General features: G+C 43.7%; 17 protein-coding genes and 1 long non-coding RNA gene across 34 annotated transcripts in view; 10 read left to right on the top strand and 8 right to left on the bottom strand.

Annotated features, from left to right (window-relative positions):
* Positions 1-867, bottom strand: part of LOC110486697 (speckle-type POZ protein) — a 106,136-nt gene extending 105,269 nt beyond the window's left edge. Inside the window, exon 1 of the mRNA XM_021558476.2 lies at positions 740-867. The gene's annotated coding sequence lies outside the window, so the exon portion shown is untranslated. The remainder of the gene's footprint in view (positions 1-739) is intronic.
* A 22,925-nt stretch (positions 868-23,792) lies between these two features.
* On the bottom strand, positions 23,793-28,022 carry ndua4 (NADH dehydrogenase 1 alpha subcomplex subunit 4). Its single transcript, NM_001246328.1, is given in 4 exon segments — positions 23,793-24,048; positions 24,454-24,514; positions 24,699-24,784; positions 27,879-28,022. Coding segments are annotated over 4 exon segments (246 nt in total). The 5' UTR covers positions 27,921-28,022; the 3' UTR covers positions 23,793-23,991.
* Positions 28,023-31,076: 3,054 nt separating this feature from the next.
* On the bottom strand, positions 31,077-36,838 carry LOC110486696 (solute carrier family 35 member B1). Its single transcript, XM_021558475.2, has 9 exons — positions 36,047-36,838; positions 35,446-35,549; positions 35,158-35,288; positions 35,021-35,051; positions 33,964-34,121; positions 33,699-33,825; positions 32,982-33,088; positions 32,614-32,767; positions 31,077-32,325 (listed from the first exon to the last, which is right to left on the bottom strand). The coding sequence occupies exons 1-9, from the start codon at positions 36,166-36,168 to the stop codon at positions 32,273-32,275; spliced, it is 987 nt and encodes a 328-aa protein (XP_021414150.1). The 5' UTR covers positions 36,169-36,838; the 3' UTR covers positions 31,077-32,272.
* Positions 36,839-40,520: 3,682 nt separating this feature from the next.
* LOC110486695 (protein FAM117A) lies at positions 40,521-49,558 on the bottom strand. 3 transcript variants are annotated; one of them, XM_021558473.2, is made up of 8 exons: positions 49,016-49,557; positions 45,602-45,747; positions 42,895-42,990; positions 42,533-42,646; positions 41,949-42,056; positions 41,592-41,775; positions 41,351-41,504; positions 40,521-41,274 (listed from the first exon to the last, which is right to left on the bottom strand). In XM_021558473.2, the coding sequence occupies exons 1-8, from the start codon at positions 49,131-49,133 to the stop codon at positions 41,013-41,015; spliced, it is 1,182 nt and encodes a 393-aa protein (XP_021414148.2). In that variant the 5' UTR covers positions 49,134-49,557; the 3' UTR covers positions 40,521-41,012. The 3 variants fall into 3 exon arrangements, with proteins under 3 accessions (XP_021414148.2, XP_036797298.1, XP_021414149.2); XM_036941403.1 differs by lacking the exon at positions 42,533-42,646 and having other exon boundaries at positions 49,016-49,558; XM_021558474.2 differs by lacking the exons at positions 45,602-45,747; positions 49,016-49,557 and adding an exon at positions 43,678-44,153.
* Positions 49,559-51,168: 1,610 nt separating this feature from the next.
* Positions 51,169-56,624, bottom strand: LOC110486691 (glycoprotein-N-acetylgalactosamine 3-beta-galactosyltransferase 1). Its single transcript, XM_021558469.2, has 5 exons — positions 56,346-56,624; positions 55,064-55,247; positions 54,594-54,882; positions 52,090-52,504; positions 51,169-51,983 (listed from the first exon to the last, which is right to left on the bottom strand). The coding sequence occupies exons 2-5, from the start codon at positions 55,245-55,247 to the stop codon at positions 51,843-51,845; spliced, it is 1,029 nt and encodes a 342-aa protein (XP_021414144.2). The 5' UTR covers positions 56,346-56,624; the 3' UTR covers positions 51,169-51,842.
* Positions 56,625-56,842: 218 nt separating this feature from the next.
* LOC110486693 (RUN domain-containing protein 3A) lies at positions 56,843-75,326 on the bottom strand. 4 transcript variants are annotated; one of them, XM_036941399.1, is made up of 11 exons: positions 75,181-75,326; positions 63,397-63,524; positions 61,427-61,560; positions 61,202-61,287; positions 61,009-61,098; positions 60,839-60,919; positions 60,553-60,718; positions 59,169-59,326; positions 58,907-59,026; positions 58,364-58,455; positions 56,843-58,056 (listed from the first exon to the last, which is right to left on the bottom strand). In XM_036941399.1, the coding sequence occupies exons 1-11, from the start codon at positions 75,198-75,200 to the stop codon at positions 57,914-57,916; spliced, it is 1,218 nt and encodes a 405-aa protein (XP_036797294.1). In that variant the 5' UTR covers positions 75,201-75,326; the 3' UTR covers positions 56,843-57,913. The 4 variants fall into 4 exon arrangements, with proteins under 4 accessions (XP_036797294.1, XP_036797295.1, XP_036797292.1 ...); XM_036941400.1 differs by having other exon boundaries at positions 63,409-63,524; positions 75,181-75,323; XM_036941397.1 differs by lacking the exon at positions 75,181-75,326 and adding an exon at positions 74,157-74,409.
* On the top strand, positions 66,597-70,777 carry LOC118938314. Its single transcript, XR_005035578.1, has 2 exons — positions 66,597-66,750; positions 67,492-70,777. It is a non-coding gene; the product is annotated as an uncharacterized LOC118938314 (long non-coding RNA).
* Positions 74,756-77,575, top strand: LOC110486692 (E3 ubiquitin-protein ligase RNF113A). Its single transcript, XM_021558470.2, has 10 exons — positions 74,756-74,910; positions 75,207-75,286; positions 75,374-75,472; positions 75,620-75,727; positions 75,884-75,993; positions 76,100-76,206; positions 76,327-76,416; positions 76,520-76,613; positions 76,706-76,812; positions 77,408-77,575. Exons 1-10 carry the CDS (start codon positions 74,808-74,810, stop codon positions 77,473-77,475), a joined length of 966 nt encoding a protein of 321 aa, XP_021414145.2. The 5' UTR covers positions 74,756-74,807; the 3' UTR covers positions 77,476-77,575.
* A 37-nt stretch (positions 77,576-77,612) lies between these two features.
* On the bottom strand, positions 77,613-85,816 carry LOC110486690 (STE20-related kinase adapter protein alpha). 8 transcript variants are annotated; one of them, XM_021558463.2, is made up of 14 exons: positions 85,695-85,816; positions 85,344-85,422; positions 85,106-85,163; positions 84,041-84,069; positions 80,508-80,610; positions 80,264-80,385; positions 79,951-80,059; positions 79,643-79,766; positions 79,396-79,567; positions 79,198-79,302; positions 78,819-79,069; positions 78,690-78,732; positions 78,390-78,566; positions 77,616-78,169 (listed from the first exon to the last, which is right to left on the bottom strand). In XM_021558463.2, the coding sequence occupies exons 2-13, from the start codon at positions 85,353-85,355 to the stop codon at positions 78,411-78,413; spliced, it is 1,284 nt and encodes a 427-aa protein (XP_021414138.1). In that variant the 5' UTR covers positions 85,356-85,422; positions 85,695-85,816; the 3' UTR covers positions 77,616-78,169; positions 78,390-78,410. The 8 variants fall into 8 exon arrangements, with proteins under 8 accessions (XP_021414139.1, XP_036797296.1, XP_021414142.1 ...); XM_021558464.2 differs by having other exon boundaries at positions 77,613-78,566; positions 85,344-85,384; positions 85,695-85,803; XM_021558462.2 differs by having other exon boundaries at positions 77,616-78,566.
* Positions 85,817-85,823: 7 nt separating this feature from the next.
* Positions 85,824-93,296, top strand: LOC110486688 (ATP-dependent RNA helicase DDX42). Of its 2 annotated transcripts, XM_021558460.2 has the most exons (18): positions 85,824-85,948; positions 86,382-86,618; positions 86,756-86,903; positions 87,054-87,115; positions 87,611-87,647; positions 88,262-88,414; positions 88,536-88,640; positions 88,797-88,916; positions 89,020-89,196; positions 89,289-89,417; positions 89,536-89,635; positions 89,752-89,799; positions 89,885-89,982; positions 90,136-90,412; positions 90,597-90,823; positions 90,926-91,036; positions 91,159-91,257; positions 91,366-92,034. In XM_021558460.2, exons 2-18 carry the CDS (start codon positions 86,389-86,391, stop codon positions 92,032-92,034), a joined length of 2,790 nt encoding a protein of 929 aa, XP_021414135.2. In that variant the 5' UTR covers positions 85,824-85,948; positions 86,382-86,388. The 2 variants fall into 2 exon arrangements, with proteins under 2 accessions (XP_021414135.2, XP_021414136.2); XM_021558461.2 differs by lacking the exon at positions 85,824-85,948 and having other exon boundaries at positions 86,389-86,618; positions 91,366-93,296.
* Positions 93,297-103,526: 10,230 nt separating this feature from the next.
* Positions 103,527-121,529, top strand: LOC110486687 (LIM domain-containing protein 2). 2 transcript variants are annotated; one of them, XM_036941396.1, is made up of 4 exons: positions 103,527-103,580; positions 116,991-117,035; positions 117,371-117,507; positions 117,584-121,529. In XM_036941396.1, the coding sequence occupies exons 1-4, from the start codon at positions 103,542-103,544 to the stop codon at positions 117,741-117,743; spliced, it is 381 nt and encodes a 126-aa protein (XP_036797291.1). In that variant the 5' UTR covers positions 103,527-103,541; the 3' UTR covers positions 117,744-121,529. The 2 variants fall into 2 exon arrangements, with proteins under 2 accessions (XP_036797291.1, XP_021414133.1); XM_021558458.2 differs by lacking the exon at positions 103,527-103,580 and adding an exon at positions 104,307-104,496.
* Positions 121,530-122,820: 1,291 nt separating this feature from the next.
* Positions 122,821-140,580, top strand: LOC110486686 (mitogen-activated protein kinase kinase kinase 3). The gene is made up of 17 exons (XM_036941395.1): positions 122,821-124,405; positions 128,029-128,128; positions 128,739-128,869; positions 129,031-129,071; positions 129,705-129,804; positions 130,048-130,161; positions 130,323-130,455; positions 131,179-131,309; positions 131,463-131,536; positions 132,398-132,471; positions 133,514-133,609; positions 133,774-133,935; positions 134,164-134,312; positions 135,765-135,896; positions 136,036-136,165; positions 136,334-136,511; positions 137,766-140,580. The coding sequence occupies exons 2-17, from the start codon at positions 128,125-128,127 to the stop codon at positions 137,992-137,994; spliced, it is 1,878 nt and encodes a 625-aa protein (XP_036797290.1). The 5' UTR covers positions 122,821-124,405; positions 128,029-128,124; the 3' UTR covers positions 137,995-140,580.
* Positions 140,581-152,066: 11,486 nt separating this feature from the next.
* LOC100136168 (glial fibrillary acidic protein) lies at positions 152,067-160,104 on the top strand. Its single transcript, XM_021558456.2, has 9 exons — positions 152,067-152,616; positions 156,407-156,467; positions 156,605-156,700; positions 156,846-157,007; positions 157,194-157,319; positions 157,486-157,706; positions 157,950-157,993; positions 158,171-158,256; positions 158,481-160,104. The coding sequence occupies exons 1-9, from the start codon at positions 152,090-152,092 to the stop codon at positions 158,529-158,531; spliced, it is 1,374 nt and encodes a 457-aa protein (XP_021414131.2). The 5' UTR covers positions 152,067-152,089; the 3' UTR covers positions 158,532-160,104.
* Positions 160,105-178,994: 18,890 nt separating this feature from the next.
* kcnh2 (potassium voltage-gated channel, subfamily H (eag-related), member 2) lies at positions 178,995-220,188 on the top strand (the record flags this gene model as incomplete). The annotated part of the gene is given in 18 exon segments (NM_001124676.1): positions 178,995-179,145; positions 181,493-181,723; positions 186,720-186,872; positions 187,047-187,150; positions 187,365-187,704; positions 187,793-187,843; positions 188,550-188,749; positions 213,076-213,501; positions 213,664-214,081; positions 214,409-214,608; positions 215,638-215,890; positions 217,809-218,002; positions 218,367-218,454; positions 218,586-218,870; positions 218,993-219,182; positions 219,730-219,937; positions 220,149-220,184; positions 220,186-220,188. Coding segments are annotated over 18 exon segments (3,456 nt in total), but the record flags the coding sequence as incomplete, so codon positions are not given.
* A 3,635-nt stretch (positions 220,189-223,823) lies between these two features.
* Positions 223,824-238,108, bottom strand: LOC110486684 (DDB1- and CUL4-associated factor 7). Its single transcript, XM_021558453.2, has 7 exons — positions 237,130-238,108; positions 235,377-235,535; positions 235,052-235,163; positions 234,071-234,189; positions 225,568-225,777; positions 225,334-225,451; positions 223,824-225,232 (listed from the first exon to the last, which is right to left on the bottom strand). Exons 1-7 carry the CDS (start codon positions 237,265-237,267, stop codon positions 225,060-225,062), a joined length of 1,029 nt encoding a protein of 342 aa, XP_021414128.1. The 5' UTR covers positions 237,268-238,108; the 3' UTR covers positions 223,824-225,059.
* Positions 238,109-238,486: 378 nt separating this feature from the next.
* On the top strand, positions 238,487-242,928 carry LOC110486683 (coiled-coil domain-containing protein 47). Its single transcript, XM_021558452.2, has 12 exons — positions 238,487-238,646; positions 239,610-239,911; positions 240,038-240,130; positions 240,310-240,606; positions 240,693-240,758; positions 240,898-240,999; positions 241,127-241,237; positions 241,424-241,509; positions 241,674-241,732; positions 241,855-241,964; positions 242,122-242,289; positions 242,421-242,928. Exons 2-12 carry the CDS (start codon positions 239,618-239,620, stop codon positions 242,499-242,501), a joined length of 1,467 nt encoding a protein of 488 aa, XP_021414127.1. The 5' UTR covers positions 238,487-238,646; positions 239,610-239,617; the 3' UTR covers positions 242,502-242,928.
* A 4,183-nt stretch (positions 242,929-247,111) lies between these two features.
* Positions 247,112-261,806, top strand: setd1a (SET domain containing 1A, histone lysine methyltransferase). Of its 3 annotated transcripts, none has more exons than XM_036941392.1 (21): positions 247,112-247,395; positions 248,279-248,423; positions 248,521-248,619; positions 248,729-248,999; positions 249,197-249,321; positions 249,487-249,743; positions 249,922-251,620; positions 251,760-252,704; positions 253,569-253,742; positions 253,960-254,041; positions 254,137-254,297; positions 254,606-254,642; positions 254,786-254,978; positions 255,139-255,194; positions 255,297-256,624; positions 257,036-257,381; positions 257,776-257,957; positions 258,381-258,491; positions 258,866-258,985; positions 259,170-259,307; positions 259,533-261,806. In XM_036941392.1, exons 2-21 carry the CDS (start codon positions 248,286-248,288, stop codon positions 259,704-259,706), a joined length of 6,636 nt encoding a protein of 2,211 aa, XP_036797287.1. In that variant the 5' UTR covers positions 247,112-247,395; positions 248,279-248,285; the 3' UTR covers positions 259,707-261,806. The 3 variants fall into 3 exon arrangements, with proteins under 3 accessions (XP_036797287.1, XP_036797288.1, XP_036797286.1); XM_036941393.1 differs by lacking the exon at positions 247,112-247,395 and adding an exon at positions 247,405-248,068 and having other exon boundaries at positions 257,039-257,381; XM_036941391.1 differs by lacking the exon at positions 247,112-247,395 and adding an exon at positions 247,407-248,068.
* Positions 261,807-268,488: 6,682 nt separating this feature from the next.
* On the top strand, positions 268,489-281,624 carry hsd3b7 (hydroxy-delta-5-steroid dehydrogenase, 3 beta- and steroid delta-isomerase). Its single transcript, XM_021558451.2, has 7 exons — positions 268,489-268,963; positions 272,542-272,804; positions 276,743-276,898; positions 278,693-278,801; positions 279,227-279,326; positions 279,892-280,054; positions 280,235-281,624. The coding sequence occupies exons 2-7, from the start codon at positions 272,645-272,647 to the stop codon at positions 280,645-280,647; spliced, it is 1,101 nt and encodes a 366-aa protein (XP_021414126.1). The 5' UTR covers positions 268,489-268,963; positions 272,542-272,644; the 3' UTR covers positions 280,648-281,624.
* Positions 281,625-285,395: the final 3,771 nt, after the last annotated feature.

Here is a 285,395-nt window from a genome sequence, read left to right as displayed (position 1 = left end):
TCTGGCAAAAGACAACTGTTCCGTTTCTGGCAAATGACACTGTGCTGCACAACTCATGCAAACAAATACGGGAGACAAGTGATGGTCACTATTTGGCAGGATACCGGGAGTTGTGGGATGGTGGCTTCAGAGCAAATTGTGGGTTCATAATGTGGCAAAAAAAGAAGAAGCTTTTACTTACGCACAGGGCCCCTGTGAGAATTACTCATGTATTCATTTCTAGGAATAACCCACCTCTTTCCCGCACAGCAACTGCATAAAAATTAATATTTCCTTCACAAATGGTCAAGCTAAAACCAGCTGTCAAACCATTGTCAGACAAGCGCAAGGTAGCGTAGATTGGCTAGCTAACTAGCTCAGCTGGCTAACCAACTAGCTAGCAAGCTGGCTAAGTAGGAAACTACAACAAGTAGTTTGCTACATTTTAGCACGATTAGCTAATGTTTGGTAGACGATTTGTCAGGGCTTGCTTCCAACGAGCTAGCTACCAGTCTGCTGGCTAGTTAGCTAGCTAACGTTAGCTCGCTAGCTGGTTAAGTGTAGCTTGCTATCTCGAACATCAACAGTCGAGATTGTTGAGAAGGTAAAATAGATAGATACAAGTTGGCTAAGTGCCTTACGTATTCCTGTCAGATACCAAACTCACACGTTCACTGGTGTTTGGTCTCAGAATGAAAGCGAGTACAAGCAAAGTTTAGAATGTGTTCAAAGCAATGTTTCCTTTTGTTTTAAAACTCACCTTTTTTCAGTCTGTTCCACGACAGGATAGGATTTTTTTGTTGTCAGCACTGGCACTCTACATCCGGGTTATGCCTGTGACGAAAGTATGCACGCCCATACCAAAACATTGCCATGCTTTGTTATTTTAGCTAAATACTTTATTAATGTATGTACATGTCTTATTAATACATTTATTAATGTAAATATACGAGTCAAAAACCTATGTTTATTCTTTTTGAGAATTAAATTGAACATTAAATAAACACAATTCATTCTTCTCATAGCAAAAAAATTATGTATTGTCTGTATTCCCCTCACTGTCGTTTGTAATGCTTGTATACTCTGTTGTAAACTTATTGTATTTCCATGTGTAACTCTGTGTCGTTGTATCTGTCGAACTGCTTGCCTACCTGGTTAAATAAAGTTGAAATAAAATAAATAAAATAAAAATATATTTTGAATTGGTTTACAATAAAGTATAAATTATATACAGTATATAATTGCCATGCTGTGATAGGACTGTCAGTATGTGAAAAATCCTGATGATACAGTCTTCTTCTTCCTCTTCTTCTTCAATAAAATTACATAACAATAACGAGGCACGGGGTACCGGTCCCGAGTCAATATGCTGGGATACAAGTTAGTCGAGGTAATTTGTTCATGTAGGTAGGGGTAAAGTGACTATGCATAGATAATAAACAGTGAAGTAGCAGCAGTGTAAAAACAGTGTAAATAGTCAGGGGAGCCATTTTATTAATTGTTCAGCAGTCTTATGACTTGGGGTAGAAGCTGTTAAGGAACCTTTTGGACCTAGACTTGGCGCTCCGGTATCATTTGTTGTGCGGTAGCAGAGAGAACAGTCTATGACTTGGGTGACTGGAGTCTTTGACAATTTTTTGGGCCTTCCTCTGACACCACCAAGTATATAGCTCCTGGATGGCAGGAATCTTGGACCCAGTGATGTATTGGGCCGTATGCACTGCCCTCTCTAACACCTTACGGTCAGATTCCGAGCAGTTGCCATATCAAGAGGTGATACAACCGGTCCGGATGCTCTCGATGGTGCAGTTGTAGAACTTTTTGAGGATCTGGGGACAAATTCCAAATCTGTATCTGACCTCCTCCCTATAGGCTGTCTCATCCTTGTCTGTGATCAGGCCCACCACTGTTGGATCGTCAGCAAACTTAATGATGGTGTAGGAGAATGATGGTGCTTAACCACGCAGTCGTGGGTGAACATGGAGTACAGGAGGGGACTTAGCACGCACCCCTGAGGGGCCCCCGTATGGAGGATCAGTGGGGCAGATGTGTTGTTGCCTATCATTTACCACCTGGAAGCGGCCAGTCAGGAAGTCCAGGATCCAGTTGCAAAGGGAGGTATTTAGTCCCAGGGTCCTTAGCTTAGCGATGAGCTTTGTGGGCATTATGGTCTTGAATGATGAGCTGTAGTCAATGAACAGCATTCTCACATACAGTAGGTGTTCCTTTTGTCCAGGTGGGAAAAGGCAGTGTGGAGTGCGATTGAGATTGCGTCCTCTGTGGATCTGTTGGGGCGGTATGCGAATTGGAGTGGGTCTAGGGTTTCCGGGATGATGGTTTTGATGTGAACCATGACCACCCTACAAAATAAGTTACAAACAATGCAAAAAACAAACAAATAGCACAGTTGGTTAGGAGCCCGTAAAACGGCAGCCATCCCCTCCGGCACCATTATAAAAACATTGTAAGAACATGCAACAATTTCAAAGATTTTACTGAGTTACAGTTAATATAAGGAAATCAATCAACTGAAATGTATGGGTTTTACATGAATGGGAATACAGATATGCATCTGTTGGTCACACCATTTGCCTCATGCAGCGCAACACATCTCCTTCGCATAGAGTTTATCAGCCTGTTGATTGTGGCCTGTGAAATGTTGTCCCACTCCTCTTCAGTGGCTGTGTGAAGTTGCTGGATATTTGCGGGAACTGTAACAAGCTGTCATACATGTTGATCCAGAGCATCCTAAACATGCTCAATGGGTGACGTGTCTGGTGAATATGCAGGCCATGGAAGAACTGGGACATTTTCAGCTTCCAGGAATTGTATTCAGATAATTGCGACATGGGACCGTGTATTATCATGCTGAAACAATATGTTATGGCGTCAGATAAATGGCACGACAATGGGCCTCAGGATCTCCTCACGGTATCTCTTTGCATTGAAATTGCCATTGATAAAATGTGATTGTGTTCGTTGTCCGTAGCTTATGCCTGCCCATACCATAATCCCACCGCCACCGTTGGGCACTCTGTTCACAACATTGACATCAGCAAACCGCTCGCCCACACGTGCCATACACCATGTCTGCCATCTGCCCGGTACAGTTAAAACTGGGATTCATCCATGAAGAGCACACTTCTCCAGTGTGCCAGTGGCCATCGAAGGTGAGCATTTGCCCTGTTGAGGATGATAAGCACGCAGATGAGCTTCCCTGAGACAGTTTATGACAGTTTGTGCAGAAATTCTTCAGTTGTGCAAACCCACAGTTTCATCAGCTGTACGGGTCGCTCGTCTCCGACGATCCCGCAGGTGAAAAAGCCGGATGTGAAGGTCCTGGGCTGGCGTGGTTACACGTGGTTTACGTTTGTGAGGCCGGTTAGACACACTGTCAAATTGACATTGGAGGAGGCTTATGAACATTAAATTCTCCGGAATCAACTCTGATGGACATTCCCACAATTAGCATACCAATTGCACACTCCCTCAAATCTTGAGACATCTGTGGCATTGTGTTTTGTGACAAAACTGCACATTTTAGAGTGGCCTTTAATTGTCCCAAGCACAAGGTGCACTGTGTAATGACTATGTTGTTTAATCAGCTTCTTGATATGCCACACCAATCAATGGATTATCTTGACAAAGAAGAAATGCTCACTAACAGGGATGTAAACAAACATGTGCACCACATTTGAGAGAAATAAGCTTTTTATGCATATGGAAGATTTCTGGGATCTTTTAATTTTAGCTCATGAAACATGGGACCAACACTTTACATGTTCCGTTTATATTTCTGTTAGGCATAAAATAAAATAATCAAATAAATCCCTACTAACTTCTAGCACATGCTCCCCCCAAAATCCCTCCCAGGCCCCCCAATCCCATTAAACTTAATCTATATCATTCTGAAACAATCCACCTTTAGGATTATTCAGCATGTCAGCAACCTTTTCCACAGTAACATTTGTTACCTCCAATAACTATTTTGCCATTTCCACAATAACCTTCAACCTGGCATTTCTGCTTTCCACAACCAAAGCCGTGTTGATAACCTTACCAATGAAAGCTATGAAGTCAACTTTATTCATTATCAAAGTGTCCTTTGACAAAGCACATTCAAGAGCGCAAGATTTCTGAACAGGTCTTGAAACCATGCCAGGACCAGCAGAAGCATCAGCCCCGAAAGGAAGTCCACTTACTACAGGAGTCCACACTGTAGTTCCACCAATCTGCATATGATACATCATGACTGATTCTATATCTCTGAGCCTCTCTAGCCTCTCTTTTAATCGGATAGGGTGTAAATAAGGCCCTGTGTTCTCATCAAACACCATCACAACTTTCCACTCCGAGACATTTTTACTATTACTTCCTACCTTATGGTGTCTTTATGCTTTCCATGCTAGACACTCCACTGCTTTCAGTATCATAATCTCTCTTCTTCCTATGTCTTTCCACTACAGACCATTCAGATCCTTGACCCTCATCTTTCCACTCCATATCATCAGAACTGTCACCCATAAAGATCGCATTCCAGCACAGCTGTTGCTTCCCCAACCTTTTCTCCATTTCCTCCACTTTGTCCGCACTACTTGTCATGGGGTGGCAAGGTAGCCTAGTGGTTAGAGTGTTGGACTAGTAAACGAAAGGTTGCAAGTTCAAATACCTGAGCTGACAAGGTAAAAATCTGTAGGTCTGCCACTGAACAAGGCAGTTAACCCACTGTTCCTAGGCCATCATTGAAAATACAAATTTGTTCTTAACTGACTTGCCTAGTTAAATAAAACATTTGATCTCATTCCAGGGCCAGGTTCATCACTAAAATGTTGTAGATAGAAATACCACAAATAGAGCTGATGTGATTCCTTATTCTACATGTCGGAGAGGCATGTTTGTTCTATCTGAACGTTCCAAAACGTTGTGGCCCTGGTGAAAACTGTCGAAGCAGTGAAGTGACAATGTCACAGCGTTGAAATGAAAGATGTGATTTTCACAGACAGATTGCATCTTATTTTGTGGACTTTAATCTTTCATAGATTATTCATCTTGAACTGAAGTTCTTAGATTCTATATCTGTGATCTTCTTTCAAGCAGTTGTCTACCGGGACATATGGTTTTGAAGGCAGAAGAAGTTTATAGAAATATAGTAAAGAAATGTAAAATATTTGTCAAGAAGAAAAAAGATAACTTTAAACGTTTATTGAACTCTTACTAAAATAAAAAAAAATGCATTGGCACCGGCATCTGGATGTTGGCTTGAACATTCGTGATGTTCCCGAAACAGTGGATGTGTTTGCTCTTTCCCACTCATAGCAAGGGGAACAGCCTTGACAGGAATACAATTACATATTTTTCATTTGTGATTTTTAATACCAAACATAACACACATGTTCATGAGTTATGCAAAATCCTTGTTATTCCAAGCCAATAGAATGCAGTCACCACATAGTAGTGTATCACCCTGTGACAGTGTGTGCTCAGTCTGCAGGGTTGGCACCATGTTCTCCAGTAGCTCCACTCTGAATGACTTTAATGCAATTATAAATAAATAAGCATGTGGTGGGGAAGAAGACGGGGCCCTTTGGGGACAAGCTGAGAGAAAATAGTGGAAGTTTAATTAAAGCTGCAAAACCATACTCCTACTCTCTCACACACACACACACACACACACACACACACACACACACACACACACACACACACACACACACACACACACACACACACACACACACACACACACACACACACACACACACACACACACACACACACAAAAACACACTTAGTGAAACACACAAACAAACACATACTGGGGAAAAATCGTTGTGTGTGCGTGCATGTGTGTGCTCATGGATGGGCTTTCATTATGTGTAGCATCTGGAGAATATCCTCTCATGTGGCCACACTTATCACTTCACTGGTTTTGATAATGTAATCATTATCATTAGAAAGAAAGGAATTAGATTACCTGAATGATTACCTGAATGTGAAAGCAAAAAAGTGAAGGCAAGATTTCCGGGAGGCAGCTCAAGTGGTGGTACAGTCAGTGTGCTTCAGTTGTGCACTCCTATCCCCACACCATAAAAAGGCAGCACATTGTCTTTTTTTTTGCTCATGTTTTTTGCTCATGTTTTTTGCTCATGTTTTTTGCTCATGTTTTTTGCTCATGTTTTTTGCTCATGTTTTTTTCTGGTGAATGATTGAACTACCCGTCTCCCTGTAATTACCTGAGGGGTGTCAGGCGAGCAAATGTGCAGCCAGTAAAATGTTGATGAGGGAGTATTGAATTTGCACTTTAATTAGAGTGCTTATAGAGTGTGGATTACACGTAGCACTCCAGGTTCACCGCTCTCACTCAATTACTACACCAACCACACCATGGGAGGAGGGACAGAGGGAGGGGGAACGGGAGGGTTAGGGTTGGGAGAGGGAAGGTACAGGAGGAAATGAGGAAGGTTGGATATGACAGGATGAGGGGCTGAGGTGCAGTTTAGGTCATTTAGTGGACTGCCCTGAGGACATGTGAGGAGAGTCAGAATAAATAATAGATGGGGTAGGCAAAAGGAAGACCCTAAGAAATTAAGAGAATTATGAAACATTGAGCAGAGAGGAAGGTTGAATACATTCCCAGTGCACTTCTCTACATTTAATTAAAAGCAAGTGGATACCGGGCCTCCCAGGTGGTGCAGTGGTCTAGGGCAATGCATCGCAGCCGGCCGCGACAGGGAGGTCTGTGGGGCGGGCCTCCCCGTCTGAGGTCTGTGGCCGGTAGGGATATCCTTGTCTCATCGCGCACCAGCGACTCCTGTGGCAGGCCGGGCGCAGTGCACACGAACCAAGGTCGCCAGGTGCACAGTGTTTCCTCTGACACATTGGTGTGGCTGGCTTCTGGGTTGAATGAGCGCAGTGTTAAGAAGCAGTGCGGCTTGGTTGGGTTGTGTTTCGGAGGACGCATGGCTTTCGACCTTCGTCTCTCCCGAGCCCGTACGGGAGTTGTAGCGATGAGACAAGACAGTAACTTCTAACAATTGGATACCACGAAAAAGGGGGTAAAAAAAATAATACTAATAATTTAAAAAGCAAGTGGATACCAACCACTCAGTCCAACAATTTATTTTTGTCTGTTGGAGTGTTTATCTCCCCATTTTCCATTTATGTGCTGTTTATTTACATAATTATCCTTAAAGTTGAAGAGTCTAGACCGAGGAGTCAGTAAAAAAGGAGAGTAAACAACAACATCAACCACAACAATGCGCCGGAGTCCCTGGGTAAATTCACAAATGGATTTATTGAGCCAATGAGTGAATATCTCCGGCCATTTAGAGTGGATTTGTCTGTTAGGCAGCGATAAACGACAACTTGCCTTTCTTCGGATTAGCTCCTCAGTTCTGAAAACGAGATCGTTGAAGGACGTGCTTATAGAGTAAACAAGGCAATGGCGAGAAGGAAAAATAAACTAATTTGATTGCTTGGCAGCACTTTAAAAGACAAAGCGAGATAATATGAATAAATTAATTGTTACAGGTCATTATGGCAGGCTTTTACTGCTTATTTACTGTTTGTGTTGTTTACACAATCAAGACAGACTCAGATTAAAACATTTCAAAGGGATAACTTGAACAGGGGCATTACAGTGGCAAAAATCTGTTTAAAATTATTCAGTCAAACTTATATCACAATATATCATAATTAATGAAAAAATAGATATTTTTTTGAAATATCCCTACACAAAATGTGTGAACAGTCACAGATGAATGACTTGAAGCATATTAGCCTCCTGTACTAATTTAGAAAGTAATAGTTCCACAATGATATGTCCATTGTCCACATGCTTTGCATAATAATAATTAGAACGGAATTTGAGACCACAGATCAGATCTCTCTCTCTCTCTTTCTCTCGTCAACATAGAGGGCGTGTAGTCTTCCCACAGGCCCTGAAGGAATCTCTCCCACCGCACTCACATAATCACTTCAGACCCGGCTGCTTAGGCCAACATATCCACCGAGACTCACAAGCCCCTCGCTGCAGGCCATGTCAGACCGCTGAGTGAAAAAAATCAACTGTAAAGACAGAAACAAAAACTACAAGTCAGACTCTGTCTGACTGTCACATGGTATTCTACTTTATTTCACTGTGGTTTGTATGGAAATTAATGCTGGACTTTAGGCCTACACTCAATGGATAATGCAGGCTGTAAGACTAAATATTCAGTGTGTGTTTGCTTGATCAGGCTTGTATCCTTGACTTCCCCACCAAGGAAAGGAAAATATGCATAGAAAAAGCTCACAACTCCCAATCCACAGACTAAATGGGCTAAAACTCCCTTCAACGATATTAAAGGAGAGGGCTTTAATGGTGTGTTTAATGATTCCTTACTCTGGCAAATGGACATTTTCAAAATCCCAACGACATTAGAAAGGGACTCTTTCTCCTCCAATTAGAGACAGTCCCACTATTCCAAACGGAGGTCGTTTTCTTTATTGTAAAGAAGAAATCAGTGCTGTTTGCGCTTGCCACCTCTCTTATGACGAGCTTGAAATGCATACTCAATCAGTCAGCACGGGTGGAAAAGAGTCCTGCAATGAAATGATTAAGTTGAAAAGATAGTTTGAACATTTCCAGAAAGGCCTCTTGAGGGCTGAGAGCATAACAAGATAGTTTGTGTGCTCTGGGACATTAGCATACATTTGTGGGAACCAGATTCTCAGTTTGCCCAAGATGGGAAGGGGATATTTTCTATATCCAACCAATATACTGCTTCCAAGATAGATGTCACAGTTTTCCTCCTGGGAAGGAGAGGTGGACCGAAATGCAACGTGGTTATAGTTCATGTTAATAGAAAAACTCAACATGAACATAATACAAAACAATAAATGTGGCAAAACCGAAACAGCCCTATCTGGTGCAACAAACACAAAGACAGGAAACAATCACCCACAAGAGACCTAAAGAATATGGCTGCCTAATGTGGTTCCCAATCAGAGACAACGATAAACACCTGCCTCTGATTGAGAACCACTCCAGGCAACCATAGACTTACCTAGAATACTTAACTAAACACAATCCCATAAACTACAAAACCCCTAGATAAAACACACCACATAAATCACCCATGTCACACCCTGGCCTAACCAAAATAATAAAGAGAACACAGAATACTAAGACCAGGGCGTGACAATAGATGTCCTATTTGCTATTTCAGTTTTCTCCCCACATTGCTTGTCAAAGGAGCCAATTACTAATATCTTAATTAGCTACTAGGAGATGAAAAGTGAGGGAGAAACATTTGAAGTGGAAGCTGCTTGGACACAGTTAGGCTGTAGCCAGCACTATGCAACTGGAATGATAATTGCTTCATAAAGCCAGGGAATAAAAACATTCTGCTATGATTGACTTCTCAGCGAGGTGAATCTCAGGGCCCTGTGCCATATATTGTACCTGCACTGCTGCACTTCCAACTAAGACATTCTGGCACACATGTTCTTCACACTGTTTAGCCCATACAGTATGTCTGCTCACTGCAGTAGATACCAATCAGCTCAGTCTGGGTTTGTACTTGTCTTTATCAATCTGTTTTCCTGACATTGAAAGGGCGTGACGACTCCAAGCCGCAGGTCAATGCACTTTTTCTTCTCTTCCATCCCCAAATGAGGCCATTAGTGCAGCGCAGTGCTTATAGACAAACAAAAACTGCTGTGGCCTTTAAAGATGCCATCAACTTTTTAATTAAGTCTCATTAAGGCACTATGAAGTGATACAGAGTAAAGGCCATCCTATCTCAGTTGTGTGTTCAGAGATTCTGAGACGCAGAGAATAGTGTGTTCTCATTTCAGTGTCGTAGAGAAGAGCTGAAACAGAAACATTTAACATCTCTGTCATCAGTGTCTTAGTAATACCTTATCATCTCCCAAAGCAATACTGACTTTTCTTATCACCGCTCCCTCTTCACTTCAGCCATCAATCACATTGTTGATTTGTCCAGAGAGAGAGCGATCAGAAATGCATGACCTGGATTTGGATAGCTTCAGACGTTGACTCCTCAGAGGCACAAATGGCGTTTGAATCCTTTGAATCCCAGTCTGTAGAGGAGTTATCCAGGTTCAAGGTGTTATTGGAAAACCTTCATAGACCTCACACTGGGACAGGTCACACTGACCTCAAATCTTCATAGTCTGAACTAGCAGGACCTGGGTTGACCCATCATCACACATGTTACTGACAAATAGAGGGTTGGAAGGTTGGCAGGTAGCCTAACGGGTTTAACCGTTGGACCAGTAACCAAGAGGTCGCTGGTTCGAGTACCTGAGCCAACAAGTTGAAAAACCTGTTGATGTGCTCTTGAGCAAGGCATTTTACCCAATTTGCTCCAGGTGCACCCTACTACTATGGCTGACCCTGTAAAACAACACATTTCACTGCACTTATCTGGTGTATATGAAGATAAATAAAAACATTTGGGGGGGGGTGACACTCCTAGGGCCATTCTCACATGGCATCACCAGATTAAACTGTGTCCTACCTCCTCAAATCAACTGACAGACTGGGAATGGCTTAAATCTTCTTTGTACAGCACATCATTCATATAGATGACACATATTCCCAGGCAGTGGTATGTTAAAAACATGAAAGTATCACATTATTATATAAACGCTCGGCCCAAGAACCAATAATGAATATAATTGCATCCGTTCAGGCATTCAGAAGGGGAGCTTCTTTTCATCCTGAAACAACCTCCAGCTCCAATAGTCAAAGACCCGCAGACCCGTCTAGGACATTAGTTTCAACCAATCGTGGGAAGGCAGGAGAGAGAAGGTAATTGGGTTAGCCACTTAAAAGCAGCGCACCAGAAACTCTATGATTGGAAAAGTAATGGAGACAGACGTTTGTCTGTAAGCTTCGGCTGTTTGGTTAATTACAGATCTATGAACAACATTGGCACTCATTTACATACAGTATGCAAATTCAGAGCAGACCAGCAGAGCTGTTTCTGTCACTGAAGGCATTTGTCTGGAGGAGAGAGAACGAGAGAAAGAAAGAAGAGAAGAGAGGAGAAGAAGCATGACATAGGTGGAAATGTTGAGAAAAAATGGACAGATAGCAAGAAGAGATAGACAGAAAGAGTCCTAACAGAGAGCCAGGCAGAGGAGACAAGATATTGAGATTGTTGAGGAGTGTTGAGGAAGCAGTGGGAGGGGTAGGGCTTTGTCAACACAAGCCAGTTATACACACAGTCAGTGAATCAAGTGGGAATGACTTCACCTGAACACACACCAATTATCTGAGTTCTAAATATGACAAGACAAGACAACCACACTGGTAAACACAGTACAAGGAGGACAACCATGTTGTCTATGCAGTTATGCAGTTATGCTGAGACACTCAGTTTTGGCACATCATGTGAGTGTTTGTACTCAAACAATTACACATTCCATATGGTGACAGTTACAAGTTTACTTTAGGTGTACTTCCCTAGTAAGTTCAAGGGGGCTCCCGCTGTCACTGTGATGCTCAGGTGTGCACAGATGTTGCTTTGCATGAATCTGTGATCTGCTAGTGTTTGTAGCATTGTATGTTACTAATTCATTTAGACAGCGGGGGGACACGGGGAGCGGGTCCCTGGGGCTTTCTCTGCTTTACACACTGTATGCCACAAGCTGTCTGGTAGAGGGTAGGGGACAGGGTGCTGGTTGTGGTGGGGTGGTTGGGGGCCTTGAAACTGAACAGCTAGCAAACAAGTCATGTGTCTGCTGCTCTAATGAGTCACATGTCACTGCTCCATTGACGTCAGTGAACAGCGAGAGGCGTCCCACTTGGGGAGGCCTTTGCAGACAAATACTCTCTCTCTCTGCCTCTTTCACTTTCTCTACATCTCTCGCTCCATCTGACTCTCTGTCTTTATCTCTCTCTCTCTCTCTCTCTGCCTCTTTCCCTCTCTCACATAAACACGACTGAGTTTACACACTAATATCAATAAAATCCATGTCCCAAGTTGATGTCTTCCTCCTGACTGAAGCCTCTTCCCTCCTCCTGCTGATTTCCCCATCAGACTGCCCTAATTCACACAGTCTCCTGAGGAGTCATGAAAGTGCTACCTGTTTTGTCTGTGTTCTCTTCCCAGATTTCCCCTCTCCTCCTCCCTCCACTGTACTGCTGAGGAGGACTGCCTGTGGATGCTGCTGGCGCTGGAGCTACAGTCCAGTAATTAATCTCTTCAGAGGACGAGTGAGATTCCAGATGGTCCATCTCTGATGGTGTGTGTGTGTGTGTGTGTGTGTGTGTGTGTGTGTGTGTGTGTGTGTGTGTGTGTGTGTGTGTGTGTGTGTGTGTGTGTGTGTGTGTGTGTGTGTGTGTGTTGTTTCATTGGATTATTAACTTCTGTTTAATGACCTCGCTCCACTTTGCCTAATCCACATTGGAGCCATATGTGTGCCTACCTTGTGTAAAAAACACCCACGAGTCAACCCAACAACGGCACAGAGAGTAGAGTAAGGTTTGGAAGGAAGGGTTTCCGTAATCATCTGCTCTCAATCTCTTTTTGCCACTTCTCTGAGATTCGATATTGCGTGTGAGAAATGTCAGCACCATGGACAGCTCTGTCCCCTATTTCATAGGCCCAATTACATAGTGAATGGAATTTAAACTGCGATGGAATAAATAATAAATAACCTGCTCTTTATGTCCCATTTTGTGTCTGTATGTTGATGGATGTCAGGGTTATTATGAGCAACTTGCAACAGAGGAATGTGGGTCTGTTGAACGCTCACAACCACACACTCCCAACACGCCGAGTCTTTTCGCAAAATCAATAATCCAATATGTTCAGTCAGAGATAAAGGATGATCAGAAGATAGGTGCATCGGCCCCGAGAGAAGCTTCCATCACGCGGGGCTTGCACATTACAGGAGAGGAACAGAAGGTGAGCCTGCCAAATAGATTCTCGCGGGAGTGTCAATCACATGCACAGTAATGATAACATGGGAGACAAATGAAGGCAATAACTTGCAATGGGATTAGACTTCCTATGAAAGTGCGGATATGGGTGATTTGGGGCATTTGTCTCCACTATATTGTGCAAATATGGCAGCAATACAGTAGGCTCATATGGTTAACGAGCCTGGTGCTTTACAAATCAGGAATAGACCTACAATTATTAGCATGGTCCAGAGCAGAATTCCTGCATCAGCTGTTACTCAACTCAGGTAAAACACACAGGGAGATGTTCATTGAAAATAAGTAATGTCACTTATGTAGACAGATTTCTAACAGAAAACACAAGAAAAGCATATGGCTATGCTACTATTTAGCACTCGCTCCCATTTGCTGCTTAGCCTATTACTCTTTTCACACCACTGAGCCAAACCAAGCTGAGCCAAGCTGTACTAGGCTAGCCTGGTTGGTTGCACATCCACCATATTCTTTTCAGTTGGCTAAACATAAGACCAGACTTCTTTGATATGTGGCCCAATATCCTCACGCAAAGAGATGATGAAATGGGGTTTTAGTTGGATGGTTGTTCTTCTGTGTGGGCAGGGGGGAAGCATGCGTATAAAACCACTGTCTGAAGAAGCATCACAGCAGGCCCAGAGCGGAAAGTCAAAGGTGTAGGCGGTAATCGCCCCAATAGCGCGCTTGGCCATTTCTTCAGTGTGATTGTGAGCTGAGCCGCAGCACAACCGTTTGCCGTCTCCCGGGACGTTAGAGCAAACCAAGGTAGAAATTCAAATGTTTCACCTCACTCGCATATCAAACCACCCATGTGTCAATAGGACAGGGAGGATAGGCAAATATGTGTCACTGTAAGAGAGGTCAATGAGTTTAGAAAAGAGGTATAAGCACCTTTCAGCATAAGCATATGTTTTAAATGATTTCATGAGGATGACCATCACATCATAGGCATTTTTAAACAAATAATGTCATGTTGGGCCATTGAATAAATGCTCTGCTGCACATCCATCAATCTTCTTGCAATTGATAGCCTGCAGCTTTCACAAAGCGCTGAGTTTAGTGACCCAGCAGGGACACAATCAGTGCCAGGTCTGTCTGGGGGAATAGAGGCCCTAAGAAATCAGACGCCAAATTCGCACCATGTCACAATGTGTCGCTTAATGGACTACGTGATTGTGGATGCTATTGCTGAGGATATTTGCAGGGACAAATTATTGTTTAGCTCTCCGGTTTTAGGAGAGCGTGCATTTCGTGGCCCCCGTGTGGCGTCTGACCCTAAACAGCAGTCTACGCACAGTGGTTTGGATGTAGGCCTAGGTTATATCCCTGTCTCTCATCAAAGTACTGCCAGCATGAGTACTATATTGTGATAATCTCAACTCTGCCTCATGCACGTACGCATTTGTCAGGAAGGAAAAACTGATATGAAAGTCTAGACAAATAGTTTAGTTTATTTATTTGTTTTACATTTTCATATCATCGCCTCGAGGCTCCAGCTATAATGACCAGCATAGCTCCTGATGAGTTTTCACTTTAGCTGTGCATAACGTTTTGGTTTTAACTATGCTAGAAGTCTCCAGGTCTCATAACATTTTTGCTTTGACCATATGATTCAATTTTCAATAAGTAACATCAACCTTGGACAAATTAAATCTGCTATATTATGGAGTTACACATCCATAATATTGAATGTCCAATGTGTTATGGGGACCGGGGTAGCATACATACTAAAAACTACAGCAAGCCGATTTGTCTGTAGCTGTTGAGGCTGAGTTAATTGGCTACATACAGCCTAATCAGGTCTGGCTGATTGTCTGTTTTGAAAATTCCTCTCTAGCCTGTATCAATTTGCAACTAAATGGGAACGGTCCACCAGAGATGTATCAGAATTAGTCATGTTTTTTTTCTCTCTCTCAGTCAAACACATCTGAGGTCATAGGTTCATTTCTGCAGTAGGCTGTAAGACAGGGGAAGGACAGAATGTGAATAGTGAATCCCAATGTGAAAACCTTGTGGTACCATTTGGAAGCACTTGAGCTCAGAATACAAAAACCAGTCCCAGTGTAGCAGAACACGACTCTTGTGTCCCAGCAGTGTTTGGGACCTTCACATAATTAAAATACAGTGGCTGGCTTGTAGAAGAGGTGACGCCGCCCCCTAGGGCCAGCATCATATATTGCACACACTCATATTCTCACTGTAGCAAGAGCACTTCCCCTCTGATCTGGTGCTTTCTACAGATACTTTTACTCCAAATGTAGAAATTGTAGGTTTCCACAAATAGCCACCAAAAATAATAACATCCTGGGTGAAGACACTTTGAGCTTTAACAGAATGAGGCTAAGCGGGAAGGAGAACTAGAGGAGATGAGGAGGAAGGAAAGTCAGATGCTGGGAGTGCTGGCAGCTGGTGGGGGTGGGCACGCCTGTCTGTGGCTCTCTCTGTCTCCCTCTGCTCTGCTGTGACTGTGGAGAAGGCGACAGATGGAGTCCGAAGGTTCAGCTTCAGTCCCAGCGCTGCTCTACCATTCTGACTGCTCAGGATGAGGGCCAGCAGCCAGGGGAACATGGTGGCCACGCCAAACCCCGGGGGTCAACCGCTTACAGAGAGGGGTCACCCTGCCTAGTCCTCACCTCTGCTGCCAAACACACACACACTCTACTGCCTCCATGTGGAGGAAATAACAACAAATCAATTATTTTGTCAAAGCAATCTGTGAATTCAAATCACATATTATTTGTCACATGCATTGTAGACAACAAGTGTACACTACCAGTGAAATGCTTACTGAAGGGCCTCCCAGGTGGTGCAGTGGTCTAGGGCACTGCATCACAGTGCTAGCTGTGCCACCAGAGACTCTGGGTTCGTGCCTAGGCTCTGTCGCAGCCGGCCGCGACCGGGAGGTCCGTGGGGCGACGCACAATTGGCCTAGCGTCTTACGGGTTAGGAAGGGTTTGGCCGGTAGGGATATCCTTGTCTCATCGCACACCAGCGACTCCTGTGGCGGGCCGGGTGCAGTGGACACGAACCAAGGTCGCCAGGTGCACAGTGTTTCCTCCGACACATTGGTGTGGCTGGCTTCCGGGTTGGATGCGCACTGTGTTAAGAAGCAGTGGCTTGGTTGGGTTGGCTTGGTTGTGATTCGGAGGACGCATGGCTTTCGACCTTCGTCTCTCCCGAGCCCGTAGAGACAAGATAGTAACAATTGGATACCATGAAATTGGGGAGAAAGGGGGTAGAAAAAAAAGAAATGCTTACTGACGGGCCCGTCCCAACAATGCAGAGGGAGAAATACTTGTGATAAAGATGAATACCCTGTTGCATGTACTCCTATTAGAGAGGAGTGTTCGATATCTGTAAGGAAGTCTGTGTCTGCAGGACAAACGTATTTTACTCAACATACTGTATAATAAATGTAATACAAAAACAGAGCCCACAATAACGGACCTTCCTACATAGAAACAATCACTCACAAACAAACATGGGGGAACAGAGGGTTAAATAATGAACAGGTAATTGGGGAATTGAAACCAGGTGTGTAAGACAAAGACAAAACAAATGGTTAATGAAAAGTGGATCGGCGATGGCTAGAAGGCCGGTGACGTCGACCGCCAAACGCCGCCCGAACAAGGAGAGGGACCGACTTCGGCGGAAGTCGTGACAATATCTTCGGAGGCCTATGCTTTTCACCCAAACTCACAGAGTGTGTATGAATGTACATTCATTTTCATCAGCGGTCATGTTGAGAGCTACAGTAACATACCCAGCAGTCCCCTGCAATAAGGCAATGGAACATTTCTGTCTGTGATCCCCTATGACTTCTTTGTACGTGTGGCTTGTGTGCACTGTGTGACAACATGATGAGAAGCCAGTCCTGACTCAGGAGGAACAGCATAGTGGGGTTCACTGGATTGTGTCACAGCCCCAAGGCTGTGAAGTTGATGAGAGTAACTGTGTGATCTCTGTGCCACTGCTCATGTGGCAAATCAATGGAGAAGATCTCTACAGCCATACAGAGTGGAGTGTTGTAAGACATAAACAAGCAAATGTTGTTTGATCTACCAGTCTTCCTATTAGCCTCATGCTCATTTGTTTGTGTTCATGCCCTGGACACTAATTACTGGTACCAAGATAACAACGTGACATAAAAGATAACAATCCAAAAACTGGAAACTGTTTCCCTTGCAGAAGGAGAGACAAGCTACACATATTTCTAAATGTGTTTATTTTTTACTCTAGGGCTTCCTTAGACCTACATCTGTCTCACTCCTCGTCAGAAGACATTTTGGCTCAGTCCTGTTCCAGTTTCTCCTGGAGTCTGCCTCAGTTGTGTGGGTGTCCGTGTTCATTAGCTACAGATCTGAATTATGAGTAAGGCCCCTTTTCTTATAGTCTTACAGCAGCAAAACTCTTGTTTCTCCTCACAGCAGTCCTTACATCTCCCGGGGGTGCTTTTGGAGCACATTATTACATCTTCTTCTGTCCAGTTAAAAAGGTACAGTTGGCAAAAGCTCCCTCTCAGCATTATAGAAAGACTTCCAACTGAAATGTCTGTGATTTATATTAAGAGACAGGGCTGAGGGAATCTCACTGGGTCTTTCTAGACTGTACCTCCTCAGGGCTCTGGCTGTTATAGTGACAGACTGTTCTATGTAGATTGACTAGGGGGGCCAATGGGAGGGCCACAGATCCCTGACAACACTCTGGGGCTTTGCATGTCATACTGGGAGGTCAGTGACACAGCCTGTTGGGATCTGAAGGGATGGCGAGATCATGTGGATCTGAAAGTAGAAGTTTGAAAGACTCACAGGATTTCTGGTCACTCTTAGATATTGTGGTAATAAAGTAGAACATGTGGAAATGGATCCTGTCGTCCATAGGTTGAATCACTACACAAAATATAAAAATACATTGATGATTCTACAATTTGGCAATAAAATACAGTCAGGCTGCCTACAAAGACATATGATCCGTCTCTCTCACCAGTTACCATTATCAAGACAGGCAAAGCCCTTCCATTATCAGTGAACATTAAATGAATCCTACGAGACCATTTCAGCAAATAATTCAGCCATTAACATTCATGACTCAATCACAGAGGAAATTGCCAGGGGGAAGACATGCCGTCAGCCTTCAGTGGAGGAGTAGAAAAGAGAAGAGTGATGTTGGGGAAAACAAAAGGAAGACAGACTGGTGTTATTGATAAAGATATTATGCTTGGCCAGAGACAGGGTGCTTTCTATTTGGGCTGGTGATGGTAGCAGAGAGGGGTAAGGTGTGTTGGGTGTTGGGTGGTGGTGTGGTGCTAATCAGCTGCTGGCAAGCGTGTGAGCGGGCGGTCTTCTTGCAGCGGAACCCCAGGTCGAAAGCGGGTTTGAAGTTTAATGATGCCACCTGCCAGCCTTGCCAGTCTGCAAGCGCTAACGAGCTGGCAGAGCTGGTGGCTCGGGCCACAGCACCTGAAAATGCATCGTGTGTTTCAGGGGGGCGGGGTTCTACCAGGGCTGTTGAGGGGCCTGCTGGAGACCCAAGACGGCACGGAAGGCCCGCATCTCTTTGAAGAGCGCCCTCATTTCCATATTTCATTACGCACCGGTGACTGACAAGGCCCAGCCAGATGTTCTATTTTCAGCTATTTAAATTTTGACCTGCTTTCTTTCCACGGTTGAAGAAAAGATTAGATTAGATAACACACAGATGCCATGGATGATAAGAACTTGGTTATAGATGTTTGTTTATCTGTTGTGGTTTTTTGTTGTCTATATTCTCCTATTGTGTCTTACCCCTCTGAGTAAAGGTGTCGATAACACACAGACAGTAGCTGCCATTTAACTTCAGAATCAGGAAATGTTTCCAAAGTGACTAGGCACTTTAGACTCCAGCACAGTCCCTGATTCATTCCAATGGTATTTCCTTTGAATTGGCTGTGAAATTGCAGTGTCCTTACTCAATCTAAACCTCAAAACTACATTGACAGCCCTGACCTTTCTGGGTGTCTGCAGCAAATGGCACTTTGTCAGAGGGAGTGAAGGAGCCCTAAGATCAATGTGATTGTCTTGGTATACAACAGCATTGACTTCACTCTGTGCATATGCCTATGGGTTTGTCTGTGCATGATTGAGTTGTATTAGATAACAAAATGATGGCAGAGGAAGAATGATAGTGATCAGTGGGAGAAAGGGAGCAGAGAAAGAGCCAAACTTTTATTTAGACAGGAAAAATATAGCTAAGATGACCTCTCCACAACCTCGCCCCTTTTCTCACTGAATGAACAAAACTAGGCCAAAGGAAGACAGGTATTTAGAAGAATCGTGTTGGGTGACTATGAGAGTGATCATGTACGGAGTGGTAAACTACAGCTGTTTCTGGTCTGGGTGTGTAGGGTGCCTGTGAAACCACAGTTCTGGAGACAGAGAGGGCTGTCAACACATGAGCATATCCATCACTCTAATTTAATCAGGTTTTAGCACAGTCAGCCTGTAACTCAATCATGAGCCTGGTTTCCCCTTTAGCAGCCCCTGCCACCTGTCATCACCACATCTGCGTGTCAGGTGAGGGTGTCGTTGGTATTATACACTGGGGTCGGTACAGCACAGCTGTAGGTGTGAGGGGTCACCTGCTGCCTGTCAAACCTCATTTGTAGTGCAATAAATCTTGATGTACTGTACAGTTTATCATTAAAATCCACCTCATGATTCCTATTCTTCATTGTTTTAATCGAATAATAATACACAGCACAGAGCACTGAAGCCATCTAAATCTCTCAATATCTCTGCAAATATATCTAATATAAGATATTCATATCCCAGATTTACCAGAGGATCCTTCTACTAAGAATGCTATGATCCTGGGTAAACATTCATATAGCCAGAGAGAGTGCAGTGACTGTTCTGGTAAAGATAGAAACCCCGGCTCTATGCCTTAATGGGTTATAAATTGTCAAAGAAAACATGATTAATATCAGAAGACTAAATGTCATGTTAACTTCAGATTTGAAATTGCGGTTGAACTCTGTGAACCACAGTGATGTTGGGGGAATGAGCAAAGGAGGGAGGGGGGCATTGCAGAATTATTGCTGTTGTATATTGAATCTGAAAACTAATGAAAGTGGGCTGGTGGCATGTGAACTATGTGACCACAGTGTTGCTGCGTTTAATAGTGAAACCACCGATTCGTAATACCTTCAGATTCACTACTCACCAAACATGGAGACAGATCTCTGTATTGAAACCCTGCTGGCCTGTGTGTGCATGCATGTATTATCATGTGACTCAGATTGCCTGGGTGTCTGGGATTGGCATCAAATGCTGAGTGCCATCCAGTGATACATTATACCAGGCTAAACTGCTATGTAACCTAAACATGCCTGTGTGACAGAGCTAATGTCTATCGAGTACAGACATGCAGTACCAGTCAAAAGTTTGGACACACCTACTCATTCAAAGGTTTTTCTTTATTTTTTATTATTTTCTACATTGTAGAATAATAGTGAAGACATCCAAACTATGAAATAACACATATGAAATAATGTAGTTACCAAGGAGCATTCTAGGTGAATCTGAATTCCAAGAGTGTGCAAAGCTGTCATCAATGCAAAGGGTGGCTACTTTGAAAATCTCAAATATCAAATATATTTTGATGTGTTTAACACTTTTTTGGTTACTACATGATTCCATATGTGTTATTTCATAGTTTTGATGTCTTCACTATTATTTTACAACGTACAAATAGTACATATAAATGAAAACCCTGAAATTAGTAGGTGTGTCCAAACCTTTGACTGGTACTATAAATAAAAAAGTATAAAACTTTGCAAAGCATAAAGTACACATTAATGTAAATATGTCATTAGTACCTGTGTGCACACATACAAACTTGCACACACACAAACTGTGGTGGAAGCATTCCAAGTACCTACTCAGATTGTCAGAAAATATGAAGCAGGAGATCGGTACATGGGGCGGCAGGTAGCCAAGTGGTTAGAGCGTTGGGCCAGTAACCAAAAGGTTGCTGGATCGACTCCCGGAGTTGACAAGGTAAAAATCTGTTGTTCTGCCCCTGAACAAGGCAGTTAACCCACTGTTCCCCGGTAGGCTGTCATTGTAAGTAAGAATTTGTTCTTAACTGACTTGCCTTGTTAAATAAAAACAAAAAGTAAATTCTGGATGGACAGTGTGTTGCTAGTCTTTGGTGTTGCTGGCAGATGTGACCAAGAGGTCATGTGAAAAAGGGTAAGAATGCTGGCCAGGACCCTTGAAGTCATGCAAACTTTTCTTTGTACAGTGCACACAGACAGTTTCTCACTATTGACTGTTCTTCCAGCTCTAGGGAGCCGTCCCACGTAATAAAGAGGACCAATAATATACACTGCTCAAAAAAATAAAGGGAACACTTAAACAACACAATGTAACTCCAAGTCAATCACACTTCTGTGAAATCAAACTGTCCACTTAGGAAGCAACACTGATTGACAATAAATTTCACATGCTGTTGTGCAAATGGAATAGACAACAGGTGGAATTATAGGCAATTAGCAAGACACCCCAATAAAGGAGTGGTTCTGCAGGTAGTAGCATGAGACGGAGTCTACAACCCACACAAGTTGCTCAGGTAGTGCAGCTCATCCAGGATGGCACATCAATGCGAGATGTGGCAAGAAGGTTTGCTGTGTCTGTCAGCGTAGTGTCCAGAGCATGGAGGCGCTACCAGGAGACAGGCCAGTACATCAGGAGACGTGGAGGAGGCCGTAGGAGGGCAACAACCCAGCAGCAGGACCGCTACCTCCGCCTTTGTGCAAGGAGGAGCAGGAGGAGAACTGCCAGAGCCCTGCAAAATGACCTCCAGCAGGCCACAAATTTGCATGTGTCTGCTCAAACGGTCAGAAACAGACTCCATGAGGGTGGTATGAGGGCCCGACGTCCACAGGTGGGGGCTGTGCTTACAGCCCAACACCGTGCAGGACGTTTGGCATTTGCCAGAGAACACCAAGATTGGCAAATTCACCACTGTCGCCCTGTGCTCTTCACAGATGAAAGCAGGTTCACACTGAGCACATGTGACAGACGTGACAGTCTGGAGACGCCGTGGAGAATGTTCTGCTGTCTGCAACATCCTCCAGCATGACCGGTTTGGCAGTCGGTCAGTCATGGTGTGGTGTAGCATTTATTTGGGGGGCCGCACAGCCCACCATGTGCTCGCCAGAGGTAGCCTGACTGCCATTAGGTACCGAGATGAGATCCTCAGACCCCTTGTGAGACCATTTGCTGGTGCGGTTGGCCCTGGGGGCCTCCTAATGCAAGACCTCATGTGGCTGGAGTGTGTCACCAGTTCCTGCAAGAGGAAGGCATTAATGCTATGGACTGGCCCGCTCGTTCTCCAGACCTGAATCCAATTGAGCACATCTGGGACATCATGTCTTGCTCCATCCACCAACGCCACGTTGCACCACAGACTGTCCAGGAGTTGGCGGATGCTTTAGTCCAGGTCTGGGAGGAGATCCCTCAGGAGACCATACGCCACCTCATCAGGAGCATGCCCAGTCGTTGTAGGGAGGTCATACAGGCACGTGGAGGCCACACACACACTACTGAGCCTAATTTTGACTTGTTTTAAGGACATTACATCAAAGTTGGATAAGCCTGTAGTATGGTTTTCCACTTTAATTTTGAGTGTGACTCCAAATCCAGACCTCCATGGGTTGATAAATTTGATTTCCATTGATAATTTGTGTCATTTTGTCAGCACATTCAACTATGTAAAGAAACAAGTATTTAATTAGATTTCCTTCATTCAGGTCTAGGATGTGTTATTTTAGTGTTCCCTTTATTTTTTTGAGCAGTGTATATCCAGTTTTATATTGTGACAATATTTTGTATGACTAAGCAGAGGTCTCAAGGTCAGAAAAATACTCATGGCCCCAATTACAGTGGTCTCTGAAAGCACAGAAAGTAGCCTTCAGATTAGTTTTCTACAACCGGAATATTTCAGCGTAATCAAAGGGGTTCTTTGTAAAACAAATTAAAGTTGTGAAGGAAACAGTTTCATCTCTCAACTGAAACAATTGTATTGGAGACAAAGCCTGTTCCAACCTTTAAGAGGGTGGGAGAAGTTCTTATATGTGGAGTTTTATGTCAATGTGAAGCCATCCTTGACATTTCCAGTGTTGTGTTGGCTGCACATCCTTTTCAGAGTTTTCCCAGCCTGAGAGACGCAGTGTGACCTGATGACATTCACAAACTCATCAGGCAGAGCCATGACATTCTAGGAGAAACACCTCCGCACCAGTCTCCCTGAGAAGCCGGTTTTATCTGCTCCGTTTATTACTCTTGGGAACATTATCATTGCTTTATTGTTTGCTAATACAAGGCCAACCTTTATAGTTTGTCTGTTATCCTTTACTCCCACCTGCCTGGTTTTAGTCAGTGAGTGATTGCAGACCTTCAGACAACATGGCCTATAATGGTGCAGTGCAGCCTTGAACAGATGGTCAGACCATGTGAACATCTATCAAAGGCACACAGCACAAGCATGTCAAGGGCTCATCTGATAACTTGTGGGTGAGCATATGCAGGACCAAGCATGTTGTCATACTGTAAATTACACACGGGAGCGTAGTCAAGCGTATTATGATAAACATGTACGCAGACAGAGCTGCCAGGCGGAAAACGAGGGCAAGGACGACAAAAGGTGGCATGAGGCAAAAACCAAGAGCAAAATATTGACAGTCAAGCTAGTGTGGGCTAACAAAAATGACTGACTTCATGATTTCAAACTAGAATGTGGTACCAGAATATCATGTTTTAGGATTAAATCAGCCCTGAACCCCTTTAAACTCCGACTACAAAGAAAGACAATTTCCTCTGTACACAGGAGAAAAAGACTCCTTCACTTTATTGCTGCACAACCATGAGGTATGAGGGAATTTTTCATTTTTTAAAGATGGTTAAAAGGTCAAAGGGGACAGAACTTGTGCAGTTTATCCTCTTTGCATCCACTGGTTTCAAGTTAGAGGTGTAAGGGAAGTCATTTTTTTCCTCAAGTCTTTGGTCCAGCAGAAGACTTTAGAAGTCAGGACCCTCTTTCTTCAGCTTGCTGTAGTCCATGTTCACTGAATAAAACTATGAATTAAATAAAGGAACAATAAAGTTTAAGGAAATCAGAAATCAAATATTGATGAATAACATTCTAAGCAAAAACCTGCCTTTACTTTCTGAATCATTCCCAGGTCTGTTATTTAGTCCGTGTCAAACTTGCTTTGTTGTTGTTGTAACTGACAATTAGATAGGTTGATCAGATTACTTAAACTAACAGGATTATACTGTATAATTAATTCTACTATGGGATGAGTGGAATCAGACAGCTCAATTACATTTTTGGCTCAAGCCACTACATTAACATGTTCCCTCACTGCGCTGTACAACCTCTGCTCAAGACCATGTGCGGCAGGGACCAAGTTTAATGCACTGACCATCGTGATACATTAATCCAGACATAACGGATCATCCTGTAAGTGAGTGACCTACCTTGTGCTGCTGTGTGGGTTCCGTCTTGTTCCATGGCTCGGGGTTGCCATTGCGATTCCAACTACAACATAAATATTGAAATGAAACGTTTAACTAATAGCAATATACCCATCCTGCACATTGAAATTGACGTCTGACTTAAGACTAAAACACTCAAGGTCAATCCAGTTACTATGCGGTTCTCATTTGACGGTTTCCATTTGGACTGGAGCCTTATTAGCAGCGTGTTCTACAAGGGCCCTTACCTGACATGGGGTCCCATTGCCAGGCGCAAGAGATACGCTCCAGACATAACCGTCCCACCACCGATGAAGATGAAAAGGGGGACCAGCTGGAGGGAATAGAAAAGATTTAGGGGGAACAAGAGAGGACAGGGTAAGGTGGCAATCAAGGGAAAAATGGCTGACCCCATTCAGTCAACTGGTCGATAGATTTTTTTTTTTGAATGGCACAGTAGACACCTGTCTGATTCGTGCCCGTCTCAGTGGACTAATCCATTGCGGAGGCCGCTGGGGATGGCACAGTCCATCACACTAAGATGAGCATCGGCACGGCAAGGCACGGGTGCCGTGAGGGTATTTGAGAAAAATGTGAAAACAAATTAAATTCCATTGGCTTTCCATAAATGGCTACTGCTTTGGACCTGAAGCTGTTTGAGAGAGTATTCCTTAGGTCTACAGTATGTGTGAAGAAAATGTGTATTAGGTATAATTTTAAAAATGTTGAGTGAAGATAAGTGTGGTTTAGATGTATACGGTTCGCATCTCTCCAGAATCTGCTCTCTCCTGCCAATTCGTGTGCATTCACTCTTTCAAAAAAACTTTTTTTGGGGGGGGGGGGGGAATCAAAAGTAACGGTCAGTATCTGGTGTGGCCACCAGCTGCAGTACATATCCTCCTCATGGACTGCACCAGATATGCCAGTTCTTGATGTTACCCCACTCTTCCACCAAGGCACCTGCAGGTTCCCAGACATTTCTGGGGGAAATGGCCCTAGCCCTCCGATCTAACAGGTCCCAGACGTGATCAATGGGATTGAGATCTGGGCTCTTTGCTGGCTGTGGCAGAACACTGACATTCCTGTCTTGCAGGAAATCACGCACAGAACAAGCAGTATGGCTGGTGGCATTGTCATGCTGGAGGGTCATGTCAGGATGAGCCAGCAAGAAGGGTACCACATGAGGGAGGAGGATGTCTTCCCTGTAAAGCACAGTGTTGAGATAGACGGAGCTTGTCATTGCAGGCAGACGATGCTGGGACACACTGCCCCAGACCATGACGAACCCTCCCCCTCCAAAATCGGTCCTGCTCCAGAGTACAGGCCTCGGTGTAACCCTCATTCCTTCCACGATAAACACGAATCCGACCATCACCCCTGGTGAGACAAAACCATGACTCGTCAGTGAAGAGCACTGAGACTTTTTTCAGTCCTGTCTGGTCCAGTGACGGTGGGTTTGTGCCCATAGGCAACGTTGTTGCCGGTGATGTCTGGTGAGGACCTGCCTTACAAGAGGCCTTACAAGCCCTCACTCCTGCCTCCCTTAGCCTACTGCAGACAGTCTGAGCACTGGAAGGATTGTGGGGGGATTGTGCATTCTTCTCTTGGTATAACTCGGGCAGTTGTTGCCATCCTGTACCTGTCCCGCAGGTGTGAGGTTCGGATGTAACGATCCTGTGCAGGTGTTACACGTGGTCTGCCACCACGAGGACGATCAGCTGTCCGTCCTGTCTCCTTATAGTGCTGTCTTAGGCGTCTCACAGTACGGTCATTGTGAAGTTACGTATTTTTACAAATTATCTTTGAAAGACCGGGTTCTGAAAAGGGGAGTTATGACCAGTGGTACATTTGACGTTAATTCCAATCATTTCTAATCTGTTTGGTTACGGTAATTTAAGTTAATAAAATATATTATTATTAGTCATTTACCATTCTCATTGTCGGAGCGGACACGTTTACAGATCTCACAATTTATTCAACACTTATTTTATTCCATTTACAAGTTTGGTCAATTTATTCATTGTATTATGTTTGGGGCGCTCTTGTCAATGTTGAGTAAGGACACACACCTGATTACACATTAGTAAATCTAGGCTACCTGGCCTACACGCAAATGTATGAATGTGCCCATTTGGGGATGTCCGATAGTATTTCTGATGGTCTTAACTCACTACCACTAATGAGCTGTGGAGCTTCTCAAAGTCTTTATTTTCTCTTCCTCAAACAGCAAGTCAACAGTCTGTTTACTTTACATCCATTGAGAATGACAATAGTTAGTTGCTCACTGTATTCGAAAAATCTTTCCAGCTTGCTCACTTCCGATAACCACCGAGCCTCGGCGTGAAAATAAAAAAGCAATGCTCTGATCCAGTAGCTCATTAAACTCTGGAGGACCTAGAAGAGTTGATATAGTTGCCAGTTCAAACTGTGGGCCAGACCCAGTTAATACAATGTTTCAAGTTTGTTGCAGACAGAGTAGAGAGATTAAAGCTATTGAAGAACATGAAATGAACAAACCTTCATGCATAGTCAATGTGATTTACATGATATTTAGTTTAATCAGGATATTATTTACTTGTAATGTTATTTGTTGGCTTCATGTTGATTATTTTTTACCTAGTTGGCAATAAACAAATACGTTATTGTAATGGAAATTAAAATGTTCCACGAAAATGTGCATGAAAACCATAACTGGTTAGATAAATTGTAAATTGGCACTCCACATGAAAAAAAAAAAATACTCCCGACCTCTGGTGGAGCCTATTACCTGCAACGTCAGGAGCATAATGGCAGGACCGAGGGTAAATCAAAAAATATTTAGTCAACTCGATTGCTTTCCTCCCCCCCCAAAAAACACTTTCGCCAAAGTCCCAAGACTACAGTTACCCAATTTACACCAAATAAAATGTAATTTAAAAAAATAAGTGCTTTCATAGCTAGTAACGTTATGTCCTCGGTTAACCGCCTCGTCCTTGACCGAGTTGAGGCCTTTTTTGCCAGGTCGCAATTCCAACAACTAACCATCTAACGTTAGCTAAACACGCTCGCTCGCTCCCTCCCACTTAAAAAGTGTAAATAACAGTAACTATATGTTCAATTATTTTTGAGACCTTGCCCTTTCAAGTACATAACCCATACTGGCTACAGTAGGTAACTAGTTAGCAAACAGGGCCGTTTCGGTCTGTGGTAAATGCCATCACTTGTCAATCAACGAGCAATGCAGCAAACACCATATCGTTATATTCAATCTAGTCTTTTTCCAAAAACGAAACAATACATGACAAAAAGGCGACATTTTGGGGAAACAAGTAATGTATTAAAAGTCGCAATGTGGTTAGCTTCGAAGTTAACGTTAGCACGACGCAAATCCCCCCGCCCCCAAAACATCTATACGATTTAGCAAACTTCCCGATTTCACATGTACTTACTGCTGGGTGGCTTTTAAGTTGCCGGCTAACTGTGCTCAGCATTGTGAGGGTTTACTTCTCCCAATTTGTACAGAAATAACCGGATTAATGTAGGCCTTGCCAGGAAGTAGCTGAGCGTATTTTCAGATGCGTTTCAGAGACATCAATGATTTTTATAACTAACCCAAGATAGACCAGTCTGTCGTTTCCAATGGGAGCAGATGAACGAATCATAGTGGGTCGAACAAGCAAGGAGGTGGGAGCAAATCACGAGCCAGTGAGATCCATTCTCCCTTGCACTCCTTCTAAACAATGCATTTAATTTTTATTTGGCAAAGAGTAAAGTCTACAGATTCTAGTTTTGGAAACAGAAACCTGTATGGAGATAAAATGTTTCAGCGATGAGAAAATTTGCGGAATCTTGGCCAAAGTCCATCTCGTTCAATCTTCTCCCACTGCCGGCCACTTAGCTTCCTCGTCACCATATCTGGTAGTGAGTCGAAACGCCAACCGGATGCTTCACATTTATACATCCGGTGAAATATCTGTCTCATTGTTCTGTCTGTGGAGATTCCTCACGCCCTTGAGTCCTCAACTCGTTCTTCTTCTTTGGTGTGGTTTAACGGCGGTTGGCATCCATCCAATATATGTTGCATTACTGCCACTAACTATACTCGGGTCTATCTATCCCTTATGCTTTACGGAACTAAATTAAATACCCAATTCCAATATTTAAAACCCTATCTGGACACCACCACTCAACACACCTTGTAACTCTTCTGAAGTAAAATCTTGTACACCCAAATATTTCTCTGCAGCTGCCACCAGAACCTCTATTTTCTGGGACTTACGTTCCATCCCTGTGGTTGATAACCACTGCTATAAACGTTAAGAAGCCAATCTTACTGAAGCATATGTCACTCATAGGCCTATCCTTCTGTGCTGGCACAGATCTACGACTCACACAGATCCTCTCAGGATCCCTCCCCCTTGAACCGGATCCCTCCCCCTTGAACCATCTTCCCCTACTTTCTTCACTGCTTCAGCATACGACACCCTCTGCACTTCTCTAATCCTGGTAACCTCAACCTGCCTCTCTCGCAACAGACACTTCTGATCCATGGGCACCCCTAAAATTAACCCATAGCGCTTCTTTCTCCAATACTACACATTCCTTTGTCTCATGCCCTTCTGCACACTTCTCACACCTCGGAACCTACCTCCTACACACTGCTGCCACGTGCCCATAAGCTTGACACCTGTAACAACCAAATGGATTCAGCACAAAAGCTTGTACGGGATTACTGAAATATCCTAACATCACTTTGTCAGACAAAGACTCAACATCAAAACTCAAAAGAACAGATAATGACTCCTCTGTTTCACCACTCACGCCACCCTGTCTGCGTCGCACCAAACGACAAGCATCACAAACACCGGGTATCTTCCCCTTCATCTGGTCCACATTCACATTTACCGCTACCCCAGTAATCACTCCTTTCAATGGCACCCTGTTCTTGAGAAAAGAAACAAGTCATCACTCTTGTCCCCATTCATGTGGCGCAGAGCTACCGCTCCCTCTGACTGACAGAAATACAAATAATTATCACAAGCCCACTTTGGGTTATCTACACCGACTACACAGCACCCAACTCCGTTATCACCCACCCTGAAACCACATATGGATCAGCCAAAAAGCAGGGGCCTACTTTCTCCAAAAATGTCACTCCTACTGTAACAGACTCATATTTATCCTGACCATCGGTACAAGGCTCAGGCTCCAAGAACCTCACCAAACCTGGTACCAAAAACTGGGCCACCTCTGGTAATTCGCCCTCATTCACTTCCATTTCGCCTCCAGAACTGGATCCGGTGTACGGCTCACTCTGTTTGCACTTGCTACCAGCCTTCTTCCACCTCCCATCTCCCTTTTTTTCGCCATCTTCAACAGATTTAATTTCACCCTCTACCACACTCACTCTCTTCAACCACCACCCCTCTCTTTCCCTCCATTCTTCCACCGTATTCCAAAAATACATCCCCATATGATAATATTGCACTTCTCCCAACATACATCTAGTTTTTATCCTCTCATGGGACTCACTTTCCTTCTCCCTTGATCAAAGTCTCCATTCCTCTCCTTCTTCTCAACAAAATACATTTTACACTGCAGTCTTAATTTTCAACCAGTAGGCAGAGATGGTTTAGTTCATCCCACCACATAATATGTTTGTCATCTGACAGTAAATAAAGTACCTCAACCTACTAAAGCTTTTACCAGTCCAATTATATCTGATTATATTCAATCACTGATTAGCCTACTTCAAGGAAGGGAATAAGGAAGGATGCTTTTTCAAAGTATTTGAACAAGGCCTCAGTAGGTTTGAAGATGAATCCCACAACAGAAGCATTCATGGGAGAATATTTGTAGAGAGATGGAAGATTACTTTCACTTGACTCTGTCTCACACACCTACGGTGCTTTCAGTAATGATACTCCAGCGTCTTCAGGGGTAGACCAAGCTTGACTCAAACTAATCCTTCATCTATTCATCCAATACCTGAGCCACGATGCCTAGCTGTCGGAAGCTCTTAACTAGGTGGGATGCAACACTATCCCCTAGGAAACGCACATCATCCCACTTCTGATAACACATCAATTTTGTTGGGTACCCGACCGGGACTCAAACCTGCGTCAAAAGCACTGCACCATCAGGTCCTCTTGTGTTGAACGAAGGAGGCTGTAAAACAGTATCGTACTGTTCAACTACTGCTATTTGACAGCATTCTTGTATATTATAAAGGGTGATGCTACATCAGAGAACAGCATCCTCACACTACATGTGTTGTAATTCATTGTCTCTATCAGCAGGACCTCGGGATAGCTTGCCCAAACAGTGAGCTGGACAATTTAGTTTTCTGTGTGCTCTGCCAGTGTCCTGCAGCTCACCCTGTTAATCAGATTGCCTCGCCAACATCTACCAACGTTAGTTTCCTCTGAATTGTATTTTCACTGAAAATTGGTCATTAACATCTCATAAGAGTTTCTGCACAGCCTGTCTATGATGCTGTGTGGGAAAGTTCCAACCAGTGAAGTAGATATAATTTGATAGACTACAATGAACAAACCTTCCGTCTTTCAGTCTTTCAGTATTAAGTAAAACAAATTCACTCCCATGACATGCTTACATGATGAGTTTGAGAAAGAACAACATCATTGTCAGCCTGGTGTTCCAATCCTAGAACCATGGAAAACATGTTTAATTGTCATATCAAAACACAGATTCAAGCCATATCATGTCTCCTTCTGTTTAATTGTCATATCAAAACACAGATTCAAGCCATATCATGTCTCCTTCTGTTTAATTGTCATATCAAAACACAGATTCAAGCCATATCATGTCTCCTTCTGTTTAATTGTCATATCAAAACACAGATTCAAGCCATATCATGTCTCCTCTGTTTATTTAATCTGGTTTTAATTCTCTGGAAAATAATTGTACGTTGGCAGATTTTCATCCAGTTTGGCCAAAACCTTCAATAACAGCAATTTATTAAACATAACTATGCTGATACCATATTATGGTTTTCCTTTTACTATGTATTCATGGCATATCCTACTTTTATTTTTTAAAAGCAACAAGATTTATCTGTCAGATTGGCCATGAGTATCATAAACAATTTGGTTCATTTACAGTATTTTATGTTTATTATTTCCATAATACAGAGAGGCTAGTTGTCTGCCAAGATAATAATGGAAATGAAGACTAACATCCTGAGTCAACTACATGGAAGTGTTAAAACTCCTCATCTACAGCATGTCAACATTCAGAATCTTGTGCAGGTCTCAACAACTTGAGATCTGATAATAGAGTTTTACTTGGAAAACTTCTACTAACTGACAAGACAATCGACTCGTTTAATTAGGGTGTTTTTCTGTAACCAATATCTTTACTACGGTTACAAATCTCAGTGAAAACCAGGCATTCCTTGGTGATGAGTTCATGAGGTAAATCTTGGAGCTGAGATTCATAGGCCTGTGTGGTTCAGATGTAGTCCAAAGGGAGGAGCAGCCTCAACAACCACAAGGGATTTGACGTGCATGTTGTCATCTTTCCTCTGCCCACCCATCTCATTCTGCCCCATTTCCTCTTCATGTGGATGTGGTCTTGCGGTCTAAGTAGATGATGCTTGTCTGTCTTAGTAGGTTCAGGAGAATGGGGACGTTTGAAAACATAGGGGCTTCTTTCATGATTATGTAAAAAAAAAATACAATTATAATATGGTAACTAACAATGACTAAGTGTATGTAGGTGTACTGCCTAGGCAGGATGTGGTAAGAAAATCAGAGAGAGATGGATTTCTGTCCACTGGACTTTCAGTTTGTCAGTTTTGCCATGACATATTCCAGGTTCCTTAGTGTGTGGTCTTCTTTGGTGTCTTGCCAAATTTGGCATCAAACCCGAGACCTTAAATGAAAAAGCACATGATACAATTAAGACAGTAGAGGTGTCCAGTCATCTCATCAACCAAAAAGAGACGTCACTACTAGTTGAGGCCTATGAGCTCTAATGGAACATCTCCATAAGCAGCTGAAGAGCAGCTCAGCATTTCAACTACGAGGTGAAGCATAAAGTTACTACAGACAAAGATGCACATGGTGGAGTGAGATGGTGAGCGAGTGAGAGAGAGAAACAGAGAGATAGTCACAACATCAGAGAGATATTAAGAGTTAACAAGTTAATGTTGTTACTCACCAAGGAACACCAGGATAGTGCCGACCCACTGCATGGTGTTGAGGACGTTGCCGAACAGAAGGACAGAGCCCAGGATGGTAAAGAACTTCCGTGTGGTAGTGACGATGGAGCAGGTGAGAGGGCCGAAGTACACCACAGTCATGAAGATGAAGGTCTAAGAGAGGAAGAGGAGTGAATGACTGTTACTATAAAAGACCCTCTGCAATGAGAATGAGAGCAAAATAGAGAAAGACCACTGTAAACCAGATACTGGTACTTATCCATAAGAATCACACGCATGTGAACCAATTAAAATGTAGAATGTGATTTGCAGCCATGGATTTTTTTTTATTTTAACACACACACAGTCACACCCATGTGAGACCCACCTGGCCTAAAGCACTAGTTATTCCAAACAAAAGGATGTTCCAGAAGATGCTGGGGTGACGGTCTGTGAAGCTCAGGAAGTCCCATACCTCACCTGTCCACAACACACCTGAAAGAAAAACACATGGGATAATTTACTGAAAGTGACACAATTCAGCATAAATTGATTTAATTTTTCCTGCATGTAACAATTGCTTTTTTTTTTTTTTTTTAAATGTAACCTTTATTTAACTAGGCTGTTTGATTCTTATTTTTTAATCTCAAGTTATAGGATTGGTTAGCCTTTTCTTCTGCTACAAATGGGGGGGAGAAGCCAATTAATTATTTTAATTGTTTTGGAATCAAACCCATGCTGAGATTTGGTTCCATGACTTTATGGTGAAAATGCCTCAAAATCAACAGTGGATTAAGGGCTCCCCCTACTGGTACAGGGCAGTAACAGCAGTTTGATTGGGTTGAATAGAACTGGGGAAGTGGGGACTGCTTTGGCCAAAACCGAAAAAAAGGTTTTTGATAAAAATAAGGCTGTAGAAAAGCATGAGATTGGGACACTTAGACTGAGAAGGAGGATCTGAGATGAAGATATTTTATTGAATAAATAATGGTGTATGTAGTAGAGATGGGGAGTTGGCAGAGATAGAGATACAGAAGAAACACAAAGCAGAAAGATCAGACAAAGTGTATATTTTCACACTAGTGAGGGACAACAGGTGTCTCACCTAGTCCCAGCACCAGGGTGGACCACATGTTGATGTTGAGCATCATGTGGTTGGCACTGGTCTGGAAGAGATTCCTCATGTGGTCCTGGGCCACACCAGTCAAACCGTCCATGGTCAGCGATAGCAGCTAGGATACAGGGAGAGAGAGAAGGTCACATTTACAAACCCACAGAGGCACAGACAGCAAATACACATATAGGCAGAGAGAACCACAGACGAGGTCACAGAGATAATAACACAGGCAGATGAGGACAGTTACACTCACCAACAGGATCTCCCCGAAGCCGAAAGCAGATTCTGTGGAAGTGACACTCTTGTTGGGTTTATAGAGGAACAGGGCCACCCCGCTGACGATCAACAGCACACACAGGTACTTGGCCAGTGGGTATTTCTTCCTCAGTACAAATACACCCAGAATCATCACTGTGGAACCAAAGGCAAAGGGATGTGAGGGGCGGTTATCAGCAGCAGCCATCACTGGTCTATTAGGTTGATGTGCACATAGAAAGACAAGTCAGCCAGGGGGTAAAAACCATGGCTGTGTAGATTAATGGGCTGCACGTGCTCCAGGGATAAGACTGGTCAGTGTATTACTATAGAACACACTAACCTTAGACAGTGTTTACATATTGCAACATACTGGGTGGGACAGAAGACTAGGCTCATGTACTTATTGTTAGCATGAGACTTGCAGTCATAGGGTAGTCTACATGTGGAGTCAGAGACTCACAGCAGGTGCATGCAAATAGAATGTATGTTCATTAAACAGGGACACTGAGTTTGGAAGGGCTGATGGGATGTGTAGTTTAAAAAAGGTGCAATATGCAGAAATCACACAGATATATCCTGGTTGCTAAAATTCTAATAGTTTGTCAAATGTCAGTGTATGTGACAAAACAAGCCATGTATAGTGTAAATAATCATTGTACCATACAAAACCCAAAGTAAAAGATGCAAAAACAAAACTTAAGATAGGGAAGGATAGAAATAGTGCACATAGAACAGATACACCGCTTCTTAGACTGGCTTGCAATGAGAATGACAAATCTATAACTCATATTTCAATGTGAATTTGGTTCGGTCACCCAAAAAGTTACATATTGCAGCTTTAAAAATGGCACTGGAAATGCAGATAAGGGAGTCTGGCTGACACTGAAACATGACACACTGCTGCAGTAAGAGGCCATGCAATAAAATAAGGCAAACTAAACCCTCAAACCTGCACTGGTCACCAAGCCAAAGGCTGCATATGACTTGTTTATTACATATTCAGGTGTTGAGAGTGGGGTCAGGATGAGCAATAATATAATTATTACACCTACCTGGGATGGGCTTACAAGACTTCCCCAACACCTGTGACAACAATAGAGAGGTTGTTTAGATATTAAAATAATAAAATATCACAACAAATTATGATGATGACAGCGAGACACTGTATGGGCAGAGGGATAAGACTGACCTGTGTGGGGTAGTTGACATACTGTAGGGCAGAGTTGCTGGATACCATGGCTCCAAGATAAGACAGGGAACACACTCCATAGAGCCAGCTTTTGGTGTGGTCTGGTCTGGAACCCTCAAAAAACTGAATCACTAATGGGGAGCAGGTAGAGAAGAGACATCTATAATACATGGAGATTCAATACCAACAGACCATTGAAACACCCACAGGGGGCAAGATATGTTGGAGATAACTGTGTTGGACAGAAAGTGAAAGGCCACGATTGATGACTATGTGTGGTTTACTCACAGATCCTGGCAAACCCAGCATTGATGATGCATTGGATGAATACCAGCGTTGTGGCATAAACAAACTTCTCCTTCTTCTCCCCCTCACCATACTGTCCTCGGGTACTGGGTAAATCAGGCAAACAGCATTATGACAGTTTATCAGTGCAACCACTCATGTTAATCCAGAGTTAATCCACTTCTTATTACACATATAAAACAGGTGTGACACACAACAACACACAGGCCTTGATATTCAGCAAGGGAATTATTTGTTAATTAAACTGTGGAGTATCTGTAGGCTATAAAAAGAGAATGAGAGGGCAGTGTGAGGTACTAGTAGTCTGCTCTGGTTGACTACAGATACAAATCATCACTGGAAACAAGATGAGATTCCTCACCCTTGAGTGACATAACATTCAAGACATATCTACATAGGGATATGGTTTTTTGAACATTTTTAGCTCTGTAGAGTTGGCTCGCCTACATTTAACTTGTTGTACTACAGCATCACCAACTAACATATGTGCACAAATAAACAGCCAATAAAAGCAATGTGCATCAAGAGCCTATGTTTTGAAATCAATGATGTCGCTCGGATGTCAGACCAGGAAACTACTTACATTGTTTCTTGTAATATGCCATAGTAAAAATAACAAACGAAGACTCCGAGGAAACAGACAATGAATCGTATACGCTCGTTCTGCAGTAGCGAGGGCTTCCCTGCTCCCTTTCCTGCAGCCATGCTGTCCTCTAGCTGTCCGGGTATGGAAACCGATACAGATCCGATCCCCGTACCCCTCAAAGCAACGTCCCGCTCCACAATCTCAGATATCACAAGCCCGGAAATGGTGACGCTATAACGTTACCCTAACTGGGCAGACAGTTGCTAATGTGACTACAGATCAGTCCGTGGTTCCTCTTCAAATATTTAGCTAAATGTCCCTGTTAGCTAGCTGACTTTGCTAGCTAGCTAACGTTAGTTAGCCAACGTTAGATTGGTGGGTTGGTTGTTAGCAATTAGCTAAATCCATCATTGTTGTCAATCCAGCTGTCGCAGTATAGTGTTGACTCCGGAATATATGTCCTTAATTGCAGGTCTCCCGTACTAGCAAACGTTACTCCTGTCCCGATCCAGGTTATGTCAAAGGCATCCCATTCGGACAATTCTCCCGGTGGAAAGGATACCGGAGTGTAGTTGTTTTCATTGAGATACGTCAGAGAACAAGCTGGCTCAAAGACCTCAGTGGTTCATTATAGGAGCCCTCAACGGATATGCCTGAGTTTGTAGCTACTATACCATTCATATAAAACAGTGTTGGCAGAACGCAGATGCTACAATTTACAACTATGCATGAACCATGTGATTTGTTTTCTCATTTGAATCAACTTATATGCAGCATACAAGGTAGCTCGTAAATGTTCTTATTTTTGTTTATGTATAAAAAATATTCAGCTGTAATATATATGATCTATACTCTTTGATTTATTGTTCATTTAAATGGCAGTCTACACAGACGACTATTGAAAACATTTGCGGGGCTTTCTCGAACTTGTCGCGTGTCTTTTTTCGTACTGGGATGTGGATGGATTCTATTGGTTCAAATAAGGCAACAAACCACTAGATTCGGCCATTGAAACAGACGGACAAGAGAATGGGCGGGTCTTCTACTCCAGAGATACAGCGACACGTGTGAAGACAAATTTAACAACATTGTAATGCACCACATTTTAGCATTGTTCAATAATCATGACTGAACCCATTCACTATTGGTTTAATGTCCATTTAGTGTTAGTGTCCACTGTCAAACTAAAAACATGTTTAAACAACGTCAATGCTTAAAACGTGAAATTATACAGGAAAGTAATGGAAGAACACCTACATATTGGTGAAACAATGTCATTTTACACCACAAAACAGTATGGTAAAACGTATCTGAAGCTGGGGGAAAGGACAACTATGTCCAAATGATTCAGACTACCTTTACATCAGAAGAGAGCAGAGGTTCATGCTCATGCATGACACTACATGCATTTCAAACTGATATAGGAACAGCCACTATTGCCATAAACATTGCTCCTCATCAACCTGAGCAAGGGATAGGTCAAGTCACAAAGTGAGTACTCACTAGGTATACTCACAAACCAACTGTAAAAACATTCTACTAGGCCCTAAATATGGGAAATGTCTATCATAATGAACAATTACTTCACAAACTGATTCAAAAACAATACATTCACCCCCATCAATGGGACAAGAGAATAGAAAGACAAGATCCAAATTCATGATAAACATTGGGACCCAGAAACGGACATACCCCGTTCCGTCTTTTGTCTTGCCCATTCCCCCTCTTAATGGACACACGCAATCCATGTCCCAAGACTTAAAAATCCTTCTTTAACCTGTCTCCTCCCTTTCATCTACACATTTGAAGTGGATCATGGCTTTCACCTGGATAGTCTGTCATGTTTTGTGTACCTCCAAACATTTACTTATGTATATGAATACATAAGAAAAAATGTAGACATTTTTTTATAAATTGAATACCTGATTTCCCACCAAAATGTCTGAACAATATCTGATTTGATAAAAAAAATAATCTAAATGTTTGGAATTTCTTCATTCATTGTCCAACTGTTATATATATATTCTTTAACCTTTGAACAATTTTGAAGACCCTTGCTAACTTATGGGAATGTTAAATAGACATATGGAAGTCTAATGAACACTTAGTTATTGTGAACAAAAGTTCCATGAACTATATTTTGGGGAAGTGATCCGGAAGCCAAATGTTTTGTTCAGTTATGATCTGCATGGTGTTGATGAAGCTGCCTTCCAATACCACATTTGATGTTGCATCCATACTGTATGTGTGTTTTCTTACAGGTTTGTGTGATGGCAACAATGGACATAATCCTACATGTTTGAAGCAAAGATTGTTAAACTATATGAATGTAATTATTTTTTAATGCAAAATGAGTGTGTCATAGGCCTACTAAGCTAAATCTCCATGACGAGTTGAGCACTTAGAAATGGTAGATGTAGCTAGCTAGTATACTGACAGAGTCAGTACAATTCAGACATGCACTATTGACAACTGACTGAGGCCCAATTAACTTGTTCTTCAACTTTCAGTTCAAATGTTCATGAGAATACATAGGTATTGTAAAGGGAGATTAATAATCAGGGTATGAATAACATATTTACTCTTTGGAGTGCACACATACATATGGGGTATGGTAGTAACATTAGGTGCAAGACGCACCGGTTTGGGTCAAGAACTGCAACGCTGCTGGGTTTTTTCACGCCCAAAAGTTTCCTTTGTGTATCAAGAAGGGTCCACCACCCAAAGGACATCCAGCAAACTTGACACCTGTGGGAAGCATTCGCGCCGACATTGAACACCTTGTAGAGTCCATGCCCCAACGGTGGGATGATGTACATTCTCTTTTGTGTAGGTCACGCATTTTTTATATATTTTTAAATAAAAAATATAATTATATGTGCCTCAGTTGCATACATACACTGGGTGTATTTGCATACATCAATACATTTATATAAAGGGTAGAAACAGGGCCGCAATCAAAAATGCATTTAAAGTTTAGATCCCACCGATCAATGCATTTAAAATCAAAACGCATGGCTCTAGATCCCACCGATCAATGCATTTAAAATCAAAACGCATGGTTCGAGATCACACCGATCAATGCATTTAAAATCAAAATGCATGGTTCGAGATCACACCGATCAATGCATTTAAAATCAAAACGCATGGCTCGAGATCACACCGATCAATGCATTTAAAATCAAAATGCATGGTTCGAGATCACACCGATCAATGCATTTAAAATCAAAACGCATGGCTCGAGATCACACCGATCAATGCATTTAAAATCAAAACGCATGGCTCTAGATCCCACCGATCAATGCATTTAAAATCAAAATGCATGGTTCGAGATCACACCGATCAATGCATTTAAAATCAAAACGCATGGCTCTAGATCCCACCGATCAATGCATTTAAAATCAAAATGCATGGTTCGAGATCACACCGATCAATGCATTTAAAATCAAAACGCATGGCTCTAGATCCCACCGATCAATGCATTTAAAATCAAAATGCATGGTTCGAGATCACACCGATCAATGCATTTAAAATCAAAACGCATGGCTCTAGATCCCACCGATCAATGCATTTAAAATCTAAATGCATGGTTCGAGATCACACCGATCAATGCATTTAAAATCAAAACGCATGGCTCGAGATCACACCGATCAATGCATTCTTTACACTGTTGAGATCATACATAATATTGATATTGGTAAAGTTCTAGGGACTGGGGAGAAAACACAATAAAAAAAAATATTAAGGGAAAGATTTTCTGCCCAAATGACATCAGTTTGACCGGCTGTATGGGGTAAAGCTGTGAAAATGATTTCAGTTCGGTTTTGATGCATTTGTGTGGTTGAAATACTATCAGCTTTTATGATGAAGACAGCACCTCTACAGATGGTATCTGAGCATGGCATTCTCTCAAGAATAAATCATATTTCTCCACTCCTGTTCCAAATTTAACCCGACATTTAGTGTATAATTTTACTGCAAGAAATGCTTAATTCTGCAGGAGTTATTAAGGCTATGTGAGAGGTTATAGACCTAGTCAGTGCCCCGATTTCACAGTTCCCTTGACATGCCATAGGCCTATTTGAAGTTCCGTCTTGTAACTGTCAAGTGTGTATAGCGCCTCACAATCACACACAACACGGCTATCATCCTCTTTTACCACTTCACCAAATCGTTTCCAAACATTACTTTTCTGGCCCTCCATTCTCTTTGTTTTCAACTCTCCTGTCGTAGCTTTTGTCTTATTGAATTAAAACTTGAACGATGTCCTTTTTGACTCCGTGGATTGATAACTTTTTCTGCCTGTTCCCAAAAGTATTACTTGGCGATTGGCTGTGTGGGCTATTTGGCATGCCTACAGTTAAGCCCTGCAGATTAGGTTTATGCACGAATACCAGATAGATAGCCTAAAATAATGAAATATGAACCTCAATGCAGCCTTTATAAATTGCACAATAATTACACATTTATGGATTTTTTAAAAGGTATTATTTCTCTTTATTCAACCAGCCTGCCACCCGCCACACAATATTTAATGACTCTAAAACCATCCACCCCACAGATATAACCGCGGGGACCCGGGCATCACTAATTAGTACATCTCTGACTCCACACTCTAGCTATAACAAATCTAAGGGTATCAGAGCAAGGCCAAGTTGTGTAGAATGAAAATATGTCACACAAACATTTGTACAATTTATTTACCCCCCTAACCAAGGGGGCAAGTGACTATCAATGTACCCAGAGCAGCAAGTCCCTCTGAGAATCAGGATAGAACACCAATGACAGATTTGATCCTGATCCCACAGAGGACCCACTGTAGAGGTCTCTTTTTGTTGATCTTAGTTGAATAGATCTGGAGGCTTGTCATAACAGTCTCTGACAAGGTGGTGGCAGCCATCTTGATTTAATCTATTAGGATAAATCCATCCTCATTAGTCTGAAAACAACCCCATCTCCACAGTCACATGGTGGTTGTGTCCTGGAGGGGTCCACTCATGTAGCCCCCAACCAAATGCCCAACTGTCTGGTAGGGGGCAGAGCCTTGACCTGAGCAGCCTGTGACAGGCGAGACTGACAGGCCGCGGAACAGGAGGTCCATGGAGGGCAGCAAGGGCTTGAGCAGACTGACAGGGCAGAAGGCAGAGCCTCCATGGGGAGTGAAATTCACCTTGTTGGGGTCAGGGCAGGATACCTGGAGGAGAGGCTCTCTCTGACAGGGATACCTGGGGTTGAGGGACAGAAAGAGATGATTAGCCCAAATCATTTCTAATTACAAAGTCGGTGTGTTTCAATACTCACATAGCCTCTTCACACACTACGCGTACTCGCTCACAGCCTTCAGGGGGCTCCCTCTGGAAGGAGTAGGTCTTGTTGGGACGAGGGGAGGAGGGCTGCAACAGGGAGGGGTCCAAAACTACTGGAGAGGGGCACACAGTCTCACAGTCCACAGGGTCTGCACAGAGCAGGAAAAAAATGACTTAAAAAAGGTACACTATGGTATTTAAGTCATTCAAGTCTAACAAACCATCCATTTACTCACCTGGCTCTCCCATGGGGCAGGGAGACTGAGATGGGGAGAGTAGAGCTGGGTTCAGGGAACAGGGAGACTCAGATGGAGAGAGCAAAGCAGGGTCGAACGAGGCAGGGGAGGGTTCACTCTGGGTACCACTGCTGCACCTCTGGGCAGGAACTGGGGCTCTGTGGCCATCTGGGACATCCAGGATCTAACAGGGGAACATGGAGAGGGTACGGTGAGGCTATGGGACACTGGCCATTGGAGAGAAATAAGAGCTAATTGGCTGTCACTAGAGGGATACAGTGGATCCATAGAGGGTTGAGATCATGGATCTAAGCCAGCCGGTACCCAAGCAGATATGCTGTATTTAAACATGCTCACCTTGTGCTGGTCCTCAGGTGTCTCTGACACAAAGACCCCCTCCAGCTCCAGATTCAGACCTTCCACACTGCGCCGCAGCCGAGGGGCCAACCTGCTCAGGGGCACCGTCTGGGGGGTGAAAATGGAGCACAGAAGTGTGTATGGTCTGATTTGATCTGTTCCACACAAACGGGCTTGAGTGTGAGGGTATGTACCAAAGGCCATGTAGCTACACATATGAGTACGAGTGTATTCCTGTCAATGTGCATTCCTGTCATAGCGTGGCGATGGTGCAACCAGGCAGCTTGATGACACCAGCTCCTAAGAAAAGCAGTGCTGTTTTTCTAGCCCTGTTGCTAACGTCTCTCTACTCTGCCTGAGAAACTCAGGAGGCCAACCATCAGTGTTCTGTGTCAGTGAATACTCCGAACACCTCCTGGGTCCCACTGTCTGCATACATGATCTTACGTTACAGTCATCCAGGGGACATTCAAAATCAAAAATAACATTTTAAATTCAAGTAAACAAGTTGCAGTATAAATAAGGACGGGATCAGAGTACAGATCAAATCCACAGTATTAGGGGGAGGGCTGTATAGGATGTACCTGTGTAGCGCCTGGCACATGGCCTCCAGGTAGGGGGTGGTGGGGACGCTCATATCCCCCAGAGGGAGGGGCGTGTCGGGAGCGCTTCTGCAGCTGGTGCTTGAGCTTAACCACCTGAGGCCAAGTCATAGAGGGAAAAGGACTTAGAAGAGACGCTCGTCTTTCAGAGGAAAGAATGAGGGGAGGACTAATTCAACAGGGAGAGAGGGGTGTGACTGGCCGAGTCTCTGCAGACAACAGGAGAGTAAAAATAGTCCCATCTCTGAGATTTACTGGTGTATTGTGAGAATGATGTTTGATTGACAAGCTCCTGGTTAAAGGACCTTTTTTAGTAAACATTTACATTCAAAGAAAGTACTCACATCCCTCAAGTGTTCAGCGCTGCCCCATGATGCTGAGCGTTTGTGTCCGCCAACACTTCTTCTTCCCCGAGTCTCCTCTGCCCAGGAGCTGGGAGTCTATGGAAGGAGCAGGGTTGTTATTGTAACCAGCCACACGTTGCTTATACAACTCTGCACACAACACACACTTTCTGAAAAACTAAACTGACTTGAAAATAGTTTTTTGCTGTGGAAACTTTGCAGATTGGATTGGAGTCAGACAGCATTATGTTCTTGTCGATCATTTAACGACACAACTGGTAACTTTATCTACGAGTTCTAAGATTGACCTTTCAGTAGAACATTACAGAGCGGTGAACCCGTTTTGCTCTTCTCTCGCTGTACAATTGACATCTATGGAAGTGAAACATCACCCGAGCTACATGATTTGACTAGAGTACAGAAGTGGTGCCCTACAGCTGTCAGGCACACCTGCCAGCTACACAGCTGTGCAGAGGCAGACAGGCAGGCGAGGAGTAAACCACTGTTGCTGACAACACGCCCTACAAATGAGTAAAACAAAAACCACAGCAATGCAAATACACAAGTGACACATGTCAGCTACAGCAGCACAGACACAGTTTAACATTAGTACACAAAACATGTAGACTGACAGCTGTATTCACACAGAATAGGAGACCGCCACAGAGTTTGGGTAATCAACATGGTGACATCCTGTGCTGTCCCTACTTCATTCATCACAACTGAGCTCCATGTCTTCACATGTAAGAGGAGGAAGAAGAGAGGACAGTGGAGAGTTCCTACCGACATAGGCCCCACTCCTCTAATGCCCACAAGCCCTGGGGTGAGCGTTGCTGGCAGACGGGAGGATGTGGGTGTGTGGCGGTCTATCTGCTGAGCTGCCCTCCCTCGTCTCCACACTCCTGATTCACACACAGCCTGGACAGGATCCTCTTGCTGATGGCCAATTTCACCTCAACATCAATTTATTTTTTCCTGTTCTGCCTCCCCCTAACTTAGCTATTTTCTCTGGGCCTCCTCTCCTCCAAATGCAGGTTCCTCTCCAGGTCACGTTTCCCCAAAATGCAGTCTTCTCTCTGGGTCTAGTCTCCTAGAGCTCTCAGTCCTCTCACAGAGTTCCACACTGATGTCATGACGCACAGTAGTGTAACAGAGTCGGTCCCGGGCTATAAATGACAAAAAACCTTGACGCCATCTTACGCCCTATCTGGTGGAGCCGTGGTCAGAAATCGTGGCTAAATGTGTCACGGAGGGACAGTCAGTTACCCAACCCTGTCAGTGTAGTGTTACTGCTCCCTACACCCCCCCCCCCCTTTACACCAAACATGACTGGAGAGATCACGGGACACAGGGCTATAAAAAGATCCGGTCAAAAGGTGATGGAATGTTCTGGGTGTCTAACGCTTTGAATCCCAGTTCAGCCTCGTGCTTTATTTGATGTAGATTTACTTTTAAATATTACAAAGGGGTTTTGAACCTGTTACTACAAATTGTTTAGATTGGGTATCTCTTTAGTTTGTGTGTTTGTGGCAGAGGGGAACTCCCCCAAATCCACAAGAAGCTGGTTGAATGGGAAAATGTGACAGTTTCATTACTGAAGAAAGGAGATAATGGCAGACAATAGGAGACAGTTATATCATCTTAAATAAAGCAGTGAGGGGAGGGGGGGGCTGTATAATGAGGTTGAGAGGGGTCTGTTCTGTACAATAGAGGGCAGGGGGTTTGTTCAGTATAAACTGTGTCAAGATTGAGGGCACCGTGGTGGAGTGTGGTTAGGTTGAACCAGGCTTTGTGCACCAGATGGGGGGTGGATACAGTAGAGGGGGGGGGGGGGGGGGGGGGGGGGGGGTTGAGGTTGAAGAGAACAAAACAACTATATCCAGTTGGCTGCCTTCAACTGCTCCTCAGCTTCAGAATGGAACTGCTAGACACCTGCAGCACCAGCCTCAGATAGCCTCACTTGGTCTTTATATTACAGAATAGGACAACAGTGTTTATAACACACATTTTCATAGATTAGAAGTCTGGCCATTATAAGCAACAACGGTGACAAATTGAATGGGGAGCTACAAATGGCATTTATTTATTTATTTATTTAAAACATTATTACCCCCTTTTCTCCCGGTATCCAATTGTTAGTAGTTACTATCTTGTCTCATCGCTACAACTCCCGTACGGGCTCGTGAGAGACGAAGGTCGAAAGCCATGCGTCGTGCGAAACACAACCCAACCAAGCCGCACTGCTTCTTAACACAGAGCGCATCCAACCTGGAAGCCAGCCGCACCAATGTGTCGGAGGAAAGACTGTGCACCTGGCAACCTGGTTAGCGTGCACTGCGCCCGGCCCGCCACAGGAGTCGCTAGTGCGCGATGAGACAAGGATATCCCTACCGGCCAAACCCTCCCTAACCTGGACGACGCTAGGCCAATTGTGCATCGCCCCACGGACCTCCCGGTCGCGGCCGGCTGCGACAGAGCCTGGGCGAGAACCCAGAGTCTCTGGTGGCACCGCTAGCACTGCGATGCAGTGCCCTAGAACACAAAAGCCATTTTTAGGGCGATTTGTAGGAGGCCCTAAAAATGGCTTTTAAGCAATATCAACACAGGCTTGACAAGAGTATAATCCTCTCGGTTTCAGATCTATAGGAGTTAATGGATGTTAATGTTAAATTCACATTTGGGCTGTGACTGAGTCCGGTGAGTTTACCTGTGTGGCCTTGTCATTGACACAGGTGACTCCTTGGCTCTCTGCCTCCTTGGGCCACCGGCCCTGCAGATATGGTCCAACAATTGTATCCAGGGACAGGGTGCGACGAATGGTCGGCTTTGGGGGGCGAGACTTGCTCCTGTCGCCTGAAGGAAACAGCCAAAAGACATCACATTTACTGATATGAAACGTTTCTGCTTTATACTGTGTGTGTGATGACGTCAATATTTGTAACAGAAGACAGATGCTAATCTTGTATGGAGGGCTGTTTTGTGTGACGGTGCCCCAGTGTGACAGCATATTGTTCTGACAAACTCAATGCTCAGCCTACCGGTGCAACGTAGTTGGAACAAATAGTCACATCATAAAAGGAGGCTCAAAACTATTTTAGCACCAGCAGGAGTTCATAAAATGGCCTCCCCCGGCCCCCACCTCCCCTCGTAGGGCTTGGTGAGCTCGTAGTACAAGTAGGTGTGTATTGGCAGCTCTTTGTAAGTAATCTCTGGCAGGTGTGAGCCAAGCCACTGAGCCTACAGCAAAGCCCTCCAAAGACATGTTGCACAAGACTGGCAACGATTCTACTCCTGAAACCTATTCCCCAACTCATACCACTTCCCTCCACCCCACTTCCCAGGGCAGACAGGATGTATAAATAAACACCACAGAACAAGCACTAGAGTTACTGGTGCATCATTACAGTGTACTGTTGAAACACACTGGAATTACAGGCCACAGGGCCCAAAACAAAGGTCCCTTAAAACCTCTATCGACATTGGCACATACAGAGGTAAGTAGTGTAATTAAATTACACTCTTAAAACACCTTCAGAGAGTTCAGGATCAATTAGAGCTGGGGCAATAAAAATAAACATTAACACTGACCATTTATCAAGGCCATTTTACTGATTAAAATAATCACGATATGTAGCGTATACTAAAGCTATGTGATGTTTGATAGTTGTCACCAAACCTGATGCGGTAAAATTAACATGTGCTTACTCTGGCTCTACCAAACAGCTCAAAGATACAGTGCAGGTAGGGTGGTCTACACGATGAGATTAAAACGGATAAGAGCGAGAATATTTGTATTTGTCAAACGGCAGTCAAGCATCAATCATGTCACCAGAACAATACCCTCTATCTATTGGAATAGAGCATCAAGATCACCATGCACTTTCATCACCCTGTGAAGTTCAGAACTTATTTCATCTGTAGCCTAATAAACTGCATCGTTTCCCCCAGTAATAATAAGAGGACCACACACACCATATCATCTCGACTCCAAGTTCACTTCAATATGATGGTTATTCAGTGGAGGCTGGTGTGAGGAGCTATAGGAGGATGGGCTCATTGTAAAGGCTGTAACGGAATTAATGGAATGGAGTCATATTTGATGTGTTCGATACGGTTCCATTTATACCATTCCAGTCTTTACAATGAGCCAATCCTCCTATAGCATCTCCCACCAGCCTCCACTGCAGTTATTATATCAATATTTGCTAATAAAGGCATTTCCACTAGTAATTCTCACATAATACATTTTACTGACACAAAAAGATCCCACCATTTCAAACAAACAAATAAACTGTCGACATTTATAAAATTGTACCGAAACTACTTGTAGTGACTTATTTGTTATATGGTACCACTTTAGTCGCATTAATACTCTGGATGGAAACGTGGTTAATCAAATTGTATTAGTCACATGAGCTGAAAACAACAGGTGTAGACCTCACAGTGAAATGCTTACTTACAAGTCCTTAAATCAACAATGCAGTTTACATTTTTTTTAATAATAAATAAAAGTAACAACTAATTAAAGAACAGCAGTAAAATAACAATAGCGAGACTATATACAGGGGGGTACAGGTACAGTCAATTTGCAGGTGCGCCGGTTAGTCAAGGTCATATGTACATGTAGGTAGAGTTAATAAAGTGACTTTGCATAGATGATAACAGAGAGTAGCAGCGGTGTAAGGGGGTGGGGGGTACAAATAGCCTGGGTAGCCAGTTGATTAGATGTTCAGCAGTCTCATGGCTTGGGGGTAGAAGCTGTTTAGAAGCCTCATGGACCAAGACTTGCCGCTCCGGTAGGCTTGCCATGCGGTAGCAGAGAGAACAGTCTATGACTAGGCTGGCTGGAGTCTTCCTCTGACACCGCCTGGTATAGAGGTCCTGGATGGCAGGAAGCTTGGCCCCGGTGATGTACTGGGCCGTTTGCACTACTACTAGTGCCTTGCGGTCGAAGGCCGAGCAGTTGCAATACCAGGCAGTGATGCAACCAGGATGCTCTCGATGGTGCAGCTGTAGAACCTTTTGAGGATCTGAGGACCCATGTCTCCTGAGGTGGAATAGGTTTTGTTGTGCCCTCTTCACGACAGTCTTGGTGTGCTTGGACCATGTTAGTTTGTTAGTGATGTGGACAGCAAGGAACTTGAAGCGCTCAACATGCTCCACTGCAGCCCTGTTGATGAGAATGGGAGCGTGCTCAGTCCTATTTTTCCTGTAGTCCACAATCATCTCCTTTGTCTTGACCACGTTGAGAGGTTGTTGTCCTGGCATCACACGGCCAGGTCTCTGACCTCCTCCCTATAGGCTGTCTCGTCGTTGTCAGTGATCAGGCCTACCATTGTTGTGTCATCGGCAAATTGAATGGTGTTGTTGGAGTCGTGCCTGGCCGTGCAGTCATGAGTGAACTGAGCACGCACCCCTGAGGGGACCCTGTGCTGAGGATCAGCGTGGCGGATGTGTTGTTACCTACCCTTACCACCTAGTGGTGGCCCGTCAGGAAGTCCAGGATCCAGTTGCAGAAGGTGGTGTTTAGTCCCAGGGTACTTAGCTTATTGATGAGCTTTGAGGGCACTACGATATTGAACGCTGAGCTGTAGTCAATGAATAGTATTCTCACAAAGGTGTTCCTTTTACTGAGAACTCTTTATGATGCCATTCCAATCATTTGTGATGTAATTTTAAAAAAGCATGGAACTGACAGAACTATTTATGATGTTCCAGTTATGTGGTGTAATAATGAATTGGAAAAAACATGACATTTTCAAATTAAGTAGCACATTTCTGTTTTTATAACACTTCATTTTATAGGGTCCTACAGAGACCCACAGCAAAACACAAGCTTGAGCAGGGTGGGGGATGTTTGATGCATGGTGGAAATTAGGCTATATTCACTGTAAATCGGTGGTCTGTTCAGAAAAATTGAGGCCAGAGGCTACTGCACGTAAAATAGACCCATGTAGCTAAGCAGTAAGATACTATAACAGTTCATCATTATAGATAGCCCACATACCCGTTAGACTAGTGATAGACAGCAATAAAAATGCAAACTCTAGCGACATTCCCACCATAGTGTAATATTTGGCAAGTGACATTATTTGGCACCAAAATGAGAATTTTTATTTACCAGTCTTGGAATCTTTGCAGCGCGGTTGTGCTTTGTTGTGAAGCTGGAATGGGACAGTGGCTCGAAGTGGTTGTAGACAAGGGGTGCCCCCCCGAGCCGCTTCACTTCTGCACGACATCCCCCCCCCCCCCCCCCTCCAAGTGCAAAATGAAGGAGCCGAAAACACTTCGACAGGCAACCGTATCAAAGATCACAATCAGTAGTTTTAGCTACCTCTTCTTCAGTTTAAATTAGCCAGTATTTCAATATTTATGTTAAGTATCCAACATGGTTAGCTTCTTGCTAGCAGCCAGCCTTCTTTTGTGATGACCATGATTTCCTCCAACTTTTCTCTCGAACTAAAATAAATAAATCTAAAATATTAGCCCTGCATTCAGTTCACAATAAAACTATTAAATGCCCAACCTGATCATCCACCGTTGGCTATTATAACTTAGTTTACATAAAGTTATCAGGCTACACAGTTGACAAAATATTGCCAAATCTTGTCTGAAACTGACAACAGCTCAACGAGCTAAATTCTCGTGTCCAATTTACTTACAAGTGGGCGAGGCGAATGACACATCCTTGATCTGGTTGGGTACTGAAAAATACGACTTCCCTTTTATTGGTCATAAACTTTATCTATCAAGGGTCTGCCCTCGAAAGTCATAATGTTCCCTCCTAGTTGATTAAATCTCAAACCAGCAGTGTACACCTATGCCTTTGCCCCCACAATACATTCGCACACATTCCTCTTTAATGTTCGAACATTATGGATTAAACTCCTTATCAACACGGATTAAAAAAATATAAAAGCAACATGCAACGATTTCAAATATTTTAGTTTGTTCGTTCATATAAGGAAATCAGTCAATTGAAATAAATAAATTAGGCCCTAATCTATTGATTTCGCATGACTGGGAATACAGATATGCATGTTGTTCACAGATACCTTTTTAAAAAAAGGGCGGGGTGTGGATCAGAAAACCTGTCGATATCTGGTGTGACCATTTCCCTCACACAGAGTGACACATCTCCTTCACATTTAATTGATTAGGCCTGTTACCCTACTCCTCTTCAATGGCTGTGCAAAGTTTCTGGATATTGGCTGGAACTGGAACACACGGCTGTATATGTCGATCCAGAGCATACCAAACATGCTCAATGGGTGACATGTATGGTGAGTATGCAGGCCATGGAAGAACTGAGACAGTTTCAGCTTAAAGGAATTGTGTGCAGATCCTTGCGACATAGGGCCATGCATTATCATGATGAAATATGAGGTGGTGGTGCCAGCAGATGAACGGCACAACAATGGGCCTCAGGATCTCGTCACAGTATCTCTGTGCATTCAAATTGTCATTGATAAAATGCAAATGTGTTCGTTGTCCTTAGCTTATGCCTTCCCATACCATAACCCCACCGCCACCATGGGTACTCTGTTCACAGCATAGACATCAGCAAACCGTTCACCCACACAACGCCATACACACGGTACAGTTGAAACCGGGATTCATCCATAAAGACCACACTTCTCCAGTGTGCCAGTGGCCATGAAATTGAGCATTTATCCATTGAAGTCGGTTACGAAACCGACCCTGGTGTGGACGACGAGCACGCAGATGAACTTCCCAAGATGGTTTCTGACAGTTTGAGCAGAAATTCTTCGGTTGGGCAAATCCAGTTTCATCAACTGTCCAGTTGGTTGGTCTAAGATGAGCCCACAGGTGAAGAAGACGAATGTGGAGGTCCTGGGTTGGTGTGGTTACATGTGGTCTGCGGTTGTGAAGCCTGGTTGGACATACTGCTAAATTCTCTAAGACCACGTCGAGGTAGATAATAGTAAAGTTAACATTAAATTATCTGGCACAGCTCTGGTGGACATTCCTGCACTATGCATGGCAACTGCATGCTCCCTCAAAACTGGAGACATCTGTGGCATTGCATTGTGTGACAAAACTGCACATTTTAGAATGCCATTTTATTGTCCCCAGCACAAGGTGCACCTGTATAATGATCATGTTGTTCAATAAGCTTCTTGACAATCAACCACCTGACAGGTGTGGCATATCTTGGAAAAGGAGAAATTCACTAACAGGGACGTAAACACATTTGTGCACAACATTTGAGAGAGAAGCTTTTTTGTGCACATGGAAAATGACTGGGATCTTTTATTTCAGCTAATGAAACATGGGACCAACACTTTACACGTTGCGTTTATATTTTTGTTTAGTATATCATTTATCAAGACATGGTCAATATTGGATCAACTTGAGTGTTAAAAAGGCCAATATACAAGCCAGAATGTTGAGTTCTGTTCAGATATTGCAGCTTGCCCATAGATCTACCAAATTATGTTAGCTGACGCTGCTGAAGTAAGACATTGAAAATCAGAGCTCTTATCATATATTCTGAAATAATATGACGCAACAGACCTGCGTCAAGGGGCCCCTTATACAGTTCAAACTACCCGGGTTGAGGTTAAATTATTATTGATTTATTAAATCGCACCCACCAATATGGAACCTCAGCTAACATAGTATGTCACTGGAAGACAGTATTTTAACCATATAATTAGGAATTAGAATAGTATTTAATAGGATCTCTATGACTAATGACAGACTCAATTTATGAGTATATACTGTAACTAGGCAAATATCCAGACGAGATCATGATGAATTGGTTTGAACTAGCATGGACCTTAATGCCTTTAGTAACAACATTGTTTAATGTTTGCAAGACAACTCTTTACAAGAGAATGACATCATTAATTACGGTGCGAGCATGTATATTATTGTTTATTATCAGGGATGTCACTGTCAAATCCATAGAAAGGGGTCTCTGCTTATTCCTCTCTGGTCTCACCCAGCTTTGGGCTGTGGCCCCCCACTGGACTGAGATGGTACAGGAAGTAATCTAGCATGTACATTCTGACTGGCTCAACGTAATGGAAGGATACAGATGAATTGGAGCAACAGTCTGGACCCTGACAGATGGAGAAAGAAAGGAAAAAAACAGATGAGCAGGAAGCTCAATGGCACTGAAGGGAGGTCATTGGATATGTGTTCTACTGAGAGTGAAGACTTACTTACCACTTTGGAAGGGTAATAGTTGTACTGGTGGAACCATTTGGGCAGTATGTCTTCGGTACAGAGAAGTTTACCCAGCCACAGGGGGTGGAAGGTTTCCCTGTGTTGGTGGTCTCTAGAGTCCCCTGCCGGGACTCCCAGCTTCTGGAGGCAGAAGCCCAGTAGTAGGTCCTCTGCAGAGGTGGACTGGGTGCAGGTTCCATGGTGCAGGGCCCTGACGTATCGTCTCACAGACTCGCGGCTCAGTACATAGCCAGCACCACCACTCATGTAGCCTTGATGGACAAAGCGGCGAAAACGTCTGCCCAGATACACAGGCTTGTCTGGGCTGAACCGAGACAGGAGCAGACGCAAGTTTTCCACAATTACATAGGTGTCATCATCAGCTTTGAGGAACCAGTCAGCCTTGTCTAGGTAACTGGAAATTGAGGGAAAGAGGAGGGTCAAAGACAGAAGGCAGAGTTTGTCTCCTTCACCAGCACATACAAATAGTGCTTTCATAACACATTCCTCACCCCTTGACCTTTCTATCATTTTGTTGTGTTACAGCCTGAATTTAAAATGGATTAACCCCATAACCCCATAAAGTCGAAGTGGAATTATTTTTTAGAAATCTATGACAAGAGTTCATAATGGCTGTCTAGCAATGATCAACAAAACTTAAAGATCTTTAAAAAGAAAAATGTATAAATATTGTACCATCCAGGTGTACAAAGTTCTTAGAGACTTACCCAGAAAAACTCACAGCTGTAATCACTGCCAAATATGATTCTAACACGTATTGACTCCGGTGTGTGAATACTCATGTAAACGAGATAATGTTTTTAGAAATGTTTGCAAAAATAATGGGACATTGTATGTAGATGAGTGACCAAAAAAAGAGCATCTTTACATAGGTCACCTGTCTGTCATCAGCCCTTCCATCCACATTGCACTACATACATTTGGTAAGTATTCAGACTCCTTCACTTTTTCTTACATTCCAGTCTTATTCTAAAATGTATAAAATTATTTATTTTCTAAATCAATCTACACACAATACTCCATCACAAAACAAAAACAGTTTTTTATACATTCTTGCAAATGTCCAAAATATAAACTGTAATATTACATTTACATAAGTATTCAGACCCTTTACTCAGTACTTTGTTGAAGCACCTTTGGCAGCAATTACAGCCTCGAGTCTTATTGGGTATGATGCTACAAGCTTGACACACCTGTATTTGGGGAGTATCTCACATTCTTCTCTGCAGATCCTCTCAAGTTCTGTCAGGTTGGATGAGGAGCTTCGCTGCACAGCTATATTCGTGTTCGATCAGGTTAAAGCCCGGGATCTGGCTAGGCCACTTAAGAACATTGAGACTTGTCCCAAAGCCACTCCTGCATTGCCTTAGCTGTGTGCTCAGGGTCTTTGTCCTGTTGGAAGGTGAACCTTCGCCCCAGTCTGAGGTCCTGAGCGCTCTGGAGCAGGTTTTCATCAAGGATAACTCTGTACTTTGCTTCGTTCATCTTTCCTTTCCCTCGATACTGCCTAGTCTCCCTGTCCCTGCCACTGAAAAAGTTCCCCCAACATGATGCTTCCATCAGACGTGACGCTTGGCATTCAGGCCAAAGAGTTCAATCTTGATTTCATCAGACCAGGGAATCTTATTTCTCATGGTCCGAGAGTCCTTTAGGTGTCTTTTGGCAAACTTCAACGGGCTGTCATGTGTCTTTTACTGAAGAGTGGCTTCCGTCTGGCCACTATCATAAATAACTGATTGTTGGAGTGCTGCAGAGATGGTTGTCCTTCTGGAAGATTCTCCCATCTCTACAGAGGAACTCTGGAGCTCTGTCAGAGTGACCATCGGGTTCTTGGTCACCCCCGATTGCTCAGTTTGGCCAGGCGGCTAGCTCTAGTGAGAGTCTTGGTGGTTACAAACTTCTTCAATTTAAGAAAGATGGAGGCCACTGTGTTCTTGGGGAACTTCAATGCTGCAGAAATGTTGTGACCCTTTCCCAGATCTGTGCCTCGACACAACCCATCTCAGAGCTCTACGGACAATTCCTACGAGCTCATAGCTTGGTTTTGCTCTGACATGCACTGTGCACACGTGTGTGCCTTTCCAAATCATGTCCAATCAATTGAATTTACCACAGGTGGACTCCAATCAAGTTGAAGAAACATCTCAAGGATAATCAATGAGAATAGAATGCACCTGAGCTCAATTTCATAGCAAAGGGTCTGAATACGTATGTAAATAAGGTGTTTCAGTTTCAGGTATTTGCAAACATTTCTAAAAACCTGTTTTCACTTTGTCATTATAGGATATTGTGTGTATATTTAATTTTATGAATTTTAGAATACATCTGTAACAGAACAAAATGTGGAAAAATTGAAGGGGTCTGAATACTTTCCAAATGCACTGTAGATCTCCTATACCACATGGATTCTAGACCACCAGAATCATGTCCTCCATCAATGTGAGAGAGATTCGGAGAACATACTGGTGTTGTGGGAGCATTACCCGTCATGCAGTAAGTTGAAAGCGGCCATGGTCTTATTGTACAGGTTGGCCCGTCCCTCCTCTGTTGCCAGAGCCAGCACGGTCCCAGGGAACAGGAGGTCCTGCTTAGAGCTCATGAAGAGCAGTGTGTCACAGCGAGGCCCCCAGGTGTTCACTATGTGTTTAGCTCTGGTCCACAGAGTCTGGGGTGAGGTCAACACCCAGCAGAGCAGTCGACCCGAAGAAGGGGTGGGGGAGGGAGGCAATGGCAAGAGGACTGAGGCATTAGTGGCAACAGCAGAGTAGTGTACTGAGAGAGAGAGAGAGAGAGAGAGAGAGAGAGAGAGAGAGAGAGAGAGAGAGAGAGAGAGATAGAGAGAGAGAGATAGAGAGAGAGAGAAAGAGAGAAAGAGAGAGATGATCATGTGGCTGAGTGTATTGGAGATATTCAGAGAGGTGTAAAAAAAAAAAATACTGTAGCTCCAATTTACCTGGAGGGAGCTCACCCAAGAGGCTGCTGGTCCGTGAAGACAAGGGCACTGTCTCCTGAGAGATCTGATATGCTTTGTAGTAAGCAATGGCCATGAAACAGAGACAGAACCCCAACACAAAGCCAGCACAGAACATAAAATCCAAGAGCCTGGAAGGCTTTGAAGTGGACTTAGACATAATCATCTGCACAAGACAAAATCATATTGTAAAAGTAATGTCTAGGTTTACAAAAAAGAGCATTCGCAGACTAAGTCAATCAAAAACCAATCTGGTTTATAAGAAGTTGCAACAAGGAGACACATCCAGCACAGAAAATGTCTAACTGACATATTGGAGACTGGCCCTTATATAGTAATCAGACAGCACCAAATGTTCTTGTCACAAACGTGGGCCTTCAATTGTGTAGGCAAAACGAAACGTCCCTCGTCTGTCAAGAATGTTGAATACAATTACTGGAACGTACTCTGATGATTATCCTGGGTGTTGGTCGTTCAGCTAGTCAGAATATGACAAAATATCCACAGGAAAGTATTAAAGACTTCAAAACATGGCTCTGTGTGTGGCAATCAAGATGTGTTTTCTCCTGACGGAACACACGAGATGGAAGTACATGCACACATAATACAAGGTGTTTACATGGTTTTGTGCCAAGTGCTAGAAATGTCTACTTCAGTACTGGTGCGCTAAAAAGCTGGGTAAACAATACTTTCCCATGGATATTTTCTCTCAAATTTCCAACAGCTGAAGGACCAACTGCACGGACAACCAATAGAGTAAGTTCAAATGTCATTTTATTCAACATTCTGGCTTGTAAGGAACATTACCACGATTCTGCAGTGCTTTGCTTCAGACTGTATACCAAGAATTGGTATAAAAGTCTGATTTATTCAGCTATGGAAACACCAGCCCAAGAAGCTTGTGGTTTGTCAAAACAGAAGGCAGTGACTTGGTCAGCTGCTACAGAGTCACAGTGTCATAAATACAATACTACAGTGAACAATAAGTGTCCTTGTACATCGTCTGGCATCACCCACTATCAACAGATATGATAATGATCCATAACATAAGTCTATTGACCATCAACCCACACCTTGAGTGTCACAAACACTGGAAGTCATGTGTATTACAGAAAGGGAAAATATAATTATGCTAAGCATAGTGTTAATCACTCTAAACTAAATGTGAATTTAGTGATCTAAATGTCCCATTACCAACATGCATAGACATACAAATCAATCCTAAATCTTACATTTGGTTTTTACAAAGTTCTATCAAACATACCAAACCTCTGCCTTCCAGAAACAGAACAATGACCTGATGTGACGGTTAATTGGACACCACCCCTGCAGACACACTGCCCACCAATTGATTGATTGGGGACACAGTAAATGGACCACTAGATGGTGCCATAGAGCACCTTGGACACAATCCTGGGCCCAATTTATCAAATTATCCATCTGGATTTCACCTTTCGTACAGGATTAAATGCATAGAAATATATTGAATAGAAAGGTATCCACATTCAAGACAATGATTTGATCATATCCTGCAGGTTTGCAGCACAAAGTACTGAAATCAATTACTTTTTTCTTGGCCCAATAGCTTACTAACATACTTGTCTCAACTAATCACGGGCTGCTTGGAATCCTTTTGTTAGTAGAAAATCAACATGAGTATTACAGATGTACACTGTTGAAACCAATGGAGTAGTTCAGGGTAAACATACTTTAATAACATTTACACCCCTTGCAGAGAAAAAAATACTCACTGAAAAGGGATTGACATAACAAAAATAAGGCAGTTTATTGCAACTAATAGCATAGGTCATTGAACAAAAATAACCAAATATGCATGTGTAAAAATAACAGCACACTTGATTTATAAAATCAGATTCATCAACAAAATATAAAAAGCAACGTGACAACAAAACTGTTGATAGACAGACGTAACCAATTGCTGCACACATGAACACATACTTAAACAGTAATGTCTGATTACTCAAGCAGGTCAATGATTTGGAGATTCAGGCCATCCAAAACCCAGTACAATGGAGGAACAATGCCAATATCATTCAGCCACATGCATCAAATACACATCTAGCCATTATGTTAGCGACACTCAACCTGCAGCCACTCAAACACCTAAGAATAGCTGATGTTTTTGTTAGAATTCAGTTCAGCCTTCTCCTCCAAGTGTTCTGACTTAATCGCAAGTGCGTCATTCCAGTTTGTCTGTCATTTTGACAGGCAGGAAAGAGGATAGTATAGGCTGAGGCAGGGCTGGGACAGACTGACACACAGACAGTACAATGACCAGATGTGTCAGGTGCAGAGAAAGAGTTGGATAAGGAGATCTAGAGGAGAGGAGAATTTAAATAGATAAATAAATATGCTTTTGGATAGTTTTGTAGCTTTGAATCACGCTAGTTAGATGTGTCCAAAAGGCATTAAATACAGGCCAACATTTTGACATAGGAATTCACACACACAACAGTGAAAGAACAGGATGGACAGTGTGAGGATATGAGAGAGGGTGTGGGTGAGGAGGGGCACAGACGAACTAGGATCCTTTTAGTTTCATTATAACTTTAATTTAATCCACACAAAAATCCAGAAATATTGAAGAGCTTTTCCCCCTCTAATCTTTGCAGACATGAAGCAGTGGGTTGAGTGGAGTTGGTTGGAGAAGGGTTTGGTTGAAAAAGGGTTTTGTTGGTAACTGTTAATAGTGACAGTAGGTAGGTAGATGTTCATGATCTATTGAGTGTCTCCAGGTTGAGGCAGGCGGTTGGGGTTGGTTGGTTGTTGGCTTTGCGCTTTGCAGACAGAGCTCTGTTGGCATGGCGCCCCCTAGCTGGGGGAGAGTGCAGGGCTGGGTTCCATGCTGATGTTGACCAGACACTCACTGGACTTGAGGCTGGACATGGACTTGCAGCTGGGGAGAGAGGCCAGAGAGCCACAGAGACCCCGCATAGAAGGGGTGTAGTCTTTTCCTACAGAGGAGAGAATAGACAAAACACAATAAAACTCTGTCCCTAAAGCACACTTTGTCTATCAGCATAACTTAAACACCCACACAAAATACACCATAGACACTGTTCAAACATGCCTTTGTACGTGTGCGTTTGTGAGGACATGTGGATGCATTCTTCTAAGTGGGTTTCTGTTTCTGTGTGGTTTTGTGTTGATGCATGTATGACAGTGGATGACTCGGTTCACATATTTCTGCAGCATCAGTATGCATTGCTGTGCGTCTACAAATGTGTTTGTATAATGTACATTTATCTGTTGAGCACCAACCTGTATCTCCGTTCTGTTGCCCATCGGTCTTCTGGGAATCAGAGTTCAGACTGACGTCAGCTGAGAGCTGCTCCAAACTGTGGAAGCTTCTCCTGAAGGGATGAGTGACATCATGAAATACGGTTACAATAACATCTGTGTAGAAATCGCTTCGAAATGTCCTGTTTGCTAAAATTCTATAGGATCGCCTAATTTTAGTTTATGTGACAAAACAAGTATTGTGTAGAGAATCATTGTACCATCTAAACCGCTGTGAAATATATTTTCCATTACCAAAACCAGCTGTTTGAAGACGCTGTACAAAACCAAAAGTAAAAGATGCAAAAATTAAACTTAAGAACGGGAAGCATAGAAATACCACACATAGAACATATATAACACTTCATATACATCCTTTCAATGAGAATGACATGTCTATATCACCCATTTCTATGTGAATTTGTTTGGGGTCGCCCAAAAAGTTACATATTGCAGCTTTAAATGTACAGTATCACAAAATCACACACATGCACATATACACACACACTCATTCAGTAGATATACCTGCGGAAGAGCTTGACGTCCCCCTGGTTGTTGTAGCCTCGTATGGAGGGCCACTGGTTGACCAGAGGGATGGACAGATCCTTAGTCAAGTGGGAGGAATCACAGGGGATGAGGGCAGTGCTGGAAGGAACACGCTTGTGATTAACTCTTAACATCATCTGATATGTGATGTACTGCATTTGTGTGTGTCTGTTTATGATGTTTTATGTGTCCCCGTCAATGTATACTAGTGTGTGTGTGTGCATTTGTATACTGCTCTCACAGCTGTGCCTGCAGCTCCAGTACGATGGACTCCAGCTCCTTCTTCTCCTGCAGGCTCTGGACTCTGAGCTCGTCCAGCCTGGCACTCAGCTTCTTGTTCTCCGTCTCCACGTTCTTCAGCTGGGACTCCCGCAGACGCACCAGCTCCTCCAGGTAGCCCTGCATCACAGACACAGACCCAGACGCAAACACACAGTTAGACTGTTCTGCATACCCCAAAAGTACATCATTATTACTCTATATACAGTGCCTTCGGAAAGTATTCAGACCACCTTGACTTTTCCACATTTTGTTACGTTACAGCCTTATTCTAAAATGGTTCAAATCAAATAAATTCCTCAATCTACACACAATACACCATAATGACACATTTTAAATGTAGGCAATCTTAAAAACTGAAATACCTTATTTACATAAATATTCAGACCCTTTACTATGAAACTCGAAATTGAGCTCAGATGCATTCTGTTTCCATTGATCATCCTTGAGATGTTTCTACAACTTGATTGGTTTCCACCGGTCGTAAATTCAATTGATTGGACATGATTTGGAAAGGATCACACCTGTCTATATAAAGTCCCACAGTTGACGGTGCAGAGCAAAAACCAAGCCATGAGGTCGAAGGAATTGTCCGTAGAGCTCAGAGACAGGATTGTGTCGAGGCACAGATCTGGGAAAGTGTACCAAAACATGTCTGCAGCATTAAAGGCCCCACAAAACACAGTGGCTTCCATCATTCTTAAAATGAAGAAGTTTAGAACCACCAAGACTCTTCCATAAGGACAACCATCTCTGCAGCACTTTACCAATCAGGCCTTTATGGTTGAGTGGCCAGATGGAAGCCACTCCTCAGTAAAAGGCACATGAAAGTCCACTTGGAATTTGCCAAAAGTCACCTAAAGACTCTCAGACCATGAGAAACAAGATTATCTGGTCTGATGAAACCAAGATTGAACTCTTTAGGTCTGAATGCCAAGCGTAACATCTGGAGGAAGCCTGGCACCATCCCTACGGTGAAGCATGGTGGTGGCAGCATCCTGTTGTGGGGATGTTTTTCAAAGGCAGGGACAGGGGGGTTGCTCAGGATTGAGGGAAAAATGAACAGAGAAAAGTACAGAGATATACTTGATGAAAACCTGCTGCAGAGCGCTCAGGATCTCAGACTGGGGCAAAGGTTCACCTTCCAACAGGACAACAACCCTAAGCACACAGCCAAGACAACGCAGGAGTGGCTTCGGGGACAAGTCTTGAAATGTCCTTGAGTGGCCCAGCCAGAGCCCGGACTTGAACCCGATGAAACATCTCTGGAGAGACCTGAAAAGCTGGAAGATATTATATGCCCCATGTCTTTAGGAATGTAAGGTCTCAGGAGGTCAAAAGGTCACCTTCTGTGCATACACAATCTTAAACCTCTGCTCCATCTTGCGACACTTGTTCCTCCAGCTCTCCTCGTCAGTGACCAGGGGGATGTATGGGTGTTCTGGGACACTTTCGTCACTGGCACTGCTGTCCACACTGCACCGGTCATCCTCATCACTCAGGTAGTCATAGCTGTAAGCAGGGGACATATAGCAGGGGAGTTACACACCGCTTATAGTCATATCTATGGGTATGACTAAGCTACTGACCAGTATGACATATATTCACGAAGTGGGCATGTGGTTGTCTCACCTCTGAGTGAACTTCAGGTAAGGTGTGAAGTCAATCACAGCAGGGGACTTACCATCCAGCGCCTCCCCCTTCAAGCAAAAACTGGACAGAGAAAGAATTGTGAACTTTAAGATAACAATGTAACAAATAATAATGCTATGATTCTGCAGGCCTGAGTAATGCTGCCTCACCTGAAGTCTATGGCACTGAGGCCAATGAGCATGCCTGTCAGAACAGTGGCCTCCTCTCTCAGTATAATGGCTCCATCATCATAGAACCTCCTGCAGTGCAAAGTCTTATGATTAGTTATGTTTTGCATGTTGTTTCTAACGTAGCTTGGCAGTTAATAGGCTAGATGGGATACTATTTTGTGGTATATCTGACCTGGTTGTCCGTGTGTCCCTCAGGGCTGTGGCCACATACTCAGACAGACGCTTCTCCATCAGCGCCACACGGATCCATGCCCGACCCTGCAGGAAACAATGGAAGGAGAGAAAGAGAAAAAGAGAACGAAAGGGGGGGGGGGGTCAGTGGGAACGAGGGCGTGACTGCCAGCTAAGGGATTTTTTGATCTAGTGACACACACACACACACGATCCCAGTCCTTGCCTTGGCTCGTGAGGTGCTGATGTTCTCAATGTTTTCGATGCTGGCGATGCAGTTGTTCTGCACCTTGCTGCATGCCAGCCGGATGTAGTCCCAGAAACTTCGCTGGCCATCTGAGATGAACCAGCTTCCTGGACCTGGTACAAAGATAAAACACTGACAATGACTCCCATCTCCTACAACAGCCCACACAGTGTCCCTGTCGCTCAACGCAACACAGCAGATAGCACTTTAACTCAGTCAAAACAGATGGGCATGCCATGAGCTCATGTAAAAATCATCACATTTGCCTATTATACAGTGGGGCAAAAAAGTATTTAGTCAGCCACCAATTGTGCAAGTTCTCCCACTTAAAATGATGAGAGAGGCCTGTAATTTTTATCATAGGTACACTTCAACTATGACAGACAAAATGAGAGAAAAAAATTTGGATTTTTAATGAATTTATTTGCAAATTATGGTGGAAAATAAGTATTTGGTCAATAACAAAAGTTTCTCAATACTTTGTTATATACCCTTTGTTGGCAATGACAGAGGTCAAATGTTTTCTGTAAGTCTTCACAAGGTTTTCACACACTTGCTGGTATTTTGGCCCATTCCTCCATGCAGATCTCCTCTAGAGCAGTGATGTTTTGGGGCTGTTGCTGGGCAACACGGACTTTCAACTCCCTCCAAAGATTTTCTATGGGGTTGAGATCTGGAGACTGGCTAGGCCACTCCAGGACCTTGTAAATGCTTCTTACAAAGCCACTCCTTCGTTGCCCGGGCGGTGTGTTTGGGATCATTGTCATGCTGAAAGACCCAGCCACGTTTCATCTTCAATGCCCTTGCTGATGGAAGGAGGTTCACTCAAAATCTCACAATACATTAGCCCATTCATTCTTTCCTCTACACGGATCAGTCGTCCTGGTCCCTTTGCAGAAAAACAGCCCCAAAGCATGATGCTTCACAGTAGGTATGGTGTTCTTTGGATGCAACTCAGCATTCTTTGTCCTCCAAACACGACAAGTTGAGTTTTTACCAAAAAGTTATATTTTGGTTTCATCTGACCATATGACATTCTCCCAATCATCTTCTTCTGGATCATCCAAATGCTCTCTAGCAAACTTCAGACGGGCCTGGACATGTACTGGCTTAAGCAGGGGGACACGTCTGGCACTGCAGGATTTGAGTCCCTGGCGGCGTAGTGTATTACTGATGGTAGGCTTTGTTACTTTGGTCCCAGCTCTCTGCAGGTAATTCACTAGGTGTGGTTCTGGGATTTGTGATCATTTTGACCCCACGGGGTGAGATCTTGCGTGGAGCCCCAGATTGAGGGAGATTATCAGTGGTCTTTTATGTCTTCCATTTCCTAATAACTGCTCCCACAGTTGATTTCTTCAAACCAAGCTGCTTACCTATTGCAGATTCAGTCTTCCCAGCCTGGTGCAGGTCTACAATTTTGTTTCTGGTGTCCTTTGACAGCTCTTTGGTCTTGGCCATAGTGGAGTTTGGAGTGTGACTGTTTGAGGTTGTGGACAGGTGTCTTTTATACTGATAACAAGTTCAAACAGGTGCCATTAATACAGGTAACGAGTGGAGGACAGAGGAGCCTCTTAAAGAAGAAGTTACAGGTCTGTGAGAGCCAGAAATCTTGCTTGTTTGTAGGTGACCAAATACTTATTTCCCACCATAATTTGCAAATAAATTAATTAAAAATCCTAATGTGATTTTCTGGATTTTTTTTTCACATTTTGTCTGTCATAGTTGAAGTGTACATATGATGAAAATGACAGGCCTCTCTCATCTTTTTAAGTGGGAGAACTTGCACAATTGGTGGCTGACTAAATACTTTTTTGCCCCACTGTATGTGTGACATTATACATATTATGTAAATAGGTAAATAGTAACATTTGAAACTAGGGTAAGCCTTGAGGCTTCCGTATCCTGAGTTAGAAGACTGAGAGACTGATGGACACTTCCATGTCTTGTACCTGCCATGTTACCTTTGAAGCGGTGGCTGAGGATGTGTTCCAAGATTGCAGCGAAGTTAACAAACTCCTCGGATGAGTCATCGATGGGCTCGGCTGTGTACTTTTCCAGGAGTGTCTTCACCGAGAATCTAAAAGAGAGGAGAAGAGACAGACAGGAATGAGAAACAAACAAGATAACTACGTACGTATTTGCGAAACTATTATATATGCAATAAAAATGCAAGTAGCAAAGAGGTACAGTATGTTGAAAGTAAAGAAATCATGTAAAAAAACAACAGTAGAAGCAGACAGGCAGAGACAAATGTAGTACTGTACTTGACTTGTGCTAAACAATAGCTGAGATTAGTTCTTTGGGAGAAATGCCATCGAATGCATCTGAGGTCACCCCCAATTGTCTTGTGTGCAACACAATGTCCCCCTTCAGATGCTCCGCAAAGTGTCCGTGACAAACACAATTAACCCCCTTGTCTCAACCAATGGCAGATGACACGGTTGTCGGCGTGGCAGCCTTTGTTCAGTATGGGCTTCCAGGTCCTGTCCGTCCCTTGGTCTGATCCCTGTAAGGAACCAGCCGGCATCAGAGGATGACCAAATACACACCACCCCCCCCACCCCCCACCCCCCCTTCTCTATACACGTGGTCTGATCTATTTAGGACAGCTGTAGCCACTGATTTAGTTTGGTTGATGACCTCAAGATTTCACTGCACATCCCACTGAGAGCTAAGCGCAAGAGGCTATGCTGTGCCTGCTGCGTGTAAGCTAAGAGAGAGTCCAGGCACAGACTAGGGCTGACTGCCTCTTGTTCCATGGGAAACACTAGCATCACCGAGGGCAAGACTGCCCTGGCAGTGGGAAAAACTTCCATAGCCAGGGGCAAGACCACGGTCGCGATGGGCAACACCTCCGTCTCCAGAGGAGTGACCACCACCTCCATGGGGGACTCCACCATCAGTAGGGAGAAGACCACAGTAGCTCTTGGCAGAGCTAGTTTCACCAGGGGAACCACCACCACCTCCTTCCGGAAGGCTCTGATGCCAAAGCGCAGGACCACCTAAAATAAATGGACAGGAGCTCAGACGCCAGGTTCAAGACTCCCAAAGCAACCAGGACGTCAAAAAAAGACTTGACTGAAGAGGAGGAGTGGAAAGTCACTTTCCTGTCCAGCAAGACTAGCTTCACTAAGGGCAGGATCTTGATTCTGAAGACTAAGTACGCCATCTCCTGGGGCAAGTCCTCAGTCGAGTGGAGCAGAACCACCGCTACCCTGGGAAAGATCACTGTGACCATGGGAAAGACCTCCGTGACACGAGACCAGACCACCAGCTCTCTGACCACTCTCACCTTCACCCATGGAGAGAAGTCTGTGGCTGTGGTCAAATCCAGCCTCACTAGGGGCAGACAAACTACACGGAACATCTACTGGGATTTCCACCTGTGATTATTGTATACGGTTTCACTCAAAACAGAGGGACTTTAATCTGCTCAGTTTCAGCAGGTCAGTAGTAGCTTAAATCATGTCCATTTGTAATCAATTATTCCATGTGTCTGATCAATGTGCAGCATTCTGCAGCTCGAGTGTCAATGAAGCATTCATGTTTTCGAAGAAAAACATTTTAGCATGTCTTTCAAAATGAATCCCACATGATGAGTATTGTTCGGATGTGTAACGGATCTAACAGGCTTGAAATCAGATATTCAGATGCGTGACAGAGGAGATGAGGTTGGTGGTGTGTTGGCAGGGAGGGAGGCAGGAGGGCACAGCTGTGTGTGGTGTATGTGGAGACACTGGACAGAGCATGTGTCATCATCAGTGTGCTGTTCAACAGAGAACCTCAACGGTAATTCTCTGAAGCAGAAATACAGTTTAAATGTCCCCATTTGTTATAAAACAACAATTGCATGCTCATTAAATTGGTCTGTTTCAAGGTTGAACACATTACAATAACTATGCTATGTTCAGTTTACAAGGACGGTCTTAAACTAGGAAATGTGTCTGTCATAACTGATTGATTGATGTAACCTGATGGAAATGTGTCTGTCATAACTGATTGATTGATGTAACCTGATGCTTATAAAATAACTGCTTCAACACTGCTTGGCTTGATTTTGTTTGTTTGCAAATTTGACATATTATATAACATACAAGTACTAGGAAACAAATGATATGTACTGTCCTGAAGTGGAATAATGAATTATTTTCATACTAAAGGACAAGGACCATAGACAAATGGAATAGAAGATTATCTGATCATCTCTAGATGGAATAGACCATTTTATGGACACAGACACTTGGAAAAATCCTAAGAGCCATACCCATATTGGAGACTGAAGCCACATTGCACATTTGAGAAGAGCGGTCATAGGTCATTGATGGAAAACATGAACTTACGTCAACATCCTTGCCTATATAATAATGTCTCACATGATATGTTTCATGATGCACATGTTCTATACAGCTTCACACAGAACTAAGGATTTACAATCAGGGGATACAGCCAACAATGCCGCTGGATCAAGTGATGTCATCACATATTGTCCTCTGGGCAACAATGTCTCCTTCAGCCGCGTCGTGGTGGTGATGGGACAATCGTTCCACTGTACCAAGCCCTCAGATAGGCTACAGCCACCTACGGCTGCCTCTGTCCAATCACAGGGACACATGGGTGGTATGTGGCCTTCCAGAGCCCACGTCTATAAGCTCAACGAAGGCATTATGTGACACAGGGGTAGCACTATCCACGCTTAGCATTCTGGTCTACTCTGGACTCTCGTTACTGTTACTATCACAACCAAGCTTTACTGAGCTTGGTGTGCTGCATGAGCGTGCAATGTGTCGCGCCGAGTGAACCCCAAAATCCACCACCTCAGCAGGGTCAGGAATTCAACCTTCTTCTCAATGGGCAACACCAGCATCACCGAGGGGAAGACGGCCCTCTCCCTGGGAAACACCACTATCAAGAGGGGCAAGACCAAGCTCACTGTGGGCAACTCGTCTATCACCAGGGGCAAGAAGACCACTTCTCTGGGCGCCTCCACCATCGCCAGTGCCAAGACCAAGCTCACTATGGGCAATGCCTCCTTCAGCAGGGGCACCACCACCACCTCATTTCGAAAAGCCTTTTTCGCCAAACGCAAGACCCTCTAGATGAGAGGGGACATCATTGGGTGGAGGGACTGGTGGCTAACTCAACAAAACGTAAAGACAACATACAACAACACCATCACAGGGGACATAAGGACATCACCGCAACATCTACACAGGCTATATCTAAACGGACTTCTAAAACACTGGATTATTTTGCTTTGGACCATTTTACTGTTTTGATCAAACAGGATTTTATCAAGGAAACAGGTCAGTGGTTTTAGAATTCTTAGATGTGTTCTACTCTACCCATGATTCCAGGTGAGTTATCTGTTGTGCAGAAGTCAATGTCTGTTGTACATGTTATTGTTGGACACCCTATTCAGTTGCCTAGAACAAAACTTTGAGAACATTTGGCCTGCTACATTGTTGCAATATTCTATGACAATTAGGCACTTTAGGTATTTCTGCAGTACTGATATGTCAAGGAAATCCGTAGTTAGCAAGATGGTCATCTCTGATTATCAGTAAAATCAGTTTATGTGATTACAACATCCGAATCTAATACTGTGTTGAATGATTAGAAATTGATAATGTCTCTCGATATGAAGGGGAGTTAGAGCAGTAATAACTGCTATGACTTAAATGCTAATGGATTGAGTGCCACAGCAAGATACACTTGGTACGATTTGTCACTGAAAAACAACTGCCCGGCTTAAAACAAACATCTTTTGTGCTCCCTCTCACTCCTCTTGGATCCCAGCCAAACCAACTCTCAGCTCTCTTCAAACATCCTCTTGTTCTTTTTGCTACCTTTCCTACTGTACTTACGTTCAGTTGTGCTTCATTTACAATACAATTTAGGATCAGGGTTCTCTAATTTGTCCAAAATAATCTCAGAAGATTAGGATTGACAGCTCTCAAAATTGTGATTATCTCTTCCCGACTTTGTCTGACTCTCTCCCTCATCGCCCCCCTCCCCTCTCCTCCCCTCTCCTCTCCTCTCTCCAGTCTTGGCCTAACCAGCAGGATCAGCTGACATTGGAGGATTCCTCCCTGGCCACGGCCATGTGAAGTGAACACTGTCTGTCTGATGGTGTGTTTCAGATTCTCTACTGGGTGTGTGTGCACCTGGAGGATCCCTCCCATAGGGGAGATGAGCTCAGCCAGGGGAGGAGATGCAAGCCCTGTGTCTATGCGCCATGCAAGTTCATGGGAGGAGATAGAATTAGTTGATTTATTTGCGCTGACGGAGAGATTACAAACGTTATGACCAAAATAATGTGTCACATCAGGCAATATCAATAGCTGGAAGGGTGTGCCTCACATCTCAGTGAAGTGAACGTGAAGGGAATGAGGAACCAGGCAGGGTGTCTCATGGCCAGTGTATGTGCATTTGGAGGAGTAGAAAATAGAGGTGCTGGGCTGGGAAGAACTGAAGGCATAATTCATAATAATGAACATGATGAGGGGATGTGATATGAAGGATATAGTATGTCACAGACAGTAGATATGGTAATAGGAGGTAGGTGGGGCAAGGTTCAAGTGATATATACTGGAATGTTAAGTGTTTGGTCCTGCTGGTAACGTTCACATTGCAATGCCAATGAACCTTGCTTATGTTTAGTAAGGCAGAGGTCATTTGTGCAATAATATGCTAGAAATATGTGAAAACAAGAGGATAATCAGGCTGAAAAGAACACCAATATTAAGATGAAAATGTGTTATTCTAGGATGGCAGGCTCCGAGTGCTGCTTTAATGTGCACAATGAACAATGGGACAGCAACTTCTGAGTGGATGAGAACAGTTTTTATGAGGAAAAATGTAGAGCAGTGGAACCCTGAGGCTGAGTGAAGGAGGGGGGTAGAGAGAGAGAGAAAGAGAGAGAGAGAGGGGTGAAGAGTGGGACCATTTGTGGTGCTTTGCCATTGTTTAACACAAGAAAGGACACACTCAGAGTGAAGAACCATACTGTACAGTCCCTCACAGAACCCACATTCAAGTTTCAAAGTACTTTACAATCATTGTGCAGCTGGTCCCACTTTATATGTCCTCCTCAGGATATTGCAACAGAGACAGTAATGGCACATTCTCCCCAGCCACACCCAAAACAATTGAAGGCTTTGACACTCAAAAGATGACTTGCTCTTCCTTCTCATCTCATCCACTTTTATTTACAGGGAGCACGGGTGCAATAGGGCAGGACCTCCAAATCTTTAACTATCTTATTTATGTTGTTTTCTTAGGTTCAACGTGTTGGCACCAACAGTGTTCATCCAGTCATGGACCTCGTCATGAGAGCTCTTAGGCCAGAATATGCAACAAAGTAATAGATCAACTGGCCTGTAACAAGATTCCCTAGTGATAGCTGTTTCTCCTGGTTTGGCCTCTTTTCAATAAGGCAAAATAGCAGCTATTGGTACAGTCCTTTTCTCTCAGATGAACCAAGTACAGATGACACTCTGGTCCCGCCATGTTTTAAAAACATATGTAGCCCATAGCAACAGCTATACTGTTATGTAGGACTTTTCTTTTATTCTTGACATTTTATTATTATTCTGGCCATGGTAAATACTTATAAATGAAAGCCAGCTTAAGGCATGAGTGGTATCTCCTTCTAAAGTTATTTTTTTCTCGGGACTTGAAAAGTTCATGGTGCCAAGTTCCAACTGAGATTTCTTCCGTCATTTTCAAACACACATCAAAATAGTACATGAATACATGAGACTTTTCCACTTGGAGACTACCAGCTGGACCATACTGTATATTTAGGACCTCTGCTGACTTAACTATTGACCTAAGACCTTTGACCCAGGGAAGCAACAATAGTTTCCTGTGATGTTGAGAGTATTTCCAGATTTCCGTCACTGTACTGTCTACTGCTGTGCATGGAAATCTCTGTCATCAAAATAAGTTCAGTCGATGAAACATGATGTAATGGGGAGGTCACTTTGACACATCAGATCACTGCATTTTAGAAGTCACTATATCTTGGCTTTGGTGTCGAAAACAGGGCCAACCCATGAGATGTGCCATCACAGAGTAAGCCTACTAGTATTACTGAACCCTACTATATCAATATAGCACTAAAACAACAATGTTAATGACTTGGAGGAAGAGCTTTGAATGGGAGTGTGATGCCACTTTGGCAAAATCCATTATGATCCCTGATGACAAATTGACATGGGGATGAAGCACTGGGTCAATGACACAGTAAACAGATTCAAATTCAGTAATCAAGAACAACTCTGAATGTTCTATTATCATACACAAATAGGCCTCAAAACAAGGATTTACTTCCAAAAAAAATTAAAAGTAGGAAATCCAAACATGTTAATCTATGTGTGTCGATGTCTGGTAATTGTGTGTGTTGTGATAGTGGAGGAAATGTTTTGTATTCAAATTGAAAATATATACACGTGCACTAGTGTTAGAAGAAGGATCATGCTTGGGCTGGTGTGCTAACTGAACACTAATTTGGGCTTCGTTGGGAGGGCTGGCTAATGATCTGAAGATAACTGTGTCCATATCAGTCAAACCTTTTTCATTACTCCCTCCATTACTCTTGGCATTAGTCTGGAGCACAGATCCACCCTCTATTCTTTGCCCCAAGGCTGCCCAGCTCTGCCCTGCTGGTAGCCCTGCCTACACAATGAGACACACACAACGTCAGCTTGACTCTATGCACAGCCAGAGGTCCTGAGGTCACAAACATTCACAACCTTTGTCAACTTGAACACCACCTGGGACAAGGGCCGTCATTGGCTGACACATGGAAGTATTATACACGTCTGTCTGGCAGGAAAAGAGGCCTCTATGACTTACAGCCCATCTTAGACTGCACAATACAAAAGGTAGACTTGACATCGACACAGATGCTTTCAGATATTCAAAGCCTGGGGAATACATGTATTACCCTTGCAATAAACTTAATTCATAGCTCTCATTGAAAAGTAATTCATGTCTTTCCCAGTGGAGACAACTGTATGATTAGCATTACTGATGAAAAACTGTTGTGAACATTTTTTGTTTTGTGTCCTGTGCCTGTCTCTTTAAATGTCTTGGATTAAAATGTCCTTGGCACGGTCAGTGTATGAAAAATGACCGAACTGCAACAAATGTCTCTTTGTTCTCTCGCTAATCCTTCTTGGAGTCTGAAGTCTATGTCTTTGAAAACATTCTTTATTTATGGTCATGATCCATGTCTGTTCTATGTGTTCTATTACACTATGTTCCACTAAATGCAGACAGAACCCTTAACAGAGAGGTGCTGTAATAAAAAAGTGCTTGATCTTGTTCCTGGAGTTTTCATTTGTCTCTATTCTTCTATCCAAGCAGCAAACAAACACTAAACTCAACATGTCATATCATGAGGATGTGGCCAATGTCAATGTCATCGGATTGGAAGGATGGCAAGATATCCATGATTAGTAACAATGAACCATAAGCCTACCAACACTCCACATTGAATGCGTAACTAATTTTCTGCTATTTTTTTTGTCTAGAAATTATTTAGTGAGAGCACCAGGAGCTTGAGTGGTGTCACTCCCGTTGGCCCCCTTAGAACAATGCCTCCCTCAGGAGATAAAATGTTGTGTCCCTCACAGCAAGACAATGGGTCTCCTGGCTGCACAGAGTGACAGCACACACTGGACACATACAAGCCTCGTCTGATAGGTTCACGTCTAATCATGAGGGTGCCCACAGATAATATATTCACATTGCTAACATACAAGCTGCAGGCCACAGACCCACACGTTTCTGAGGCAACAATCCAGTTGCTGTTTCTACTGGAGCTCCTTATATGAAGACAGGGATATAAACCATGATGACAGACGGAGATGAGGACACACAGTGAGGAGGAAGCTTACAGTATAGATTAGAGGTCGACCGACTATGATTTCTCAACACCGATACTGATTAATCGGCCGTTAAAAAAAAATGTATTTGTAATAATGACAATTACAGCAATATTGAATGAACACTTATTTTAACTTAATATAATACATCAATAAAATCAATTTAGCCTCAAATAAATAATGAAACATGTTCAATTTGGTTTAAATAATGCAAAAACAAAGTGTTGGAGAAGAAAGTAAAAGTGCAATATGTGCCATGTAAGAAAGCTAACGTTTAAGTTCCTTGCTCAGAACATGGGAACATATGAAAGCTGGTGGTTCCTTTTTTAACATGTGTCTTCAATATTCCCAGGTAAGAAGTTTTAGGTTGTAGTTATTATAGTTATTATAGGACTATTTCTGTCTATACCATTTGTATTTCATTAACCTTTGACTATTGGATGTTCTTATAGGCACTTTAGTATTTCCAGTGTAACAGTATAGCTTCCGTCCCTCTCCTCACCCCTACCTGGGCTCGAACCAGGAACACATCGACAACAGCCATCCTCGAAGCATCGTTACCCATGCAGAGCAAGTTGAACAACTACTCCCAAGTCTCAGAGCGAGTGACGTTTGAAACGCTATTAGCGCGCACCCCGCTAACTAGCTAGCCCTTTCACATCGGTTACACCATCCTAATCTCGGGAGTTGATGGGCTTGAAGTCATAAACAGCTCAATGCTTGAAGTACAACGAAGACCTGCTGGCAAAATGCACAAAAGTGCTGTTTGAATGAATGCTTACGAGCCTGCTGGTGCCTACCACTGCTCAGACTGCTCTATCAAATCATAGACTTAGTTATAACATAATAACACACAGAAATATGAGCCTTAGGTCATTAATATGGTCGAATCCGGAAACTCGAAAACAAGACGTTTATTCTTTCAGTGAAATACGGAACCGTTCCGTATCTTATCTAACGGGTGGCATCCATAAGTCTAAATATTCCTGTTACATTGCACAAACTTCAATGTTATGTCATAATTATGTAAAATTCTGGCAAATTAGGTGGCCCAATCTGTTGCATATACACAGACTCTGCGTGCAATGAACGCAAGAGAAGTGACACAATTTCACCTGGTTAATATTGCCTGCTAACCTGGATTTCTTTTAGCTAAATATGCAGATTTAAAAAGATATACTTCTGTGTATTCATTTTAAGAAAGGCATTGATGTTTATGGTTAAGTACACATTGGAGCAAGGACAGTCCTTTTTCACGAATACGCACTGCATCGATTATATGCAACGCAGGACACGCTAGATAAACTAGTAATATCATCAACTTTGTGTAGTTAACTAGTGATTATGATTGATTGATTGCTTTTTATAAGATAAGTTTAATGCTAGCTAGCAACTTACCTTGGCTTATTGCATTCGCGTAACAGGCAGGCTCCTCGTGGAGTGCAATGAGAGGCAGGTGGTTAGAGCGTTGGACTAGTTAACCGTAAGGTTGCAAGATTGAATCCGCGAGCTGACAAGGTAAAAATCGGTCATTCTGCCCCTGAACGAGGCAGTTATCCCACCGTTCCTAGGCCATCATTGAAAATAAGAATGTGTTCTTAACTGACTTGCCTAGTTAAATACAGATTAAATAAAAGGTGTAAAAAAATAATTTATAAATAAAATCGGCCAAATCAGTGTCCAAAAATACCGATTTCCGATTGTTGAAATCGGCCCTAATTAATTGGCCATTCCGATGAAATGGTCGACCTCTAGTATAGATGCATAAGGACACAGAGACAAGACACATTGGGTATTTTGCAAAAACACATATGCACTCTTGAAATATATATATATATAAAATTGAATAGAGTATTATATTAATTTACATGACAAATGTTTATCATCATGAAGTATTCACATTAATTATGCCTTTACAAATAGGAATATTCTAGGATGGAGCACTGATGATACATTAGCCTACATTGGGTAAAACATAACTTGGTGAAGGAGAAGTTATCAAATAGCATTCCCATGACAACCAGACACGGGTGTATGACTGCTATATTATCAGCAGTATCAGCTGTAGGTATCAGTTACTCTGGTATAGATGAGCTGGCAAAAATGTTGTAGGCCTATACTTTTTTCTGAGAGCCACCGGGTGAAATTCCTCTGGGTGTTTTTAGTGCATAATGAGTACAGAACAGCAGCATTCAATGACCATAATAAACATCCAATTTCACTGTGATGTCATTATCTTGGAGCAGCATTTCTATAAGCGGTAAATAATGTCCTCGTTCCAATAAGGTTGTCGTCATTGCGACATCACCGACCTGGGAAATTCTGGTGGACCTATGCTCTCTCCAACGTAGGCCTCACACACCCCATTTAATCCACTTTCCTTTCAAATAGGCCGACATAGCGGCGAAGACAGCCGGGTGTCCACCAAGGTGAAACCGCATATGTGGCTGTTTATTTTTAAAGCGATCTGATTCTCTCTCACCGTTATTTACCAAGATAAAAAAAAAAACATAAAACATTTATCCATTTAAAATTTCCCCAAGTAGCGTAATGTATAGGCTACCACAGTGCCCATAGCTGTGAAATATGTTGCCTTTTGTTTCTTTTCGTTTTCTTATGAGAATATATGATTGGGAACAAACAACACAGGACACAGAGCTGGCACTAACACTTAACTATTGCAGCCGCAAAATATTCGAACGCTTAATACATTGTAGCCTAAGCCATTGCACATTTATTTCCATGCATGCATTAACTAATATGTGTGGTTAACATGACGTGCCAACCACACGAAACCTCTGCTCCCTTGTGTTTACCTGCATACGGTGATGAGATTTTTTCGCTCCACGCCGAAGCTCCGAGAAGATGCCTTTTTCGATGTCAAACCCATAGCCATTGCTTTTCGGACACAACCGGATTCCATTCAGCAGCGGTACGGAGCCTTCCGGTAGCCCAGCACCACCAAGACCCCTCCCTCCGCAGGCCTATGCCATATATTCCGGTGTCCTCACTTCTCCGCGAGAAGCTGATGCTTAATTAGTGGGCTCTACGTTGACGCACAACGATGGAGTTGTGCAGGGTCGAGTTGGGCAGGGTGAATATACAGAGAGTATAATTAAAAGATCCTCTGTATCAAGATACCCAATGCACATATGTTGATTTATCCTACATAAAATATCCCATAATTTAATAATCCTACATTTTATCATAATGTGCTTTGCGGTTTTATAACACTATAGAAAATGACATTATTTAGTTGCGCCACAACATATCTTACAAATAATATGCAATAAAACAATTAGAAATTGGCATGAAATAAATGCAAATGTAGTCTACTTAATTGCATATGTTGTACTGTAGATAATTGGCCACAAGGTGGAATACTGTGCCAAATGATTGTAAACTCCTCGACGCTAGAGGTCGCTCTAAAATCGTACTTCACCATTTTTTTGTAAACAGAATGAAAGATGGCGGAGTCAGGGGAACCCAAGGCAACCTGTACTTTTTTATTTAAAAAATCTACCAAAAAATGCAACGCTAGGAAGAGAAAAGCCAGTGACAGCGATAAAGGTGAGCTACAGTGTTTGAGTCCAGCTCAGTGTTGTTTCAAAAGCTAACAAAAATACTGCATTGTGCATGAAAACCATGGCTATTAGTAATAGTCCTCGAGCTAGCTATAGTAGCGAACTAACCTAGTTAGCTAACATTTTAAGTTTATTTAGTAAGGCGTTAAGATTGGGCTAAGTAAAAACAAAACTACTGCCAACTATAAAACACCCAAGCCATGGAAATGATTGTGTAAGTGGCCGAGTACTGTAAACACTGAAATGTCCCACTCACATGCTGATGCTTTCCTCCATTGTCAGATGGCAACAGTGACGAAGACAAGAATGCCGTTGTCAGAAAAGAAAAAAAGACGGGTTCAGCAAACCCTATGATTCAAAGGGTAACGTCGCATGGCTGACTACAAACGAATCAGTCTTTATACGAAACATTTATTTATAGTGTGAAATCATTCTTCTCTTCTTCCCAGACAAAAAAAGTAGAGAGAGAGGAGGTGTCATCTGCTGAAAGTGACGAGGAGAAAGAAGGAAAGAAAGTCACTGTCGCTTACAAGTCCACACGGTCAGCAGTGAGTTATTTTGAAAAATACCTCTCTACCCATTAATCTATGAATTAATCTATTAACAATGTTTTGTATTTATATCCTACCTGCCCCTTTATTGCTCAGCCCCGTATAAAGCTATCAATTACGTCCTCCTCCCTTCGCTGTGTATAGAAACCAGAGGGGCCAGATGACATGGGAGCAACTGCAATCTATGAGCTGGACACAGCAAAGGACAATGATGCACAGGCCATCTTTGAGAGGAGTCAGAAGATCCAGGAGGCAAGACATCTGTCTCTTGTTGGAGGAACTTTGATTCCTTCGTGTATCTACATCTTAGTATTGTATCATTTGCATTCTTCCCCCAGTTTTGTTGTAAATTGGGACAGTGTTGGTCCGCAAATGCTTAATAAGGGTCTCTATCCTCTCCCTCACAAGGAGCTGACCGGTAAAGAGGATGATAAGATCTACAGAGGAATGAACAACTACAAAAAGCACATCAAGCCCAAAGACTCCACCATGGGAAATGCATCCTCTGGCATGGTCAGGTGTGGATGCATGTTATGTGACAGAGTAAAGTTGAAATGTCTTGGGGAAAGTTTGGATTGTTTTGCTATGTATTTGCATCATCAGTGTTCTCTTTTCTTTTGTCAGGAAGGGCCCAATCCGGGCCCCAGAGCACCTGAGAGCCACAGTGAGGTGGGACTACCAGCCAGACATCTGTAAGGACTACAAAGAGACTGGCTTCTGTGGCTTTGGAGGTGAGTAAGGACTTTGCTGGAAGATTGCCTCCCCCAATGTCAAGCTTTGCATAGGTCCTCCTTTCCCAACTTGAATTAATCATCTGTGAAAGTCTCTTCAAGTTTCTTTTCCCTCCTTAGACAGCTGCAAGTTCCTCCATGACCGCTCAGACTACAAACATGGCTGGCAGATTGAGAGGGAGCTGGACGAGGGGCGCTATGGGGCCAACGGTGAGTTCACAACAGGGGAGAAACACAGGGCTGTGTAGATTTAAGATTAATCAGATTAGAGAGTTGTGATACAGCTGTTCAGTAATGTGTGGTCTGTATGTAGATGATGAGAACTACGAGGTGAGCAGTGACGAGGAGGACATGCCCTTCAAATGCTTCATCTGCCGAGAGTCCTTTAAGAACCCCGTCATCACCAAGTAAGACAATGCTCCTTAAGAACTCCTTCACCATTAATTGTGTGTAGAGAAACTTCCAGCTAATCAAACCACTCATGTCTTGTCTCCCGCAGGTGTCGGCACTACTTCTGTGAGACCTGTGCTCTTCAGCACTACCGCAAGTCCCAGCGCTGCTATGTATGTAACGTCCAGACCAACGGCGTCTTCAACCCAGCTAAAGGTGAGGATAATGCATCTCAATTACCATGGTCAGCATAGTGGTATGGCATGAACATTAGGTCTTGGATGGTCCACCAAAGCATCACTTTAAGCTAAGAAAACAAAACTAAAGCTACAGTAGTTTGTTAACCATGGAGCTTATGTTGCCTGACTCCTCAAGCTGAATTCCTCAGCTCTATCGTTCGCTACATACCTTAGTCTGAGACCACAATCATGATGTTGTTTGTTGTGACGCTAAAATGAGTGGTGTTGTACAAAACAAGGTCATCAGCAACTGGATAATCTCTAACCAGAGTACCAATGACACATTTTAAAATGTTGCTTTACCCATGTGTGTTCTGGCCCCAATCAGACAGTCAAGAATGTATTTCCATTCTAGGAATCTTAGGGGAGGTACTCGGCTCCAGAAATTCATGTCCAGTGGCGTTTGGCCGGAGCAAGAAGTTTTGGTAGACAGGCAAGAGATTATGTAATCGGGTAAAGGACTCGTCTATAGTCAGTCAAATAGAAAAAGCTCACTGCTCGAATATTCAGGTCCGTGGCTGAGTGGAGTTAATAAGCTCCAGGCAGTAGCCCTAAATGTTCTCTCTCCACAGAGCTGGCAGCCAAGATCGCCAAACACCAAGCCATGCTAGACCAGCCACCCTCTGATGAAGAAGATTAGCAACCTACTGTAAATACAGTACCTGTCCAATTTCATCTGTGTCGGTTGTCCACTGTGTTTCATTGTCAAGCCTTCCGGAATAAAACTTGCTTTTTAAATAGTTGACTGATTACTTACAATACAATGACAGTGAGAGCCCGGAGGTGAAAGGTATTTATTATCAAGTAAAATAGTTGACACTCCCAACACTTTCCCTTCATGAAACCCAGACAAACTATCTGAAACAAGCACCATTGTAACATTCACTTTTTTGCAGGACATAAATGGTCAACAGGAAGGTTAATCAAATACATGGACCTCAGTTGGCACAGTCTAGTGTTAACTTGCTTTGCTAGCTTCAGTTGAGGGTTTCAGTTAGAAACAGATTTTTTTTCCCTCTCTGTAAAACTGACGGTTCAGTATGAGAGCCTCTTCTCAGCTGTGAGGAAATGCTATCACGAACCAGACAGTGTTTGCCTTGGACAAACTTCTGGAATCTTCCATCTGTTGTGCTGGCTAGATGGCTGATTGGATCAACCCTTGGTAATGCGGTCAGTTCCAGGTTTTTAATGTCAACAGATGGGTCAAGTACAGCTCAGATACAAATAGGTAGTCTCTGCTATACCTTTAATGAAACATCTCCATTGGCAAGTGAAAGCTGACTGGACATACTCGCCCATACGGTTCTTCGACGGGTCCAGAGCTGTAGTAGAATCTGGAGAGATGTGTGCATGAGAGGAATTGGGTGTCAGTCAGTGAAAGGGTCTGTCTGCTCATGCATCTTTTAGACTAGAGAGATGGCAGCTAGCTTTTAAACCCAGTCAAAGGGAGGAGAAACTGCTTTGAATTATTTACATGGGCCATTTAATAAGAACAAAGCGTAAATCCAGTCCGAAGTCTTCTCAGAGCATCTCTTGGTTACTACACACACACACCTCTTTCCTGTTCCTCTGTGGTCAGAAGTCCCAGTCATCCACATCCATGTGGCTCAGGCCAGACTCCAGGCTGGCCAGTACAGAGGCAATGTCCTGAGGCTGGGTACTCTCAAAGCCCGTGATGGGCGTTATGGGCCGGAACAGCTCAGGCAGAGCCTCCGATGGCCGACGCTTGATCTAGGGAAGAATGGAAAGAAATCTCATGGGGATTCTAATAATCAAGTGTGTGACTGAATGAAACCATTATGACTTAAATGTTTTACATTGATGTTGAGGGGGGAGGAACTAGATCCTACTGACCTGTTTGAAGAAGGAATGACCAATGAGAGCACTGGCTGAGGGTCTGAGGGGGGGAATAAACAATTAAATGAGCTAAAATTCATAAGACAATCAATGTGAGGACCAGCAGCCTAGCTTGGCGTGGCTCACCTCTTCTCTGGGTCCCTCTGGAGACACAGCTCCACAAAGGCATGGAAGTGGGGAGAAAAGGTACGACTGTAGGGGTGGCTCCCCGAGGAGGAGGGCTCTCCATTAGAGTGGTGGGCCCCTCCGGTGCTGGGGCCTTCACAGATCCCAGAGTCAGCCCCAGAGCGGGAGGGCTTCATGGACAGCTCCTCTGGGGGGATGGTGGTGGTGTCCAACAGACAGGGGACTGTCCCGTTCAGCTTCTCCAGCAACATCTAAAGACAGAGGACCACGAAGAGGACAGGGGGGAGGAAGAGGAATGGAGAGAGAAGTCAATTGAGGAGCAGAATATATATCTTTCAGAATAAAGATCGGGTGAGGGGTTGATCTGGCCACTAGTCACCTGTGTGGCTGGCATGTCTTTGAAGGGCACATGTCCATTGGCTAGCTCACAGGCTGTGATGCCAAGACTGTAGATGTCTGACCGGAAGTCGTATCCCTGCAGATTCTGACACACACCAGGGTTGACCGATAAACAAATGAAGGTATTATAGTTTAAAAGCAAGGAATTGTATGTTAGCCAGGTGTGGTATGGAGTTACCTGCTGCAACACCTCTGGGCTGAGCCAGGGAAGCACCTTGATGCTGTACTGGGGGAAGTCATGGACCACTCTGGCCCGCTGGCCGTGACTGATCAGACTGATGATGCTCCTCAGACCAGACATACACACCTGACCGTCTACCGAGATCAACACATGGCTGGCCTTCACGCTCCTAAACACACAAAATTAGACGCCATGTCACAATCCTGCATGAAAAGTCCTGGGCCTGTGTGAACTTTGTACTTACCGGTGTACATAGCCCATGTGGTGGATGTAGTCCAGGGCTTTGAGCATGCCCAGTAGGATGTAGGCGATGGCCAGCTCATTCATCCCATCAGTGAAGTGGCTGCTGATCAGGTCTCTGGCCGACCCTAGGACATGTTAGACACTACATTAGTCAGAGAGAGAGCAGAGGACTGAATAGGTGGAAACAAATTACCTTAGTGTGGGAATGGTAACTAGAGTTCTCCGGTCTACATTTAGCTTTTGACTACATTTGACTAGGACCAGAATGGTGTAGTGTTACAGTCAGTGCTCTCCTGTCTGACTCCTCACCATAGGCCATGAAGGGAGAGATGACCCACAGCTCGTTCTCTGCTATGAAGATGCTCCTGTAGGGCAGGATGCTGGAGTGGTGGAACAGCTTAGATACATGGAGCTCAGCCTGAGAGAGACAGAGATTAGACTGGGTTAGGTTTAATGGACAGAGAGGGAGATTAGATTACATAACAGGTGATGTCATAAAGCAAGGGATGAATGCATTCAGAGGGGAGGAGTGAAAGAGGGATATAAAGACAATGATGATTTGACTGAGGTCTGTCTGCCTTGCAAAGGGAAATGTGACAGATGGATGGTGACAGGTCCAGACCTGCAGGTGGTTGACCATTTCATTGGTGCAGGACTCCAAGTCAATCCGACGGATTGCTACGTGTTCCCCTGTGGGTCTGTATCTGGCAAGGTTAACGGTCATCAAGTCCTCCAGGCCTCGACCTAGCACAGCAAAACACACCAAATTAGACTAGAGACAGGAGCACAAACAATGTATTCAACAACAAACACACAAGCGCCTTGGCAGCCAAGTCACTGGGGTTGGAAGCCTGAGACTGACTGACCTATGATGGTCAGGAGCTCATAGGCGCTGCTGTCGGGGAGGAAGCTTCCCATGGTGCCCCGCCGTGGGACTGAGGTCAGGCTCTCGTGGCTGTCTTCATGGGCCTGGGGAGAGAGGCGGCAGCAGGGAAGGAGTTAGCGTTGGAAATGATAGCCTAAATTGGCCCTTAGTGTTGGGCATTACTTGTGGCATTGTGAGAGTGGCCTGCAAAGGCTTGGTCAGACGTGACTGTTGATCCTAAATCATATACAGTCAGACTACAGAACAGAGTGTGTACGAGCCGTACTTGTGGAACCTGAGTGGAGAACATCTAACTTCAGGTTAGAATTCTGTTGGCGGCAAATTATAAGCAAGAAGCTACATCAATTATGAATCATGCCTTCTCTAAACCTCATCACACCATAGTGCTTGAAATATTAACGCTTATGGTAAGATACATGCTGAGTGGGTACCCGGAAATAATAATGAGTGTGTTCAGAGAGGAAGAGGCGAAGCAAGAGGTTGCACTCTCACCAAAATGTGTCCAAAATAGGCCTAATGTGTTTCAATGGGCTTATTTTGGACTTAAACTTGTTTCCTGCCTTCCCGCCTTTGGAACAATGACTCCCATTGTTTGGCGGAGACGTGGGCATCTCGTGTATCATCTCAAAAGACAAAATAGGGATCCAACAACAGTCTTAAAAGATGCTCAGAAAAAATAACTTTTCACTGTCAAAATGTTTGACTGGAAAAAAATATGTATGCAGGGCTCTATGCTAAAAAATGTTTTACATGGAGCACGTGCTCCTAAGTTAAAATGTAGAGGATCATAGAAATGTAGGGGCACAATGAAAAAAAAAATGAGGTATTAATGACAAGAATTGACAATTTCAAACAACAATAAAAAAATCCCCAAAGGGGTACTGGTGCTCCCGAATTAAAGTTCCAGGTAACAGTAAAATATTTTGATGCATATGCGACCAAAATGGTACCACTGTAGTCGGAAGTCGGAAGTTTACATACACTTAGGTTGCAGTCATTTAAACTTGTTTTTCAACCACTCCACAAATGTCTTGTTAACAAACTATAGTTTTGGCAAAAAAGTTATGACATCTACTTTGTGCACGACACAAGTCATTTTTCCAACAATTGTTTACAGACAGATTATTTCACTGTATTACAATTCCAGTGGGTCAGAAGTTTACATACACTAAGTTGACTGTGCCTTTAAACAGCTTGGAAAATTCCAGAAAATGTCATGGCTTTAGAAGCTTCTGATAGGCTAATTGACATCATTTGAGTCAATTGGAGGTGTACCTCTGGATGTATTTCAAGGCCTACCTTCAAATTCTGTGCCTCTTTGCTTGACATGGGAAAATCAAAAGAAATCAGCGAAGACCTCAGGAAAAAAATTGTAGACCTCCACAAGTCTGGTTCCTCCTTGGGAGCAATTTCCAAACGCCTGAAGGTACCATGTTCATCTGTACAAACAATAGTACGCAAGTATAAACACCATGGGACTACACAGCCATCATACCGCTCAGGAAGGAGACGCGTTCTGTCTCCTCACGATGAACGTACTTTGGTGCAAAAAGTTCTAATCAATCCCAGAACAACAGCAAAGGACCTTGTGAAGATGCTGGAGGAAACAGGTACAAAAGTATCTATATCCACAGTAAAAAGAGTCCTTTATTGACAACCTGAAAGGCAGCTCAGCAAGGAAGAAGCCAGTGCTCCAAAACCGCCATAAAAAAGCCAGACTATGGTTTGCAACTGCACATGGGGACAAAGATTGTACTTTTTGGAGAAATGTCCTCTGGTCTGATGAACCAAAAATAGAACTGTTTGGCCATAATGACCATCATTATGTTTGAAGGCAAAAGGGGAGGCTTGCAAGCCGAAGAACACCATCCCAACTGTGAAGCACGGGGGTGGCAGCATCATGTTGTGGGGGTGCTTTGCTGCAGGAGGGACTGGCGCACTTCACAAAATAGATGGCATCATGAGGTAGGAAAATTATGTGGATATATTGAAGACATCAGTCAGGAAGTTAAAGCTTGGTCGCAAATGGGTCTTCCAAATGGACAATGACCACAAGCATACTTCCAAAGTTGTGGAAAAATAGCTTAAGGACAACAAAGTCAAGGTATTGGAGTGGCCATCACAAAGCCCTGACCTCAATCCTATAGAACATTTGTGGGCAGAACTGAAAAAGTGTGTATGAACAAGGAGGCCTTCAAACCTGACTCAGTTACACCAGCTCTGTCAGGAGGAATGGGCCAAAATTCACCCAACTTATTGTGGGAAGCTTGTGGAAGACTACCCAAAACATTGACCCAAGTTAAACAATTTAAAGGCAATGCTACCAAATACTAACTGAGTGTATGTAAACTTCTGATCCACTGGGAATGTGATGAAAGAAATAAAAGCTGAAATAAATCACTATTATTCTGACATTTCGCATTCTTAAAATAAAGTGGTGATCCTAACTGACCTAAGACAGGGAATTTTTACTAGGATTAAATGTCAGGAATTGTGAAAAACTGAGTATGAATGTATTTGGCTAAGGTGCATGCGAACTTCTGGCTTCAAATGTTTTAGGTTATTAATAAAAAGAAATATGCAGTAACAGCTTAATAACCATTTCTCTACCAATTTCCAGCCAGCATTGCAAGGTAGATGCCCATCACGTTAAATCACTCAGACGGGGTTGCCATGTGTTGCCAAAAATGGAACTCTATCCATTCCATTCAACTCCAGTTCACAACCATTGGTGGATCCAGAGATTTCCACAACAGTGACACATTAGACATGAACAAATGACCAGTTGCTAATACCCTCCCACCCCCCACCTACATGCCCTCTGCTTTCTAGTATGGGAGAAGTACAGTGAACACAGGCAACAGACTTAAACTACTTCACAAACATGAAACAGGCTTGGTCAAAATTAGTGAGGACTTTCAGTGAACAACAGAAACCATAAATCAAATGGTAACACCATGTTAAGACCACGCTGAGGTTCCTAAGGGCCCATTAAGGCTGGCTTTACAGGGAGATTATATGTCAGCTGAGACCAAACAGCCGTAAAAGACAAGTGCAGGTCAATTAAGCCAGGTAATTACGGATGACCCATCATTGCCCACTCTAAAAGACAAACTGTGGTCAACTTTCTGAATCAGGAAGGACTGTTGTGATCTCTGGAGCAACCGATGGAGCCATCAGGTAACACGTAGTATTAATGGGGTGATCCATCTGTCCACTTATACTGATCGCATATTTTTTTCATCAGACTTGACAACCTCAGTTGCTGTCTCCTCCAACCCAACCATGTCTCACGAAGAGAACATCACTACTGTGAACTCCACCAATCTCCCAACTCCCCCAATAGGAAACCCTGGTGGGTGAAGATGGGCCTCAAAATACAAAGCACAGCATTGTGAATCAGATGCCCATGCACAAAAGCACACAGGGCTTGTGAATTCATTCACTTTGGCTCCACCCTCACACACAGGCAAATGGAACGATCGAGAGTAGTGACTGGAGTACCACACTTACTTTCCTGTGAGAGCTTCCCTGAGCTTGCTCTGTGGTAGAGAAACCACATCAATGACAAACACACACACAAGAGAAGGATCTGTGTTTAGAGCAGCTCAGGAACCATTAGGTACACTGTAAGTGTAAATTATAGCATGTGGTGTTTGTTGCAGGAGTCAGATCAATGCTGCTAGCTGGCTCCCATAACAAGGAGGATTCAGTTTAAGCCAATTAGATACCTCTGATACATCTGTTAAATCAGTGAGGAATCTGAGGATTCAGTCTAGCAAGATTGAGTGATTATGCATTACCATGGGAACAGGAAGCAGCCAAAACCAAACTTGAAATTAAGCATATGAACGAACACAGAACAATTATGCAATGTGAGCTGAGCACACAGAAATATGAAGATAATGCAAAGCTTGATAGTGATGCCACCCCCCCAGCTATTCAGCTATTTCCTGTCCCCCAGCTATTCAGCTATTTCCTGTCCTCATGTTAGTGTCTAAGACCCATATACTGTAGAAACATCTCTTTGAACCTGCCTCATCCCCACCACACTTGTTACCCTTAAAATATGATTTCCTTAATAAATATTTGACCTAGGTATCATGTCAACTTCATATATACTACAAAGACCGATGGCGCAACATAATATTAATCTGACATGCAGTATTCTGAGGCTGCACATTTACTGCATTGATCAAGTCTGCCAGACAAGGAGACATCACACTGGAACAAACTCTCTTCATGGCACATACAGTGAGACATCTGACATCTGCAGAACATTGAAGGAAGCAGTAGCTCTTATGTGTCCTGAATCTATGTGGGAGACAGAGGTATCCAGCCACATATTGCCAAAGAACCAATGCTGATTGGATTCCTGTAGGTTTAAATTGTATTATGCCAATTGTTTGTTAGAGTGTGTTGCTTTTTAAAAACTGTGCAATGCAATATATTGTTTTGAAAGCAAAGCTGCACTTAGGATATAGCTAGCAGGTTCTGTATGAGGGTTGGGCAACTTCATAGCTGATGATAGGTCTTGTGTGTAAGCAGCAGTTGATTGGGGAAGCTGCATGACCTTACCTCCAAAAAACTCAAAATCCCTCAGGCTCTCCACACTCAATTTCTCTGAGACCCAACGCTGGGATTGAGAGAGGGAGAAAGAGACAGATAGGGCAGATACCACAGGTCAATCACTTCTCCAATAACTGATCATTGCTGTGACACTGACTGGTAAGGATTCAGCACAAGTATTTGATACATTTTCTAGACTGAGCTCTAACGTCATCAGGCAGGGAAGCGCTGACAATAGTTCACTCACCAGAAAAGACATGGATCTGTCGATTGTGGCAGCTAGAACCGCTGAAACCCCATCCAGAAAAATACCTCAAAAATAAATACTAAACACAGTAACAGAGGAAAGGAAACACACCTATTGCCTATAGAATAATGTAAGTTGTAATGTTTGAAAACCATTCCACAAATAATATAGATAGGCCCAAAAACATTTTATTATCAGGACTACTAGCTAACGTTAGCTAGCTACAGTAACATATAGCTATGTAAAAATAATAATAACTAACGTTAGCGTGGCTAGCTTACGCTCTCTTTTTCATTACATTAAACAACACAGATTCGGTAGCTATATAAACCACGATCGCTAGTAACCTACCTGGATGTTAACTTGAAGAAATAGCTAGCTAGTATTTGGTGAAGTGAGTTTGTTAGCTCAAATTTTCAACAAACAACTATTATCGAAAAGGGGCGGAAACTAATGTCACATGTTTGCGTTGATTGGTTCGTTGTTGTGAGAAGCAATCCGTCGCGCGTAATCTACGTCTACACACGGTAATGACGCAAAACACTTTCGAGTCGCGCTGTGAGATTTGGCAGTGGTAAACATATCTTTCTTGGTGGTGAAAACAGGTAAATAAACCGTACATTAATCCATGAGGTTAGTTTATAGTGTATAACGTACACCAGATTTAACTGCTTTTGCAAATATCCTTTGACAAACCATATTTGCTCAGTCAATCATTTGTCACACACCCACTTCTTCGTCGTGCTGCTGCGGCCCTAGAGAAGAGTAGCATGCTAACGTTAGCTAGTTTAATTTAGCCAATTAATGAGATCCAAACGTTAGCTAGACACAGATTAATGCAATATTTTATGTTCAATTTGCCAGAAGCCACAGATAATCTTTGACATCCCCCAGACAGTGATTTACGAGATGATTAGCATTTAGCAGACGTTTGTGGGTGACACACAAGGCCTGCGATGAATGGACTGGAATGCAACAGCAATGTACAACAGTCAAATACCAAATGTGATGTTTTTTATTTTCCCCTTACTTCTGTAGGACAGCTATGAACTGGAGCAAGGGTGGCCCAAGTGGTAAGCGAGGGTTCGGTTTTGGAGGATTTTCCCTTGGTGGTGGTGGTGGTGGAGGAGGAAAGAAAGAAGAACTTCACGTGCCTCAGAAATCCCACACGTCCTTCGGAGGCGCAGGGACAGCTGGAGGTTATGGCAAGAACCAGCAACTCCCTGCCTTCTACAAGATAGGAACAAAAAGAGCAAATTTTGATGAAGAGAATGCGTGAGTATAGACTAAACTTTCCTTTAGGGTTGGGTTTGGTGTGCTTCGTATGCTGTATGATCAACCAGTTATGCAGGATGTATTACATTGATTTCAATGACATTTGACTGGTGACAACTTTCCTAACCCATTTCCAGATATTTTGAAGATGATGAAGAGGAGTCAAGCAGCACAGATTTGCCATATATCCCAGCTGAGAACTCCCCCACACGGCAACAATTCCGTTCTGGAGGGGGCTCAGACAGTGAGGATGATCCTCTGGATGCCTTCATGGCCCAAGTGGAGGTGAGTCAAGGATTCCCCTCTTAGACCTGGATCGTGTTGGAATATACACACTTTCTCCATAGTTTGTCTGTTTAAAATTTGGGGTTATTGTCACAGAGCTTTTGGGAAATATTGCAGAGGGTTTATTGTTCACCCTCTTGTCTGCTCTAGGACCAAGCAGCTAAAGACATGAAGAAACTGGAGGAAAAAGAGAAGGAAAAGAAGGTTGAAAAGTAAGATCCCTTCAATTTCTACCCTTTAAGCTTAGGTCATTCAAAATTACTTTGCTAATAATAGTTTTGCTTATATTATTGACAAAGGCCCTATTCAAGGCCACCAGGCAAGCAGGTGTAGTACATTCTTCCCATGCACCTGTGTATTGATTTGCACATATTTCCATGGTAATTAGTCCAGTGTCAAAATTATTAATCTATTCTCATCCCAAAACTCTAGCGTGTTATTAAGATACTGTAGATATAAAGTTCCCACTTCAACTGCAATCATTCACCGCTGTGGAGCAGAGATATGTCTAATTTGAAATAATCTGTTTTGCCATTCAATTACCTTCAATTTCCCCAGTTGGTCCATACTGTAGGTAACTAATCAAGCCTGCCTTGCATGGCGACTTTGTAGGGAGGGGATAAGCGTGACATTAGACAGGTTGTGGGGAATCATGGGTGAACAAACGAGTCGCAGGGAAGTTTTTTTTTCTCCGCTTGTTTTTACAGGGGTATACGTGATGACATTGAAGAGGAAGATGAACAAGTAAGTGATCCATCCAACGTTCCTAATTTACTACTGATCAGAGAGCCTCCAGACCCCCAACCTCCCCTCCTGACCCATCTATGGCCAAGTCTCACCACCTACCACATCTCTCGCTCTTTTTTCTCTCTTTTACTCTATCGCTCTCTCACACTATGCTAACAAACCCAATTGCAGGTTGAATCCTTCGCCCTATCCTTCTTGGATATCTATATGCATACTTGTGGTGTCAATTATACATATTATTTTTTAATATACCCATGCCTAAACTAAGCATGTTGATTAATAGTTTATCATCTCTTTTCAAATATGCCATACTGTAATGAATGTTTACTATTAACTGTTGCTGTTCTTACTACTTTGAAGGGGGGTTATAAAATCTGACACTGATCAATTTCAGCCCGAATAATGCAAAGACTGGTTTAAACTGAGTGTTAAAACATAAAATGGCTTAGACTCCGACATTGATATGGGTGATCATCAGAGCATTTAGCCGTTGACTGTATTTGAATGTATATCCCCCGGTTATGAGAGTGGTAAGAGTGCCTGCATGAATGTGTGCTACATTAGGCGTTTAAGCTGACCCTGGTTGACTCATGCGGCTGTGCTCTGTGCAGGAAGCCTACTTCCGCTACATGGCAGAGAATCCCACAGCTGGGCTGACCGCAGAGGATGAGGATGAGAACATAGACTATGACAGTGATGGGAATCCCATTCCCCCCACCACTAAGAAGATCATCATGCCCCTGCCCCCGATGGACCACTCTGAGGTAACAGCTGCATACTGCACCTATCTGAGCCAAGAGGCAGGAAGTTATGTTATCTTGTCAATTGGAGTTTTTATTTTTATTTTAGTGTCTGAGGTCATACATTTATGTCATCCCCTTATAGATTGACTACCCACCTTTTGAGAGGAACTTCTACAACGAGCATGAGGAGCTTCTCAGCCTGACAGGCACCGAGGTGTTTGAGCTGAGACACAAACTCAACCTGCGGGTAAGTGTCCGGAGAAGGGCACGCACACATACAACCACATCTAAACCCAACCACACAATCCTAGCCAACATACCACTTACAGACAACTGTTGTATGATCCCATCGTCTCTTTAATCAAAAGCCTTGTCTATTTATTTTGCTTCAATACTTTGGTAGGTGTCTGGTGCCGCCCCTCCTAAACTCTCCACCAGCTTCGCCCACTTTGGGTTTGACGAGCAGCTGATGCACATAATCCGCAAGTCGGAGTACACTCAGCCAACACCTATTCAGTGCCAGGTACCTAAGCAGCTTGTTTCCTAGGTCTTTCTTTTTGGTACTTTCATATTGCTTTAGTAGCAAATTGGCCTCACCTGTATTTTCTTCCCCATCTGTCCTGTAGGGAGTTCCCATTGCCCTGAGTGGGCGTGACATGATTGGCATTGCGAAAACTGGTAGTGGCAAGACTGCAGCCTTCATCTGGCCCATGCTAGTTCACATCATGGACCAGAAGGAACTGGAGACTGGAGAGGGGCCCATCGCAGTCATTGTGTGCCCCACCAGGGAGCTCTGTCAGCAGGTAAGACAGCCAGGGAGAGATGGGTCAGGAAGAAAACATTTCCATGACAAAAAGTTGATTGGGCCCCTGAAAATGATGGTTATGCTCCCTAGATCCATGCGGAGTGTAAGCGTTTTGGGAAAGCCTACTCCCTGCGCTCGGTGGCGGTGTATGGAGGAGGCAGCATGTGGGAACAGGCCAAGGCTCTTCAGGAGGGGGCAGAGATTGTTGTGTGCACCCCGGTAAGAGCTCTAGTTGACAATCACTGTGGTAGACTGTGTTTAGTCTTTATGTATTGGAGGAAAATAATCCCCTGAGGTCATTTCACTTATTGGGTTGTGTATGTTGTTCTTCACACAGGGTCGTCTGATTGACCATGTGAAAAAGAAGGCCACCTCTCTGCAGAGAGTGACATACCTGGTGTTTGATGAGGCAGATAGAATGTTTGATATGGGCTTTGGTAAGTTGGCTTTCCCTTCTTTCTTTTGTTCCCAATGACCACTAGACCCAGAATATTGTTCACTGAAGTTGGTTTGACACCTATTTATATCATATACTTTTGCAAACTTTTTTCAGAGTATCAAGTGAGATCCATTGCCAGCCATGTCCGACCTGATCGACAGAGTAAGTGTGTGCATGTACACTTGTTAGAGGCTTTAGACAAGACTTCCCCATCCTATGAACCTTAACTTGACTCCTGTCCTCACAGCTCTTCTGTTCAGCGCCACCTTCCGTAAGAAGATTGAGAGGCTGGCTAGAGATATCCTGGTGGACCCCATCCGCGTGGTGCAGGGAGACATCGGGGAGGTCAGACCCGTGGCTCTTCTAACACCCTCTGATTGCCACTTCTATCATTTATTTAAAGTTCTACATTGCCAGAACAGTCAACCAGCTAGAGTCAGAACATTTTCTGGAGTTTAGTCATCTAATGCTCTTCAATCCTCCATCCTTCCTCCCCAGGCCAATGAGGATGTGACCCAGGTAGTGGAGATCATGCCCAGTGGGGTGGAGAAGTGGGGCTGGCTGACCCGCCGCCTGGTGGAGTTTACCTCCTCTGGCTCTGTACTTATCTTCGTCACCAAGAAGGCCAACTGTGAAGAGCTGGCCACCAACCTGACCCAGGAGGGCCACAGCCTGGGCCTGCTGCACGGAGACATGGACCAGAGTGAGAGGAACAAGGTCATCGCTGACTTCAAGAAGAAGAGTCTGCCCGTGCTGGTGGCCACCGACGTGGCAGGTGAGGTGGGGTGGGCTGCAGACGAGGGGGTGGGGAATGAATGTGGCACAACGCTCCAATCATCAGAGATCTGTGTATGATTGCACAGACACTGACAATGATTTGATTGTTTTTGCCTGAATTCCAGTGCTCCTACATACTTGTCATTCTATCATTCACTTCTTCTTTGCCATTTCCTCCCTAGCCCGTGGTCTGGATATCCCTTCAATACGCACAGTAGTGAACTATGACGTGGCTCGGGACATCGACACACACACACACCGAATTGGCCGAACAGGTCGTGCTGGAGAAAAGGGTGTTGCCTACACCCTTCTCACCAGTAAAGACACATCATTTGCAGGAGACCTTGTGCGTAACCTGGAGGGAGCCAATCAAAGTGTCTCTAAGGAGCTAATGGACTTGGCAATGCAGGTAAGCCATTCTACATGTCCCTGACTGAGCATTGAGGATGGTTATGTAAAGGTTCATTTTATATGATGTCTTTACTGACCTCCTTTGATGTATTCCTCTCAGAATCCCTGGTTCAGGAAATCACGCTTCAAGGGCGGCAAAGGGAAGAAGCTAAACATTGGAGGAGGTGGTCTGGGCTACAGAGAGAGGCCAGGATTGGGAGCTGAAAGTTCTGTGAGTTGGCCATGTCTATTTGTAACATAAGTTGTGTTATTTGTAGTGTTTTATCTTGTTGGTAGATCAGTGGCATAATAGTGTAACTCTTGGTAATTGTTGACATTTTGTTGTTTCTCTAGGAGCGTAGTGGTGGTGCTGCCATGGGTAACTATGAGGGCTACAGCAAGCCTACCGGAGCCATGGGAGACCGCATGTCAGCAATGAAGTCAGCCTTCCAGGTAATTAAACTGTCACTCACTATCTATTCTGTTAGCTTAAAATTATCCCTTTTTCTAATTATTTCTGTACAACTAGAAGTCCCTCTTTAATCGTTGTCTATTTTTCAGTCTCAGTATAAGAACCACTTTGTGGCGGCGTCCGGCATGGTTCCTAAACTCACCACTAAGTCCAGTAGCTCTTCAGGCTGGACCAGCGCTGGAAGTCTGAGCTCCGTCCCCACCGGGGCCCCTGAGGGCCCAGATCGGCCCCGTGGGCCCCCCTCCTTAGCCATGGCCCCTCCAGCAGTCCTCGGCATGGGCACCAAGATGGCAGGCTTCACCAGCGCTGGCTCCCTGAGCTCTGTGTCAGACAGCCAGGCCACTGCTCCTCAGGGGAATGCCGCCCCACCCTCACCCAGGGAAGGGCCCCGTGACAGACATGGTGATGACAGGAGTCGCCATGGAGATGGCCACTACCGTGACAGGAGAGACAGGAGCGAGCGGCACAGTGGCGGGGGAGAGCGGGACCGCTACGGGGAGCGGGACCGCCACGCAGACCGCGACAGATACGGGGACAAGGATCGCCATGGCAGCAGCGGGCGCCATGGCGATAGTCGTAATGGAGACGGAAGTAGAAGGGACAGAGAGCGAGACGATTGTAGAGGTGACAGGGAGAGTGGAGACAGAGCAGGGAGTGAAGGAAGGGGGGACAGAGCTGAGGGGAAAGGAGACAAAGAGGAAGACAGCTTTGCAGTCCCAGATCCACCAAAACGTAAAAAGAGTAGGTGGGACAACTAAAGCACAAAACACATCACCTGTAAAGCAACCAACCAACTGTTCTTAGATGAGCATGCCTAGTCTGTAGATGCACAGCTGGTCATTTCAGCTGAAACATGCACAGAATTTCAAGGGTTAATGTGTGAACCGACCCTACTGCGCGGTCTGAATACAAGGGGAAAGATATGCTATCCTGCATTGGTTGGGGATTCAGAAACATGGCTCCTGATTGTCAGCTTGTCTGAAGAAGTGTTGAGATTTAGGATAGAGTTCCACTCTACTGTGCACGGAGAAAGAAATCTACTGTAAATATACCATCCAGATAGTTTAAACCTCACCATAAGTGAGATGATCAATCTTTCTGGTCAATAGAAGGGAGCAGTGGAGCTGTTATGCAGTCCTGAAGCCACAGAAAACACCTGTGATTGAGATGTCTGTTGTATTCTTACGTCCACCCCCCTGTTGTTCTAGTTAAACTCTTAGCCCTGAGTAACCCAATAGCCCTATTGGACTAAATGTGAGTGTATATTATCAGCCCACGTTAATGACAGATCTCCTTTTTTTATTATAAGTGTACTACTTCCTGTGAATCCATGTGTGTTTGTGAACTTTGCAGCTTGTATTCACTTCTTAGTAAAGTGCCTCTCTGTCACTTAGGTGTTTTTTAATGCTTTTGAAAGTGGAGTGTATGTAAAATGTATTTGTTCATTTTTGTGTGAGGCTACGCTTGAGTTCATTCACAGGAGGATGTCAAGTATTTTTGATTTAAAAAAAATGGCTTTGGCAGTTTATTTTGTTTGTCTATAGTCTCCTTTTCTGTTTGTAATTTGTCAATGGCAGTTCTATAAGTGTGCATTCTAAACGTATCTGCAGCTGACACAGCAGTTCTGAACTGTAATAAATATAAATTCACTTGGTCCCACATTTGTCACCACTACATTTTGACACCTGATATTGTAGAAGTGGTTATATGCTTGTGAAAAACGACTCAAGCGCCATTACATTCTGTTTCAAAAGCTTCCATTTTGGAAGCGGCTTCTGTCTTGAAAATGACTAGTCTTAGGCATGATAATACCCGTGAGATTCTCTGTTATATCTGTCATTTGCACACAAGCTGTGACATTGTGAGGATATAATTGGCAATTCCTTTTTGTATTTAACCCTTGATGCATTTTTGTTCCTCGGTGTACATGTAACTTCCATAGACAATAGGGTTAAGACTGAGTAGATACATGTGAAAAAACAGTGGTCTAATTTTTGTTAATAAAATCATGTGGTTTTTAGTCATGTCTTTTTGGGTGGTTTGTTGGGTACCTTTTGAGAAGGTATCCAGAGCCAGCCACAACTCTGGGTGTGTCTCTTTCCTCACACATATGGAGAATCTCAATTGCAATCTCCTTGTATCCGCTCTCCTTGCCACCTCCTCAAAACCCATTGGAGGAGAAATCCAGAGGTCCCTCCCCTCTGATCTTCTCTTCCAATGGGTTTTGAGGAAGAGGGAGGGTGTGAGGAGTATGCAATTGAGAAAAGGCCATGTTCTTCTGATTGACCATGTGAGAAAGAATGCCACCACCCGGAAGAGAGTGGTATTCCTAGTGTTTAGCTAGCAGATCCGGTTAGCAGATGCCGGTTTAACAGCAGTTGGCATCCAATATGTTGCCTTACCGCCCCAAACTGGACTATAGTATAAATCCATTATACTTTGTGATAGAAAATACTGGATAAAAACACCCTTCCTACACCCTTCCTACACTCATTAAAAACCCACTAGTCCATTCCACTAAGTTGACCCTATCTGCTCCTACACCATGCCAACGGCCTGGGAGGACGGGACACCACCACTCAACACACACTGTAACTCTTATGAAGTCAAATCTCATACAACCAAATCCTTCTCTGCAGTTGCCACCAGAACATCTATTTTTTGTTACTGAAGTATATATCACTCGTTGGTCTATCCCTCTTTGCTGGTACAGATCTACGACTCACACCCTTGACCCATCCTCTACTTTCTTCACAGCCTCAGCGTATGACACCTTCTACACTACTCTGACTCTGGCCACCTCAACCGGCCTCTCGCACCGGACACCTCCGATCACTAGCAACATGGGCACCCCTACAGTTGCACACACAACTTTTTCCACAGAATCTACACAATCCTCTGTCCCATGCCCTCCTGCACACTTCCCACATCTTGGAATCTACCTCCTACACACTGGTGTGACGTGACAATAAATGTGGCACCTGAAACACTGCAGTGGATTCGGCATGAAAGCTCTAACAGGATAACTGATATATCGTAACATGACTTTGGCAGGTAAAGACTGATTCAAAAGGACAGACTGTGACACCTCTGTTTTTGCCTCCCCAAAACCCATTAGAAGAGGTCAGAGAGGAGGGACCCTTTGCTTTCTCATCCAATGGGTTTTGAGGAGAGAGGACTTGTGGACTATGCAATTGAGATTCTCCTTATGTGCACATGTACACTTGTTAAAGGTACAGGGTGCATTTACACAGGCAGCTCCATTCAGATTTTTTTCCCTCACTAATTGGTCTTTTGTCCAATCAGATCAGCAATGAAAAAGATCTGATGTGAAAATATTTGATTGGTGATTGGTTAAAAGACCAATTAATGCAAAAAATATCATAATTGGGCTGCCTGTCTATGTCAATGTAATCAACCAAATCACGTCCACCTGAAAGAGGCGGGACTACCTCTTTAAATATCCCCACCTGCACTAACTAGCCCCTTTTAAACCAAACTAGCATGGAACACTTAACCATAAATGAAGCCATAAAGACCAAGCCTGTTTTGCTACAATCTCCCTGTTTTCTTGAAGACCTACCCATTGTGTTAACTCCCACCCAGCCGAATCAGACTTTAAGCTATTTTGCATGGTGCCAAAACGTGGGATGGTAACACACTGGGGGGAGTGTAGCAGAATACCAAGCAGCCACCCCGGCCTACCAAGTGACTAATAAAGCATCCTACCAGGAGGCCTACCAAGCGCCGTACCATATGGTCTACTAAATGCCCTGCCAATCGGCTACCCACAGGCTACTTGTTACCCCTGCCGCAGGCTACCAGCTACACCCCGCCACGGTGCTCTCCTTCCAGTGGTCAGTGTACCAAACCCCCCAGAGCGCTCCTCTTCCAGCTAGTCGCAGCCTACAGTACATTCAGAAAGTATTCATATCTCCTGACCTATTCCACATTTTGTTATTCAAAACCGGTGAGGATTTCTTTTTTTCTACCATCTCAGTCTAAAACGTTGCACATATACTGCTGCCATCTAATGTCCAAAATCTAAATTGTGCCTGGGCTGGAATAATACATTATGGCCTTTCTCTTGCTTTTCAAAAATGATGGTTAAAAGAGAAATTAAAACGCAAGTTTTTTTCCTATCTTTTACCAGATCTAATGTGTTATATTCTTCTACGTTAATTTAACATTTCCACAAACTTCAGTGTTTCCTTTCAAATGGTATCCAGAACATGCATATCCTTGCTTCAGGTCCTGAGCTACATGCAGCTAGATTTGGGTATGTCATTTTAGGTGAAAACTGGGGGGGAAAAGGGTCTGATCCTCACGATTGTAAGCATACCCATAAGATGATGCAGCCACCACTATGCTTGAATATATGGAATGGTACTTGGTGAAGTACTGGATTTTCCTCAAACATAACACTTTGTATTCATGACAAAGTTAATTAGTTAGCCACTTTTTTTGCTATATTACTTTAGTGCCTTGTTGCAAACAGGATGCATGTTTTGGAATATTGTTTTATTCTCTACAGGCTTCCGTCACTGTCAATTAATGTTAGTATTGTGGAGAAACTACAATATTGTTGATCCATCTATAGTTTCTTCTATTACACCCATTATACGCTAACTGTTTTATAGTCACCGTTGGCCTCATGGTGAAATCTGAGCTGTTTCCTTCCTCCCAGGCAACTGATTGGGAAGGACACCTGTATCTTTGCAGTGACTGCTGTGTATGGATACCGTCCAAAGTATACAGGCTCAATGGACAACATGTCTGAGTATGCAGGCCGTGGAAGAACAAATATTTTAAGCTTCCAGGAATGGTGTACAGATCCTTGTGACATGGGGCCGTGTATTATCATGCTGAAACATGAGGTGATGGCGGTGGATGAATGGCTCAACAATGGGCCTCAGGATTGTCATTCAAATTGCCATCAATAAACTGCAATTGTGTTAATTATGCCTGCCCAAACCACAACCGCACCGCCGCCATGGAGTACTCTGTTCACAACGTTGACATCAGCAAACTGCTCACCCACATGTCTGGTTGGCCGTATTGCCAAATTCTCTCAAACGAGGAGAGAAAGAATTAGAGGGAGCATACTTAAATTCACACAGGACACCGGATGAGACAGGAGAAATACTCCAGATATAACAGACTGACCTTAGCCCCCCGACACAAACTATTGCAGCATAAATACTGGAGATTGAGACAGTAGGGGTCGGGATAGGATAGGTTATAACCCCACCCACTTTGCCAAAGCACAGCCCCCACACCATTTGAGGGATATCTTCAACCACCAATTTACCATCCTGAGACCAGGCCGAGTATAGCCCACAAAGATCTTCCCCACGGCACGAACCAGAGGGGGGCGCCAATCCGGACAGAGAGATCACGTCAATGACTCAACCCACTCAAGTGATGCATGGAAGAGCACCAGTAACGAGCACTAGTGACGCAGCCGACTTAATAGGGTTTGAGGCAGAGAATCCCAGTGGAGAGAAGGCAAGGCCGGTTTGTCGCTCCAGTGCCTTTCCGTTCACCTTCACACCCCTGGGCCAGACTACACTCAATCATAGGACCTACTGAAGAGATGAGTCTTCAATAAAGACTTAAAGGTCGAGACAGAGTCTGCGTCTCTGACAAGGATAGGCAGACCATTCCATAAAATTGGAGCTCTATAGGAGAAAGCCATACCTCCAGCTGTTTGCTCAGAAATTCTAGGGACAGTAAGGAGGCCTGCGTCTTGTGAACGTAGCGTACGTGTAGGTATGTACAGCAGGACCAAATCGTAAAGGTAGGTAGGAGCAAGCCCATGTAATGCTTTGTAGGTTCAGTAAAACATTGAAATCAGCCCTAGCCTTAACAGGAAGCCTGTGTAGAGAGACTAGCACTGGAGTAATATGATCACATTTTTTGGTTCTAGTCAAGATTCTAGCAGCCGTGTTTAGCACTAACTGAAGTTTATTTAGTGCTTTATCCGGGTAGCCGGAAAGTAGAACATTGCAGTAGTTTAATCTAGAAGTGACAAAAGCATGGATTAATTTTTCTGCATAATTTCTGGACAGAAAGTTTCTGATTTTTGCAATGTATTGAATATGGAAAAAAGCTGTCCTTGAAATGGTCTTGATATGTTCTTCAAAAGAGAGATCAGGGTCCAGAGTAACGCCGAGGTCCTTCAGTTTTATTTGAGATGGCTGTACAACCATCAAGATTAATTGTCAGATCCAACAGAAGATCTTTGTTTCTTGGGACTGAGAACTAGCATCTGTTTTGTCCGAGTTTAAAAGTGAAACATTTGTCGCCGTCCACTTCCTTATGTCTGAAACGCAGGCTTCCAGGGTGGGTAATTTTTGGGCTTCACCATGTTTCATCGAAATGTACGGCTGTGTGTCGTCCGCAAAGCAGTGAAAGTTAACATTGTTTCCAAATGACATCACCAAGAGGTAAAATAATAGTGGACTAAAACGGAACCTTGAGGAACACCGAAATGTACAGTTTATTTGTCAGAAGACAAACCATCCACAGAGACAAACTGATATCTTTCCGACAGATAAGATCTAAACCAGGTCATTACTTGTTACTTGTAGACCAATTTGGGTTTCCAATCTCTCCAAAAAATGTGGTGATGGTATCAAAAGCAGCACTAAGGTCTAGGAGCATGAGGACAGATGCAGAGCCATTAAAAGGTAATTTACCACCTTCACGAGTGCAGTCTCAGTGCTATGATGTGGTCTAAAACCAGACTGAAGTGTTTCATATACATTGTTTGTCTTCAGGAAGGCAGTGAGTTGCTGCGCAACAGCTTTTTCTAACATTTTTGAGAGGAATGGGAGATTCGATAAGGCCAATCATTTTTTGTATTTTCTGGGTCAAGGTTTGGCTTTTTCAAGAGAGGCTTTATTATGGCCACTTTTAGTGACTTTGGTACATATCCGGTGGATAGGGAGCCGTTTATTATATTCAACATAGGAGGGCCAAGCAAAGGAAGCAGCTCTTTCAGTAGTTTAGTTGGAGTAGGGTCCAGTATGCAGCTTGACGGTTTAGAGGCCAAGACTATTTTCATCAGAGTCAAGTGTCAAGAGATATAGTATTAAAAAACTTGAGTGTCTCTCTTGATCATAGGTCCTGGCAGTGTTGTGCAGACTCAGGACAACTGAGCTTTGGAGAAATACATAGACTTAAAGAGGAGTCTAATGATCATGATCTTTTCGTCAAAAGTGTGCTCTTCAAGGATGAATCACGGTTTCAACTGTACCGAGCAGATGCTAGACTGTGTTTGGCGTTGTGTGGGCGAGCGGTTTGCTGATGTCAACGTTGTGAACAGAGTGCCCCATAGTGGTGGTGTGGTTATAGTTTATGCCTGCCCATACCATGGACAATCTATGGATTTCCGGTTATGTGAAATGCATAGATTAGGGCCTAATTAATGTATTTCTATTAACTGATATCCTTATATGAACTGTAACTCAGTAAACTCTTTGAAATTGTTGCATGTTGTGTTAATATCTTTGTTCAGTGTATATCAAAAATGTACTTTATTTTTTTCATTAATATTATTAACTGATTAAACTAATTTTGGCCAAGGGATCCACGGAATAAATTTAGAGGGTGTAATACAATGTAATATTATTAATTTACAATGCATGTTCTTAACCCTGGGCAACATGGGCCTGGGAGGCTCACAGGAATATTGGTATCCTCAGTTCTCTACCAATTATACATTTTTCAACTCAATACTTGTATTCCCTCTCCCATTTTTTTTTACATGAATGCACTGTAATTTTAGTTTTCTCTCTTGCAGGATATTAGCTTTAAAACTGCAACAACAACTAAATCTCTTTGCCACATGACAATCTGTAGAATTTCAGGAAATTATCTTAAACTGCTAAATGTTCTCTCCGATGCCAAGAGATGGGCCTTTCAAACATTCCTTCCATGGGCCTGAGACTTGCGTTGTCTGGCCATTCACTGCCCGAAGTCATAGTAAAACTCCTTGTATTTTATTTATTTCACCTTTATTTAACCAGGTAGGCAAGTTGAGAACAAGTTCTCATTTACAATTGCGACCTGGCCAAGATAAAGCAAAGCAGTTTGACACATACAGCAACACAGAGTTAGACATGGAGTAAAACAAACATACAGTAGAAAAATAAGTCTATATACAATGTGAGTAAGTGAGATAAGGGAGGTAAAGGCAAATAAAGGCTATGGTGGGGAAGTAAATATAATATTGCAAGTAAAACACTGGAATGGTTGATTCGCAGTGGAAGAATGTGCAAAGTAGAGAGAAATAATTGGGTGCAAAGGAGCTAATTAAATACAGTAGGGAAAGAGGTAGTTGTTTGGGCTAAATTATGGATGGGCTATGTACAGGTGCAGTAATCTGTGAGCTGCTCTGACAGCTGGTGCTTAAAGCTAGTGAGGGAGATAAGTGTTTCCAGTTTCAGAGATTTTTGTAGTTCGTTTCAGTCATTGGCCACAGAGAACTGGAAGGAGAGGCGGCCAAAGGAAGAAGGCGAGCTGAGATAAGGGGGGACTTTACCTAGCAGGGTCTTGTAGATGACCTGGAGCCAGTGGGATTGGCGACGAGTATGAAGCGAGGGCCAGCCAACAAGAGCGTACAGGTCGCAATGGTGGGTAGTATATGGGGCTTTAGTGACAAAACGGATGGCACAGTGATAGACTGCATCCAATTTATTGAGTAGGGTATTGGAGGCTATTTTGTAAATGACATCGCCGAAGTCGAGGATTGGTAGGATGGTCAGTTTTACAAGGGTATATTTTGCAGCATGAGTGAAGGATGCTTTGTTGCAAAATAGGAAGCCAATTCTAGATTTAACTTTGGATTGGAGATGTTTGATGTGAGTCTGGAAGGAGAGTTTACAGTCTAACCAGACACCTAGGAATTTATAATTGTCCACATATTCTAAGTCAGAGCCGTCCAGAGTAGTGATGTTGGGCAGGTGCAGGCAGCGATCGATTGAAGAGCAGTCATTTAGTTTTACTTGTATTTCAAGAGCAATTGGAGGCCACGGAAGGAGAGTTGTATGGCATTGAAGCTCGCCTGGAGGGTTGTTAACAGTGTCCAAAGAAGGGCCAGAAGTATACAGAACGGTGTCGTCTGCGTAGAGGTGGATCAGAGACTCACCAGCAGCAAGAGCTACATCATTGATGTATACAGAGAAGAGAGTCGGTCCAAGAATTGAACCCTGTGGCACCCCCATAGAGACTGCCAGAGGCCCGGACAACAGACCCTCCGATTTGACACAATGAACTCTATCAGAGAAGTAGTTGGTGAACCAGGCGAGGCAATCATTTGAGAAACCAAGGCTATCGAGTCCGCCGATGAGGATGTGGTGATTGACAGAGTCGAAAGCCTTGGCCAGGTCAATGAATACGGCTGCACAGTATTGTTTCTTATCGATGGCGGTTAAGATATTGTTTAGGACCTTGAGCGTGGATGAGGTGCACCCATGACCAGCTCTGAAACCAGATTGCATAGCGGAGAAGTTATGGTGGGATTCGAAATGGTCGGTAATCTGTTTGTTGACTTGGCTTTCGAAGACCTTAGAAAGGCAGGGTAGGATGGATATAGGTCTGTAGCAGTTTGGGTCAAGAGTGTCCCCCCCCTTTGAAGAGGGGGATGACCGCAGCTGCTTTCCAATCTTTGGGAATCTCAGACGACACGAGAGAGAGGTTGAACACGCTAGTAATAGGGGTGGCAACAATTTCGGCAGATAATTTTAGAAAGAAAGGGTCCAGATTGTCTAGCCCGGCTGATTAGTAGTGGTCTAGATTTTGCAGCTCTTTCAGAACATCAGCTGACTGGATTTGGGAGAAGGAGAAATGGGGAAGGCTTGGGCAAGTTGCTGTGGGGGGTGCAGTGCTGTTGACCGGGGTAGGGGTAGCCAGGTGGAAAGCATGGCCAGCCGTAGAGAAATGCTTATTGAAATTCTCAATTATAGTGGATTTATCGGTGGTGACAGTGTTTCCTATCTTCAGTGCAGTGGGCAGCTGGGAGGAGGTGTTCTTATTCTCTATGAACTTTACAGTGTCCCAGTATATTGGTTTCTAGCTTCCCTGAAAAGTTGCATTTCACAGGGGCTGTTCGATGCTAATGCAGAACGCCATAGGATGTTTTTGTGTTGGTTAAAGGGCAGTCAGGTCTGGAGAGAATCAAGGGCTATATCTGTTCCTGGTTCTAAATTTCTTGAATGGGGCATGCTTATTTAAGATGTTGAAAAAAAAACAGGCATCCTCTACTGACGGGATGAGATCAATATCCTTCCAGGATACCCCGGCCAGGTCGATTAGAAAGGCCTGCTCGCTGAAGTGTTTCAGGGAGCATTTGACAGTGATGAGTGGAGGTCGTTTGACCGCTGACCCATTACGGATGTAGGCAATGAGGCAGTGATCGCTGAGATCTTGGTTGAAAACAGCAGAGGTGTATTTAGAGGGCAAGTTGGTTAGGATGTGATCTATGAGGGTGCCCATGTTTACGGCTTTGGGGTGTTACATGGTAGGTTCATTGATCATTTGTGTGAGATTGAGGGCATCAAGCTTAAATTGTAGGATGGCTGTTAATGTAGGATGGTGTTAAAAATGTTCCAGTTTAGGTTGCCTAGCAGCACGAGCTCTGAAGATAGATGGGGGGCAATCAGTTAACATATGGTGTCCAGAGCACAGCTGGGGGCAGAGGGTGGTCTATAGCAGGCGGCAACGGTGAGAGACTTGTTTTTCGAGAGGTGGATTTTTAAAAGTAGAAGTTCAAATTGTTTGGGCACAGACCTGGATACAGTAGACCAGTAGATTGCAACACCGCCCCCTTTGGCCATTCTATCTTGTCTGAAAATGTTGTAGTTAGGGATGAAAATTTCAGAATTTTTGATGGTCTTCCTAAGCCAGGATTCAGACACGGCTAGAACATCCGGGTTGGCAGAGTGTGCTAAAGCAGTGAATAAAACAAACTTAGGGAGGAGGCTTCTAATGTTAACATGCATGAAACCAAGGCCATAACGGTTACAGAAGTCATCAAAAGAGAGCGCCTGGGGAGTAAGAGTGGACCTTGGCACTGCAGGGCCTGGGTTCACCTCTACATCACCAGAGGAACAGAGGAGGAGTAGGATAAGGGTACGGCTAAAAGCTATGAGAATTGGTCATCTAGAACGTCTGGAATAGAGAGTAAAAGGAGGTGTTTTTTTTGCTATTGTGTTCAGATTGTGGGGGATCGCTGATGAATTTGCTAATATAAGGGGTCCATGTTTGAGAACCCCTGATTTCTGTGCATACTTTTGCACTTTACTCGTATGCTAATCGAATAGCATTGTAGCATCTAAACCCTTTTTGTTCAAGTGGATTTAATTTAGTGCATGTCTTTAAGCTTTGCAGAGCTACCCATGGCATTCCCTCCCACCCATCCTTTTATTTTGCAATTAGAAAAGATAACCCCATCCTATGAACCTAAACATCACTCTTGTCCTTTCAGCTCTTTTGTTCAGCTCCGTGAGATTGCGAGGTTGGCCAAAGATATTCTGGTGGACTCATCAGTGTGGTGCAGGGAGACATCAGAGGTAAGAGCCGTGGCTCTTCTGAATGCAAATTCTACCAGATTATGTAATGAGTCATTCACTGCACTGGATGGCTCCAGCAAAACCCTTGACAGGAAAAAGGTGGTGGACACGGGCTGCTTCTGCTTTTACAAAGTGACATTCATATGTTTGTTTACAAAGACCTTATGCGTAAAGTACCAGTTTTGATTTTCATCGTACCAGTTACTCTTTATTAATGCAGCCACACACAACACCTCTGATCTGATACAATCTATCTGATACTCATCGAGCCAACATCAATGTGTTACGTGCAATACTACTGCAGGCATTGCCATAGACCTGTAAGGTCTTCAGACTTGAGTCGCCTCAAAAACAGTTAGAGCGTAGTATGTATGTCTGATACTGAAAGTAATGTGTGTACAGGCCACTGGGCTCTGGTATAAAACATGGTAAATGATCCCACACCACCACCAACAACCATAATGCAATCACAATAAGCCCCCACTAGATGGTAGGTGTTTTCCAGTCTCAAGAGGAACAACCCCAACCCTTTTCTCTCAGTACAGAATAGCCTATACACCATCCCCCACTTAGACCCACAAACCCTTCTACTTCTAGTGTGATGAAGGCCTCTCAACATCTGTTTTCAATAACTGGACTCGGTCACCCTTGACTCCACACAAAATGCACTTACATCGACCTAACAGTTAATGAAGACATCAGCAGCAAACGACACAGACATTTCACACGTAACTCTTTTTTTTTATAACCAAACACAACCAATTGCTTTCATGGTATTTTAAGTGCTACTATTATCATGTTCAACTTTTGCATGGATGTCATATTTAAACAGGTTCCCATCACAAAGCCAACTGTTGGCAAGATTGGGCATAACATACTTGTGCTGTGAATGTTAGTTAATCTGAGCAGGAATTAAGGGTTGAGGGTGCTATTCTTTGAGCTGTTACAAATTATTTGAATTCGGCAGGATTTCTCAGCCTCTTAAATGTGGAACTTGTTCTATGCTGGGCTAAAGAGTGGTTCATACCTACCTACCCAGACATAAACCTCAGTCACTGGACTTTGGACAGAAATGTGCTGAGACTTGTTACATGTACAGTGCACTTTGGGTTCTTTGTCATCTGCAGCACACAACATATTAGTGGCAGTGCAGTCAGACTATGTGTAGATGAGAGTCGAAAGGTGTTTCCCCCATGTATGACTTTCATTGATTTGTTAATATATATTTTTTAAAGTGTCGAAAGATGCTTGTTTTTAACCCTGTCAGCAAAGGGGGTGACAAGTAGTCCTAGGTTTTTATTTTAAACCTAGGACTGATTTACACTGTTAATCTTTTTTTGAATTCCTTTTTCTTAAGAATTACCGTTTGAGTAGAGGGAGGTGGTGTAAGAGAGCGGGGTGGGCTGGGTGGCAGGGAGAGGGGGTGACTGGAACCAATAGCGTGCAACATCCTGCTAATATAAAGAACAAAAAAAACGACTCTCGAAAAACAAGAGCAGGGGAGCCAAGCTGAGGTAACTTGCCGGGTCTGTAGGAAGAATCCTGACAGCAGAAATCGGGGAAACGAATGAGAAAGCAATCGATCACAGCCTATTGGTCACCAAATTGTCTTTCTATTTAAACGTTGACAAAAGTACACAGATGGTAAGTGCTTCTTGCCCATTTCTCGCGTTTATTGTGCAGAGATGGCTAGCTAGCGATAGCATACCCTCTTCCCCCTCCCTCTCCTTTTGTGATGAGGTGATGTCCACTCGATGCTAACTCGCTAGCTACCAAGGTTGCTAGCCATCCATTCCGTTTTTTGGTGGAATGACTCATGTTTACCCTGCTGTTCTGTTTTTAAATAGGGCAAAAACGTGCAATGTAACGCTATTTTATTGCACTGTGCCAACTTGCCATCTCTGATAATTTTTTGTTGCCCGCTAATTAATCAATCCGGCATTATGTACCCAGCATTTCACTCAAAATGAGCTTATCTCGAACGATACATATTTATAGTTACGTTAGCTTGCGAGCTAGCGCAATATCGGGCACTATTCTCACTGGTTGAGGCTTTATTTTATGTTTTGCCTCAAGTGAAGCTTTAAACAGTCATATTGTCTGTCATGTTATAGGATAAAGTGCACTTGTTTAACTTTAGTTTGATCATTCTGATGTATAATCAGAAGGAAATGTGCACTGTCGTTCGCCTTTGTTGGTTTTCTCAACAGATTGTGGCTGTGCGTAGTATACATGTTTTTATTTTGACCATTTATGAAGTTTACGCCTGCCAATCATATACATCACCCAGTTTGGCTTCAGAAGCGCTTTCTGGCTGGCTGATGACAATCTTAATGTCTACGTACTGTTATTACCTAATCATGCCAGCCATTATTTGGTGCACAGAACCTGGCGTCTCTCCTTGTTACATAAAGGGCTGTGGAAGGGATTCTGGTGTGGTAGGCGCAAGGCGGTTGTTAAGAACTGGAAGGCAATGAGCCGACCGCATCATTGCAAGCCAACGCTGTGTCATGGTGAACAGTATTAGCCTAGAAATGCATCAATTATATCATATATTGATTTATTGTAACACCCCTGTGAATTATCTGGCTCCCTGTGAGCTCATGACAGTAGCAGCACGGCCCAGCACTAGCAGAGTGGGTAAAGTACCTGTTTCAAATGGTCTTCTCTTCCATTCCCGCATAATGTTCTCCAAGTTGAGACCTTGGAGAACACATTCCCAGCGCTATCTGCGGTCTTGCCAGGCCAGCTCTCTATCAAATCAAAACGCCGATCTCCATAATTACTGCCTTGGCATATGATAATTTTCGTTTACCGCCACTTTGTGGGTACAAACTGGGAATTTGTAGATGTGCTGTCTGTAATTTTGGCCCATTGTTTGCCGAGGATTGACACATGGTTGAAGACAAATTTACGTCATTGCTGGCGGATTTGTGGGGCAAGCTTCAGTGGCGAGACGTTTGTTCTGAGTGATTGTCTTCTGCGCTGAGAGAAGCTGGTTTCACTGTCTACGTTGAACGTGCCAATACTGTCTACTTCTACACTTAGGATGCATTGAGAATTGCACTTGCAGTTTGCTTGAAACATTTCCATTGTACAGCCATTGCCCAATGATTCGTCAAAAAAAACATACTGCCTCTGTCTGTCAGAGTGGAAGGGAGGCTTTGGTCACAATGTAAAATATGTTCATTACATGCAGGTCCAATTGAAGTAACCATATAGTGCACATGTTTCCTTTATACAACTATGGGAAATGTTTCCACTTGTTTTTGAGTGAACAGCTTCAACTGCACTTAATTGAGCTTTCCTCCATAGCTGGCCAAGTCCTCATGGTGTCAGATTTTCTTTTTACAGACGTCACAGAGATGGTCTGTTGGGATGGTGTAGATGACAGCACCTTACTACAGTCATTGGACAGGGAGTGCAAAAAGAGAACGGTCAGGTGCTGTATGTTTTAGGTGCAGATCAGTGGAGGGTGTGAGTGGGAGATGCATCCAGCTGTTGTGTGCTAGATGGTAGAGGACTATGAATGAGTAAAGGTAGATAGCCAAAGCTTCCCAGTTGGTAATGGCCATTTTAGCTAGCCTAAGGGCGCTTTTAAATTATTCATAGTTTTTGAGTCAGGGTATCATTGAACAATAACCTGACATAAGATAAACTAAGACATGGCATAATGACAAATGCCATTCCCTTGTTGATTGCGTTTTTTAAATTAATGTTTTTTTAAACATGAATTTGATTCAGTAATTATGTAGCGCACTTGAGTAGAAGTCCCAAATATAGTTAACTAGCGATTAACCATAGTCAGGGAGATAAACATGTCAGAAATAATCCAATAATCATTGTTTTTAATGCCCTGGAGGGATGTAAGACTTCATTCACACAGCATTATGGGATTTATCCCAGCCGTTTCCGCTCCTGTCTTTATTATTGTGACATGGAAGCCTCTTGAAAACAAACTTCCTAAATGGCACTAACAGTTCATTGTGTTGTTTACACCTGCTCTATTGTATCGTTGCTTGTTTGAAGAACACCGTTTTTTTTTAGATGCACACTGAACAAGACGTTTAAACGTTTCCATCGGTTAGATAACCTTCCTATTGGCTCGTCTTACAACCTAGTACCAAGCAATTGCAGTCACATTGGGAGGACCCAAGGACAAACTGCACACTGCCCAGTAAAGAATTCAACATTCTCCACAGCAACCTCGCCTCACGTGAGAATGACAGCAGCAAAGTGCCTACATGTGCAGTGTATACTGTGGGCAACCTGGTTTACTGAGGAATGCCTACTGCATCATACACCACCCACCTTTCATATCTTGGGATGCGTAGGCTTAAAAGTTCATGCTTTTGTCTCCTGCCTCTGCTGTTACACAGCCTGACACAACAGGCAAAGGGGGCAGAAGGTATCTTGCGCTTTAGTTGTACAATCTCCCATGTTTGGTGAAATTCCAATGGAATGGTAGACTTCAGATTTGCATGTGTTTTGGTCAACGCGATGGGACCTGTCTTCCTGAATTCCTGTCCCTCCGCAGGCTTTGGTTGCTCAACTTTCTCTTCTCCGTGCGATATGTCGTATCAGTTCTGAGGTTTGACGCTGAGGGCTGTTTTTTGAGTGATTTCATTAAATGCATGATCAGCGGCTTCTCGCTTGGTCCCTACATACTAAAGTCAATAGAGCGCAATATTGTTAAAAGCTGGCCTTGAGCCAAAGGTTGTGGGTTCAAATCTCTAATGAAACATTTCTCGTTCACCTTTTTGAGATGGGATGTCCGTAAAATGTTCGGTTATGCCAGTGGGAATCTTGACCCCTGTTTGTCAGTGTCAGCTGTTACCTCCCTAGACAGGTTTCACATCTGTGATTATGGCATTGAGGCTCTCTGTCACTAGTCATATAAGGACAACCTCTCTCACCGCAGCCTCACAGGAAATGGCCTCCCCTGACATGTGCACGTGAAGAAAGACTTTAACTGACAGAGGTTGGAAAGAAACTTGCTAATTTAGTGTTTTACAGCCTCGATACTACCTCACTTATTTGTTATCTAAGGCTTGTTCATTGGACATGGTGGCCTTGTTTCAGATCCACCTGTGACCAGAAAAGTCCACTGACTTTCCCTTCTCACCCCAGTACCATCTATCTCTAGCTAGTTAGCTGTGAAATCGCCTTAACATACTGCACTATCAATTTAGGAGTTTACAATCTCACCATGTTCAACCTGCAGATCGATGTGCCTCAGAGTGGGGACTGACATTCACAACGACAGATATACTGTGCAAAAGTTGTCCATGCTAGGTCAATGGGCTACATGTCAGATTCTGGGACAAGGAGCACTCTCCTTCAAGGAGTGACTGGGAGTCTTTTTGGCTCCAGTATAAATTAATTGGCACAAATGGCTCATTTGAGAGAAGACATCCTCCTAAATGTTTAAATCTGACATGTATGATGTTTTCGAAATCTAAAAGTCGTATTCCTATTAACTTCCAGTGTAGTGAGAGACTTGATCACTGCTACGTCATACCAGATGTATTTCTGCCTGCTAGAATGCCATCAACTCGGATGCCTATGAAAACATGAAATGACCCAGGGAATCGATAGAACATCACTCGGATCACAAATATCAAATTGTATTTGTCACATGCGCCGAATACAACAAGTGACCTTACGGTGAAATGCTTACTTACGAGCCCCTAACCAACAGTGCGGTTTAAATATAAAAAATTAAATACAGATAAGAAATAAAACTAACAAGTAATTAAAGAGCAGCAGTAAAATAACAATAGCGAGACTATATACAGGAGGGGGACTGGTTAGTTGAGGTAATATGTACATGTAGGTAGAGCTAGTAAAGTGACTATACATAGAAGATAACAGAGTAGCAGCGGTGTAAAGGGGGGGACAATGCAAGTAGTCTGGGTAGCCATTTGATTAGGTGTTCAGGAGTCTAATGGCTTAGGGGTAGAAGCTGTTTAGAATCCTCTTTGACCTAGACCTGGCGCTCCAGTACTGCTTAATGTGCAGTAGCAGAGAGAACAGTCTATGACTAGGGTAGCTGGACTCTTTGACCATTTTTAGGGCCTTCCTCTGACACCGCCTGGTATAGAGGTCCTTAATGGCAGGAAGCTTTGCCCCGGTGATGTACTGGGCCATACACACTACCCACTGTAGTGCCTTGCAGTCATAGACCGAGCAGTTGCCAAACCAGGCAGTGATGCAACCATGCTCTCGATGGTGCAGCTGTAGAACCTTTTGAGGACCCGTGCCAAATCTTTTCAGTCTTCTGAGGGCGGATAGGTTTTGTCATGAAGAGGGCACTGACTGTCTTGATGTGCTTGGACTAGAGGTCGAACGATTAATCGTAATGGACAATTTAATTAGGGTCGATTTCAAGTTTTCATAACAATCGGAAATCTGTATTTTGGGATTTTATTTATTTAACTAGGCGAGTCAGTTAAGAACACATTCTTATTTTCAATGATGGCCTAGGGACGGTGGGTTAACTGCCTTGTTCAGGGGCAGAACAACAGATTCTTACCTTGTCAGCTCCGGGATTCAATCTTGCAACTTTACAGTTAACTAGTCCAACGCGCTAACCACCTGCCTCTCATTGCACTCCACGAGGAGCCTGCCTGTTACGCAAATGCTGTAAGAAGCCAAGGTAAGTTGCCAGCCAGCATTGAACTTATCTTATAAAAAACAATCAATCAATCATAATCACTAGTTAACTACACATGGTTGAAATTACTAGTTTATCTAGCGTGTCCTGCGTTGCATACAGTGGGGCAAAAAAGTATTTAGTCAGCCACCAATTGTGCAAGTTCTCCCACTTAAAAAGATGAAGCCTGTAATTTTCATCATAGGTACACTTCAACTATGACAGACAAAATGAGCTGTTTATGACTTCAAGCCTATCAACTCCCAAGATTAGGCTGGTGTAACCGATGTGAAATGGCTAGCTATTTAGTGCGCGCTAATAGCTTTTCAAACGTCACTCACTCTGAGACTTGGAGTAGTTGTTCCCCTTGCTCTGCATGGGTAACGCTGCTTCGAGGGTGGCTGTTGTCGATGTGTTCCTGGTTCGAGCCCAGGTAGGGGCGAGGAGAGGGACGGAAGCTATACTGTTACACTGGAAATACTAAAGTGCCTATAAGAACATCCAATAGTCAAAGGTTAATGAAATACAAATGGTATAGAGAGAAATAGTCCTATAATAACTATAACCTAAAACCTCTTACCTTGGAATATTGAAGTCTCATGTTAAAAGGAACCACCAACTTTCATATGTTCTGAGCAAGGAACTTAAACGAGCAAGGAACTTAAACGTTTGTTTTTGCATTATTTAAACCATGTTTAAACATGAACATGTTTCATTATTTATTTGATGCTAAATTGATTTTATTGCTGTATTAAGTTCAAATAGTTGTTCATTCAGTATTGTTGTAATTGTCATTATTACACAAATAAATAAAGATTGGCCGATTTAATCGATATCGGCTTTTTTTGGTCCTCCAATAATCGGTTTCGGCATTGAAAAATCATAATCGGTCGACCTCTAGCTTGGACCATGTTAGTTTGTTGATGTGGACACCAAGGAACTTGAAGTTCTCTACCTGCTAAACTGCAGCCCCGTCGATGAGAACGGGGGGTGTGCTCGGTTCTTTTCCTGTAGTCCACAATCCTCTCCTTTGTCTTGATCACATTGAGGGAGAGGTTGTTGTCCTGGCACCACACGGCCAGGTCTCTGACCTTCTCCCTGTAGGCTCTCGTCGTTGTCAGTGATCAGGCCTACCACTGTTGTCATTGGCAAATTTCATGGTGGTGTTGAAGTCGTGCCTGGCCACGCAGTCATGCGGGAACAGGGAATACAGGAGGGGACTGAGCACGCACCCCTGAGGGCTCCCTGTGTTGAGTATCAGCTTGGCGGATGTGTTGTTACCTACCCTTACTACCTGAGGGCGGTCCGTCAGGAAGTCCAGGATCCAGAAGCGAAGGGAGGTGTTTAGTCCCGGGGTCCTTAGCTTATTGATGAGCTTTGAGGGCACTATGGTATTGAACGCTGAGCTGTTGTCAATGAATAGCATTCTCACGTAGGTGTTCCTTTTGTCCAGGTGGGAAAGGGTAGTGTGGAGTGCAATAGAGATTGCGCCATCTGTTGGGCTGGTATGCAAATTGGAGTGTGTCTCGGGTTTCTGGGATAATGGTGTTGTGAGCCATGACCAGCCTTTCAAAGCACTTCATGGCTACAGATGTGAGTGCTACGGGTCGGTAGTAATTTCGGCAAGTTACCTTGGGGTTCTTGGGCACAGGAATTTTGGTGGTCTGTTTAAAACATGTTGGTATTACAGACACGTACAAGGAGAGGTTAAAAATGTCAGTGAAGACACTTGCCAGTTCAGCGCATGCTCGCAGTACACATCCTGGTAAACTCTGGCCATGCGGCCTTGTGAATGTTGACCTGTCTAAAGGTCTTACTCACATCAGCTGCGGAGAGCATGATCACACAGTCTTCTGGAACAACTGGTGCTCTCATGCATGTTTCAGTGCCATTTGCCTCACAGCGAGCATAAAGTAGATTAGCGTGTATCACTGCGCAGCTCTTGACTGCATCCCTTTGTAGTCTGTAATGGTTTGACAGCCCTGCCACATCTGATGAGCGTCAGAGCCGGTGTACTACGATTCAGTCTTAGTCCTGTATTGACTCTTTGCCTGTTTGACGGTTCGTCTGAGGGCATAGCAGGATTTCATATAAGCTTCCTGGGTTAGAGTCCCACTCCTTGAAAATGGCGGCTTTAGCTCAGTGCGGCTGTTGCCTGTAATCTATGGCTTCAGGTTGGTGTATGTACTGTGGGGGCGATGTCATTGATGCACTTATTGATGAAACCAATGACTGATGTAGTGTACTACTCAATGCCATTGCAGGAATACCGGAACATATTCCAGTCCGTGCTAGAAAAACAGTCCTGTAGCTTAGCATCTACTTCATCTGACCACTTTAAAAAATATATATATTGATCTAGTCACTGGTGCTTCCTGCTTTCTGAATTTGTTTCCCTCTGGTTGCACATTTAACATGCTGATAGAAATTTGGTATGACAGATTTAAGTTTCCCTGCATTAACCAGTTGCATCTCTAGGGGCGCTATTTCATTTTTGGATAAAAAACGTTCCCGTTTTAAGCGTGATATTTTGTCACGAAAAGATGCTCGACTATGCATATTCTTGACAGTTTTGGAAAGAAAACACTCTGAAGTTTCAGAATCTGCAAAGATTTTGTCTGTAAGTGCCCCAGAACTCATTCTACAGGCGAAACCAAGATGAAACAGGAAATGAGCAGAAACAGGAAATGAGCAGAATTTCTGAAGCTGTGTTTTCTAATGTCTCCTTATATGGCTGTGAATGCGACAGGAATAAGCTTAGACCTTCTGCCGTTTCCCCAAGATGTCGGCAGCATTGTGACGTATTTGTAGGCATATCATTGGAAGATTGACCATAAGAGACTACATTTTCCAAGTGTCCGCCTGGTGTCCTGCGTCGAAACTGGTGCGCAAAGCCAGGTGCAAGTATTTTTCCATTTGATTGAGAGGAGAAACCATGCTTCCACAAACGATATCATCGAAGAGATATGTGAAAAACACCTTGAGGATTGATTCTAAACAACGTTTGCCATGTTTTCAGTCGATATTATGGAGTTAATTTGGAAAAAAGTTCGCGTTTTGAGGACTGAATTTTCGGGTTTTTTTGGTAGCCAAATGTGATGTACAAAACGGAGCTATTTCTAATACACAAAGAATCTTTTTGGAAAAACTGAGCATTTGCTATCTAACTGAGAGTCTCCTCATTGAAAACATCCGAAGTTATTCAAAGGTAAATTATTTTATTTGAAGGCTTTTATGTTTTTGTTGAAATGTTGCGTGCTGGATGCTAATGCTAAATGCTACGCTAGCTAGCTACTTTTACACAAATGATTGTTTTCCTATGGTTGAGAAGCATATTTTGAAAATCTGAGATGACAGTGTTGTTTACAAAAGGCTAAGCTTGAGAGATGGCATATTTATTTAAGTTCATTTGCGATTTTCATGAATAGTTAACGTTGCGTTATGGTAATGAGCTTGAGTCTGTATTCACGATCCCGGATCTGGGATGGGGAGGTCAGAAAGGTTAAAGTCCCCGGCTACTAGGAGCCTTGCCTCTGGGTGAGCGTTTTTCTTGTTCGCTTATGACAGAATACAGTTCATTCAATGCTGTCTTAGTGCCAGCCTCTGACTGTGGTGGTATGTAAACAGCTATGAAAAATACAGAGTGTGGTCTACAGCTTATGATAAGATACTCTACCTCAGATACGCAATAGCTCGAGACTTCCTTAAATATTGTGCACCAGCTGTTATTTACAAAAATAAATAGTCCGCCGCCCCTTGTCTTACCAGACGCCGCTGTTCTATCCTGCCGGTACAGCGTATAACCAGCCAGCTGTATGTTGATGGTGTCGTCGTTCAGCCACTACTCCGTGAAGTATAAGATGTTACAGTTTTTAATGTCCCATTGGTAGTTCATCGTAACTCATCGATTTTTATTCTCAAAAGATTGCATGTTTGCTAGCAGAATGTAGTGAAGTGGGGGTTTATTCAATCTCCTACAATTTCTCAGAAGGCAGTCCGCTCTTTGGCCGCAAATCACAGGGATCTGGGCCTATTCCCGAGAAAGCAGTATATTGTTCGTGTCGGGCTTGTCAGACTCGTTTAAGGAAAAAAGGATTCTGCCTGTCCATGCTGAGTAACCAGTTATTTTCGGTCATAAGAGACTAGTGGGGACATTGTTTTATATATATATATATATATATATATATATATATATATATATAAAAAAAAAAAAATGTAAGTAAAAAAAAAAAAAACACAATTGGTTGGGGGGGGGGGATGTATAACGTCTGCCATTTTTTTTCATGGAGACTATGGAGATTCTGAATATAACATTCAGAATGGGTGGCCCTTTAACAGGCTGGTGTAGTTGTAGTGCATTTTTCCTGTTTATTTTCCATCCCTCTGTCTCATCAAGGGGTGCAAGTCAGCGGTCTAAAAATAAGATGCGCTGAGAGACTAACTGAAATGAATGGCCACTGACTAATTTCAACATCTAGGGCAAGTTTCACGACTGTGTACGTTACCGTAAGAACACTGGGTGATCTCTCGCTCCGTGTGTGTGTCACAGCCTGGGGTTAAAGTTAAGTAAATATCCGTGCAAGCAGGCACTTGATGCTCTGAACCCTTCCCTCAATACTTTTATTAGGGAAGAGCTAGCCTCAGTGTGGTTTCCCTGGGCCTGAACAGACAACCCCGGTGAAGGCCTCTTTCTTCGAGGCAGGGTGCAGTCACCCCCAGACCCCCTGCCATTGTTGTGGTGGACTGAGCTCCAGGGGAACAGTCAATGGGATTTGTCATTGTAATGAGAATAGGAGCTCCTCATCAGAGAGGGAGAGTCTCAACCTGATCTGACTGTGGGTGCAGCACAGCAGGGCCCAACTCTTCAAATGGCTGCATGGAAGAATCTCACATACAGGAAGTGTAGCCTACCTGAAACTCAAACAGAGATGAAGTGTCTCTTCCGCTTAGTGTGAATAAATGACCGGTAAGAGACTGAATATTAATGTTGCTAAAGGTGGGAGCCTGATCTAGCAAAATCGGTGAAGTGCTCTTTTCTCTCTTCAGTAAGTGGTTCAAACTAATCTAAATGGGTACACCAAATTGTAATTTAATTGCCATGTGTTAATCTAATGGGCAGCCTGCATCTAGCCTACTGTTTTTGACCACCTTTAGTTGTGTGCACAGTTGGCACACCACAATGTTCATATTGTCCTTCTCACCATTTAAGGAGAGGTTTGGTCTGCACTGATCATTCCCTGTGGTAGTTCTTATCTGCTGTAATCAGCCTGTACTCTAAGCCCAGTGGGGTGGCAGTTAGCTGTGGCAGGCTCCCCACAGGGACTCTTAAAGTCTGTGTCATCACTACTTCCTGCCACAACGTCATTCTTTGGTCGGCGTCTCCATGTACAAATAAGGCAAAAGAAGACAGATGGCACCAGCCATGTAGAAGCCTTCCAGGACTGACTGTGTGCTTGCCTGCCATGGTATCTATTCTTGTTTTCATGATCTTTTAGTGGCTATGGCAATTCTAGGCTGCAGTTTATCTTGTGCAGCCTGAATTGGTGATGAACCTTTCTGTAATGTACTGTACGTTGCATGCTGTGCTAAAACAGAAACCACTGCCTTTTGAAGCAATGTTTTATTTATCTTATGAAATATGAAGCTCCTGTTGAGTGTTACTCATGGTTGCAACAGGAAGTGAGTTTACCATGCAGCCAACCAAGCAGTGCACCCTGTACCCTACCCAAATATGAGAATGAAGGAGACTTTGTGAGGAGGAAGATGGTCAGGATGGCGATTGCATCTACAGGAAGTTGCAGTCCCTCCATCAGACATTCCGTTCTCACAAACTAAGGCAACACCCCAGCTTCCTCAGTCATTCAGTTTTAAAGATATCTGACATGATTTTCACATCAGGGTTCAGTAGTGAGTGGGCGACAGTTACGGCAATGTAAAAATTACTAATTTGACATTTTCAATTTAATAGAATACCAAGTGGATTCCCAAAGTCTCTGTGGTTACTGTATCATCTGTGCACATGCTAGATGATGTGTAAGGGCTTTTGGGGAGCTCTTCTTTCATCCTAGTGGCTGCCAGTTGTGAAGTGCAACGTGATTGAATCAGTGTCTGATGGGTTTCACTCTGAACCGCTTGTTACGGCTCAACATTATTTCAGTTTAATTGAGTTTTTCGGGCCGTTCCAACGCGTTCTAATTGAGCAGACCCAATGAGGAGCTGGATTTGTTGTAAACAACCCATCCCTGTGGATCAGTGCTCTGTGTCCATTCCCCTTCAATGTGTGTGAATGTAGCCTAAACATACTCCTTTCTGAGGGCTGTCGCACAGTTGTCTGTCAAATGAGCCCCCCCTGACTACTACCACCAATCTCCTTCCATAACAGTCAGGGTTTAGATGTCAGCAGTGGACTTTCCCAGAGAGCAGTCTGGCCTGCACACAAGTGGACACAGCCTTTACAGTGCGTCTGCCTAAATGCGTGTGTCTGTGTGTCTGTCTGCTAATTGATCTGCTAGTCCAGCTTCAGGGACGTGGACGTCAATGTGGAGAAATTGCTGAAGCCTGTCAGTCACATAATTTTGAAGTATAGTTCTTCACCAGGTGTGTTTGGAGCAAGGTGTGACAGCTGAGACCAATTGCTTGACCCGTGTCTGCCCTGTGGACGTTCAGACTTTTGTGACCTAGTTTCAAACTGACTCTAAGCCACTCCACAATGATCTGCTAGGTCAACATCTGTTAGCAATATGGCAGACAATATGATACCTATCCTGCCCTCATGGGTTTTGACAGGGAGTCAGTGCCAACAGTAGGGTCTAGGAGTTCATGTTTGTATGTTGAAAGTATAATGCAGTTGTCATGGAGAGGAATGAGTGTTCAGGGCCTCTCTGTAGAGTCAAGCTGAAGCAGGAAGTCCATGGATGTTTGTCAGTGTGGGGCTTTGGAGCCACGAGTAGAGAAATGAGACGGGCCTCCATTACATAAGGCCTTTAGTTCTATAGACCTGAATGGTGCTCTCTGTTAAGGCCAAGCTCTCACACTGAACTGTTGTAAGGTTTGTGAACAAATGGGTTTTTTATTGACTCAAAGTTGTACATCAGAATTCCAGTTTAGTGATGTAGTGTAACAGTGGCATTGGTTGCTTTCTTAAACCGCTGTGCGGTGTGCAAGTCGAGAGCATCCAGAGGATGTCCGTAATGTCACGCTTGGGGTTAGTATTTGAAATGGTTGTACTTCCCTATGATTGTGTGTTCAGTGTACCTACTCGCATGTCCAGACAGAAGGTAGCTGACCTGCCCTCTGGGGAGTACAGTACACTGACAGATGGAGCTGCTGGGAGGGAGAGAGCAGGAGTGGGGAAACGACTGAGATGAGAGGGATATTATGGACATGGTATTGTCAATATAACAGGGGAAATCCTGAATGCTTACACTTCTGTTGTAATAACACTAAATAGGAAAGTACTGAGGTTTACTCATTTTTATTCCAGGACAACAGAAATGCCCCTGAAGATAAACCTGTCCAGCGCTCCAAAGTAAATATACCTCCATTATCACCCCCCCCCCCCCCTCCTTTGTCCCGGTTTCTACCCAGTAGGACATTATCTTTTAATCACTATCCTTCTCCATTACCTGTCTGTCTGGCCCAGTGTATCTCACCCTACTGACCTTTACTCAGATGTAATTTAAGCGTCATCCATAATGGAACTACAGTTTATATACCAGTATATGTTTTCACACACTCTCAACAGCAACTCATTTCGATAGATTGGTTATAGACAACTGAGCAAGTTGAGATGATGCTTCATTTATCCATTGAAACACATGTTTGAAGCCATAGTAACGGTGTGGGTTTTCTTCATGTGCGTAGTCCTTCAGCTTCAAGACACCGAGGGAGGTGTGCTCGTCATGTGAGAAGACCGTCTACCCCATGGAGAGATTGGTGGCTAACAACCTGATATTCCACTCGGCCTGTTTCTGCTGCAAACACTGCAACACCAAACTCAGGTGAGACTCTCACTCAATTATTCCATATGAAACTGTGTTGTTCTTTTGTTTATATTCTGCCCCTCCCTCCCTGCAGCCTGGGCACATTTGCTGCCCTTTCGGGTGATTTCTACTGCAAGCCGCACTTCCAGCAGCTCTTCAAGAGCAAAGGCAACTATGATGAGGGCTTTGGCCGCAAGCAACACAAGGAGCTTTGGACCTCCAAGGAGGGAGAGAACATAACTAAGACTGCGTAGCCACGCCTGTCTGTGTCCCAACCGTTCTCCACGGGAAAGGCTATACGGACACTCCTGACCTGCAAACCCACTTTTATTTTCACAATTGGTAACGGTCAGGCTTAGTTTTAGATTTTGGGTAGTTTTGCAGGTCAGCAGTATCCTACTGGCATTTCCCATCTCATCCCCAAAGCTGCCTCGTCTCCACCTCCAACATGTCATAAAGAGCACCAACGTGTCATAAAGAGCACCAACGTGTCATAAAGAGCACCAACGTGTCATAAAGAGCACCAACGTGTCATAAAGAGCACCAACGTGTCATAAAGAGCACCAACGTGTCATAAAGAGCACCAACGTGTCATAAAGAGCACCAACGTGTCATAAAGAGCACCAACGTGTCATAAAGAGCACCAACGTGTCATAAAGAGCACCAACGTGTCATAAAGAGCACCAATGTGTCATGAGGGGTGCAGTCAACGCTTAGGTGCTCTTGCTCCTCATGGAAGACACACCCACGATGACTGGCCAGTCGCCCCCTGTTGCTCGACATTTTATTTAGTGGGGCGTTTATTCCTTTAATTTGGTTTTAGTATCATTTTCATTTTACATTTGCTCTTTTGAAATTGTTGATTGTGACCAAACTGCTTCTTCACAAACCAGTGGTATGTTTCTGCTGTCTTTTTCAGGACTACATATCATTGTTTTCTTGTTTATTTTTTGGATAAATTTGCACCCTTTTGACGCAACAGGCGCAAGGGACCGTATGCTCAGGTGAACATATGGTTAGAGAAGCTGGAGTTCACTCAGCTGTAGAGCATACTCAGGTTCATTAGCAAGTTTGTATTTTATGACCTCTTTTTAGTTCCATATGGTCAATTAAATCTAACACCAATTTTAAAGGCCAGTCCTCTGCGTTGCGGTAGCACCGGCGGAAGCCAATTTGTGAGTTTGTCAGGGTTCACTTATCTGAGAAACAAACACGGTACTGTAAAACTGTCACGCGTTCTCTCTCTGGGTACATTTAGTTGAATTCTGTCTTATTGTTCAAATGTTTTTTTTGCTCCTATGACCTGAATGGCTGCTAGGTTTCAGTTCTGCATGTTTGTCCTGTATGAGTCTTAGCTGTCATACCTTTAGTCTGTACTGCCCTCCTGTGTTCTGGATGACTTTTTAAAACGAATCTGCTTCATTGACTCTTAATCTCACTTTACTGGTTTTAAAATGCTCTCTTTGCTCTGTTATTTGCTGGGTTTGACGGTCATGCGATAAGTTGCTCTCACTAGTAGAGGCTTTTTCGTCTTTATTCTGAATATGACAAGTATCTCATAGGTGTTTGTACATAGCTTGTGCTTAGTGAACATATCACACTATACTGTGCACATATGACCATGCATGTTAACCAGACAAGTCAATGTTAGATTGACAGGGAACATAGCCTAACAGGAAACCACAACTGTCACGCTAATATCCCCTGCTGCTTCCTGTCCATGCAGAGCTGTCTGTTCATGTACTAAATTGGGCTAAGTTGGTGTGTAAAACTAAGCGGGACTTTCAGATCTTTCAAGACAACTGTGAACTCTGGTGGGGGAAGAATGTCAAATCCCGATGTCTGTGATCTGCCAATTGGGAAAGTCAGCTCTAGAAAGAGGCCCGAGTTCCTGATGCAGAATTATGAGTTGGATGACTGTTTTGAAAAGAAAATCCATCAGCTCTTTCTTTGAGTTCCCTGTTGTCTTGAATGCTCGAAAGTCTGAGAATTCCGTGTTCTGAATGTGGCAGAAATTCACATATGACTGGGATGTCCTGACGAGGCCACAAGTGAAATCACATAATGTAAAAAAATATATATATATTATCGTGCTTCTCCAGTAACATCACATCTGCAAACATTAATCTTTTTTTTAATATAAATGCCTCATGGCTTTCTTGTCTCGACTGCATCACGTGATTCTGAGCAGAGGTGGTGGATTTGTGAAGATGGTTCACTTCAGGCCGTTTACCATTGGAGGGGAAAATTGTCCGTTTCAGTCTGCTGAACAGGGTGGATCTCTCATCGACACAATGTGATAGATAGCAGCTGGGTCTGGTCTACTTTATTGACTAATGTCAATAAAGAGTGAGGGGAGTGGGATGTCTCGCTGCTGCTTCATCTTTGATTTTTGAGCACCAGGACTAAGTACTATATGAGGGGTGGGCGCTAACAGGGAATGTTTGACCTGGGGCATGTTCAGGGGAATTCCTACGCAGTGAGTAAAACCCAGGCCTACAGAGCCCTGAACCTCAGAGTAGCGCCTCCTGGTGGGAGAAGAGGTAGGAAATGCTTGAGTCAGTTCAGCCAGTCCCAGTAAACGCTTGAGATATTACATATCACACAATTGTCAATAAACACATTTGCCCCCAGTCATTTCTTCTGTATAGCTTTTACTCATTGTTTTAAGATGTGGGACTGGCCTCGGGATAAAACGGTGTGCTACAGGTATTTTTAGGTTGAGAAGTTCTAAAGCGACACCTGCTTTGGCCAACAAACTCAATAGACAATTTTTTTTTTTCTTGCTTTAGAATGAGACTAAAACCATTGAATTACATCATTTGGAATGTATTCAATGCCACAACACTTGAATGACTCAATGTATATTGTGACGGAAAGTTTACTGTGAATTATAGACTGGGTAGTTTGAGCCCTGAATGCTGATTGGCTGAAAGCCGTGGTTTATCAGACCGCATACCACGGTTATGACAAATCACTTATTTTTACTGTTCTAATTACATTGGTAACCAGTTTGTTTATAATAGCAATATGGCGCCTTGGGGGTTTGTGCTATGTTGGGCATATACTACACCTCTGGCTTCTTTGCTTAATTAGAGCATGCTGTGCAGAATAGGAAATAAAATGTTACTTTTTGTTAAGTAAAGCCTTAGAAATAAATGGCAAAAACCAAGGCCTAACATTATTGCTTTTTCAAAACAATTTTTATTTATATATTTTTTTGAGTGCACATACCTTTCTCCCTGTTCCAGCCTATTCCCCTGTGAATGAAAATAATAATTCTGCTTGTTTTCCACTTAGTCCCTGTGGTGGATATGAGTGACTTCACTCAGCCAGAAGTTTACGTACCCGCTCATCTTCCACTCTCTCCTGAATGGTTTTCATTTTTTCAGTACATTTCCTCAAGTTTGTAAAGTTATCTATTTGTTTTTAACATTTTGTAACGGTCCTCGAGACCACCCAGAATGCTTTGTAACCAAGAACATCATATCAAATAAAACTGTGTCCATATATTCTGTAATATGTGAGGAGTGTGCCAAGGTACAATGGCGTTATCCTGTAAATAAACTTTCTTTGTATATAGAGAGAAAAAAAGAGGTACACTTTTCCATACTGGTACCAGGAGGCTCAGGTCTATGAGAGCTGTGTGACTGTCTGTGTCCTGCGAGTCATGTAGTTGTGTGCAAAATTGGATGTAGACTTAACATGTATTTTTCAATGCAGGTGTCACTGTTGTCAATGTAAATGTATGCATTTAAAAACATTCTGTATAACTTACTTAACCTGTGGATGGTGACCTTGCAAGCAAAAGGACGTTTTAGCTCTTACACGTCTTTCACCTCTACTCTCCTCTTCTTTTGGATTATTACTCCAGTTAAATTGTGTTGTAGAAGAACATGATTATAAGTAATGTGATTTGTTTCCCCCCCCCCCCCCCCCCACACATACACACAATCAAATGTATTTGGTTTTATAATTTTCTTTCAGTAGTTTATTATAATTTTTTAGATGCTTTTGGAAAAATAAATGAAGATGCTGATGTTGCTAAGTGTGGTTGTCTTTATTACATGAGTAAAGGCAGTGCATATTTCATATTTGTTCAGTTGTTGGGTAAATAGTAGGCCTTTTTTTGTTGAATAGGAGCTAGTGTGTTTATAGACTCTTTCAGATGCTCGACAACAGGAGTTGTTTTAGTTCAAGGTGCATGAAGAAAACACAACAGAGCATCAATATTGTATCCTGGTACAGATGTGCTATCTTAATTCGAACCAGTTCCCTCACAGCAGGAAAATAATCCTGCAGCAACAGGACATTTTTATTATTAAGTGGATGATAATAAGTGGACATTTTTTGTAGGGGTTAATACAGATATAGAATCTTAATTTGATCACCCTGTTGGAGGAGAAATTTAAAACCTATAGTGTATTTGAGATTTTAAAAGGATTCTGAAGTTTGTAATTTCCACTTTGAAATTTCAGCCTTGATTTGACATTACATTTTTCATAAGGGAAAATCAAGGCTGAAATTTCATAGTGGAAATGACAAACTTCAGAATCCTTTTAAAATCTTAAATACACTACACATTTTAAATGTATTCTCCAACAGTGTGATCAAATTAAGATTCTACATCTGTATCAACCCCTACAAAAATTTCCATAAATTAAAATCCACATCATTCACATTTCCTGTTGATGCAGGATTCTGTTCATGCTGTAGCAAACAGGCTCAAATTACGATTCTACATCTGTAAATGTTTTATTAGTGCAAATCAAGTCTGACATTTTAAAGTGGAAATTACAAACTTCAGAAGCCTTTTTATACCTTGAATACATACAAGTTTGCATTTCCTGCCGTGCAGCAAAATTCTCTGAGAGAACAGACTGATCAAATTAAAATAGAACATCTAGTTTCTTTCACTTTTTATAGGTCATGTTTTTGCTATTGAACCATGGATTAAACACTATAAAGTATGTATTTTGTGGCATCATTCAAGTCTTGCTGACCCTATACTTCTATGGGATAATCTACACTCACACAAACTATATTACATCCCTGGGTGCAGATTTGTTAGACCCTATATTGAATTTAATGTGTCAAATGTCACTGAAGTTCATGAGTTCAGTCAAATTGAAGTCAAATGCCATATACTTTTAATTAAAAATGATATTTGGTCTTCATAATGGTATCTGCTCATGATATTTATTGTCAGCTCTCTGTCTAAAAAGTCCTTATGTGATGGAGAACTCATAAGTGAAATTTGTAGGCCTTTACTTTTCATGCAGCCTACGTCATCAATGGTTTTGAGCGCGCCATTAATATTGTGCGCGCTACCAGGAGCAAGAAATCGACAGAGGAACAGCGCGCCCCCGAGAAAAGCACGGAGTCGTTTTAGTTACTGTATGCTTTACCCAAATGGAACACAAATCTGAGTTATTATGATGCACCTTTGCCCATGACCAACCACGGCATTCAGAATATTGAATCATAAGCCTACAAAGCATTGGGAATATACACCTTTTTCTCGTTTTGTAAGAAGCGTTCTATAGGGGTTCCGGTGACGGATTGTTTTTTCTGTCAGGAAATTGGCTGCATTAAAAATACATTTGACTTTATGTAGGTGAGCATCAGGACCTGAATTTATGGAATATCTTTCGCTTAAGTCTTCTGAACAGTTGGTGCATGTTTATCACTTCTATTCTACAAAGAAAGCACCGTTCTTTCCACTTTTGTTGAGTTCTTCCACTGCATATCGGGCACCGCGGAGATGGTAAAAGTTCAGTTATGCGCACATTATATTTTCTCGATAAAACCATTCGATCATAACTTGTTATCGATGCAAATGTATTAATTGTGTGTGGTCAACTATGTGTTGCGTCTGTCTCCTATAATTTTACATAATTATTCCGAAAATAATAGCCTGCTTTCGTAGTTGAATCTTCATCTCCCATTTCCACCATGTTGTGTGTTGAATTACTTTTTTTTACCTGATTTCTTTGTTATAAAAAGTCTGGTGCCTGTTTGCAGTTTATGGATTTATAATAATTATTCTGTACAGAGATGGAACAATACAGTTAGGAGAGAAAAAGGGCATAGAACAAAAAGGAAAAAGCTGCAAATTTAGCAGGAAAAGAGGCCATCAAAATCACGGAAATCGCTTCGTCCTTTTCCTTTGGTGTACTGTTACTGTTGCAAATGGATTTCATAAAGGCAACACGGTTATTGTTACATCTTTTGTGTTAGTTCACCCGTTCCATGCTGACAAAATGTCACTGGGAAATATTGATTATTGAATAGAGAAAATTATGATGGCCTATGTTCGTTTTTTCTATTCTAGTGTGTAAATTGGGCTTCTTGTTCCACAATGAAATGCCATCGGACGTTTTTCTTTTTTGATAACGTTTGGAAATATGGGCAAGTTGTCGAACGTTTTTGTGGTGACGGAAGGTTGACACTTTATTTTTTGGTCACTTTCTGAGCGCAGTCTAATGTAACGGATTTTGGACTATATTTCTGTTAAATTAATTTGGCATTAGAGAAATCCAAATGTATACGCATGTACAGTGACGATCTCGATGTGACGACATTGTGTTTTCTAGGCCTACTGCTCATTAGAATTTATATTTACTGGCTAGTGCGTAATAAACTTTCGTGGACCAGCGCGCGCACTAGTGCCCCCGCACCTGGGGGCAACCCCACCATGGCGCCCTCATCCCTCTGTATCTCGGTGTGGTTGTGTGAGTGAATCAACAACAAAGACTGGGGATCAAAGATGAGGATGATGCTCTGGAGATAACGGTTCAAACTGACGCTGCAGCATCTCTCCTGAGCACCCAGTTAGAAGTTGAACCAGGACCCCCGCTAGAGGGAACGGCTCTCATCTTCCAGACAGAGGTTAATCATCAGGGCAACAACACAGGTGAGAGCTCATGCATATTCAACACATCACATCACAGAACAATTTCAAAAGGAATCCAACCTATAGAAACACTCACACCCTTATATGCTGAATATGGCTAAAGGACAACACTCAATAAGCTCTACTCAAAGTGTTATAATTTATTTTTCATCAAATTAATGAATAGTTAAGTGTCCTTAAGCCTCTTAAGGCCTAGTTGTACATCACCTGTAATTCTCATAGCCTAGGATTTCTCTCCTTCCTCCATGACATTCATTACTTGATCAATTGGACAGCCCCCAGTTCTGGTCCCCCAAGTCAAAGTGAATTACTCCCTAAAAAGCAATGATGAAAACCAGCAGACACTGTGGCCCACAAGAACTGGAGTTTAGAATGATACAGATGTAGGATCTTAATTTGAGCCAGTTTGCTACAGCAGGAAAATTACCCTGCAGCAACAGAAAACGTGAATTATTATGTGGATTATAATTAAAGCTGCAGTATGTAACTTTTTTGGTGGCCCAACCAAATTCACATAGAAATCTGAGTTATAGATATGCCATTATTATTGAAAGCAAGCCTAAGAAGCTGTAGATCTGTTCTATGTGCACTATTTCTATGCGTCCCATTCTCTTGTTTTGTTTTTGCTTCTTTTACTTTTGGTTTTGTATACCAGCTTCAAACAGCTGAAAATACAATATTTCTGGTTATTGAAAATATATTTCACACCGGTTTAGATGGTACAATGATTCTCTACACATTACATTGTTTGTTTTGCCACATAAACTGAAATTAGGCTAACTATTTGAATAAAAAAAAAACAGAAAATGTCTGAGCAATTTCTGCATCTTGCTCCTTTAATGGACATTTCTGTAGTGGTTGATATATTTTTTGTTAGGACAAAACAAGTGTGACCTTTCCAAGTGGAAATTACAAACTTTAGAATACTTTTTAAAACTGAAATACACTGCAAGTTTGCATTCCCTGCCGTGCAGGAAAATTCTCAGCAACAGAAGAGTGATCAAATTAAGATCCTACATCTGAACCAGTACAGGAAGTTCTATGCATGAAATTTTGTCCAACTAACGTTTTGCAAGGGAATTTTCCACCCTCCCTGATCATCTGCCTCCTCTCTTTCCTCGCTAGCCATTACTCATGGAGGTGGTAGTCAATCCATAAGTGGGGCTCCAGCTAACTCTGCTGGGAGGCTGTTTTGGATCTGTGTTTTTGTTTTGTTGTACAAAAAACTTGGCAGACGGTACTCTGAGTTGCACCACTAGGCCGCACTACAAACTTTTATGGCAAGTTTTTACTCAAGCCTTGCAGTGCAGCTGTGAACATAGCAGGTCACACCAACCCAGAGCACTTGAGCATGTTAAGCAAGGAGAGACGTGAGGCCAGGGACTGCTCAGGGTTTTTTGGATGTAAGGCACTGAGACAGCGCAAGGGCTGTGGTTGGGAAAAACAGCCTTAGACTAAACACCTAAAAGCAGAGAGAAGGGGAGGGAGGAAAAGCCATGTAAATCCGGTGAGTCCTGGAAATGCCATGCAAGTAAAATAAAGGGGGCACAGCTGACTGGGCTGGCAGTGTGCGGCCCATCTCCTCGCTGAATTCCCCACATTCCTCTGTGAAGGTAATTAAAATCAGGAGAGCGGGGGAGCAGAACGACGGACCTGAGAGGACAGTCAATGTATAACAGAGATAGATGTTTGGTTGGTGTGTCCTGAAGCTATCTGTGACCCTGGGATTTCTCTCCATGTTCTTATAGGAGGAGGGAGGGCCAATGGTAGCAGGCCTTTGGTTTGTGGGTACAAAGGGTAGGCACATTTAGTGTGTATCTTGGGTGAGGAGAATGTGAGTGGCGAGGGGGCCAGACGGACATACCTGGCATTCCAGTGGGTGATTATTACCCAGAATTCCAAAAGGCCACTGAAGTACTTCAGTTGCTGCTGCTGTTGCCCATTTATACTTCCACCCCTCTTCATCATACCACTCTACCTCCTCAGCCACTCACCTCCCATCTTCATCCTCCTCTCTTTCCTGTTGTTTATGAGGCAGGGGCAGCATTGACATTTGGCACATGTGCAGTAGTGTATTATTTACAAGAATGCTCAATCAGCAGCACACCTGTTTCATTCCATTTCCACATCAGTCCTCTCAGATTCTAACAACAATACATTTCATTTGGTTAATATATTTCACGCACCTTAGAGTCCAATGTGTTTCTCTGAATTTATATATAAACTTAGAGTTGAGTTACAGTGTGTTAACCCCCCTGGGCAAAGTGGCCAGGCATGCTCAGGTCATTGGGAGGTGACTGGTGATATCTGCTGTGTTGACACTAGTGCCTTCTGGATTGGGTTCCTCTCCTGACCGGCTCTATTTGGATCAATAATAGAACGATATTGATCAGAGAAGATTGAGGGGCTGAACAGCAGTGCTTTGGGCAACACTACCTTACATAGGCAGTATTCTCTGATGATGAATCCAGTACGTGTAATAAAACAAAGTAACGAAACTATAAAGTAATAACTAGCATAGCTAAATTATATTGTGCCACCCTACTGAGCACTATATTGGTCCTCAATATGTTTTTGTAGTTACTAAGTTGTTACAGTGTAATAAGACCAATAGTATTGTGCTGATTGTTACTGTAGTGTAAGGCCCATATATGTGTCTGGTCCACTTTAGGTAAAGAGAATACTAAAATACTCTTTCACTTACCAAAGAAAGCACACATTTTCCAAGCACACTAATCTCTGCTGAATTCTAGTCTTATAGTTGTGTCAGTGTTTTTCGAATTCCAGGGTTTCTTTGTCATAGATCTGGCAACCTACTCCGCTAAAGGACATACGAGAGTGTCTAATGCTGTTGTCTTCTTGGATACACTATACACCTTAATACTCTACCTTGTCGGGGGGGGTAATGGTAAATCAGGGAAAAATGTATACCTGGCACAACTCTGTCATCGTTTTTAAGAGAATATTGCCCTCTTAACATTAACAGTGGAGTAATGACGTGGTTGAGTGACTGTTTTATGGCTCATGCAGTCGGAGAAGTTTAAAGCTGTCAGAATATTCACAGTAAAACTTTTTCATGTGCTTCGTGCCAAATCTGTCAGTGCCAGTGGAGCTCAAGTTTCAGAGCTTTACAACTCTCACTTTTTCTCATGTGCAAAGTTTCTCTCTGTCACACACACACACACACACACACACACACACACACACACACACACACACACACACACACACACACACACACACACACAGCTCCGGTGCTTTTTAAATTGCAGTTTCCTGATCGGCCAGGCCTCGTCCCAGAAAAGTAAATTAAGTTTATGTTCCATGCTTTCCTTGAGAAATGGATGGTACTTCAGAAATGACATTTTCTTATATTCATTCTCCATGCACCCTATCTTTAAATACAATCCATTTAGTATGTTCATATCAAAGATAAACAGAATGTTTTTTAAGGACGGATGATGTCGTACACTTCACACTAAAAGATCATCTATTGCCAGTGCTACAAAATACGTTGAATATAAAGATGATGAATATGATGATGACTTGTGAATTTGATGACAACTGCAGCTTAGGTTCTGAAATATATTCCCCATGTTAACATATTGGTGCATTCCCTGCAGGATGTTGATGGGTGGCACTGCAGAGTGAGGAGTCTGAAGATCTGAAGGTCTCTGAAGGTGGTTGGCTTAGACAGTGCTCACACACACATCGCCAAAATGAGTGAGTTCCTTGTGTTGATTATGATGATGTTGGAACACAATATTACACATCAATGTACACTCAGATGAACACACACACACACACACACACACACATACACACACACACACACACACACACACACACACACACACACACACAAACACACACAGACCAACACACACTATTCCCCAGCCCCGGGCCTGTGTGAGTTGAGCTGAGCTGATTTTCCAGACGCTAGCCGGGCCGACAGGTGAAGGATTGATTTTCAGTGTTATGGAGATGGGGCTCTGGTTCTCTCTCCTGCCCTACTGCTGTGTGATGTCTGTCCAAACTACACTAGGGAAATATTTCCCTTCGTGAGCTAACGCAGCCAATGCAGAAATCACTCAGAGATCAAGCATGGGAATAGAAATATCAAAAACATTGCAGTCTGTCCTCTCACTGGCTCCATTACCCTGTCGCTAGCTGAACACTCTCAATGTGGGATTATATAAAAACACACATTTTCTGTGTACACAACTAGAAGTGGGATTTATATGGCTATACGTGCACGCGCACACACACACCATTACACTTCAATTTGATCTCATGGTAAATTTGTGTTTCCACCAAACGTTCTCCCCTATAGATGAGCGTCAGGCTCTCCACTCCATAATGAAGGACCTAGTGGCCCTCCAGATGACGAGGCGCCAGCCTGGGCCCCCTTATGACACGGGGAAACCCAAGACTCTGCCCAACCCTGCCCCTGTTAAGAGACAGGTAAACCATCTACCACCCCACTCAGTAAACAACACACACTCTCCTCAGACAGGCATGTCATCATCATCTCCACATAACATATTGTTTCCCTTCATGACCCCATCATGACCCTGTAACCTCCCATGAACCCTCTTGACGGGGCTTCTTCTTTACTCCCCCAGGACGATGTCAGAATAAAGTTTGAGTTCAGTGGAGAGAGGAGGTGAGTGGGTTTTCTTGTTTTTGGATGTGTCTTTGTGTGTGTCTTTGTGTGTGTGTGTGTGTCTTTGTGTGTGTGTGTGTGCTTGTTTTATCACGTCTTTGTCTGTGAGAAGAGCATGGTCAGCTCAGCTCAAATGCACTCCAGATCTCCAGTCAGAATGGTATGTGAGGCGGAGAATGGAAAGGGAAAGGACTGTGGTTTAGCTGTGGCAGCCAGCAGAAACCACAGCTATGTTAGGTGTGCTTAGAGGAATCTGCACACACTGGAAACGGAATATGTTTGTAAAAGTGTGTGTGCACGTTTGTGTTGCAGATCTAAAGAGGATATAGTTTCCAGACCGAAACACTTTTTATCCTTCTGTCTGTTTGTCTGTCCATCTTACCCACTGTTTGTCTGTCCATCTTACCCACTGTTTGTCTGTCCATCTTACCCACTGTTTGTCTGTCCATCTTACCCACTGTTTGTCTGTCCATCTTACCCACTGTTTGTCTGTCCATCTTACCCACTGTTTGTCTGTCCATCTTACCCACTGTTTGTCTGTCCATCTTACCCACTGTTTGTCTGTCCATCTTACCCACTGTTTGTCTGTCCATCTTACCCACTGTTTGTCTACGTCTTTTTTTATTTGTGTAGGATACTGATGTTTGGGAGGCCTGTGCAGTTTGAAGAAATCCAACAGAAGGTCAAGACTGTCTTTGGCCAACAGCTAGACTTGCACTATATGAACAATGAGGTACAGCTAACCCCACATCTCTTTCTTTGCATTTCTCACCTACAAACACTCTCTCAGACAAACACCAACACAATGCATACACACACAAACATTGGCCCTCACAGCAACCTACTTGATGTAGGTAACTTTTACGGCCAGTTTCCTGGACATTTAGTCCTAAGTACTAAGATGCATGTTTAATGGAGATTCTCCCGTATTGTCTCTGTGCTTTGGTTGAGTCATTTCTGTGTGCTGTGTGTCCAGCTGTCCATCCCTCTGCGTGGTCAGGATGACCTGGACAAGGCCATTGACCTGCTGGACCGCAGCTCCAAGATTAAGAGCATCAAGATCTTGCTGCTGATGCAGGAGCAGTGCAATGTACTACACACACACACACACACACACGCACATAAATACACAGACATACAGAAATAAACACACACATTAATCAATAAGATGTTATTAAAATCCTATATAATGGGGTAGTGTGTACAGTCTATATGTGGACACTGACCACACCCCTCTCATCCCACCCCTAGGCGTCACCCTCTCCCTCTCCCTCTTCCCACCACACGGTGAGTAAGCAGGTGAGGATCAAAGCCTCCCAGTCCACGGGTGATGTCAGCACGGTGTACCAGCCCTCCGAGCCCAGGGGGCGCCACCTCTCCACCAGTGAGTATGAACAAGCAGATTCAACTCATAGCTGCTTCCTCTATTCTTCTGCCTTTGCTTTCAACATCCTCTTTCTCCATTTCTCTCGCTATAACTTTGTTTTACAATAGAAAGGTAAGTGGTATCTCTCAATATGGAGAGACAGTAATGTTGTATATTGTCTGGTTTGGTGTTTGTCATGTCCTGCTCTCTTAACTCATTTATTTTGCTAGCTTTCTCTTTGTCTCTCTCTCTATCCCCCCCCCCCCCCCCCCCCCCACACTCTCTCTAGCTGCTGTTATTTCTCTGGCTTCCCCTCTTAGCAGTAGGTCCTCTTCCTGTCAACCATCACTGGCTGCTCTACAATGGCCTGCTGGCCACAAGCCAATCAGATTTAGAGACACTATTAGCATGGCGGGTCAATGTCCTGGTTTTAGAAACACTGGCTGTTTTGGGAGAGGGTTAAAATTAGTGCTGCGTGAGGGAAACTGTACAAATCCTAAATTCTCTGCAGATCCACCACCTGAGGCTGAGATTTTTCACCTAGTCTGCTCAGGGGTTCGAACCCACGACCTTTCGGTTACTGGCCCAAACACTTTTAACCACTAGGCTACCTGTCATTGATCTTGGTACACCAGAATCCCATTATCTCATGTATTGATTTCCATTGGTTTAGAACAGTGTCATATGGCCGAGTCACAATCCTATTTCTTATCCTCCTCCTCCTCCTCTCTCCCGTCCCAGGCTCTCAGAACACAGGCCGTAGCTCCCCCCCTCCAGGCTATGTCCCTGAGCGGCAGCAGAGGATCGCCCGCCAGGGCTCCTACACCAGCATCAACAGTGAGGGAGAGTTCATCCCAGAGAGCGACCAGTGTGTGAGTCATTGCACTGTACACGAACAATTGCACGAACACACACAAACACACACACACACACACACACACACACACACACACACACACACACACACACACACACACACACACACACACACACTGTAGGGCTAATACTGTGTCTCCTCTCCCTAGGTGCTGGACCCCTGGAGCAGTGCAGAGAACTCTGTCTCAGGAAGCTGCCAGTCGCTGGACAGTAGCTCAGACAGGTGAGTGCAGGACTCTACCCCACATTCTACCCGGGTGAAAGTAAGCCAGTACGGTCTGGCACGGCGTCCCGGAAAAATAAATAGTGGGGGTACTCCGTACTGGTAAAACATGAACCTATCACTATTAACACAAAATAGCAAGAAAACTATAGGCTATTATGGCATTATTTAACATGACCTCATGTCAGCTACATGAAAAATGAGTGAATTGACTTTAAACCGGGTGGTATACGCCCCAAATTGTGTTGTGGTTCGAGGAGAACACTTACATGCCTTGGAGATGAGAGGCCGAGAACGAAACACGGTGGACAAGGTGGAGATGAGTGGCCAAGACCGAGGCGCACGACCAACAGTGGATGCATCAATTCAGGCTACAAGTTTAGGCCTAATGACAATGTCATTAGAATACATGTGGGTGTTTTGTAACAGATGTCTCTTTCCATTCATCAGTGCACTGTTGGGATTTGGATGCTGGTATTATTTTGTGAGTGGACGAACGTGTACTGTTAGTCTACAGGACCGCTTTTTTGAAGCGATGGGACAAGACTGTAACTACCAATTGGGGATAATTCTAAATAAAAAACAGGTATAACGCGTTAAAAGTGATATGTCAAATCTTTACTAGGCCCACAGAGATCATATTTGAAATTAATACGGATTCTATATGTAATTATATAATTACACCTATTTTTAAAAAGTGTATGCGCGATACCGGTAAGAAATCTACTTTTACCCCTGATTCTACCCCACACGTACACAATACTTGTACACAATACTTGACTTTGGTTATAAAGACAGTGTATGTATTTTGAGGAAGTGACCATCAACTCTCACTCTCTCTTTATTTGTCCTTCCTTCCAGCCCCTCCCTGAGGAAGTCACGCATGCACCGAGCCAAGAGCTACCCTGATAACCGGCAGCAGGAGAACGTCTCTGGTGGGTGCCCAGGAGGAATCCTGATATCACTACATAAGATATAGATCCTCACTGTCACGGAAAACTGTAATTTATACAGTAATTTGAGGTATTATCAACAGTAAAAAAACATTGGAAATTTTACTGTAGCATACTGTAAATTATGGGGAAATTGCTGTATTTCGAATGGTACTGTAATTCCACCTCTGTACTGTACTGTATCTTTAGAGCGCCAAAAACCTTATGACCACTAGTGGGTGCATGGTATTGTTGTCTCGGGCTTATTACTATATTTTGAGGCGTGTCTTGTAAGAGGCTATATTTGTTGCACCCATGAGTGAGAATGCTGGACCAATTTTACTCTTATGTGGTTAAAGTGGCCCATCAATAAAAAATGTATTAGGGCAGATTGGACTGGCAGCAAATGGTTGACATTTTGCCATGTCCTTTTGGTCTGTTTTGACCTGAAGTCGCGGCCAGTTTGGAAGCCTTTGTTAAGGCCTCTAGAAGTGCAAGTGATATAAAACACCAAATATGAATTAATGTGCTGTAATGTGTAAACACTTAGCAGCCAACCTGCTTGCACCAATCCCATGTAATTACAGTAAAATACAGTCATCCACATATTCATTCATTCATTCTGATTATGGTAGCATTTAGTTTTTTACAGTATAATACAGTCAGTTTTATGATATTTTACTTTGTGTCATTACACAGTACTTGCTTTTATACCGTATTCATATTACATCAGGTGTACTGTAATATGAAATACAGAATTTTACTTGCATCCAAGCTTCCTGTAAGCTACTGTCAAATTCATGGTAACCCATTTACAGTGCTGGCAAGAGAGCCGCTCTCAAGCCCCTTAGCAACAGGCCTAAACCACAATGCAACTCCTAGCAACAATGCAACAATGTAGTCCCAAGCAACAGCACAGAGCAACAAGGCAGCTCTTAGCAGCAGAGCCTCATGTGAATGCTGTATGACTGAGCTGAGTCTGAATCCTGTTGTAGTCTAACCTTCACCCTCTCGCTCGCTCTCTTTACTCCTTCCTCCCTCTCAGACCGGGAGAACCATGTGTATGATAAGGTGGTGGGGAAGGGAGGGACATACCCCCGCAGGTACCATGTCTCCCTGCATCACAAGGACCATAGTGAAGGTAGGGGCACTGTTCACTGTTCCTCTCACCAAACCACTTTGTGCCATATGACTTTGTATTTGACCTTTCCCTGACCCCTCTCTTGAACCATCTCCTCCTTCTCTTGGTCTCTTGGTTCTTCTCTCATCACTCCTTCACCCTCAACTCTCCTCTCATCCCCCCAGGTCGGAGAACGTTCCCGCGGATCCGTCGCCCCCAGGGTAACCTGTTCACCCTGGTGCCCTCACGGCGCTCCCTCAACGGCAGCGAGGAGAGTCTGGGCAGCTGGCAGCTAGTGGACAAGCAGGGCAGGCTCCGCCCACAGGAGCGCCCTGTCGCCCACAAGTGTGAGTCCCGACCCTGCCTCTTCATCTTATATTTACATATATTACACATATTTCACATATATTTTATAGTTATTAGAGATTTAATACTAATAAATCTATTTTTGTATCCTACACATTTTAAATAAGGGAGTTAGTTTGTATGATGAATGCAGTGTCTTTTGAGAGTATGGTGTCATGTTTACTATATGGAGAGGATGATATGTATGGTGTATGTCCCTCGCTCCACAGCCCCCAGTGCTCCAATGACGTGGAGGCGGGGCAAGCTGCTGGGCCAGGGGGCGTTTGGGAGGGTTTACCTGTGTTACGATGTGGACACGGGACGGGAGCTGGCCGCCAAGCAGGTGGTGTTTGACCCGGACAGTCCTGACACCAGCAAGGTGAGACAGCAGCGGGTGCCGGAACAGTATGCTACTACACAGATTGTTTTCTGCTTTTATATCAAAGTCTACTGTTCACAACCAGGCTACTGTAATGTATTTATGCCAAGATGACTCAGACTCCCCAGCCTGAAGGAGAACTCTGTATGACTTGAGTTCCCGTGTATTGTTAAAGATTGGTGCAGAGGCTTAGCCTGGAGCACCTTTAGCCTGGAGCAATGCCAAGAATGAGGTAATGTGTTCAGCAAGCTACTTTACTCTTAAGAGGCGATTGTGGAGGAATGCAGTATGGTGCTGTGTTTAACCTGACTGAGTTTTACTAGCTAATTGTTGGTCAACTGTCTTCAACACAAAAGGCGCTATGCTCTGAATCACTAATGCAGTCAAATCCTGACTGAGTGCTCATCTCTGTCGCTGAGAGCAATGAACTTTGAGGAGATTCAAGGGACTTTCTTTCCTTTCTCTCTCCCCCCTCTTTAATGTCTTTTCCTGTCTGCCACTGAGAAAACATGCACTGTCACTTCCTGTAACTGAGTGGAGTATTTGCAGGAGGGTGAGGAGGGGGAAAGTAGCAGAGCCAGCTTTGCCTTGGCCTCCAATCACCCCTTAAACTCTCCTCTTCTCTCTCGCACTCTCCCTCTTGCTCCCATTCTCTCTCTCCCATTCTCTCTCTCTCCCATTCTCTCTCGCTCTCTCATTCTCTATCTCTCTCTCTCTCTCTCTCTCTCTCTCTTTCTCTCTCTCTCTCGCTGTCTCTCTTTCTCTCTCTCACACACTCTCTCTCTCTCTCTCTCTCTGTCTCTCTGTCTCTCTCTCCATATCTCTCTCTCTCTCTCTCTCTCTCTCTCTCTCTCTCTCTCGCTGTCTCTCTCTGTCTCTCTCTCTCACACTCTCTCTCTCTATCTCTCTCTCTCTCTCTCTCTCTCTCTCTCTCTCTCTCTCTCTCTCTCTCTCTCTCTCTCTCCCTCTGTCTCTCTGTCTCTCTGTCACTGGCCACCCAGCCTGCAGCGGATGTTAATCTGTTGTTGTTGTTGTTTTTATCTATTTAGTGGGTCTTTGTGTTGTGGATACTTTGTATATATCTCCATTTCCCTCTTCCGCTCTCTCTCTCTCTGTGATGTGATCTCTGTGGCCATATTCTCTGAGGTAAACAGAGGAACTGCTTTTGAGGAACTGGACTGTTACCGCTAATGTCCTATCTGCAGAGAGAGCTGGTGTGTGTGTCTGAAATGATTTTTCCATTTGTCCGATTTTTTAGTTGTCTTTGTATAGCTTTTGGTGGACAGATGACTCATTCATATCATGTAATGTTGAGGATTTGTTGTTGTTGTTGTCGAGTACAACAAACCTGTTGATCCTTGTCTGTCTGTCTGTCTGTCTGTCTGTCTGTCTGTCTGTCTGTCTGTCTGTCTGTCTGTCTGTCTGTCTGTCTGTCTGTCTGTCTGTCTGTAGGAGGTGAGTGCTCTGGAGTGTGAGATCCAGTTGTTAAAGAACCTCCACCACGAACGCATCGTCCAGTACTACGGCTGCCTGAGGGACCACAACGAAAAGACCCTCACCATCTTCATGGAGTACATGCCGGGGGTCAGTCTATTCTTCACACGTCGGCTCAGGGCTGGAGTGTTGGGGGTTAAAGGGTATCTGTGGTGTTCTGTCCTGGACTGTGTCCCAGTCTCTCCTGGGAATAGGAGTATAAACCATGCACTTCCTTCTTGTCTTTCAGGGTTCAGTCAAAGACCAGTTGAAGGCCTACGGGGCGCTGACGGAAAACGTGACGCGGAAGTACACACGGCAGATCCTGGAGGGCATGTCCTATCTGCACAGCAACATGATCGTTCACCGTGACATCAAAGGTAGTTATGTCAACACACTGCTCAGATGGCCATTTGTAGTAAAGATAGTCAACTAAATGGCTATAGACTTCCAGACTCACAAGGACCTAAAATCTACATTTAAAATACAAGGAAGGTGGTTGGGTGAGTCTGTGTCACATGGTGTTACTCTGTCGTCTCCTTATCCAGGTGCCAACATCCTGCGGGATTCGGCGGGAAACGTGAAGCTGGGAGATTTTGGCGCCAGCAAGAGGCTGCAGACCATCTGCATGTCTGGCACGGGCATCCGCTCGGTCACTGGCACCCCCTACTGGATGAGCCCCGAGGTGATCAGCGGAGAGGGCTACGGCAGGAAGGCTGACGTCTGGTAAGGACCGGGACACGTGGGGTTGGGGTTTGGGTAAGAGGTCTTATACACATGCAGGTGATCCTGATTAGTTGTGTTGATAGGGGGGAGGCGGGGGATAGATGTCTCATCTGGGAGTGTGTGAATGTATCTTCAGGTCAAGTGTCAGATGCTTTCCTTGTGCTCTTATAAGTAGTCTCCTTCCCTGATAGAGTGGCTGGACTGCTGGAACGTGAAGGGAGGAAAATAGCTGTTCTAAAAGGGGGAAACCATTCTTCTTCAAGGGAAAAATTTCTATATATAAAATAGTAAAATTGCTATATATAAAATAGTAAAAGTGCTATATATAAAATAGTAAAAGTGCTATATATAAAATAGTACAAGTGCTATATTTAAAAGAGAATGTTGAGAAGGACTGCCTCACTCCCACGTACAGGGCCCTGAAATGGGTCGGCCCACCTGCTGCCCAGGAATTCCCCTGTGCAATCTGATTGTGTAGTATCCCATCAGGCAAGGGATGTGATTGGCCAAGAGCCAGTCATCCAGCCAGCTTGTGACAGGGTTCGGAATGTTCCCGAATTCATTGCTCCCCTGGGGGGCCAGACCAGGCCGAAGCGTCGGTAGGGGGTAATAGGTCCAAAGGGGAGTCTGTCCCTAAACCCAACTCCCCTCACCAGCCCCCTGCTCTGTCTGACTCCAGGACTGAAATGGCCTCACGTAGCCAGCAAAAGCACACTTTAATTGTCAACAGGGAAAAAGTTTCCACCAAAACATTCCAGTGGGGCCTGGGAAAGCAGAAGAGCAGAGGGATGGCCTTTTCCCTTCGTGCCTGTAGTGAGGAAAAGCTGCCCTTTGTTTTTTCAGTGTGTTAACACTGTTTCTGTCCATTCACACAAGTCAATAAGTTATACGATAGTGTATTGCATTCAATGTCCTATTCTGATGTTTGTGTGTGAGCGTGTTTCAAGTTTCTAGTTGTATTAGTCGTATGTACAGGATACACATGGTATACACCGTCTAACAAAATGCTTACTTGCAGGTTCCTTCTCAACAATGCAACAACAAATAATAATAGATAACAATACAGACATAAAGTAAATGGCTCAGTAGAATAGAATACATTTTTTAGCATAAGTATAATACAGGAAGGCACCATTTATATTCCAATATTTACACATGTTTTGTGGAAGGGGAGATTGGGTGGCAAGTGTTTAAATGTGTATTTGAGCTCGTATTGGTGTTCTCTTAACCCTGTGTGTGTGTCTCCTTCCCCAGGAGCCTGGGCTGCACAGTGGTGGAGATGCTGACAGAGAAGCCTCCCTGGGCCGAATACGAGGCCATGGCAGCCATCTTTAAGATCGCCACCCAGCCCACCAAACCCCTGCTGCCCTCACACACCTCGGACCACACCCGTGACTTCATCCACCGCATCTTTGTGGAGGCCAAGCACCGGCCCAGTGCTGAGGAGCTGCTCAGACACCCCTTCTCCCAGATCCTCTGCTGAGGGGAAGTACTAGTACACTCTCTCTGTCTCAACCGCTCCTCGGGACTCAAGGCCTACAGCTGACATCTAGACTCTAGACTTGGAATTTGGAACTTGGTCCTTTCCATCCTACAGCTCTCTCCCCAAACCAGACTCACCACCAGTCACACTCATTCCTTAACCCACAAATACACATGATCCATTATGATGGATAATAGCACAGTGCCATTATTCCAAGCTGTTAACGACAATTATCAAATTCACCTCCAACTTCCCCCACTAGGGGGAGCTATATGACTGATCAGTGTTCAGCTGTCTGCTGTGGAGAACTGGACCCACCAACTCCATACGAACTGAATTGTTTCAGCTATCATCTTGGTGGTCTGTGAGAGGATTAAACATACACACACACACACACACACACACACACACACACACACACACACACACACACACACACACACACACACACACACACACACACACACACACACAGACAGACACTCCAAACACATCAAATCTATTATATGTGGCTCAAGATGGGATTTGATCAAGCACCGCCACCGAATGTGCCTTTCAAATATGCCAAAGTGTCCCCTCCTAAGTTTACATTCTCTAGATGGGCTGTTAGATGAGACCCCTGAGGTAATGAACTGTTCATATGGGACTTACAGTAAGCTTGAGCAGAGCAGTGTCTGGTCTACTTAGGCCAAGACAGCAGACCCACAGCCACAGCTCAGTGCTTCAACATGGTAACTGATGAAACCAACAGATGCACCACTCAGTGTTATAGAGACGGGATGGATTTAATTTTTCACTTTCTCCTCTGATCCGTCTCTGATATTCTTTGTGATTTTGAGAAAGTGCCTCTTCATGGTCTTTTGAAGACTCACAGTCCCTGATGGAAGCCCATGCTGATCTGTCCTGTCCTCACCATACAACATGGAACCAGAGCCATCAGTGTTTTTGTGTTGTCATTAGGACCTTCACAGTAGACCATTGTGATGACTGTGCCTTATACTCCAACTCTCCACTGCAGCCCCTCAGTATCACAGCCCAGGGTTTTCTGAGTGTACCAAAAATGACCGATTTCATTCATGAAGGGGTTGGTTTCCAGTTTGGTTGGAGGATATGCTAACTACACAATATTACAAATTATATTGTACTTTGTGATTGAAAGAGAGATTTTATTTTAGTCTTAGACAAATACAATCCTAATGCCTTGATTTGAAAGTGAGTTGCCATTAGGTTTACCAGCTTTCTATGCGTTGACAAGTGTATCTAGGAAAATGCTACGCCAAACAGTGGAACTCTGCCATTTAGGATTCATTTGAGTCAGATGCACTTTTATGTCAAATTAATGTTGTTGGTTATTGTTCGCCTTACGAAATTAACTTTTTTTAAAAACTTTAAATATTACATTTCTTTCACTTTTATTTAAATCCCTATGTTCATCCATTCCTGAATTTTTATATTCAAATATATATGTATAAATATATTTTTTATATATTGACTCTAGACAATTTGAAATCTAATGAAGATGCATTTAGACCTATGAGATAAATGTTGCCGTTGGAAATGATAAATTGTTAAAGCAGCTGGTTTTGCAGAAATTACAACATTGGGGTTTATTAGTGAAACACTTTGGGTGGAAAACGACCTCTGGCTATCTTACCTGGTCTCTGCTCCAAAACAAGAAACATATCCACATTCCTAGCTCCAGTATAATATATTATGTCTAATGGTCCATGCTTTATTAAACACTGTTCCATTGGACCCTTCCAGTTGGACTGCCCTGTCAAACCTCTCACAGTTTCACTACTTCACTAACAAGGCCACCGCCTAGGATTTAAAGGCTGCTGAACTTCCTCCATATTTCTCCTTGCTGGCGTGATGTGTGGGAAATAGAGGGGAAGTATGTGAGGTGTAATTTTAAGAGTATGCACTAGAATGCTGTGTCTCACCAGAATAACCTTCTCTTAGTGTCATTCTTGCAGAGCAGAGAGGCTGAATGTGTGCGTTAGTTAGACTGAGCTGAGCAGGAAAGGGATGGAGGAGTTCTGATCAGGTAGATGCCAGAGACCAGGGTTCCACCCAACATGACGACTTTGTTTAGCTCAGGGTTCGAGAGACCGACCGGTGCCCAATGTCTGGGGCCCTCCACACTGAGCAAAGGGCTTTCTACAATTACCTTTTTTCGTTTTATTTTCCATTTATTTCCATTTATTTCAGTGTTACTGGCTCTAAACTACTTTCATAAGTGAATCAAATGGATATCATGTGGCTGCTAGATGTTAAAGAAGGCAGCTAAGAATCAGTTCAGTATTAGAAATGGTCCTGTTATATACAAAGAGCCAAAACAAATGTTTCTGTTAACAGAAGAACCCTGGGGTAAGCAAATGAAACAGGAGTTAAACGTTTAGATATATACATGTATGTAAATGTATAAATGAGTATGTTTAATGACAGGGGACTTGCAGTGCAAAGTCACTCCAGTTTATCAAATGTATTTACGTAGAAAAAGGAACAGTATGTTAAATGACATTGTTTTTCTATATCTTTGAGTGCCTAATTTCAAAAACAAATAAATGTTCTTTGTCTCTGGTCCAATATTCTGACCTGCTTACTTGTTTGTTTGCGTAATGTTTGGTGTACGTTCCAGTCATGTAAACCGCTCTGATGGAGGTGTGTTTGGCATTGCAGAAGATGTTTTTGGGCCAGTGGCTCTGGGAGACACTGGCTAGTCTGTCCATGTGTGTCTTCATTATCTTTGAGCAGCCAGCAGGTTGGAAAGTCAGACTGGCCCAGTCCAGTAAATAAAAGAACATCTCACTGAATAGAGCTCATTGTTGGGAGAAAGAAGCAACCCGACTGATGCTTGCTCCATCTCTTTCTCCCTCCCTTTAAGACAGAAGAGGAGGCAGAGAGAGCTCTGTTAATCTGTGTGGCCATGGGACAGAGGAAAGCTTGGACCCAACAAAGGTTCCTTTTCTTAGTTACTGTGACAAGGGGATGGATGCAGATACTACTTTATTGCTTTGTTTTCTGGTGATGCACTTCCTCTGTGTGTGTTTTAGCATGCTGCTTGTTCCATTTTCTTCCTGTGGATCTGACCCATGGCCCCTGACTACCAGGATCTGATACCAGTTACATAACCTTCCCCAACACCTGCAATGCACCGCTCCATGTGGCCTGCAGGTCTGTTGATGTGGTTAATGGCAGTGTTATTGTGATCAGTGTTATTGTGATCAGTGGTAGTGTTATTGTGATCAGTGGTAGTGTTATTGTGGTCAGTGTTATTGTGATCAGTGGTAGTGTTATTGTGATCAGTGGTAGTGTTATTGTGGTCAGTGGTAGTGTTATTGTGATCAGTGGTAGTGTTATTGTGATCAGTGGTAGTGTTATTGTGATCAGTGGTAGTGTTATTGTGATCAGTGGTAGTGTTATTGTGGTCAGTGGTAGTGTTATTGTGATCAGTGGTAGTGTTATTGTGGTCAGTGGTAGTGTTATTGTAGTCAGTGGTAGTGTTATTGTGATCAGTGGTAGTGTTATTGTAGTCAGTGGTAGTGTTATTGTGGTCAGTGGTAGTGTTATTGTGGTCAGTGGTAGTGTTATTTTAGTCAGTGGTAGTGTTATTGTGATCAGTGGTAGTGTTATTGTAGTCAGTGGTAGTGTTATTGTGATCAGTGGTAGTGTTATTGTAGTCAGTGGTAGTGTTATTGTGGTCAGTGGTAGTGTTACTGTGGTCAGTGGTAGTGTTATTGTGGTCAGTGTTATTGTGATCAGTGGTAGTGTTATTGTGATCAGTGGTAGTGTTATTGTGGTCAGTGGTAGTGTTATTGTGATCAGTGGTAGTGTTATTGTGGTCAGTGGTAGTGTTATTGTAGTCAGTGGTAGTGTTATTGTGATCAGTGGTAGTGTTATTGTAGTCAGTGGTAGTGTTATTGTGGTCAGTGGTAGTGTTATTGTGGTCAGTGGTAGTGTTATTTTAGTCAGTGGTAGTGTTATTGTGATCAGTGGTAGTGTTATTGTAGTCAGTGGTAGTGTTATTGTGGTCAGTGGTAGTGTTACTGTGGTCAGTGGTAGTGTTATTGTGATCAGTGGTAGTGTTATTGTAGTCAGTGGCAGTGTTATTGTGGTCAGTGGTAGTGTTATTGTGGTCAGTGGTAGTGTTATTTTAGTCAGTGGTAGTGTTATTGTGATTAGTGGTAGTGTTATTGTAGTTAGTGGTAGTGTTATTGTGGTCAGTGGTAGTGTTATTGTAGTCAGTGGTAGTGTTATTGTGATTAGTGGTAGTGTTATTGTAGTTAGTGGTAGTGTTATTGTGGTCAGTGGTAGTGTTATTGTAGTCAGTGGTAGTGTTATTGTGATCAGTGGTAGGGTTATTGTAGTCAGTGGTAGTGTTATTGTGATCAGTGGTAGTGTTATTGTAGTCAGTGGTAGTGTTATTGTGGTCAGTGGTAGCGTTATTGTGGTCAGTGGTAGTGTTATTGTGGTCAGTGGTAGTGTTATTGTAGTCAGTGGAAGTGTTATTGTAGTCAGTGGTAGTTTTATTGTAGTCAGTGGTAGTGTTATTGTGGTCAGTGGTAGTGTTATTGTGATCAGTGAGTTATTGTAGTCAGTGGTAGGGTTATTGTAGTCAGTGGTAGTGTTATTGTAGTCAGTGGTAGTGTTATTGTAGTCAGTGGTAGTGTTATTGTAGTCAGTGGTAGTTTTATTGTAGTCAGTGGTAGTGTTATTGTGGTCAGTGGTAGTGTTATTGTGGTCAGTGGTAGTGTTATTGTAGTCAGTGGTAGTGTTATTGTAGTCAGTGGTAGTGTTATTGTAGTCAGTGGTAGTGTTATTGTGGTCAGTGGTAGTGTTATTGTAGTCAGTGGTAGTGTTATTGTTGTCAGTGGTATTGTTATTGTAGTCAGTGGTAGTGTTATTGTGATCAGTGGTAGTGTTATTGTGGTCAGTGAGTTATTGTAGTCAGTATGTTATTGTGGTCAGTGGTAGTGTTTTTGTGATATGTGGTAGTGTTATTGTAGTCAGTGGTAGTGTTATTGTGGTCAGTGGTAGTGTTATTTTAGTCAGTGGTAGTGTTATTGTGATTAGTGGTAGTGTTATTGTAGTTAGTGGTAGTGTTATTGTGGTCAGTGGTAGTGTTATTGTAGTCAGTGGTAGTGTTATTGTGATCAGTGGTAGGGTTATTGTAGTCAGTGGTAGTGTTATTGTGATCAGTGGTAGTGTTATTGTAGTCAGTGGTAGTGTTATTGTGGTCAGTGGTAGTGTTATTGTGGTCAGTGGTAGTGTTATTGTGGTCAGTGGTAGTGTTATTGTAGTCAGTGGTAGTGTTATTGTAGTCAGTGGTAGTGTTATTGTGATCAGTGAGTTATTGTAGTCAGTGGTAGGATTATTGTAGTCAGTGGTAGTGTTATTGTAGTCAGTGGTAGTGTTATTGTAGTCAGTGGTAATGTTATTGTAGTCAGTGGTAGTTTTATTGTAGTCAGTGGTAGTGTTATTGTGGTCAGTGGTAGTGTTATTGTGGTCAGTGGTAGTGTTATTGTAGTCAGTGGTAGTGTTATTGTAGTCAGTGGTAGTGTTATTGTAGTCAGTGGTAGTGTTATTGTAGTCAGTGGTAGTGTTATTGTGGTCAGTGGTAGTGTTATTGTAGTCAGTGGTAGTGTTATTGTTGTCAGTGGTATTGTTATTGTAGTCAGTGGTAGTGTTATTGTGATCAGTGGTAGTGTTATTGTGGTCACTGTTAGTGTTATTGTGGTCAGTGAGTTATTGTAGTCAGTATGTTATTGTGGTCAGTGGTAGTGTTTTTGTGATATGTGGTAGTGCTTGGAAGGTATGTGGTTCTCTTCGTGTGCTATGTGTCTGGGTCTGTTTGTTATGCAGTTCTGTTTGTTAGGTATTTCTCTGGGCCGCTGGGGCCCAGCATTAGTGCTGACAGGCAGACTGCTGGACAGAGGCTAAACTGGCTCTCCAGGCTTTGTGACCACACTCAGTTTGGACCCAGTGGTGCTGAGTCATAGTCAGTGATTCAGCCTGCCTGTCTGCTCCAGTTAAGCTCCCAACACACACACACACACACACACACGCACACACGCACACACACACAGGGGGCACCAGCGGGGACTGGACCTATGCAGCCACATCTGGCATATTACGATTTCACAACTGCACCTTCCAACACTAACAACTACATACTACGTCCCATCATACCTGAGAGGGCCTGTGCTAATGCTAGCATGCACATCAGTGATACTGCACATCAGTGGAACTGCACATCAGTGGTACTGCACATCACTGATACTGTATATCAGTGGTACTGCACATCAGTGGTACTGCACATCAGTGATACTGTATATCAGTGGTACTGCACATCAGTGATACTGTATATCAGTGGTACTGCACATCAGTGATACTGCACATCAGTGATACTGTATATCAGTGGTACTGCACATCAGTGATACTGCACATCAGTGATACTGTATATCAGTGGTACTGCACATCAGTGGTACTGCACATCAGTGATACTGTATATCAGTGGTACTGCACATCAGTGGTACTGCACGTCAGTGATACTGCACATCAGTGATACTGTACGTCAGTGATACTGCACGTCAGTGATACTGTATATCAGTGATACTGTATATCAGTGATACTGTATATCAGTGATACTGCACATCAGTTAAAACTGTTCATCAGTGATACTGCACATCAGTGATACTGCACATCAGTGATACTGTATATCAGTGATACTGCACATCAGTGATACTGTATATCAGTGATACTGTATATCAGTGGTACTGCACATCAGTGATACTGTATATCAGTGATACAGCACATCAGTGGTACTGCACATCAGTGATACTGTATATCAGTGATACTGCACATCAGTGATACTGTATATCAGTGATACTGTATATCAGTGGTACTGCACATCAGTGATACTGTATATCAGTGATACAGCACATCAGTGGTACTGCACGTCAGTGATTCTGCACATCAGTGATACTGTACGTCAGTGATACTGCACGTCAGTGATACTGTATATCAGTGATACTGTATATCAGTGATACTGCACATCAGTTAAAACTGTTCATCAGTGATACTGCACATCAGTGATACTGCACATCAGTGATACTGTATATCAGTGGTACTGCACATCAGTGATACTGCACATCAGTGATACTGTATATCAGTGATACTGCACATCAGTGGCACTGCACATCAGTGATACTGTATATCAGTGGTACTGCACATCAGTGATACTGCACATCAGTGATACTGTATATCAGTGGTACTGCACATCAGTGATACTGCACATCAGTGGTGCTGCACATCAGTGATACTGCACATCAGTGATACTGCACATCAGTGATACTGTATATCAGTGGTACTGCACATCAGTGATACTGCACATCAGTGATACTGCACATCAGTGATACTGTATATCAGTGGTACTGCACATCAGTGATACTGTACATCAGTGGTGCTGCACATCAGTGATACTGCACATCAGTGATACTGCACATCAGTGATACTGTATATCAGTGGTACTGCACATCAGTGATACTGCACATCAGTGATACTGCACATCAGTGATACTGCACATCAGTGATACTGCACATCAGTGATACTGTATATCAGTGGTACTGCACATCAGTGATACTGCACATCAGTGATACTGTATATCAGTGATACTGCACATCAGTGATACTGCACATCAGTGATACTGTATATCAGTGATACTGCACATCAGTGGTACTGCACATCAGTGATACTGCACATCAGTGATACTGCACATCAGTGGTACTGCACATCAGTGATACTGCACATCAGTGATACTGCACATCAGTGGTACTGCACATCAGTGATACTGCACATCAGTGATACTGCACATCAGTGATACTGTATATCAGTGGTACTGCACATCAGTGATACTGCACATCAGTGATACTGTATATCAGTGATACTGCACATCAGTGATACTGCACATCAGTGATACTGTATATCAGTGGTGCTGCACATCAGTGATACTGCACATCAGTGATACTGTATATCAGTGGTGCTGCACATCAGTGATACTGCACATCAGTGATACTGTATTTCAGTGGTACTGCACATCAGTGATACTGCACATCAGTGATACTGCACATCAGTGATACTGTATATCAGTGGTACTGCACATCAGTGATACTGCACATCAGTTATACTGCACATCAGTGATACTGCACATCAGTGATACTGTATATCAGTGGTACTGCACATCAGTGATACTGCACATCAGTGATACTGCACATCAGTGATACTGTATATCAGTGGTACTGCACATCAGTGATACTGCACATCAGTGGTGCTGCACATCAGTGATACTGCACATCAGTGATACTGCACATCAGTGATACTGCACATCAGTGATACTGCACATCAGTGATACTGTATATCAGTGATACTGCACATCAGTGATACTGCACATCAGTGATACTGTACATCAGTGATACTGCACATCAGTGGTACTGCACATCAGTGATACTGTATATCAGTGATACTGCACATCAGTGATACTGCACATCAGTGATACTGTATATCAGTGATACTGCACATCAGTGGTACTGCACATCAGTGGTACTGCACATCAGTGGTACTGCACATCAGTGATACTGTATATCAGTGATACTGCACATCAGTGATACTGCACATCAGTGATACTGTATATCAGTGATACTGTATATCAGTGATACTGCACATCAGTGATACTGTTCATCAGTTATACTGTACATCAGTGATACTGCACATCAGTGATACTGCACATCAGTGATACTGTTCATCAGTGATACTGCACATCAGTGATACTGCTCATCAGTTAAAACTGTTCATCAGTGATACTGCACATCAGTTAACTGTTCATCGGTGATACTGCACATCAGTGATACTGTATATCAGTGATACTGTATATCAGTGATACTGCACATCAGTGGTATTGTTCATCAGTTATACTGTACATCAGTGATACTGCACGTCAGTGATACTGCACATCAGTGATACTGTTCATCAGTGATACTGCACATCAGTGATACTTTTCATCAGTTAACTGTTCATCAGTGATACTGTTCATCAGTGATACTGTACATCAGTGATACTGTTCATCAGTGATACTGTTCATCAGTGATACTGCACATCAGTGATACTGTTCATCAGTGATACTGCACATCAGTGATACTGTTCATCAGTGATACTGTTCATCAGTGATACTGCACATCAGTGATACTGTTCATCTGTGATACTGCACATCAGTGATACTGTTCATCAGTTAAAACTGTTCATCAGTGATACTGCACATCAGTGATACTGCACATCAGTTGACTATTCATCAGTGATGCTGCACATCAGTGATACTGTTCATCTGTGATACTGCACATCATTGATACTGTTCATCAGTTAAAACTGTTCATCAGTGATACTGCACATCAGTGATACTGTTCATCAGTGATACTGTTCATCAGTGATACTGTACATCAGTGATTAGTACACTGCATGCTGTGTGCGGGCATTGTATGTGTGTGTGAGTTGAGGTGAGACCCATGGGTCACTGGGACCCCCATTCCTCAGGCTCTGCTGTTATCATGGGCTCTTTAAGAGATGGGGTCCCGGGTCCCTGAGCTCCATATGAGGACTAAGATTAAGTCATGTGACGGGGGGATTTATAAGTGATTGAGCTGACCAGGGGCCCATATCATTGAGTTGATGGGGCGCGCTTAATCTAGTGGAGAAGAAGGGGCTGCTGTGGGAGTTTTGTTGTGGGTGGGGGATGAGGTGTATCCAGCTGAATGGTCAGAATTTGGGGTGTGCTCATTGGCATAGAGAGGAGGCTGGGGATGCAAGGGGGTCTGAGGTAGGGTAGTTCCCATAGGAGAGAGTGGAAAGGGGTTTAAACCGGCAGTAACAGAAAGGGTTCAAAAGGCCTGAATGGTGAGGTGGGGGGAGCCGTGTGCAGGCAAACAGAGCTGGCCGTCCCTGTGGTTCTGGAGGGAGATCAGTCTGGAGGAACAGCATTAAGATTCTGCTCAACACCCAGGCAAGGCGCCTTTTCTTCTGCTCCTTGCAAATGAGATGGGCTCCTCCTCATGTTGCCCCACAGGAATCAGATGTTTTGTTGGCCTTCCACTGGCTCTGAGAGGAGAGAGGGGGACACCCTCTTTCACTCCGACCAATCTCTCTCTATCTTTCTTTCTTTCTTTCTTTCTCTCTCTCTCTCTCTCTCTCTCTCTCTCTCTCTCTCTCTCTCTCTCTCTCTCTCTCTCTCTCTCTCCCCCTCTCTCTCTCTCTCTCTCTCTCTCTCTCCCTCTCTCTCTCTCTCTCGTCTCTTTCCATCTTTCTCTCTTTCTGAATGTTTCTCCTCTGACAGATATTGCCTAAGTGACCAGATCTGAGGCAACCACAGTGACTGTCTCAGAAATCCAGGGGGCGATACAATTAGTGTCACCTTAATGATGAGACCACGTTATTAATCCTGCTAGATGGAAGCTTTTAAAACAACACATCCAGCCAGACTTACAGTGGACCACTCAGTTAACCTCTATCAACAGGGACCAATTGGAATTCAAGTCACTCTGTTGTTTGCTGTATTTACAGTCTTCCAGTCTCACTGGTTCCCACTGGCTACACATTTCTTTTAACAGAGTGTTTTGGTAACAAAGAGGGTTTTTATGGCCTGCGATGTGGGTTTTACTACCTGTTACAGGCCCAGAGTTGGTTGGAGGGGAGAGGGAGAACAGAGGCGAGCAGGATGGAAAAGGCCCTAGGATCTTGCTGGTATAGTAGCTTGAGAGATCATAGACCTGGTTGTTTGTGCATGTTAGGATCATATCTGGGCAGCATGACTGTATAATAGCTGTGGATGTTTATATAAGGCTTCATCCCATCCCAGAGTCACATCCCTATTAGATGAGAGTCAACAAGAGTTTAGCATGTTTTGAAGTAACTGGCCCTGGAGTTGCCATGACAATGGATGGAAATTGATTCGTAACGGACTGGCTGCTGATTTGTCGGGTTCAGACTAGGTTTTACGTCCCATCCCCCCATTCTCCAACCATCCATCTGCTGGAGTCCTGTGACAGTTTCAACTATCTAATAACTCACAGACTGCCTCACCCTCAGGTAGCCTAGCGGTTAAGAGCATTGGGCTCGTAACTGAAAGGTTGCTGGTTTGAATCCCTGAGCCAGCAAGGTTGAAAAATCTGTCTTTCTGCCCTTGATAAAGGTAATTCATCCCCAACAACTACTCTTGGGTGCTGATGACATCAATTAAGGCACTGCTTAGATTCAGAGGATTTATGTTAAATGTGGAAAATGCATTCAGTTGTACAACTGACCAGGTGTTCCCTTTTATAGTAACCTGATACTTACTTTGCCATACATATTGTTTTTTGGATAGGTACCCAGAACTCGTTGGGCTTTTTGACCATGCCCAACACAGACTTCTTTCTCCAGGTCCAATTGCCCTCTTTTCAGGCTAAGCAGTCATTAAGTCTGATTGAATGAGCTGCCATCACTTACAACAGGGCTTTATGAGATGTGACTTGAGGAAGAGGGAGTGGTCGTATTGTTGCTAAAAGGCTGCAATCCAACTGGCTACCTCTGGTCTTACTGGCCCATCCTCTGATCCATAGCTTCCTCTGTAGTTGATCACAGTTAATAATGGTAGTGATAGTGATGGATTAATAATGTGTGTGTGTTATGTTGCCATGCTCCTGTGTGTGGCTGTGTGTCCGTCCAAAGAGAAGCCCTCCAACCCACTGATAGATGTGGCCTATAGTTCTTTTTATTTTATTTTTTATTTTATTTCACCTTTATTTAACCAGGTAGGCTAGTTGAGAACAAGTTCTCATTTGCAACTGCGACCTGGCCAAGATAAAGCATAGCAGTGTGAACAGACAAATACATTGTGTGCAAAAGGCATGAGGAGGTAGGCGAATAATTACAATTTTGCAGATTAATAACACTGGAGTGATAAATGATCAGATGGTCATGTACAGGTAGAGATATTGCTGTGCAAAAGAGCAGAAAAGTAAATAAATAAAAACAGTATGGGGATGAGGTAGGTAAAAATGGGTGGGCTATTTACCGATAGACTATGTACAGCTGCAGCGATCGGTTAACTGCTCAGATAGCAGATGTTTGAAGTTGGTGAGGGAGATAAAAGTCTCCAACTTCAGCGATTTTTGCAATTCGTTTCAGTCACAGGCAGCAGAGAACTGGAACGAAAGGCGGCCAAATGAGGTGTTGGCTTTAGGGATGATCAGTGAGATACACCTGCTGGAGCGCGTGCTACGGATGGGTGTTGCCATCGTGACCAGTGAACTGAGATAAGGCGGAGCTTTACCTAGCATGGACTTGTAGATGACCTGGAGCCAGTGGGTCTGGCGGCGAATATGTAGCGAGGGCCAGCCGACTAGAGCATACAAGTCAGTGGTGGGTGGTATAAGGTGCTTTAGTGACAAAACGGATGGCACTGTGATAAACTGCAATTTTGTAGATGACATCGCCGAAGTCGAGGATCGGTAGGATAGTCAGTTTTACTAGGGTAAGTTTGGCGGCGTGAGTGAAGGAGGCTTTGTTGCGGAATAGAAAGCCAACTCTTGATTTGATTTTCGATTGGAGATGTTTGATATGAGTCTGGAAGGAGAGTTTACAGTCTAGCCAGACACCTAGGTACTTATAGATGTCCACATATTCAAGGTCGGAACCATCCAGGGTGGTGATGCTGGTCAGGCGTGCGGGTGCAGGCAGCGAACGGTTGAAAAGCATGCATTTGGTTTTACTAGCGTTTAAGAGCAGTTGGAGGCCACGGAAGAAGTGTTGTATGGCATTGAAGCTCGTTTGGAGGTTAGGTCTCTGTCTCTTATGTATCCATCTGTAGCCTGTCAGTGACATCATGGTCAGAAACTCCAGGGGGGGCAAAGAGGTGGAGATGTATAGCTGCTACTGTTCAGCCCTGTGGCCCCAAAGCTTCTCCAATCGGCTAGCACACTGTAATGGTGTCACTTGTTGACTGTTTAGTACACTGGCTTTTATTATGTATCCATGACTACAAGGACAATGATTAAATTTTTTTTCTCCCAGTATGATTTTCGCATACTGATATGCAGGTCAGCTGTTGAATAAGAGTTAATCTAATAATGCCATTTAGCTATTATAACGTTATTTTGTTTCTACTCCCCTCTGTTTACTCTCCTACTTTTGTCTTCAGTATCTCACAATAGTTTGGAGATACTGTGGTCAATGTAGATATTCAATAATTGATTCTACTTGATGTACCTAGATAAGACAAGAAAGAGAGGCAACCTTAACGAACTTGATATTTTCTTGCTGTGTTATGTAATTGTACTCATTCCCATTTTGACTCCGACAAGGAGAAGACTAAAGAGGAGCAGAGGAACAGGGATGGGGTGTGAGACGCTCCTAGACAGTGCTGCTGTCACACACAGTGGCGCGAGCCAATCAGAGTGATATCAATAAATCTGGAGGGCTTAGTGGGATATTTTGGACGCCAAGCGAGACAGAGTGCCACACAAGAACACAGCTACTATCTGACCCTCTCTCTGTCCCCTTTTTCTCTGTCCCTCTCTTTTTCTGACCCTATTAGTCACCAACTAACAGGAATGGAGGAAAAGAGATCTCATTCCTTCACATCCCTGCTTCTTTTCTTCCCTTTCAATCACACTCTGTCCCCATCTGTGTCTGTGTGACTGAGCATGTGTGTGAGGCAGCTTTGATTTGGTAGCCAAGCTCTGTTGCACCAAATCCTATTCAAACAAGGACGAGAGAGAGAGGGAGAGAGAGAAAGGCCAGGAGACATTTGTAGCTGAGTGGACGAGCACAAACAATACCTGGCACACAGATTTTGAGTGTCACATAAACCACCCTCCTCTCTCTCTCTCTCTCTCTCTCTTTCTCTCTCTGTCTGTCTCTAACTCTCTCTTTCTGTCTGTCCCTCTCTCTGTCCTATTCAGTGACCGGCCCTTCCCTCCCGCCCCTCCCTGTGTACTCTCTCTCAGGATGGGGGATGTCTATCCCTATAAAAGGCATGTGTGTGCCCTGACAGGGTTTCATTCCAGCCATGGAGAGTCAGAGAGTCCTGTCGTCTTACAGGAAGCGTTTCGGGCCCCAGGGGGCCGGCAGCGTGGGTGGGGGCGTGCGGCTCAGCAGTCTCTCCTCCAGCCGCTTCTCCCTCCATGGGACCCCCCGCCACCTGACCCACTCCAGCACCATTTCCCGTCTCTCCCTGGGGTCGGCTGGAGGGGCCCTGCTCCTGGGGACCCCTGGGAACCGGCTGGACTTCTCGGCTGACTCACTCCTCAAGGCCCAGTACCGGGAGACGCGCACCAACGAGAAGGTGGAGATGATGGGTCTGAACGACCGCTTCGCCAGCTTTATAGAGAAGGTGCGCTTCCTGGAGCAGCAGAACACGGTGCTGGTGACGGAGCTGACCCAACTGAGGGGGAAGGAGCCCAGCCGTCTGGGGGACATCTTCCAGGAGGAGCTGAGGGAGCTGCGCAGGCAGGTGGACGGACTCAGCGCTGGGAAGGCCCGGCTGGAGATAGAGAGGGACAACATGGCTGCTGACGTGGCCACGCTCAAACAGAGGTGAGAATGAGGCAGTCTCATTTCCATCAATACAATTGAGCATTGATCAGTCTGCTTTGTTTTAGTATTTTGGAGTTCCAATTGATATTGTGGAGTTATAATTGCTTCAGCAGTCTGTCCACTTAAACATTTATTCGAAATTTGATTTAGTGGATTCCTAGTGTTTGGCATGTGTATTGGTCAATATGTTAATTTTGAATTGGAATCTTTGCTACAGTCTAAAACCAACAAGTGGATAGTGGATATAACACAATTCAGTATAACTGGATATAGTGTTACATGATAAAATTGCTCAGTTGATGCTTTGGCTTGTTAGTTATTGAAAACACTGTGCTCTGAGAAGGCGTTACTCAATGGGTGTCCCTCTTTCTAAACTTGATCCTGACCAGACCCCTACAGCCATTCAATGAGTGTGGAGGAATGGAGGAAACACGATAGAGCTGATTTCCACAAAGAGACCAGGGAGCCAGGCAGATGTTCTGTTGTTGCCTGATCCCCCTTAATACTCATTGGTCAAATACACGCTTCTTAGTTATGTTTATTGGTTTATTGCTTAAGTGGCATGGTTTATAGTTATGAGGTTATGGCTTATGTTTTCACAGGGTGTTTTTTGTTGTTGCCAAGGACAAAGGGAACATCTAGGTTTGTATTGGTTTCTGAGCCTGTGTATACTATGGATCAGAGACGTGTGTGTGAGGGTCAATGCTCTCTGATTACATTTGCTTTGGTGCAGAATGTGGTATATTTTCAGAACACTCAAACCACATCATGAGAAAGGTAGTCATTTCTCAACTCAATTGAGTAAGTACAACGTCAAATCATACAGTCACTTTTTTACCTAACTTAATTAGTGTTTCATCTGGAAATACATGTTTCACATTCACAATGGAATACATGTTTGTTTAAAGTAATTGCTTTTCACAATGCAATGCTCACTTTACTTTTGCTATGATTGTCTTCTCATTTTTTAAATGACATTTTACGATTAACCGACTGCTCTTAATTGATAATCACTTAACCGTTTGGTAAACCTATAGATTTTAGATTTTTTTTCTACTACACTTTTAGAGAACTAGATAATGAAAAAGTATGTTTGTCAAGTATAAATATATATATACTATAATGTACTATTATGATGATTAAGCATTTATAAGCATTTCGCTGCACAAATAAAATAACATAAAATTGTATTTGTCACTTCTTAAATAACAGGTGTAGATTAACAGTGAAATACTTACTTATGGTCCCTTCCCTACAATGCAGAGAGAAAAAGAGAAAAATGACACAATGGGTACCAGTACTTGTGCACCTGCGATAACATCTGCAAATCTGTACGCAACCAATACACTTTGATTTGATTTGACTATTAGGATTTTACTGCAAAACATTTAGAATCTGATATTGACAAGATCAGAGATGTTCTCTGTCATACAATTGAAAACAGCGGTAACTACACATTTGGTCAAATTGAGTTAAGACTGAAATCAGGCTTTGTAGTCTCCTGGTTCAATTATCTTCCGTTTTCAAAGAAAATTGAGTTTCAAATGTGCAGTAACTACAATATCCACGTAAGAACCAACGCAAACAGCAGTAAGTGAAGTTACTAAGTGAAGTTCCTGCAGTTTGCCTTGGTATTCTATCGGGCTCTGAGTTCAGGCCATCCCGATCATGACATGCCCTCACACACACCATGAGACAGTCAAAAGGTTGGATAAACACATTTAGATTGTAGATACTGTACTTTTATTTTGCATTACCCATATAGTTGTTTGTCATACAAAGGCAGAGTGCAGTATCAGCATTTCAGGGGTCATAGGTCATAGGTCAGGTAAGTGGTCATGGTTATAATAAGATAATATATCAGTGCATTATCACTTATCTACCTACAACACATTTGGCTGGAGAGTAAAAAAATACTTTAAAGCCATTTTTCTCAGATTCTTTACCTTTGTATGGCATTTCAGGTGGCTGCCCTGCCCTTGGCCTGAGTCTGCCTCCTGTCCCTCCTAACGTCATGGTCATGCCTCCCTGAAAACAATGACACTATACTTTGCGCAGACCTGTTCTGCCTTAAGGTGGAACTGACATCTGTTCATATACACCCCCAGGAAGAATATTACACCTTTTTTTTTTTAATCGGACAAGCGAGCATTTAGAAATGGTAATTTCCACGTTTTCATAAATGTATAGAATGTTTGGGAATGACGTATAGTAAAGCATTTGTAAAAATTCTGTAGCAATATAGAGTGGGAATGCGGCAGTGCGTTTGGACAATTAATAGGCACTGCAGTAAATACAAAAATAAAAAAACATGTGTCTCGTCCAAGCCCGGAGTCTACGCAGACCGGTGCGCCATAGCCAATCAGAGTTACAGTAGGCCTATATGCAAATAAGCCATTTGCCACATGGGCCTGCCATCATTCACTTCGAACTGGACTGTGTGTTTACAGGCAGTAGCAGCAGCACAACGTTACATCATTAAAACTGCCCTTGCTAGTTTGATTGTATTGACATTCCCAGCCTTTTTTTCTAAATATTGGCTATTTAAAACTGAAACAGTGCTCAAGACAGGCTTGATGCAAGCTAATGCTAAACATTCTGTTTCTTTCATTTCTTTCATTTGGTTACAGTACACCTGTTGTAATTATATCTGAACAATACATTTATTTTTGCATCAATGATTATGAAAGATATCTTTAATGATCATACTTTTTATCACACATGGGCTGGAAATGATTCATGGGTAGTGCAAGTGTATTGCCTAATGTGAAACCAGTGTAATGTACATTCAAAGGGCAATTTGTAATTAACTGGTCGTTAAAACAACTTCATTGAGAAGATACCATTATGTTGTGTTTTGGTGATTAAATCAATTTCATAGTAAGCTTATATTTAGGATCAATGGTTGTTTGGTGAAAGATGTCTCCAAACAAAATGAGTGCACAATAAAAGGTTTTGAATATAACTAACAAGTGTTAGTTTGGTACCAAGAGTTTTGAAAATTCACCACATATGTGTGATAGCACCAAAGCTAATATAAAAAACATTAACACACATCTGCTTTTCACCTCTAAGAGCACAGCATGAGTATCGATGGTGAAGGTTGACAAGGTTTGAGGTCAGGTCGTGTTTCCTGCTGGTTTCCCAACTCTACTTTCTAACACCAATTCATCAGTCTCTGAAGAAATACAGATCTGAGTTAGAAGGTGTGTGAGCATGTGTGTTTCAGTGTGGGGCAGATAGTGGCAGATGGAATTTGTGTGTGTGTGTGTGTGTGTGCTTGTTTGTGCGTGTGTGTGTGTTTTGGCTCCATTCTGAATGCGTAAACTCCTCCTCCGTGGGAAAGGCTGATGACAGGCTGATGTATAGAAGTGAATGGCTAATGATGTGTAAGCTCTCCATTCAGCTGAGCTCAGCCCACCTACTGCCAACTCTGCTACTGCAGCATGGAAGACAAGTGGTACTCACACAGTCCTTATCATCAGTTTATTCATGTCATTATGTATACAAGGATATTCATACATAGTCACATTTAATCATATCCTGATCATGATCCCTTCACTTTTCTGGATGGAAAACATGATCATATATATTGGGTAATTGGTGGGATGATGACTGGGATTCATTGACTTTGTATCAATAGAGAATAGGTTGAAACTAGGTTTTATCTGAGGTGCATGGATCCTCTTTGCGAGACCAATGAGGGGACTTAGAGTGCACCCTAACACTGCCTCTCCTTTTATCTGTCTGTTTTCTATTTTTCCTCACTCTCCCTTTCTCTTTCAATCAGACTGCAAGATGAGATGGTTCTTAGACAGGATGCAGAGAGCAACTTAAACGCCTTTAGACAGGTGAGGTCATTTCTCTCATAATTTATATCAATTTAACTATTATTGACCATGTCCCTGTTTGCATGTGATCTTCACAGCCCGTGTTTTTATATGAGGAATATACATGTCGCATTGACCTAAGGATTCTCTGTGTGTAGGATGTGGATGAGGCGTCTCTGAACCGTGTCCAGTTGGAGAGGAGGATAGACGCGCTGCAGGATGAGATTGCCTTCCTCAAGAAGATCCACGAGGAGGTGAGCTTCAGCTTCCCCTCGTCTCTATGGCAATCTCTAGTCCTTACTGGCCAACCTCTGTTTCTATCTCTGAAGTAAATAGTGAATATTCAGAGAATGAAAGAGGTGACCTTTAACCTGTAAGCCTGTGGTTGGTTCTCTATAGGAGCTGCGTGAGCTGCAGGAGCAGCTGATGGCCCAGCAGGTCCATGTGGATGTGGACGTGTCCAAGCCAGACCTGACCGCTGCTCTGAGGGACATCCGGGTCCAGTATGAGTCCGTGGCCTCCTCGAACATTCAGGAGACGGAGGAGTGGTACCGCTCCAAGGTCATATCAGAAAGCTTGGGCTATTGCATATACATGTACCTACATTACTGTACAGGCACAGGGAGACACACTACCATACAGATAAACATGCATACAGCCAGGTGTTGCACAATGCACACATTGACAACACACTATAAGATGCAAACCTTTAAAGTGTCCTGTCTCTCCTTTTGTTGTTATGCACAGTTTGTCGACTTGACCGACGCAGCTACTCGGAATGCAGACGCCTTGCGATTGGCCAAACAGGAGGGCAACGAGTACCGCCGGCAACTCCAGGCCATGACCTGTGATGTGGAGGCGCTCCGTGGAACAGTGAGTTGTCCAATCAGAGCAGAGTGTGCTGTGTCAACAATGAGACATAAGAAGACCATGAGTTCCATGACTCCCCTCTCTAACTGAACCACCATCTCCTCTTTCATCTCTTTCCAAACCTCTTCCCCCTTCCTTTCCTTCTCCCTATCTTCTTCCTCTCCTGCAGAACGAGTCTCTGGAGCAGCAGCTGCGTGAGATGGAGGACCGTTTCTCCGTGGAGACGGCTGGTTACCAGGATACGGTGGGTCATCTGGAGGAGGAGATCCAGACTCTGAAGGAGGGGATGGCCAGACACCTGCAGGAGTACCAGGACCTGCTCAACGTCAAACTGGCCCTGGACATAGAGATCGCTACCTACAGGAAGCTGCTGGAGGGAGAGGAGAGCAGGTGAGGAGATAACGGTGGAGAGGGAGGAGGATGGTGGAGGGAGAGGAGGGGTGGAGAGGAAGCATAGTAGAAGGAAGGAAGAGAGGAGGGAGGAGGGAAGGAGAGAGAGGGTGTTGGAGGGAATAAAGTGAAAAAAGAATGTGGATCTAATGAGCTGGGTCGGGAGGAGACAGTGTGATGAAGAAAGAAAAGACAATAGGTGGTGGCTGGTAGCTACTGATACTCTCTCTTCCTCTTCCTCAGGATCACTGTTCCAATGCAGAGCTTCTCCAACCTGCAGTTCAGAGGTGAGTAAGGGTATCCTGACCCAGACATATTAGCGTAGTCTATCATGGCATTTAATAATTTACCCCAGCCATATGAATGATGTGCTGATGCATAAATCTGAAGTTAGGATTCGGCTCTGACTGGATTCATGGGCATCTGAAAGCTAAACGTTTCTCTCACCCTCTCCCTGAGTATAGAGACCAGTATGGACACTAAGTTCTCTCCAGAGGCCCATGTCAAGAGGAGCATCATAGTGCGGACTGTGGAGACTAGAGACGGGGAGGTATGTAGAACATCATAGACCATTGAATGAGTCCATGGGGGATTTATTCCCATATCAGATGTGTGAATGTGCTTGCTTCCTGCTTAGCTCCTCCAGAGGGCAGCATGCTACATTGTATAATTCAATAAATGCAATTTCACAAGCTTTCAGATCACTTATAGACAGTCCCTCCCTACTGCTGCATCTACAACCCAACATGCCCTGTTCCCTGCTCTGTGTTTCAGATCATTAAGGAGTCTACGGCTGAGAGGAAGGAGATTCCTGACAGTCCTTAAAGGACACAAATGGTGCTAGCTATATGTCTGTCACACTGTCCCCACTCCCAAGTAACGCTTAGAGGCCTTGCATGATAATGATACCCTTTCCTGACCAGGCACCTCCCTCTTCTCCAAACCTTAAAGTCCCCCCAGTTGCAACCACCTCACCATCCCCTTCCTCCCCTCTTCATCATCACCCCAGACCATGCTACATCATTAAATACTTTTTTTGCATTTTGTTGAAACAAAAAAAAATCCCTCATTGCGTCCTTGTTAGCATTTTTGCCAAAAAAGTATTATTTTTGTATTGCTGTAACTGGAGATAGGCTTTAGTGCTGGGAAGTGTGGCCATGCACCTTAGAAGGAAGGGTCTTGGACTACTACCCTTTGTGATTAACAGACTTAATGCTTGGACATTTATTTTTTGTTCAGCTCATAATAGTGACAGATCAGAGTAGGAAATGTTCTCAATGTGTTTGGATAGTAGCCAGAGAGGAGGCCTTGAAATGTAGTGATTGTTATTCAGCTAGTGGCAGGGGTCGTGCTGAAGTTGTGTGGTTTGAGTGGATGTGAGAAGTCAAGAGGAAAGTACAGTTGCTGGGGTTTGCAGTGGACAGGATGGGTCTCAGACAAGGAAGATGACGTGTGAATGACAGTGCTTTTGGCAGAACTGTTGGTGAAAAGAAAGAAGCTGACATAACTCTCCTCTAGGGCCAAACACCATATCAATTTCATCCCTCCGTCATACACTGCCCCCCCCCCCCCCCCCCCCCCCCCTCTGGATGCAGTGTCTCTAGTTCCACTGTACCATTGCAACATCATATTTTAACACTAGAACAGTGCCTGGGCATATCCACTTACGCACCAGGGGTGAGAGGGACAGGATGGAGGTGATACAGGGAGTATTGACGAGACCCTTACCTCTGAAATCCCCTGTTCCTCCCCCAGCCCCATCTCTGGAGTGTCAGTGATTGTAGAGAGACACAAAAGAGGGTGTTGCTGAGATAGCTTGGTGGTGGTGGAGCGGGTGGGGTTATATGGTGTCTCCCTGATGACAGCCCTCTCCAAGAAACCCTGGGGGTGGGGGGGCTTGGAAGGTGGAGGGGGGGGGGGGGGGGGGGGGGGGGGGGTTGGAGGGTTGGAGGAGAGGAGGAGAGGAGGAGGGTTGAAGGAGAGGAGGAGAGGACGAGGGTTGACGGGTGGCTGTCACAACACTAACTGTTAATCCCAGCTCTCTCCCTCTGCTTAGCACCCCTGCTGACATAAACAAACTGACACCCCTGTCACCTACCATTCAGTACAGATGGTGACTACAGACTGCTTTTCATTCTTCACTAAAGACAAACCGTAACCGTCTTCTAATGTGCCTGCCTTTCTTTCACATCTCCCTTCCCTCTGCTTTGCCTTCGTGTCTTCACCCGTCAGCTCTAGATACTATTTCTTCTCTTCTTGTCTGCCTCTTACAGTAGCCACAGCTGAACCACACTGCAGTAGGTCTAAGAAAAACCTACAAGATGTGAATATAACCTTAGTTTTGACCAACATTATGACAACCCGCTAACAACAATAAAGCCATTTTGTTTGATTAGTATTTGTGTCTGAATGAGTCTTTTGTGAATGACAGTTTTTATTTGCTTTCTTTAGTCCAACACAAGCTGCTGCTTGGATTGAATGTGTACCGTTGTATGATTGTGTGTGCTCATGAAATGAAGATAGATCCAGTACCAGCTCACTGATGGACCTTTTTCACGACTTTATTTGACATACCCAGCACCTCCAAGTTGTTGACGTGCGTACACCACGTTAGAAACTCGTTGTGTGGGGCGCCAGAGTTCAGGAGGACAGTTGGGCACCTGTTGATTGATCATAATCAATAGAACCCACATAGTCATAATCAACACGCGTCATTTATCATCATGATAATCATCCATCCATATGTAGGATCCTGTCTGCGGTATCTGTCTGCGGTGAATGAGTATAACTGAGTCTGACAGCCCATCTCTGTATCAGGATCCACATTAGAGGTATGTGGGAGAGATGATGACTGGCATGGCAGACTGCTGAGATTGACAGGAGGGATCAATGTTCATCATCATCACTACGTTGGTTGTTGTCCAGTGGCGAGGGGAATTGAGGTGGGAGGGTTCGGCACCAAAGCCTATATTTACAGTACTGTGATCGTCACTTGTCAGTGTCATTGTCAGTGCTCTGCCCAGGACCCTACAGAAGCACATAGACAGTAAATTCTCTCACAGACGGGGTCAGACTGTAACACTCTGTTGAATGATCTAACAACCTATCCACACGTTCAGCCCTCAAGGACCCTTCACTTCACTCCCTGCCCAGACTCTCTGAGTCTTCCTGTAAGGACAATGACTCAAACAGAGATTATATAAGTGCTCTCAGTGCCCCCCCCACACACACACACACAACCTCACCATACACACTGCTCTCTGGGCCCCCCACACACACAACCTCACCATACACACTGCTCTCTGGGCCCCCCACACACACAACCTCACCATACACACTGCTCTCTGGGCCGCCCCCACACACACAACCTCACCATACACACTGCTCTCTGGGCCCCCCACACCCACAACCTCACCATACACACTGCTCTCTGGGCCCCCCACACCCACAACCTCACCATACACACTGCTCTCTGGGCCCCTTCTGACAAACAGCCAGAAAGGAGTTGAAGGAGGAAACATGCGCACGTGTCTATGTATGTGCTGGGCAGGTATATAGGAGTCCCAGTCACGCAGAGGCCATCCTTTACTCATTGTACAGCTAATGTATTTCTGTGTGTTAGTGTGTGTGTATCAGTGGAGGCAGGAGGGAGGAGCTATAGGAGGACAGGTTCATTGTAATGGCTGGAAGGGAAAAATGGAACTGCGTTAAACATGTGCTTTCCATATGTTTTATGTGTTTGATACTGTCCCATTTATACCGTTCCAGCCATTACAATGAGCCCGTCCTCCTGTAGCTCCTCTCAGAAGCCGCCACTGGTGTGTATGTGCACATGTGTATGTGTGTTTGTGTGTGTGTGTGTGTGTGCAGTACAGTACTGTAGTGGAGCAGGTTGAGAGCTTCAAGTTCCTTGGTGTCCATATCACCAACAAACTATCATGGTCCAAACACACCAAGACAGTCGTGAAGAGGGCACGACAACGCCTATTCCCCCTCAGCAAACTGAAAAGATTTGGCATGGGTCCTCAGATCCTCAAAAAGTTCTACAGCTGCACTATCGAAAGCAGCACTGGTTGCATCACTACCTGGTATAGCAACTGCTCGGCCTCCGACCGCAAGGCACTACAGAGGGTAGTGCGTGCGGCCCAGTACATCACTGGGGCCAAGCTTCCTGCCATCCAGGACCTCTATAACAGGCAGTGTCAAATTGCCAAAGACTACAGTCACCCTAGTCATAGACTGTTTGTTCTCTCTGCTACAGCACGGAAAGCGGTACCGGAGTGCCAAGTCTAGGTCCAAAAGGGTCCTTAACAGCTTCTACCCCCAAACCATAAGACTCTTGAACAGCTAATCAAATGGCTACCCAGACTATTTGCATTGCGCCCACCCTCTTTTACGCTGCTGCTACTCTCTGTTTATTATCTATGCATACACACTTTAACTTTACCTACATGTACATATTACCTCAATTACCTCGACTAACCAATGTCCCCACACATTGACTCTGTACCGGCACCCCCTGTATATAGCCTCCACATTGACTCTGTACCAGTACCCCCTGTATATAGCCTCCACATTGACTCTGTACCAGTACCCCCTGTATATAGCCTCCACATTGACTCTGTACCAGTACCCCCTGTATATAGCCTCCACATTGACTCTGTACCAGTACCCCCTGTATATAGCCTCCACATTGACTCTGTACCAGTACCCCCTGTATATAGCCTCCACATTGACTCTGTACCAGTAGCCCCTGTATATAGCCTCCACATTGACTCTGTACCAGTACCCCCTGTATATAGCCTCCACATTGACTCTGTACCAGTACCCCCTGTATATAGCCTCCACATTGACTCTGTACCAGTACCCCCTGTATATAGCCTCCACATTGACTCTGTACCAGTAGCCCCTGTATATAGCCTCCACATTGACTCTGTACCAGTACCCCCTGTATATAGCCTCCACATTGACTCTGTACCAGTACCCCCTGTATATAGCCTCCACATTGACTCTGTACCAGTACCCCCTGTATATAGCCTCCACATTGACTCTGTACCAGTACCCCCTGTATATAGCCTCCACATTGACTATGTACCAGTACCCCCTGTATATAGCCTCCACATTGACTCTGTACCAGTACCCCCTGTATATAGCCTCCACATTGACTCTGTACCAGTACCCCCTGTGTATAGCCTCCACATTGACTCTGTACCAGTACCCCCTGTATATAGCCTCCACATTGACTCTGTACCAGTACCCCCTGTATATAGCCTCCACATTGACTCTGAACCAGTACCCCCTGTATATAGCCTTCACATTGACTCTGTACCAGTACCCCCTGTATATAGCCTCCACATTGACTCTGTACCAGTACCCCCTGTATATAGCCTCCACATTGACTCTGTACCGGCACCCCCTGTATATAGCCTCCACATTGACTCTGTACCAGTACCCCCTGTATATAGCCTCCACATTGACTCTGTACCAGTACCCCCTGTATATAGCCTCCACATTGACTCTGTACCAGTACCCCCTGTATATAGCCTCCACATTGACTCTGTACCAGTACCCCCTGTATATAGCCTCCACATTGACTCTGTACCAGTACCCCCTGTATATAGCCTCCACATTGACTCTGTACCAGTACCCCTGTATATAGCCTCCACATTGACTCTGTACCAGTACCCCCTGTATATAGCCTCCACATTGACTCTGTACCAGTACCCCCTGTATATAGCCTCCACATTGACTCTGTACCAGTACCCCCTGTATATAGCCTCCACATTGACTCTGTACCAGTACCCCCTGTATATAGCCTCCACATTGACTCTGTACCAGTACCCCCTGTATATAGCCTCCACATTGACTCTGTACCAGTACCCCCTGTATATAGCCTCCACATTGACTCTGTACCAGTACCCCCTGTATATAGCCTCCACATTGACTCTGTACCAGTACCCCCTGTATATAGCCTCCACATTGACTCTGTACCAGTAGCCCCTGTATATAGCCTCCACATTGACTCTGTACCAGTACCCCCTGTATATAGCCTCCACATTGACTCTGTACCGGTACCCCGTGTATATAGCCTCAACATTGACTCTGTACCAGTACCCCCTGTATATAGCCTCCACATTGACTCTGTACCAGTACCCCCTGTATATAGCCTCCACATTGACTCTGTACCGGTACCCCGTGTATATAGCCTCAACATTGACTCTGTACCAGTACCCCCTGTATATAGCCTCCACATTGACTCTGTACCAGTACCCCCTGTATATAGCCTCAACATTGACTCTGTACCAGTACCCCCTGTATATAGCCTCCACATTGACTCTGTACCAGTACCCCCTGTATATAGCCTCCACATTGACTCTGTACCAGTACCCCTGTATATAGCCTCCACATTGACTCTGTACCAGTACCCCCTGTATATAGCCTCCACATTGACTCTGTACCAGTACCCCCTGTATATAGCCTCCACATTGACTCTGTACCAGTACCCCCTGTATATAGCCTCCACATTGACTCTGTACCAGTACCCCCTGTATATAGCCTCCACATTGACTCTGTACCAGTACCCCCTGTATATAGCCTCGCTATTGTTATTTTGCTACTGCTCTTTAATTATTTGTTACTTTTATTTTATTTATTTTTTACTTATCTATTTTTTACTTAACTCTTTTCTTAAAACTGCATTGTTGGTTAAGGGCTTGTCAGTAAGCATTTCACTGTAAGGTCTACCTACACCTGTTGTATTTGGCGCATGTGACAAATAAAATAAACATTTGATTTGATGTGTCTATTTGGCCTGGCTCTTGTCAGTGGACTGGCGTGTCTCAGGTCTGGGATGGAGGTGGCCTCGAGCTGAAGGAATTCTGGCTAGATAAAACACTCACTCCACCAGGGTGTGGGCCCTGACGCCCTGAGGCCAACTGAAACTTTTTCAGACAATCTTTCAGAGGTGGGGGTAAGGACTGGTTACTATTGAAGAGCTTTTTCTCCTCAGCAGCTATACTTACTGTAGAACTACGAAGAGAAAGGGGTGACAATGAAGAGACATCTAAAGAGTGTGCTTCTCAAAATCCTCCACACTACATCCTCTCCCTTGTTGACCCCAAACATCACTCAACCCTATACACCCCACCCATGGCTTGTTGACACCAAACATCACTCAACCCTGTGCACCCCACCCATGGCTTGTTGACCCCAACATCACTCAACCCTGTACACCCCACCCATGGCTTGTTGACACCAAACATCACTCAACCCTGTGCACCCCACCCATGGCTTGTTGACCCCAACATCACTCAACCCTGTACACCCCACCCATGGCTTGCTGGTCCCAACATCACTCAACCCTGTACACCCCACCCATGGCTTGTTGACCCCAACATCACTCAACCCTGTACACCCCACCCATGGCTTGTTGACCCCAAACATCACTCAACCCTGTGCACCCCACCCATGGCTTGTTGACCCCAAACATCACATAACCCTGTACAATCCAACCACGGCTTGTTGACCCCAAAGATCACACAACCCCGTACACCCCACCCATGGCTTGTTGACCCCAAACATTACACAACCCTGTATAAAGCCAGCAGCATACCACCCTGCATACCACTGCTGGCTTGCTTCTGAAGCTAAGCAGGTTTGGTCCTGGTCAGTCCCTGGATGGGAGACCAGATTCTGCTGGAAGTGGTGTTGGAGGGCCAGTAGGAGGAACTCTTTCCTCTGGTCTAAAAAAAATATCCCAACCCCCCAGGGAAGTGATTGGGTGCTGTCTTTCAGATGGGACGTTAAACGGGTGTCCTGACTCTCTGAGGTCATTAAAGATCCCATGGCATTTATTGTAAGAGTAGGGGTGTCCTGGCTAAATTCCCAATCTGGCCCTCAAACCATTCACCAAACCATTCATCCATCTCCCCTGTAACTATTCCCCAGGTTCTTGCTGTAATGAGAATGTGTTCTCAGTCAACTTACCTGGTAAAATAATGGAATAAATAAATACAATCCAACCATGGCTTATGCACTCACAGGGCTCCTGGCAATACAGACCTCCATGAGAGAGGATGTCTAAAATGATCCATTGTTTGTACTCAAATAGTAATTCTAATGAGTATGCTGCTGTCTTCTTTCCCTGACACTAGTGTGTGTTTGTTAGCTCTCTACGCTAACAGAATCCATAATGAGCTCCCTAATGCATTTGTTTGTATCAGCGCAGAACATCAAGCACTCTTTCTCATCAATCACTACTTCAGTACTCAGCTCTTATTATGTAAAGGTACACAGAGAACTAATGCTGGTAATGAGATGCTAGATGTGTGAGCATCATACACATGCCCTATCTCTGTGTTGCAGCCAGCACCCTTCTCCTCTCAGCCTCCTTGTCCTCTCCCCTCTTCACTACACATTCCTGCACTACTCGGCCCTGTCACCAAAGGGTCATGGGAAGGCATGTGTGCTTGTTGGTTAATTTTAGCCCTCATTTCATCAAGCCCATTGAGACAAAACACAGAACAAGCACGTCAACGCCTCCACCAAACACCACCACCCTAAAGCAACTCTCTCTGTCTCTTTGATTCTTTAGCAGACTCCATAAACAACTGCAGTGACTTTTGACACACTAAGGCTACATTTACACAGCCTGCCCAATTCTGATATTTTTTTCCACCAATTGCTATTTTGACCAATCACATCAGACCTTTCACATCAGAGTTTTTTCAGAGCTGATCTGATTGGTCAAAAGACCAATTAGTGAATGTTAAACATGTATTGTAAATGTTTATCAGCACAGCATTATGACAGCATTTTCTAAACTGCAGAGGGGGTTCTTGCTATTATTTTGTATCAGAATTGGGCTGCCTGTGTAAACTCAGCCACACACACACACACACACACACACACACACACACACACACACACACACACACACACACACACACACACACGTTACCAAAGGCATACATCAGAGCTACAGGAGACGACAGAGAGACATGTCAGTGACATCCACCTAAAATGATAGGTGGTACTACACTTAAAGTAATGCAGCAATGCATATGAACACTCTGGACACACAGACACAATACAGACACAGACACGGACACGGACACAGACACAAACAAACACACACCAAGTCCATTAACACATCCAACTCCAGGCCATCTGACTGTTTAATAGTCACCAGTACCCTGCCCTGCCCTGAACCTTAATCACTGTTACTACCCTGCACCTTTGAGACTGCTGCCCTATGTACATTGTCACTGAACCCATTTCATATGTATATAATGTATTCTAGTAAAGGCTTATCCTATATAACTACTTCTGTACACACCTTTTCTATTCATATACTGTCCATACTGTCTATAAACACACCATTATATCCAAAATGGACTCTGACATTGCTCATTCTGATATTTCTTAATTTATTTGATTTTATTTGGGGGATTTGTGTGTATTTTTTTGTATGTTTAGGTATTACTTCACTGTTTAAGCTAGATACATAAGCATTTCACTGCACCTGCGATAAAATATGCAAAATATGTGTAATCAACCAATCAAACACTAAGTATATCTTTGTTGATGGTTATTTTTTATTTTTTTATTTTTTTTATTTCACCTTTATTTAACCAGGTAGGCAAGTTGAGAACAAGTTCTCATTTACAATTGTGACCTGGCCAAGATAAAGCAAAGCAGTTCGACAGATACAACGACACAGAGTTACACATGGAGTAAAACAAACATACAGTCAATAATACAGTATAAACAAGTCTATATACGATGTGACATTATTGACAACTCGACCAATCGTTATCAAGAGGACGTAATCAAGAGGTAATACAATAAGGAACTTTAGGTCAATCAATGTTGGGATGATTCATATTACAGGTTTTTACAATCACCTTTGTACTAATTTCAGAACCTTGATGTCATTTTTCAAAACTTTAGACACAAAACTCACAACTGATGATTAAAATGAACATTTTTCAAAACTCTAAAACTTTTTCCAATTGCTTGGATACAATACACATACAGCTAAGATACTTTGTTCATTGAACTAAAATCACCTGTTCAAAATGACACAACTTAACATCAAAGTATTACCATTTCAAAATGCAATTCACACATTACATCTGAAATGACTGTATTAATTTCATTACAATTATATAATTGCAATGTAATTGTACAACTGCTCAAAATGAGAAGTAACTGTTGCATTACTCTTAATGCATAGTTTTATGGAAACTGACAAACAATATTCCATGTTTAGATCATGAAAGTTTCAGGATAACGAGATCCATTGACACCAATTACTGTCGAACATGAACCAATTGGACTACATTATCTATGGATGTAATATTTCATCACCGTTCTTTATCAGACACTGTTTCTATGGTCCCATGTACTACTTTTCCAGACCATGTTTTCAGATTTGACATCACTGTAACACTCTTTATTAGGTACACCTATCTCGTACTGGGTAGGACCCCCTTTTGCCTCCACAACAGCCTGAATTATTTACGATGTTGTACTTTAAGAGATGCCCTTCTGCACACCACTGTTTTAAACGGCTGTTATTTGAGTATTTGTGGCCTTTCTGTTAGCTTGAATGAGTCTGGACATTCTCCTCTGACCTCTCTCATAAACAAGGTGTTTTGCCCACAGAACTGCCGCTCACTGAATGTGTTTTGTTTATCTCACCATTCTCTGTAAACTCTAGAGACTGTAGTGCGTAAAAATCCCAGGAGGGCAGCTGTTTCTGAGATGCTGGAACCACCATGTGTGGCACCTTGCCCGTTCTAATGTTTGGTCGAACAACAACTAAAGCTCTCTATACTCTATATACTGAGTTTCAGGCAGCCACATGATACGCTGTTCGAAGGAGCTATTTGTGTTAACATGCAGGTGTACCTAATAAAGTGGTCGGTGAGTGTATGTATGCAGGCCCTTGTCATTTATTTTCCAATACTGCCAACTCGTTACTGACGATTGATTTCACATTGTGGTATGAATATATAGTGAAATGAGTGGTATCCACCTACAACAACACAGAGATAACATGGAACCGGCAGGTGATCCAGGTCACAATAGAGGTCAAGCAGTGGGAGGAGGAAGACGAGGAAGACGTGGTAGTCAAAGGAATGGCAGGGGACAAGCACCCCTTCTGAGAGGTGGTCGTGGGCCTCGTTTGAGAGGTGTGGGGGAACGTGGTAGAGGACAAGGCCAAGGACCAAGACAGTGGCAGCAACAGCAGAAAGTGTCCAATTAAATCCGAGCAATAGTTGGCACGACAATGACTGAGGCAGCTACAATGATTCAACCAAACCTCAGAAGATCAACCGTGGCCTCAATCATCAGAACTTTCCGCAATGAGAACCGGTAAGTCTTCAGTATGCGCTAAACATTAGGCTACTCTCAATTGTCAAATGACTGTATACTGCATGCCAATGTGTACCACAGAGTAGGTGATGTGACTAAATGTGTTCTTACTGTCATTTTCCCTGCAGAATATAGACTAGGCCAAATAGGGGAGGCAGAGGCAAAATTCTGACTGACCAACAAGAACGGGCTGTGGTTAATTTGGTTCGGGACCGAAATTATATTTACCTTACAGAAATTGGACAATGACGACATGTTCAGCAATGTGGAAGCCATAAGTTTGCTGACTATTGCCTGCATGCTGAAAAGGCACCAAGTGTCTCTAAAACAGCCTTACTGTGTGCCTTTTGAAAGAAATGCAGACAGAGTGAAGCAACTGAGGCGTGTTCAGTTTCAAGATGCCTGTTGTGAAAAATTCCCCAAAAATGCCACATCATTGTAATCAACAATTCTCAGCATAAAATAAGCTTGTATGCTGTTGATGTCCTGATATTCATCTCTACTCCCGAGACTTCAATTACAGCTCTTATTAATATTATTGAATTATTCAGCGAATTCTCAGGCTACAAGAGTAACCTAACTAAGTCAGAGGCTATGCCACTTGGTAGCCTACACTCTGTACCTAATACTTCTCCCCCCTTCCCTTTTAAATGGTCTCCCTCAGGTTTCATGTATCTGGGTATATTTGTAACTCCTAAATTCCAGCAAATGTACAAAGCCAATTTTGTTCCCTTGTTTGATACAATAAGACAGGATCTGGAGCGCTGGAAATCTCTCCCGATTTCTTGGTTGGGTAGAATATCCCTCTTGAAAATGAACATTTTACCTAGACTACTTTACCCAATCCAAATGATCCCAGTATTACTCTCCAATAAGGTAATAAAGGATGTAAATGGATGGCTAAGTTCCTTTATATGGAGTAAACACAAGCCAAGACTTAAGATGGCAATATTGCAGCTGCCAAGTTCTATGGGCGGCTTGGACCTGCCCAATATCAGGTTCTATCAATGGTGTGCCCACCTTTGTTATATTTCTGACTGGATCACAAATGATGACTCCTCTATTTGGTTAGACATTGAGACTTCTCTTTCAAAATACCCCTTACAGGATCTTTTATTTTTCAGAAGTTTCAAGTCTGTAGAAGATCACTGCAATAATCCCGTTACACTTAACACACTCAAAGTATGGAGGTCAGTTCAACGCTTCCTGGGAAGGTCCAAACTAACCTCTGCTCTTACCCCAATTCTTAACAACCCAGATTTCAGTCCAGGATTGCTGGATGCTGGCTTTAACTTTTGGCTTAATAAGGGCAAACGCAAGCTAAATTACTTATTTGCTGATAAGATTTTGTTGTCATTTGAGCAGATGGTCGAGAAATATCGACTCCCAAAGCAGGACTTTTTCCGCTTCCTACAAGTAAGACATTATATTCGGAAGAGCACCACCTTAATTGGTAACCCTGATGTGTCTGTCATTGAAAGAATGCTTTTTTTTCCCACAAAGGAAAATGTCTGTAAGTCTGTTTTATGATACTTTAAGGTCCTTTTCCGCTGTCAACACACAGAGGGTGAAACAAGTGTGGGAGAAAGAATTGTCTGTTACTATTGACAAAGAGATGTGGGAGGACATTTGGAGATATGCAAAAACAATATCTATATGTAATCGTACTAGAGCAATCCAATTAAGAATAATACACAGATTGCATATATCCCCAAATCGCAGACATGCTTTTAGCCCCACTTCCTCTTCCCCTCAGTGTCTTAAATGCAAAACTGATACAGACACCCTAACACATTGTTTATGGTCATGTACCAAAATACAAAGATACTGGTCTGGTGTTCTGCAAGAAATTGAAAAGATCCTAGGGGTTGATCTAGAATTGGACCCAGTTTCTTTACTGTTAGGTCTCCCTAGTAGGCATGTTACTTCTGCGGGTAAAAGGAGGCTTTACAACATCCTTACCTTCGCAGAGAGGTAAAACATCCTTTTACAGTGGATTAGTGATAAGGTTCCTTCTATTAAAGATTGGTATAAGATACTATTTGAATGGGTGCCTCTGGAATATCTGACATGTACATTGCATTCTAAAACAGACCAGTTCTACAAAGTATGGGAACCTTATCTAAATTACCTAGAACCTGAGGTATCAGCTATTATGCTGCAAGGATTCTCGTAGAATGGCGGGGATCTATGTATTTCAGAACTACACTGTACATTCCATGTGTGGAACCTAACCTCTTGGTTTAAACTGAGCATTTTTGTTTAATTTCTGTTTGTAAGTTTGTTTAAAATGTATGTATTGAGAGACGCAATGATGGTGATGGGGTGAGAGAAGCACCGAGCGGGAAGAGGAAAATGGTGTACGTATGTATGGGTGTGTATGTGTGTGTGTGCGTACGCGTATATGTGTGTATATGCATGAGTGTATGTATATGTATGGGTGTGTGTATGTATGTGTGTATGTACATGTGTGTATATATATATATATATATATATATATATATATATATATATATATATATATACACACGTGTAGATATGTGTAAGTGGGTGCTGTTTTTCTTGTTTTTTGTCTGTGTGCTTTGTCTCTGTTGTTGTATCTCTTAATATGGGTGAAAATTGTGAAATTCCAATAAAAATACTGTTAAAAAAAAAATATCTTTCCAAAATGTATTTTTAGAGGGTGATGGAGCTGGATGCTGACGAAAACCATCACAAATTCCTATTTTTGAATGAGGCAGGCTTCAACCTGGCCAAGACAAGGAGGAGAGGTCAGAATTTTGTTGGCCAGCAGGAAACCAACCAAGTACCTGGACAACGTGGGGCCAACATCGCCATGTGTCCGGCTATATTTGAAGATGGTGTGGTGGGACGCAGACCTTGTATTGGATCATATAATGCAGCTCTCCTTGTAACCTTCATTGATGAGCTAAATCAGGTCTGTAGAGCTGATGGCGTGACCTATGTCATTGTGTGGGATAATGTCAGGTTCCACCATGCTCAAATGGTGCAAGCATGGTTTCAGGCCCATCCACGATTTACCACCCTGTACTGACTCCTTACTCTCCTTTCCTTAACCCGATAGAGGAATCTTTCTCCACATGGGAGTGGAAGGTATATGATAGGGGCCCTCACAAACAAGCCACCCTTCTCCAGGCCATGGATGACGCATGCAATGACTGTCACGGTTTTCTTCCTGGGAAGGAGAGGCGGACCAAAACGCAGCGTGATTGAAGTTCATGGTTCTTTAATAAGAAAACTAAAAACATGAACAAACTACAAAACAATAAACGTGAAAACCGTAACAGTCCTAACTGGTGCATAAAACACAAAGACAGGAAACCATCACCCACAAAATACCCAAAGAATATGGCTGCCTAAATATGGTTCCCAATCAGAGACAACGATAAACACCTGCCTCTGAATGAGAACCACTCTAGGCAACCATAGACTTTCCTAGACAACTAAACTGAACACAACCCCATTAATCTAATAAACCCCTAGACAAGACGAAACACAATAAATCACCCATGTCACACCCTGGCCTAACCAAAATAATAAAGAAAACAAAGATAACTAAGGCCAGGGCGCGACAGTACCCCCCCCCCCCCCCCCCCCCCAAAAGGTGCGTGGACCCCACTCCACCATAGTCTTAGTCCGCCTTTTTAGCGTCCTTTGAGTGGCGACCCTCGCCGCCGACCTTGGCCTATTAATCCTAACAAAGGGCCCACCTGGACTGAGGGGTGCCTCATTACTGAGGAAGCTCAGGACTAAGAGGTAGCTCAGGCAGGTTGACGGCTCTGGCAGATCCTGGCTGACTGGCGGCTCTGGCAGATCCTGGCTGACTGGCGGCTCTGGAAGATCCTGGCTGACTGGCGGCTCTGGAAGATCCTGGCTGACTGACGGCTCTGGCAGATCCTGGCTGACTGGCGGCTCTGGCAGATCCTGGCTGACTGGCGGCTCTGGAAGATCCTGGCTGACTGGCGGCTCTGGAAGATCCTGGCTGACTGACGGCTCTGGAAGATCCTGGCTGACTGGCGGATCTGGAAGATCCTGGCTGACTGGCGGCTCTGGAAGATCCTGGGTGACTGGCGGCCCTGGAAGATCCTGGCTGACTGGCGACTCTGGAAGATCCTGGCTGACTGGCGACTCTGGCGGCTCCATGCTGACTGGCGACTCTGGCGGCTCATGACAGACGGGAGACTCTGGCGGCTCATGACAGACGGGAGACTCTGGCGGCTAATGACGGACGGGAGACTCTGGCGGCTCATGACAGACGGGAGACTCTGGCGGCTCATGACAGACGGGAGACTCTGGTGGCTCATGACAGACGGGAGACTCCGGCGGCTCATGACAGACGGGAGACTCTGGCGGCTCTGGACAGACGGGAGACTCTGGCAGCTCTGGACAGACGGGAGACTCTGGCGGCTCTGGACAGAAGGGAGACTCTAGCGGCTCTGGACAGACGGGAGACTCTAGCGGGTCTGGACAGACGGGAGACTCTAGCGGCTCTGGACAGACGGGAGACTCTAGCAGCTCTGGACAGACGGGAGACTCTAGCAGCTCTGGACAGACGGGAGACTCTAGCAGCTCTGGACAGAGGAGCTCTGGCGCCTCTGGACTGAGGGGCGGAAGCTCTGGTGGCTCATGACAGACGGGAGACTCTGGCGGCTCATGATAGACGGGAGACTCTGGCGGCTCATGACAGACGGGAGACTCTAGCGGCTCTGGACAGACGGGAGACTCTAGCGGCTCTGGACAGACGGGAGACTCTAGCAGCTCTGGACAGACGGGAGACTCTAGCAGCTCTGGACAGACGGGAGACTCTAGCAGCTCTGGACAGAGGAGCTCTGGCGCCTCTGGACTGAGGGGCGGAAGCTCTGGCGGCTCATGACAGACGGGAGACTCTGGCGGCTCATGATAGACGGGAGACTCTGGCGGCTCATGACAGACGGGAGACTCTAGCGGCTCTGGACAGACGGGAGACTCTAGAGGGTCTGGACAGACGGGAGACTCTAGCAGCTCTGGACAGACGGGAGACTCTAGCGGCTCTGGACAGACGGGAGACTCTAGTGGCTCTGGACAGACGGGAGACTCTAGCAGCTCTGGACAGAGGAGATCTGGCGCCTCTGGACTGAGGGGCGGAAGCTCTGGCAGCGCCGGACAGGCGGGAGACTCCGGCTGCGCTGGAGAGGAGGAAGGCTCTGGCAGCGCTGGACAGGCGAGGCGCACTGTAGGCCTGGTGCGTGGTGCCGGCACTGGTGGTACTGGGCCGAGGACACGCACCTCAGGGCGAGTGCGGAGAGCTGCCACCGGAGGGCTGGTGCGTGGAGGTGGTACTGGATAGGCCGGACCGTGCAGGTGCACTGGAGCTCTTGAGCACCGACCCTGCCCAACCTTACCCGGTTGAATGCTCCCGGTCGCCCTGCCAGTGCGGCGAGGTGGAATAGCCGCGCTGGGCTGTGCAGGCGAACCGGGGACACCATGCGTAAGGCTGGTGCCATGTACGCCGGTCCAAGGAGACGCACTGGAGACCAGATGCGTAGAGCCGGCTTCATGACACCTGGCTCGATGCCCACTCTAGCCAGGCCGATACGAGGAGCTGGTATGTACCGCACCGGGATATGCACCCGCACTGGGGACACCGTGCGCTCCACAGCATAACACGGTGCCTGCCCGGTCTCTCTCACCCTCCGGTAACTACAGGAAGTTGGCGCAGGTCTCCTACCTGGCTTCGCCACACTTCCTGTGTGCCTCCCCCCCAATACATTTTTTGGGGCTGACTCTCAGGCTTCCTTGCCAGCCGTGTTCCCTCGTCTCGCCTGCTCCTCTCTCCGGCTGCCTCAGCTCTCCTAGCTGCCTCCACCTGTTCCCATGGGAGGCGATCCTTTCCCGCCAGGATCTCCTCCCAAGTGTAGCAACCCTTGCCGTCCAACACATCATCCCTTGTCCATTCCTCCTTGCGCTGCTCCTGCTGCCGCTTCCTGTCACCACGCCACTTGGTCCTGTTGTGGTGGGTGATTCTGTCACGGTTTTCTTCCTGGGAAGGAGAGGCGGACCAAAACGCAGCGTGGTTGAAGTTCATGGTTCTTTAATAAGAAAACTCAAAACATGAACAAACTACAAAACAATAAACGTGAAAACCGTAACAGTCCTAACTGGTGCATAAAACACAAAGACAGGAAACAATCACCCACAAAATACCCAAAGAATATGGCTGCCTAAATATGGTTCCCAATCAGAGACAACAATAAACACCTGCCTCTGAATGAGAACCACTCTAGGCAACCATAGACTTTCCTAGACAACTAATCTGAACACAACCCCATTAATCTAATAAACCCCTAGACAAGACGAAACACAATAAATCACCCATGTCACACCCTGGCCTAACCAAAATAATAAAGAAAACAAAGATAACTAAGACCAGGGCGTGACAATGATATCACGGCAGACCAGTGTCAGGCCTGGATTCGCCATGCCCGAGGATTCTTCCCAAGATGTTTGGCTAATGAAATCATCCATTGTGATGTGGATGAGAACCTGTGGCCAAATCCACAAGACAGGGTTGATGGAAATATAGAAGTACAGAAATTAATCCTTTGTTTTGCTTTTTACAGTAAGCCAGCTGAGGAACACTGCAGTTGATGTTTAACTGTATTTTTAAATAAAAATTATAGCTGATTATTTTTTATTTGATTCAAAGAAACCTATGTTGTGATTTTATTGTATTTCATCATTAAATGTCAAGTTTTGTTCGACGATTCCACTGTGTCTGTAGTATTCTCTCTACTAGTCTTTTTACAGTGATGTATTCACGTGCAGTACCATAATGAAACATGTATCACATATTTTCTACTACAATATTTAATGATTGTACAAAGAACTACACAGTGAAACTATCGGTATCTTGTGTGTGGGTGATCTAAATTAATGTTCCTATGGTATTTCATGATAAATTGTTTATTTGAATCAATGATTCTGCTATTGCACGGTTTCTTTAAAGATGTGAATCCACAATGCAATGTTTTGAACATTGGACAGCCTGTGTTACAAGTGATGACTGTTTTGAGTTTTGTGTCTAGATTTGTGAAAAATGACCGCAAGTTTCTGAAATGTCAAGGCTGTGGGTAACTGGTGAAAAGAGTCAGGCGCAGGAGAGCTGAGATGCGTGGACAAGGTATTTAATTACAAGATAACACCAGTATAAACATAATACTCTGGTGCGGGAACAATACCGGTACCACGAAATAAACGGGCGTAATAACAAAACCCGGCAACAAAATACCAGCCGTCAGTAACAGCCAGAACAATAAAACAAACACGCACACAAACATGGGGGAAACCAGAGGGTTAAATAATGAACATGTAATGGGGGAATTGAAACCAGGTGTGTAGAAAACAAAGACAAAACAAATGGCTAGAAGGCCGGTGATGTCCTCTCGAACAAGGAGCGAGACCGACTCCGGCGGAAGTCATGACATGAAATTGCTATTTTATTTAACTAGGCAAGTCAGTTAAGGACAACAAAGTCAAGGTATTGGAGTGGACATCACAAAGCCCTGACCTCAATCATATAGAACATTTGTGGGCAGAACTGAAAAAGTGTTGCGAGCAAGGAGGCCTACAAACCTGAGTTACACCAGCTCTGTCAGGAGGAATGGGCCAAAATTCACCCAACTTATTGTGTGAAGCTTGGGAAGGCTACCCTAAATGTTTTACCCATGTTAAACAATTTAAAGGCAATGCTACCAAATACTAATTGAGTGTATGTCAACTTCTGACCCACTGGGAATGTGATGAAAGAAAGAAAAGCTCAAATAAATAATTCTCTCTACTATTATTCTGATATTTCACATTCTTAAAATAAAGTGGTGATCCTAACTGATCTAAGACAGGGTATTTTTACTAGGATTAAATGTGAAAAACTGAGTTTAAATATATTTGGCTAAGGTGTATGTAAACTTCCGACTTCAACTGTACATATATGGAAAAGCATCTATTCTCCTTAGAAACTGAGACAAGTGTTGTTCGGGAACACACACCCCAGTTGGTCATCAGTGCCTGTCTCTTCTCTGGCACAGATCCCATGTGGGCACTTGAGCCCTCTCCTGTGTCCCCTCAATAATCTACACCCACACCTGCTGCCACACTGTAATCATAAAACAAAACTAGTGTCTGTGTGAGTGTGCGCATGTGTGGGTGTCTGTGTGGGTGTGTGCAAGTGTATGTTCAGGCCAGAGGAGGCTGGTGGGAGTAGCTATAGGAGGACAAGTTCATTGTAATGTCTGGAATGGAATAACTGGAGTCAAACCTGGTTTCCATGTGTTTGATGTATTTGATACCGCTCCATTCAATCCCTTCCAGACATTACAATGAGCCTGTCCTCATATAACTCCTCCCTCCATCCGCCACAGGTCCAGGCCCTTGCCATATTGGTAATTAGCATGTAATATAATGGTTAGGTTGGGGCCCTGCTATATACTGTCATCAAAACATACCCAGACTGTGTCTCTTGTTAAGTCGAGGTGCCCTCGCCGTTTCACATAATTTTCTGTGAATCTTCTCCAATCTTCTCAGCCGTCGCCAGTGTTATCAGTGACTGGCTCAAGGAGCAGAAGGTTGAAGGAGCTTTGAGACGTGAGACTGGAGAATTTGTACCAATGGTTTGACAGGATGACTTGAGGCATGCATAAGGCATTCTACTTGATGTGTTGATGACACCTTCCAGCCCATGTTGTTTTCTCACCTTTATCTGTATCTTTTCTTATCTGCCTCTTGTCACATGACATATCAATGGGCTGTTATTCACCAAGTTGGTTCAGTGGCTGTTTATGAGGAGGGGATGCTGATTCCCAGAATTGTGATCTTGTTTGTCTTTTTTTATTATTAAAGGCCCAGTGTAGTCAAACACGTGATTTCTCAGTGTTTTATATTTATTTCCACCCTGTGACGTTGGAATAAAACTGTGAAATTGTGAAAATGATGACAATTCCCTTTTAGTGAAAGAGATGTTTGAAAAGACAGTCATAGCAAAGTCTGTCTTTAGAAATTGCTCTTTGCTAAGGATCTACTTTTGTTTATTTTTGATCATTTTCATTTAAAACAATCACAGTAAGGTACTTAATTGTTACCCAGAAATGATTTGATATTGTGATAAAAACGGCTGCATTGGACCATTAACTGTGTGGACACTTATAGTATGAATTCCCCAAATGAAACATGTATGGATCATACACAAACACACTGGACTGATACCCTTCACCCTGTCAATTATGGAGAGGCCAAAGAGAGAGAGAGAATGGGGGACTATTTTGAGCGTAGAGACTTGTGATGTGCAGCGAAGCAGTTGATGAGGGTGTCTCTGCTCACTGTCAAAAAATGGCAGGCGCGTCTGGTGGGATGATGACTCCCCCTGCCCCGCGCAGTGCTTGGTCAACCCTGTCAAATGGGGAGGGCATCCGAGATTCGCCAAATAGTAGCTTATTCTACTGAAACGTAGCGGTTAGGACTTCGATTTACCCCTTTTCTTTCACTTCTCTTTGATCTTGTTGACGGGGAGGGCGGTGTGGGTTTTTCTCCTCTTCATTAGATGATAACGACTGTCAAGGATAGACTAATTCTAGAGCCTGTTTATTATTTTGTAGGCAAAGTGAAACGTTTTATGACTTTTATGACTATGAAATACCGTTTTTACACTTTCCTGTGTACCGCACGCAAAAACCGTCTTCCAGTTCTCTCTCCTGTGGAGCGAGCGCCTTTTTTTTTTATCGCCCTAGCAACTGGTCCTCGCCGCTGCTGCCTTGTGACATTTCCTTGTCACTTTGCTCACCAGCCATCGGATATTGAATTGGACTTTTTGCACCCGCCTGTATGCGGGGCCATTTTTGCATAGGGTATTTCCCTACTTCGTCTATAATTTGATTTATTTAAAACTCTGGAGGTTCATGCGTCGGAGAAGTCTCATCTTTCTGCGTCAAAATGCCTGTGAGACGCGGTCATGTAGCCCTCCAGAACACTTATCTGGACACCATTATCCGGAAATTCGATGGACAAAGTAAGCGGACACACTTTACATTATGACTGAAAAAGTAATAACATAATGTGACCATGAGCAAGCTGTTATAACTGTATAATCCCAACAACAAACAATTAGACTGGTTAGATTAGAAATGAAAGTGAATGCCTTTTCCACGTAACCTTTCAACCATGCAAAGTGTAATAAAATGTAAAGACAAATGCATTTGTCTAGTGGTTTCTATTGATCCTAATATGAGTGCTACAAGGCTGTTTCTGTAATCAAGCAGATGATTCAGTTTAAGTCTGTCTGTCTGTCTGTCTGCCTGCCCGCCTGCCTCTGGCGATACTCCTATCTCCACATTTGATTTACAGTTCAAATTGTCCGTATGCATGTGCTGAATATGCCAAATTGTCATGTTAATACTATAGGTTTGTGTGTTTAGTATGTCTTTGCACCTGCCTATGTTTTCCACATGTTGCATGAATTCACATGCTGCACTAGATTATATTGCATGAGTTAACATGTTCTCCGTTCTTAAACTGGTCAGACCACTGGATCCTGATAGAAACTGTACATAATGTCTTTGATTTACAGAGTTTGCATGTGACCACTAACCACTACTACACACTCTGTTAGTGCATATAACTGAGTGATATCCTTCTTGAACAGGACCTTACGCAGCACATCACAGCACGCTTTACACCCACAGTGCCTCTTCGTTTTCGTGCTTTTGTCTTGAATTAAATGGTACCGTAGAAACTGCCCCAGAATTTCTTTGCAACCCACTCAAACAAAACATTATTGATCCATTCAGCAAAGAAGAAATCCAGTTGTTTAAAAAAGAGGAATGGCTCTGATTAGCACTGAACTTCAATTACAGTAGAGCCCTATAACCTAGCTCAATAGAGGCCTATAACCTAGCTCAGCAGAGGCCTATAACCTAGCTCAGTAGTGGCCTATAACCTAGCTCATTAGTGGCCTATAACCTAGCTCATTAGTGGCCTATAACCTAGCTCAGTAGTGGCCTATAACCTAGCTCAGTAGTGGCCTATAACCTAGCTCAGTAGTGACCTATAACCTAGCTTAGTAGAGCCCATAACCTAGCTCAGTAGTGCCTATAACCTAGCTCAGTAGTGGCCTATAACCTAGCTCAGTAGTGGCCTATAATCTAGCTCAGTAGTGGCCTATAACCTAGCTCAGTAGTGGCCTATCTCTATGCTACTGTAAGTCTGACTGTGACTACTGTGCCTGTCACTGTCAGTGTTCTTCAGTCACAGTGTGAAGGCAGTCTGTTGACCACAGGGGTACGGCTCAAAATAACCCTCTCCACATTAAAGAGAGAAGATGCAATGTTCCACTTTTCACCTCAATTTCATGTTAAAGGATTTCAGCCTGTTTAATTTGCTGTGCTGGCAGGTGACATTTCGGAATTAATTGTGTTACTCTGGGATTTTCAAAGCTCTCTGCAGAGGGGTCCTCAGAGACAGACCGATAAGTCCCATCAAACTGATGTCTTCCTTATCTCTGTGTGCGTGTGTGCGTGCGTAAGCACCCTGCCGGGTGATGCGTGTGCCAAACCACTGCTGCTTAGCAACAATCTGAGTCTGGGTGTCTGTGTTCTGAGGCATTGATAATGACTTAGGATTGGATGTACTTTCCACCAAACGACCTCACCTATTTACTCTACACAGAGCAGCAAGGAGGGGGAAGGGGTTCTGCGTTTTCTGGGTGAAGCTCCAAATCGCTCTCCTCATATTTGTTTAAATGGGGAAGAATGAGAGTTGTGTAACTCAGTTTCACGAGGGGATAAAAAGAGGAGTAGAGACAGAGTCAGAGGCACAGATGTTTGAGCAGCTTTTCAACATAAACTGTACTGATTGAATATCACGCTGTACGACAATATCAGTGTAGCTGATGTGACTTCGAAGGCAATTGTCATTAGCTCTGGAGACAATAGCCACACTCATGAACCTAGGTAAGGACAGCTGAAACCTATTGCAGTATATTATAATCTTGATTGCGGACTGTCACTGCTGAGTCCAGCTGCTCCGTATTAGTCCCTCTGGGGCCATCTTGAATCATTGCACTGATATGATTTGTGCCGCAGAGGGACAGACTTGATTACTCCAATTTCTACTTGATGTTGAGGTGAATGTGATTAGTTGAATGCGATACTGAAATGAACACAATCCAGACTTGAATTGGATCTGATTGAGAGACTTCTCCTTGAAATGATCATCACCTGATTATGATAACTGAATGTTTCTGAAATTGGATAAACTTTGATTGTCCGATTTTGCATATTGCATTTGATGTAATAAGCCTTCAATTATAATTGTACATTTTCATATCTGCTCTGACTCTCGCCTTGGTTTCCTCCCAGATCGTAAGTTTCTGATAGCCAACGCTCAGATGAAGAACTGTGGCATTATCTACTGTAACGAGGGCTTCTGCCAGATGTTTGGCTTCTCGCGGGCAGAGATCATGCAGCAGTCCTGCACCTGCCAGTTCTTGGTGGGGCCTGGCACCATGAAGACTGCCCTGGCACAGCTGGCACAGGCCCTGCTAGGGTCAGAGGAGCGCAAGGTGGAGATCCTCTACTACAACAAAGAAGGTAAGGAGAAGGTGGAGGGTTAGACTGAGAGAAAGAGATGGAAAGAGCAAGAGAGTCAAAGTGACAACATTACTCCCCTTCTTTATAGTGGGGAGTGCTGTAAAGGTCACATACAGAATATTTTGGTCCCTCCAAGTGTCATGGCTGTCTCCCTCTCACTTTTATATAATGCTTCTGTATGATGCAGTGTTACAGTATGTGGAGCCAGCTGCTGCAGACTCAGTGAACTCTCTTCTACTAATTTATCTGTCTGGGGAGTGGACATGGTGGAGCTGTCTTGGCCTGCTTATCTCACCTGCAACATGTTTATTCATCCCCTATAACAACACAGGGCAAGACCCAGATGCAGACACAGGAGGCAGATGGTTAGAGTCTCTGATATTTATTAAACAACAAAGGGCAGGCAAGAGGGCAGGTCGAGGACAGGTAAAAGTTCAGAACCAGGTCAGAGTTCCAAACGGTACAGGGAGTCAGGCAGGCTCAAGGTCAGGGCAGGCTGAATGGTCAGGCAGGCGGGCTCAGTGTCAGGGCAGGCAAAAGGTCAAAACCAGGAGGACTAGAAAATAGGAGACAAGAAAAAGCAGGAGCACAGAAAAACACGCTCGTTGACTTGACAAGACAAACTGGCACAGACAAACAGAGAACACAGGAATAAATACCCTGGTAATAATTGGGAAGATGGGTGACACCTGGAGGTGGGTGGAGACAATCACAAAGACAGGTGAAACAGATCAGGGCGTGACATCCCCACTCCCCATTCCCATCCTGTGCATAGCTGCACTAAGTAGTTTGGGGGTGGGGGTGCTGCAGGAGGATAGGGGGGGTGCAGATTATTTATTTTTTGCACGCTCTACGGAAGACTATATAGGTCCGCTAATACAGGACAAGTAAAGGCCCAGTGCACTACTTTTGTGATTTTGTTTTATTAAAAAAATAAAAATACTTGAATGCTCCTGTGTTTTGTCTCTTGTACATGTACACAGGGCCCGGGGTTGGAACCAAAATTATTTTCCAATTGTTTTGTTCTGAACAGAACCATATATAATATTTTTCGTTACACTGTTCCGACCAGCAAACTACAGTTCTGAACCGGTTCAACCTCCCCAAAGTACCTGTTTATATCGTTACTTCCTGTTCCTTTTTAAACCTTTATTTATTTTCCATTTAACTCAACATTAAATTACTTTTCCAATCATGCAGTATGGATAGAGATGCTTTGTCACGACTTCCGCCGAAGTTGGGTCCTCTCCTTGTTCGGGTGGTGCTCGGCGGTCGGCGTCGCCGGTCTTCTAGCCATCATCGATCCACTTTTCATTTTCCATGTGTTTTGTCTTGTTTTTCCTCACACCTGGTTTCAATTCCCTCAATCACTTGTTGTGTATTTAACCCTCTGTTTCCCCCCATGTCTTTGTGTGGGATTGTTTATTGTAAGTGCTTGTGCACGTGTTGATTGGTGCACGACGGGTTTTTGTACCCAATATCTTGTTATTTTTTATGCCGTTGGTTTTGCGATTAAACTGCTCCGGCTATTACCAAGTTCTGCTCTCCTGCGTCTGACTTCCCTGCCACCGGTTACGCACCCCTTACAAGCTTGCTATAGAGCTGGCACGCTATAGCTCAGTGAGTTGTTCACATGCGTTATGGAAAGACAAGTGTAGGGCGTGAGATGCAACTGAAATTTTGCGAGTGGGGAGACAGCGAGAGAGGGTGGAGGAGGAGGCCCACAGATTTATACCTACGGAGGAGCGGTTTCTAGGGTAGAATTTTGAATGTCTTTGAACTTCAGAGTTGGCTTAACGTTGGACCAGAGTAGCTGGCTAGCCAACAAGCTTGTGTATGCAGAGCGGCACCTGAATTAAAAACACATCTTACCTTTTTATAGTTTATAAATCTAATGTGAACTATAGGATCCCTAACTAGCGTTGAAAAAGTTAATCCATTCTTCTGTAATAAAACATCTCTCTCCCTATCTTGTAGATTATGTCTGTAATGTCCGCAGGCTACAGCTATACTTCTAAGGGGCAGATAGACTACACGCACACACTCTGGCAAAGATTTTCACCTGGCAGACTTTGGAAGAAGTTAATGATTGACAGAGGGAGAGCTTTGCATAGGCGCTTTGTTGCATTTTTTTATTTTAAATAATGGTTCTGTTCCAGAACAATATAGATCACTTTCGTTCCCTGGTCTGGTTCTGATTCTATTCCTTAAAAATGTCATTATTTTCCAGTTTGTTTGCGACCCCTGCAAAGGACAGAGGGACAAGCAAACAGACCTGGCTAGTGAGGCTGTAGACACAATGCCGTTACGTTGGTCATTTGGGCATGAGAAGTGCTGTGTCGGAGAGCTTGTTGTCATGGAAATATTGTCAGTGTGCCAGCTCAAATCCACTGAACATCTATTTATTTTGTATCCCAGTAATGCATACAGTCATGAACGCAGGTGCCCACACAAGCACGAATGAATTGTAAATGGGTACAATTCATCATACACAATAAAAATGCATTATATTGTTGTACTTGATTGATCTTAATTGATCAATCACTGAATGCATGTGTTTGTTTGTTAATGTGTGTGTGTGAGTGTAAAACAAGGACATTTCCTGGGAACATTACTCCGAGAACATTTTGCCAGTCCCCAAAATGAAAATGGCTGTTTTAGGCTTAGGGGTTAGGGTTAGGGTTACAATTATGATTAGGTTAAATTGGAGTTAGGGTTAGGGTTTAGTTAAGGGTTAGGTTTAGGGGTTAGGGAAAATAGGATTTTGAATGGGAATCAATTAGGCTTGGGCAGTGGTTTTTCAATACCGTCAATACCTTTGAAACTGTTTCTTTGAAGTCTTTCAATAAATTGTAATATTTGTGTCTGTTTTTTAGGTAAATACCTGCAGTCAACCTGTGCAATATGTTAGGAGAGCGTTAGGAGATAAAGCAGATTGTGTTCTTCTTTTCACCTGTCACATTATTTTACACTATGAGACTTAGTAGTTCCCCAGAACAGTTGAGCCAGTCACATGTTTGTTCGTGTTATAGCACAATGGGAGTAAGCAGGAACAGGTGAGTCCATCTGTGTATTGACGAGGTTGTGTTTTATATTGAAGGTCAACAATGCCAAAGGTGCTTCAACAAAGTACTGAGTAAAGGGTCTGAATACTTATGTACAGTAAATGGGATATTTCACTTTTTTATTTTTAATAAATTTGCTACAAGTTTTTGTTCTGTCATTCTGGGGTATTGTGCGTAGATTGATGAGGACAAATAAGGCTGTAACGTAACAAAATGTGGAAAAAGTGAAGGGGTCTGAATACTTTCCGAATGCACAGTTTCTAAGTAAGTGCTGAATTAATAAGGTGACGGGGCATCATATTGTGTTAGCTTTCTGCCAAGTTTGAGAAGTCAAAGCCCTTTGGATGAGTTATCTGTACAACTGCCACTGCTATCTTTTTTTCTCCTCTCTGTTCTCGGCCCATCTCCACCCCCATTTTCTCAGAGCAGAACAGGCAGGTCCGTTGCCCTAGCGACTCCGGACTCCACACAGACACAGCGTGTACACATGCTGCTCCAGAGCCAGTACTGTTCGTCCTTCAAACAAGCATGCGTCAAACTTTGTTCATTTGCACAATGTCTCTCATTCACATACACTTGTAAATGTCCAAACTCACCCAAAATGTTATTCGTAAGCTTCTACCTACAGTACCAGTCAAAGGTTTGGACACACCTACTCATTCAAGGGTTTTTCTTTATTTTACTATTTTCTACATTGTAGAATAATAGGGAAGACGTCAAAACTATGACATAACATATATGGAATCATGTAGTAACCAAAAAAGTGTTCAACAAAACAAAATATATTTTATATTTGAGATGACAACTTTGCACACTTGGCATTCTCTCAACCAGCTTCATGAGGTAGTCACCTGGAATGCCTTTCAATTAACAGGTGTGCCTTGTTAAAAGTTAATTTGTGGAATTTCTTTACTTCTTAATGCGTTTGAGCCAATCAGTTGCAAAATATAGCCCTATTTGGTAAAAGACCAAGTCCATATTATGGAAAGAACAGCTCAAATAAGCAAAGAGAAACAACAGTCTATCATTACTGTAAGACATGAATGTCAGTCAATGAGGAAAATTTCAACGTTTCTTCAAGTGCAGTCGCAAAAACCATGAAGTGCTATGATGAAACTGGCTCTCGTAAGGACTTCCGCAGGAAAGGACGAGCTAGAGTTACCTCTGCTGCAGAGGTCAATGCGGAACATTTCAAGAACTTGTTGTAGGGGGTTGTAGTTCCGAACAAGCCAATATTCTACATAGTTTAGAGCATAAAGCATGGTAATTAACTACAATGACTATAATCCATTGCACATCAACTTGTTCTGTCTGTGTTTAATTTACGCCTACTACAGAAGAGACAGAAGAATGCACCTCAAAAGCACTAATCGCTCAGTACTATGATTGATATGCCACTCTATTCCCCTCTCTTCTGTAGTTCTCTTGCTGTCTTTCTTCCTCTCTCTCTCTTTCTCTAGCTCTCCCTCTCGCCCGCTCTCTCCCTCCCCTCTTCCTACAGTCTGTATACGTTTTGATTGGTCTTATTCTCTATCTCCCTCTATATCTAATTTTCTGCATCCCCCGTCTATCTGTTTCTCCTATGCTAGGACATGTTGACAGCCCTCACCCTGGCTTCACTTGAACAGAAAGGAAGGTCTCATAAATGCCCTGGGAAAACATCCAGTCATGGAAAGAAACTACAAGACTGTACTGCTGTTTAAAAAGGCCTCTCCACATAAAACTGAAATGAGATGGCAGTAACAGCCCACCAACCATGAAACCTGATACTCTGAGTCTAAATGTGTTCAGTGTTAAAGAGAGCACAGTCAGATAAGATTAAAGAATATTTATAGTTACTTGAGCTGTCCTGAAGTCTACTTAGTTAGCTTTGAGCCCAGGTTCGGATGGCCATTAGCAGCTTTACAATGTTATGTCTCTCCCCCCTGCAGGGACCTGCAGGCCCTGTCTGATTGATGTTGTTCCTGTGAAGAAAGCAGAGGGACAGGTCATCATGTTCATCCTCAACTTCCAGGAAATCATTGACCCCTCCCTCAAGAAACCAGGTCTGAGACAGAGGGTGGCCCAGGGCTGGGTATGGGCAGGTCAGTGTGGAAGTGTGTGTGTGATACTGTCTGTCTGTCTGCCTGTCTGTCTGCATCAACCTGTTGATGCCATGTTGAATGTAGCTGTGTTATAACATACAGAATGTGACTACCTCCTGGTACTGTAGGTGTATTTATGTAAAGTGTATGTATAAGCACTCTGTGGTTTCTCAGGGCAGAGTCGCAGGCTGAAGTTGAGACTGCCATTGGTACGTGCAATGCGTCGGTCTTCCCTCGCCAAAGACCAGTTTGGGGGGGTGGTGGTGGACTACCCACAGGTAAGGTGGCCAGAGACTCCCATACACACACAGTTCTATACACACAGTACTCATCTAAATATGACCTTACATATAATATATCTTGATTATCTCAGTTCCTGTATCTCTTATGTTTTGTAATGAATATAGCTTCAGTCACATACATTTAGCAGTAAGTAGAAATCTAGTACAATATTTAACCTATGATTGTCCTCTTCCTCCTTCCCTAATTCAGCCCAACAGTGAAGAGATCCCTCTGAAAGAGTTCCGTATCCCGTCCAAGGAGAGCTACATGCAGTCTGAGACAGAGGCGCTGATAGAGCAGGACCACGAGTTCTCCCAGCCTGCAAGCCACTACTCCCCCAAACTGCTGTCCCTATTGTCAGAGCGGCTGGAACCCAGCGTGCCCTTCCTCCCCAGCAGCCCCTTCTCCAGTGCAGCCTTCCCCAGGACGGTCCTGCCCCGGAGCCGCTCCAGAGAGACTGTCGGCAGCCTCCGCAGAGCTTCCTCCCTGGATGACCTCGGCAGCATGAGGGCCGAGTCGGGCCGACCAGGAGACCCACGCTCCAACAGCAGTGAGTTCGTGTGTGTGTGTACCCAGACGTCTGTTGCCATTTTTGTACCCCCTCTGACAGGAAGAAATGTGGCTGTCTCCTCTTACAGCTCCATCTGAATCAAAACAAACCAAGCCAAAGCTACCTGGGCCTGTTGGAGGTATTCTGTTCTCTAGAAAATGCAAATCTTCACTCCAATTCCTCAAGCACTGAGCATGTGCAGCAGCAGGGTCACTAATCAATGTCTCTAACCTATAGCCTATGTGTGTGTGTGTGTGTGTGTGTGTGTGTGTGTGTGTGTGTGTGTGTGTGTGTGTGTGTGTGTGTGTGTGTGTGTGTGTGTGTGTGTGTGTGTGTGAGTGTGAGTGTGTGAGTGTGTGTGTGTGTGTGTATGCCAGGTCTATAGGAGTCCCAGTCACTCAGAGGCCATCCTTTACTCATCAAACAGCTAATACTATGGGCTATGGAGTGTGGGGCTGTGGACTTCCCATCTACCCCAGGGAAATAATTTAGAGGAATACATGCATCCCCGCAATGCATTAACACACTCCCTCTCATTTCATTACTCTATCAATTCAATTTAATTGTCTTTATTGGCATGAGAAACATATGTTTACATTGCCAGAACAAGTGAAACAGATAATGAACTCTCTCTGTGTCTTTCTCACTCAGATGCTTTGCTCAGTATAAACCAAGATGTTTCTCACCTAGAGGAATGGAAATTGCATTATAACACATTATATTTTTAGTTCTGAATGTGTTACTTGCAGTTTAAATAAAGGATTTGAATGATAATATAATATGTAAACTAGTCGTTGAAAGTAGATAGAGACACAGTAATGAGAGATGAGTGTTGTTGTGTGCAGACCTGAAGGCCGGTACTCTGAGCTCCACCTCAGACTCGGACCTGATGCGACGCAGGACCAGCACTCGTAACCCCCTCACACTCAGTTTCGCCTCCGACCTCTTGCGACCGCCCTCACCCACTGAGATCGAGATCATCGCTCCCAGCAAAGTAAAGGACCGCCACCGAGACGTCACAGAGAAGGTCACACATGTCACACAGGTGAGACACATGGTCCTCAATAGCACTCATATCACACAACCACAACCATGTGATTGCCTGACTCAACCTGTATTCTGCTTATATATTAAGGGATTTTTAAAGTGAGCTTTTTCAGAACGGCACTGTGTACACAGGATGTTGTGTAAAAGGAACGTTGGGTTATTGAGAAGTGGTGGATTACATCTCTTCGGTCTGACTTCCTGTGTTGCAAGCTTTCTGCTGAAGAAGCAGCTGCATGTCACTCAGGAGTTTCCACATGCATCCACACACACACACACACACACACACACACACACACAAACAGGAACGATATACTGTATATAAAATGAATGTTTTTTTCAGTCACTGGTGCTATTTTCAAAAGTATGTGGTGCATTTTCTTAAAACAAAACTCCAAACTGGTAACACTTGTAACAGGGCAAGTCTCATAAAGCGTGTTATTGTGCATTTATTTCGTTTGAATGCATCTTTCACCACCCAACCATTCATCCAACATATAAATGTACTGTCAAATACTATGTGAACATTTATTTAATCATCAAAACACAACATATTAATATCTTCTCAATGTAGTTATTTTAACAGCTAGTTAATGGAAAAAGGAAACCGCACACTGCTCTTGGTAGTATCACTGATATTTAATAAGCTAACGTATCGGCCTCGCGGCCTTCGTCACAGCTAGTTAATCCAATAGATAGATATACATGTTTCAAAATGCCCTTTGAATATAATATACTACAGTACTGTTTTCACATTAGACAATACACTTGCACTATCTTTTGAAATTGACTGAACATCAAATTTCAATCATTTCTATCCCATGTGTGATCTTTCACAATCGATGAAAAGAATATCTGTATTGTTCAGATATAATTCCAACATAGGTGTACTGTAATCAAATGAAAGAAACATAACATTTAGCAAGCATTAGTTTGCATCAGGCCTGTCTTGAGCATTTGGCCATTGGTTCTCATCGACATCGCAGTAAATGTACTCATTGTTCATGCATCTGGGGAAAAACCTTTTGGCATGGAGAATCCAAGCCTGACGAAGCCTGGATTGATGTCATTACATGACTCATTCATGGCCTGAAGGAGCATGGTACGCTCATGGGGATGACAATCATATATCTCCCACCTGTACTGTAATATGTATTGTATTTTACAGTATTGTATTGTACTTATGTATTGTAGTGGTCCTGTATGTGGCTCAGTTCATAAGAGCATGGCACTAGCAAGACATGGCACTAGTAAATGGAATATATTACAGTATTACAGTACTGTACTGGCCAGATCACCATGCGCAGTGCCAAGTGTCGGCTGGAGTGGTGTTAAGCTTGCTGCCATTGGACTCTGGAGCAGTGGAAACGCGTTCTCTGGTGTGATGCATTACACTTCACTATCAGTCAGACGGACAAATCTGGATTTGGTGGATGCCAGGAGAACACTACCTACCCCAATGCAACCCCATCAAACACCTTTGGGATGAATTGGAATGCCAGGCCTAATCGCCCAACATCAGTGCCCGACCTCCCTAATTCTCTTGTGGCTGAATGGAAGCAAGTCCCCGCAGCAATGTTCCAACATCTAGTGGAAAGACTTCCCAGAATAGTGGAGGCAGTTTAGGCAGCAAAGGGGGGACCAACTCCATATTAATGCTAATGATTTTGGAATGAGATGTTCGACGAGCAGGTGTCCACATACTTTTCGTCATGTAATGTGTAAGAGGATATTATCTCCTGTATGAACATTTTGTTGGCTACATGTATGGGACGTTATTTAGCATCACTACTGTACTATATGCGCTTGTCTCTCTGCATGTATATGAGGGAGAATGGGGAAAAGACAGTTTGTATGCGTGAAAGAAAGATCCCACCTTCCATAGTGTGACATCTGTGCCAGCAGCAGAACTTTTCACACCCACATGTCATCACACTAAGTTTGAGTACATTGTCATAGCCTGTAATGCCATGGAAACACTAACGCAGTGAGATGGCCCCACAACTCTACTGCGTAGCACACTGACCCACATGTCTGTGGTGGGACAGTCTGAGTGGCCACCAGCCAGATGAACCCACACACTAACCCTGGCTGCTCTGACTTCACTTGTCCACTACAAGTGGAATAATGTGACTCAATATTAGGGATTTTTGTGGTATTACTAGATGTGTGTGTGTGTCAGGTGAACATACATGTCTTATGACAGTACATTTGAGTGTTATAACGGGGGTTTATATCATCAGAATTTAGTTGATTGATTGTGAATGGGCAGTTGGACTTGCTGCTAATGTTAGCATTGCTCTGAGTGAGAGGTGAGCTCTTTAGGTTGCTGTGTCAATGCCCTCTGTCTTGCTCGCTGGGTGCACATGGGAGGCAATTTGGCGTGCCTCTCATTCCTACCAATGGAAAAATCGATCGGGCCAATAGATGCCTCCCTCTCCACTTCCTCCAAACCTGCTCCTGGTAGAGTCCTCAGCTGCTGATCACTATAAATACCACACACATGTACTCTCAAATTATATGAGCTGTGGTGTTTGTTTTTTATTCACCCTCACCAACAAGTTCACACATCTAGAAGATAATTAGACTGGAGAAGTCATCATGTTTGGCAGGACATGGAGTGGCAAGGAGTGAAATGTTAGCACAAACAGACTGGATTTCTCCAGTCTGATTATGTTGCCTTCCCAGGGTTGGGGTCAAATCCATTTCAATTCCAGTCAATTCAGAAAGTAAACCACGTTTCAATTCCAAATTGTCCTCATTGAAAAGCATTGAAGAGAATTGGAATTTCAGAGAATTCCTGAATTGACTGGAATTGGAAATGGAATTTACCCCAACCTTGTACCTTTCCAACTGATATTTGACGATTTCAACAATTTCTTTCTAAAAAGTAAGTGTTTTAGAGATAATGTACACGAAACAAAAATATAAACGCAACATGTTAAGTGTTGGTCCCCCTATTTAATGAGCTGAAATAAAAGATCTCAGAAATGTTCCATACCCACAAAAAGCTTCTTTCTCTACAATGTTGTGCACAAGTTTGTTTACATCACTGATTGTGAGCATTTCTCCTGTTCGAATATGACCCAACTACCTGACAGGTGTGGCATATCAAGAAGCTTGTGCTGAGGACAATAAAAGGCCACTCTAAAATGTGCAGTTTTGTCACACAACACAATGCCACAGATGTCTAAAATTTTGAGGGAGCGTGCTATTGGCATGCTGAACAGGAATGTCCACCAGAGCTGTTGCCAGATAATTTAATGTTCATTTCCCCACCATAAGCCGCCTCCAACGTCGTTTTAGAGAATTTGGCAATACATCCAACCGGCCTCACAAGCGCAGACCAAACCATGTGTATGGTGTTGTGTGGGTGAGCGGTTTGTTGATGTCAATGTTGTGAACAGAGTGCTCCATGGTGGCAGTCGGGTTATGGTATGGGCAGTCATAAGCTATGGATAACAAACACAATTGCATTTTATTTATCGATAACTGTATTCCCAGTTATGTGAAATCCATAGATTAAATCCATAGATTAAATTAACTGATTTCCTCTGTAACTCAGTAAAATCTTTGAAATTGTTGCATATTGGTTTATATTTTTGTTCAGTATAGAAACATGCCCAGCCCGGGGGTGATACAATCTTCGGCAAAATCATTCGCAAGGAGATTCCTGCAAAAATATTATTTGAAGATATGATGATGATATATGATGAAAAAATATATATACAGCACCAGTCAAAAGTTTAGACACCACTACTCATTTCAGAGTTTTTCTTTATTTTTACTATTTTCTACATTGTAGAATAATATTGAAGACATCAAAACTATGAAAAAACACATATGGAATCATGTAGTAACCAAAAAAGAATTAAACAAATCAAAATATATGCCTTGATGACAGCTTTGCACACTCTTATCTTTCTCTCAACCAGCTTTACTTGGAATGCTTTTATATATATATATATACATATAACACACTATTACAAACATATATAATATACTAGCGTAATGACCCAATAAATACTCAATCTAAAAAATATTGATTCTTCATCTACTATAGTCCCACATCATTTTTATATACTATATTTAAATTGTTTTAAAATAATGTTTAAATGTATATATTGAAAGGTTTCTAGTTTGCTCAGTTAATTTATTCCATTTCTGTATTGCTCTAAATCTAAATGTTCTTTTGCCTATTTCTCTCTTCTGTCTGGATAACGCATAGATGGTGGACAATCTATTCCTAGTATTTACGGAATGTCTGTCTCTTACCAACTGAATACCTTTGTGAATAGAACTTAGCCGTTATAAATTATGTATATTATAAAATAAAATAATGTTTTTTTCAATTACCTTGTCGATTGATGACCAACCAAGAACACTGCGCATGACTGCAACAGAAGAACCATATCTCCACCTTAAAACAATCCTTGCTGCTTTATTCTGTGCATTCTGCAGCCTCCTAACTTCACTTGATGATGCATTTCCCCAGACCACCGAACAGTAGTTCACCTGACTCTCAATTAATGCTTGTGTTATTTACTGAATAATTTTTCCTGGTAAATATTTAGCTATCCTTCTGATTATGCATGCTGTTTTAATTTTATTTTTTTACATAGATTAGTTATTTGAGACGACCATGACCATGGTTTCTGCCACTTCTTCAATTTGTACTCCTCCCATACTTAATTGTATCCCATGCTGTTTTGGCCTTTTCCTGGTTGAACAGACCAACATAACTTTGGTTTTCTTGATGTTTAAAACAAGTTTGTTTTGGCAAACCCACTTCCTGATATTCTCCAAATCTCCTTGTAAAGCCTGCTGTACCTGTTGAACCGATTGTCTTGCATAAAATTGTAGTATCATCTGCAAATATAGTAGATTGAGTTTCAACTAAGGCATATGGAAGGTCGTTGGTATATATTAAATAAAGAAGTGGCCCAAGGCATCTGCCCTGCGGTATTCCACAGTTTAACACATTAGGGGAAGAAAATTAACCATTGATATAGGTGGACTGTTTCCTGTCACTTAAAACCATAATGCATTAATTTTGTCAAAATTATTTCATGATCCACTAAATCAAATGCTGCACTGAAATATAAAAATAGTACACCTACAAATTTGCCATTATCCATAGCATTGAGCCACTGGTCAGTCATGTCAACCAATGCAGTGGTAGTGGAATGTTTTTTGCGATAAGCATGCTGATTGGCTGTAATCAGATTCTTTTCCATGTACTCTCACATTTGTCTACTCACAATACCCTCCAATATCTTACTGAGTGTAGGGAGTAGACTAATTGGTCGACTATTGGCAGGAGTAATGTTTTTTTTGCTGTCTTTCGGAATAGGACACAGTTTTGCATGCTTCCATACATTTGCAAACAGGTTTAGGTTTAACACCTCCTCCACTGACACCGTTTGTAGACTAAAAGAGCAGATCTTCTTGCTCATAATATGATCATCAATCCATTGGACAATAGCTTGTTTGGAAGAATATATGTCTACATTGTTGCTCAATGATTTAATTTTCTGTGTAAAAAAATCTGCAAAATGATTGTCAATACCAACTGGTTTTGTTATTATTCTCCTGTCAACCTCCACACTAGATGGGCATGATGAGATAGATGTACCAAGTAAGCCCTTAACTGTGTTCCATACCGTTTCAGAATCATTTTTACAATCAATAAAAGCATTGTTGTAAAATAACTTTTTTTTCCTTTTGATTCAATTTAACTGCATAATTACGCAAAGTTCTATAATTCTGTTCATCAATTTCTAATTTTGACTTGGCTGCTAAGACTTTTGCCATATTTCTTTGAGAAAAAGAAATGACCCATTTCATCATCAGGCTGGTAACTCTAATGAACTTATCCTCTGCAGCAGAGGTAACTCTGGGTCGTCCTTTCCTGCGGCGGTTCTCATGAGAGCCAGTTTCATCATAGCGCTTGATCGTTTTTGCGACTGCACTTGGAGAAACTTCATTGACTGAAACTTCATTGACTTTCCTCATTGACTGACCTTCATGTCTTAAAGTAAGGATAGACTGTCATTTCTCTTTGCTTATTTGAGCTGTTCTTACCATAATATGGACTTGGTCTTTTACCAAATTCTGTATACCACCCATACCTTGTCACAACAAAACTGATTGGCTAAAACGCATTAAGAAGGAAAGACATTCCACAAATGTACTTTTAATAAGGCACACCTGTTAATTGAAATGCATTCCTCATGAATGAAGCTAGTTGAGAGAATGCCAAGAGTGTGCAAAGCTGTCATCCAGGCAAAGGGTGTCTCCTTGGAAGAATCTCAAATATAAAATATATTTTGATTTGTTTAATTCTTTTTTCAATTTAAAGTTTTATTAAGTTTTCTTGTTTTTCAATCAACCAACAAAACACATTCCACATTCACAGATGTGACAGGCTTTAAAAAATTAAATTAAATTAAAAAATAATAATACTTTTGAAAAAATAAAAATACAATTAAAATGAATGATAAAGTCAAATAAAAGCATTTATTTTTCTTAATCTATATATTTTCCTTGGTACATATATATGTACATACATACATACGTACGTACATACATACGCACATATACATACACACACACACCTACGCACACGTACTCAAAAACTAAATTAAAATAAAAACACACACAAAAAAAAAAAAAAAAGTTGCAGCAGCACTATCAAGGTTCTTATCAGCTATTTCAAGCATTCGCTGAGACGACGGGCCAATAATTCGTTTTTAGGTTTTACAGTACCTTACACAACATGTATCTGCGCATTTCCCTAGTCACCCCGTTCACTCTGTCCAGTTTGAAATATAGTTGAATAGTGGAGACCAGAGTCTATCAAACTTGGGCTGTCTCTTGTGGAGGTCATAAGTGAGCTTTTCAAGAGGAAGAAAGTCAACAATCTGGTCAATCCACATTTTAAATGTAGGAGGGGTATTAGAGGCCCACAATAGAAGAATACATTTCTTAGCAAAGTATGTAATAGTCATAAGCAAATTTTCTCTGTCAGGATCAAGAACAAAGTCCTGCTGGGCATTAAGAAGATAGATACACGGGGTCATATCAAACTGTACATCTAGTATTTTCTGTGCAGCAGTATGTACAGATTGCCAGAATCTGGCAATCTCCCTACAGCTCCAAAATACATGCATATAGGTTCCACTTTCAGAGGTACATCTTTTACAGTTAGGAGACATATCTGTTTTCATTCTATGGAGTCTCAAAGGAGTATAATAAAATTTGTACAAAAATTTGTAATTAGATTCTTTCATTTTTACACTGGTAGAGGAGCAGTATACACTGTCGCAAACCTCCGCCCATAACTCATCACTGATAGTCAGACCAAGGTCCTTTTCCCAGATTATTTTCAAAGGAGTAAAGGAGGAGCTATAGTCTATAGATGTAAGATATTTTGCCTTTAATGGATTGTGCTGTGACAAGAAGGGTTTCAACTTCATTCAACTGAGTTCTAAACCTCCTCTTGGAGGTAAATGAGGAAATTACATGTCTAATTTGAAGATATTTAAAAAAATGGGATCTTGGCACATCGAATTCACTGCAGAGCTCTTGAAAGGATTTCAGTGTAGTGGTTTTCTGATGAAATAGGTCTGAAAAGGTCCTGATTCCTAGAGTATGCCAAAGATTAAAGTTGGCATCCCTTAGGGCTTTTGGCAAGTCTGGGTTGCCTACTATAGGCGAGTGAGAACATATTTGGGAGGAAATGCCCAGGTATTTCTTACAGTCCCTCCACGCTAGTAGGGTGCTGTAAATCGCAAAGGTTTTGGCTATGTTGCCCACTTCACTAAAGTTATTAATGAATATAATTGAGCTTAAGAACCACAGGATTGGGCTTCTATCTGAATCCACGTTGACTCTTGTCTGTTTGTGATCCATGTTAGCATGCTGCGGATTTGGGCAGACCAGTAGTACAGTTGAAGGGAGGGAAGGGCAAGACCACCTTTAGATTCAGGTTTTGATAAAGTGGAAAACTTGATCCTAGGTTTTTTATTGCCCCATATAAATTTGGTGATGCTTTGGTTAGTTGTTTTGAAGAAGGAAACTGGGAGATAGCATGGGAGCATCTGAAATAAGTAGTTTAGTCTAGGGAGGACGTTCATACGGATTACATTAATTCTTCCTACTAAGCTAATTGGGAGGGAGATCCAGGTTTGGAGATCGTTCTTGATTCGATCCAGGAGTGGAAGATAATTTTCCTTAAAAAGGCTATTCAGATCTGGTGTTATGAAGATCCCGAGGTATTGAAACCCGTGTGTTTTCCATTGGAAAGGACAAAGTGTCTTCATAGAGCTGGTGAGTGTAATATTGAGAGGGCAGACAGTGGATTTGTTAAAATTGATCTTATAACCTGAAAACTTGCCATACTGAGCAATTGTGTCTAAAATGAGAGGGAGGGATTTCTCAGGGTTGGATATGTAGAGCAAAACATCATCCGCGTAAAGCGAAATCTTGTGCTGCAGGCCACCTGCAGAAACACCCATAATACTTGGATTGCTCCTTATCAGCTCTGCCAGAGGCTCCGCCCCCAACAAGTAGAGCAGCGGGGACAGCGAGCACCCTTGTCTTGTGCCCCGTTCCAGAGGGAATCTGTCAGAGTTCAGTTCGTTAGTAGTCACCATGGCATTTGGATGAGAGTATAATGATTTGATCCATTTAATAAAATTTGGGCCCATATTGAACTTTTCTAAGACTGAAAACAGAAAGCTCCACTCCATCCTGTCAAACGCCTTCTCAGCATCCAGTGAAGCCAGCAGGACAGGGGTCTTTTGTGCGTTTACTTGATCAATAATATCAAAAAGACGGCGAATGTTATCAGAAGAGTATCTGTCACTAATAAATCCAGTTTGGTCCGCTTTTATTATTTTGGGAAGAAGAGTGTTTAGTCTTTTGGCGAGCAATTTGGTAATTATTTTATGGTCGAAATCCAACAAGCTTATGGGCCGGAAGGACGAGCAGGATAGGGGGTCCTTGTCCTTTTTTAGCAACACTGTAATGCGAGCTGTGTGCATTGAGTCTGGGAGAACTCGTTTTTGCAAAAATCCTCCAGCATTGGCATGAAGATAGGGCTGAGCTGGGGCCAAAAAGCTTTGTAGAACTCTCTGGGGAATCCATCTGGGCCTGGGGACTTATTAGGTTGCATGGAGGTAATTGCCTCCAGGATCTCCTCAGGAGTGAAGGGGGAGTTGAGATCTTCCTGGTCGGTCTCTGATAGTTTAGGTGGCGAGATTCCCTCTAGGAAAGAGTGGAGTTCTGCCTCTGTGTGTTTTCTCTCAGAGGTACATAGTTTGCAGTAAAAATCATGAAAAGTTAAATTGATCTTTTTTGGGTCATATGTGACCTCGTCCTCTGCTGTTCGGATAGCCATGATTGTACGCTCTGACTGCTCCTTTTTTAATTGATAAGCAAGCAATCTACTGGGCCTATTGCTATACTCATGGTATTTCTGTTTAGTAAAGAAAACTTTTTTTTTTATCTCCCGAGTGTAGTCCAAATTCAGTTTGGCTTTGGCTGCTTTAAGATGACTCCAGGAGGTGCTGTCTAGGGATTGTTTACGTATTTTTTCACAGCATTCCAGCTCCCTCTCAAGATCTAGCCTGTGTGCTTCCATTGCTTTTTTCTTAGAGGAGGCATATGCAATTAGATGACCTCTTAGTGTGGCTTTAGCAGCGTCCCACATTGTGGCCGGAGAAACAGGAGAGTCTTTATTGTCTTGTGTGTAGTTGTCTATCCATGTAGTTACCAATGTATGGAACTCGTCATTTGATAGCATGGAGGTGTTGAATTTCCAGCTCTTTGACCTCGGGATGTTTTTGCAGAGGTCAAAGCAGAGGTGGACAAAGGCGTGATCTGAAAGTGCTATGGGTCCGATTGTACATGTGGCTGAATTTATGAAACTCTTTGGGATAAAAATGTAATCTATACGGGAGTAGGTGTTATGGACATTAGAGTAGTATGTATAGTCCATAGATGAGCTATTATTCTCTCTCCAGATATCTATCAGTCCCATCTCTTTAGTAAGAGAGTTCAACATCTTTGCAGATCTAGGATTTGTGGTGGGGACTTGAGATGATTTGTCTAGGGTTGGGTTAAGGGTACAATTAAAATCTCCGGCCACCACGCCAAAGGAGACACAATGCTCATTGAACAGGGTTATAATTTTTGACATGAAGGCAGGAGTATCTGTGTTAGGGGCGTATATGTTTAATATAATAAAACAACATAATTGGTTGACCATATAGTTACCCAGTTATCAAAATAAATCTCCCCTCCGGATCAGATATGTTTTTGTCAATTATGAATGGAACATTTTTATGGATAAGTATGGCTGTGCCTCTACTGTTTGATTTGAAAGATGAGAAATACACCTGTCCCACCCAAGCTCTGCGGAGTTTGGCATGTTCAGCATCACAGAGGTGTGTCTCTTGTAATAGCGCAATGTCTGCTTTTTCCTTTTTTAGAGCACATAGTATCTTTTTTCGTTTTATTGCATGCCCTAGACCATGGCAGTTCCATGTCAATAGATTTAAGGTACTAGTCATCGTCATCGAGCAGTAATCGAACTTTAGTGCAAGTCATCGCTGGGTAAAAGTGGATAGTAATTACAGCTGCGTTCACATAAAAGGAAAATAAATGGTGTACATAAAATAATAATCTCTGAACACCCCAGCCGAGTTCCCAAACAACTCGACACATCCCGTTGGATCTATTACCCCCCCGCTCAGTCTCAATTCTGTGTTCCGAATAAAACAAAAACCGGGAACAGTTAGCAACGCACAACGTCTCCTTCTCCCCACCAAAGAAATGCCTCATCCTCTCCACCCCGCATTGAGTAAATAACACAGTTGCCCTCGTCCAGACCCCAGTAAAAGAGGGGAGAAAAATAAAATCAATAGCCCAGCCTACATATGCCTCTCCCAAGGGACATAGGGAACCCCAGGTAATAATAGCAACAACAAAAAAACAGGGAAATAAAAGTAGGCTGAAACATTAGTAGGCCTAGGTTAGGCTATACAGCCCATCCCTCTCAGTTAAAGGACAATAAATATAAATTGGACGGCTATAATGACATTTAGGGGGTGGATCTCTGGATATCGGCTATATGTTGTCTTACCTCCTTTAGTAATGGCATTAATCAAATTTAGTCATTGGTCTGTTTCTCATTGGCCAGGATTTTCTTTCAAAAAACGTTTTGCCTCTTCGGGAGTTTTGAAGTGTCGCAAGGCTCCCTGGTGAAGAATCCTGAGCTCGTTTGGGTATTTGAATCCCCTGAAGATGCCTCGGTCAATGGAGTATTTCTTCACTTCGTCAAATTCTCGGCGCTTTCGGCGTATTCCAGCTGACAGGTCCTGGTGTAAAGCGAGTTTGGCGTTTCCCACTGTGATGGTGTTGTTTTTCGCCGCCTGTAGGACTCGTTCCTTGTCGGTGAATCTCAGGAAACGTATGGTGATTGGGCGCGCTGGTTGTCTGGCTGCTGGTGGGGGCCTCAGTGCTCGGTGAGCTCTCTCGAGTTCTATGGGCCTGTCGGTGGGCAGGTGGAGCCACTCGGGAAGTTTGTCTTGCAGGTAGCGGATCAGTGGCATGTTTCCCTCTTCTTTTTCGCCCAGATTGAATAGAACACAATTATTCCTTCGCCCCCTGTTTTCCAGGTCCTCTGTTTTCTCTTCCATATGCTCAATTTTCTTTTTAGCATATGCTATTGTTTCCATGGCATCTGTCAATAAGTTTTCCATGGATAGGATTCGCCCCTCTGCCTCGTCCAGGCGCCCCACGTTTATGGTTATCTTGTTGTTGATGTCAGGCAAAGCGTTTTCCAGGATTGTCACCTTGCCCCCTATCGCTCTGAGCTGAGAATTAATGGCATCTAATTTAGTGTTTAGTTCTGTACGTTGGGATCTCAACTCAGAAAGGATGTCTTCGACAGAGTGCGAGGTTGGCATTCGTTGTGCCTCGTGGGGGAGCGGGTTCTCTTGCTCCTGGCTAATGGCGCTAGTTTTTTCTGAAGCTAGCTTCTTCTTGGAGGCTTTTTCCGTCGCTAATACTCGAGTCCGGGTAAAAATGTCACCTGTAGTGTCGCCTTTTGTAGCCGCCATGACTTTTTCTTGCTAAAGCTAAATGAGTGTGAACTTGGAGTGGAGGTAAGATTAGGAATTGGAAACTACTTGTGCGGAGCTCTTAGTTCATGCGGCCATCTCGTTCAAGGGTCACGTGATCCCCCCGATTTGTTTAATTCTTGATACTAGCCATCCCGGATCCGGGATCATGAATACAGCCTCAAGCTCATTACCATAACGCAACGTTAACTATTCATGAAAATCGCAAATGAAATGAAATAAATATGCTAGCTCTCAAGCTTAGCCTTCTGTTAACAACACTGTCATCTCAGATTTTCAAAATATGCTTTTCAACCATAGCAAACAAGCATTTGTGTAACAGTATTGATAGCTAGCGTAGCATTTAGCGTAGCATTCAGCGGGCAACATTTTCACAAAAACAAGAGAAGCATTCAAATAAAATAATTTACCTTTGAAGAACTTCGGATGTTTTCAATGAGGAGACTCTCAGTTAGATAGCAAATGTTCAGTTTTTCCAAAAATATTATTTGTGTAGGAGAAATCGCTCCGTTTTGTTCATCACATTTGGCTACCAAAAAAAAACGAAAATTCAGTCATCAAAACTTTTTTCCAAATTAACTCCATAATATCGACTGAAACATGGCAAACGTTGTTTAGAATCAATCCTCAAGGTGTTTTTCACATATCTCTTCGATGATATATCGTTCGTGGAAGTCTGGTTTCACCTCTGAATCACATGGAAGAATGCTTGCAGCTGAAGATTACGCACCAATTTCGACAAAGGACACCAGGCGGATCAATCTTCCAATGATATGCCTACAAATACGTCACAATGCTGCAAACACCTTGGGGAAACGACAGAAAGTGTAGGCTCATTCCTTGCGCATTCACAGCCATATAAGGAGACAATGGAAAACAGCGCCTCAAAAATGTTGCTCACTTCCTGTTTGAAGTTTCATCTTGGTTTCGCCTGTAGCATCAGTTCTGGGGCACTCACAGACAATATCTTTGCAGATTTGGAAACACCAGAGTGTTTTCTTTCCAAAGCTGTCAATTATATGCATAGTCAAGCATCTTTTCGTGACAAAATATTGCGCTTAAAACTGGAACGTTTTTCATCCAAAAATGAAATACTGCCCCCAGAGGTTCAAGAGGTTAATACTTTTTGGGTTACTAAATGATTCCATAATAGTTTTGATGTCTTCACTATTATTCTACAATGTAGAGAATAGTAAAAATGAAGAAAAACCCTTGAATGAGTAGGTGTGTCCAAACTGACTGGTACTGTACAGTCGTGGCCAAAAGTTTTGGGAATGACACAAATATGAATTTTCACAAAGTCTGCTGCCTCAGTTTGTATGATGGAAATTTGCATATACTCCAGAATGTTATGAAGAGTGACCAGATGAATTGTAATTAATTGCCAAGTCCCGTTTTGCCATGCAAATGAACTGAATCCCCAAAAAACATTTCCACTGCATTTCAGCACTGCCACAAAAGGCCCAGCTGACATCATGTCAGTGATTCTCTCTTTAACACAGGTGTGAGTGTTGACGAGGACAAATCTGGAGATCACTTGTCGTGGAAATTTCCTGTATTACCAAATCATGAGAGAGCAAACCACACACGTCAGAATTATCATAAAGTCCATCTTTAATTATATGAGCTTCACCATAGCCCCGTGACTCTCAGATCACTTCAGTGTCTATAAATTAATTCCCTGAGAGTGTCAACATAATGGCAACTGAGATCCTTTACAGCAAAGATCCACCCCCTAGTCGACATGACAAACCACAGGTCTTAGGAAAACTGCACAAAGGAAGGATTTTACTTGAGATAGGAGTATCCCATAGCCAGACAGCATTAGCTATAAATTATTGTTCAGTTTGCTCTCTTAGATGAGGTTCTACTTCTCGTTCTTGGTACAACATAGTACCAAAACATTACCTCCTCCAATGGCATATATCAATTGTCAATTATCGATACTCCCATATCAAATACAACCACTCCTGGACAAGATCACAGAGAGGAGTGACTGGCACACAGACATTGTGGAGCCAACTGACTGGTTCCCCTTTAATCACGCCATCCCTTCACATGGTATTAGAATAGTTATAGACACATTCACAGATAAGACTAACCTGAACTCTCCCCTCTCTGGGCCCCAAGTAACTGAGCCCTAGCTGAGAAGGGATAACTGCATACTGCCAACAGTATTATTCAAAAAGAAGACATTCTAATGACAATAAATAAGATAAAACATCTTATTTACAGTGCCTTGCGAAAGTATTCGGGCCCCCTTGAACTTTGCGACCTTTTGCCACATTTCAGGCTTCAAACATAAAGATATAAAACTGTATTTTTTTGTGAAGAATCAACAACAAGTGGGACACAATCATGAAGTGGAACGACATTTATTGGATATTTCAAACTTTTTGAACAAATCAAAAACTGAAAAATTGGGCGTGCAAAATTATTCAGCCCCCTTAAGTTAATACTTTGTAGCGCCACCTTTTGCTGCGATTACAGCTGTAAGTCACTTGGGGTATGTCTCTATCAGTTTTGCACATCGAGAGACTGAATTTTTTCCCATTCCTCCTTGCAAAACAGCTCGAGCTCAGTGAGGTTGGATGGAGAGCATTTGTGAACAGCAGTTTTCAGTTCTTTCCACAGATTCTCGATTGGATTCAGGTCTGGACTTTGACTTGGCCATTCTAACACCCGGATATGTATATTTTTGAACCATTCCATTGTAGATTTTGCTTTATGTTTTGGATCATTGTCTTGTTGGAAGACAAATCTCCGTCCCAGTCTCAGGTCTTTTGCAGACTCCATCAGGTTTTCTTCTAGAATGGTCCTGTATTTGGCTCCATCCATCTTCCTATCAATTTTAACCATGTTCCCTGTCCCTGCTGAAGAAAAGCAGGCCCAAACCATGATGCTGCCACCACCATGTTTGACAGTGGGGATGGTGTGTTCAGGGTGATGAGCTGTGTTGCTTTTACGCCAAACATAACGTTTTGCATTGTTGCCAAAAAGTTCAATTTTGGTTTCATCTGACCAGAGCACCTTCTTCCACATGTTTGGTGTGTCTCCCAGGTGGCTTGTGGCAAACTTTAAACGACACTTTTTATGGATATCTTTAAGAAATGGCTTTCTTCTTGCCACTCTTCCATAAAGGCCAGATTTGTGCAATATACGACTGATTGTTGTCCTATGGACAGAGTCTCCCACCTCAGCTGTAGATCTCTGCAGTTCATCCAGAGTGATCATGGGCCTCTTGGCTGCATCTCTGATCAGTCTTCTCCTTTTATGAGGTGAAAGTTTAGAGGGACGGCCAGGTCTTGGTAGATTTGCAGTGGTCTGATACTCCATCCATTTCAATATTATCGCTTGCACAGTGCTCCTTGGGATGTTTAAAGCTTGGGAAATCTTTTTGTATCCAAATCCGGCTTTAAACTTCTTCACAACAGTATCTCGGACCTGCCTGGTGTGTTCCTTGTTCTTCATGATGCTCTCTGCGCTTTTAACGGACCTCTGAGACTATCACAGTGCAGGTGCATTTATATGGAGACTTGATTACACACAGGTGGATTGTATTTATCATCATTAGTCATTTAGGTCAACATTGGATCATTCAGAGATCCTCACTGAACTTCTGGAGAGAGTTTGCTGCACTGAAAGTAAAGGGGTTGAATAATTTTGCACGCCCAATTTTTCAGTTTTTGATTTGTTAAAAAAGTTTGAAATATCCAATAAATGTCGTTCCACTTCATGATTGTGTCCCACTCGTTGTTGATTCTTCACAAAAAAATACAGTTTTATATCTTTATGTTTGAAGCCTGAAATGTGGCAAAATGTCGCAAAGTTCAAGGGGGCCGAATACTTTCGCAAGGCACTGTATCTATGTTACCTAACTAATTCTGATTCTGCTACCACACACTCTGTCATGCTGATTGAGTTTGAATAACAGATTGGAAGCTTCAAAAGGAGGATGGTGTTTGGAATCATAATTCTTCCTCTGTCAACCATGGTTACCTGCAAGGAAACGTGCCGTCATCATTGCTTTGCAGAAAAAGGTCTTCACAGGCGAGGATATTGCTGCCAGGAAGATTGCACCTAAATCAACCATTTATCGGATCATCAAGAACTTCAAGGAGTTCAATTGTTGTGAAGAAGGCTTCAGGGCGCCCAAGAAAGTCCAGCAAGCGCCAGGACCGTCTCCTTAAGTTGATTCAGCTGCGGGATCGGTGCACCACCAGTACAGAGCTTGCTCAGGAATGGCAGCAGGCAGGTGTGAGAGCATCTGCACGCACAGTGAGGTGAAGATTTTGGAGGATGGTCTGAAGGGCAGCAAAGAAGCTCCAGGAAAAACATCAGGGACAGACTGATATTCTGCAAAAGGTTGGACTGGGGTAAAGTCATTAATGTCCCGTTGGTAGGATATCCTTGATCGGAGCTCATCCATTTTGTTATCCAATGATTGCATGTTTTATGTTTTAACCCGGAAGCCAGCCACACCAATGTGTTGGAGGACACCTGGCGACCATTTCAGCGAGGATGCGCCCGGCCCGGTCACAACGAAATCTCAGCCTGCCAAACCCTCTTCTAACCCGGGCGATGCTGGGCCAATTGTGCGCCGCCTCATGGGTATTTCAGTCACAGCCAGCTGTGATACAGCCTGGGATTGAACCTGGGTCTGTAGTGATGCCTCAAGAACTGCAATGCAGTGCCTTAGACCACTGTGCCACTCAGGAGGACACCACAAATTTATTTTAACAAGCATTTGGTCCCCAAAAAAATGCGGCCCACTGTAGAATTTCAAAATCCGGATTTATCCCTCGAGCCCAAAAGTTTGCCCAACCCTGCTCTACATGGTTATAAAGCGGATTAATGTGCTTAATTTTAAGAAGTTATTTGACCACTTTAGTTGTGATACAAACCTTAACAAAACACATAGGCCTTTGGGCTAGGCTACATGAGGTGTGCGACTATGATTTGAAAAAATCGCAAAAGAAACTGTTTCTTGCGTTACAAGCTGGGCATCATTCACAAGTGATAATATATCATTCAGAAGTGATAGGCTAATATTGTCACCCATCAGACTATTCTTGATTTAATCTTGTCTTTACATATACTAAATAGCATATGTGTGAAGTTTGTTTTGATTTAGAATGGACCATTATCATGCACCTGTCTCCGAACAGGGGCAGGGGAAAAAATACATGTAATCTATGCACTTAAATAGAGAATGGAAAATGCTTTTCCCGTGGTTCCTTTTCATGCCAGCCAGGTCGACTATACTCCTGTTGTAAAGCGAAGCAGTGTGCTTAATATTAGGAAAGTTGATAAATAAATATAGTAGGCCTAGCCTATAGAAAGCTGATGAGATCCTCCTCTTTTTAATAGAGGCCATCAAAACTGTTTTCTCACATAATTGCATAGCCTATAGAAATGTTGCTCAACATGAGCTCATGGGCTCTCATGAAGTGTTTTATTTTATTTTTGATAACATTTGCATTGATGTCAGAGTGATTATAGGGACAATAGAATGCTCAGTACCAGGCAGTTAGCAAGTTTGGTAGGCTACTAATGACCATCAGCAGCATCAGAGCTTGGAGAAGCCTAGTTACCGTGACTACAGTCACATGGAATTTGACTGCGGTCATATGACTCGTGACTGCAGGTGTGACGGTAATACTGTCACTGTAATAGCCCTATGCTCTGGAGATACTGGAAGGGGAGGCGTTGGGAGGCAGGTGGGTATCGAGCGGCCCTCTGGTGATGCTGGAAGGCGTTGGGAGGCAGGGGGGTATCGAGCGGCCTCTGGTGATGCTGGAAGGGGAGGCATTGGGAGGCAGGGGGGTTTTGAGCGGCCCTCTGGTGATGCTGGAAGGGTAGGCGTTGGGAGGCAGGGGGGTATCGAGCGGCCCTCTGCGCGGCCTGACACTGATGATGACCTTGGCCTCTGGTACTAATGGAAGTAGAGGGCAGCAGAGGTCTCTCTCTCTCAGTCTGTCTGTCTGTCTGTCTGTCTGTCTGTCTGTCTGCCTGTCTGTCTGTCTGTCTGCCTGTCTGTTTGTCTGCCCTCCACTATCTCCTTTATGTTTGTTGGTGTCTACAAGGTGTCAGTCATTATCTTCCATCACCTCTCTCATCTATCTCTCTGGTTCTTCCCCTTCTCCTTTTCTCCACCTCCAGTCCATTCTCTCTACATGTTGTTCTTACTGTATCCCTGTATCGTTTGAAGAGCTACAATGTTCTGAACAAGGACAATCTCCACCATGACATAATGGTCTGTTTTTAGGTCAAACAGATCGTTATCACTGCAAGAGCACATTACAGAGGCTAACTACTAAACAAGTATCCATTGGTCAAAATAAATGGTCTGAAAAAGCAGTCAACGTGGCAGTTACCTTATCTATTATGAGTACAGAATACATGTAGGATTTTGCCTGGGTTACGTCTCGTTACACAACTGAGCTTCTTGGTAATCCCCTCTTTTATAATTGAATTTCGATTTGCGCCTTACTAAAAGAGGGAAATAATCCCTGTCATTGATCTTTGCTGGTATTGATTAGTCTGCGTAAGATTAAGCACATTATGTGATTGACTGTCCCTCTTCCGTAGAAGAGGGACAGATGGTGAATGACAGTCAGTGAGAGAGACAGACCCTACATCTCCCCCTACTGCGCCCCCTGTCTCTGACTAAGTCTGTAGGGTAGAACAATTCTTACTAGAATAACTCCAGACAACAGGAGGTTGGGGGCACCTTAATTGGGGAGGATGGGCTCGTGCTAATGGCTGGAGTGGGATTGATGGAATGGTATCAAATACATCAAACACATGGTTGAATAACATTGCATTCGCTCCGTTCCAGCCATTGTTATGAGCCGTCCTCCCCTCAGTAGCCTCCACTGCTCCAGACGTTACCTACGGATATTGTTTATGTTTTTCTAAATTAAAACATGCTGCATGATTCTGCGTATACTGTATTTGTTTGTGTTAGCTATAGGTTTGTGTGCATATGTGTGTTTGTGTGTGTGTCTCAGTTTGTGTCTGAGTGTACTGTATGTATGTATGTATTTGTATGTGAGTGTGTGTGTGAGTCTGTGTGTGTGTGTGTTGTGCATACTGTATTAGCAGCAGTGTTGCCGCGGGGCTCCAGCTGTGAAGGCTGGGCTGCCGGGTGCAGAGGGAGAGGGAGAGTTTTCTCCCGCCCTCTCTTCCAGCCACACTCCTCAACATGAGCCTGAAACAGAAACTCCAACCTGTGAGTACTCCAACTCTACTCTCTCACTCCCTATTCTCTTCTTTCTTTCTCTTCCTGTCTCACTCCTGTCCTTTTCTGCCTCTCCTCTTACCCTCATGGTCATCTGGTGGTTCGTAGCAGGCTACCTAGCTCCATCCTCCGTATTGACAGTGAGGCAGGGACAGTGACGGATGTTGTTAGTCCTGTTGTCACCTTGTTGTCGTCATAATTTGTCTTGTGTCACTTGTCGCCCACTTTTTTTTCATAGGTGATAAATATGTTGATGTTTTGTGGGCTCCAGGGTACTTGTTGGTCTCTGGAATTTGGAATGTTCATTTGATTAGCATGAATCAAATTTGATTTTGTTCTGAAAATGATTATTCTAATTTAAAGAGAACAGTTCACAGTACCTTAGTGGTGTTTGTTTTGGTGTATGAAACTAAACTTGTGTCAGAGGTTTTTAATTTCAGACTGGATTGTTACTGAAGTATTAACATAGTTAGGTGTTCTTTATGCAAATAGCTAGTGTTTGTTTTTAATCTTTAAAAAGGTATTTGTTGTATTCTATGTCAGATGTCATTGTATTTTCCAATAAGGACTGTTAACTGTTATAAGCCCTGAGTGGTTTGGGTAAAACATTGTGGTGCAGACAGCATGGATCTTATTCAGGCTGTCATTATGAAACAGGACTGGAAATGATGTCAATAATCTGAAATTACCCAGATGAGTGAATCTGGGTAACACACACGCACACTGCCCATCCCTCAGCTTGCTCCCACAGGTTCATCATGTTAGATGTTAAACTCAGTCCTCAGGGGGAGAATCCTGATCATTGGTACGAGAGCGCATCGGTCAGAGAAAGAGCACAGTGACACGTGGAATCACAAGCCTCATTTAGCCACAAACATTGGTAGCAATAAGGCCTAAGGTCCTGAGCCCGATGTAGCCCCCAGCAGTCAGGTCTCCTTTCATACGGTATGTAGCAAACAGTACTGCAGGTGTACAATCTTCATTTCATCATCCTGTTGCAGGAGAACTTTCCTGCAATGCAGAAAATGTAAAGCGTGTTGTGTATTTGAGGTTTAAAAAGGCTTCTGAAGTTTATAATTTCCACTTTGAAATGCCATTCATTATAATCCACATAATAATTCACATTTCCTGTTGCTGCAGAGTTATTTTCCTGCTGTATCGAACTGGCTAAAATGAAGATCCTACATCTGTACAGTACTTTAAATGCTCTGCTATGAGAGGTTCTGCAGTGCATTTTGACATCCCCAGTCTTCAGTCAATCGTTTCAGTTTGTTGTTTCAAATTGTTTATTCAGGGTAAGAAATGCATTAACTGAACTATCCATTTAATTAAAGCTCAGTCCTACTATTCCCAGTATTAGATTAGTTTACTGACTACTGGAGCAGCACCCCCTGGACTGGATGAGAGTTGGGTCATAGAGTGGTAAGTGGGCAGTGTGTAGTCTGGATGGGAATCGATAGGAGACTAACCATGTGGTGTCATTTTACCACCTCTAGGACTGACTGTATGTGGGGACTTTAGCCTTACAGGTTTGTTCTCTTACTTTGAGTCTGAACATCTTTTCCATTTAAGAATCAAAGCTGTGAGGGCTGAGAGAGGTCAGATGTTCTGGAAAAATGTGGAAATTGTCATAAGAAGCTTTCACCTTGTACTCAGGTTATTTAGTAGGGAAAAAACCTTGTAGCACTGAACATGCCACATTTAATGTACCTCTATTTTGTGATCCAGCTAAGTAGGGATATTGGAGAGGGTTGGCAGCAAGGGCACCCTGGTACTGCTGTGTGTTTTTACAGATTATTCTGTCACCATGGCTATGTTCATAGTTATGCAAACTATACATGCAAAGTAGGATGAGCCAGTGGAGGTTCCACCAGCCTAGCCTGCAGAACATGTTGACTGTGGAGGTTACACCAGCCTAGCCTGTAGAACATGTTGACTGTGGAGGTTACACCAGCCCAGCCTGCTGACTGTAGAGGTTCCACCAGCCCAGCCTGCAGCACATGTTGACTGTAGAGGTTCCACCAGCCCAGCCTGCAGCACATGTTGATCAGGGAGGTTCCACCAGCCCAGCCTGCTGACTGTAGAGGTTCCACCAGCCCAGCCTGCAGCACATGTTGACTGTGGAGGTTCCACCAGCCCAGCCTGCAGCACATGTTGATCAGGGAGGTTCCACCAGCCCAGCCTGCTGACTGTAGAGGTTCCACCAGCCCAGCCTGCAGCACATGTTGACTGTAGAGGTTCCACCAGCCCAGCCTGCAGAACATGTTGACTGTGGTGGTTCCACCAGCCTAGCCTGCAGAACATGTTGACTGTGGTGGTTCCACCAGCCCAGCCTGCAGAACATGTTGACTGTGGTGGTTCCACCAGCCTAGCCTGCAGCACATGTTGACTCAGTTTCCACCAGCAAAGGCTGCAGGTTCCACCAGCCCAGCCTGCAGCACATGTTGACTGTGGTGGTTCCACCAGCCTAGCCTGCAGAACATGTTGACTGTGGTGGTTCCACCAGCCCAGCCTGCAGAACATGTTGACTGTGGTGGTTCCACCAGCCTAGCCTGCAGCACATGTTGACTCAGTTTCCACCAGCCCAGCCTGCAGGTTCCACCAGCCCAGCCTGCAGCACATGTTGACTGTGGTGGTTCCACCAGCCTAGTGTGCAGCACATGTTTATCAGGGAGGTTGCACCAGCCCAGCCTGCAGCACATGTTGATTAGGGAGGTTGCACCAGCCTAGTGTGCAGCACATGTTTATCAGGGAGGTTGCACCAGCCTAACCTGCAGCACATGTTAACTGTCATGAATCTTGAGTGAGACAACAACAGAGTTTATTTATTTTCTATTGAACCTTTATTTAAATAGGCAAGTCAGTTAAGAACAAATTGTTATTTACAATGACAGCCTACCCCGGTCAAACCCAGACGACGTTGGGCCAATTGTGCGGCGCCCTATGGGACTCCCAATCACATCCGGATGCGATACAGCCTGGAATCGAACCAGGGATTGTAGTGACTTCTCTTGCACTGAGATGCAGGGCCTTAGACCGCTGCACCATTCGGGAGCCCATATGGGTGATATCAGAGAGCACATTGTGCACCATTGTCTGCCTATGTCCAGAGCTGTAAAAATACTTGAAAGTACTACATAAGTAATTTCTTGGGGTATCTGTACTTTACTTTACTATTTATATTTTTTACAACTTTTTTTTTTTTTTCAAAAGAAAATTATGTACTTTTTACTCTATACATTTTCCCTGACACCGAAAAGTACTCATTACATTTTGAATGGTTAGCAGGACAGGAAAATTGTCTAATTTACACACTTATCAAGAGAACATCCCTGGTCATCCATACAGCCTCTACGTCAAGCACACAGACAGTTTTGACCAATACTGCCCTCCTACACAAGCACTCACAAAAGGTGTTAGTGAAAATGAACCAAAATCACCCAGCTCTTTGCAACAACCCCTGTCGATTTGCTTGTAAATTAGGGCACTTACCCTGCTCTGCCATTGGCCGAGGGACAGTGCAGGGGGTCACATGGTGTGGCAGGTGAGCTGCAGCAGGGTCTTTTAAAAGGCCAGTGAGCGGGGTGGGGCGGGGGATAAGGGTACAGACAGCCAGGCAGCCAGAGAGGGTCCACTCCCCAGCAGTGGTCTGTTAGAGCTGGGCACATAGGCACTGGGCCACTGGGTAGCTGATCTGGAGCATTGTGCTGGACATAGTGGGCTAGGATGGAGCAGGGGAGGACCAATATGTTCCGGGGGAGACAGGGTGGGTTGCTGGGGAATTTGAGGGGGACCAGGGTGTCGTGCTCCTCCTCCTCCTGCTGCTGCTGTGGTCGGGACCAGGATAGACTGGAGCTCCTGGATATGGAGGCTCTCATCGTTGTACCGGTTAGTAGGAGCACTAGGCTCAGACTGATTGAAATGGTCTATGTGAGTGTGATCTCTGATTGAAATGGTCTATGTGAGTGTGATCTATGTGAGTGTGTGATAGGTTATTGTCGTCCATTCAGGTACTGTGGTTTCGGTGATGGTGTGTGAGGAAAATATACATTTTTAGGTAATATTATGGTCTGCCGTCACTATGAGAACACAATCAATCCTCTCTGTATTTCAATTTGCTTTACTTACCTTTAATTATAGTTGATTTGGTTCCTACTTGGCTGTACTGACTGTGTTGAACACTCAGAAATCAGACCCCCGTCAACCATGTAGATATTTGTCTTGTGAAAAGCTGTGCTTCGGCTTCTACATTGTTTGTGTTGAGTCCTTTGAGACAGATATTGTTTATACTCCAGGACATAATTGTCTTCATGACAACATGACTGGCTAGCTGTGAGACTGAGGGATGTTTGTGTGAACATTTACACTCATTGCATTGTATTACACACACGCACGCACGCACGCGCACACACACACACACACACACACACACACACATTAATTCTCCCTCTTTGTCACTCACTCTGGAATACACATGAACTCTTTTTTTTGCTGCTGCTGTTCTAGTTGTGCTGAGGTGATAGACATGTGGGTTGAAGGCCCGCGGTGTCAGACACAGTAGGTAGTTAGACAAAACACAGTTGCTCCCCTTCCTTCCCCCAAAGGGCACAACAAAGACAATATCAGGTCCTGTTCTGCTCCTCTCTTCTGAACTGTCTTCTGCTCTGGTTCCCTGAACCCATGTCCCTCGGGTTTCTCGGCACAGTTCTCTGACATGACTCACTCTCTTTCCCATTTCTTATACTGCTTCCCATTTTGCTAAGGCTGTTTGGCTTATCATCTCATATTCTTGGGGTTCTAATCAAGGCCTTTTCAGCAGGGTGGTGAGGGGCCATTGTAAAGATATTCCGTTTAAATTATGTTTCACTTTTACTGCCCATGATTAATCTAGATTCAGTAGGACTCTCTGACCATCTCTGCCCTCTCCCCGTTTAGGTACTGTCCCTAGGGGCTGATGTCCTGCCAGAGTACAAGCTCCAGGCGCCTCGCATCCACAAGTGGACCATCCTCCACTACAGTCCCTTCAAGGCGGTGTGGGACTGGGTCATCCTCCTGTTGGTCATCTACACGGCCGTCTTTACCCCCTACTCCGCTGCCTTCCTGCTCAACGAGATGGAGGACGAGCTCCGGCGCTCCTGTGGCTACACCTGCAACCCCCTCAACGTGGTGGATCTGGTGGTGGACGTCATGTTTATCGTGGACATTCTCATCAACTTCCGGACCACATATGTCAATCACAATGACGAGGTGGTCAGCCACCCGGGGCGCATCGCCCAGCATTACTTCAAAGGCTGGTTCCTCATTGATATAGTGGCAGCCATCCCCTTTGACCTGCTCATATTCCGCTCTGGCTCTGATGAGGTGAGATGCATGGAGAAGGTGGATCATTTACATCTATGTGTAGTAATGGTCCTTTTTTTGCAGTGTTGGTCAGTGTACCAATTCAACAAAGACTCTCTCATAAATCTTCTTGTTCTTTCATATGAATTGCTTTATTTGTACTTTGAACCTCTCTCCTCTCAGCCCCAGACAACCACTCTGATTGGCTTGCTGAAGACTGCTCGGCTGCTGCGATTGGTGCGTGTGGCGCGGAAGCTGGACCGCTACTCAGAATACGGCGCCGCCGTTCTCTTCCTCCTCATGTGCACCTTTGCCCTCATTGCCCATTGGCTGGCCTGTATCTGGTACGCCATCGGCAATGCGGAGCGCACCAACTCGGCCCGCATCGGAGGCATGAAGATCGGCTGGCTGGACAACCTGGCTGAACAGATTGGTAAACCATACAACGACACAGACCCTGCCTCCGGCCCCTCCACCAAGGATAAATACGTCACAGCGCTTTACTTTACCTTCAGCAGCTTGACCAGCGTGGGCTTCGGCAACGTTTCCCCCAACACCAACCCTGAGAAGATCTTCTCCATCTGCATCATGCTAATCGGCTGTGAGTACATCACCAGTGTGTCTGAGTACGTCACCAGTGTGTCTGAGTACATCACCAGTGTGTCTGAGTACGTCACCAGTGTGTCTGAGTACATCACCAGTGTGTCTGAGTACGTCACCAGTGTGTCTGAGTACGTCACCAGTGTGTCTGAGTACGTCACCAGTGTGTCTGAGTACGTCACCAGTGTGTCTGAGTACGTCACCAGTGTGTCTGTATTGTGTCTGTGTGTCCAGAGTGTTCATATGCATTGCTGCATTACTTTAAGTGTAGTACCACCTATCATTTTAGGTGGATGTCACTGACATGCCTCTCTGTCGTCTCCTGTAGCTCTGATGTACGCCAGTATCTTTGGTAACGTGTCGGCTATCATCCAGAGGCTGTACTCCGGCACGGCCCGTTACCACACCCAGATGCTGCGTGTCAAAGAGTTCATCCGCTTCCACCAGATCCCAGAGGGACTACGCCAGAGACTGGAGGAATACTTCCAACATGCCTGGTCCTATACCAATGGCATCGACATGAACGCTGTGAGTCACTCTCAAACACACATTCATATACAGCCAAACACACACACACATCCATACGCACGCGAAAAACACACATTCATATACAGCCAAACACACACACATTCATATACAGCCAAACACACACACATTCATATACAGCCAAACACACACACATTCATATACAGCCAAACACACACACATTCATATACAGCCAAACACACACACATTCATATACAGCCAAACACACACACATTCATATACAGCCAAACACACACACATTCATATACAGCCAAACACACACACATTCATATACAGCCAAACACACACACATTCATATACAGCCAAACACACACACATTCATATACAGCCAAACACACACACATTCATATACAGCCAAACACACACACATTCATATACAGCCAAACACACACACATTCATATACAGCCAAACACACACACATTCATATACAGCCAAACACACACACATTCATATACAGCCAAACACACACACATTCATATACAGCCAAACACACACACACATCCATACGCACGGGAAAAACACACACGTTCATATTCACTCTCAAACACACATTCATATACAGCCAAACACACACACATCCATACGCACGGGAAAAACACACACGTTCATATTCACACGAAAAACACGTATTCCTACTTGCCACCTGAGTTTTTCCGTCATTGGGTGCTCAGACAGGGAGACCTAACAGTGGAAATGATGTGCGTCATATCCTTTGTGTTAGTAGATAGATAGCGTCCTGCTGGTTGCAGAGAAGAGAAAAGCATTAGCCCTCTAACACCACAGGAACATGACGTAGCAGAGAGCACGCCTGTCAATTCAATCTGAACAGAGTTGATCACATAGACACTGTGTGTGTGCATGTGTCCCCTTGTCAATAGTGAGCATCAACTGAAACCGCTCTCCCCCCACTCGCTCTCTTTCTCTGTTTCTCTCTCTCTCTCTCTGGCTCTCTCTCACTCTGTGTCTCTCTCTCTCTCTCTTCTCTCTTTCTCCCTTTCCCATTTCTCTAGGTGCTGAAGGGTTTCCCTGAGTGTCTGCAGGCTGATATCTGCCTCCACCTGAACCGCTGTCTGCTCCAGAACTGCAGGGCCTTCAAGGGGGCCAGTAACGGCTGTCTGCGGGCGCTGGCCATGAGGTTTAAGACCACCCACGCCCCTCCGGGCGACACCCTGGTCCACATGGGAGACGTCCTCTCAGCTCTCTACTTCATCTCTAGAGGGTCCATAGAGATTCTGAGAGACGATGTGGTGGTGGCCATACTGGGTAGGCTGAAGGGTGGTTGTGGTTACTGGGTAGGCTGAAGGGTGGTGGTGGTTACTGGGTAGGCTGAAGGGTGGTTGTGGTTACTGGGTAGGCTGAAGGGTGGTTGTGGTTACTGGGTAGGCTGAAGGGTGGTGGTGGTTACTGGGTATGCTGAAGGGTGGTTGTGGTTACTGGGTAGGCTGAAGGGTGGTTGTGGTTACTGGGTAGGCTGAAGGGTGATGGTGGTTACTGGGTAGGCTGAAGGGTGGTGGTGGTTACTGGGTAGGCTGAAGGATGGGTGTGTTTACTGGGTAGGCTGAAGGGTGGTGGTGGTTACTGGGTAGGCTGAAGGGTGGTGGTGGCCATACTTGGTAGGCTGAAGGGTGGTGGTGATTACTGGGTAGGCTGAAGGGTGGTGGTGGCCATACTGGGTAGGCTGAAGGGTGGTGGTGGTTACTGGGTAGGCTGAAGGTTACTGGGTAGGCTGAAGGGTGGTTGTGGTTACTGGGTAGGCTGAAGGGTGGTGGTGGTTACTGGGTAGGCTGAAGGGTGGTGGTGGCCATACTTGGTAGACTGAAGGGTGGTGGTGGCCATACTTGGTAGGCTGAAGGGTGGTGGTGATTACTGGGTAGGCTGAAGGGTGGTGGTGGCCATACTTGGTAGGCTGAAGGGTGGTGGTGGTTACTGGGTAGGCTGAAGGGTGGTGGTGGTTACTGGGTAAGCTGAAGGGTGGTTGTGGCCATACTGCGTAGGCTGAAGGGTGGTGGTGGCCATACTGGGTAGGCTGAAGGGTTGGTGATTACTGGGTAGGCTGAAGGGTGGTGTAGGCCATACTTGGTAGGCTGAAGGGTGGTTGTGGTTACTGGGTAGGCTGAAGGGTGGTTGTGGTTACTGGGTAGGCTGAAGGGTGTTTGTGGTTACTGGGTAGGCTGAAGGGTGGTGGTGGTGGTTACTGGGTAGGCTGAAGGGTGGTGGTGGTTACTGGGTAGGCTGAAGGGTGGTGGTCATTCTTCCCTTTCAAGCTTATGTGGTTTAGTGCATCCTCTGTCTGTTTGCCTGTCTCTGTCTGTCTGTCTCTCTCTCCCTCTCTCTCTCTCGCTCCCTCTCTCACACTCACACACATCCACACACACACTGCTGTGTTGTGGTGTGCTGTTTAGCCAGAGGTGTTTGGGCACGGCTCCACTTCCATTCCACAGTGTCATTGATTACCGATCACCCGATTGCTCAGACCCACTCTCTCTATGCTAGCCTGTCTCGCTTTGATTCGTCTCCCCTCTGCATTTAAGTGGACACAAAGTCAGGCCTAACTGGAATAATGTAGAGCATTAGTGTTATTGTTCTACTCTCTGAAAAATCTAGAAATAATCCAGAAGAAATTATCTATCAGGGTAGTCTTGTAGACGGAGGCTTTCACTTCCCCTGGTGGTGTACAGTGGGGCAAAAAAGTATTTAGTCAGCCACCAATTGTGCAAGTTCTCCCACTTAAAAAGATGAGAGAGGCCTGTAATTTTCATCATAGATACACTTCAACTATGACAGACACAATGATACAAGTTTTTTTTTTAAATCACATTGTAGGATTTTTCATTAATTTATTTGCAAATTATGGTGGAAAATAAGTATTTGGTCACCTACAAACAAGCAAGATTTCTGGCTCTCACAGACCTGTAACTTCTTCTTTAAGAGGCTCCTCTGTCCTCCACTCGTTGCCTCTCTCATCTTTTTAAGTGGGAGAACTTGCACAATTGGTGGCTGACTAAATACTTTTTTGCCCCACTGTATGTAAGTGAGCTTATGAGTGTTTTTAATGCTTATGTTGTCCAATTCGTTTTTTGTTCAAACATTGCTTTCTCCATTGTCCTTTTCCTCTTCACCTGTGTCACACCTTTCAACATCTCTCCATTCTCTCTCTCTCTCTCTCTCGTTCTCTCCGTAGGTCAGAATGATATCTTCGGGGAACCCATCTATCTTTTTGGGCGTCCAGGGAAGTCGAGTGCAGACGTCAGGGCTTTGACCTACTGTGACCTCCATAGGATCCTGAGGGAGGACCTGCTGGAGGTGCTGGACATGTACCCAGACTTCTCTGACTGCTTCTGGACCAACCTGGAGATCACCTTTAACCTCCGAGATGTGAGTACCATCAAGGGGGGACAGAGAGCACCCTCTCCAACCACTAGTAGGTACTGTCCATGTTGGGCCGGTTTCCTGGACACAGACTGTGTAGTCTTGGACTAAAAATTCATTCTCAATGGAGAATCTCCTTTGAATGGGCTTTTTAGCCCAGGACTAGTCTTAATTTGTGTCTGGGAAACCAGCCCTTAGTCATAAAGAGAACTTAGCACAAGGTCAATGAGTTTTAGTTAGACAAACTAATGCAAAAGCATTACTTCTTGAATATTTCGTGTGTATAAAGCTGATGATTGATGAGGTGTGTATAATGTGTTGTAAAGTGTGAGTTGTTTTTTGTTGAGTTACTGAATCTGATGTGTATTAGGTAGATAGAATGAACCAGGCACCTCCCAGTGAGGATTCTGAATGTGGATACCGACGGCCGCGTCCACGACGCACGAGAAACCGGCCTGGTGAGTGTGTGTGGTTCTGCTCATTATGTCCTCCTGGGTTTCTTATACATTGTTAAAAGTTGAAGTAGTGTTACTATCAATGATATGTCTAAAGCTGTGGTAATCATTGTACCTGTCCTGGTTGTGTGTAGACGGCATGGACCGTGAGGACTCATTTCCAGACCAGTCGTGTCCTTTGGGGAACCACAGCGGCCCGGACACAAGCTCCCACTGGGAGGGCATGTGTAGCAGCGCCAGCGCCTGCTCTCAGTCCAGTGACGATGAGATGAAGCCCCTGGGACATAGCAAAGCAGAGCTGTACCCCTCTGTGGACGACACCGATGACTACCCCCCTGCTGTGATCAGCCTGCTGCCTCCCAGTGGACCCTCAGCCGGCATGGGGCCGCCCCTGGACCGAGGAAGTCACCAATACACAGGTAAAGAGAGACTGAGATATAGATACACAGTATTACGCATGAACTACTAAGATCAGTGGACTGTAATATGTTATAACCTGCATCAAAGCATTCCCACAGGCATATCTGCTCTTTCATCCCAGCTGCAGCCCCCATCAACATGCCAGGCCCAGGGGTGTATGGGTATTGGCCTGACCGGAGGACCAGTCAGTTGTCAGATCCCCAGCGGCGCTGCTCCTCAGTCAGGGGCACATACCACTCTCCTCCCTGTGCACAGAACAGGCCCAATGACCTGGAGTCCAGAGTGGAGCTGCTACAGTCCCAGCTCCACAGGTATAGAGGAGATGAGAGAAGAGAGGAAAAGTGAGGAGAGGAGAGAAGAGGAGGGGAAAAGGGATAACAGGAAAGGAGAGGAGGGGAAAGGGATGACAAGAAAGGAGATGAGGGGTAACGGGATGACAGGAATGGAGAGGAGGGGTAAAGGGATGACAGGAAAGGAAAGGAGGGGAAAAGGGATGACAGGAAAGGAGAGGAGGGGAAAAGGGATGACAGGAAAGGAGAGGAGGGGAGGGGAAAAAGGATGACAGGAAAGGAGAGGAAAAGTGACGAGGGCACAGCAAAGGGGATCTTTAGAAAGGAACTGTGAGGAGAGGAGAGGAGAGGAGAGGAGAGGAGAGGAGAGGAGAGGAGAGGATTTACAGACAGGTAAAGGAAGATAATAATTGGAGAAGAAGCCAAAATAAATAATGGAGGAAGACCAAGAAATGAATGAGAGAGATCACAGAGGAAGAAATGATTGAGAGAGATCACAGAGGAAGAAATTATTGACTTTATTCATCTATTCCTCTCCCACCCTGCCTCCATCCTTGGCCCTGCCCAGACTGGAGACTCGGATGACTGCAGACATCCACGTGATCCTGCAGCTGCTCCAAAGGCAGATAACCCCAGTGCCCCCGGCCTACAGCACTGTGTTGCCCAGCCCTCACCCTGCTCACCCCACCACCCTGTACAGCACAGCAGCCCCCATCATCCACACTGTCCCCTCCATGCCCCCAATCAAGATTGACAGCATGCCTTCGCCACTGCAGGTGGGTACTGGTATAGTGTACAGATAGTACAGTATATATCAGTTTTTGCTTGCTACAATGCTCTGTCCTCGAAGAGCTAAATGATATTGTGAAACAGTGGGCTGATAAAATGAGTGAGAGCGAGGTATTGGTATTAAAGGTTGTCCAGTATACTGAGTTACTGAATCGCTTTTGTGCTTCACCTCTCTACCCCCTGTTTCTTTCTTTGCAGAGCCCGGACTCAGAGAAGCACAAGTCCAAGGACTCCTCTGATGACACCATGTCCATGTCCCCTGAGACAGAGCCCCTTCCAGGGTCCTCCATGGGCTTCAGCCTCCCCCATGTCTCCTGCCAAACCCTGGGGCCCTCTGGACTGCTGTGTGGCAGCCTGCGTTTCCCCTCCCTCCCTGACAACCTGGAGACCTCCACAGAGGGGCAGGAGATTCAGAGGCACATTTCTGACCCCATCCTGCCAGGCAGCTAAAACCCTCTGACCTTTAACCTTAAACCTGATCATCCCTCACTCCTAGCACCCCCTGCACCACCACAGGAGGACAATCATATGTTGGCAGAGTCACTTCTCTAATCGTCAAATCTCTCATTCCTCCTCTCCAATCCCCACCCAACCCCCTAACCTGTACCATGCTGCTGATCAACGTGGGTTGCCTTCCACATAGCTGAGAGGAGGTTCTATGGAGGGCCCCCACTCACTGACTCACAGTGCCCGGGGCTGGGGCACCTCTGGTCCTGTGTGACAAACAACCTCTCCTCTCTATCAGGGTCTAGGGCATTATTGAGAGGGGTTTAGGATTTCTGCAACCCAGACCCCACAAAGCCTGGTGGCCTGGCACTGCCTATGGAGATCTGATATGAAACTGGGCTGACTAGAAGCACACGTACACACACGTCACACGGACACTAACAATAACCCCAAGCCCCCTTTTCCCTGGATCTCAAAGCTGTAGTATTGTCATTCCTCTCTCCTTTGCCTTTTGTTAAGTGATGGTCCTTTTATGCCATGGTCCTTTTTGTTGGGAGATAAGAATTTGGCCAAAAATACATATAACTGTGTGTACTGTATGTTTACACTGTAGAGGAACTGCACATTCAGGCTCAGTGCTGTTTATAGGTTGAACTGAAACGTATTTTTATAGTATCATGAGGATCTTACCGTCAATCTGGAAACCTAATAGTTATGAACGCACACATGTATTTCTTTCACACTATTTCTATGTTGGTGTAACATATTATCAACAGATGATATAAAGAGATGGTATGAATGCCATCTAAATACTGTTTATGTCTGTATGGTAGGAATGACTACTGTAAAAGTGGCCATTTTGAATACAGTAATTCTACTCTCATGTTCTACCAATCATATGACTTAATGGAAAGCAATATTTGTTAACATGAAGTGACATGTCTCATTATTGAGTCAACATTGTCAGGGGTCATGAGAACAGATAATTGACATGGGAAAAAAGCAGACAGTTTTCTCATCTCTTTTATGCTCTGGTTATGTAGCACTTGTGAAGCATTATAAACACCTTTCATGTATACAGCCATTACTGCTTTGCTTGGGTCATCATGTTTGTGTATGTCTATATATCTGTTCTGTTTCACAGGACTGTTGTTACACCAAGGATGCATCATCTCTTTTTCAGGTGTGTGTGTGTGTGTGTGTGTGTGTGTGTGTGTGTGTGTGTGTGTGTGTGTGTGTGTGTGTGTGTGTGTGTGTGTGTGTGTGTGTGTGTGTGTGTGTGTGTGTGTGTGTGTGTGTGTGTGCAATGTTTGTTGACTATGTTTGAGTAAGTGACATGGTCACATATTTAACATCACCCTTCTGAAAGGCCGGGATTCAATCTGATTCTACAAGACAATGTTCCTGCTTTTGAAGAGACCACATTAACAGTAAACGCTGCATATGTCGGCTCAATCGGAAATTACGTTCAAGTGGTGCATTGTCCAAATCTGAAATCAGATTGAATCCTGGCCCAAATGTGTGTAATGACTCAAGGTGCCAAAGTTAGTGGATGTTTGATGCCCACCTGGGAGGAAGTGATGTGGATGGAATCTGCCAATCAAGTGATGTCACTGGGATAGTGTCATTTTCCCAGAATCCCAGTTTCAAGATGTTTTTGAGTTTCAGGAGAATGTAACTCTGTTTTTTAAGCCTTTCTTGTTCTGTAAAGGTTTCTTGAAGCACAAAATCATAATTCTTATTCATCTTTTTTAGATTAAAGATTATTTATAACAAATAATACAGAAACCTCAACTACTGACAAATTGTTTATTTTTGGTTGAGGGCTTGGACTTAAGTGGTTTGCACCATTTACTATTCTTCAGTTAGGCTTACTTTTGTGGAATTCATAGACATTAACTTATAAACCATATTTTAAAACCAGGGATTCATTCAGTTCGGCCATGTTAAAGGCCCAGTTCATCCCAAAGGTGTTTGATGGGGTTGAGGTCAGGGCTCTGTGTAGGCTAGTCAAATTCTTCTTCCACACGATCTCGACAAACCATTTCTGTATGGACCTCGCTGTATGCATGGGGGCCTTCCCCAAACTGTTGCCACAATGTTGGAAGCACAGAATCTTCTAGAATGTCATTGTATGCTGAAGAGTTATGATTTCCCTTCACTGGAACTAAAGGGCCTGGCCCGAATCATGAAAAATAGCCCCAGACCATTATTCCTCCTCCACCAAACTTTACAGTTGGCACTATGCATTAGGGCAGGTAGCATTCTCCTGGCATCCACCAAACCCAATTTGTCCGTTGGACTGATGCGTTTCTACTGCTTCAGAGTCCAATGGCAGCAGGCTTTACATCACTCTAGCCGGCGCTCGGCGCATGATGATCTTAGGCTGTTGTGCTCCCGACGAAAAGTTATTGTGCTGACGTTGCTTCCAGAGGCAGTTTGGAACTCGGTAGTGAGTGTTGCAACCGAGGACAGATGATTTTCACCACTCGGCGGTCTCTTTGAGCTTGGGGAGCCGTTGTTGCTACTAGACGTTTCCACTTCACAATAACAGCATTACAGTTGACCGGGGTAGCTCTAGCAGGGCAGAAATCTGACAAACTGAGCTCTTCAGTAAGGCCATTTTACTGCCAATGTTTGTCTATGGAGATCGCATGGTTGTCTGCTAGATCTTATACTCCTGTCAGTAGCAGGTGTAGCTGAAATAGCCGAATACACTAATACTGAAATTGTGAAAATTACAAGTGAGAAATGTTGGTGGGATGGAGTTTTGGCCTGCCTGTTGACATCACCAGGAAGTAAATTAGTTAATTGACCAATAAGAGCGTTCCCAACCTCTGCCCATAACGGCTAGTTTTCAGCAGGTTGACATTTGTCATGAATCTTGCCCTGGAGGCAGAACTGAGCTATTTCTGCTAAATGGGCCAGTTGCAAAGTCAAAATTGGTTATATCGTAAATTAATTTAAACTAAATTATCTTTTTGGTCTTAATTTAAGGTTAGGCATTAGGGTTAGCAGTGTGGTTAAGGTTAGGTTTAATATGAGACGTTATGACTATGTGGCTGTCAGCAGCGAGTCACAACTCTGTAGAACTGCCTCCAGTGCAACATATATGACAATAAATGCCAACCAGTTTTCCCCTACTTAACAGAAATAGCTCTTTTTGACCATTTTAATTGAAAATAATCACTAAGGTACTTCACTGTTACCCAGAAATGATTTAATGTTGAGATCAAAACAGCTGTATTGGCCCTTTAAGAACACTGCAGAGAGAAATGTAACGTTAGGAGCTGACAGAACTTCCCTCTCACTGCAATACATTGCCATTTGCACATTGAAGTGACGTTATGCCCACTTAAATAAACCATGACATCCTGACCTATCAGTGTGTATTCAGTGATGCAAATAACACTGACAACTACAAAAACACATGAAGGAATATTTATTAGAGCAAATTTGGTAATACAAACTTTTATGAAAAAAGCTACTACATGTAGATTTGCCTTATCAATATCTTGGTTCATATATTTAAGAATGTACATTTCCCCTTGTACAAACATGCAAAAAGGGGGTTGACCTTCGAGTACAGAGAACAATAAAAAGATAGGGAGAGCGAGATGAGAAAAAGGTTTCACTCTCCTTCAGTACTAGGCTAAGTAAACGTATTTGTTTCACACAGTCTTGAATAGGAACTGCAGTTGTTCCAAGCAACTCTACTCAAAATGAAGAAAACATTATGAAGCTTGTTTTTGGTAGGTTCTGGTCTAGTCCAAAGGGGCTGATGGCAAAGTATCCAAACTGTGAGACATGCAACTGTGTGTTGAACACAGGAGGCTGCTGAGGGGAGGACAGCTCACAATAATGGCTGGAACGAAGCAAATGGCATGGCATCAAACACCTGGAAACCATGTGTTATATGTATTTGATACCATTCCACCCTTTCCGCTCCAGTCGTTAGAACGAGCCTGTTCTAAAGTACCACCAACTTCCTGTGGTATTGAACCATAACACTTCAGTCACTTCACTATATGTCAGATTATCACAGTATAATCATGGAAGTGATCTGGTACCAGCAAACCATAAAAAAAAAACACTTTAAATAATTATGAGGCCTTTAAATTAGCCTTATGGTTTCAAATTCAGAAGTCTACAACTGGATTCAAACCCATTCAGAAAGACACCCAGATGATCCTAAATGACATTTTCTGACAGTGAGTGTCATTTTAAATCCAGTTTCCTGACCCTAAATATGTCGTTATGTCATATAGCAAGCTAAAACAACAGGTTAAACACACTCAAGAGGCAGTCTACAGTTGGAACTGCACTGTTTCACTCCATAATGAATTGACCATCTAGAATTGTTGAACCCACTGATGCATTTTGGCGCTGTACAGACACTGATGATTACCAAAACAATAAATAAAGACGACAACATACTCCTTTTGACACAGGGATTAGTTCTATCAAAAACAGAGTAAACCAGGACATTGTGGAGTGGGACAAAGTTCTCACCGCCTCCCATACGTACATCAACCAGCCAGGACAGAGTAGTGGTTTGAGGCAGTCCTGCAAGATTTACTTCCACTCAAAAAAACATGTCCAAGTTCTGAATCCACACATTGTCCTCATCCTCCACATCCACACCTGAGGTGAAGGTTGGCTTTAGACCCGCAGGATCTCTAGGCAGTTGTTGTAGCCGATGGCGATCCAGTCAGGCTGGGTGGAGGCCCACTGGACATTGTTGATCTCCCCCTCGGCTGTGTAGGCCAGAATAGGGTCCTCGATGGCCCTGGGCATCTGCTGGATGTCCCATATCAGCGCCTGGTGGTCGTCGGCTGAGGAAAGACATTATTATTACGCTGAAGGGAGAAGGTGAGAAGACTTAGAATGGGGTCTAAGGAAAGGTGAACTGGTGAAGAAGCTGTTTGTGCCTTACCTGCAGTGCAGATGTGACAGGAGGAGTGGGGAGCCCAGGCGATGCCGTTGACACAGGCCCGGTGGTTGTTGAGGCGGGCCACCGGCGTGCAGGGAACACGCACGTCCAGAATCACAACCTGAGACACACAGCACAGGAGAGAGATAACACAGATGGGAATAAGGAGAGGGAGCAACAAAGAAAGAATGGACAATACCAAACTGAAAGAGGAATGAGACAGTAAAATAGACTGACCTCCATGCCGTCCATAGCCATGGTGGCCAGGTAGTTGGGGTCCTGTTTGTTCCAGCAGAGGCGCAGTAGGGGGTGGTGCTGGGGATCTTCATAGATGATGGTGCTGTGTTCTAGGTGCCGCAGGTCAAACATGCGTACTGAGCCGTCCGCTCCGACCGACGCAAACATGTCCCGACCACCGCCTGCGCGGCTGAATGCGATGTCATACACCTACAGACACAGAGAACACCACCAACATACAGAGTTATTACACTGATGTACCCACGGACACACATTCAGACTTCATGACCTCAGGACCAGGGGTTGGAACCAAAATTATTTCCCAATCGTTCTGTTCTGAACAGAACTCCTATTTGTTTTGTTCCAGTGGTCCGACCAGCATAATAAAATTCTGAACTGGTTGGAACACCAAAAAAGTAACGGTTCATATTGCTCCTTTTGGTAAAATGTTTAGGCTGGGGGGATAGGAGGGACGCCATGTGCGACTGACGTGTTTTCCGTTTGCTCCCGTGCTATTCTTAAAGTTTATGTGAATTTTGCAGCAAAACCGTATTTATTTTCAAATATTAATTTGGTGATCCCTTTCCGTAAAAACCAAGACTACTTTGCTTCCAAATGTCAGCATGTCGACCAAACATAAGGCCAAAAGCATGACTTTGAGAAAACCCGGCCTACAAGACCCGCTCTCATCACCGCCCTCTCCTGAGTCTGAGGGCCCGGGGACGCACACTTTACCTGGGGGTGCGGCTTGACCTGGCGGTGCTGAAATGAACATTCGAGGCCATCAAACTACTACGCTCTGAGATAGTTGAAATGAAAACAAAGATGGTTGCTACGATTGAGGCCAGAATACAGGAGGTTTCTGATACTTTAAAAGCAGATTTAACCATCCTGCGGAACGAGACTGTGCCAGCAATCACATTACTCAAAACAACAACTGCGTCACACACTACAACGATTGCAGCACTGGAGACCTCCGCTACTAATGTCTCCGACTTAACTACATCCCTGGAGGCTGAAGTTAAACGCCTAGCTGCGGATTTGAAAAAGGTGAAGGAGAGCTGTGTGAGTTTAGAGGGATTCTCTCGCCGCAATAATCTGAGACTTGTATCGGTCCCAGAGTCAGCGGAAATGCATCGCGCCACAGATTTCGTTTCAGGGCTGCTGAAGGATGTTCTTGCTTTAGATGAAAAGCCCCTGATTGATCGAGCCCACCGGTCGCTGCGCCCAAAGCCCCGGGATGGGGAGAGGCCCCGTGAAATAATTCTTCGAGTGCACTTTTTTCATGAGAAGATGGAGATCCTCCGACGAGCCCGCAATACCACTCTGAGCTTTCAAGGACAGAGCTTCTCCATCTACCAGGACTACTCCCCCACTGTTTCCAAGCAGCGCGCAGCTTTCAACACGGCCAAACTAGTACTTCGGGACCATCCAAGTGTGAAGTATGGACTGCGATTCCAGGCCCGTTTATGGATATCTCATGAGGGTAAAGACTACACATTTGAATCTCCGGATGAGGTTATGGCTCACATTCAACGTCACATCAAGAAGTCTTGAACATGCTCACAGTTAAGCAACTGTTGCTTGCGAACTGTGGATAGTAAGTAACCCACCTGTGGTACAATTATGTTTAGATATAACAGGCTAGTCTTGTATAGTTGGCGAAACCATTCAGGCTTATTTGATGTGATCTAATGTTTTGATCATCTAGTGTGCGTGCCTTACAAGCATTCAGTCATTTTAATTAAATTGTATTAAGGTTTTACTTATTAACTCCTGTGTTTCTAGGCTGTCTCGCTCACCTATTTAGTTTGTTTACACTGTCTCAGTGACTCAAAATATTTTTGGTTATTTGTTTACTGCATCCGTTTGCATTGACCCAGTAAACAGTAAATGTCTCCCGAGGCTACACGGTTTTTGGGGTCTCACTTTAATTTTAAAAGTTTTGAGCGTCATTTATGCCCAGCAAACGTTCAACGTTGTGCACACGTAGTTTTTTGGTATTGGTTGTAAAGCTGTCTCAGCGTCAACTAGACTACTATTATAATTACTATTATTTTTGATTGTCTTACTACGATTTCCTTACTTCAAATTTGATTTTTGGCTGCGAGCCTTTATACATTTTATTTATTTTCTCTCTCAATGCCTGTTATAAGACTGGGAATATAATTATAATTATCTACAAGTGGTGCTTTTGTCATTCCGTTTGCACAAGGGATTCGCCTTTTTTTTATTTGAAAAAAATATATACAAATCTTTCTTTTTGCTGCTTGATCCACTAACAAAATGCGACTTTAAAGAGCGGGACTGTGGGTTTAGGTTTAAGACCGCACTCTCACAGACATACTGTGCGAAGAGAACATGTTCTATTTAGGCTTGTACCTCGTTTGGGGAGGTATTGTCTGGGATGGGGGGGGGGGGGGGGGGCAGGTTGAATTGTTCAGTTCTAATGTCATTCTGTCTTTTTAGTTTTTTTTTCTGTACTTTTTCCAAACATTTACTATCGTACATTATTACTCTGAGTAGTTATTCTGGGGGCTTTGGGCGCTCATTGCTTTTCCATTCTATGCTCTAATGACAGGGTTGAATAACGGGAATGCCCAGAGGGGCCGAAATAATGCGATCAAGTACATTTCATGGAACACCAAAGGGGTTAATAACCCGGTGAAGCGTAAGAGGGTGTTGACACACTTAAAGGGTTTGAATGCAAATATTGCCTTTCTACAAGAGACTCACTTGAGGACTGATAAGCATTTTAGGATGTGTAAGGACTGGGTTGGTCAAGTGTTCCACTCAAACTTTCATAGTAAATCAAGTGCTGCTGCTATTCTGGTTGATAAAGCTACTCCCTTTGTAGCTTCTGAGGTTATTGCTGATCCTAAGGGACGATACATTATAGTAACCGGTGAACTGTTTTCTACCCCTCTTGTTTTGGCTAGTGTTTATGCTCCCAATTGGGATGACACAAGTTTCATTTCTGTCTGCTATTCCCAATTTAGATTCTCATTTGTTGATTTTAGGGGGGGGGGGGATTTCAACTGTAAAATGTCCCCAGTTCTTGACAAGTCCTCACAAACAAATACAGGCCCATCTAAATGTGCCCTACTTATTCAATCCTTTCTTCAGAAATATGCTATGTTTGAGGTCTGGCGTTTCCTACAGATAGACAGTATTCCTTTTATTCTCATGTTCATCAAACATACTCCCGGATTGATTACTTCTTTTTGACAAAAAACTTCTGCCTAACCTTCGGCAGTGTACTTACGAGAGTATTGTTATCTCTGACCATTCACCATTAGTGCTTGAACTAGAGTTTCCCCAGTGACCTCCTATGTGTTATCAATGGCGTCTCAACCCCATTTTACTCTCAGATAAGGAGTTTGTCAATTTCATTTCTTCTGAAATCACCTTATTCCTAGAAACTAATTCAACACCAGGTATGTCCTGCTCTACCATATGGGAGTCTCTCAAAACATACCTACGTGGCCAAATTATTTCTTATACAGCCAACCAAACCAGAGTTCGCTCCCAGTGACTTCGGGACCTGAGCGAGTCCATAGCCACATTGGATGAGAAGTATGCTACGGATCCTTCCTCTGATCTGCATAAAGAGCGCCAACTACTCCAATCTGAATTTGATGAGCTTTCTACCAGGCAAGCTGAACAGTTACTCTTGCGAGCTCGATACAAAGTCTATGAACAAGGCCAGTAAACTCCTTGCGCATCAGATCTGTAAATCTGAGGCCTCACGTTTAATCCCACAAATAAGGACCCCGTCTGGTGCCACCACAGTTATACATAAAGAGATCAATGATCAATTTAAACAATTTTACTCTGTGCTATACACCTCTGAATACCCTCAAGACCCTTTGCTGATTGACTCCTTCTTTAATGGCTTGAATATGCCTTCAATTGATAGACTCCCATGACTGTCTAGAAGAAGAATTTACGCTTGAGGAGATTGCAACGGCAGTGTCCGCAATGAAAAGTGGTAAATCACCGGGTCCGGACGGTTTTCCAACCGAATTATACAGGACGTTTTCTGGTCTGCTTTGCCCATTCTTGTCTCGACTATTTGCAGAGTGCCTTAATACTTCAAAGCTACCGCCTAGTCTTTATCAGGCTTCAATTTCATTACTACTAAAGAAAAACAAAGACCCCCTGGAATGTGGATCCTATCGCCCAATCTCGCTTTTAAACTGTGATTACAAAATCCTAGCTAAGCTTTTAGCCATCCATATGGAAGGCTTGCTGTACCAAGTAATACACTCTGACCAGACTGGCTTTGTGAGAAATAGGCATTTCTTTTTCAATATTAGGCGCCTTATGAATATACTGTACTCCCCAGCGTCGAAGGACCCGGAGGTGGTGGTCTCACTTGATGCCGAAAAAGCGTTTGACCGCTTTGAGTGGGATTACCTAACAGCTGCCCTTTATAGATTTGGCTTTGGCCCCAAATTCATTGCGTGGATAAAGATTCTTTATTTTTCCCCCATGGCTTCGGTACGGACGAATAACTTGTCCTCTGACTATTTTCCCTTGCACCGCAGATCCAGACAGGGTTGTCCACTCTCCCCCTTGTTGTTTGCTCTGGCAATCGAGCCTCTCGCCATTGCACTACGCTCTAATGATGCCATTCAAGGTATAATCAGGGCGGGCTGGGAGCAGAAAGTCACGCTATATGCTGACGACCTCCTTTTGTTTATCTCCAACCCCGATACCTCATTGCCACGTGGCTTCTGTTCTTAAAAAGTTTGGATCAATCTCAGGGTACAAGCTGAATCTAGGCAAGAGTGAGCTTTTTCCGGTAAACAAGGCTGCTTTAAAGTGCTCTTTTACAAGTTCTCAGTTTAGGATTGTCCGGGATCAATTCACCTACTTGGGAGTTAACTTCTTCGATATAGGGGGCGCTCTTTTAATTTTTGGATGAAAAACGTTCCCGTTTTAAACAAGATATTTTGTCACGAAGAGATGCTCGACTATGCATATAATTGACAGCTTTGGAAAGAAAACTGACGTTTCCAAAACTGCAAAAATATTGTCTGTGAGTGCCACAGAACTGATGTTACAGGCGAAACCCAGATAAAAATCCAACCAGGAAGTGCCCCATTTTTTAAAAGACCTGCATGCCAATAACTCCTTATATGGCTGTGGAGGAGCTAGGAGTCAGCTTACGTTTTCCACGTTTTCCAAGTTGTCTGCAGCATTGTGACGTATTTGTAGGCATATCATTGGAAGATTGACCATAAGAGACTACATCTACCAGGTGGTCGCTTTGTGTCCTCCGTCGCAATTATTGCGTAATCTCCAGCTGCAGCATTTTTCTGTTTGCCTTTGATGAGAAACCGACTGCCAGGAATGATTTTTCATCTAATAGAATTGTGAAAAACACCTTGAGGATTGATTCTAAACAATGTTTGCCATTTTCTGTCGATATTATGGAGCTAATTTGGAAAAAAGTTTGGCGTTGTGTTGACTGCATTTTCGTTATTTTTTCTTAGCCAAACGTGATGAACAAAACGGAGCTATAACATTTGCTCTCTAACAGAGTCTCGTCATTGAAAACATCCGAAGTTCTTCAAAGGTAAATGATTTTATTTGAATGCTTTTCTTGTTTTTGTGAAAATGCCTGCTGAATGCTAGGCTTAATGCTATGCTATCATTACTCTTACACAAATGCTTGTGTAGCTTTGGTTAAAGCATATTTTGAAAATCTGAGATGACAGTGTTGTTAACAAAAGGCTAAGCTTGTGTTTCAATATATTTATTTCATTTCATTTGTGATTTTCATGAATAGGAAACGTTGCGTTATGGTAATGAGCTTGAGGCTACGATTACGCTCCCGGATACGGGATTGCTCGACGCTAGAGGTTAAAGTGACAAGGAAATATTCAAATTTGTTTCAGGAAAACTTTTTTGCTCTAGCAGACAGCTTGAAACAATCTTTTACTTTTTGGAATTCGCTACCCCTTTCTCTTATCGGAAGGATTAATGTCATTAAAATGAATGTGTTGCCCAAATGTTTATATTTATTTCAATGTTTACCCATTTTTATTCCAAAATCTTTTTTTATTTCACTGGATCAAACATTTATGCATTTTATTTGGGATGGCAAGGTACCACGGATTGGTAGAAAACATTTACAGAAGCCTAGGTCATTGGGGGGTTTAGCTCTACCAAATTTTCAGACATACCACTGGGCTGCAAATTTCAGAGCCGTTCTGTACTGGCTGCAGACTGATCCTACTGGCCCTAGACCACTCTGGGTCCAGGTGGAGTCTGAATCGTGTAAACCTGCAGCACTTTCCTCTGTGTTGTGCTCGTCTCTCCCAGTGTCCCTAGGCAAAAGGTGTGTCAACCCAATTGTAAAGCAGTCTCTTAAAATTTGGAATCAGTTCCGTTTAGCCTTTAGCTTCCGAGGCTTTTCTCTATCAGGCCCAATCAATCAGAACATTTTATTTCCTCCATCTTTGAATGATGGGGCTTTTGGCATTTGGCACTCACTAGGCCTCTCCTCGCTAGCCCAATTATTCTTTGATGATACATTTGCCTCTTTTTCTCAGCTGCAGGAAAAGTTCAATCTCCCCCAATCCCACTTTTTCCGCTATCTCCAGACTAGAAACTTTGTCAGAGCTAACACACCTGGATTTCCCAATAGGCCTGCGAATACAGCTATAGAGAGCATCTTGGAGCTGAACAAGCTTCCTAGGGGCGCAATTTCAGATGTATATGCAATCATTCATGACTTACAGAACCCTTCTTTGGTGCCTTTAAAGACTCGATGGGAAAAGGATTTGGGGGAGGAACTTGGGGAAGACGCCTGGGAATCTGTGCTGCACAGGGTGCACTCGTCCTCTTTTAGCACTAGACACAGCCTCATTCAATTCAGGGTGGTTCACCGTATCCACTGGTCGGGGGCCAAACTTGGAAGAATATTCTCTGATTTTGATCCTACCTGTGTCAGATGTAAAGTGGAACCAGCCACACTGTTGCATATGTTTTGGGGATGTCGTAAACTGTCGGGTTTCTGGGAATTAATATTTAAAATGTTTCTCCGATATATATGACACTGTTATAGATCCGTCTCCCCTTACAGCCCTTTTTGGAGTACTGCCCATGGGTACCCCCCTATCAAGAATCCAGTCGGACACTGTTGCTTATACAACTCTTTTAGCTAGACAGCTAATACTACAGAACTGGAAGATGGCAGCTCCCCCATCTTATAAATATTGGGTGAGAGATGTGTTGTGCTCTCTGAAACTAGAAAAAATTCAATTAAATTCACGTGGGAACCCCCAACTGTTTAATGAGGCTTGGGCTCCATTACGGTCTTACTTTAAACAGTCCATCCTCTGATGGCATTCCAATTAAAACTAAAATAAGTCTGTATTTGACCCCCCTGTGACTTAAGGGTTGGAGGAGCTTCTCTCTGTGTTTTTGCTGGGGGGGGGGGCATTAAGGTCCATGTGCTTATTGATTGTGATCCGCGGATGCCTTGTTCATCTTACCCGGGAAGAGACTGAAGTGTGAGCTTGTTTTTCCCAGTTATTTTTACATTTTGTTCACGCCTACATGAATAATTATTTAATTAATTAATTAATTTTAAAGCATTGTAAACTTTATTTTTGGTCCAGTGGATGGTCGGTCTGTGGCCATGACTGTCTGTGAGTGGTTGCATTTCTCCACCCTTATCCCTTGACTGTTTACAGGAACAATGGTGAGGTGTTTGCTCTGTCCCTGTACTATAGATTGCCCTTTAACCTCTGTAGCCTTCTGCCTGGTGTGTTTAACTTGTCTAAAGTATGGTATCTTTAAAGCTATTTTTTTATTTGTTTTTTTATTGGTATTTTTTTTCTAGTTGAGTATATTATTTATATTGCTTTGTCTTGTCTGTGTGTGTGTCTGTGTGTGTGTAACTTAATAAACAGAGTTAAAAAAAAAAAAAAAAAGTTTAGGCTGTAAAATAAACCGTATTCACATTTAGCTCATTCATTTGCTTCATAAATTAGTTCGGGTGGAGCAGCTTGCCATGTATGTGCAAGCTATTTGTTTACATGTTTAATTGGCCATTTAAGTGCAGGCGCTGGATAAGACAATTTCATGGGTGAGGAGAGAGAGAGAGGGGTGGACATGGAGGGGGCTTGGTTTGAAGCGCTAAACATCACGAGAATTGGGATGCGTTTAGGCTATTACTAGAATACCTTTAGAGGCGTAACTTCACTGAATGACATAATTAGACATTAGAAATATTTTTTGAACAAAAAAATAACATTATTAAATCGGTTCTCAAGATTTGGAATGAAGGATTCTGTTACGAAACACTAGAGACCAGTTTCGTTCCCAATTCCGTTCCTCAAAAAATGTCATTATTTTCCGGTTTTCGGTTCTGCTCCCTGAACAGGTTCTAGCCCCTGCTCACAACAACTAGACTTTACTTACTCATTCATACACTGCAAACTAAACTTCAAGGCAAGGCTTATATTCCCCCTCAGCCCTCACACACCTCTTTGTCATGAGCAATGAGCTGGGTCTTGACGTGGCCGGATACGAGGTTGACTCTGCCCAGCACTTGGCCAGTCTCCAACCCCCAGATAGTACAGGTGGTGTCAATGCTGGAGGTGCCTGTAATGGACAGATCAGAACCAGGATTAAAAGCAGACACTCACCAAACAAGACATACTGTAAAACTTCAACATTTATTTGCATTAATCACTCTACACAACCAGCGCTCATTTGAGACAGGCTTCTTTTATACCCAGGCATCTATTTCCATTATGCCACAGCTCAATAGAATGTTGAAAAGACTACCAGTATGACCTGTATAAACATTATAACAAATGCATAGCAGATCAGACCTGCAAAGGCTGCCTATCACACACCCCCCATTTCACGCTTTAGCACCATTCATTTGATGCTGTGTTTTATTTTTGGTGGCGCCATGGCTTGTAACATTGACAGAATGTAATGCACGACTGTGGGAATATCAGAGCTGTGTCCATGGTAACAGTTGTAAACAATTAATTTAGACCCAGCATTTATTTTATGAAATATGTGACGATGCCCAGATTTTAAAAGTGACAGGCAGCTATTTGAGATTGTATTTAAACTGTTATATGCTACTTACTCTGACACACGTTGTAGACACTGACAGCAAACCAATAGACTATATGCTAGAGCTGGGCTATATATGCAAACATCCATGTCACAATAAATGGACTAAATTATCACGATAACTTGAATGACAAGTTTATAACATTAATGTGCACTACAGTTATTTTTTATATTACTCTTAAATCTACTACTTTGAATGTTGTAGCTATCAATTGTTGTATTAACAATCACCCATATTAGCAAACTTCTCATTTGAAACTTCACATTTACTGTAATGAACGAGATCAGCAAAATGTCCATGATATTTGGTCGGTGTCAATCGTTTTCGGTTTATAGTCCCAGCTCTACTATATGCATATGCCCCATCTCTTACCCAGTAAATTAGGATCCACTTCATTCCAGTCAAACGAGGTGAGTGGGGCACAGAAGTCAGAGTTCTTGTTGTTATTCAGTAAGCATTCCAAACGCGTCTCTGTTTCACTGACCTAAGGGGTAAGATTTAACAAGCCATGAGATGCTATACAACAACGTAGAAAATAGTCCCCCCTGGGCAAGTAACTGAGCTAGAGTGCAACTCCAGATGCTGCAAAAGGGACACAATAGTTAGAAGAGGGTGCAGGCCAGGGAGCGCCCAACATATGACATCTATTATGTTTATGAATGATTTAGTATCAAGGAGGCTGTGGGTGCATGCATACCCTCCAGATGCGCAGGTAGTCCCCGCTAGTGGCAAGCAGGTCTGGGTAAACACCCTTGCTGTCAGGGATCCACATGATCTTGGTGGTGGGGTAGGGGTGGTCAAAGGTGTTCCTGCAGATGAACTCTGAACTCTCCTCCTCCAGACCCACAATCTGCACCTGAAGAGAAACAAGAATTAAATCAGAAACCGCTCTTGATATAGTTGTGGCCAAAAGTTTTCAGAAAAACAAATTAATTTTCAAAGTCTGCTGCCTCAGTTTGTATGATGGCAATTTGCATATACTCCAGAATGTTATGAAGAGTGATCAAATGAATTGCAATTAATTGCTAAGTCCCTCTTTGCCATGCAAATGAACTGAATCCCCCAAAAACATTTCCACTGCATTTCAGCCCTGCCACAAAAGGACCAACTGACATGTCAGTGATTCTCTTGTTAACACAGGTGTGAGTGTTGACGAGGACACGGCTGGAGATCCCTCTGTCATGCTGATTGAGTTTGAATAACAGACTGGAAGCTTCAAAAGGAGGGTGGTGCTTGGAATCATTGTTCTTCCTCTGTCAACCATGGTTACCTGCAAGGAAACACGTGCCGTCATCATTGCTTTGCACAAAAAGGGCTTCACAGGCAAGGATATTGCTGCTAGTAAGATTGCATCTAAATCAACCATTTATTGGATCATCAATAACTTCAAGGAGAGCGGTTCAATTGTTGTGAAGAAGGCTTCAGGGCGCCCAAGAAAGTTCAGCAAGCGCCAGGACCTTCTCCTAAAGTTGATTCAGATGTGGGATCGGGGCACCACCAGTACAGAGCTTGCTCAGGAATGGCAGCAGGCAGGTGTGAGTGCATCTGCACGCACAGTGAGGTGAAGACTTTTGGAGGATGGCCTGGTGTCAAGAAGGGCAGCAAAGAAGCCACTTCTCTCCAGGAAAAACATCAGACTGATATTCTGCAAATTTCTACAGGGATTGGACTGCTGGGGACTGGGGTAAAGTCATTTTCTCTGATGAATCCCCTTTCGGATTGTTTGGGGCATCCGGAAAAAAGCTTGTCCGGAGAAGACAAGGTGAGCGCTACCATCCGTCCTGTGTCATGCCAACAGTAAAGCATCCTGAGACCATTCATGTGTGGGGTTGCTTCTCAGCCAAGGAAGTGGGCTCACTCACAATTTTGCCTAAGAACACAGCCATAAATAAAGAATGGTACCAACACATCCAACCTGACAAACTCCAAGCATTGACTATGCAAGAATGTGCTGCCATCAGTCAGGATGTGGCCCAGAAGTTAATTGACACCATGCCAGGGCGGATTGCAGAGGTCTTGAAAAAGAAGGGTCAACACTGCAAATATTGACTCTCTGCATCAACTTCATGTAATTGTCAATAAAAGCCTTTGACACTTATGAAATGCTTGTAATTATACTTCAGTATTCCATAGTAACATCTGACAAAAATATCTAAAGACACTGAAGCAGCAAACTTTGTGGAAATTAATGTGTCATTCTCAACTTTTGGCCAGGACTACTATATAACAAGGAACAAATTACTTAGAGCTTAAACACACTTCATACTGTTTTTATTCACTTTTTGGTCATGTTCATTCTTTGTGGGTGAACTCTTATAACATAGAAGCGAAAGTCTGTTCTGGGTGGCCCACATCACAGCATTGTGTGATTTACGGTGGTCCCAACTAATTAGTTGTGATTCTACACTGGGACTGGTTAACAAAAATATACAGTTCATCTTCTCACTCACCTTATTGTTATATTCTTCAACGAAACTTCCAAGGGCCAGGCGAAAGCGTTTGTCGGGACGAACGCTCCAGTTCATTGCATACACCGTCCATGGCGCTTCGTATTTGTAGATCTCTTTTCGCTTACCGTGGAGCGACATAGCTCAATAAACGAGCTCTATAAACGAGCTCTTATAGCAAATCCTTGCCTATATAAAGCAAAACAACTGTTTCCTTGGAACAAAATATACCCCACGGCTTGTTAGACTTTCCGAATTGAAAATTTGAACAGTTCAAATGACAAAGGCTGCCAAACGTCAGCTAGCTAGCAAACAGTCGTTAGTTATGGATACTACACTAGCCCAGTTAACGCCATTAGCTAGCTAGTAGCGCGTTGTACCGCGTGATAGCTATCACTGTCGGACAACGAAGGCGACGTTAAAGCTTAAACGAAGCTTCGAGATACACATTAGCTTACGGACAATAGTCTGAATTTGCTATTCGCTCGATTTTGATGATCCGGGTAAGTGAGCCTGCTTTTCGAATTGAGTCCCCTGCTAGCTTTGACCCGACTCCGACTTCAACAACACTGCTGCTGTAACCACAAAGAGGGATGGGGGATCACTCTCCTCCCATCGAAGAAAATGTCGGCGGTGTGACGCTTGCTAGCTCATAGACTACAATCAACCCATTAAAGTGTGGAAATCATCATAGCAATCACACCATTCTGAAAATATGCAAAGATGTTATTTTTTTTACTATTTTAACAGCGTAACAGGGGTGGTGGACTATGTTTGGGGATTGTGTCTAGAAGGGATATAGTTTAAGTCACAATTAACTTTTCGTAACAGGTTAGGATAACTTGCTCAGCAGGTGAGGTAAATATATATATATTCGTCAATTTGATAAACTCTATACAACTGGGAAACTACTTTTGAACAGTCACGCAACTCGGAATTCCAAGTCTGGAACTCTGGCATCTTTCTAGCGCTCCGACTTTCTGACCCGAAGATCACTGGAGTTATTATTTCACCTCGTTTTTTCCCCGAGTTCCCAGTTGTCTTGAAAGCACCATAAACTGATTATCCAATAGAAACCCCTAATCACACTTGTAGGCGGTGTCATGGCGAGGTTGGTAGGCTAGCTAAACGTCAACGGGTAACGTCTCGGCCGAACTGCGCATGTGCACACTGTCAACTCAAAGACACTTCTTCGCTATAACGTTGTTTTTAACGAACATGAAAAAGTGTCAGTTTGTCACTTTCACAAGGTTGGAGTAATAACATATTTAACTACTTACAATATTGGCTTGAATCTAGGCTGTGTCTTTAGATTTCGAGAAAATCAACAAGGAAGAAAATTTGACTTCTCAAACCCCAGCCTGGTCTGTTTCGCAAGCGGTCCAGGAAGTATCGCGAGGTTTTTTTTTTTTTTTTTTTAGAAACTCTGGTAGAATCTACTGTCAAGGGGACTGTATTGAACAGTTAAGCGAACGACGACCTCAGCGTTTTCTAAAGGAACGTATTTTAACACTCCATAGGTATTCATTCAGCAAACGTTATATGTGTTGTTTTGCTTTAGTTTGATTCAACTTGATAAATCCGGCTATTGTTATATTGTCATCCACTTATTAGCTATAGCGTGGCAATAACTTGGTTGGTGACGTTAGCTAGCTTGCTCGGTTAGAATGAGAAGAGATGGGGTGGGACACGTTGGCTAATCAGTCAGTTATCTAGCTTGCTAGACTAACGTTAGTTAGTTAACCAGATTTTGTGAACTGTGTTGCATATTTGCTAGCTCTTTGTAATCTTAGCCATCTGAAATGTTCTATGATTTCAGCTAGCCACTCCAAGTCAAGCTAGCTAGCTAACAGTCAGAGAGTGGATTTGGCTAACAGCAGACAGCTAACTTTTAGTTAGCTCACCTGAATGCGAAGCAAGATTTGTAGCTGTGGTTTGTTAAACTGGTAGTTATCTAGCATAATCGGACTACAGTGTCTAGAATGATGATGATGTGTAAATAAAGAAAGCAACGCGAGCCATATATTTTTAGAATATTGATGACTTGTGAATGATAGGGTCACTGGGTCATTACCAATAACCACAGTCCATGTCCAGTCCTATTGATGAATAGATTCTATGGCGTTCAGACTGACACCTTTTTGATTTACGTAATTTGACAGTGTCCAGACCTAGCTACCACTCTCTTGGATGTTGACCTTTTCAGTGGGAGTGGATGTAAGAGGCATGAAATTATAGATATGTGTTGTAAAAAAACAAGTTACTATCCTGGGCATGTAACTAAATCAACTCACAGTAATGCAGATATTTGTTGGAAACATCTTTGTGCCAGCCATCCTGTGTGAGACTGACTGAGGCATTCTGTCTAGTGCTGGTTTGACCTGTCACCTCCAAACCCACCTGGTTTGACCTTTCCCTCCTTATCTTCCTCCTGCTCTTCTCCTCCCACCTGCCCTCTCATTTTCCGGCCTGTGCTGGCACAGCTTCAACCATGAGGAGTGTGTACCTCTTGCTGCCCACACTGCTACTTCTCCTGGCACTGCCCGTCTCCAGGGGACGCTACAACGATGACTTTGACGACGGGGAAGACCTGGCAGACTTTGCAGATGACAATGACTTTGCTGAGTTTGAGGATGTGAGCGAGGACACTGCGGCCGAGCCAGAGACGGCCCCTCCACCCCGTGGGGCCCCCCCTGCTCAGCCTGCTGAGGACGATGAGGACGAGGCCACAGTGGAGCTGGAGGAAGACGGACAGGAGGACGGCTTTGAGGATTCCGATACACAGGTTAGGGGTTGCTGTGGCCTGGTAGCTTGCATATGACCAGGGACAACTTAGTTGGCACACTATCCCATGCACTGTGTTTTTGGTTTGTGCCAGAACTAATCAATATTTATTTTTGTATTGCTGTAGGATCAAGACATGTACAGCAAGTACGATCCAGACGAGTTTGATGGCATGGAGAAGCCCAGCCAGTCCCTTAAAGACCCTCTGATCATCCACACAGTAAGTTCACTGTTAACACCATACTAGTGACCATTAGGAAGCCATTGATTACAGACCTATTTCTTAAACTGTACTCTGACAACCAAGAAGAAAATCCCTCTTAAATGTGAGTGCCAAGATCAAACATCCTTAATGTTGTGCTTGTCAAGGTGATGAGTCTGTCCGTCTTCCCCTTCCAGGTGCCGGCCCACCTTCAGAACAGCTGGGAGAGCTACTACATGGAAATTCTAATGGTGACGGGCCTGCTGGCCTATATCATGAACTACATCATCGGCAAGAACAAGAACAGCCGTCTGGCCACAGCCTGGTTCAACTCCCACCGAGAGCTCCTGGAGAGCAACTTTGCCTTGGTGGGTGACGATGGCACCAGTAAGGATGCAGTGAGCACCGGGAAGCTGAACCAGGAGAATGAGCACATCTACAACCTGTGGTGCTCAGGTCGAGTCTGTTGTGAGGGCATGCTCATCCAGCTTAAGGTATTCACAGTGTGTGTGAGTAAGATAGAGATAGTGTTTGTGTGAGAACTAGCTGCTGTTTCAATGTTTTCTCTGGTCTGTTCCAGTTTGTGAAGAGGCAGGACCTGCTGAATGTACTGGCCAGGATGATGAGGCCAGTCTGTGATCAAGTGGTGGGTACATATGATGCCTGCATACATGTACATCACCAGTCACATTGTCACTCACCTCAGCGCTTACAAATACTTTCCTAAAGGTAGACCTTTTCTGTTGTCTGACTTGCTGTATATTTCTGTCTCTTTTTCTTTGTAGCAAATCAAAGTTACTCTGAATGATGAGGACATGGATACGTTTGTGTTTGCTGTGGGCACCAAAAAGGCCATGGCCCGGATGCAAAAGGAGATGCAGGACTTGGTGAGGGGCGGGCCAACATCACTGTACATTCATTCAGCCTTCCAGACACTATTAACCATCTATAAGCCTCAGGCTGCGTGGGTGTATGTATTGACCCGTCTTTGTTTGTGTGTCTGTCTGTCCCCAGAGTGAGTTCTGCAGTGACAAGCCCAAGTCAGGGGCAAAGTACGGCCTTCCTGAGCTCCTGGCCATCCTGACAGAGATGGGTGAGGTCACGGATGGTGTGATGGACAGCAAGGTGAGCAAGGGAGGGGACCTCTGTTGTGGCCTACTCACTACAGTGGGGACTTTGTCACTAGGCTATTGCAGAGTGGTCTCTTATTGTTTGTAGTGGGAGAATTTGACTTGAAGAGTACAGTGTGCTACAATTTGACAGACCCCTTGTTTTTCTTTCATTCACCCTTCCACTGTCTTTGTCTTTCAGATGGTTCATTATATCACCAACCATGCTGACAAGATTGAGTCCATCCATTTCTCTGACCAATTTTCTGGTACAAAAGTTGTGCAAGAGTAAGTGTGCCTGCAAGCAAGTCAGTTTTTCCACAACATATTAACTATATCACAACAATGTCCTTACTCCACCCCTACCTCTGGTCTTGTATTAAATCCTCTTATGAAATGATGTAGTTGTTTCTGTTACCTGAAGCTTCCTTCTCAACCCTGTTGTGTTTCAGGGATGGGCAGCCCTTAAAACTGCCTGAGACCAAGAAGACGCTGCTGTTTACATTTAATGGTGAGCCAATTGTCTTCACTTGAAATGCTTTCCAACACTTGGCATGCAGCCGATTCACCATATTTGATACGTAGTGACTGAATGAAATGTTAACAAATGTTTTCCTGTGTTTGTGCATGTAGTGCCTGGCATGGGGAACACATCTCCCAAAGACATGGACACTCTGCTACCCCTGATGAACATGGTCATCTACAGCATCGACAAGGTCAAGAAGCTTCGCCTCAACAGAGAGGTGAGAATGGCAGGATAATTACACTAGTCTCCTAGTACACCCTCATTCTGGCCTATTGGCAGACTTTAATTATTATTTATTTTTTATCTACAGTCTGCCTTTCATCCATCACTGCATCTCCTTGCTCCCCCTCTTTCTCTCTGTATCTGTCCTCCAGGGAAAACAGAAGGCGGATAAGAACCGTGCCCGTGTGGAGGAGAACTTCCTGAAGCAGACCCACAATCAGCGCCAGGAGGCTGCTCAGACCCGACGGGAGGAGAAGAAGAGGGCTGAGAAGGAGAGGATCATGAGTGAGGAGGATCCTGAGAGACAGCGCCGCCTGGAGGTTAGCTCCACCACAGCCCACCAGCAGAATAACACACTGTAACATTACACATTGGAACACAGCACACTGTTCATCTTGGCCTTCTTTGTACCTCTTGCTCTAACTGTCTATGGTGTTTCCCCCTTTTCCAGGAGGCTGCTCAACGTCGTGATCAGAAGAAGATTGAGAAGAAGCAGATGAAGATGAAGCAGATCAAAGTCAAAGCCATGTGAGGACAGACAGCTACAGGGATTCAATCACACAGCTCAGACGGTTTCCACTGCTTCCATCCATCTCTCTCACTTCAGCGCCCAGTTCTGGCTCACAGGCTCACACAGACATTCCCTTCTCCATGGGTGTGTCAAGCTTAGCTGTTTCTGTTCTCATGGAAACACTTTGTCCAATCAGAGTGGTGTTTTCCTTGGCTGTGAGTGAGCTGCTAGTGACAAGCGAGAGGGACAGAGGAGTTTTGCATATCAAGTCTGTCACCATGACAACCCGTGCAAGTTTTTTTTCTTCTGTTTTGACTTTCTCCTGCATAGGTTTTCATTGCTCTTTTCAAAGCAAGTCGGCTCAATGAGCCTATTAATCAAATCGACAGGGATTGGGGGTTGCACCTCTTGATGGAAAATAAAATGCTCATATTTTAAAAGGAATGAAGGCATGTGAGGCCTGTTTGAGTTATTAAGTTAACACTGTGGATCCTACAAGACGAGATCCAAAGTATCCAATTTTAATTTATATCTACAGTGGGGAGAACAAGTATTTGATACACTGCCGATTTTGCAGGTTTTCCTACTTACAAAGCATGTAGAGGTCTGTAATTTTTATCATAGGTACACTTCAACTGTGAGAGACGGAATCTAAAAAATCCAGAAAATCACATTGTATGATTTTTAAGTAATTAATTTGCATTTTATTGCATGATATAAGTATTTGATCACCTACCAACCAGTAAGAATTCGGGCTCTCACAGACCTGTTAGTTTTTCTTTAAGAAGCCCTCCTGTTCTCCACTCATTACCTGTATTAACTGCACCTGTTTGAACTCGTTACCTGTATAAAAGACACCTGTCCACACACTCAATCAAACAGACTCCAACCTCTCCACAATGGCCAAGACCAGAGAGCTGTGTAAGGACATCAGGGATAAAATTGTAGACCTGCACAAGGCTGGGATGGGCTACAGGACAATAGGCAAGCAGCTTGGTGAGAAGGCAACAACTGTTGGAGCAATTATTAGAAAATGGGAGAAGTTCAAGATGACGGTCAATCACCCTCGGTCTGGGGCTCCATGCAAGATCTCACCTCGTTGGGCATCAATGATCATGAGGAAGGTGAGGGATCAGCCCAGAACTACACGGCAGGACCTGATCAATGACCTGAAGAGAGCTGGGACCACAGTCTCAAAGAAAACCATTAGTAACACACTACGCCGTCATGGATTAAAATCCTGCAGCACACGCAAGGTCCCCCCTGCTCAAGCCAGCGCATGTCCAGGCCCGTCTGAAGTTTGCCAATGACCATCCGAATGATCCAGAGGAGGAATGGGAGAAGGTCATGTGGTCTGATGAGGCAAAAATAGAGCTTTTTGGTCTAAACTCCACTCGCTGTGTTTGGAGGAAGAAGAAGGATGAGTACAACCCCAAGAACACCATCTCAACCATGAAGCATGGAGGTGGAAACATCATTCTTTGGGGATGCTTTTCTGCAAAGGGGACAGGACGACTGCACCGTATTGAGGGGAGGATGGATGGGGTCATGTATTGCGAGATCTTGGCCAACAACCTCCTTCCCTCAGTAAGAGCATTGAAGATGGGTCGTGGCTGGGTCTTCCAGCATGACAACGACCCGAAACACACAGCCAGGGCAACTAAGGAGTGGCTCCGTAAGAAGCATCTCAATGTCCTGGAGTGGCCTAGCCAGTCTCCAGACCTAAACCCAATAGAAAATCTTTGGAGGGAGCTGAAAGTCCGTATTGCCCAGCGACAGTCGGCCAAAATCCCTGCTGCAGTGTGTGCAAACCTGGTCAAGAACTACAGGAAACGTATGATCTCTGTAATGGCAAACAAAGGTTTCTGTACCAAATATCAAGTTCTACTTTTCTGATGTATCAAAAACGTATATGTCATGCAATAAAATGCAAATGAATTACTTAAAAATCATACAATGTCATTTTCTGGATTTTTGTTTTAGATTCCGTCTCTCACAGTTGAAGTGGTACCTATGATAAAAATGACAGACCTTTACATGCTTTGTAAGTAGGAAAACCTGCAAAATCGGCAGTATATCAAATACTTGTTCTCCCCACTGTAAGTGACAGTCCTTACAAGTTATGTCTGTATGGTGAATTTCTAAGCAAACAATAAAATGCACTGGAAGTTATTGAACAATCTAATTTGTCTTTTTTTTTATTGAAGAGTTGTGTCTTGAGGGTAGGTGATTATAAATGGACCAATGGGACGGTAAGTCTAGCGCTAAATTTGACCCAAAGATTGAGTCCGCAGAGAGATTGTCTAGACTACTGGGTTCAAACTAAGCTGTCCTGGTGGGCTTAATATCAACTCCCTTGTCTCCTATACTGTACAGTAGCCTTTTTTGGAAACCACCATTTCTGCCAGCATGTTGATTCTTATTGGGGAGTAAGTATTGTCATTTTTATGACCTAGTACTGTAGTTTAACAAAAACCAGCATTGGACAGTATGTGTTACCAATTCAGAGAGCTGAATGGCAGCATCTGATGCCAACTGATAATGTACTGTACTCCATCTTGGCCAGGAAGGGTTCCTTGATGTTGTCATTGAGGTGAGCGAAGGTCACATCCTTGAGGGGAATGGGGCCCACGTCAAACTCATCCAGCTTTGTGAACAAGAGACAGAAATTAGAGATGGCAGATCCTATGAGGTCGAGGGTCCCGCAAATCTGGAATAATGACTGAAGTCAAAGGCCTATGTGGCAATACAGGACGTGTTCAACAACCCCACTCCGACATAAAAGTCATGTAAAAACAATACCAACCATCAAACTGAAATGCACCACATCACACAGTCCTTTCGGAAAGTATTCAGACCCCTTGACTTTTTCCACATTTTGTAACGTTACAGCCTTATTCTAAAATGCATTAAATAAATAAATCCTCATCAATCTACACACTGAATGACAGAGTGAAAACAGGTTTATAGAAATGTTGACAAATGTACTAACAAAATTATTCAGACCCTTTGCTATGAGACTCGAAATTTAGCTCAGGTGCATCCTGTTTCCATTGATCATCCTTGAGATGTTTCTACAACTTGATTGGAGTCCACCTGTGGTAAATGCACATGAGAAGGACCTTGGTCAGGGAGGTGATGGTCCCTCTGACAAAGCTCCAATGTGGAGATAACCCAGAAGGACAACCATCTCTGCAGCACTCTACCAATCAGGCCTTTGTGGTAGAGTGGCGAGACGAAAACCACTGCTCAGTAAAAGGCACATGACAGCCCACTTGGAGTTTGCCAAAAGACACCTAAAGACTGTCAGACCATGAAACAAGACTCTCTGGTCTAATGAAACCAAGATTGAACTCTTTGTCCTGAATGCCAAGCGTTACGTCTGGAGGAATCCTGGCACCATCCCTACGGTGAAGCATGGTGGTGGCAGCATCCTGTTGTGGGTATGTTTTTCAGCGGCAGGGACTGGGAGACTAGTCAGGAATGAGGGAAAGATGAAAGGAGCATAATACAGAGATCCTTGATGACACCTGCTCCAGAGCACTCAGGACCTCAGACTGGGGCGAAGGTTCACCTTCCAACAGGACAACAACCCTAAGCACACTGCCAAGACTAGGCAGGAGTGGCTTCGGGACAAGTCTGAATGTCCTTGAGTGGGCCATCCAGAGCCAAGACTTGAACCCTAATAATATCTGTGCCAAACTTGTAGTGTCATACCCAAGAAGACTCAATGCTGTAATCGCTGCCAAATGTGCTTAAACAAAGTACTGAGTAAAGGGTCTGATTACTTATGTAAATGTTATGTTTTATTTGTAATTCATTTGTGAAAATGTCCAAACCTGCTTTAGATTTGTCATTATGGAGTATTATGAGAAACAAAATGTGGTAAAAGTAAAGCGTCCTGAATACTTTCTGAATGCACTGTATCATGTATATTTTGTTAACCGTCCGGATGGCTTGGTCTTGGATGAGCTTATAGCAAGCACTTCCATTGCAAAATGAAAGCTCATTGTGTATTTAGCTCACTGTCTGGATCCGTGCGATAACTGGAAGAGTGAAGTAGGAGATGGAACTTAAGTGTTTGTCAGTAATGTTACCTTTTTTTTATCGTCATAGCAGGCACAGGTATACATTATGCTAGCTACATACTCGTATTTGATTAATAAACAAACATGTTTTCGCAAACCTTTGATAAAAAGGAGCTTCAAACGTCCGTTGTATACCTCTGGCTTACTGCAAACTTGCCCCCAGCCTGGTGCTGTTGTCAAAACAATGGCAACGTCACACACTAGCTAGTTGTGCTTTGCTGAGGAATATTTTTATTTTTGTCCGCTCACACAGGAGTAATGTTTTTGTTTAAGGGTTGCTGCAGCAACCCTACTTCCCGCAGCTATGAACGTAACCCTTTTTACTTGTGTGACGTGTGTGATCATGTCTCGTTTCCCTGCGGTGCCATGTTTGGCCACATGATGGCAATGTTGTCACTTGATCGTTTCCTTGTGCAGCAGTTCTTTTGAAACATCTTTGGTACTCCGTATGCATATAACTAAGTAAAGAAGTTCAAAACTGGAGGTATGAGGATAATTAAATAATACATTTTTCTGTGTCAATGTCCTGCAAGTTATAGCATGTGGAATGGGTATCTCTAAGGCCACATCTGAAACATTGATCCGTAGATTCGCCACAAGTAGTCATAGACAAGAGAAATGTTTTTAAAATCCTATAGCTACCTGTATGTAGTAGGCACATCCAACAGAAAAAAATGTAATATATTTTTAGTCGGGGACGTTTGTATTTTGACTGAGTTGACTGTTCCCTATATTTTCATGGATCTGGATGGATTGTGAGGAAAGTGCTGACTTCGAATGACGAAATGAATTAGCAAAGACTGATGGAGTGCAGGCGAGGCTTTCAGGTTTGTTACGCGATGGCCGCTCGTTTAACATTATTTTGTTGTAGGACATAAACAAATATTTAGTGAAATATTACGCTTTGTATGGTAACTACACAGCACCGGGAAAGTATCGACATTGTTATAACTGAGCTATTGTGCCCACTGGCAAAAACGGAGTTATCTTTTCAGTTTGGTACTCAGTGTTTTTCCCCGTTCGTCCTAGGCCTAGCTTCACTTGAGCAGCGGGTTGGTAGTTTCGGATGAAACGGGCAATCGGTTTGAAAGAGGCAGGTTCGGTTAGGCGAGTGAATGACGTTTAGCAAGCTAACTTAGGTCGATATTTGCATCGTTGTACAGAAGTAATATTTTGAATAACCACTTTCAAATTTATGAAACTTAACTCGCTAGTTGGGATTTGAATAGCTAGCTAGGTAACATGCTAACTTGTTAAATGAAACTGAGTATGGTAGCAGCTAACGCTAGCTACACATGCTAATCTATTTATGATAGAGCTAGTTAGTCAAGGTGATCCGAAGTATATAACGAACGTTACAATAAGCTACCATAGTTATCTAAATCATAACTAGCGGATTGAAAATAGTGTAATCCTATCAAAACACAGCTAGCTAGCGTGTGACGTTGTCATTGTTTTGACAGCAGCACCAGGCTGGAGCGAGTTTACAGTATGCCAGAGGTAGGTTATCATGACAAGAACTGACGTTTGACGCTACATTGATGTGAGCTGTTTTATCAAATAAGTTTTTTTTTAACATGGTTTATTTAACCAAATACGAGTATATAGCTAGCATCATGTATACTTGTGCCTGTTATGAGGATACAAAATGATGGTAACGTTAGTGACAAAACACTTAATTCAGTTGCATCTCCCACTTCACTCTTCCAGTTATAGCATGGATCCAGACAGTGAGCCGGATACACAACGAGCTCTCAGTTTGCAATGGAAGAGCTATAAGCTCGTCCAAGACCCCGCCACCCGGAGGGTTAACAACAAAATATACCGATATGATGGGGTGCATTTCAGTGTGCCGGTTGGTATTGTTTTTACATAACTTTGTTTATTTTGGAGTAGGGTTGTTGTACATGTCCTGAATTGTAACATGAGCCTTTTACTTGTCATCTCTCCAGGACTCGGGGTTCCCCCCAGTGGGAGATTTGCGGGACCCTCGACCTCGTAGAATCTGGTCCAGGCACACAGAGATGGCCCTGCCAGTGCCCAAGTTCAAAGTTAGAACCCTAACTAACTTGCTGACTCATCATACACTCACACCAGCCTCACTCTCCAAAAGCTGCACTGTAGCATGCTATCTCTAATTTCCTTATTTTGTTCCCAAAGCTGGATGAGTTCTACGTGGGCCCCATTCCCCTCAAGGAGGTGACCTTCGCTCGCCTCAATGACAACATCAAGGAACCCTTCCTGGCTGAGATGTGCGCAAAGTTTGGAGAGGTGGAGGAGATGGAGATATTGTTTCACCCCAAGACCCGTAAGCACCTGGGCCTGGCCCGTGTGCTCTTCACCAGCACCAGGGGGGCGAAGGACACGGTCAAACAGCTGCACAACACCTCCGTCATGGGTAACATCATTCACGCTCAGCTGGACATCAAAGGTATGACATGGATTCATGGCTTAATATCTGTGGTTTGATTTGATATATACATCTATTTTGTATAGAAAAAAACTTCTATTGCAATTACTATTGAAGTATAGAGGTGTTTTATGGAGACATAATTGTTGTCACATTAGAATTTGGTGAAGATATTAGCTACATCCTTGTCTTATGGGTATGTTTGTGTGTATCTGCAGGCCAGCAGAGGCAGAAGTATTATGACCTGATAGTGAGTGGCTCCTACACGCCCCAGACTGTGCCCACAGGAGGCAAGGCCCTGACAGAGCGGTTCCAGCCCCCAGCGCCAACACAACCAGACACGGTACACTCACCAAGGGCTCATCACAACCATCTACTGACATTTTCATGGAGGATTTACCTTTATGGTCCATCATTCTTGAGAGGCTTTCATAATTTTCTACTGTGTAATGTGTTTTACTTTCTCTATCTAATTCTCCCATCTTCCTGTTCCTCTCTGTCTGTGCAGTCGTCAGATATCAGGCGGAGACTGTCCTCTGAGATAGCTGGCCTGGCTGCGGGCTTGGCTGCAGGGGTACCGGCTCTCACCCCTGGGAGCACCACCCCCTGCTCTGTGGACACAGGCTTCAGTGAGCAGCGTCTAGACACGACCCCCTCCTCCATGGGGGGGCCCTACACCCCAGGCTCCTCCGCTTCCTCGCAGGGAGGAGGAACGCCCTACACCCCTCGCTCTGTCTCACAGGACTCGGGCTACGCTGTTGCCAGGTCAGTATTGGGGAACAAACACCCTGCATAATAGCTCAGTTGTTAATTTATCCAAAAATGTGTTTGTCATTCCAAAAAGGTATACACATTTCTCTTTATTAGGATAGTAATAGTCAATGTGGTAACTTGTGTTATATATAAACCCTCTATGAACCCTCTTTCTCCTTTTGTTTCTTAGACAAGTTGGATACAGTGCTGGCCCGTTGACCAGTGGCTACCCTCCCCAGGACATGCTTCCATCCTCCTCCTGCTCCTCCTCTACCGTCTCCTCCTCAGTCGGGGCATACAAAGCTCCCCGGTACTCGGAAGACCCCCATGCACCTCCTCAAGACCTCTACCAAAGGTGTCGCCCCACATACCCCCCTACCGGCCCTTTTCGTCCTAACGAGCCCCCGCTCTACCCCACATACCCAAATGCTGGAGGGGCTGGACAGCACATGGCACACCACCCTGCAATGCCTCCCCCACCTCTTGCACCCCAGTACGAGCAGCCCCCTCTGGCAGACCGGGACAGAGAGAGGGACAGAGAGCGGGACAGGGACTCAGGAGGGCGGCACAGTGCCGGTGGGATTGGCTCTAGAAGGTCATCTTACCAGGAGGCCAACTCTTCCTCCAAGTATTCTCACCACTCGCATCACTCAGAGAGGGAGAGGGGCTACAGACGGGACAGCCTGGGCTCCAGAGAACACGGCAGACACCGTAACCACCACTCGCACAATCACAGCAGTAGTAGTAGCAGCAGCCGGCGACGGAGCAGCCACGACCGAGACAGCAGGGAGAGGGACAGAGACAGCGACTACTCAAACAGCTCCGACCCCAGATTCAACTCCAACTCCCACCGCTCCTCCTCCAACAGCCTGTCCCCGCCTCCATCTGCCTACCCCTCCTACTCTTCCTCCAAAGACCAACCCCCTCCCCACAACCCCTCTGTCTCCTCCCGCTTAGAGCCCTCCTCAGTGTATCGTGCCCAGCCTAGTGGTGCTGGTTCTGGGGAGAGGGGGTCTGTGTCTGACAAGGACCCCCGGTCCCACCACACCCCTCTGCCGCCCCCTCCACCACCTCCCCTGCCCCCTGCCTCTGTGATAGCGGCGGCTGTAGCAGAGACGCTCAGCGCCCTTGACTTTGGCCAGGAGAGCCCAGCCAGAGAGGAGACGTGGACCAAGCCCAAACGCCGGCCCACCACCCCACCTCCCCCTCCTCAGCATCCCTCCACCCCTCCCTCTTCTCCACCCCACTCCTCCATCGCTTCCTCCTCCACTTCACCCTCCTCCACCTCCCTCCCACACCATCTCCCCTCCTCCACTTCCCTCTCCCCACCCCCCCAGCGAGACTCTTCCTCCCCGGAGCCAGATTCCACCAATGAGAGCCTGCCATTTGTCTACCACAGCAGCAGCTTAGACTCTCGTATTGAAATGCTCCTGAAAGAGCAGAAAGCTAAGTTCTCCTTCCTGCCCTCTGATGAAGATGAGGGAGAGGACAGAAAGGAAGAAAGGCAGAGAGAGAAGGTGGCAGCAGCAGGAGAGGGAGGAGCAGCAGGCGAGGGCAGGAGCAATAAGCAGAGGGAGCAGGATGGGGAGAAAGACAGGCGGAGGAGACAAGGAGGAGATGGTGGAGGCCAGCAGAGGAGGAAAGGAGAGAGGGATAGAGATGGCCGTAGAGGGAGGAAGCAGAGAACGGGGGGAGAGGGGAGGAAGAGTCCCACTGTAGTAGCACAAGCCCCCTCCTCCTCCACCTTCTCTCCCTGTGTCCCCACCACAGATAACCATACTAGTCTCCATGGAACAGGACCTCTGCAGCAGGAGACAGCCCAACCTGAGCCTATTGATCCAAGGACCAGACAAGGGGCACAGACACCCCCCTACAACGGAAAGAGTCAGGTAAGAACATCTTACTCTGTTAATGGAAATATTGTAGGAATCAGATTGTATGGAAACATTGGTGTATTGTTAGCAGGGATTGTCAGTTGATGCAAGAGTGTGGGGAAATTGGGAATTCTCTCCTCTTTCCTTTCTGCAGTCATCCCCTCATTCCTCTGGGGAAGACATGGAGATCTCCGACGAGGATGAAGAACACACCATTACAGCAGTGACCACCCACCACGCCACTCCTTCCTCCGTCTCTTCTCCATCTTCATCCCAGGCCCCCCTGCCCTCCCAGACAGACCCCTCTACCTCCCCCTCTGACCCCACACAGCACTTTGGCACGTCCATGCCTGCTCCACCCATCCCCTCTTACCCCTCTCACCTCCCTCCCCCAGGCTTTTCCCTGCAGCCCCCTCCACCCCCCTGCATCCCCCCACCGCTGGGCCACATGGAGCTGCACCCTGAGTACCCTCCTCACATGCCCCCACACATGTATGACTATGCCAGCAGTATGGAGCTGATGAACCAGTACAGTGGCGGAGCCCCCATGTCCTTCCAGATGCAGACCCAGATGCTGAGTCGGCTGCACCAGCTGAGGATGTCCTCCTCTAATGGCACCGCTGCCCCTGGCGACGCCCCCCCTTCAGACTACTACCACTCCATGCCCCCTCCCTCACACCCCCACCACCCCTACATGGACCAAGAAGGGGGTGGCTATGAGCAGGATCAGCACTACATGCCCCCCCACATGCCCTACGCCTACCCTGGCCCCTCTCAGATGCCCCACCACCACGCCATCCCCCCTCCACACACGGGCTGGGCCCCGCATGTCTTACCCGAACACTACGCGTACCACACCCCTCCGCCCTATGGGACTATGCCTCCTGTGGGGGGAGAGGCCCAGTACGGGGCGGAGGGAGACCCCCAAATGCCCCTGCTAACAGAGAACCCCCACGAGGCCACAGTGCAGCTGGTGCTGGCCACCCTCATCCAGGAGATGAAGAGCATCATGCAGAGGGACCTCAACCGCAAGATGGTGGAGAACATCGCCTTTGGAACCTTTGACGAGTGGTGGGAGCGCAAGGAGACCAAAGCCAAGGTAAGAGAGTGGAACAACATGTTCAGAAAGCACAGAAAAATTGGCCTATACTACATACCTGGTTTGAGGAGTTAGTGAGGTAACTTTGGTCAACCCTTGAGTTCAACTCGGGATAACTGGTACCATGAAAGTGACTCACCCTTCAGCAACGAATCCTTCAGAACTAACCTGCAGACTAACTCAGGGCTAACTCCATTTATCCCGAATGAAGTGTCTGCCATGAGTTGAGGACCAAATAAATCAGATTCCCTCCCTCCATCATCCCCCTCATTTTATTAATCAAATGTTTTTTTGTATGTTAAACATAAATGTTAAAATACCTATCACATTACAATTAGTAATGACAGAATGCATTTGAAACTTTTATCTATAGGATTTGGGAAAAAGGTGTTTGTGCATTGATAAGCACACCAAAGATGACATTAACACCATAGCCTGCTGAATTTGCAAGATAACCTTTCTTGCAATTTGATTTTGGGACAAATTCAAATGTGTCACTTACTCGCCCATGGATTGATGTTTCAGTATTGTCTCGACGAGTTCGTTGTTTGATTATTTACGTGCGACATCCACGCGCAGTTACAAGCCTGCTAGAGTTAGCGACAGGCTGACAAGCAATATCCACCGTTGTATTATGGATGACATCTGAGCTGGAATGTGAAGCTAATTGAAGCTGGCTAGCTTCAGAAAACTGATTAGATATAGCTAGCGTAGTATACCCATCTGGTCAATTTAAATGGGTTTCTGATTTCCGTTTTACAAGTCGCACATGGTTTTCCTGTTATTGTTTTTTAAAAACCCATTATTTGATTTGCCATGACACCCATTGACTTTTGTAAATACACATCTATCCTCCCTCCCCAGCCGTTCCAGACCATGGTTCGGGGTGTGGCTGCAGTGAGGGACGAGGACAAGAAGGAGGAGAACAAGGCCAGCAGCAAGCCCCGGGAGCCCCTCATGTCTCTGGTGGACTGGGCCAAGAGTGGAGGAATGGAAGGCTTCTCACTGAGAGGGGCTCTACGACTACCATCATTCAAGGTAAACAAGTACACAGAGGCAACAGTTGGAACTCGGCAATTGTCCGTTACTGATGTACATACATTTTTGTACTGAGCATAGGAAATAGAGATGTATAGACATTACACTAATACATGTTCATGAAGAGATATTACTCCAATGTATCCAGCCATTCACTTAGGGATTTTTTCCACCATAACGTACCATGATATTAACTGTCTGTGTGTATTGTGTCCAGGTGAAGAGGAAAGAACCTCTGGAGCTAGCAGAGGTAGGAGAGATGAAGAGACCCAAGACACCGCCAGAGGATGACGACGAAGGTGAGCTTTTCATCAATGACCCCCTCCTTTGGGGATTTGTCACCGACCGTCTTTGTGTTTCCTATGTTGGCTCACCATCTCTCTCCTCCCCCCAGACTCGTACCATGACAAGGGTCTAGAGGGAAGAATGGCAGATGGGGAGGGCCACAGGGCTGAGAGGGACAGCAGGCGGAGGAAGAAGAAGACGAGAAGTCGTAAACCTTGGGACCTGGACAGCGAAGGAGAAGAGACTTCTGATGGTTCTTCTTCAGATAAGGTGTGTGTGCATGTGCAAGGGATAATTTAGCATGAAATTAATGTTTCTCCACATTATAAAGTTTATCTTATCTCAAATTGAATAAATGGCTACAGAAACAATAATGCATGATTCTTCTAATCCGTTGATGATTTCCGCAAGCAGTACATATTTGCAGTGTTGTTGTATTTCCCCATAGTGCTGGCTAGATGGCAGCATTTCACTGTGTGCCTCTTCATACTCTGCTGTACTTTGGCTTCATTGACTTGGATTGAACCTGAGACACTGTTGTATATTATCACAAACTGTCCTTCTGTTCCTCTCTGTAGGAGGATGAGGAGGAGGGAAGTGACAAGGGGTCTGAAGGTAAATCAAGCATTCTTCATGTTATCCTTATTGAAGCCAATGTGCCCCCCTCACAGGCATTCTTATCTACCTTTTACATCATGCCATCTTATCTCTCACTTTCTCTCACTTAATCTCTCACTTCATCTCACTTCTTTCTTCAGATGAGGCTTTGAGTGCGGACAGCGATGATGAGAGCCTCTCCTCATCCACAGAGAGTTCTTCCTCCTCAACATCATCATCCTCCTCTTCCTCTGAAGATGAGGAGGAAGGAGAGCAGGCCGGCAGTGGACTGGACACCATGGATGAATCTACGATGGACAGCACAGCTCTGGACACAGAGAAGGGGGATGACCGGTACATTTTGAACAGTGTTCCTGTTGTTGAATATACCTGTATATAAGTATCCAAAATGTTTTCTATATATTTCCTATGGAAGTGTCTTTATTGAAACTTGATTTGTTGCTCAATGTGTGTCTGGGTTGATACTGACCATTCCACTTGTTGTGCACTCTAGAGAAAAGTCTGCAGCTGCTGTTCCAAAGGCACCGCTCAGCGCCGAGATCAAAGCTGGTTAGTCACACATTTAATTTCTCTGTTATGGATGTTCATTTCCATGGCAAGTGCCAATGTTTTTCTCCTGATTCATAATTTAAATATGTGCCCATATCTCAGAAATTGCTGCCAGCAAGAAGGATTCATCAACACTCAGCTCAAACGCTCGTCCTCCAGCCCCCCGTCCCTCCTCCCCAATTGTCATTGTGCCTCCTCTCAAGAAGCGAAGGAAGACCGTCTCGTTCTCTACCGGGGAGAGCGACTACAAACCCCACCTTCCAACTGTCCCCTTGTCCCCACCTCCCTCCACTGCCTCTCCTCTCTTGTCCCACATGAAATCTCACCTTCCAGACTCCATTTTCATCGCCTCCATACCTGGAACCACCCCCTCCAAGACTCTCTCACTCCTCCCCTTTGCCTCCAAACCAGGCGAAGGCAATGCCCTCTCTCCCTCCCCTGTTCTCACTGTTCCCTCGCCTGTACGCCCCGAAGACTCAAAAAAGAGCCCTGTCCTGGTGTCCCCCCCAATCACCCCCACCAAGTCCCCCAACAAACGGGGGGCCACCCCCAAATCCCCCGCTCCAGTGTGGGTGTGTCGCACCGTGCAGAACCTCCCCCTGGACCACGCTTCCATGGTCAAGATGGCCTTCGAGGAGGCCCCGCCCCCTGTCACAAAGGGCCGGGGCAGGGGACGCCCCAGGACTGTCAGCCTGTCGATCCCCACCCCTCCCCCCTCTTTCAACACCCTCAGAGAGGAGGAGGAGGAGGAGGAGGAGGAAGAGGGACTGCAGAGGCTGAGACTCAGTGAGCAGCTGGGAGCATCCAGCCTGCTACAGCTGGGCTCGGCCCCCACGGCTGATCTGTCTGTCCTGGCTGATGTGGCCCTGAAGCTGGCCCCAGATGCTGGAGACTCAGAGGAGACGGAGACGTCAGACGAGGCAGAGGAGCAGAAGATGGAGGAGGAGATGCTCCTCTCTCCCAAAGCCCTCTCCCTGGTTATGGACCCACAGGGCCTGTCTACCCTGCAGGAGCACAACTATTCCAAAGCCCCCTTCCACCTCATCCCTGCCCAAAAGAGGAGTGTCTCCAAACAGGAGTCTGGGGTGCTCCTCCCTGCAGACTTCAACCATCACGCCATCTCTGGGGTGCTGGAAGCTCCTGAGGAGGTCATAGGGGAACCCCTGCCCTCTAGGGACAGACACCAGGCTGAGTACCTGTCTGGCATGGGGCTGCTGTGTGAGGATGGAGACATGGCCAAGGCCTCTGTGCTGACATCTCTCACCCCATCAGACAAGAGGAAGGGAATGGTGGCGAAGGGCAGTGAACTGGAGGAGATGGGGAAAGAGAAGAACAAGAAGAGGAGGAGGAAAGATAAGGAAAATCTGGAGTTGCAGCAAACGAAAAAGCAGAAGGAACATCAGACCAAGAAACAGAAGAGGAAACTAGAGGTGTGAGGTTTTGTGGGTTTGTGCTTGAGTCAAGTGTCACAACTAAGAAGTGTTGAGCATGGTGTGTCAACAACATGTAAATATAGGGGATTGCTCAACCACAGCTTACATTTACTGTAACTTTGTCATCTTAAAATGACATGCAAAGCAATGTCTTTCCTCAATTGCATAAAGTTTCACAGCTTGACAGTTACATGGTCAAATTGTCATGTAAATATATATTAATAATGTCAAACAAATTACTAGTAAATTACAGTCTAATCTAGAAAGTCCCACCCTATGGCCTGATTTGACCAGTATTTAAAAACCTGTTACAGGCTAATTTTAGTTCCTGAGTTGACATCTCCCACTCTCTCCTTGTTCCTGTCCCTCTCCCACTCTCTCCCTCTTCCTGTCCCCGGTTCCTGTCAGGAGGTGGACCTGGAGGAGGATGTGGACGTGGAGCAGCTGGAGCCGGGTGAGCTGTCTAACACGGAGGACGAGGAAGAGTGGGACGATGTGAGGAAGAGCGAGCGCCTCTTCCTCCAGGAGGCCGGGTTGACTTCGTCGCAGCGTTGGCCCAAGCCCATCCCTGCCCCGGAGCCCGTCACGTTTGACCAGCGCAGCGAGTTTGAGCAGATGACCATCCTGTACGACATCTGGAACTCTGGTCTAGACATGGAGGACATGACGCTGCTGAAGACAACCTACGAGAAGCTGCTGCAGGACGACCACAGCACCGACTGGCTCAACGACACACACTGGGTCCACCACACTGATATCCTTTACTACTGGCAGGGCAGGGGGTTTGGAATGAGGGTTAGAAGCCCTGCTTGTGGTTTAGGATATTCCATGTGTTGATGCCTCTTATGAACAGTTATGCTGTGTTTTTAAGTAATGTACCAGTATGTGGAAGTCAGTGGAGGCTTCTGAGAGGAGTGTGGCGCAAATAGAATGGCATCAATCACCTGGAAACCATGTGATTGATTTATTTGATACCATTCCACTTATTCCACTCCAGCCATTACCACAAGCCCATCCTCCCCAATTAAGGTGCCACCAACCTCCTGTGGTGGAAGTAGATGAAATGGTGTGTAATGATGCATGTGTATTTAGATGGACTGGTGTGTGTTCATCAGTAACTGTTGTTAGCCTTAACGTATGGCCTGCACTTACCAACATCCCCAACCCGCGGCGTAAGAAGAAGAGTGCAGACGGGCAGCTGCGGGAGCACGTGACAGGCTGTGCCAGGAGCGAGGGCTACTACGCCATCAGCAGGAAGGAGAAGGATGTCTACCTGGATCTGGAACTGCCTGAGCAGGCCCTACTGGAGGCTGCCGACTACGACGCCTCGGTACGCACACCTCTCTTTACCATCTCTCTACTTTTTATATTATATATAGTCTCTGGCTTTTCCTACAATGGTGTCATGTTGTTGCTTGTCATTGTCTCTGTGGTCACAGGTTTTGTTCCAATACGATTGATGACCTTTGGTCATTGAATACAGGGAAGTTGGTGAACAAGTAGTGTATTTCTTATTTTAGCATATGCTTCACAATGCTGTAGGAAGTCCCACAGAGTTTGTCATGCAGATGTATTCAACAGCTTTGCTGCGTCTGCTCGAGGCAATGAAAATTAACTCGCTTAACACGATATTGGGCGTTTAGGGCAAAGTGCCTCTCACTCAGTAGTATTTACATCGAGGCCATGTGATGATGTGTGTCACCGTGTGTGTGTCACTGGCCCAATGTAACTCTCCTCCTGTCCTCCCCCTCAGGGCTCAAACCGGCTGCTGTCAGAGAGACGGTCGGAGCAGCGCCGCCTCCTCAGTGCCATAGGCATCCCTGCAGTCATGGACTCTGACCTGCTCAAACTCAATCAGCTCAAGGTACACAACAGCAGCCTGAAACTGTGTGTACCACTGATATTATGTAACTGCTGTGTTACCTCTGCTCTTCAACCACCATGTTATTTCCCATGGGTTTCATTCTGAGAACTCACTTCTGTTACTGTGTAATGAGACCGTGACCCTTTAAACCCATGCCAGTGTGTTGAAAATGAGACTTTGATCCAGGACTATGGTGAAATCTAGAGGGAAGGCTGATAGTACATTCAATCCGGTTGTCTAGACAAAGCTTGATGAGTTGGTTATTTTAATCAGTTGTGTAGTGCTGGGGGGGTGGAACTGAGTTTGTGAAACCCTGGACTAGAGTAACTAAATTATTGCACCACTATGGCACTAACTCTTGCTTCCTTCCTCAGTTCCGGAAGAAGAAGCTTCGATTTGGCCGCAGTAGGATCCATGAATGGGGCCTGTTCACCATGGAACCCATTGCTGCTGACGAGATGGTCATTGAGTATGTGGGCCAGAATATTAGACAGGTACTGGTCATTGTACTGCTTGAGGACTGTATGTGTCTAGGGCCATATTCTAGTCTGTACTTCATTCATCCATAGTGTGGTGTCATAGCATTAGCAATAGACACATGGCAAACATCAGTGTTAGTCTTTCCTGGGTGTTCAGCTGGCATCATTGTTTGACTGTTTGTGCCCGTTTTTTTGCCAGATGGTGGCTGACAACAGAGAGAAGCGTTATGCCCAGCAGGGCATTGGGAGCAGCTACCTGTTCAGAGTGGACCACGACACCATCATTGATGCTACCAAGTTAGGCAACCTGGCACGCTTCATCAACCACTGCTGCACTGTGAGTCAGCCTATATCTGCACAAGCAAAACAATACAGGATATAACAATGGAGTGAAGCAACGTGAAGACTAAATAGAAAAACACACATTTCCATCATAGATATTTAGTGACTCTGATACACACACAATGTTCACAGTAACATTGACTGGTAAGATCCTCTTAATTAAGTTGTTTTGTTTTCTTTGTATTACCTATAACTGGTCTCTGTCCTCTTCCTTCCCCAGCCTAACTGCTATGCAAAGGTGATCACCATAGAATCCCAGAAGAAGATCGTGATCTACTCCAAGCAGGCCATTGGCATGAATGAAGAGATTACCTACGACTACAAGTTCCCTCTAGAGGAAAATAAGATTCCCTGTCTGTGTGGAACAGAGAACTGCCGTGGGACGCTCAACTAGATACCACAGCATGACCACTCATGCGGCAGTACCCCATTTCAGTCCCTCCTGTCCCCGCACCACAACCCCTGACTATAACCAAGGACAAAGCCACACCCACCACCAACAGCCCCCCTCCAGACCCCAAAGCCCACCTGCTCCTCCAGACTGTCAAACAGTTGTCTGTACCATATCCAGAAAACAGAGAGAGAGACATGCAACGTTTGCACTGTTCACACGCTTTAATTTACCTGGGGTTATGGTTTATTATCTTAGGGGCTGTGAGACTCTCCTTCCCAGGGGTGTGATTAATAATCGGGCCCCCTCTCCTGTACCCCAAACCCCTGAAATGCAGCATTAGTCTCCGCTGTAGCAGGATTTAATAACTTAGGACCACTTGTTCCCGTTTGGTCAAGGGTGGACATTTTTTCCCCCCCTGCCAACAGCCTTTCCTTGGAATAGAGAATGCAACCGTAACCTATCAGAACTGGTTTTGTGTGTCTTGTCTGCCTCCGCACAGATAGGGAGTGGTCCGGAAGCTTCCGCTAACCCAAACCCTCTGCCCACACAAACCAATCCGCACATAGACGCACAGGATTTACAAACATATTCAGGGTTTTAAAGGCGTTCGTTCGCAGCGCAGTGTTAGTTACACACTAATCCATTGGGACTTCAGTTATGCAAGATTTCCAAAAATGAAGATTGTTAGAGCTTTGTCATTTTATAGTATTGCATATTCTTATTACTATTCTTGTTCTGATTTAGTTGCGTGAGCTGTAGGTGGGTGCGTGACTCCCCTCACCAGTTTGTTTGGAGGAGAGACCATAGACTTCAATATTTGTTTTTCACCATGCTACATAAGAACAAATCATTTGTAGAGGAAATAGTCTATGGCGTCACATCAGTTTATCTTTAAAGCTTCAGATAGCTGCTGAGTTTTAGTCTGCAGGTTTATCTCAATTTGGAATGCTTTGTTTGTTCCTTTTACGTTCCCCTTTCCCCATTGTGATGTTGTCCCTCCTCACGTTAGGAAGCAGAGAAAGGACCTGACCCATGTGTATCTGTGTGTGTGTGTGTGTGTTTTAAGAGAATGTATTCTTACGGAAGCGAGTAAGTTTTTATTCCTGTCGTGTGAATGTGCTCTCACTGTCAATTAGTAGTTTTGTGCTATTGAACAACCTGCAAATGTCAGGTTGTCTGTGCTTTTTGTATGACATGGTCAAGGCACACTTGTCAGGAAAAATGTTTCTATGAAATCTCCCTTATTTGGCAAACCATTACAGACAAATCTGTTCAAAAAATGTTTTTAATTTAAATGTAACCTTTATTTAACTAGGCAAGTCAGTTAAGAGCAAATTCTTATTTACAATGATGGCCTACCCGGCTCGACACTGGGCCAATTGTGCGCCACCCTATGGGACTCCCAATCACGGCCGGATGTGATACAGCCTGTAATCGAAACCAGGGACTGTAGTGACGTCTCTTGCACTGAGATGCAGTGCCTTAGACCGCTGCGCTACTCGGGAGCCCGAACATATCTCTGCCCCATTGACCCTTATACAAGTGTTGAGGTCTGTGTATGTTGGACTTAGTCATTGAGTGTGTGTTCTGAATGGTTTTAAAGGGTTAACTTATGTGTAGATCAGATCTGGTAAATCTAGTTTCTAGTTAAGTCGATCTCGAGGGGTCATTTTTCACTGTTATTCATGCTCTCTCAACTCAAGCAGTCGCTGTCCCAAGTTTTAATCTTTGATTTAGATGTTTTAAATGTCACAAGGCCCCTCCATGTTCTCTTCCTTCCACAGCAGAAAAGTTATCTATATTTCTTTTTGCAACAGGCGATTTTCAGTACAAACCAACCTCTAACTTTAAAAATAAAAAGATGGGAAAAAAGTTCTGACAAATGTACATATTGTAGAAGTGTTTGTTTCTCGTAGAAACACACTGGTTCCAGTCTGTAAATACGTTGTTCCTTTCCTACTTCCCATGAGGAAAACTGTACATACCTTCCATTGTTCTTTTTTGTTTTTCCTTTTAATTTGATTTTAATATTATTTGCAATATTTCTCTTGTATTAATGCGTTGGACTCTTTTATTAATGGTGCATTAAAATATTTTGTAGAAAAAGTGAAAGCTTTGGGTTTTTTTAAAGCCTTGGTTTAGTGTCAGGATTTCCCCTAGCCCCTGGGTTGTCTATAGGTGTTGTTATATTCATTCTGGCTATCTAATGCGATTTCAGAGCACTCTCGTCCAAGTGTGCCGGAGTGCAGAATAACTGAGGAATTTACGAAAGCGCAACAACGGTTGAATGTGTCGGCAAAAAAGATAACGTTCCTAGCCCTTTCATGCGTGAGTTCCAAATATCTCTAACGGTCGACCCAGCGTGAGTTTTTTTTTTATCCACGTGATGTTAGAATGTTCTCCATTCCAGAATGTGATTGATACGTAACAGTACATTTTATCCGCGCTGTCCTCAAACTAAAGCACGCAGCCTGTTCATATTTATAGGTTGTTTCAACTTCAATTTCAAATGATTTTCTAACAAGTTTTTATTTTCTAAAAACAGTTTGAATTTAGGTGTGTTCCGCCTCATTCATTCACATAAAAATAGTCATTTTTACTTTTGCGGACAATTACATTTTTGGGACATTTCTGACACGGACAAAATTTCCCAAGCACTTCCCAATTGTTAGTGCAGTTCAGGTCTGCAGACATTTGCTCCTCTCCTGTCAGAACAGTATCTGCACACGTGTTCACATTTTCCATTCCACATTTCTATTGTAGCGTACTGTATGTATGGAGCATAATATATTTGTGTATATTCTTTATCACCGCGGACACGTGAGGTAACGTTACTCATTTTATAACCTTTATGGTGTTATAGTCAATCGTGCTTATGTAGCCACATTCTTCTATTAGCTCTGTAAAACAATGCTAATTGAGTCAGAGAAGTATTATCTTGTTGTATTTTGAAGCTACATGGCCTTATGACTCCCAAGTGGTGCAGCGGTCAAATGCACTGGACATCTTTGGAGCTGAAGAATGAGGACAGCTTTTGTATGCTAACGTACACTCCTTAACAGTTTTACTGGATGAAAACACAGCAAGAAAACACATATGCCAATATGTAATACTCATCTATTTTATTGCAGTATTGGTAGTTGGTTCAACAACTTGTTTTACTAGAGGACAAAAACTGAATATGCAAAACACATATTTAATATCCATGCAGTGACTGAACAACAACTGCATTTCCACCCCCATCTCTAAAGGCATAGTATCATGCCTGGTCACCTGTTAAGTCACCTGTCAGGTCAGTCAGTCACTTATTGCTACAGATGTGCTCAATAATGCTTGAGCATGTGATACTCCTCAAAGCATGGTGAAATACATAGAGGTGTATCACAAGCTAAACACATGTATTTTGTCATCTTCCTCTGCTTACTTCTCCTGGCGCCAGACAGGCAGACTTTGCAATGCCTCCGTGTGCGACTACCTTGAGAAGCACTTTGCAGGGAAATGCAGTGCAGTGAGGCGTAGGGGATTGTCTACAGCAGGACGACCCCCAGTGGATGGGCGCCGAGGGGTGTGGTGCTCCTCCAGCAGCTCTCATGAGGTTCTCTCTGTATTTTTGGTAGGTAATTACTTTACCTATGAGGGAGTGGGGAGGATGAGGAAAGTTAGAGGATGATGAGGCAGTGGGTAGGTGGGTGAGATATTGTCACTATAGTTGCATAATGGATTTGTATGTGAACTGTACATCCAATTACAAAAATACCTTGTTCAGTAATCATCTCACCTGTTAGTTGGCGGTGAACTATGCTGCCGTTGAGGACAGCAGTGTCGATCAGATGGAAAAATATATTCTTATACCACTTGTTCGTTTTCCGAGTGCATTCCACAAAGCTGTTTATCATGTCCGCCTTATCCACGGCCCCCATTTTCAGGTTATAATCAAGCACACAATCTGGTTTGATCAATCTCTCTCCCGTCAGGTGGTCCACCTTCCCTGTGGCCGACATGGTTGCTGTATGGACAGTGGAGAGGACATGGACGTCTCGCTTGTCATGCCACTTTACTGCCAGCTGTTGACCGTTCTCCTGGAACTCCACCTCCCCTCTCTGCATCTTCCTGCATCCGAATGCTGGCATCCCCTTTCTGTTCGACCTGACTGTGCCACAGGCCCCTGTGCTGTTGGAGAGCAGATGCTGGAAGAGTGTGGGACTGCTGTACCAATTGTCCACGTACAAAGTGTGTTCCTTGCCGAGATGAGGAGACAGCATGGTCATCACCACGGACCCTGACACCCCAAGCCCCTCATAATGTTTGATGTCAGTGGCGGACCCTGTGTAAACTATAATTTCCTGGACAAATCCTGTCTTCACGTCGCACATGACAAAGAAATTGACTCCAAACCTGTGCCTTTTGGAGGGAATATATTGACGGAACGCCAGCCTACCTTTCCATAACATCAGGGACTCATCAATGCATAGGTCCTTGTATGGCACAAAGACCCGACCAAATGCTGATGTCAGGCTGATAAGAACATTTCTTATTTTGTATAACGTGTGACTTAGGATGGCAGTAGCATTGTTGACGAAATGCAGGCATCGCAGCAGAACTAGGAAGCGGTCTTGGGAAAAGAGGGTGGCAAAGGAGAGAGTTGCAAACATAAGATCTGTGCTCCAGTATTCTCTTAGGGAGTTCTTCTTTACTATTCCCATGAGAAGGACTGTCACCAGGAAGGTATACATTTCACTAATTGTGGTTGTCACCCATTTAGCGAGTTTCCCCCTCACTCCTGGCTCTCTCTTCTCCTGTAGCTCTAAGGCATAGCGATTGGTCTCCTCAACTATGTCTCCCACCAGCTCCTCTGTCAGAAACAACTTGAAGCACTCTGCCTAAGTTGGAAATGGCAAGGGGCGTTGCACTCCAGACTGGGACTCGTCAAAGCAAACAGCAGGGCCAGGAGGGGTGAAATGACTGGTGGCCATCCTGCTACCACAGAACTCCTGTACTTCATCCACTGTCGGTCTGCCTCCATCACCACCAGCATCTTCAAAGGGACCTGGTACTTCGTCAGTGGACAAGGGAAATTCAGATTCAGGGTTCTCAATTGCTACAAGGTTGGGGGGCAGCTCCTCACTGTCACTGTCAGAATATGATTCCTGACTTTCATACTCAGACTCATTGTCAGAATTTTAAAAAATCTCCCGAATTTCCACATTTGTGAGTTGTCTCCTTTTGAAAGGCATTGTTAATGCTACAGCTTAGCTCACTAGTTACATACATAAACAACAACACGGAATGGCGCAGAGTGGGAGGTTACGTGGTTGACTGCCAGCACGCGCCACTTGTATCAATAAATCACTATCAGAAAATGTTTTGTGTGGCAATTATTTGTGTATTTACGGTTTTATTCACATGTTTTCAATTCTAGGTGACAAATCATGCATTCCGATTCTTGCACAGATTGTAATGGGCACATATTATGTGTGTAAAATACTTTTTTGAAGGTTGTACTGATTATGATGAGCTAAGCTAATTCCCGCTGTGTAGCCATGTTTGTTGACATACAATGCATTCTGGGTTTCATGTCTGTTTGACCAAAGATGTTATAACAAAATGAGGTGAGTAAGAGTTCACTAATTTTTTGAGGACTTCCGGAAATTAATGGTGGGAGGTGAACAACGGTAGATGACACACCCCTTCAACACAAACAGACCAAACTCATCTCGTCTTCTCTTAATATCTTCGGTTTCTGTGAGGAAGAAATGCATGGCTGCGCGCTGAAACTAATCGTCGGATTACTTTCGATTTCTATAAAGTGTTTTACCTAGTTATTAGAAAATATGACTGCTTGTGTTGGGTCAATCTTTCCTCAGCGCTACGGACATAACTCACATTCTCCAAATAAGACCCTTTTTACCCAATTTACCAGGAAAGTACAGGATTTAAGCATCAAATAGAGGCTTTTCTAATTATTTCAGGGGATTTGAATGAAACACCTGATGCATCTGCTGATCGTTTTCCTTCTACAACGAGTCAAAGCCCTCAAAATAGCAATATTATCACTACATTATGCAAGGGTCTCTGTGCTGAGGATGCTTGGCGTTATTTCAATCCGCATGCAAAGGGCTACAACACCTGGACCAACAAAACTATGTCAAGTAAATCTAGAATAGATTTATTCCTAATGTCCCCCTTTTTGTTACAATTTGTTATAAATGTAGATCATCAATTGGCTCCCTTTTCTGATCATCACTTGATTTCCCTGAGTTTACAAGCTACTAAAAAATCAAAAGGTACTCGAGGATATTGGAAATTAAACAATACACTTCTTAAAGATACTACTCTCATTGAAAACATCAAATCGTTAGCTGAAGATATTTTTGCATTAAAAGACTTGGGTCATGGAAGTAGATGGGAATTTTTCAAATATAAAGTCAGAGTGGTAGTCATTAAACGCGCCAAAGAGCTGATGCACTTAAAGAACCATAGAGAAAAGGAGATGATGAGCAAGTTTGACAGTTTTCTAAAGAAAGATAATCTATCTGAAGAAGAGGAGTCTATTCAAGTCTTTACAACTAGAATTAGAACAGCTTTACACGGATCTGGCAAAGGGTGCATTTGTAAGGTCAAGAGCAAAATGTATTGAAGAGGGGGAAAGAAACACTAGTTTCTTTTTTGCACTTGAAAAGAGAAACTACAAAAGAACATCTATAACTGCACTCAGAATTAACAATGTTTTATGCAAAGATCCCATTACAATATCATCATTTGTCAATTCCTTTTATGAAAACATTTGCAGCTCTCAATTTCAGGAAGATGGTTGTGAAAGCTACATTTGCCACATTCAGAATTATGTCCCTGTAATTGAGGATGATTTCCACTCAGTTTGCGATTCACCTGTGTCAACTGAAGAAATTAGAGAGGCTCTGAATTCAATGAAAAAAGGCACATCACCTGGCCCAGATGGCCTGTCTGTTGAATTCTATAGACAGTTTTGGGAGTTACTAGAAGACCCGATTTTTTAATGTTTCAAGATTACATTAAACGTGGGGGAACAGTCTCCACTATGAAACTGGGCCTTATTTCATTGATTCCGAAGCCCGATAAAGACCCTTCTCTCATTGACAATTGGAGACCAATTACTTTATTAAATATTGATTACAAATTGATTGCTCTGGTTTATGCCAAAAGTTTAAAGAAAGAAATAGATACCATTATAAATGAGACTCAAACAGGGTTTATGAAGGGCCGTCACATAAGCTCTAACATTCGTTTAGTCTTGGACCTTATAGATTATTCAGATGCAATTGACTCAGTTGTCTTATTTTTGGACTTCCGTAAAGCCTTTGACACAATTGAACATGAATTTCTCTTTAGGTCTCTTAAATTTTTGGGATTCTGTGAAAATTTGACTCTGATGATAAACAAATAGAAAATATTCCTGTAAAGGACTGTGTTAAATATTTAGGAATACATCTGTCATCTGATTCCTGCACATCTGTTTCCTGCACAATTTTTCCCCACATAAAGCTCTCTTGTTGAATAATTCAGACATAACTGTAAGGAATAAGTCATTGTTCTACCCCAGCTGGCATGAGAGGAATATTGACTTTGTTCTTCATGTTTTCGACCACAAGGGTAATATTCTCACATATGAACAATTTATAACATTGAAAGAGTTTCCAATACCTTTCAGATAGTTTATTTCTGTGATCAAAGTGATCAAAGTCTAACTACACTAATGAAAACTCATCTTAGCTTTGGTAATGATCACAAAGTTTATCCAGAACTCAGATTGGAAGGTGTGGGCTTACTTGATAAATCTTGTTGTAATAAATATATAAGACAAATTCTTCATTCACAAAACCAACTTACACAGAGAGGAACATTTTTCTGGAACATGCTTATTCCTGACATTGTCTGGAAAAATGCATGGTTAAGGCCTTACAAATATTGTATACCAAACAAAGTTAAGGAAATGCACTTAAACATTTTACAGAAGATATATCCATGTAATTCTATGATATCCAAATTTGTGGCTATTGATGATATCTGCGTTTTCTGTGAAAAAGAAGGTGAGAATCTCTCACTTGTTCTTTGAATGTAAATGTGTGTCAGAATTTTGGGAAAACCTTGCAAAATACTTATTTACCATTATGAACACTACCCATGTTTTTGACATGAAAGATATATGTTACTATTGCAATGATAACAAGACCATTGAAATTATTGTGATTTTTTTAAATTCTTGTTGCCAAATATTTTATACACAAACAAAAATGTTGATTGAATTTAACTATTTTATTAAAACATTAACCCTAGTGAATAATAACAAGAATAACATTTTCCTAAATCATTACAATAATATTTTTTTCAGAGTGATTACATTTGCACTAGAATTGTTTATTTTTTTATGTGTTTTGTTTGTTTTAGTATTTTCTCGTTAATACCTGCGTTCTATGTTGTATGATGTAAGAATGTAAATTGTTGATCTGTATTTTTTTTAAATATAATTTAAAAAACGTTGCCAAAAAAAAATAATTCAATTGTTGTCAGCAGCACCGTTAGTCACTAACGCTCTAGATAACATGAAAATGGCCTAAGCAGCTCTGCTAGGGCGAGTAAAACGGTCAGACTGATGTTCTCTCATTTCTGTCTGGGAATAGCTAGCCAATTTGAGCAAGTTAGTTTAGGTGATTGACTGCGGTTGTGAGGTCAGAACGCTCGGACCAACCCTACTCCTCTCTGACCGCTCCGGATATACAACGGGACAATCTGACAACACACTGAATTTACTAACGCCCAGAGCGCACTCTGGCACTACAGGGTGATTTTACAAACACAGAGATAAGATTGTCTTACAATGAAAGTTAAGACACGTTCAGACTAGTTTGAAAATATACTTGTTATGACAACGTAATAATTGCATGCGGCAGCTTTCGAAAATAAACACATGAATTGGACTAGCGCCGTCCCATTGTTGCAAAGAGTTATGGGATATTAGATTTCCGTTTTCTTAGTCATTTGCAATCTAGCTTTCAGGGGGGAAGTTCCAGACCGTAGTAGAATAATATCCATATAGGGTCGTCAAGCGATTTTGTAATACATAGTAGTCTTTTGATATTGTCTTCTCCAACCCTGTGTGGTACTATACTGTATGTCATCAGGGTGAGTGTGCATAGTGGAACGCACACAATGTCGCACAGGAACTTGCAGGCTTGCCGGAAACTGCAATGCCCTCGTGCATAGAGAGGATACAACAGAAGGTACGTTTGTCAGTCAAGTTCCACCTGAAAAACTGAGTGTTTCCTGTGTGTGTGAGAGCGATAGAGATGGAGAAAACGTGGTGCTTTCTAAATGAAGCCAAGTGGATTGCAAAGTGTCGTGTCAGAGGAGGAGGAAACACAAATAAGGAAGACGTGACCTTGTATGGAACTGGGTTAACAGACACTTAGACCATTATGTGGCAAAGAAGTATGCATTTTCTGAGCTGGTTTAGTTATTTTTTAACTTCATGAACTCTGCTTCTTTAACAAGGGTGATTGAACTAACGCATGTTGCATGTCGTAAAATAATTTACAAAACTAGGTGAAGCCAAGTTGTAAAACCCTAAATAGGACATTTTAGAAGTTATTTATTGAATGTTAATCATTCATCCATTTAGGACATACCTCATTGAATGAGCATAATCCAAACACAATGGCTAAATTATTTACTGGAATTGCATCTGTTTCACTTTGTTTTTTCAAGCATCTAGTGGCCTTCAAAATGAAAGCGATGAGGCTCGGAGGGTTCTCCCTACCTAGGACACTTACAAGCTTGGTCTGCGCTTTTGGGGGCACTTTGTGACATGCATTTTAAGATAATAATTTGCATTCTTCATTGATAGTTGATTTAGATTGTCAAAATCAGTTATAGTCCACATTCAACCAAATCAATGAGACTGTTTAGCAGATGGTCAATGGTAACTTAAAGTTCAGGATGGGTATAACGGGGCTGTTTAACCAGTAAATACTGCCTGATTCAGCGCTGTGAGTAATATGCTCTCATTTAACCTGGCAATGACAATGTTTTGCAGTCTGTAGCTGAGACTATAGGTAACTTGTCTGTGAATCGTGTGACTGTCTGGAAATTTGTAAGGAATGGAAATACAATACAGTGTGTGTCACTTTCCATGTAGGTCTACGCTAGTACAATATCTGTTTCACAATATGTTGTCCATTCAAATGATGCTGTGAGCATGGCTTACAGGGCTGTTCAAGAAGGCTATTATTGGACACAGAGAGATGTTGGATGAATGGCCATGTTGTTAAAACAGGAGAACAATAAGGCTTCTGACATTTGACATGATATCCAATCCAGTCTAGTCAGAGAGAAAGAATTAAAGGAAGTAAGACTTTTTCAGACCACTGGGGCTGTCTGCTTCATTGCCCCAGACTGACAGGTAGTAGAGTTCCGTGGTTAAAATCATTGAGCAAGCCAAGCCAAGACAGTAAAAAAGTCATATTACAACCTGTTGTGACAATTGCATTGTTTGCGCTATAGCCGTTAGTTCATACACCACCGTTACAGCTAGAAGACAACAGTCACACAGTTGCGGAATAAATTCAACGACACATACTGTTTGTTTCATCACAAAACCGGAGAGCCACATCTGTGTGAAGTCCACAATGCAAATATCGCATGTAACAAACAGTTAACTCAAGCAAGTTAATGTTTTCGACAGTTTACTAAATAAACAAACTACTGATTTACAACCACAGAGTTACCGCAAGTCAGCACAAAGTCAACAGGAGCACTGCCGCCGCCATTCCAGCACCAATTCAACTTAAACATTTCAACATCATAAAATCAACAAGGCTATATATGCTTAGTTTAATAGACTGAAAACAAACTTAAAGATACCAAAAACAATTTATTTCAATCGATGTTGTTAAATATCATGTGTCTGTCCATGGTACTGATTTCTGTGTGTGTGTGTGTGTGTGTGTGTGTGTGTGTGTGTGCAAGTAAAACATAACATGTTAACTCACCCTACTTGTAGACTAGTTGAACGCTAATGCCATCCTCTCTTTCATGTTGGGAAATCGGTCTATGACTCTGTCATACACTTTTAGTTTTTGTTGTTATAGGATAGTTAGCTAAAACGCTTCCTGGCATGGGCAACAATAAAGCAGCTAAGTTAGCTAGCTAGTTAGTTACCGTGAGCCTACTCAGCTACATATTGAACTTCGATCGTCTCAGGCCAGTGGCACAACATATTAATTTATGGTTAGCTCAGAATCGATGTCATAATCATTGGCCTGTGCAGAGAATTAAGTAAAAGTCCAAATCCCTTCTCCATCCATGGCTTAGGAAATGGCGGATTTAGCAAGCTAGTTACTGCAGGACATCAACACAAGCAGACCAGAAAATGACGTTTTGCTTAGGAAGTTATTTGAATGGTCTGAAGCCAAATCCAAACTGGCCTCCCTTGGGTGGCGTTTTGTGGTACCAGGACAACACACAGTTGAGCTTAGCTCAATGCTGATGGGCTAATTATTATTATTTAATATTATTAATTTTTTTAATCAAGGGAGACCAAATGCTTGCTGGCATCAATCAATCAATCAAATGCTATGGCGGCAACATATAAATAGTATTTTGGTCCAGACAGCATCAGATACATGGGCTACATATTCTGAGACCGATGGAAGCTGTTGCCCTGCTCGGATGATTTCTCCGGTGAGATTCAGCTACTTGCGAATTGACGTAAATTTATGAAAACACAGAGATGAAAGATACATTATTTTAGATTTAATTTTATTGGTTAAATATTTGGGAAAGCCTGGCTTCCCTTGGCGTCCATGAATACACGCCACTGCTGACAGTGAATAATATATTTCTAGTGAACATAGCAGGTCCGTACTGATTATGACTGTTCTAGTCCCCAAACCAGATTCCCTCTGTCATATTGCCTACACAATAAATAAATCATTCAGTGCTCCACATAGATGTTGCCTTCCTGTAGTTTTTTTGTGTGGAATGTGAACTTGCGTGGGCGTGGGTGAGGTGTAGAATACAGTAGAATTTTAAGGTGAAAGCCTGCAGCAGCCTGGAATGGCAAGTCCACCGCTGCTGACGGTAAGGCGCTACAGTGTGGTACGCTCAGCCGAACGCACCATTGGGTGCCCACTGCCTGCCCTCCAGGACACTTAAAACACCAGGTGTCACAGGAAGGGCAAGAAGATAATCAGGAACCTCAATTCCCTTTGACCTGCACTGTCGGAGCTCAGAGTTGAAGGATTCCACTCTACCTTGCAATTACATCTGCAACCCTGTGCATGTGACTAATACACTCTAATCTAATCATGGTGGCATATAGCCTATCTACAGTAAGCTACATTTAAACGAAAAGACCAATCGAGTTAATTTTGCATAGTGATCTTTGCCTTTCTTTGATGATAGAACAAACACTAAATCGAAGGTCATCAATTAAGTCCAGTGAAGCGGAGCAGTTTACGATCGCTGTGTACAAACCGATCAGGGCTGCGTTCAGTACGTTTTTACGTTCTGGAACGTTCAATTGAACGGAAACGGTGCTGTACTGAACGACCAGGGTTGGGGAGCACTGTCAGCATGACCACTTCCCTTTAAAACACGTCACTCTGCTTCCAGCCACACCTCCCCACATCTACCAAACGGTAGTCTATTCAAGAGCGTACAAGAACCTTTTGGGGGAACGTGTCGTTCAGTACAAACCGTTGTCCAACGCAGCAAACGTTTAAGAGGACTGAACGCACCTCTACCTCTCCCTGTCTTTTTTCATTTTGTTCTCTCTCGTTGTTTATCTCCGCTCTTTTAGAAGGTTGGATCGCAGAGGGAGTTGTAGAAGATCAACAAGGACGACTCAGTAACTAATCAACCAAACATCAATTGTTGATAGTAGCAACTAGCAAAAGTGAAGAATGTCGACGAAAGAACGGGGCTTGGTTTATCTCGTCACTGGGGGCTGTGGGTTCCTCGGACAACACCTGTTACAGGTCCTTTTGGAGAAAGAGGATGCGGTAACGGAAATTCGACTTTTTGACAAACACATCGACTCAAGTTTAAATGGCCACAGCACAGGTAAAACAAAAATATATGATTGAACATAAATTGTACATGTTTGGCAGTTCACTGACATGCTCAAACTCCATTTGTAGTTTTCTTGTCTAATAATGTTTTATGCATATTTCATTGTCATAACCATACACCACACGAGGCTGCTGAGTTGAAAACGGCTCATAAATGTCCAGAATGATTTACAGTTGTGGGACTGGTGGAGTTTTAAACATGAAAGTTAAGCTACTCTTAACCCTTATTCATGGTTACAATTATTATTGGGCTCAGCTACTCCTAGCAAGATATATAGAGACTCAAGTGGGCAAGACCTCTAATCTTGAATGTCCAGGGGTTTATGCACTGAAGAGGTGGGGTGTCAACTCCTCACTGAAACAGTTCGGGTTTTTATCTACCGTAGCGCATTGAAATGACTGAAAGTGAGATAACCTAGACTAGCATCACAGACCTTTACCCACATACATACCCAATCAAATAGATTCTGAATATCAGCTTTATTCCATAACTCTTTTCTGACACCCTTTATTTTTGGCTTACACCTTTCTTAGTCATATATTCTCAGGCATAAGAACATGCACATTTTAATTTACTAACTTTGTACAACATTTTATTGCATTGTCAGTCTTCACTACAGAAACAGAGCCATATATGGGATAGAGGTGGAGAGTGGGCAGTAGGTAGATGGACTGAGAGGGAGAGATGGGAAAGCTGAAAGTCAGATACATACTAGAGTGTGACAGAGATGAGAGTTAGCGAATGTCACTGAAAGGGAAATGTTAGGATAGTAAACAACACATATCTACACTCCGCTGAGGTCACTTCTACATCTGAATTGCTTGATGTTAAAAAACTCTTTATAAATGCGTTTGATTTGATTTGACTGCATCGGTCTGCATGAACAATGTCATAACATGATGGGGTCATGGACACAGATGGGCCACACCCCTCCTAATTCCATTTCCTGTCCTTGAACACTGCAGCCGGCCTATGTAATTTCCCCTAACCTGTGACATGTCACTGTCATAACAGGAATCTCCGCCTGCACCCTGTCACCTTGTGTGACTTTTCAGTTTTTGTGGAATATGAATCAGAAAGGCAGGGCGGTATGTGGGGAAGGTTGCGCTCTTCACAGAGTGACAGGTTTGTTGGACAGAGCCTTCCTCCAAACTCAGTGATAGAAGATCACTCCATAGATGTGTTTGACTGATGAGCTAAATACATGGCATTGATTACAAATGAAATCGCCCACATAGGCTTACATTGTTAGTCTTTAACCTCTATATTGCCATAGGCTACATCCAGGTAATATTAGAATACCTTGTTTTCTCTTAAATACCAAACATATATATTTATCCCCTGGTGAGAATGTGCTTTTCAAGTAGAGGAGATATAGGGTCTGAGGAAAAATTGAAAAAATGATTTGCTTACCATTCATTATGTAGGCCAGTGGTATTCACCTCCTACTATGTCTGGAGCTGTTGTATTCGGTGCATGTGACTAATACAATTTGATTTGATTTGCTACTTAACCAAGCCACTGAGGCAGAGCTAAAAGAGACAGCTGCAGTAGTGTGACTTCAAGGCAAGTGTGTGTTTTTTAAGAGTCAGGACCATTCCTGTGGTTACTTGGACTCCAGCCCCGTCCTGGCTTCATGGTCATCAGATATATTTCAAGGCCATGATCTAGATAAGCCAAGCCAGGGACAGCACATTGAGAATAAGGGCAGCTTCTTTTCCATCTTATCATTCCAAGAAGGAAAGACGGAACAAACAGACAAATGCTCACAAAAGACACATTTGTGAAGAACGTGATTTTGTTGAGACCCACCTACCGGTGTTCCAATAAACATGAAGACCTTGTATGAGAAGACATTCATTGTGGTGGGGTGATTGGGTCTTTTATATCAACAATCAGATTACATTTTTTCCAGAAACAGAGACAGAGAGTAGCTCAGTGGATCCAGCTTTGGTTAGGTAGCTAGGCAACGTAGGATCTGATTTAGAGGAAACAAATTAACACTCAAGTCAAAGAATCAAAGAATACTTCATATAGCCATGGAAACATGCATAGAAAGACTTGGTTCCTCCTCACACAACATATGTACAGTGGGGCAAAAAAACGTATTTAGTCAGCCACTAATTGTGCAAGTTCTCCCACTTAAAAAGATGAGAGAGGCCTGTAATTTTCATCATAGCTACACTTCACCTATGACAGACAAAATGAGGGGAGGAAATCCAGAAAATCACATTGTATTATTTTTAATGAATTTATTTGCAAATTATGGTGGAAAATAAGTATTTGGTCAATAACAAAAGTTTATCTCAATACTTTGTTATATACCCTTTGTTGGCAATGACAGAGGTCAAATGTTTTCTGTAAGTCTTCACAAGGTTTTCACACACTGTTGCTGGTATTTTGGCCCATTCCTCCATGCAGATCTCCTCTAGAGCAGTGATGTTTTGGGGCTGTTGCTGGGCAACACGGACTTTCAACTCCCTCCAAAGATTTTCTATGGGTTGAGATCTGGAGACTGTCTAGGCCACTCCAGGACCTTGAAATGCTTCTTACGAAGCCACTCCTTTGTTGTTTGGGATCATTGTCATGCTGAAAGACCCAGCTACGTTTCATCTTCAATGCCCTTACTGATGGAAGGAGGTTTTCACTCAAAATCTCACGATACATTGCCCCATTCATTCTTTCCTTTACACGGATCAGTCGTCCTTGTCCCTTTGCAGAAAAACAGCCCCACAGCATGATGTTTCCACCCCCATGCTTCACAGTAGGTATGGTGTTCTTTGGATGCAACTCAGCATTCTTTGTCCTCCAAACACGACGCGTTGAGTTTTTACCAAAAAGTTATATTTTGGTTTCATCTGACCATATGACATTCTCCCAATCTTCTTCTGGATCATCCAAATGCTCTCTAGCAAACTTCAGATGGGCCTGGACATGTACTGGCTTAAGCAGGGGGACACGTCTGGCACTGCAGGACTTGAGTCCCTGGCGGCATAGTGTGTTACTGATGGTAGGCTTTGTTACTTTGGTCCCAGCTCTCTGCAGGTCATTCACTAGGTCCCCCCGTGTGGTTCTGGGATTTTTGCTCACCGTTCTTGTGATCATTTTGACCCCACGGGGTGAGATCTTGCGTGGAGCCCCAGATCGAGGGAGATTATCAGTGGTCTTGTATGTCTTCCATTTCCTGATAATTGCTCCCACAGTTGATTTCTTCAAACCAAGCTGCTTACCTATTGCAGATTCAGTCTTCCCAGCCTGGTGCAGGTCTACAATTTTGTTTCTGGTGTCCTGACAGCTCTTTGGTCTTGGCCATAGTGGAGTTTGGCGTGTGACTGTTTGAGGTTGTGGACAGGTGTCTTTTATATTGATAACAAGTTCAAACAGGTGCCATTAATACAGGTAACGAGTGGAGGACAGAGGAGCCTCTTAAAGAAGAAGTTACAGGTCTGTGAGAGCCAGAAATCTTGCTTGTCTGTAGGTGACCAAATACTTATTTTCCACCATAATTTGCAAATAAATTCATAAAAAATCCTACAATGTGATTTTCTGGATTTTTTTTTCTAATTTTGTCTGTCATAGTTGTTGTGTACCTATGATAAAAATTACAGGCCTCTCTCATATTTTTAAGTGGGAGAACTTGCACAATTGGTGGCTGACTAAATACTTTTTTGTCCCACTGTACCTAGACCTTCTAACCACAATATGTCTGATTCTTCTCTTAGGCTATTATTCTGTACATGATGTCCATGTCTTGTTGTCCAATCTCAATCTAGGATCAATTGTATTATTGTGCATTGTAGATCAGTTTATAGATATTTCATTCAGGTGAAAACAATCTCTTTTACATTATATCTAACATCTTACAACCCCCCCCCCCCCCCCCCCCCCCCCCCCCACACACACACTTTTTTCCCTCTCTCCCCCATCAGAGCGGGTAAAGGTGGTGGTGACGCAGGGGGACATCACAGATTACTCCAGTGTCCGGGAGGTTTCCAAGGGGGCAGACCTGGTCATCCACACGGCCAGCCTGGTGGATGTCTGGCACAGAGTCCCTGAGACAGTCATCCAGGCTGTGAATGTTCAAGGTAAGGCCTCAGACACAGCAATAGCATTAACTGGCCGAGAATATGCAGCAATTTGTACATGTAGAATCGCATAAAAATGTGATCAGTCTGACGTCTACAGCGGGTGGTCCCTAAAACACAGCGCGCTGAACGGTGGGCAGACGAACACTAGATCCACATTCGGTGCGATGTGTGGAAGCCTTAAGACACAGGAGGATTTACGAAGAAGGGAATGGAAAATATGTTGAGGGAAAGGAAAAGAGAAGAGGGAGAAATGTTTGCCTTTGAGATGATTGATGATAGAACGAGACAAACATAGGAGGGGTGGTTGGCTTCTCTTGACTGTAAATTAAACCACAACAGGAACTGTTATGGAGACTCATGAAAACCCATGAAATAGTGTTCCCTAAAGTTATTGTGATTCATGGTATAACCCACGTTTTTCCTGTTTGCCTGTCGCCTCTCCCTTCCTATAGTGCCTGGTGTTTTCCTCTGAACATTCTGACTATAAAACTGCCCCTTGAGTCTGTTAAAGGATGACAACTACAACAATGGTTTTATAGTCAGCAAACATAGACATACACAAATAAGGTCATTATTTATTTATTTATTTATGTAGTGGGTAAATGTGTGTGAGTCTCTGAGAAGTCCTGTTTATAGAAATTGTGTGTGTGTGTGTGTGTGTGTGTCTCTGAGAGGGGCTGTTTATAGAAATTATGTGTGTGCTTGTCATGAGATTGAAATGGCTGTAAAAGACTCATCTCAAAAGGTTTCACATCTCACGATAAGGTTAGTGCCAGCCTGTCAGGTGGTTTTCATGCAACTGAATTACCTACAAACTCAACTTATTGATGGGAATCAGCTGCTCTCTGTGATCCACTGCAATTCATCTGGTTTCTATTAAACTTCTATTCTAACTTCTATTAAACTTCTATTAAACATCAAATTAAAATAGCAAGCCCTTTGAAGCATTATATAAGCCCAATTGAACACTGACACTTTGTTTCCAGTTTGTGGTTATTCTATCTATTCCCCGTCTGGTGGGTGACCTACTGTGTTGTGTGTGTGTGTGTCTCACTGTCTTAGATCTGGGTATCTGTCCCATATTTCTGCTCTTCATCTCTTGGAAAATGTGACATTGTCCTCACAGGAATAGTTGTTTGAATTAGTTAGTGTAATTACTGTATATTTATTTATTTATCCGTTATTTTACCAGGTAAGTTGACTGAGAACACATTCTCATTTGCAGCAACGACCTGGGGAATAGTTACAGGGGAGAGGAGGGGGATGAATGAGCCAATTGTAAACTGGGGATTATTAGGTGACTGTGATGGTTTGAGGGCCAGATTGGGAATTTAGCCAGGACACCGGGGTTAACACCCCTACTCTTACGATAAGTGCCATGGGATCTTTAATGACCTCAGAGGCAGGACACCCGTTTAACGTCCCATCCGAAAGACGTCACCCTACACAGGGCAGTGTCCCCAATCACTGCCCTGGGGCATTGAGATATTTTTTTTTAGACCAGAGGAAAGAGTGCCTCCTACTGGCCCATATCAGATGTTTCACATCCTTCTAGGATGTTTGTGTTGAGCTCTGAGAAAACACTTATCATCCCGGGCTAGTTCCTAGAACATGCTCGTCCAGGTGCTTGTGTACTCATCGTCTGCCAATGTCTCTGTCCAGATGTTCTGCACACACTTCCTGTTGACCGCATCACACCCTAGCCCTTTCTTTCTGCAATTAAATCAATGATAACCTCTAGTTATTGTCCTCTAGAATGTTTCTCTTCCTCTCTCCTTGTCTCTCTAACAGGAACTGTGAATGTGATCAATGCCTGTGTGGAGAATGGTATTCAGTATCTGGTCTACACCAGCAGCATGGAGGTGGTCGGCCCCAATGTGAAAGGAGACCCTTTTATCAGGTAGAGTTTTACTTCACAAATATCTGTTTCTCCTTTAAGCTTTCGTTGTTTTTTTTCCTCTTTCCACTAAATCACTACCTCTCCTCCCTCTGTCTTTTGTCTGGCCCGTACGGTAGAGATTTCCCTTATCTGCGATGTGTTTGGCATTCTCTTCCTTTTCACATCAGCTAAAGCACTCCCATATCTGTAAAAATGTATGCAATCTTTGCATGCATGACTGACTTTGCTAAAATATTCACAGAAACAACAGGATGAGTCCTGCACAGCCAGCAAGGAGAAACAACATCATGAAAACTGCCAATGTCCATCTGGCTATTATATTGGATCATTCCACATGTGAATGTGATATTCTGTTCAAAGGTCATCAAATAATAACACCCCCCCCCCCCCCCTCCCCCATCTCCCTCTCTCTCTTTCATGCACAGAGGTGATGAAGACACCATCTACAATGTTTATCACGATATGCCCTACCCCAGGAGCAAGGCCAAGGCAGAGAAACTGGTGCTGGAGGCCAACGGCAATAAGGTACTTGTATTAACACATCGCATCTCATACAAAGACGTGGTAATAACACACACAGACCAACTCACACACTTCTATTTGATGGACATTTGAAAGATCCGGGGGATAGTTTCCTTTAAATGTACCCTCATTAATAGCCTGATTCAGATAGGGAATCCCCTCATGGACCATAATCAGATACTTATTCTCTCTCTTTGACTGAACTGCTCCAAAAGGTACCGCAGAACACAAATATACTATAGTAATTAATGAAAAAAATGGTTTGGAGCTTATGATGCAAGTAAGATTTTTTCGACCAATGGCCATTTTGTGCTGTTACTCTGCGCAAAAAACGAATATTTCTGAGTTATGATAAATGGCAGAATTCTTTTTGACTGTTACTCTGCCAAAAAGCTGTTGAAGTGTTCCCTTGTGGCCTTGTGTGTTAGTCTACTCCACCCTTCTGTTAACATGTTGAGTTAAAACTGCATATTTGGGATACTGGGTTTCAAAACTGTTCATTTCCCGTCCACTCCCATCAGTTTCTAATGCTCTGTTACCACATCCTTCCTCTCCTCTCTCTGGCCAGGTGAAGGAAGGGGCCTGCTTGTACACATGCTCCCTCCGTCCCACAGGGATCTATGGTGAGCAGCACCAGCTGATGAGGGACTTCTATCAGATGGGTGTGAGGACAGGGGGCTGGATCATTCGAGGCGTCCCAAAGGACACGGAACATGGTCGTGTCTATGCAGGTGAGTCCTGAAACGCGTGCTGATACCTAGCCACACCTACAAGATCTTGAGTTGTCCTTTTAGCTGATTTTCTACTGGGCTCTTGGTTATGTACCAAGGTGGCTACTTAACTTGTTCAACAGCCCTAGTGGATTAGGCTAGTGGTATACACTTTCTCAGCATAGTTTTCTTTTTTTTCAGGTAACGTGGCTTGGATGCATCTGCTGGCTGCTCGCTCCCTGAGAGAGCACCCCCAAAGGCTTGGAGGGGAAGTTTACTTCTGCTATGACGACTCACCCTACAAGAGTTATGAGGATTTCAACATGCAGTTCCTGTCTGGGTTCAACTTCCGCCAGGTCCATGTGCCGCTATTGGTGCTGTGGTTGGTGGCGTGCCTGAATGACCTGCTCCGCTGGGTGCTGAAGCCTGTGTGCAGCTACACACCATTACTCAACCGCTACACACTCGCTGTGGCCAGCACCTCCTTCACAGTGGGTTCAGACAAGGCCCAGCGCCACTTTCAGTACCGCCCCCTCTATGACTGGGACCAGTGCAAGGCCCGCACACAGAGATGGGTGGACACCTTTCCCTTCGCAGGCCCCAAGGACTCCTGATCTGGGCTGATCTGCTGGTCTGGTGGAACCTTGTCTGGGCTAAACCGATGCACCACACATCATAACCTGGGATGGATGGAGGAGTGAGAGGACTTTCTCAGATTTATATTCTCACTATGTTTGCTCCATCATAAGCAGTATTATCATTACACATATGCAAACAAACTCTTGACCCCTGAACTCTTAAACCCTGAACTATGACCTCCTGCACGTGTTCTTCAAAAATGGTTATGTCCTCCTACCTGTCATTACTTGTGGCTAGCCTGTAGCTCCTCAGGCAAAATGATGACAAGGCATGTTCCACACTGAAATGGGTCACTTATCCATCCCATGATCTTCTGATTCACATGAGACCCTTCCCAGCCTTAAATAAGAGATAATATATTGGAGATTCAATATAAATGTTTGGGGCTTTATCGGACATTGCAATATTCATCTTCTTACAAAAGCGGTAGATATAATGTGATAGTAGTCATAAAAGGGCATAGATATGTGATATAGGAAAGCTGCTCCTGAATTGTTTTGAGTCTATTTCCAACAATACATTGCTATACATATTTTGCAATACATACATGAAAATGCAATACATTTTTCACAAGACATCATCACTACATAGACTTGATCTGTTTTTGTTGAAGAGCACTAGTGCAGAAAATAAGTATTTACATCTTCTTTTTACATCTACAACATGCATTAATGCACACAGAATATTCTCTGAATATGTTCTATGTGATTTTAGAGTTTTATGAATCACCTGCTATACATTAAGGTCATTTTATAATCTGAATGCACTGACAATTTAAAAACAATAATAAAAAAAATCTTTAAAAATAATATTTGCCAGTGCATTCAGATTTTAAACTTCAGACAGAGAAAAGGTTAATATTATATTTCATGCCTATTGATGAAATTATCATTTTGAGAAGTAGCGTTACTTAAAGAGCAACTGAAGGCAATAAAAAAACATATTCTATTCTCTGTTAGAAAATGGCCTGTCTCAAAGCAACTATACATTAATGAAATGTAAGCATTTCATGAGACGCCTATAAAAGGTGTGTAACATGAAAATATTGTCCCATTTACAATGTGTAATTTATTGACAGTCGCTAACTAGCCCCAGAGATAGGCTATCCAAAGTCAAAACTATTTTGACACTGTCGCACACCAGCCGGCAAAGAAGTTGGATAGCGTGCTAGCTAATTTAGGCTTCTTCCAGACACAAGACCTTGTTCGACTGTTTCAAGTTATCTCAAAGGGTGTGTACTGTTTTGGCAGAGTGTAAGTACAAATGCTTCCCACGTCGGAAAACACAACAGACACCCACATCAAAGAGCGCCGAGACCCAAAACTTGTTAAGTTTAATTTCCTAATGAGGATAATTGAAACCAGGACTCGATCAGGAAGTTCAGCCCTCTTTAAGAAAACAATAGACATACTTGGAACACAGGAGGTTGGGGGACCTTAATTGGGGAGGATGGGCTTGTGGTAAGGACTGGAGCGGAATTGGTGGAATGGTATGTGTTTGATGCCATTCCATTAGCTCCATCCCCACCGCCACCATAGTGCACTTTGTTCACAACCTTGACATCAACAAACCGCTCGCCCACACAACGCCATACACATGGTCTACGGTTGTGAGCCAGTTGGATGCGCTGCCAAATTCTCTAAAACGACATTGGAGGTGGCTTATGGTAGAGAAATTAACATTCAATTCACTGGCAACAGCTCTGGTGGATATTTCTGTAGTCAGCATGCCAATTACACACTCCCTCAAAATTTCAACAAATGTGGCATTGTGTTATGTAAAAAAAACTGCACATTTTAGAGTGGCCTTTATTGTCCCCAGCACAAGGTGCACTTGTGTTATTTTTATTAGGATCCCCATTAGCTAACGCCGTAACACTAGCTAATCTTCCTGGGGTCCAACACCAATGAACAAGACTTCACAAACATGCAACAAGTAGACAATACAGACAATTACAATACCTGACAGGAAACACATTTAATATTCAGTTGATGCTCTCTATTTCCTCTCCAGTCATATGGTCTGGTTTTGCAGCTCTTTCAGAACATCTGCAATCTGGATTTGGGTGAAGGAGAAGCTGGGGAGGCTCGGGTAAGTAGCTGCGGGGGGTGGGGGGGGTGGAGCTGTTGGCCGGGGCTGGGGTAGCCAGGAGGAAAGCATGGCCAGCCATAGAGAAATGCTTATTGAAATTTTCGATGATCGTGGATTTATCGGTGTTGACCGTGTTACTTAGCCTCGGAGCAGTGGGCAGCTGAGAGGAGGTGCTCTTATTCTCCATGGACTTTACAGTGTCCCAAAACTTTTTGGAGTTAGAGCTACAGGATGCAAATTTATATTTGAAAAAGCTAGCCTTTGCTTTCCTGACTGACTGTGTGTATTGGTTCCTGACTTCCCTGAACAGTTGCATATTGCGGGGACTATTCGATGCTATTGCAGTCCGCCACAGGATGTTTTTGTGCTGTTATCTTTCTTTGCTGCAGATGACCGTATAACTGGACAGTACTCTAAGTGTGATAGGACCAGGGATTGAATCACCTGATTCAGTGTGCTAGATGTTACATACTCTGAACATTTTCTTGTAACAGCAATTCCCTTACCCATCTTAATAACAATATAATCTATGTGTTCTGACCATGATAAAGCTGCGTCCAACATGATGCCTAGTAGTTTAGTTTTTTTCTTGCTCTACATGCATTCTATTCATTAACAAATTAAATTGGGGATCATCAGCAAGCATATATATTGAACCAAATACAATACATTTAGTTTTAGAAACGTTCAACACCAATTTGTTCTTATCAACACACTCAGACACCATTCTTAGTTCACTGCTCAGGACATGTTAGCTCATTACATGCTGATGCTGCGTGATACATTGTAGAGTCATCAACATACATGACCACTCTTGCTTTGTTCATTACTGAAGGTAAATCATTAGTAAAGATAGAGTAGAGAAGTGGGCCTAGGGAACTTCCTTGAGGAACACCACAGTGTATATCTACTGTTTGAAAAGCTACCATTGAAGAACACTTTTTTCCTTCTGGATAGATAGCTTTCCATCCAGGATAGAACTGCAGACTTAGCCCTTGTGTTGTCTTAAGGGTCAAAAATGACCCGCCACTATGTTAAACAGCAGAGAAAACCCCCTAAATCATATTTTTTTAACTTTAAATTGTATTACTTTTCCTAGAGTAACCACAACATTAGAAAAAGTGAAACATCGCCTTTGTTCATATTTCCATGAAAGCTGTACACCACCAGGGTACAAAGATTGTATAAAGGTCATTTTTGACCCAGCAGTTATAAAACAATTTTACACGCCACAAAAACCAAAGACACACACACACACACACACATACACACAATGAGAAATTGAGATTATGTGTGCTACTGATTGAACTCAGACAACACTAAAACTTTCTTGTGTGTGTGCAGCATCTCCCCTCCACGACCCCACACATGACTCAAGTTTACAGACAAAATATAAACAATTTCAGACAAAATAAACATTTCTTGAAAGCATTGTTTACTAATGGGGAATGCAGTCAGAGGCTATAAAGGTGCTGCAGATGACAGTCCCCCCAGTTCTCTCTTTGCTGAACCATGAGTGTGCAACATGTCGTAGATCTGATTTTTTCAGATGTCCAGGAGGAACAAGAGAACAATGATTTAGAAGAGGAGCAGGCATCTGAAGAAGAAGATGGGGAAAAATACAACCCAGAGCACGATGCATCATCTTCAGATGAAGAGGAAATCCCCCAAACTGAAAGAGACATTTTTGTCAAAGAACAGCAAAAATTTTATTTATCCATTATTTTACCAGGTAAATTGACTGAGAACACATTCTCATTTGCAGCAACGACCTGGGGAACAGTTACAGCAGAGAGGAGGGGGATGAATGAGCCAATTGTAAACTGGGGATTATTAGGTAACCGTGATGGTTTGATGGCCAAACTGGGAATTTAGCCTGGACACCAGGGTTAACACCCCTACTCTTACAATAAGTGCCATGGGATCTTTGATGACCGCAGAGAGTCAGGACACCCATTTAACATCCCATCCAAAAGACAGCACCCTAATCACTAGCCTGGGGTATTGGGATATTTTTTTTAGAAAGAGTGCCTCCTACTGGCCCTCCAACACCACTTCCAGCAGCATCTGGTCTCCCATCCAGGGACTGACCAGAACCAACCCTGCTTAGCTTCAGAAGCAAGCCAGCAGTGGTATGCAGGGTGGTATGCTACTGGCTAAAAAAACATGGTCCTTGTCACCATAAGACAACCAGGGCCGAATGGCAGCACAAAAACCAGGGCCAAATGTCAGCACATAAGGTTGACTACAGGGCCCACAAGACATGCAGTTGCCCATGCCCATGACATCGCCTCAACATGCTACATGTTCATCACACCAGCCATCGAAAAACTCATCCTGGAGATGACAAATTTGGAGCGTTTCCATATATGGAGACAACTGGAAAAGGTTGGATGAGATTGACCTGCGTGCCTACATAGGGCTGCTAATCTTAACGGGTGTGTATAGGTCCCGAGGCGAGGCTACATGTAGTCTCTGGGATGCAGAGAGTGGATGGGTGATTTTCCGTGCCACGATGCCACTGAAAGTCTTTTACACTTTCTCAAGAATGCTACGATTTGATAACCGTGAGTCAAGACCTGCAAGACGTTTGAGAGACAAACTGGCGGCCATAAGAGAGGTCTGGGAGAAG

This window comes from Oncorhynchus mykiss, chromosome 13 (genome assembly GCF_013265735.2).
Source record: "Oncorhynchus mykiss isolate Arlee chromosome 13, USDA_OmykA_1.1, whole genome shotgun sequence".
Lineage (NCBI taxonomy): Eukaryota > Metazoa > Chordata > Actinopteri > Salmoniformes > Salmonidae > Oncorhynchus > Oncorhynchus mykiss.
This window is presented reverse-complemented; position numbering and strand designations above follow the sequence as displayed.

Excerpts from the sequence above, each read along its gene's own strand:
- LOC110486693 (XM_036941397.1), bottom strand. The coding sequence starts at position 74,263 with ATGGAATCCGGTTGTGTCCGAAAAGCAATGGCTATGGGTTTGACATCG. Across the intron at positions 61,561-63,396 it reads CTTCAAAGGTAACATGGCAG|GTCCAGGAAGCTGGTTCATC; the intron begins GTACAAGACATG and ends TCTTTGTACCAG. Across the intron at positions 59,327-60,552 it reads AGATTGTGTATGCACAGAAG|GGCTACCTGGAGGAGCTGGT; the intron begins GTGACCTTTTGA and ends TCTGTGATGCAG.
- LOC110486690 (XM_021558462.2), bottom strand. Across the intron at positions 84,070-85,105 it reads GGATTTTGAGTTTTTTGGAG|AGCAAGCTCAGGGAAGCTCT; the intron begins GTAAGGTCATGC and ends TCTCTACCACAG. Across the intron at positions 80,611-84,040 it reads AGGGAAGCTCTCACAGGAAA|GCCCATGAAGACAGCCACGA; the intron begins GTAAGTGTGGTA and ends CTCTCTCCCCAG.
- LOC110486686 (XM_036941395.1), top strand. Across the intron at positions 129,805-130,047 it reads TGCACTATATGAACAATGAG|CTGTCCATCCCTCTGCGTGG; the intron begins GTACAGCTAACC and ends CTGTGTGTCCAG. Across the intron at positions 131,537-132,397 it reads CTGGACAGTAGCTCAGACAG|CCCCTCCCTGAGGAAGTCAC; the intron begins GTGAGTGCAGGA and ends CCTTCCTTCCAG.
- LOC110486696 (XM_021558475.2), bottom strand. The coding sequence starts at position 36,168 with ATGGCTGCAGGAAAGGGAGCAGGGAAGCCCTCGCTACTGCAGAACGAG. Across the intron at positions 35,289-35,445 it reads TGCTGGGTTTGCCAGGATCT|TGATTCAGTTTTTTGAGGGT; the intron begins GTGAGTAAACCA and ends GCTCCCCATTAG. Across the intron at positions 33,826-33,963 it reads GCTTCGGGGAGATCCTGTTG|CTGCTATCGCTGACCATGGA; the intron begins GTGAGTGTAACT and ends CCTGTATCCTAG.
- LOC110486684 (XM_021558453.2), bottom strand. The coding sequence starts at position 237,267 with ATGTCGCTCCACGGTAAGCGAAAAGAGATCTACAAATACGAAGCGCCA. Across the intron at positions 235,536-237,129 it reads TTGAAGAATATAACAATAAG|GTGCAGATTGTGGGTCTGGA; the intron begins GTGAGTGAGAAG and ends GTTTCTCTTCAG. Across the intron at positions 225,452-225,567 it reads TGGCTATGGACGGCATGGAG|GTTGTGATTCTGGACGTGCG; the intron begins GTCAGTCTATTT and ends TGTGTGTCTCAG.
- hsd3b7 (XM_021558451.2), top strand. The coding sequence starts at position 272,645 with ATGTCGACGAAAGAACGGGGCTTGGTTTATCTCGTCACTGGGGGCTGT. Across the intron at positions 276,899-278,692 it reads CCAGGCTGTGAATGTTCAAG|GAACTGTGAATGTGATCAAT; the intron begins GTAAGGCCTCAG and ends TCTCTCTAACAG. Across the intron at positions 278,802-279,226 it reads AAAGGAGACCCTTTTATCAG|AGGTGATGAAGACACCATCT; the intron begins GTAGAGTTTTAC and ends TTTCATGCACAG.
- LOC110486695 (XM_021558473.2), bottom strand. The coding sequence starts at position 49,133 with ATGTCGTGCAGAAGTGAAGCGGCTCGGGGGGGCACCCCTTGTCTACAA. Across the intron at positions 45,748-49,015 it reads CTGCAAAGATTCCAAGACTG|GCGACAGGAGCAAGTCTCGC; the intron begins GTAAATAAAAAT and ends TGTTTCCTTCAG. Across the intron at positions 41,275-41,350 it reads GTAGTGTGTGAAGAGGCTAT|GTATCCCTGTCAGAGAGAGC; the intron begins GTGAGTATTGAA and ends CCTCAACCCCAG.
- LOC110486691 (XM_021558469.2), bottom strand. The coding sequence starts at position 55,247 with ATGATTATGTCTAAGTCCACTTCAAAGCCTTCCAGGCTCTTGGATTTT. Across the intron at positions 52,505-54,593 it reads TTCAACTTACTGCATGACGG|TTACCTAGACAAGGCTGACT; the intron begins GTAATGCTCCCA and ends CTCAATTTCCAG. Across the intron at positions 51,984-52,089 it reads ACTATTACCCTTCCAAAGTG|GGTCCAGACTGTTGCTCCAA; the intron begins GTAAGTAAGTCT and ends TCCATCTGTCAG.
- LOC110486683 (XM_021558452.2), top strand. The coding sequence starts at position 239,618 with ATGAGGAGTGTGTACCTCTTGCTGCCCACACTGCTACTTCTCCTGGCA. Across the intron at positions 241,238-241,423 it reads ATGGTGTGATGGACAGCAAG|ATGGTTCATTATATCACCAA; the intron begins GTGAGCAAGGGA and ends TTTGTCTTTCAG. Across the intron at positions 241,965-242,121 it reads AGCTTCGCCTCAACAGAGAG|GGAAAACAGAAGGCGGATAA; the intron begins GTGAGAATGGCA and ends TCTGTCCTCCAG.
- LOC100136168 (XM_021558456.2), top strand. The coding sequence starts at position 152,090 with ATGGAGAGTCAGAGAGTCCTGTCGTCTTACAGGAAGCGTTTCGGGCCC. Across the intron at positions 152,617-156,406 it reads GTGGCCACGCTCAAACAGAG|ACTGCAAGATGAGATGGTTC; the intron begins GTGAGAATGAGG and ends TCTTTCAATCAG. Across the intron at positions 157,707-157,949 it reads CTGGAGGGAGAGGAGAGCAG|GATCACTGTTCCAATGCAGA; the intron begins GTGAGGAGATAA and ends CCTCTTCCTCAG.
- setd1a (XM_036941392.1), top strand. The coding sequence starts at position 248,286 with ATGGATCCAGACAGTGAGCCGGATACACAACGAGCTCTCAGTTTGCAA. Across the intron at positions 256,625-257,035 it reads AACAGAAGAGGAAACTAGAG|GAGGTGGACCTGGAGGAGGA; the intron begins GTGTGAGGTTTT and ends GGTTCCTGTCAG. Across the intron at positions 259,308-259,532 it reads TCATCAACCACTGCTGCACT|CCTAACTGCTATGCAAAGGT; the intron begins GTGAGTCAGCCT and ends TTCCTTCCCCAG.
- LOC110486688 (XM_021558461.2), top strand. The coding sequence starts at position 86,389 with ATGAACTGGAGCAAGGGTGGCCCAAGTGGTAAGCGAGGGTTCGGTTTT. Across the intron at positions 88,415-88,535 it reads CCCCGATGGACCACTCTGAG|ATTGACTACCCACCTTTTGA; the intron begins GTAACAGCTGCA and ends ATCCCCTTATAG. Across the intron at positions 89,197-89,288 it reads CCAGGGAGCTCTGTCAGCAG|ATCCATGCGGAGTGTAAGCG; the intron begins GTAAGACAGCCA and ends TATGCTCCCTAG.
- LOC110486687 (XM_036941396.1), top strand. The coding sequence starts at position 103,542 with ATGAAGACATCAGCAGCAAACGACACAGACATTTCACAC. Across the intron at positions 103,581-116,990 it reads ACGACACAGACATTTCACAC|GACAACAGAAATGCCCCTGA; the intron begins GTAACTCTTTTT and ends TTTTTATTCCAG. Across the intron at positions 117,036-117,370 it reads AACCTGTCCAGCGCTCCAAA|TCCTTCAGCTTCAAGACACC; the intron begins GTAAATATACCT and ends TCATGTGCGTAG.
- LOC110486692 (XM_021558470.2), top strand. The coding sequence starts at position 74,808 with ATGGCGGAGTCAGGGGAACCCAAGGCAACCTGTACTTTTTTATTTAAA. Across the intron at positions 75,994-76,099 it reads GCATCCTCTGGCATGGTCAG|GAAGGGCCCAATCCGGGCCC; the intron begins GTGTGGATGCAT and ends TTCTTTTGTCAG. Across the intron at positions 76,417-76,519 it reads GGGGCGCTATGGGGCCAACG|ATGATGAGAACTACGAGGTG; the intron begins GTGAGTTCACAA and ends GTCTGTATGTAG.